This window comes from Lates calcarifer, linkage group LG24 (genome assembly GCF_001640805.2).
Source record: "Lates calcarifer isolate ASB-BC8 linkage group LG24, TLL_Latcal_v3, whole genome shotgun sequence".
In the NCBI taxonomy this organism is placed as follows: domain Eukaryota; kingdom Metazoa; phylum Chordata; class Actinopteri; family Centropomidae; genus Lates; species Lates calcarifer.
The window spans coordinates 1,622,547-1,910,904 of NC_066856.1; the positions used below are offsets into that span (position 1 = coordinate 1,622,547).

The 288,358-nt window shown below is 41.2% G+C and overlaps 7 protein-coding genes and 3 long non-coding RNA genes across 17 annotated transcripts; 5 read left to right on the forward strand and 5 right to left on the reverse strand.

The window, feature by feature from the left end:
* Positions 1-661: 661 nt before the first annotated feature.
* On the reverse strand, positions 662-5,009 carry rmdn1 (regulator of microtubule dynamics 1). The gene is given in 11 exon segments (XM_018698252.2): positions 662-1,153; positions 1,237-1,370; positions 1,500-1,530; positions 1,653-1,740; positions 2,829-2,884; positions 2,966-3,055; positions 3,135-3,170; positions 3,172-3,295; positions 3,441-3,525; positions 4,342-4,447; positions 4,741-5,009. Coding segments are annotated over 11 exon segments (927 nt in total). The 5' UTR covers positions 4,876-5,009; the 3' UTR covers positions 662-1,111.
* Positions 5,010-5,504: 495 nt separating this feature from the next.
* LOC108898299 (copine-3-like) lies at positions 5,505-12,575 on the forward strand. The gene is given in 17 exon segments (XM_018698250.2): positions 5,505-5,652; positions 6,142-6,314; positions 6,402-6,581; positions 6,665-6,739; positions 7,393-7,464; positions 7,570-7,647; positions 7,730-7,819; positions 8,234-8,332; positions 9,378-9,461; positions 9,608-9,667; positions 9,854-9,907; positions 9,909-9,988; positions 10,100-10,154; positions 10,306-10,357; positions 10,439-10,572; positions 10,697-10,930; positions 12,101-12,575. Coding segments are annotated over 16 exon segments (1,626 nt in total). The 5' UTR covers positions 5,505-5,652; positions 6,142-6,155; the 3' UTR covers positions 12,221-12,575.
* A 2,241-nt stretch (positions 12,576-14,816) lies between these two features.
* Positions 14,817-21,887, forward strand: LOC108898274 (copine-3-like). Its single transcript, XM_018698219.2, is given in 16 exon segments — positions 14,817-14,884; positions 14,886-15,011; positions 15,210-15,389; positions 15,479-15,553; positions 15,650-15,721; positions 15,971-16,051; positions 16,268-16,357; positions 18,029-18,127; positions 18,264-18,350; positions 18,588-18,647; positions 18,829-18,962; positions 19,082-19,136; positions 19,258-19,309; positions 19,497-19,630; positions 19,724-19,960; positions 20,753-21,887. Coding segments are annotated over 16 exon segments (1,668 nt in total). The 5' UTR covers positions 14,817-14,848; the 3' UTR covers positions 20,903-21,887.
* A 3,602-nt stretch (positions 21,888-25,489) lies between these two features.
* LOC108898275 (uncharacterized) lies at positions 25,490-26,080 on the reverse strand. The gene is made up of 3 exons (XR_001963424.2): positions 26,006-26,080; positions 25,707-25,779; positions 25,490-25,612 (listed from the first exon to the last, which is right to left on the reverse strand). It is a non-coding gene; the product is annotated as an uncharacterized LOC108898275 (long non-coding RNA).
* A 443-nt stretch (positions 26,081-26,523) lies between these two features.
* Positions 26,524-28,608, reverse strand: LOC108898276 (uncharacterized). The gene is made up of 5 exons (XR_001963425.2): positions 28,313-28,608; positions 27,186-27,582; positions 26,962-27,080; positions 26,785-26,846; positions 26,524-26,686 (listed from the first exon to the last, which is right to left on the reverse strand). It is a non-coding gene; the product is annotated as an uncharacterized LOC108898276 (long non-coding RNA).
* Positions 28,609-29,635: 1,027 nt separating this feature from the next.
* On the forward strand, positions 29,636-40,594 carry LOC108898277 (copine-3-like). The gene is given in 17 exon segments (XM_018698220.2): positions 29,636-29,950; positions 30,499-30,647; positions 30,938-31,117; positions 31,523-31,597; positions 31,684-31,755; positions 31,849-31,929; positions 33,174-33,263; positions 33,952-34,050; positions 34,337-34,423; positions 34,545-34,604; positions 34,699-34,832; positions 35,021-35,075; positions 35,189-35,240; positions 35,344-35,477; positions 37,410-37,472; positions 37,474-37,647; positions 38,693-40,594. Coding segments are annotated over 16 exon segments (1,617 nt in total). The 5' UTR covers positions 29,636-29,950; positions 30,499-30,515; the 3' UTR covers positions 38,822-40,594.
* A 1,035-nt stretch (positions 40,595-41,629) lies between these two features.
* On the reverse strand, positions 41,630-45,890 carry idi1 (isopentenyl-diphosphate delta isomerase 1). 3 transcript variants are annotated; one of them, XM_051066625.1, is made up of 7 exons: positions 45,887-45,890; positions 44,471-44,625; positions 43,474-43,646; positions 43,288-43,380; positions 43,043-43,173; positions 42,847-42,951; positions 41,630-42,394 (listed from the first exon to the last, which is right to left on the reverse strand). In XM_051066625.1, exons 2-7 carry the CDS (start codon positions 44,620-44,622, stop codon positions 42,182-42,184), a joined length of 867 nt encoding a protein of 288 aa, XP_050922582.1. In that variant the 5' UTR covers positions 44,623-44,625; positions 45,887-45,890; the 3' UTR covers positions 41,630-42,181. The 3 variants fall into 3 exon arrangements, with proteins under 3 accessions (XP_050922582.1, XP_018553742.1, XP_050922581.1); XM_018698226.2 differs by lacking the exon at positions 45,887-45,890 and adding an exon at positions 45,340-45,479; XM_051066624.1 differs by lacking the exon at positions 45,887-45,890 and having other exon boundaries at positions 44,471-44,638.
* On the forward strand, positions 44,804-65,623 carry wdr37 (WD repeat domain 37). 6 transcript variants are annotated; one of them, XM_051066622.1, is made up of 15 exons: positions 44,804-45,277; positions 46,727-46,923; positions 48,889-48,985; positions 49,128-49,223; positions 50,474-50,538; positions 50,841-50,924; positions 53,506-53,644; positions 54,124-54,195; positions 54,372-54,416; positions 54,585-54,661; positions 54,778-55,012; positions 55,623-55,764; positions 61,494-61,628; positions 62,976-63,090; positions 63,195-65,623. In XM_051066622.1, the coding sequence occupies exons 2-15, from the start codon at positions 46,771-46,773 to the stop codon at positions 63,324-63,326; spliced, it is 1,587 nt and encodes a 528-aa protein (XP_050922579.1). In that variant the 5' UTR covers positions 44,804-45,277; positions 46,727-46,770; the 3' UTR covers positions 63,327-65,623. The 6 variants fall into 6 exon arrangements, with proteins under 6 accessions (XP_050922579.1, XP_050922577.1, XP_050922578.1 ...); XM_051066620.1 differs by having other exon boundaries at positions 44,805-45,277; positions 46,649-46,923; XM_051066621.1 differs by lacking the exon at positions 44,804-45,277 and adding an exon at positions 45,585-45,829.
* A 650-nt stretch (positions 65,624-66,273) lies between these two features.
* On the forward strand, positions 66,274-76,194 carry LOC108898317 (uncharacterized). Its single transcript, XR_001963439.2, has 6 exons — positions 66,274-66,875; positions 68,655-68,899; positions 72,246-72,317; positions 72,416-72,537; positions 74,490-74,754; positions 74,924-76,194. It is a non-coding gene; the product is annotated as an uncharacterized LOC108898317 (long non-coding RNA).
* adarb2 (adenosine deaminase RNA specific B2 (inactive)) lies at positions 72,436-234,760 on the reverse strand. The gene is made up of 10 exons (XM_018698281.2): positions 233,917-234,760; positions 130,619-130,705; positions 128,720-129,672; positions 98,223-98,337; positions 88,849-89,017; positions 86,544-86,695; positions 84,825-84,993; positions 80,010-80,191; positions 74,526-74,707; positions 72,436-72,612 (listed from the first exon to the last, which is right to left on the reverse strand). The coding sequence occupies exons 1-10, from the start codon at positions 234,017-234,019 to the stop codon at positions 72,436-72,438; spliced, it is 2,289 nt and encodes a 762-aa protein (XP_018553797.1). The 5' UTR covers positions 234,020-234,760.
* Positions 234,761-288,358: the final 53,598 nt, after the last annotated feature.

The following is a 288,358-nucleotide window of genomic DNA, read 5'->3' on the forward strand; positions in this document are numbered from 1 at the left end:
GCCGCTCCATTGATGGAAATCTGTGATGCCTTTGTTCTTATCAGAAATCAGTGGGACGTTTCAGGTGGCCTCCATCGTAGCCAGTGGCGTAGATGAAACCTCACCTGGACAGGTGAGAGCGAAGCTGGTTCATGACCCTGTTTATCAGTTCAGTTTGTGACGTGTAACTGCCGACTGCGGTCGAGGCCGCCTGAAACACACCCACACTGTAACATATCGCGTGTAGATACACACTGTAAACACCAACTACACTGTACAGAATGCCCCTTTACTGGAGACGATGTGTATAGAAGATTCATTTTTAATCTGCTTCACCCATTTTAAATGAAGAGAGATGGATTTATGAGATACAAATAAATAAGTGAATAAACCCCCCTCCATGACCACGGCTGCTTTCTTTGTGTTGCGCTCAGGACTCAGCTAAACACTTTTATTCTGCTTTGAAAGAAAAACTAAACACTGCTCTGGGTTCATCAGCTGTGATTGATAAGCTCCTGCCTTTGGAAAGAGAAATATTGAGCATCTTCACAGCTGCTTTGAATTCAGTCAGTTTATGTGACTGTGATGCCAACAATACATGGTACACTTGATCCTTCGTTCGATTTCTGAAACAGAGTCCACTCTGGAGAATGTGTTGGAGACTGACCACACAAAACCACTCTGAGTTATAAACTGTCATTTATAGTCAAATAACTGCAGGAATGGATTTGTTACATGTCAAAAAACAAACAGGTGTTTATTTGAAAATAAAAAACATTGAACGTCACAGTGAAAGCTTGAACTTTCATACTGACATTTAAACTGAACTGGAGGAAGCGGATCCTTGTGCTGCTGATGAAGTTGGTCTCATTTCTTGATTAAAGCAGAAAAACTCTAAAAATGTCATTTACAACAGGTAAAGACAGAGATCATGGACAGTCCTATATTTATATTTATACTGTGGCTTTAAATTAACTAAGAGCTGGACACTGGCCTGTTACATCAAAGGCATGAGTGATTTCTTTGTAAGGTCACTTACAGTTCTCCTGTATTAATAATTACAGAATCCTACAAAGAAAACATTTTGTTAGTAGTTAACAGTCTAAAAGTCCTGAGAGGTAAAAACACAGCCTCATCCCAGCTTCTTCAGGAGGTCCACAGCTTCTTTATGGACCTGCACAGAAACAAATGAGTATTCACATCAGCACTCAAAGTCTTCCTCATGTAAACACAGTAAAACCACATCAGAGCTCGCACCTCTTTGTCCTCCAGTGTGCGGGCAGGGTACTCTTTAGCTTTGGTTAACCAGTGCAGTGCTTTCTGCTCGTCTTTCATCACCATGTACGTCTTCCCCAGCATCAGCAGGTTCTTACTGTAGAAGTCCGGATCAACTGGGAAAAATGAACATTTATGCACAGTCAGTGAAACTTCATTCACAAGCACAGAGCTGCAGTCGACAGGAGATCAGCTGTTATTCAGAGACTGTCTCTGTGTGGGTTTATTAGTATGCAGCATTTTACCTTCTTCAGCTTTCAGGAAGAATTCCAAAGCCTGAAAAGAGACAGAAAACTTCATCCACAGACGTGTTTGTGACTCACGAGGCCAAAACAAAAGCTGCTCTAACTTCAGCCACTGCAGTTACAAAAAAAAAAAAAAAAAAAAAAAGTCCTCACCTCCTCATATGTGGACACAGGTGGTGATGAGAAAATGACGGCCGCCACTTTACGTTGATACCACGGCAGCTCAGCAAAAGCAAAGCACCTAAGAGAAGACGAGAGGTGAAGATTTCTCTGGATAAAAGCCTTAAAGCGGCCGTGCACTGAGCTCACGTGACAACGTGTTCAAGTACTTTCTTCCTCATAAAACATTTTCCAAGCCATTTTTAAAAAGTAAACCTCTTGGTCTCAGCTTCACAGCTAAAGCTCTAAAACTCCTTGCTCTAATATTTGGCACAATACTGAGATCCTGGATGAAACATCTGCTGTTAGTGACATGGTTCAGTCTGAGACTGTTGCTCAGTGGGACAGTCCTTCATACTGATCCAGACTGAAATACCTTGACAACTACAGACCTTTCTCACAGCAGACACTTTGTCATATCACTGCAGGGAACACTGACTCACTGAGAGAGTGTTCTGAGCCACTGCTAGGTTAAATTGGTTTCACCTGACGAGTCAGAATGTAGCTGTGAAAAACATCTGTTTAATGAATCAGACCGAAATGTGGTCCAGCTGTTTGTATCCCCCCTCAGGATGAACTCTTACCCTGAGCCGTGAGCACGGTTGAAAACACTTAAGCCCGGCACACGGTAAAAGATTTAGAAAATTTTAAGCGATAATGTAGAAAATGTAAGAGACCACACACGTGACAACAAATAATGACAGATTTCACCGTCTTCACAGATTCACCACCAACAACCAAAGTCTGGACTCTCAAAACTCCAAATCTTGCACGAGCAGGGATGTTTTCTGTTGGTTTTTTTGGTTTGTTTGTTGTGCTTCCGTCTTCAGTCAGCTTGCTTTCTGATCGGCTATTGTTCCACATGACAATCCACAGAGAGCGTGCTCTGCTTTCCTCTGGGTCGCCCCCACACAACAGGATTTCTGATGGTAAAAATTGGGGCGGCTCTGATTGTCTTCAGAGCAGGATATAATCACTCTGAACACACCTCACCTTTAGAACCATCACCTCAAAAAGTGACAACTGCACAACATATATTGTTGTGAAGAGTCTTCAGCACCAACAAACATTTTCCACTGCAAGCATCACTTCCTGAACCTCCACAGTGATGGAAGAAACACCTGAGTCAAATCTCAAACAGACTTGGTTTAAAGAGGAAAGAGGTCTCACCAGTATCCCAGGATGTGTAGGGAAGTAGCATCTTTGGGATTGAGCTCGACGGCTCTCTGGGAAGAAAAAACATGTTTCACTTCAGATGACAAGTTAAATGTGATGCCGTGATGAAACTGACCCAGATGTCCTCTCACCTCCAGATGGTCTCTGATGATGTATGAGTTTCCAATTTTCACCTTGACTCCCTCGTAATCCCCGATGTCACTGAGACACACGGCGTACCACTGTGTCAGGAGAGGAATGAAGCTCATAGTTTAAACTGCACTGACAAGCATCCTGCAGGGGAATGAACCTCTGTCTTACTTTATGTGCTGCAAAACACTTGTCATCTTTGTCCAGTCGCTCTCTTGGCGTATTCGAAGGCCTCGAACGTCAGCTGCTTCTTGCGCTCGGCCTCCATGTTGGGCAGGAGGGACAGGTCCCGGGACGCCCTGGCCAGCCTCCACAGGAACTCCGCTTCATCACTGGATGGACACACATTTCCAGTATGTGATATTACAGATGCAGTATGTATTAACTCTTTTACTTTGGTGCCCCCTGGTGGCAGAGCACAAAGCACTCTACTAGAAGTAAGAACAGAAATATCTAATAAACAATGCTGTGTCTCACCTGTCCTTGTACTGCAGCAACAGCTGGTAGAGTTTCTCTGTCTCTGCACTGCTGTACAGGTAGTCTGCCTGCTCCAGGACCTCCTCTGCACAGGTACAAAGCACCGCAACAACACATTCAGTCAGAAAACTGTCACACAACACTTCACTATACTGGGCTCTATTTAAAAAATAAAAATAAAAGCTCTACACGGTCAGGACAAGAGTCAGAGTGGACTAGACTTACTTTTCATTACTTTGATATACACTCACTGGCCACTTTATTAGGTACACCTGATACAATCCAATATAACAGCTCTGCCATATATTCTCCCTTTATTGAGCTTAAAATGGCCACTTTTTATTAAAGCTTTGCGTTTAGTGTTAATTCAGCTATAATTACAGGTGGTGTACTAGGTTGCATTACATTGAAAATGTGTTTCTAGTATTCTTCCCCCCTCATGTTTGTAAATGGGGTGGACAAAACATTAGAAACACTTCTCAGTACAAAGTAGTTCATTTCCACACTGCTGCAACCTACAACCTCAATGATAAACAGAGACAGAGAGATTAATGCCTCTCTGACACTGACAGCTCAAACCTGAACATCATTATCTTTGCAAAGGTGAAATTTATGGCTGAGCTCTTGGATTGCATTGCATTAGATGCCACTGAGTGTAAAATTCAAAGACTGAATCTTTCATCTGTTCTCTCTCAGGCTCAGACCAGTTCACAGCTCTTCCCAGGATGGAGTCACTTGTCCTCCCACCTTACCCTCCACCCCTCAGCCCCACAGAGGAGCTCCTCTCCTCGTGGACACAGTGAATTCATCACTGTGACAGTGTTTTGGATTATGTTATTCTAAACCTCACCCCCTTGCAAAAAGCTGTATTTGAATTCTCCCATGAAGCTCAGTTTTCTACCTTTTCCCAGAGCGTGGATCACGGCTGAACTCTGCACCCAGTGATAAGCTCCATAGCCCAGGCAGGAGAGAGCAGGAAGCCCGAGGAGGAATGCAGCTCCTCCACCCTGCACAGGAGAGGAGGTGACAGGTGCAGGTTAGACTGAGTCCAGGCTGCTGTTTGACCAGTCTGAGCTGACCTGAGGTAACCTGACCTGAGGTAACCTGACAGAGGGTCACTGCACAGTTTGTTACACTTGGACTAAATGCACTGAAATCAGACTGAGCCTGTTCTGACTGAGCAGCTCACAGTTAAAGCTGCTGACCTTTCACCTACATCCGCACAGCAGCAGCTCAACGTATACATATGTAAGCAGGTAAACAGTTTCTATGGGTGAGAATAAAGCGCTTCATTATTTACGGTCAGAGCAGCGGCGGCCCTCCTAGAGGTGGTCCAGTAAAACCGGCTCGTTCCCCGGACTCCGCCGCCTTTAGCACCGGACGACACCGGCGGTAACGTCCTGCTCACGAACCGAATGAGCGCTCTCCCAGCCATCGAGTCCGAGGTCCAAACACTCAATCATCAGAGAGGCTCAGGGAGTCACAAACTTACAGCAAAGACAAACAGGAAGTGTTCAAGAGCACAAACAGAAAACGTTTCAAAAGGACAATAACGCACAAACTAAACATTATATTTCATTTTATAGTTTGCCTTAAAATTGTGACTCGTGTAGCTTATATTTTAGATAATTTTTCTTTTGTCCTGTTTTTACTGCTTAATGTTTGTATATTGTAGTATTTTAGCACAACCTCACACATACATATTTGTGTGGTTGTTTTTTTAAATTAACATTTCCTCCTTTAACTAGACTGAGGCTGTTCATAGAGCCACATTAAAAACAAACTGCCAAACAGCAGCAGTTTAAACTTTTCTTTTAGCGAGCGGCTAATATTGTTTTCTTTCTTGAATGCACCCCGGAAATGTCTGCTCCCCCCAAATATAGCCGATGAGAAACAACCAGCCCTCGTGCGAGTTCCACCCTAACATTTACCAACTTACTGTGCAATACAGTGTCACTATAAAGTTTTATTCGTTTAATTTTAGCACAAATACAGTACATAACACGTATTTAGATGGGCTAACTTCACGAGTAACCTCAGAGAAAATAAGTCGTTAGCTTAGCGACTCAGCCTCCAGAAAGGAGGTGGGTTTGCGGGGCGGAGCCGCCGCTCTGCACCGCCCCGGGTCCTCAGCTGTTCTTGTCAGATAACGTTACATGTACCGTTTTACCGCAAGCGGACGGTAACACATTTAATTTCAACAACTAAACAGGTAAATAAGTCTGAGTGAGCTGTGCGTTAATATGAAGAGATATTTCTGGAAGGGTGTTCGGTTGGTGGTATTAGTTTTGGTGCACAGGGCGGCGCCACACCCACCAAAATACCCGCAAGTTTAATTAAAACTGTCATAGTCCAGGTCTGTGCGTTTATTGGCATATTATTATTTATACAGATGTCTGTTGGACCTCAGTAGGAACTAAAAGTAATCTCTGTTAAAGGTAGCCCATATTTTGTGATAAAAAAAAACGTGGTGGGCTAATGGTAGTACTGCAACCTGCTGCTCCTCCCAGAGAAGACGTTAATTACTGCAAATATTATAATGTATTTCCACTGTAACACCAGACAAGGCCTGCATTAAAAGTTTTACTTTAGTGAAAGTATTAGTAAAGGCTGCAGTATTTCCCTCTGAAATGTTGTGGAGTAGAAACGTAAAGCAGCAGAAATATTCACTCATTAAAATTCACAGCATCTATCATCCCAGTTCAGCAAGCTGCCATGGCCTCAGGTGGGCCCACAGCGCCAGGAGCCACACATATGGCCACTAAGGTGGAGCTGACCATCTCCTGTGACAACCTCATGGACATGGACATCTTCTCCAAGTCTGACCCTCTGTGTGCCCTGTACCTCAACACCTCAGGATCCCACTGGTATGAGGTCTGTATGAAGTCGTGGCTCAAGATTTCCAGGTTTTATCTTGATTAAAAAGACGTTCCCCTGATGTGTTTTTTCTTTGTCAATCAGTATGGGCGCACAGAGATGATCCTGAACTGCCTGAATCCCAGGTTTGCCAAGAAGTTTGTTATCGACTACTATTTTGAGATGGTGCAGAAGCTGAAGTTTTGTGTGTATGATATTGACAATAACACCTACGACCTGAGTGATGATGATTTCCTGGGGGAGCTTGAATGTACCCTGGGTCAGGTGAGCTTCACCTTGTACAGTTTTAAAAGAGAACTTTGGCCATTTATTTTTATTACTCCATGACACTGATGTTTTGTGTCCAGATTGTTTCCAGCAAACAGATGACTCGATCTTTGCTGCTAAAAGACAAGAGGCCTGCAGGTCATGGGACCATCACAGTGAGTGGATTTTTGTCATTAACAACATCTTTTAAACTGTCCTTGCTGCACATATAGTGTCTTTTTTTTTTTTTTTTTTTTTAAAGAAACTCAGCTTTAAGTCTGATTTCAAATGTTGTCAATTTAACAAAACTGCCAGGAGCCAGAAAAAGACACTAATCCCAAGGAAGATTTACAAATATAAAGGGATAATCACTCAAAATATTATTGTAGAATAGTTTATGGTTCTAAAAAATATGTTTTACTTTTTAGACACATAAATATAGCAGAAGACTCTACAATTACAGTTACAGTGGCTCCAGTATTTTTTATCTCAACTTGTTTTTATGCTTTTTTTAATTCAAAGTCAGTGTTTGCCTGTAAATCATGGAAGATATCAATAATTCACTGTTTTAAAAATGTCTTTAAAATCACAGACATCAGATACATGAATGAAATACTGAATGAAAGTCATCTCTACATGACATACAAATAAAGTAATGCTGTTATAAATAAAACGTTCTCACTGATGAATAGAGCGACCTCAGACTAACACTTCTACATCTGGTGCTAGTTATGGCGACTCTTGATTGATTGCTTGTCTTTTGTTAGTATTTTCAGAATTCAAAACTGCCCAACCCTTAAGTTGTTGTTTTTTTTTTTTTAAATAATAGATCTGTGCTGAAGAAATAACAGACACCAGAGTGGCAGAGTTTGAGGTGTGTGCCCGCAGGCTGGACAGAAAGGTACTGAAGGTCACTTTAGATCTGACACTGCTTCTTTATTATTATTGATTTTCTTTCTGTACTTTTAAGTACTGTAAATGATCAATGAGGTTGTTGGTTGTTCAGTATTTGTGGTGGTCCGACCCGTTCCTGGAGTTCTACAAGCAAACAGAGACTGGGTGGCAGCTGGCTCACAGGACAGAGGTACATTCACCAACAACTTACTCACTCATACCTGTACTGAATTATTATTATTGTTATGGACTCACTGTGGCTGTTCATGCAGGTTGTTTACAACAACTTGAACCCCACATGGAGACCGTTCCGTGTCTCACTGCGATCTCTGTGTGGAGGAGATGTGGAGAAACCTATAAAGGTAAAAGTTTTTTTTCACCATGACCTGTTTCCTGAAACTGGATCAGCTTCTGTTGGCTTGATTGACCACACGACTAACATTCTAATAATTCATCTTCTAACTGCATTTTCTTTTCACCCTAAAACAAAGGAGTATTTTTTCGACGCGGCTGGATGAGAGATGTGTGTGTGCTTGCATGATTAATGGCATCACCACGTGAAGGTGTGCATTTTTGCTTCATTATTTTTACTCAGTTTATGTACTTTATTTGCACTGAAGTGAAATGTTACTGGTTGTCTGAGCATGTGAGGAGTGACCTTTTTAATTTATCGTATTTATTGTATCTTTGTTGATCACAAACAATGAAAACGGCATGTTTTAATTATGTTTTAACAGAGAAGCTTACATGCTCTGACTTATTAATGTCACCTTCAGGTCGACTGTTACGACCATCACATCAGCGGCTCCCATGACCTCATTGGGAGCTTTAAAACCACACTGGCAGAGATGCAAATGGGAACGCACATTTCTCAGGTGAGATATATACATACGTATATGTGTATGACTCCAACTCTACCCATAAAACTCATGTTATTTATTTATGATTTTAAACACAATGTAGTGTTAATTTGCGAACCCTTTAGCATTTTCTATATGACTTACAACATCAGATTTTTACACAAGTCTCAGGTAAAGAGAACCCAATAAAACAAATGAGACAAAAAAATTATACTTGACCATTTATTTATTGAGGAAAATGATCCAGTATTACATATCTGTGAGTGGTAGAAGTATGTGAACCTTTGCTTTCAGTATCTGGTGTGACCCCCTTGTGCAGCAATAACTGCAAATAAACATTTCTGGTGACTGTTTATCAGTCCCGCACATCAGCTGGAGACATTTTAGCCCATTCCTCTGGCATGCTGCTTCAGGTCCTTCCACAACATTCTGATAAGATTAAGGTCAGGACTTTGACTCTGCCATTCCAAAGCACTGACTTTATTCTTCTTTAACCATTCCTTGGTAGGACGACTTGTCTGCTTAGGGTTAGAGTACAAACATAATGCTTTTCATTTAAGTTCTATTTTGGTTTCATCTTACACAGAACATTTCTCCACCAGCCTTCTGGCTTGTCCATGTGACCTTTAGCAAACTGCAGACGGGCAGCAGTGTTCTTTTTGGGGAGCAGTAGCCTCCTCTTTGTAACCCTGCCATTCACACTGCTGTTGTTCAGTCTTATCCTGGTGGTGGACTCATTAACATCAGCCAATGTAAGAGAGGCCTTTAGTTGCCTCCCTATTCAAATGAGGGCACCCACTCACACCTGATTGTTATCCAACTGATAGAAAACACTAGAGGTTCACATATTTATGTCGCTCACAGATAATATGGATCATTTTCCTTGATAAATGATCAAGTTTCTATTTTTGTTTCATTTGTTTAATTGGGTTCTCTTTATCTACTTTCAGGACTTAAAATGTTTGTTAAAATCTGATGATATTATAGATCGTATTTATGCAAAAAGGGTTCATAAATTTTCGAGCACCAGTGTAAACATGACTCATGTTTTCACTTTCAGGCTGAGTTTGAATGCATCAACCCAAAAAAGTTAAAGAAGAAAAACTATAAAAACTCTGGGGTCCTTTGCATCAGGCACTGCCAGGTAATCAGTTAGAAACTGTTCTACCTTCATCATTTTTAGTCATGTGTCATGCATTTTAAAGACATGCAGAAATAACTCTTCATATATATGTCACTGCTCTCACTGGTGTTTATTGCATCACATTTACATCATGTTTTCTCTTTCAGGTGGTGAAGGAGTACACCTTCCTGGATTATATCATGGGGGGATGTCAGATCAACTTCACTGTGAGTTTGGAGACATCAGACACAACATCATCTTAAAGACTTTTATTTACTGTATGTTCACATCTTAGTAATCAGTACATCAAACAGTGATGGTCTGTTCTGAAATAAATAGTTTTATTTGATTACATTTTAGTTTTCATCACAGTGTTGTATCTTGACCTGCGTCTTCTGTGGGATCTGGTCCAGATCGGTATTGACTTCACAGGCTCTAACGGGGACCCGAGCTCTCCCCAGTCCCTGCCACTACATCAACCCTGAAGGCTACAATGAATACCTGACAGCCATCTGGGCAGTGGGTAACGTCATCCAGGACTATGACAGGTGACCTAAATCAACTGAATGGAGTTAGTTAGATTTGAAGCCTTGCACTGATCACCCTCTACAGGATTTATGTGGTAAACCTCTACCTTTATGTTTCCTGTCTTTCTGTAGTAACAAGATGTTCCCTGTCTTTGGTTTTGGAGCCCAGATCCCCCCCAGCTGGCAGGCATGTTTAATGGAAAATATGCCAATATGTTCCCATCTGAAGAGATGGTGATATATTACAACATTTACTGTGCTGAGAGTTTACTGTACTTTAAAAACTGCTTCATTACTTCAGTTTTATAAATGTATCTATTTATGAATCATCTTTACAGGTTTCCCATGAGTTTCCAATCAATTTCAATCCAACAAATCCATTCTGTGCAGGTAGGTTTAAGACTGTGTTTCCCTGTTGTTTAGTAACGCTGCATTTTGCATTTTGCATATTCATCTGTGTGTGTGCTGCAGGTATAGAGGGTGTGGTGCAGGCATACCAGCAGTGTCTCCCCCAGGTGAAGCTGTGGGGTCCTACCAACTTTTCTCCGATCATCAACCATGTGGCCTGCTTCGCCAGTCAAGCTCTGCACCAGTACACAGCCTCAGTAAGAGTTCAAATACTTACTATGGTTTTCAAACAAATTTTGCACATATTAAAACAAAACAGGAACTGATTGAGTCCTGTATATCTGACATGGTCTGATATGTTTTCTCTCCGTCCGTCTGCAGCAATACTACGTCCTGCTCATTATCACAGACGGAGTGATCACAGACATGGACCAGACTCGAGCCGCCATCGTCCAGGCCTCTCGTCTGCCTATGTCCATCATCATTGTGGGTGTGGGCAGGGCAGACTTCAGTGCCATGGAGTTCCTGGACAGTGATGACAAACTGCTGAGTTCACACACTGGTGAAGTCGCAGCGAGAGACATCGTCCAGTTTGTGCCCTTCAGAGATTTCCAAGTAAGCAGCAGCCCAAATATTATTATTTAATATTTCATTATCCAATATCACTTAATATAACAGGTGTTTACTGATTTGTCAGTGTAATATATATGTAAAATAATATATTAATAATTAGTTTTGTTCTTGACACCAGCTTCACACCAACACAAGCTATATAGTGCACTAAATAGTGAGTTTGCCATTTTGTAGTGATGTCTGAATGTATAGTGAGAATTATTACACCCTATATAGAGCGAAAAACGGCAGACAGACGGGGAGAGAGAGACAAACAGCCGCGAGGCAGCACATTTCAACAACAAGACAATTCAGGGTGCTTTTTACTTAAAACTTGGAAAGCATTAAGACAAAGAAGAAAAGGAAAGAAACACATAATGGACATTCAGGTACAATTAAATAGAATTATTAAGGTGCTTAGAGATTAGAAAATGAAAATAAGCTAAAATACAGTAAAACAAATAGAGTATAAGAATAAAAGTTACAATGCAGAGCAACAAATTTACCATAAGTCTCACATTTGATGTAATAGAAGGCAGAGGCAAACTGGTCTTCACCAGCAACATTAATCTGACATGTTTTAATTATGCGACCTCAAGGGAAACACTGTATATTTCCATTTTGTATTTAGTAGCTAACCTGTAGGTAATAGCTGTAACAAGCTGTGACAGGCTGTGACGTCAACATAAAAATGTGAAAGACCCTATATAGAACCACTGTTTAGGTCAGTTTGTCTATTCTGGGCTACTGTAGAAACATGGCAGGGCGACCTGCTCCCTATGTAGATATAACCTCCTCGTTCTAAGCGAACAATAAGACGAGGATGATTAGTTTGAGGTGATTACACACTAATAAAAACATATTTTTGTAAGTGATATTCCATTTCTGTTAATAGATCCACGTAAATGTTACACACTGGACCTTTAACTGTTCTGCACATTGATGTAAACTCCAGACACACCACTCTGCCCACCTGCCCTCTCTCTAGCCTTCCTTTGATTCCACTGAATAGTGTAGCACCGACACATGCACACTAGCAGTTAGCGAGATGGTCCTGAACACGACAGAGAGTCCTGAGCGCTGAAGTGCACACAAGCCCCTGTGTAGTAGACAGTATATCCTACAGTTCACCATGGTATGCTGCTTCATACTCTTGTGACATTGTCGTTGCAGGGAAACAGTGTGGCCCTCGCTCAGAGTGTCCTGGCGGAGCTGCCTGATCAGGTGTCCTCCTTCTTCAATTCTTACAAGCTGAAACCCCCGAATATATTGAGTGTTTCTGAGCCGTCCTAGAAAGGTGCGACGATTAACCCAAATACCTCATATTAACTGCCTGTCTGCATCTCCTGCTCCCTCCCTCTATGTTCACTGGATGGAATGATGCAAATCAAAGCCAAAAATTGTTCTTATCAGCTTGTGCTGTCACATGAACGTGGGGTAAAGAATAACAGAATCACAGTGAACCCCAAATCCATGACTGAACTCATTATCGCTTCAGTCTGATCCATGACAGAAGAATTCCTTGGACGCACGATACTTTATCATGCATGAAATCGCCAAGCAATCTCAATAAAAATAATCACATTATTTTGTCATGTGTCATCTGACATGTTGGTATACCTTTATTGATTAAATATTATTTCTTGGACGTTTCTTTGTTCTCTCTTTATCAGGTTTTCTCTGCTGTTACTTTGCACAGCTTCTCGCTGCTGCTCTAACCCACCTCCCTGTTGGTACACATCCTGGTTGCTCCTGTACATGAAAGCAAAGTTTAATTTACATAGAAACGATGAGCTTTGTTTTGATACTGTGGGTCAGTATTTTTCACTGGCACCAGTGCTGTAAAAGGTCTGTTCATAACAAACAAGAGACTGAGCTATGACCACAACAAATGAAACAAGATGACACAGCTGGTTTCAAGATGGATGGCTCTTGCTGACAAAGATAATCAACTAAAAAACCTCTTTATCTCACTCCTCCAACAGAAACACAGAGCTCGTATTAGTAGATAAGGGGGATCTCATTACTGATGCTCCCTTGTGTCTGACTAATATCACCAGTTCCTGTTCACAGCATGATTTTCCCAAAGTGCACAAAGTCTCTGCACTAATTTAATATTAAATCACATTTCCACTTTTCTGTAGCTGTGTTCGTGACCATTTTACACTAATGAACAGTGATTTTACCAGCTCTGCTATACTGTTTCAACCTGCAACACACAGGGAGTAATATGTAATATGAGACAATATCATCTGCTGACTTCACACAATCACTTCCATTCATATCAAATCACAAAAAGCAGCTAAAATATATAAATATGTGACATTTTTATTTTTGAGCTCAACCAGACATTTCAATGAAAAACAATCTTCTCTGTTAATAAAAACAGATAAATCCTGTTCACTATAAAGAGCCACGTTCTCATATATTGAGCTTTAAATGTTTTACATTCTATAAAAGAAAACTGAACATTAAAGTCCTATTTGTTTACATTAAAGCAGGATATTATGTGAACCTGATATTTTACCTGGAAGTGGCATGGCTTACACACAGCATGTGACTTGTCAGTTGACCCATCATTCTCTAAAATCCAAAAATGTTTCCAGACCGCTGATTTATTCACCAGAGGACTTTTTTTTTTTTTTTTTTTAGTGGTGTGCGCACTCAGGGGACTTTAGGTGTTTCCACAGAAAAAGGGCTGAAAGTGAGTGGAATGAGTGGATGTAGGTAGTAGGTAGTAGCTAGAGAAAAAGTTCAGTGTTTTTGTTACTCTTGTGGTGTTGGCTGCACGGTACCCACAGCAGCCTGTGTTATTGCGCTTAATAAAAGCTTCATAAAAGAGCTGACGTCCCCGCGCTTGCTCAGTGAGGGACGTTACAATATGTACGATGTCTGACCGATGTTTTCATTTTGGGTCGATGCTATTGGATCGTTGATCAATTAATCGATGTATCGATGTATTGTCACACAGTGTTTTGGTTTGTTTTGTTCTGGCTGTTGCCACCTGGCGGATGTCCCTGTAACTAAAAACGAACTCACTGGGCACCGCCCACCAAGCTGGGTCTGCTGTGTCTCTACTGCCAACCTCCAAACACAGCAGACAGACAGTTGGATAACCAGGTTAGGACGAGCACAGTAACGACTGTTTTTTCATGTTATGTCTTATGTATCTATGTTAAAATAAATAGAGACATTCATGTTACATTAGCTAGATCAGTTTACGTGACTGATGTTGGTGCCACGCTTGGTGCCTGTGTTACATTTTTCTTCGTATCATGTGACCATTAGCTAAAACAAACACAGGCGTTTAACGTTCAGTGTCTCTGCTGTGGGACGGGGCGGCCTCTGTAACGTTAGCTATCAGTAACGTCATTTAGCCACAGCTCGGTCCGTTAATTCTGGTTTCTGTTAACGGTTCGTTAACTGACGTAAACGTTAGCAACGTCAGTCAGTTCTCTTTACAACTCTTCTCTTTACTTTGATTAAATCCAGTGCATGCTAACGTTAGCCCGGAGGAAATATGCGACGTTTTACATTTTAACAAGGGCTGTTAAGTGGGTCAAGTGTCAGCCGAATTTACAAAAAGACCACAAATGAGTGATAGGATCTCTTATATAAGATGTATATCATCTGGGAAGCATTTATATCCAAAACCCGATTTTTGAATGTAGTTTGGTGTGTTTGCTCGGTTCTCTTCTTCTGTAAGCGATCAATGAGTTTTCGAAGTTTCCAAACCCTAATGGAAACTCAGTGGATTGAGAAAGTGGATGAATGTGGAGGTGTGGGTGGAGCAAGTGTTTCACAGAATTAAGTCATAACTCAGTCATGGCATGGCTGACTGTGGGTGTGGTGTATGAAATGTTCCACTCTGCTCATCTGTGTCTGTCAGTACTTGAGAGTGAGCGTGTCCTCCAGGCTGTGATGGCTGCAGCAGGTGTAAACCCAGGTCTGAGGGCCCACCGACTGTGTGACCAAGGTGGCGCTGAGCATCTCCTGTGACAATCTGCTGGACATGGACGCCTTCTCAAAGTCCGACCCCCTGTGTGTGCTGCTCATAAACAGCTCTGGGTCGCACTGGAGTGAGGTAAGTGGTTTAAAGCGTTGTTTCTACACCTACACACAATCAACTATTCAGTGAAAATTTAAATCAGCAAAGGTGCAGGCACACACACATATATATATATAATGCTGATATGAAAGGTGAGAACTGTCCCCACCCTTTAGAATTTCCACTAATGTGTCCAAAAAAAAGATCATTGACTCTGTAACGTGTTTGTGTTAGATTGGCAGGACAGAGAAAATAAAGAACTCCCTTAATCCCAGCTTCTCCAAGACGTTTGTCATCGACTACTACTTTGAGATGGTGCAGAAGCTGAAGTTTGAAGTGTACGACATCGACAGTGAGAACTGCAGCCTGCATAATGCTGACTTTCTGGGAGAAATGGAGTGCACCTTGGGACAGGTAACACCTCCTAGCTTACCAGCAGGTCATTCATCAGACTCAGTCATCAGCTAAAGATATGTGATTCAGGAAAGTGTTTTTCTGTTCAGATCGTGTCCTCAAGGAAACTAACAAGACCACTCGTCATGAAGGACAAGAAGCCTGCAGGAAAAGGAACCATAACAGTGAGTTGCTTTCATTCAGCCTGGAGCTTTAGTGTTTATAGTGGTGTATTTACACTTTATTTTTAACTTTTAACAGTGCTGTTTCTTGTCATGTAGATATTTGCTGAAGAAAGAACAGACAACAGGGTGGTGGAATTTGAAGTTGCAGCTAGAAAACTGGATAAAAAGGTACTGACTACTGTGTTTGGATTATGATTAGTAATTCAGAAATATTAACTCAGACGATCTTGAGTTTTTATGAATAGAAAAACATAGGTGGTGGTGTGATTATTACATCCAGCCTGGGTATTTATGATGAGACTGCAGTTACCCACTGTAGAATTTATATCCTGCACATGCTAACATGTCACGTAATTACTAAGTGGTAGTAAGTATTCATTTGGCTCAGCAGGATATTATTAACATGTTTGTTTTCAGGATTTCTTTGGGAAGTCTGACCCTTTCCTTGAACTCTACAAGCAGACAGAAACTGGATGGCAACTGGCTCACAGGACAGAGGTACAGATATACTGGTTTGGTATTACTCTGACTCTATTGCTCTGACTGTGACTCAGTGGCTCTGTGGCCTGTTTTCAACCCACCCCTACCCGCCTCTCTCCACCCACTTCCAGTCCATTTGTGCATTCATGTGGAAGGTTTGCCACCTTGAGTTCCATCCCAGACCGGTTAGTGGGATTGGAAATGGAAATGATGTTAATCTGTGTCTTTGTGCAGGTGGTGAAAAACAACCTGAACCCAACATGGAAACGATTCCGTGTCTCATTGCAGTCGCTCTGTGAAGGTGACGTGGAGAAATCTATAAAGGTACACACACACACACAGAGTTTTAAAACAACCTAACTGATTGCAGATTAATAGATAATGAAAATAACTAATTATTCTCATTATCAATTTACCTGCCAAGTATTTTCTTGATAAATCATTTGGTCAGAACAAAAAATGTACATCAAAATTTCCCAAGTCCAGGCTGACCAGCAACACAAAATATTCAACTGAGTTGGGTACAAATATAATGATAAGTTAAAAACTATTAATCAAATGTATTTTACATCTTGTTTCATACATGAATTATGATTTGTGTTATGTGGAAATGAAAACGGGAACCCTGCCTACGTTTTATTAACTAGCCTCCTGTGCATATTTAGGGTTCGATAATCTTGGTACGAATAAGGAAAAGTGTGGTGTGAGCAGTAGTTTATGTGTTATTTTTGTTTCCGTCCTCTAACCCCGTCAAAGCACACTTAACAGGAAGAGATGCTTTCCAGTCAACGGTGCAAGTGAGTTTACTGTCAACACGTTGAGTGCTCTTCACGTGAAGGATGCAGTGTCTGTGACAGGACGGCTCAAAGTCCTGGATGCATCTACATCTATCTTAAAGGAATAAACACAGTCATGAGGAGTCTAGCCCATTGGTCAACTTACCTGTGAAATGATCAGAGTGTAGTCACTAAAATCACTGTGTTCCTGGTTGATCATTGACCTCAGTGCTCCAGGTGGACAGTTTGATGAGAAAGTGGAACACTGTCACAAAGGAATAAACAAGAGTTTAAAGTATGTGTGAAGTTAAATTGTAACTGATTGTCTTGATATGTGGCTAGATCTGGCTGACTAGGTAAAGCTACACAGAATACAATACAATGTTAATGGTCCACTGTCATTCAGCATTTTCTGTCCATGGAGCACCAGAGCCAATAAACTACCAGGGATTCACTGATGACTCTTACATCTGTAGTATTAATTCTAGATACATTATTATCAACAGCCAAGAATGGAAGAAGTTATTTGTTTTTAATACAAAACTTGAGTAACTGTACCCAGTTACGTTCCACCACTGCCAACAAGTGAGTTGACCAATGGGTTAGTTTCTCAAAAGGAAGATGTTTTCCATTAAGATGGATCAGTTATCCATGAGCTTTCTTAGCTGTTCATCTTGTAGAGTGACTGTAGCATCACAGTGTGTCTAACCTGTACTGGTTTCTCCATGCTGTGTCCCGACCCGTTTGTCTTCTCCCTGTTTCCTCAACACTGAAGGTCCTCAGAGTCTGATCAGGTACTCTGTGTATCCTGCTCTGAAGGAGCATCCTGTCTGACATGTAGAAGGCTTGTGTGCAGTGTTCCCTCTAAGCTGCGCGCCTGCGCAATCGCACACTGCTCCCGCTTTCTCCGTGCACAGCAAAACTATGTAGCGCATAAAATTACCATGTGCAACAGTGTGCACGTCTGATGTTGCTCACAGTGGTCCAAGGAATTCTCAGGGAGTTTGTGTGTATGCTCAGACACATGAAAAATTAGGGGGAACATTGCTTGTGTGTGTTTCGAGTTTTCAGTAACAGGGTGTGCCTTACATCTGAAGCTTCACCCCCATAGCATGCTTTGTCTCGTTTTCTTTATCCACACTGATGATAATTTGTCAGTTGAATAGAATTAGATTTAAACGAGTACGGGCTGACTTTGTCTTGTGTCTGTGTTTCTCAGGTAGACTGTTACGACTACAACAGCAGTGGATCTCATGACTTCATTGGATCCTTTCAGACCACACTCAGCCAAATACAGCAGGCGACACAGTCATATGCGGTGAGCTCAGAGACATTTTATGCTTTAACATAAAAAACTGAACACGATGAAACACAGAGAATCTCCTTTCCTGCTTTTTAATCCTTTTAACAAGTATTTTATGAACCTCTATGTGTTGTGTTTGTCATCCTTCTAGGCTGAGTTTGAATGCATCAATAGTAAGAAGAAACAGAAGAAGAAAGGATACAAAAACTCTGGTGTTATCATCATAAAAAAGTGCAAGGTACTGTGGTTTTATATTCTTTTTTTCCTCTCTGAACTCACTTTTCTTAGTTTAGTAAATAAAGTCAGATAGAAGATGTTCTCTTTAAAACTACCTGAATATCTGACAGAGATATACAACATTTCTATCCTGCTGCATTTTGTATCTTTTAGGTTTAACAGAGGTTATTTTGACAAAACATTTTTTCTTTATTTTTGAATATTGTATGAATTTCCTTTCAATAATATTTGTTTGCAGATAGTGAAGGAGTACACGTTTCTGGATTACATAATGGGCGGCTGCCAGATTAACTTCACTGTGAGTGATCAACAAATCTTTGGTAATCTTGTTCTGAAGATGTTTGTGAGGGAAGAATCTAAATATGTGTGTTATGATTCCCTCATACATACTGTGGTAAGGATTTAATGTGTTATTATGATGTCGTCAGGACAGTATTTGATTTGATTTTCTCTGTTTTTGTCCATCCTTCTCGGACCAGATTGCCATTGACTTCACAGGTTCCAATGGAGATCCCAGGTACCCGATCTCCCTTCACTACATCAACCCTCAGGGCTACAATGAATACCTGGCAGCTATCTGGGCAGTGGGTAACGTCATCCAGGACTATGACAGGTACATACATCAGACTGTTGTCTATGAGGCATCATGGGCTACCATAAATAATTTTGACATAGCGGTGTGTTTTCCCTCATGTACTCTAACACTGACTTTGTTTCACTTCCTTTGTGCAGTGACAAGATGTTCCCTGCTTTTGGTTTTGGAGCCCAGATCCCTCCCACAGGGCAGGTGATTGTTTCTTTCAATTCAAACATACTTTGTATATGTGTACAGGCTTTTCTCAGCGTGACAATTAAACTCTGAAAAAGCTTGTTTTTCCATCGTTGTAACTCCAGGTTTATGTTTACAGGTCAGCCACGAGTTTCCCATCAACTTCAACCCATCCAATCCTTTTTGTGCAGGTAACAAAAGACTAAAGTTCACGCTGCTGTTTATTTAATGATGCAGGTCAGGACATTTACTTTAGACTGTTAAGCAAAATTAAGAGGCAAGTCACAACTGGAGTCTGTCATGGTTTCTGCTGGGTGTGGTTTGGCTCAGTATGACATGAGATCTGTGTCATTAGTTCTGTTACTTGTTCTGTTTCAGGTATTGAAGGTGTGGTGGCGGCCTACCAGCAGTGTCTGCCCCAGGTGAAGCTTTACGGCCCCACAAACTTTTCTCCAATCATCAACCATGTGGCCCGCTTTGGCAGACAAGCCCTGCAGCAGCAGACGGCCTCTGTGAGTTGCTCAAAGTCTAAAATCAATCAAAGTAGAATACCTGTAGCTGAGGTGTAGTAACTGTAAATAACTTCCACTTGTGTTGCTTTCCAGCAATACTTTGTCCTGCTCATCATCACTGACGGAGTGATCACAGACATGGATGAGACCCGTCAGGCCATCGTCAACGCCTCTCGTCTGCCCATGTCCATCATCATCGTTGGAGTAGGGGGGGCGGACTTCAGCGCCATGGAGTTCCTGGATGGAGACGATGGGATTTTACGCTCAGCTACGGGCGAAGCCGCCATGAGGGACATTGTGCAGTTCGTGCCGTTCAGGCAGTTCCAAAATGTAAGCTGAATTATAAAGCAGAGTCTTTTTTGGGCATGCAGCACCTGCGCTTCTTTAAAATCCTTAAATAATGTCCTCACATCTTATTGCAGGCAGGCACTGCAGCCCTTGCCCAGAGTGTACTGGCAGAGTTGCCTGACCAAGTGGCCTCCTTCTTCAATTTGTTTGACCTGAAGCCCCCCAGCGAACCCAGTCCTTCCTAGAGATGTAGGCATTACCCCAAACAAACACCCCCCGCCCCGTTCTCCTCCATCTTCCTCACATCTGATCCATAGCTGCATGAATTTAAATAGAAGCAAATGATCCCACTGATGTTTACAGTGTGAAGGACATGTTGTCATCCTGTAGATCTGTGTGTGTGTGTGTGTGTGTGTGTGTGTGTGTGTGTGTGTGTGTGTCTGTCAGTGTGTGTGGATAAACTGCTGAAAACACTAACACAATGCTAGCTGTTTACAGGGACGATCTGCTGGGCTATGTCTTGGCAGGGAGCAGTAACTTCTGGAGTCTCTGCTGGTTATCCCATAAAACTGCTAATTGTAGTTTTTATGCTCAGGTTTTTATATGGATTATATGAAGACACATATAACATGTGGATCTCTGATCTTTAGAGGTGCTGGTAGCAGAGTTCTATGACCTTTAGACAGAGTTAGGCACACTGTTGTTCCCCTCTCTGTTAAACTAAACTAAGTGGCTGCTAATTATAGCTTCAGATATGAGAGTGGTCCTGTCATGTAACTCTCTGCCAGAAATTTTAGCTCACCTCGTTCCTCTGTGTCTGCCCTGTCTCCTCAGAGTCCTCCGGAGGCTCTCGCTCAGTGTGTCTTGGCAGAAGTCCCAGGTCAGGTGATGGGTTTCTTCAATACCATGAGTCTGAGGCCTCCCCATGGCGACACAGCACTCTCTGACAACTCAGCATCAGCTCCTCCCAGTGATGTAGCCTGAGGATCAACTTCTCTTCTCCATGGAACTCAGACTCTTCTATGATTGTATGAGCATGCAACACTCTTAAAATGATGTTCCAACCGTTTACAGCCATAACTAACAGCCATATTACGCTGATATGTGTTAATACGCCTGTAATATATGTGTATATATGTGACTCAAGTGCCAGAATCTGTCATTTATTTTATGACTTGTTTAAAGGAATGAGTTGAAACGTGTGTGACTTCAGATTGTCAGTCAGAAACATGAAAGGTCTGTAGTGCTCATTAATACTACATACTGCTATAGTAGTACTAATGTTGACAGTCAGGTCAATGTCACATGTTCATGTTTCTGTGGGAAATGTAGCATCAGCTGCCACTGAAATCATCAACTTTACCAAACACAGTTCAGGTAGACCTCAGTGATGATTACACATGAGACGTCAACAGATTCACAGGTTTGTTTAAACGAATAACTTTTGTAGATTTTGCATTACAAATATTATTGCTTTGTGTCCTTGCTGCTCTTTTGTACTTCTGTTTCTTTTTTAAACTCACTTTGGTGCTTCAGTATGAATGTTTATATCCAGAGGAGTGATTGATTAATGCATGTTTACATAGATTAACATTAGAAGTTCACTCTGTCTTAAGAGGAGTACAAACACTTCTCACTTTAATGACTGTTATAAAACTGATCCAGTACATTTCATTAAGTCTACATGTTTATTTGTTGTTGTTTGTGCTGATCACTGTCATTGCCTTATGTAATAATAACAAATATTTTTATCACTATTTTATGTTAATCTGATATTCAATGGAATAAGAAAATATTTAACATGTTTTATGTAAAACTATGAGACAATTAGCCTTTTTGTTTTTTTATGTTTGTGTCACTTCCTTAATGTCACAACATTAAAAACAGACTTTATGTATTTTACCTCAGATTCACAGACAATCCTGTGCATTCTTCAAATGTCCATCATTAAAGTTATGTCAGAAAAACACTGAGCTTTTCTACATTTGGTCTGTGGTGAAAGCTGATTACTGATGATGACAAACACTCTGTGGTTCACATGTGCTGATATCAGTCCAAACAAACTGTATCTTCATATGAAAAATAATTTACTTATAACAAACATATACAAGATGCTCTTCATGTCTTTACACCAACAACATGTATTACAAGTTCACGTGATGGGATTTGTTGATAATAATAAAAAGATGAGACCATGCTTTGATGGTTCAGATGGTGCACAAACTCAGCTAACGTTAGCTGGCCTGAAACCGGTGGTAACTGTGAAACAGTAACAGGAACTTTATCAACCCCTGTTTCAGAGGCAGTTTGATGGTGTGACACTGCAGAGAGGAGCTGGACCTCTGATCCTCCACATGGTTTGTTTCATCTTAACATTACTTTGTGTTACATTAACATCTGCCAAGTGCCCATCTCCAAACGACGTGATGCTATAGATAACGGTACCTTACTGTGAGCGTGGCGCCTGAACTGACATAGAGCTTGTTAGCTAACGTTAGCTAGCTAACTAAACTACGAACCGTTAACTTCGGTTCAACTGTCACTGCGTTCGTAAAACTGAACTGTGTCGAGACTGGTGACAGAATATACAGATACATATACATGTTAATTGTAGTTTGAGCTGGAGCTGGTTAAGCTGCTCTGGTAGAACCACTTCTGTTCACGTGTTCCGTTCAGACTGAGTTTTCTTTCATACTTTACGACTTTTTTGGGACCTTGTGTTTCTTTAGTTTCATCTCACATATAATGTCTGATCACTGGAGCATGTTAATGAAGCTTTTCTGGCACTAATCAAGGCTAAAGAAGCTTATGACTTCCTGTGTTCCACATTCTTGAGGCCTCAGGCTGAGTTTCCCAGCGACCAGCCCAGGCTCCAGTCTCTGCTGCCCAGTGACACCGAGCCTCAGCGGTCCTGCTCCATAGTCACTGCTCAGCCAGCTGCTCCAGTGTCAGCCACCCCAGCCGACGTCTCTCCAGTTGCTGGGTTGACTGTCCTGACCGACGTCTCACCAACACTGATCTCCAGTCGACCACCTGTCGATGGTCCACCTGACTTTTTCCTCCTCAGGGTGTTTCCCTCCATCTCTGTTGATGAGAATAATTTTTACAGAAGATGGTTGACAGTGTACGGCTGTCTCATCGTCTCGTCTCATTTTCTCTTCACCTGTAAACACAGACAGCTGATGAGTGAGGAAACAAACCTTCAGGTGTTGGTTTGTGTCTACATCATAAACACAATATATTGAACTCACAGATTCTCTGTTTCCATCTTTCACAAACAGAGGAGTGTCTGTCACTCTGTCCACTGCTGGCTGCTTCAGTTAGATGTTAAATCCCTCAGTGTTGTCTGAGGAGAGCTCAGCTCTCAGGTATCTGTGGCTTATCTGAGGTTTCCATCATGTCAGACACACAGGTCAGCTCTAAGAAATAAAGGTGCATGAAGCACCAGTGCAGGATGCACTGAAAACACTGACCTGTGCTTCACAGCCATGATCAACAAACTTTACATATTTGCAGTTTACTACTCCAGTCAAATGAGTCCCAGTGCAAGACGCTACCAGGGGCCTTGCCGGCCCTACCAGACGCTCAGGCTAGAGTAAAAATAACTCCAGCAGTGTGAGGTGTTTGTTACGTGGAGTTAGAGTGCTGCTGCTGTCCTTCACAGTCCTCTTCCTCTCACCCTGTGTTACCAAACACTGTCTGGACTCCTTGGGAAAGTGACAGAGAACTGACATATAAGCGTGTGTCGGCCTGCTCCGTAGTCAGTCACTCTCCAGCGGTTCATCTCCTCTGAGTTGTACACAGGTGAGAAGACTCTGGTCACAGTCCTGCCATCGACCTCCAGGAGTCAGACATGGCTCTTGAAGTTGGCCCTCAGCGCTCCCAGCTCAGTCTGCTCAGGATGAACTGGAAACAGTAAAGATGGAGGAGCAGATCCTGGAGGAGGCACCATCATTCCTGCTGGTCCTTCCATCAGAGGACAGTCTGGTGTTCTCCCTCTGCTCCTGCTTTGCATTGTTGAAGGGCGTGGCCATTTAACAAGAACAGAAGGATCCTTTGAATGGAATCAGAGGAAAGTCCTTGGAGCCTGTGGTGAGGCTGTGATCCAGGCTCAGGATGGACTCCCTCCTGGAGGTGATTTTGGTGCTGCTCAGAGGACAGTTAAAATCAGTTCTGTACAATAAAAATACACTGAAGAAAATGTGTTTTATATATATATATATATAGAGATATATATAGATAGATAGATAAATGCAGATAAAAGTGATATTGTGACACTGTTCTGGGAAAAACATCCCAAAAAATCAAATAACTCAAATATTTTTTATATTTATGTTGGAATTTAATCATGGTTTATAATTAAGTAGTTTATTATTCTGCACCGTAGTGGTCATCCAGCAGACAGACGATGCCGAGAGTCAGCAGGTGTTTCTCATGGACAAAACTCGAGGAGGCCATGTTGTCACTGCAACAGCTGCTCTCTCACTTCCAGATGTTTATCACTGATGTTTTCTTGATTCCGACATTTTCACTTTTCAACACAGTTGAAGAGTTTGTCTTGGCCTCAGAGTTCACCTCCCGTTCAGCGCTCATTAGCCCATCCTGTCCTGCTAAACTTGAATAATACCATTTATGTTAGTTTGTGGCAGTTTGATTAAATACAGCAGAATAAGCAGCATGTGAGCATAATTTAAGTGAAATAATAAAGCACTCAGAACCAGTAACGTGGTCTAGACGTGAACAAAATTACTAATATTTTTGTGCAAATGTGCAAAGTTTAACAAGTCCCATAAATTTTTGGCAAAACATGCAAATGCCATGTGCAACAAATGAATTATCCACTTACTGTAAATAATGTCTAGGATAATAAACAACACCAAAATAAAGAGACATTGGAATTTTTTTTATCAGGTATCAGTTATTGTCATAAATAACAATTTCAATAAAGAATAACTGATGCTTTTTACAATAAAAATATTTGGTGTTTATATGCAGTGTCTTCAATAAATCAAACTACCTTCATTCAACCTTTGTAATACACTTCAATCACTTCTTTGCAGTCATGTATAATTAATGTCAATAAATTGTGAGTATGTGGATGAAATACACAAATCATTTACTTATGTAAAACCTGCAGTATTACAAAGTACTCTGTTACATTATGTTGTTGTACAGTTGATTGTAAAATGTCCTCAGATAAATGACTGTTTCTTTGGAAGAAAGTAGTTCCAGTGAAAACTTGACAGAAATAGTCCAAATCAAGTCACACGTCTTTATAAATTTAACCACAAGACACACTGCAAGTCATTTAGTTGCATGGATTTGTCCACTCTAGAGAAGCTACAGGGCTCATATTAAAAACTGGAAAACTAGGCTACATGATTACCCCGATGCATTAAAATGGTTTAGTATCATATAATTTCTCCCTCTTTGTGCAATCATTTAACTGAAGCTGAAGTTTGGAAATGGCTGATCTGTACTAAACATAATAATATAACACTATCAAAGTGCACGCTGATCTTCTAACATATAACATCAAGTAAGCCAGAAAAACCAGAGACATTTCCTCTTTCTGTCACTTTGTATTTCAAACTCTTGTTTTTGAACAGTTTGATCATGACAAAAATCTTTGGAGGAATGTGCTTCACTTGGTCACTTGTAGTTAAGTGAAGTGGCAGTTCAGAGTTTTCTTCACTGCAAAGGAAACACAAGAAGAGAAAAACGTTTCAGTTTTTACTCTCATTTATTACATGTAAGGTAAAGCTGCTTTCAGACATTAGCTTCCTACCTTTATATGAGTGTTCACTCTTCATAATGTCCTCCACCTCCCCTCCTCTCCTCTCTTCTCTCTCCTCTCCTCTCTAAAAGAAAAACAGAGGTCAAACAGGTTGAAGTTAAAAATGTAGAAATTTGTTAAACTGATATAATCACTGCATTTGTATTTATGTTTAATTTTCTCCTCTCTTCTTTTTAATGTCTTTTTCTTCTTTTAATGTCTCTAATTGTTTCTTCTCTCTGTAAAATTAAATGACACAAAAGAGAGTAACAGTTAAAAACTTAAAAACCATGAGATAACTGGATATTTACCTTTTATATGACGGGGTTTACATGACATGTTGCCCTCCCACCTCCTCTCCTCTCCATTCCTCATTTAATTTTCCCCTCTCTTCCTTTGAATGTCTTTTTCTTCTTTTAATGTCTCTTATTTTTTTCCCCTCTGCAAAAATAAATGACAGACAAAGGAGAGTAAAGGTTAGGAACTTAATGAACAAAATAATGAACTTCATAAAATCTGATAATATGAGATAACTGGATATTTACCTTTTAGAGGGTTTACATGTCATGTTGCCCTCCACCTCCTCTCCTCTCCTCCACTCTGATTTCTCTCTCTTTTCTCATCTCAGTCTCTTCTTCAATTGTGTCAAATAAACTGTTTCTGTGAAGAAATAAATGACAGACAAAAGGGATTAACAGTTAAAAACTTCAAATAATGAACTCCATGAAATCTGATAACATGAGATAAATGGATATTTACCTTTTACATGAGAGGGTTAACACATCATGTTGCCCTCCACCTCTTCTCTCTCTCCCTCCTCTTCTCTCTCCTCTCCTCTCTAAAAGAAAAACAGAGGCCAAACAGGTTGAAGCTAAAAATGTAGAAATTTGTTAAACAGATATAATCACTGCATTTGTATTTATGTTTAATTTTCTCCTCTCTTCTTTTTAATGTCTTTTTCTTTTTTTAATGTCTCTAATTGTTTCTTCTCTCTGTAAAATTAAATGACACAAAAGAGAGTAACAGTTAAAAACTTCAAATAATGAACTTCATAAAATCTGGTGATACCATGAGATAACTGGATATTTACCTTTTACATTCAGAGGGTTTACATGTTATGTCTCTTCCTCAATCATGTCTTCTCTCCTCTTTCTAAAAAATGCAGACAAGGGGGAATAACAATTAAATTTTCAGTATATATATATATATATATTTCAAGTATAATTCATCACTGCACAAAATCTAGATAATAACATAAAATATTCACCGTGTACATGGGAGGGTTGGCACAACATATTGCCCTCCCACCTCCTCTCCTCTCCTCTCTTCTTATTACTGTCTTTTTTACTCATCTCTTCATGCCTCTTCCCTCATTTTTTCTCCTCTCTGCAAAATAAATGACAGACAAAGGGGATTAAGAGTTAAAAACTTCAAATAATGAACTAAATGAACTTAGAATCTGGTAATACCATGAGATAACTGGATATTTACCTTTTACATGAGAGGGTTTACATGTCATGTTGCCCTGCACCTCCTCTCCTCTCCTCCACTCTGATTTTTCTCTTCTCTTTTTTCCATCTCAGACTCTTTTTCAATTGTGCAGCAACAAGAACACCACAGTCCCTCAATCAATCAATCAATTTCAAAGCAAATCAAATCAAATAAATTCAATACAAATCATTCACAGAAATTTAAGGAAAATAAAATGAATAACAACACTCTTCTTCATAAAAAGGAAATTCAAAAACTGACTTAAACACAGAAAGAGAGAGGGGAGAGGTAGAACGCTGTGACAGGCTGGCACAGGGACCTTGTGGAGGACGACCTGAGGGATGATGGAGGAACTGGGGACAGGAACAAGAAGCGCTGTCCAGGTGTCCTGCTCCATCTGAAGGTAGAAACATATACAACCTTTAGACCTCTGCTCCACATCACATAAACATACCATCAACTGTTACCATAGTAACTCTCACACATCACTGAAATAAAAGTACCACAATGCGATAAAACTGTAAGATAAACAATAAAAATAAATGCATGCATTAAGTCATACTAACACAAAGTTCATTGATTATTTTTCCTTAATAATCAGTTGATTGCTCACTGTATATATAATGTCAGAAATTAATAAAACAAAACAAAACAAAAAAAAAAAAACAAGAAAAAATTTTACCTAAAAACTTATTGAGATAATTATTCAATTATCAAAATTGTTGCCAATTAATTTTCTGGCAATCCACTAATCGATTAACCAATTATTAAATAAATATAAACAGTTTATCAAGTCAGCACATATCACAGTCTCTCTGTGTGCTGTTCTGTGTAAAATACATTAAAAATGTATAAGAATTAAAAGCTATTGTCACTACATGTATTACTTATGGCGTAGAAAATATGCAAAAGTTGTTTTTATCCTAGGCTAGCTCTCAGCATGCTAACAGTTCCAGGTGGTTGAAGGAGACAGTAAAACAAAGCAAGAAATTAGCTTTTGGTTTCTTTGTGCAAACTTAAAGTCAGTCCCATTTGATAGTTGAAAATATTGCAAATATTAGCAGTCAATGTTGGACTTAACGGCAAGGTGAAATGAAAACATGGGTTATTTTTTTTTTAAATCTCACTTTTTCCAGGAGAAACTCCTCCTCGGTGTGAGTAGCTGTAGAGGGTAGCAGGAAGATGCTCGGGTGCGATGCGCAGTCGTCGTTCGAAGTCTCTTTCTTGAAGGAATCGTTTCTTTCTCCAAGGAATCGTCTCTTTTTCAAAGAAATGTAGTGCGAAGCCAAAAGCCAAAAGTTTTTCTGATCGTCTGGAGTTTGTTTGTGTTTGAAAGATGATCGGTTCTGAACGATGCACCCGAAATAAACCCATAGCAACCATGGAACCTTCAGGTCCGTTCTAACAGCACGTGAGTTCTGACAGTTAGTCTGACCCAGAGAGGTTTCATCATCAACATGGCGCCGTCCGGACAGAAAAACACAGTTCAAGCTCATATTTAAATGTAAAGAAATTTGCTAGTCCTCCCATACCTGTCTGATAATATTATTATTTAATAATACATTTCAATATCAAAATCACGACTTAATAATAATAATAATAATAATAATAATAATAATAATAATAATAATAATAATAATAATAATAAGCCTGACAATCAGCCTGACAAATATTGTGTATGAATTTGCAGATTGTCCTTGTCATACGGAAGCTGAATATTTGAGTTTCCCATGTAACAAAAATGAACGTTTTTTGACACGGCATTTTTTTTTCCCTCCTTCATATTAAAAGCAGGTGCAAGTGAAAGAAGGTTCAGGGCGTGTGTGTGTGTGTGTGTGTATGTGTGTGTGTGTGTGTGATATAAAAATAGGTAATTAGGTAAAACAGTTAAGCTTAAAACGCGATTCCATCATTAATGCCTGTTGATATAGGCCTATATATTAATTGTTTGATTATTTACATTATTGCAACTAATGTAAATACCAGGATAAAAACAATTAAATGAAATAAATATTTTTGAATGTAAATGAGATTAATGAATAAATGTTGGCGATAAAACTAATAAGATTTTTAAAACGCACACTTCCAGGAGATGCTCATTTTAGAGCTTTCTGTCTTTTAGGACTCTATAGCCTATTACATTATTCATATAGATTTATAATAAATAAGTCTAGTAGAAATAAACCAAAATAAGTTTCATCAAAGGTATTCATAGTAACGCTCATATTAATATATCAATAATGTACTGTACACTTTGTTTTCAAACATTTAATTCGTTAATTTGCGTCAGTGCAGACATGACAGCATACGTCTTCCCGTGAGTCCTTTCAAAATACAGTGACCAAACTGAAGCAATCAGGAAGACTATTTTATTTTATTTTATTTTATTTTATTTTATTTATTGTAACCAAGGGTGCAGTTGAGCGATTTCACCACTGGGGAAATCTTCCGGTGTACGCTTCAAAATAAAGCTGTCAAAAGAGACCGAGGTTCAGCTACTACATAAACAACCATACACTCTCGCTGGGAGATTCAAACAATGTACTAATACAGAGGTGGACTCCGACCACAGACATTTGACACAGACGGTGTAAGTCTGACAGTGTTGTGTAGTAGTTGTGTAGCAGACATTAGGGGTGGGCGGACTTTGGCCGTGTTGGGGAAGAGCTCAAAGCGGAGGTAGCCTTGACTGGAACACGACTCCTCCTAGCAAACATCGTTACCATCTTCTGACAGACTCGAGTCCTGTATCGTGTGTCACAAAGGTAAGTCTGAACGTGATTTACTAATAATGATTTAATAATTATGTTACCGGAAGTTCACATGGTAAACCAGCTAGTTGTCAGTTTACAGGAAACTAGCAGCATTAGCTTGCTAGCGTTAGCCCCTTTAGTTTTCTACTCCACACCCACTGGACTTCATTAATGCGTATTGTGTCATATTTTCCCTGAGGCTCAGTTACGGAGTTCACGAGGCTGCTTTTTATTTGAGTAACCCCTGTTTCCTGTAGCTGTATGAAGCTCAACTTAGCAGCTAACAGTTACATTAGTTACACTGGATGTTTATGGTGCAACATTAGCACCCAGTTGTGACAGTGTGTTGTTGGTGTGTCCCTGCACTGTAATGCCAATGTTTGTAGAAGGCAGAAGGCGTGTAAAGACACTGTCCTGAGCCTGCTCATCCTTTAAAATGCCATCTGTAATATGTATCTGTACCTGCTCTAGTTTAATCACATCTGTCCTGATATAGTTAATCTAATCTATGTGGCTAATCATATCCACAGCTGTAATGTGTCTGTCTATGCTCTCTCCAGCTCCTCCACAGTCAGACATGGCTGCCCAGTGTGTAACCAAGGTGGAGCTGACTGTGTCCTGTAACAATCTCCTGGACAAAGACATCGGCTCTAAATCGGACCCCCTGTGTGTCCTGTTAATGAGCACCTCTGACTCTCAGTGGTATGAGGTCAGTAGGGTGGTGGAGTGTTTTAGTAACTGTTTGTCTGAATGTTAAACACACAGTCTGTCAGAAAAGAACACCCCATGCTCTGAGAAACTATGGGTGATATTTGAAATCATACATTTTCCTAGGTGTGGCGGTTATGTTACCGTTGCTCTTTCTAGAGAAAATCTCAGAGCAGTGTAAATCGTTAACTTGTGGATGGAAAAGCTGTTGTGTAAAGTAACAGTCACATCATGTCAATTTCCTGTTTCATCTGTAGATGTGAACCAACACAATCCAATCTTTCCTAACAGGTGGAACGCACAGAGAAAGTCCAGAACTGTCTGAGCCCAAAGTTTGCCAAAAAGTTTGTCATCGACTACTACTTTGAAATAGTGCAGAAACTGAAGTTTGGGATTTACGACATTGACAATAAGACTATTGACCTGAGTGATGATGACTTCCTGGGGGAACTGGAGTGCACCTTGGGCCAGGTAAAGTCTCTCCTCTCTGACATTTGTTAGCCTTTAAAGCCAGTAACAAATAAATTCACACGTGACTGTTTGACTTCGTGGTCTGCTGAAGGTTTTAGTTTCTTGCTTTTCAATGAACAAAGCTGTTACATTTTTGGTTCACAGTTCCCCTTAGTGTAAAAACTAAACCACATCTCAGGCTGATCACTTAGATAGGACACAGGATACTGTGGTGTAATACCATGCCACTGTTTCACCATGTTAGTAATGGAGCATGAACATCCCTGATAAACAGTTGCTGTCTAAACTCTCTCACTGTAATCTGACCTCAGTTGTTTATTCTGCTGCTCTGTTGTACCCCTCTGCAGGGTGAGTTCATTCATTCTGCTGCGCTTACTTCTTACTTTGTTTTTTACTTGTTTTTAGGTTGTGTCTAGTAGAAAACTGACCCGACCACTCGTCTTGAAGAACAAGTCGCCTGCAGGAAAAGGGACCATCACAGTGAGTGGCAGAGAGAACTGCAGAGATTTTGTTTCGCTGTATTTATTTTTGCTGTGTTTTTTATTTTACCCTCTGTTCTACTGTAGATCAGTGCAGAGGAAATAAAAGATAACCGGGTGGTGAACTTTGAGGTGCAGGCGAGGAAACTAGACAATAAGGTATGGGTGATTTGTTAAATTCTCTCATTCATTTTTTAGACATTCAGGTGAATTATACTCACTGATGTGTTTCATCCCTTTATCTGTTTTCAGGATTTCTTTGGGAAGTCTGACCCTTACCTGGAATTTTACAAGCAGACAGAAACTGGATGGCAGCTGGCTCACAGGACAGAGGTAAACTGTTCTTATACAAGTATTGAAATATTCACTTTTTATTGAATTCCTGTCAAAACTTTTCCTTGAAGGGGGTAGTAAAACAGCTGGTATATGAGCAGTGACTCTCATTTTGGTGGTTACCTAACACTTCCCAGTTTTTAGTTTTCACTCATAACTATCTGTGTGGAAAGAGGAACTACCGCTGCTTGTAGCTGTGTTCCTCCACAGCCTAATGCATAATATATGCGTCATATTTATCCAATTAGAAAGGTTGTAATGTTGGGATTAGTGCCTGTAATCTTCCTCCTGTGGTCTCACCTAAAAGCTGCACTGTCACACCGCTGAGGCCACTGAGGTTTTATGAGCGAATGCTTGATCTGATGTTGTTGCTGTGAATGAGGAAGCAGCCAAATCATGTTTGTGAGTGTGATTGAATCAGAGAAGCCTGCAGAGTTTACTTCGTGTGATGTGAGAAATTATTATTATAATAAATCTGACCATCAAAGCTGAGAATTTACAATTTATTTAATTCAATTCGATTATGATTTACATGATATGATATTGCTGTTGTAGTCATATTTTGAGTTTCACCCATAGTAAAGTATACATTGAAGTATAGACTGAATTTGGACACAACATTGAACTAACGTACAAAAAGAAACAACAACAGAAACTGATATGGTGACAGAGATCTCACTTCCACTCAGTATTTACAACACTGCTTTACAACACAAATGAGGATGATGTTTACGAAATGTTTCTTCACATGTAGTAAATAGAAACTGAATGATCAAATACAGCCTATTTTACTCCTTTAGTATTCTAATATGTGCAGATGATTAAAGTGAAATGGTGTTTGCACTGCTCACTGATGGTGTTCAACAGGTTGTAGAATATTTATCGTCTGCATTCAGGATCCTCTAGTTTAATCAGCTAAAAATTCAAAATCATTTTGGTTTCCAGGATGGAGCCACAGTGGGACAACTCCAAAATACATGAAAATAATTTTCATCTCTTTTCCCACAAGCTCTCCAGCTGTCAGTCTGATCTTAATAAGACCTCTTTTATAACATCCGTCCAGCTAAATTCTCTCTGGGATGGAGAACTTGTTGTTTTCCACTGTTAAAAATAGATTCTAAAATGTGTTGCCATTATTTTTGACTTCAGTAAAGTAGGACTTAATGTCATTTCAGAATATGTTTCATATGAAATTTGTTTCTGATTCTCTGTGTTTGTATAATCTTCTTATATTTTGTCCTCAGGTGGTGAAGAACAACTTGAACCCTTCATGGAGACCCTTTCGGATCCCGCTGCAGTCTCTCTGTGGAGGAGACATGGACAAACCCATAAAAGTACATATATTCATATATTTTTAACATCAAATACTTGCACAGCCTGAGCTGCCATTAATACTTTAAACTGGTCTGATTTTACTGGTGATGGATCTCCCTCTCAGACATCTGGAAACATGAACTCATAGTGTGTTTAGCTTGATCATATATATATTTTTTTAACCTCTGAAGCAAACATGTCAGGAAGGAAGCAGTTTCCAAGCGTTCAGGACAAGTGAGTTACCCAGCGCGTCACAGTGTTTGTCTTTTTTCATCTTCCCATCACTTAATGGGTGAAGTGTGTGAATGTAGCAGATGGGTAATAATACAGGACTCCTCCTCAGCAGGGCTTCCAGTCCTCCGGGTTTCCTCTCGAACACATTTGTCTGAAACTGCATACTCGTCTTCCCGTCATGTTACTGTCCAGTACAACAGTACTATACAGAGTTATGTCTCACTTTTGCATGTTGTTTGTTTCTCCTTGTTTTTTACATCTCCAGTTTTTAATAAACTTAAAGGGTCAGTTCACTCAGATTACAAAACTATTTTATGTCTCCTTGTTTAATGAAAACTTGTGGTCTGGATTATTTTTTGTAGTTTGTGTGAACTGACTCCTTAAGAGAACTTTCTTCTCTCTGTGTGACTGATTGAACATTTTTCTTGCTTGCCTGCTCGCTCACATCACCAAGCAGTTTTTACTTGTTTCCAGGTCGAGTGTTACGACTATGACAACGATGGGTCACATGATCTTATTGGATCCTTTGAGACCACAATGACTCGCCTCCAAGAAGCATCACGGACATCTCCGGTATGTTTGTGTGGGGGTGTGTTTACATTGTTTAGATGCAACAACAAACATTTCAAATACTTTCACAGTTCAGAGCAGCTTGTCATTGCTCATTGCTGTTACTTTTATTCTGTGTTGTTTTAACTGAATTGTTTTTGAGTGGGCCGTGGTGGATGAAGCAGCTCTTTCAGCCTGTGTGTTAAAGTATTGTAAATGAAACAATGCATCAAAGGCCTACCTGATGTAGTGATCTTGCCTTTTTTATCAGGCATTGACACACACCCATGCTGTTTTGTTTACCCCTCAGGCAGAGTTTGAATGCATCAACAGTAAGAAGAAACAGAAGAAGAAAGGCTACAAAAACTCTGGTGTTGTGAGCGTGAAACATTGCCAGGTACACTACTGTGTTTGTCTTAGTTTCTTACGTTGAATGTGTTCTCATGGTGCCATATCTGAATTTGAGTTTCCATGTCCTCCAATACTCCTCTGTAAAACAGATGTTTTATCTCTTGTAGGTGGTGAAGGAGTACACGTTCCTGGATTATATTATGGGAGGTTGTCAGATCAACTTCACTGTGAGTTACGGCATCTCTCTATTAATGTTCACTTGTGTTCTCTAGTGACTAATAAAGGTAATTATATCTGCATCACTTGCACATCTGTTGGCAGGTGGCTATTGACTTCACAGGCTCCAACGGGGATCCCAGGTCTCCTCAGTCTCTGCATTACATCAGTCCTCAGGGTGTTAACGAGTACCTCTCTGCTATCTGGTCTGTGGGCAATGTCATCCAGGACTATGACAGGTCTGTATGTCACATATGACATGGTCTAATACATTCAAAACTTCATGTACAGAATTGTCTTCTGTGCAGTTGGCAAAAAATTCAAAATGTTTTGTAGGTTTCTTTTCCAAACTCTCTGAGAGAAACTATTAAAATGACAGTGCCACAATATTCTCAGTCACCCTCTTGTTGTTGTTGTTTCTGTGTAGTGACAAGATGTTTCCTGCCTTTGGCTTTGGAGCCCAGATTCCTCCTACATGGCAGGTAAAGCTTGTATTTACTTCTGAGACTCCAAATACGTGCAAAATGTAAGGGTAATGTTTGCATATACTTTGAAAACTGCACAGGAAATGACATCTGATGATGCTGTGTTGCAGGTTTCCCACGAGTTTCCTCTCAATTTCAACCCATCAAACCCATTCTGTGCAGGTTTGTGTTCACACATCACTGTATTATAGCTTAATTTAGGCACATTTTCCCAGTTTGCTGTGTGTTGATACACGTCTGACTCCTGTGACTTCTGTGTGTGTAGGTGTTGAAGGGGTAGTGGAGGCCTACAGGGTGTGTCTGCCCCAGGTCAAACTTTACGGCCCCACCAACTTCTCCCCAATCATCAACCATGTGGCCTGCTTCGCTAAGCAAGCCCTCCAGCAGACCACTGCATCTGTGAGTATTTGTCTGTTGAGCCATTGCCAAATATATATTTTTCAAATGATCAGGTTATTACAAAGGTAGATTGTTTGCAGTTACTAAAGTTCACCAGCTTTAGTCTTCACTTGTGTAAGAAGATCAGCGAAGGTTTTGACATAGCAGGTAAACAGAAACAGGAAAATCAACATAATAAAATACACCACTTACACCACACCTACCAGATCTATTCCACTACAAAGGTTGAGTTTCACAGTGGTAGTATAGGTCTGTGCTATACCTCATGTTGGATACTTTTATACGTATAACATACTGCATATGCTGAGGACTTAACTGACCTGAGAATCATTGGTCACGTTATGAACAACAGGCAGGGCCAGTGCCATCCAACTTTGTTGCATGTAGAAAGTGTAACGATGCACTGTGACATGATTCAGAAAACGTGACGATACGCATCGTGACACTGAAAAACTATATTGTGATGTGACCGATAAAATGACCGCTGTTTCCTGAAGAAATCTTTTCTACCTCTGTGAGTGATTGCACTGTGCACCACATGAAATAACACTGGTAAAACAAGACTGAATAGATTTGAACTGCAGTTGTCTTCCCTCAGCCTCTGTCAGTGAAACAGTGTCTGGCTGCTTCAGGTTCAGTTCAGTCAGACGTCTGTAGACCGCCCGCATTTCTAGTGACCACTAATCAGCTGACTGAGTGACGGCAGAGAGTCAATTCCTTTCTCACTCTTATTTCTCTGTCATCATTATTCCCTCTGTCACTTAAGATTTTTCAAACTCATCATCTGTAACAGCTGTAACTCTCAGCTGTTGACAGATTTTCTCCATGTTTAATTTCTGCAGTAACGACATCAGGAGACACTGTGTCATGAATTTATTTCCTCTGTGGCAGCAGAACATGATACAGCAGCTTCTCAAACTCCTGCAGCTTAAACTGAACGAACCAAACATTTTTAAGGCTGAAAAAGTCACTATACACAGACTGGAAAACACTTGCTAGCCTAGCAACATAATAAGGCTCCAAACAACCCACAATGCAACACTCTAAAAGACTGTAGTTACACTAGTATTCTGTTCAAAAGAATATCTGTTGTAATGAATGAAAATGTAATTGTGTAATCCTCATATATTCGACAACCCCCATTTTGAACCCAAGTTTCAGGAGAAACATTTTGTCTTATGGTCTGCAGAATAAGAGAATAATTAGTTTTATATAATTAAGTTAACACAATGGAAGACACTATAAGAAACTGTGATGAGATTTGGGATTTTATTTTTGCATTAAATATATCTTTAGATGTATCGCTGACTGTATCGAACCCTGAGCCCTTTGTCAAGTATCGAACCGAGACGTGAGTTGATGGTATCGTTACACCCCTACTATGAGGTTTGACTTGTTCTTCTGAACATTTGGTTGTGCCACATTGGGCAGGATGGAGCAGGGGCCTGTAAGCATTACATCATCTTTCCTAACTTCCAGAGTGGAGCAGGATGATTTGATAATAGTTTGATCCAGAGCATCAGGAGTTCCAGGGTAATATCCCTGATTTCATTCTCAAAGCTCTTTTCAGGGGCCAGGCTCATAGTAACTAGATTAACATGGCCAGGAGAGGGACAGTAACTGGACCTCTGTGAACCCTTTTTAGGTATAATAATCTTCTTATTAGTATTGAATAAAGTAATCTGTCAGTGTAAATTTCAGACCTCTGGTGGGACTGGGGTCATCTTAGATTAAAAATGTGAAAATTGTCTGTTGAAAACAACCAGTTTTAAATGAGGTTTTGAAGGATTAGTGACAAATTCTTTGGGATTTGTTTGGGAATGTACAGTAGCCAGTTTCACTCAGTTTCAGTTTTGATAAAAACACAAATTGCCGTCATATTGTAAACTAATTATTGTTCTTCTGCCTGTGTTGTTGCCATCTGTCCTGAAGCAATACTTTGTCCTGCTCATCATCACTGACGGAGTGATCACAGACATGGATGAAACCCGCAATCGCCATCGTCAACGCCTCTCGTCTGCCCATGTCCATCATCATCGTTGGAGTAGGGGGAGCAGACTTCAGTGCCATGGAGTTCCTGGATGGTGATGATGGACGTCTGCGTTCTCTGTCCGGCGAGGCCGCCATGAGGGACATTGTGCAGTTTGTGCCGTTCAGGCAGTTCCAAAATGTAGGTGCAGCTTTTTATCGAGCTCGAGATTTCTTCATACGAATCATTGAAACAGGAGTGGTGTTGGTTTTGATTTCAGTTGATTTTTCTCAATAAGCCAACTCATTGCTATAAAAAGTGCATGCACACTTTTTTCCTGAGCATTTCACTGCAACATTTTCAGTTTAACTGGCTTCAAAATGACAATATCCAATGCCAGTATACATGTACAAACCCAGGGATTCCCTGCCCCTCAACTTAGATCTCACTTAGCTTATTTGTGTGCCTTGTGTATTTATATCATTTCAGGCGCCCAGCCAGGCTCTTGCCCAAAGCGTATTGGCCGAGTTACCTCAGCAAGTGGCCTCCTTCTTCAGTTCATTCAAACTGAAGCCTCCCCACGATCCCAGTCCATCATAGGGGTACCCCAAATATTTCAGTCATGAACCCCACCTCCACCCTAGTCTTTGCTTGGCCCCCACTGAATCACTACATGAATCACCACATGTCACAGCTATCCTCATTTTCCCTCCAACTTTTCCAACTCTGCTTTGCTCAAGATTCATCATCAGTACAATAAATTCAGTTTGTAATTTCTGTAGCACTGGTTACTGATCATGAAAAGGAAAACTCCTCTCTCAGAGCAACTGGTGATGCAATTTGTAGTTTTTGGTTTATTTTGTTGCTAAATTCTAATAATGTCAAGATCTTTACAGCACAGCTCCATTAACAGCTTGATATTAGTAAATCTCAGGGTCTGGTGTGAGTCAGCAGATTCTCATCAGTCAGTTCTGTAAAGAAAAGCATGAGAACAAGTACAAGCTGCTCCTCTGGAGACTGTGAGAGAAAAAGTGGCATTCAAGTAACTTCCAAAGTGAAGTGAAAAACAGAGATTGTTGACATATAAAAGGGTGGAATTTTCCTTCAAACTGTCCTCATCTGCATGACTTTCTACTTCTCATTCATGCTCCCTTCGTCTAATTAAATCAGTGGTGATGAAGATCATATAATGAATCATTTAAAAGAGCATTAAGTGCTTTATAAACTTGTCTTTCCTGTTCTTTAGGCTCCCAAAGAAGCGCTGGCAAAGAGTGTGTTGGCAGAAGTTCCAGGTCAGCTGGTAGAGTTTTTCAATACCATGAAACTGAGTCCACCAAACTCCAGTCCTGCACCGAACCCTGCAGGGACCATCTGATGCTACAGGGAAGAAACCAGTAACAGACCACTCTCCTGTCCAGCTTCATCACAGCACACACATAGATCGCCTAAACCCCTCATCTCTTTTTTTGCACCTTCGTAATGAAACACCAGCCTGCAGCTTAGACAGTGACAACCAGTCTAACCACACACTGTACATCCTCTGTCAGTACTCCACACTGTTGACCAGTCTCTCTTTTAACAGCGTCAGAATAGGTCTAGCTGTAGTTAGATATTAATATCCATGTATGTTCTATTTAACAAGTAGTATCCAGTGCTGCTGCTTCTTAAAACAATCAAATCATTCCATTATTTTAAAAGTTGATAAACAGGGAACTGTGCTCTTCAAAAAGTTTGAAAGATAAACAGCACAATTAATTAAGCCTTCAGTGTTTCTGTAGTACTCACTGAGATAAGATGCCTTTTAAAAACGTATCATTTTAGAAACTCTACATCAGGTTAGGAATGACCCTGCTGCTGCTTTTTAATACATTTTAAGACTGTGCAGTTTATTTTTATGCCTGATTAATGGCTGCAGCATCAAGTTACAGTAGCTATGCAAGTGGCTTTTACACACTAAGATAACAAAGAGCGTCTTTAAATCATGGCATCAGTAAATGCATGAGAATCCTCTCCACGTATATTGCTTACACCCTCGGAACGAGCTGCAGTACTACTAGTAGCATCATTTTTACATACAGTATACCAAGTAGCTGTGTAGTTGTGACTGTAGTTGGCACAATGAGAATATATTTGCCTAAATGTCTTATTGTTGCACATGCTTCCCTTTGCACTCAGCTGTAGTAACAAGATAAACTGAAGAGGTCCAGTATTCACTCATTTGAGTCTGTCATGTGCCATTTGTGTGGGTTGTAATCCCCTGTATACCCAGAGTTATTAATACCTTAAAGTATCTGAAATATTGTGATAAATGGAAAGTCATCTTGTAATAGATTTGGTTGTATTGTGCCAATCTCATCACCCACAATGTGTTTGTTAATTTGCTCTGCCAGTTACTTCTGTTAACTTGGTCTTTCACATTCTGATTAACAAAGACACTTCGGGATAGTTTCCTGAACACCGGCAGTGTGTGACCACTGAATTATGATGTAGTCAAGGTTAAATTTGTTTTTAGGAAACTGGCTTTATATATGTATACACTTAGTTGTCAGTTTAGCTGGGTGTTCCTAATAAACTGACATCTGAGCCTAATTAATCACACCCTCCCTGTAGAGAGTATATACAGTGCTGTTTATTGAAATCTATGCATGTTTACTGCAAGTCAGTCTAGTCCCATTGTAATTTGTTTATTATTATTTTTTTATATTTAGTACCATGAAATCTATAAAACATGTATGTGATGTTTCATGTTGTGTATCAGCTACTTAGTGTTGAGCAGAAATAGATAATGTGCCTTAGTGCTAACATCCCAAAAGTGCTTCAAGCTTACAAATAAAGTATCTCTTATTCAGTACAAACTGAACCTAACACTTACTCAACACATTTAAAGGATGGTCATGGTCAGTCCTCAAGACTATGTCCTTACAGAAAGTCACCAAAGGCTGAAGTCACTTCTTTGTTGTCACTGGGACAAGAACAGTGTTTGGCTATTATAGACAGTAGTATGATTATATGATGGTAAAAGCTATTTTTGTCTACAGATGTGCACAGTTTTCCTCTGACTACAGTAATTTGTATTTCCTGTTCTCTTTACTGCAATTAATAGAATTAACACAATGGACATATTAAAATATGGGGACCGTTTACTTAATATTTTGTGGCACACTGTTTGGTGGTAATCTCTGCAGTCAGCTGCTTTCTGTAGACTTATACAGGTGGGTTTCTTCTTCCACCTGTGAGTTTCAGCTCTTTGGTTTAAGATCAGGACTCACCTCAGACCAGTCCAATGTTTTATTCTCATCCAGTTGTGGCTGCTTTTAAAGATTTACGTTCTGGGTTAATACCCTCTCTGACACTAGGCAGCATGTTTCGCCATAGAACGCCTTGTTAATCTGATTTCATATTTCTCAGCTGGACATAAAGGTCAGCTTGTATCTCTTTTGAAGTTTTCCTTTGGGTGTTTTCCTACAAATTGAAGTGTCCCTCTGTTCAATCTGGGTTCAGTTTTCCTCTTGATGATAACAAGCTGCACAGTGACAACTTCTCTCCATGTAAATAAGCTGAATGACTGATTATAAAATTGAAGACATGTAATGTTAATTGGAGAAAACAGTCTGCTTGAAATATCACCACAATCCACTGATATATCACCACCAGAGGTACCAATCATCTTGTCTAGACCATTTTAGAAAATCTTTGTAGAATATAGAAGAATTCAGCATCTTCATTTTATTTTTTTATTGTCAGCTTTTAATATCAACACTTTTCAGAAAGAGCAGAGCATTTTGAGGTGAAAGGTCCCAACACCTTTGATCACATCTGTATGTGCATCCAGCTCTTAGCATCTGGATTGATAAATTAACTTGTAGTGTATTTTAGAGTTTAAAATAAGGTATTTGCCGCCACCTTCTGTTTGACCATATTACTGAATGAAATGATACAGTGATTATTTATTTTAATATCTAGTGATGTAGCTTATATATGTCTTTTTATACTCTAAAAGGCTTCACCATCATATTTTCATGACTTATCATCTTGAACATTTCATTGATTTAAATGTCTTCTATAAGCACCAACTACCTTTCTCAGAATATTGTTTTAGGTATTTTGTCAAAAATGTTGTTACTGCCTCAGGAGTACTGCAAAATGTCCCAGCAGTACAACGTAAAATACAACAGACTGTTGCTAGTGACCACAATCAAATACTTTATTGTGTAAAAGAGTACAAAGATACAGCTTGTTCACTGACATCACTGTCAACAAAATACAGAGTGATGGTGGTTGTGACTTGGACACTATTCATCTCAGCCTAAAGACCTGTACTCAGGCACTTTACATTTTCATATAAAAATAGGCTATTCTCTTATTTTTCTGTCTGATAAATTAACATGTTAGATGTCTTCTATTTAGGCTGTGAATCCAGTATGCAGCTTATCAGAATGGATTACCTGATGCACTCTAGTCCACTCACGTCCTGCTCTACCAGCATCACCTCAGTGTAGACGCACCTGAGGGCTACAAACCTAACTGTGAACCATGTCACCTCCTACATTCAGTGAGGCTAAAACATTCTCTGCTTCCTCTCTTAGTGCAGGAATCCTACACTCACCACTGCCTTAACAAAAGCAGCCAGTGATACTTATTTTTCGATGTGTAAAGGTTGGGAGGTAAGAACTGTAACAACCAAAGGTTTGACAGGACTGGAGGCAGAGCCTGATGATCCTGGTTCTGTTTTTTTTTACATGCGGTGGATGTTGTTGTGATCCATGAACTGTTTGAGGTTTTGCAGGTTGTCCCACCACTTGAAGAGGAAGGTCTCTGCGATGAGGCTGAACCAGGGTGTGATCTCTAGCTCCTTGCGCTTGGCCTTCTCCAACATCTCCTTCAGCTCTTCCTTGCTCACGTAACAGTGACTTTTGATCTCGTTGGGTTCTGGACTCAACTCCACGTCCTTCATGGAGACATGATAAGACAAAGAGGTGATGCATGCACACACATCAAGTCAATTCAAAGTCACTCAACAGGTGCTCATCACCACTTCTATGTGTTGTGTCAGTCGTAGTTCAGCTGCATATTACACTGATCCAGTAACTAACTTTGCAAGGATCACTGAGAAAATGACAGGACAACTGCTGTGTCATTAGATTGATGTTCACTGGACCAGGACAAACATTAGCTCCTGTCTGTGCCTCATACATCTGAGTCACAGAGTTAACAATCAGTTTGTCTGAAAAACAAATATCCAGCATCTTTTAAAAAACACTCAGCACTCCTCTGAGGGTAAACTACATTATCAGAAATAGAGTCACAATCCAGGTGGTTAGAAGACGCGAAACACTAACTAGGGCTGGATACACGACACATATCCTAATGTAAGTCAAGTCAATGTTACTGTGCTGGTACCTTCTGCATGAAGAGGATGTAGTCAATCTCATGTTCTCCCCAAACACCGTCTGACTGAGCCTTGTAGTGGATTCTTGTCAAATACGTCATTTCATCTGGAGTCACCTGAGGCAGAGGTGATCAGACACAAGCTAAGGTTCACCACAGTCCTCAGTCCTTTAATGTAGATGCACACTCAGAATATTTTATATATTACCTGTTCCATGGGGATTCCCAGTTCAGCTTTGAGTCTCCTCTGAGCAGCTCTCCTCACTCCTATAGCATCCTTCTCCTCAAGCTCACTGTCTGTGTGTAAAGGATGACTGCAGCATGTGTTTGTGAAACAGCCTGTATACAAACACACACACACACACACACACACACACACACACAGGAGATGGTTAAACACTTTGCCTATTAATGCTGAGGCCAAACCGGGAAGTTTAATGGTGTGCCGCTGACCTGGAAAAGTGATTTTGGCGTCGGATCGCTGTTGTAAGAGCAGCTTCTCCTCACTGTTGAAGATGAAGACGCTGAAAGCTCTGTGTAATAGACCTAAAGAAACAATTCGCCATGAGTATAAATCTGACGTGGGAGAAAACAAATATACAAGAGGTGTGTGTGTGTCTCAGCCTGGTAGACAGATACCTTTGTCGATGTTGGAGTTGAGGTGGCAGTTTTTCTTGGTATCAGCTCCAATCTTGCAGTCGTTCTCATCGATGAGGATGCACATCTCAGACAGCAGCTGCACCTGCTTCTCGTCCAGGTGATCTGTGGTGATCTCAGGCATTCTGTTGGCAGACTGTAGGTGTCTCACCTGGCTGCAGGGCACCACAAGAAGGAGCAGACAACAGCAGAAATAGGCTGGGTTTTTTTTCCTCACTGCAAATATTTCTACTCCTTACTAGCTAGAAAACTAAGAGATGTGGTTAAAAGCTCAAGAAAAAGCTAGTGAGTGGTCCTTGAGTTTCACACTCAAGTTGGGGTAAATTTTAAAAACAAACTCAAACAGATGTGAAATATCTTTCATGTTGTGTTAAGCCTTCTCTGACCGTATTTCTTACTGTTGTAATAATATCTCCAGGTTTTTCAATTACTGAATATTCTGTCTGCTATTAACATGTCATAGTTAAAAGATGACAAATTCCCAGTGCCTTCGGAGACGCTTCAAATAGCTAATTTTGTCTGACCATAATAAACCAAAAGGAGCAGTCTCATCTGAGAAGCTGGAACCTATAAATGTTTGTTGATGTTGAACTACTACAGTCTCTGTGCTCTCACTTCAGTCACTAAGTTAACAAAAAAGTACATGTTAAAATAATACTGTACTATATTTAGTATATGCCGAACTGAAGAGGATGTACTCAGACTTTGAGCTGCTGTTATGGAAGTTAGTAATTCAACCCACACGCAAAGCCGCATCAAGTTGAAGATATTTTTAAGTAGAAACTGGCCTGAATTTCTTTTCCTCTATAGACAACGGCATGTCTCCAGCCCACAGAGACAAACAGGCTGCAGTAAGCTCAGCTATCAATAGCACAGTCACTCAGCTTAGGGTCAACAGGCTTGTCTGTGGCTTTTCCTGTCTCTAACCTCAAACCATCACCTGAACCGTTTCAGACACACCCGCAGAGCCCGAGCTTACCTGGACAGAACTCTGCGGCAGGTAGTGATAGGTGTGCGGACAGGTCTGCTCCACAGTGCTGCGGCTCTCCCAGAGACAGGTATGTTTGGTTTCAGCGCGGAGGGTACCTCGCAGGACAGTCTCCGAAGCACCGCCCATACAGCCCGCACCATGGCCTGACCGAGACAGAAAACCAATCACACGGTCTGAGGCTTAGGATGTCGTTAAAACCCGGAGAGGAGTTTATCCAATCAGGATCGGGAGGTACACTGCTGATAAAGGTAAACGTAAACTAGAACTCCTTGAATTGATATATTCATTATTGATAAATCTAATAATTATTGCTGACGCAAAATCACAACACAGCTTCCCGAGCCCAAACTGTCACCTTAAAATCTCTCCGACCAACACTAATATAATAAATTTACATTAATTTATACAAAGCACCAGAAAATCTCATGCAAATTGATTTTTTGATTTTAGAAAACACTGTTAAATATCTTTAATTACCTGACTAATAGTTTCAGCACCAGATTAATGTCTAACAAACCAGCCCATCTTACTTTGAGTTATTGTATATTATATGATAAGTTGTAAGCAGCATTTTACTGAACTTTGACCTGTAGTGGAGTAGACATAAAATGCAGCATAAAATGCAAATATTCAAATAATAAGTACATTTGAGGTAATGTGTTTACTTGCACCACTGATATTATTTCTAGTTGTAGTCCCGGTCCAGCGGATTCCACTCCTGATTTTAGTCTGAACACGTCATCAGACCACAGCAGCACAGCCCGCACCACCCAGGCCTCTGACAACTGGACTTAAGTATGAACTGTCCGCCACATACACAATCTACAGAAAAAACGATAACACGTTCAGTTACTTACAGAAATGTTCTCCTGTTTCCGCTGGATAAACCGCGTCTTTTAACGTATTCTGCGTTTGTTTACGGCGACATTTTACAACTCAGTACTATAGTCGGACGACCTAGCTTTCACTGCCTGTTTCTGACGTCACGGCTTTTAATTGGGTGCCTTAGCGGTGTCGTGATATCCCATTGGCTTACTAAGGGCAAACACAGACCACGTGATATAAAAATAAAATACGTTGATGTGTCAAAAATTTTGGATTAAATTGCCATAGCTGTCAAACAGTCGTTGTCAAAGTCAGACGCCGACATGTTGAACATCACAGATTAACAGGTGAACATATTGCACATCGAGCCAGGAAGGCCCTCCACTGCCTGCTCGGTGCTGTATAAACGTTAGACGCCGCAGTGACGGTGATATGTGGCAGCTAGCCGTGTTAGCATGGAGCTAAGCCCGTTTTCAGACCTCCATGCTGGACGATTGTGAAGTCAGAGAGGCAGTGACAGCGGTGAGTGTCGGTGCTGCTCCGTGCATGAAAGATGCTGGGTGAAAACGAGCAGTGAACAGAAATGTTCCTCGGTTGTTTAGCTAAGGACAGTTACTGGGCACTGTGTAAAACAAATTAATGTGTGTTCTGACGCATGTTACACTTTCCACTTTCAGTATTCTGCTTGTAAGTGTAGCATCATTTTTAAAGCATGGTCCAATTGCTTAAAACATTAATTATGACGCTAAGCCTCCATAACAATAGCACGACTGCATAATCCCAAACTGCGTCGTTCTCCGTGCGCCGAACTTCATCAAGAAAACAGTACATTTAAAGTCGCAAACACAGGTACATTATAGCAGATTACTTAAGGTCTGTCAGGCTTCCACGGCTACCGATAGTAAATTCGGATGGGATACAGTTTAACAAGAAGCGGTCATTTATTCAATAGAATATTTAATTTCTCTTCAGTCGTCTTCCAGTAGCAGTGGGTGGTATTCAGGCAAGTGAATGACCTCCAAAACAGAGTTCCTTAAAAAATAGTAATAATAATAATAATAATGATCATTGCATCAGGCACATACCCGTTTTATTTTAAATAAAATGTCTTAAGTCAGGTTCCACAGTGTAGATTGTACATTTTTGCTGATGAGCAAAGCAGCAACAAATTGCTGGATTTTTGGATGACGTTTGGATTATGTTGCTCTAGAGCAGGAGGTATCAGGCCAGACTACACCAACAAGCAGCCTAAATCTGAATATACCTATTTGTCTTAGTTTAGATCCCTGAGGGAAGTTCCCTCAATGGCTGTGAACCTGAACACTTCCTTTTTATCTGCAGGTAGGTGGTGATATCCCACCGACCTAACCCACCCACCAGCCAACCAGCAAGCTTGGCTTTTGTTTACCTGCTTCTCAGGTAGGACGTGAGCAGGGGGCAGGGCCACCCAGCAGGTAGGAGGGATGCCTGTGGAGGGCGGAAGCAGCAGTGGCTCTGCTTCAGCTGCCCGTCACCCCAAGCAGAAACGCAAGGCTCACAGTTTGTCCATCCGGCGCACCAACAGCACAGAGGAGAGGCCACCGGGCATCCAGAGAGGAGACATGCTGGAGGGACAGGTGAGGGAGATGCATAGCACCCATACCTTTTCTCTTTCTCCCTCCCTCTCTCTTTCTATGACACACACACACACTCACTCGCTGACAGCTGCAGACAAACATTTTTGTAAAGAAGCAGCTCCTTCTTCTTATAAGACATGTAATAACAACTGCTGTAGGTATGACCCACAGAGTTTCTTGTATGCCTGTTTAAAGAGGCATGTACCAGAAGGTTATTCTTTTTTAATTAACATTTTGATTGTCATTCTGGTATAGTATGAAACTGTTTTTTGTCATGAGAGTACAGTACCAGCCGGTTGGGCAGCATTGCTTTTATTTTCTACCTGGTGTCACAACATCTACAGCTTCCGTGCTGCAGTTTTTTTTATGAGATGTGGTTTCTCCCCCTCAGGGAAAACACTTTTTAGGTAGCTATAGGGATGAAACTTGGTTTGATCAATGTTGTTTTTTATAAACTGCCTGGTGTGGATGTGTGAGTTGGTTACTGATTCTTTTGGGTTAACACAAAGGAATCTACTGTGACTTTTTAAGCCAACTGGTGCCATCAAGTTAGTCATTAACCGTTTTCAAACATTTAAATTAGAGCTACAATTGATTTATTTCTTCCAGAAAGGGAGGACTGTCCTGCTTTTTGATGAGCAAGCATTTCCTGATGCAAACCAGTGGTGGCAAACTGTCACTTCTCTGCTGAGATAATAAAAGCAGGTTCTGTTTGATCAACAACATCGTAGTTGTTAACTTTTGGGAGGTGGCTGTAAATTGACCTTATCGACAGTCAAACCTCAGATAAGGTTTAAGTGTTGGCGAGCGGCTGTCAAGTGTTTTAGATTCTATCATCATGTTTTTCTGTCCTTAGAGATGGAACTGGGAGACAAAAGAAAGACAAACTATTTGATTTTAAGCAGCTGATTTGTGATGGTTGATTTGTGTCAGCTCATGGATGGAAGCTCTTTAGTATTTACTTTCTCTGTTCGACCATGTCTTTGAATTATCAGCCACTAAAACTAGAGCTCAGCTTGCACTGGCCTGTTGTCTCATCAAGTTTTAATATGGGCCGCTTGTCCAGGTCTGATTAGTCTTTTCACCAGGTCTTTTTCTGTATTGCCAAGGCACGCTGGCTCTATTTATGAGCCCAGTCTACCCCCCACAGCACAAGTTCCACATACACAGACAGCTTTCCACACCCACTTATAACACACAGAATGTATTTTCCTCTCCACTTTCAATGCTGTCATTATTAGCCAGAGTACACTGCAGGGTTTAGGGCCACAACTAAGCAGCTTTGAATTCATAAGAGCTGCCTGTTGTTTGCTAATTGACCTTTTTTTTTTTTTTTTAACAAATGTGTTGACATGTGGCGCTGACAGAATGGTCAGGTGGTTCACGTCACTGTGACAAACTGCTGGTTTGAACGCGTGCCAGAGGAAAGAGTGACGGTTAAGTGTTTGGTTTTCTTGTGTGTAGAAATAAAGCTGCAGCTCTCGAGGCGAGCTGTCAGACACAGGCTTTTGAATCCATTGTTTTCACGGCAGCCTTTACATCTCTTTGCACTTTGCATGCTAGTCTGCTGTAGACTGGTGGTCACCTGATAAACTGAGGGCTACCTGTAGGAGTTCACCATGGAGGTAAGTCAGTTGAAATGTGGTTGGACCTCGGCTGGTGTGTGGTTAGTTAACCGGTATTAGGTTGTAGTTCTGTATCCCAGAATGTAGCTGAGTATTATATTAAATATACAGGCTGCGTTCGACAAGAGATTTTGTGTGTGTTTTCTTCAGTTTGTTTAAGTGGTGTGTGTCTTATGAGTCACACAAACGTCTCTTTGAATAGCAATTATACAAGATATTAGATACCTGTTTGTCATGTCAGCAACAGCCTTTTCAGGTTTGTATCTATCAATTAGTGAAAGCATTGTTAAAGTCCATTACTTTATAATTCATTTTGTCCTTTCTTTGTCTGTCTGTGCAGGACTCCAAGCTTCCTCTCTCCTTACGGAACAATCTTCTCGACCTTTTTGGCCAAATCGAGCGCGAGTTTGAAAATCTTTACATTGAAAACCTTGAATGTGAGTAACTGACAGGAAGATTTAAATTTTTTTTTTTTATCTGACTTTATTGATCTTCGGGTGTTGACTGACTTAACCAGATGGTTTCAGAGCACAGGCAGTGTTTGCTTACTGATGCCAGGTCACTGTGCTAACATTACAGTGCGCCGGGAAATCGACTCTCTGAATGAGCGTCTGACTGGAGATGGACAGACGATTGAGGGAGGAGACCCCACCAAGGGAGCCCTGAAAACAAAAGGTCCAGTATTTCCAGCATGTGTTTTGTTATTCTTTATTCTTTTGTAATTATAGATACATTTAACAAATGATTCTTTTTGTTGGGATAAATGAGGGTACATGCTATAGTGGCTGCAAAATTCTGTTGTGAAGACTAACGGAGAAAACTTGGATTACTTTAACACTGAATGGTGATATCCATAAGGATTATAACCAGTATATTGTGTATTATCTTGATGACAGACTATTATAAATACTAAACTAAAAAGTGTCCTTAGTTATTATGCGAGTCCAATCCTTTCATATTAACAAACTTCTCAAGACAAAAACATGACACGTTAAAACAAAAGCTGCACTTAATGAATATATAATTTAATGTTTGTAACTAGAGCTGGACCGAATAACTGTTGATTTTAGCTTATTGCAGATATATCTGTATATATAGGTTTGAGGTCATTTAGACACAGTGTCACCGTAGAGTTTCTTCACCAGAAACAGCAACAAGTAGATTTTTCAACCGTGAAATCATCAGTGCATATTGTGGTTCACATCACAGCAGCAAAACAAGAGTCTTGCACTGTGCAGCTGCATCTGTCTGCTGATAAACAACTTTCTTGCCTCAAATTGCCCCTTGAGGGATGAATAATGTATTTGGAATTTAACTTAATATTTTTTTTGTCTGGTCTGGATGAGGCTGATGTGTTACTGTACAGTTCTGGAAACTGAGAAACTCAGGTCATTAGGGGTTTTTTTTTGTTCATCTTTCAGTTCATGTAGTCATCCTCAAAAGTCAGTGCAGCTTGGGTCAAAGAGGCACGTGCAAAAGCATCTCTCTACGATAATGTGGAAACACTTTGAGGGACCAATGTCACCATTATATGATTATGTTTTTTTTAAAAATCAGCCCTTAGATTTGTTTAACACTCATATATTGATATCAGTATCAACAACTAGCTTAACTGTGATTGTAGCATGTTTAAAAGCACATGTATGGACTGGAACAAACATGAGCTCAGATTACATGTATACAGTTATCACAGTTACCACAGCCTGTGTCAAAACATGAGAGTTTGACTCCTGTTGATTGTGAGGTTGATTGTAAGACTGGTTTCTGCCTGATATGACTCTGAACCTGAAAACTAGCCTGATCAGGAGGGACTCGTTTCTATGGTAACTTAGGTCAGACGTATTTGATGTTGATGTGTGACACTTTATCACTGCAGCAGTGAAACCAGGCAGTGATCCATTGTTCTTTGTCTCTCCATCCCACAGCCAGCCACAGCACCAGTCAACTGTCACAGAAGCTGAAGACGACCTACAAAGCCTCCACCAGCAAGGTACCTGCCTCCAGCTGTGTTAACTCGTTCTCTAGAGCCTGTAAGAGTCGTCATCTGTGTCAATATCTGAGCTGATAGAGGCCTGGAGTAATGGTAACAGATTCAGATCAGCGAGGGGAAGGAATTGTTTCTGATTAAATTAAAAGTTAAACTGGTTATTTTTGTTAAACTGTTGAAATTATTATGGATTTATGTGAAGATGTTTGGACTTACAGAGGTCAATCAAAATCTGTGACCTTTAGTGTTTACCACAACATGACATCTCCCTTGACTTGTGCCTTTTTAATCTCTCGCCGATGTAGAGCTTGTACACTTTCCACGGCAAAATAGGTGGACCTCGCAACTTCAGTGTGGCCACATGGGAGTTGTGGGGCGGAGATTCATGGGTAACTTCCTGAATGCTCTGTTTGTCACTAAGCATTGTTGGGGAACAGCTGTGGGCTGAGTCTCTTTTTTAAGCTAAAGTCTGACCTTGACTCCTCATCTCTTCTCTGCTCTGCACCCTGACACACTGATCATATGGGTGAATGGCTGCATCTGTGAAATCTAGAAAACATATTTGTACTGTTTCTTTTTTGGAAAAGTTCCCACATCACATGACAGGTTTATCAGGAGTCAGAATAATTATGTCAAACAACCTGGCCTCAAACTTAGCAGCCATTTAGCTTAGCTTAGGGAAAGACTGGAAACAGGTGGAAACAGCCACCACGACTCAGGTAAAGGCTCCTCTAAAGCTCACTGATTAACACTTCAAATCTGGCTTGTTTAAGTGTGCTGGGCTATCTCTGGACCAGAACCAGTAACTTGAGTGTCTACTGGTTTGGTGACTGCTCTCAGCCAAGAAATAGTCCAGTATATAACCTCTGTTTATTTTGTACTGTTAATTTCCAGTCTTGATGCTAAGCTAAGTTAACCAGCTTCTGGTATTAGCTTAATATTTACTGCACAGACACGACAATGGTGTCAGTCTCCTCATCTAACGCTTGGCAAGAAAGAAACTGAGTCATTTCCTCAAATGTTTAACTGTTGCTTTAAAGCAGGGCTCAACAGTGTGAGCATTTTGCTCCACATGCCACTGAAAATTAAAATGTGAAACATCATGTGAATGACTCTGAATCCCAAGTAGATGTTTCAGAATTCTTTAATAGGCTAATAGCTATATTGATTTGCTAATGTTGAAAAGCTTCTCTCCCACAGTCTGAATGCAGCCAAAGTCTGAGCAAGATGAAGAGTGGGACACAATCCTCTTCTAATGTGAAAGATAGAAAAAGAGGATACATGGGATCAAGGGAGGACTTGTTACATTAACCCCCTGACAGAACTAGTTGCTATGTAATATACAGCTAACCTTTCAGCTGGCTAAGAAACGTGACCAAAAACTAACGTTACAATTGAAGGGACTTGAAACTAATGATCTGCACTAACTGTATCCTCAGTTTACTGCTGGGATGACCTTGACTGGAATGGGCTCTCCCTTCTGTCACTGACTGCTCATGGTGTTCTAATGACAGAAAACAAACATGACTGTATTGTAGTGTAATGTAAATGTAGACACAGCAGACAGAATGAGAGCGTATATTAACACAGCCTGACACATGTGAACCAGATGCTTTGCTGCTGCGTCTAATGACTACCAATGATCAGCTTATTGCTGTGGTCAGCCGTCTGCTTGCAGCAGCATGTATAGTGCAGGTTGTGACTGCTCTCTGACAAGTGAAATTACAACCCCCCTTAGTCAGTTCATGTTGAAAGCCTGCGGTGACCGAATGCCATGTGTAAACAGACCAGTAGATGCTCTTATTTTAGAGGTGCACCACTTGTATTAGTGTGCAGTGCTGGTCCATCCAGTGATACGTGAATTAGCACATGAGCAGTCCTGATATTAATACTGTGACACACAGTTTGGTGCAATTTGAGACCATAAACCTTTTGGCAGTTGCAGAGACATGCTCTGAAGTAAAAACAGGACAGGACACACACCTCCTCTAAAGTCCTGTATCATAAGCTCAACTTGGTCTGGTTGTCTTTGGCTTACATGCCTTCTCTGAGCTTAATTTCTGAGTGATTCACAGCAGGTAAAACATATATGATGTACTTTAATGACTCAAGGAGGACAGAATAAGAGGCTGTAAAAACACTAACTGATTGTAATGCTGCAGCTATACAGCAGTATATATGAATTATCCTTGATAAACCAACTATCATGAATAGTGGATGAAAGGTGGTTGAAAGAAAGACAAAGAGAGGAAAGGTACAGATAGTCTGCGCAAACCTAGCTGAGGAAAAGAGATGAACGACTGATAAATGTTGAATTCATAATTAGATAAAACAGCGTCAACAATTAATATTCAGTTATAATTGAAGTCCAGTGGTCTGTGGTGAACTCTCTCTGTTTCAAACCCACAGTGGACACATAATTGTACTGTATTAAAGTATTTCTTCTATATCTGACACAATTATCACGAGCAGCAAAATTACACTACTGATCAGTGAAACTGTCTCTGTTGCTTTTTATTATTATTTATTGTCTTTATTCTGAACTTTTGTAGGAATGATAAGTGAATTTTTCCAGAGAGCTGTGAGGCTGTTGACAGGTTTTGATCTGATCCTCTGAGGTGAACCATGCAGTTAGAGTGAATCAGCTTCATGATACTAGAAAAGCACAAAGAAGGCAGCTAACCATCTAATCTCACTCTGTGATGCAGGCCCTAGATCTAATGAACCAAACTGCGTCTCATCTGTTTGTCAGAGAGCAACATTAAACTGTAAAAAGTGAAAAAAGAGGGGCTGTTTTATCTCTCTGGTATGGTTTGGTTATCTGCCAGATGTGTTGGTGCACCTGCATTTACTTTAATTTAACTTGGCCTCCAATTTAAGCTACACCGTGTCCAGCTTTGGTTCAGAACCTGGATCGATGCTGATGCCTCTCTCTCTTTGTTTATTTCCTCTCTTCCCTCCCCTGCTCAGATTGTGTCCAGTTTCAAAGCCACCACAGGATCCCGGGCTCTGTGCCAGCTGCTCAAGGAGTATGTTGGCCACCGGGACGGGATCTGGGACCTCAGCGTCACCAGAACTCAGCCGGTGGTCCTGGGCACTGCCTCTGCAGGTATCGCCAAGTCACTTCACTAACTGTTTACATACGTACTGCAGTGTTTTCTAATGAAAGACTAAAGGTGCTGCATGAATTATTTACATCATTATATCACTGTCAAATTAACTGTGATGCTGTTAGTGCAAGAATCGAAAAATGAGAGTGTAGTCTAAATGATTGATGGCATCTGTTGCACACCAGTGGTGTTGGTTAGAGCTAATATTTGTGAGACAACTCTCACAAAGACAAAAAAGGTAATGGGTTTTCATTTTTGTTGAACATGATTTTATTCCCATTATTATAGTGAAAAACTTTAAAAGCTTTATCTCTGTATTTGTTTTTGTCTCTTTTTCAATGTTTGACACAATCTCACCAAATCTAGCCGAAATCTGACAGATAGCTATGTAAAAATAGTACATTACAACATTATATCATTGGCTGATGACTGTACAAAATGTGGCTTCAGTGTCATCCACTCTGCTCTCTCCTCACAGACCACTCAGCTCTGCTGTGGAGCATAGAGACTGGCAAATGTCTGCTTAGGTATGCCGGTCATGCAGGATCAGGTAATTAGAAAATTTAATGGATACAGTATATGTAGCAGCTACTGTTGTGTCTTATCTCTTTTTATATAACACTCAGACATATGCTGTAGGTTACTGTTAGATATAACCGGGTGTCACATGGCTTGTTAGATGACAGGAATACCCGATGTAACATATGTCTCGTCATTCGCCCACAGTCAACTCCATCAAGTTCCACCCCACAGAGCAGATGGCCCTCACAGGTTTGTATCTGAATGTATGTTTATTTTGTTGCCACATTTGATACTTGAGTCAACATGCTGATGCTCTTCATGACTGTTAGACTGTCTTTTTCCTGCCTCTGTCATCCCCAGCAGTCAGTTCTGTGTAGATGTGAGCATGTTTGTTGATGTGCGCTTATGTTTGCACAGCCTCCGGGGACCAGACGGCTCACATCTGGCGCTACATGGTGCAGCTTCCTGCCCCCCAGCCGCCACCAGATGTCAGCGTGAGTATCTTTGTACTGCTCTTGAACTGGAATATCCTGGAATGTTGTGGAATTTTGATAGGTGTATGTTCTCCGTCATGGGAGGTGTCTGTTGACTGTTGTGTGTCCCTCCACAGGCCCCATGTGATGACGACCAGGACTCATCAGACAGAGAGGAAGGTGAGGTGGATGGCGAGGGCCCGTGCGAGGTCCCCACGGTCCGGGTCGCCACAGCCACCCTGAAGAGCCACCAGGGTGTGGTTATTGCAGCTGATTGGTTGGTTGGAGGTCGACAAGTGGTGACAGCTTCTTGGGATCGTGCTGCCAACCTGTATGAGGTGGAGACGTCTGAACTGGTTCACACACTTACTGGTAGGCAAACAGGCTGACACTGTATCATAGTGTAGCACAATTATATCTTTGTTTTAATTATTTGAAGTAATGAAGTAGCATAAACGTTGGACATGAAAAAACAGACAGAGAAGAGGGTGAGATGGACGTCCTGACTCTATGCAAAGGAGACTTCCCAGAGTCTTATCATCACCATGATGTTGCTTGGCAAACAGCAGAGACTCCAGGAAGTCACTGTATCTGGCCCGAGCACACATAATCCCCTACAACACCGCCATGTCTGGTTTTTACACATCCGTTTTTGTACAGATTAAACAAACAAGATATAGCTTGTTAATCAGTGAGGGTTAGAGGTGCTGGCAGGAAGACTGAGCCACCTACCTGCCTGCTGCTCTTTCCAGTCATTGAGCTAAGCTAAGCTAAGCATCTACTGGCACTTGCTTTGTATTAGAGAGACGAGAATGATGTTGTTCTTCTTATCTAAATCTCAGCAAAGATACAAAAAGCATATTTTCCAACATTTAAAACTATTGCTTTAAGGTTTTGATAAATATGTGGCACAAACTTGGAATGGTATACAAACACAAAGAGTTGAATATAGTTCACATTGTGTTCGTGTGTGTGTTTGCAGGTCATGACCAGGAGTTAACCCACTGCTGTACCCACCCCACCCAGCGGCTGGTGGTCACCTCATCCAGAGACACCACCTTCAGACTATGGGACTTCAGAGACCCGTCCATCCACTCTGTCAACGTCTTCCAGGGACACACTGAGTAAGTCGTTCTTCCAAGTTAAAGCAGTTTGAGTGATGGCCTGTGGCTGCAGTGTCCATTTTGCCCACAGGATGGTGCTGTAGCATCTCTCTGCTCTGTGAATCCCTTCAGCACTTTCCTTTTTTCCTTTTACAGTGCCACATTAATTTACAGACCCTGCTGCTCTAAGCCAAATCCTCCACTTGCCTCTCATTCATTACTGAGCACTTCTCTTCACTTCGACAGCTTGCTTGTCCTTCTCCCCACTCCTCTTCTGTCTACCTCTCTCTCTCTCGTCCTCCCTTGCTCTCCTGTTCATTTATCTGTCCATTTCTGTGTTAATCCCCCACTCTGTGTAATTTGGCACTTCGCTCGCTGTTAACACTCAATTGCAGCCGCTCATTTCAAAACGATGACTGTCAGGCTTGTCTGTGGCTTTCAATGGCAGTGCTCTTTAAAAGGCGTCCGTGTGAGTGTGTGTGTGTGTGTGTGTGTGTGTGTGTGTGTGTGTGTGTTTATGTTTATGTGCATGTCTACATGTGTGTGCTGGCTGGCTGGCAGCCTTTGATTGCAAGTGGGGGGATTACATAGAGCTCATTATGTACGACCCCAACATGTATAATTCCTGCAGATCCCACTTTAATTCTCTCCCATAGACAATTGGCGTAATGAGATTAAGCACCAGTGTTTCACAGTTTATGACAACCCTCCTCCTTTCCTTTCCTTTTCTTTCCCGCCATCCTTATTTCCTTCCCAAATGGCCATCGATTTAAAGTTACAAACCTGCCCAGACCCAGACCTTCAGGCAAATGTAATTATTCCTCTAACGTCTGCTGTCTGGCCCCAGAACCGATAAAAACTGTTCAGGAAAAAAAACTTTCAAAAGTTGTTTACTGTTCAGCTCCAGGATTCTATAGTCAGACTAGTTCTGCCACTTGACACTTGGATGTAACCAAATTTGAAATGGCTTATTGTTCATCAGGAACTTTGCAACCAACTGTTATTTTCACAATCAATCAGTCCAATGACCTAAGATCTAAGACAGTTTAGGGCTGAACAATTTTGGGAAAAAATCTAATTGTGATTTTTCTGACAGACAATGCGATTTGAATTGCGATCTAATTTTTGAAAGTCAATCTTCAGTCCAAGATTCACCATATACATGTAAAACATGTGATGGAGCATTACCATTTAAGAATTCATTTAAATATTAGCCATTATTAAAATTTGGGGCCGATTGAACAGTATGGCTGAGTTATAGCAATTTAAGTGCAACTTCCTGTTTTAATAACTTTTAATAAGGCCTTAAGAACAAATGAACAAAAATCATAAATGTTGAATAAAATAAACATAAACATGGTTTTCGCCAACTTACATTTAGCATATCTGATTTACTGGCTAACTAGCCACTGTATAAACTGATATCTATCTAATCTAAAACCACAGATCAAATATATTAAGCCCATTAATATGCTTCAAGCTGACCTGACTGGATGTAGTCTGTGAGCTCAGATGCTAGTAGTGTAGCTTCAATAGTCCTGCTATGGTGAGCAGGATTCTAGACATGATCTGTCCATGTCATGGACGAATGCACAGTGCAGGGGAGAAAATCAACTCAATTCACTTTAAATCAGTTTTTTTTAACCAAGATCCTTAATTGCATGTTGGGGACTTTTTGCTTAAAAATGACATAAACATCTAAATCAGGTATTACATAATTCCAGACCAAATTTATGTCAATAAACTGACCAGATAACTGATCCATCATTCAGATCTTTAACAAAGATCCTGCCAAACAGTGATTGTAGACAAAAACTGTTTTATATTGAAACAGCTCTCAATATGTTGCTGTTGTAGGATTTTCTGGTTGGTTGCAACCAACGTCTTCTTCTTATCACTTTGTCTACAGATTATTTTCTTTGGTATAAAACATGTCAGAAGATACTGAGTCATAGAGTCGAACGTGACATCTGCAAATGTCTTGTTTTTCAGTTTATTGTTATAAAAACTAGAAGTGAAACTGTAGCTGGTGAATGTCTTTATACATTTTGCTTAAAAAACGCTTTAAAAAATAACTTACAACCAAGATAGTTGGTGATTAATTGTCAGTGTCAGTTGACTACTTGTGAGTATTTGTATGAGTGTGTGGTCCAGTTGTTGCATTAACAATTACCCGGACACATATGAAGTTTATGCACCCCCACAACATTTTTTTGTTTTAGCCAGAACCTTCAGTATCTCCTGGCTGTTTCTCTTGCTAATTTTCCAGAATCTCCCATTTGGCATAATAATATGACATAAATGGTGTAATGTGCCCCTCCCCTCTGTGGGAACAGCAGAGGAGAGTATGAATGGTTTAAAAGGCAGAGGAGGTTGAGAGCTTGAGGGGAGACATCCTCTCGTTTCCACCGTCTTCACTGGCAATTACAGCTAACGCTCCCTGACAGCAAACCACGGCAGCTAAAAGTGCAGCATACACCATCCTCCCCCCACCAGCCCCCACCAGCCGTCTGCCATAATTGCAGAGTAATGACAACTGCACGTGAGCTGACAAAACAGCTGAGAGCAAACGAGAAGTGACAGCGGACTTGCTCTACAAACGGGATGCCATGTCACGTTTGTGTCTCTGGCCTTTGACGGCGTTTAGAGACATTTGATTGCGGTTGATAGAAATGCAAGTTTGTGTGTGTATGGGGGTGTCTGTATGCAGATTTGACATCCTGTCTCTGGAGGAATACACCAGCACTTACCACAGCAAATGTCAGTTGTGCTGCAGCACAGCAAAATAACAGAGTGCTCTAAAACCTCTTAGTTGTCTGCACCTGAATTGTTTCATTTCCATTTTTACCTTCTTAGACATTTGGTTTCCGCTCTTATCTAGTGATTTACGGTGACATACACATACATCAGTCATTAAAAGCACTCATTAGGAAGGAGAATAAGGATCACAGTCACAGTGCCAGAACAAATACTCCAGTTTACACCGCAGGTTTCTGTGTGATAGAGCGCCGGCAGGTAAAGAAATAATAACCACTGCAGAGGATTAGTTTAATTGGGAAATACAGTACAAATTCTTCTGTCTGTCTCCACAGCATTTCATCCACTTCACATCTGATATTTACCCTTACAACACACAATCAGTGAAAGTCACTAGGTTCAAGATTGAAGATTCACTTTATTGTCCCACATTGTAACAAACAAACAAACAAAAAAAAAAAACCAAAACAATCCACATAAATAAGAGTAAGACAGTTAAAATGAACAGGAAACATAATAATCAAAGCATACACAGCAACATAAAGCATCATGAGATGTATGCAGTATGTTGTTGAATTTCACAGTGTTTTAATTCAAACATTATTCCAAAGCAGCTGAGTGTCAAACTGTCTGTTATTTCACAGAATGTGTTTGGTTAGTGAAATAAAACTCCCCTTTCATCGCTCAAACTACAGGTGTGACTTGGGTTGTGAGTAACGTACTGTAACGCTTAAATCCTAATATAATTTCAGTCTTAGTGGCTAGTTGAAAAAGTTTGGGGAGAAAGGTAGGAACAGAAGCACAGACAGAGGTAGGATGGGATGTTTTCACTGGCTTTTGGACTATTCCAGAAAATAAACTGTGAGCAGCTAAAGTTTCTGATCCTTCCAGGTTTAGTTGATCACATAATCTTCACCGATGAACACCACTGTTCTGATGTTTGAAGCCTAAATCCAATCTCCAGAAGTAAAAAGCTAATATAAACCAACTACACCACGGTCACATGACGTCAACGTCTCCACCACTAAGCTTCCAACTGGTCATTTCATTTAGCTCTGAGCTCTTCTACAAAAGCTTTTCTTCTTAGAAAGTTAGTGAGAGTTTGAAAGAGCGTGAGTAGAAACACAACGAGGCTGTAAAGGTGGACTGGTGAGTAGATGGGTTTTCATGTTAACGTCGCCGACAACCTCTGTAGTCTCATTTAGACACTCGTTAGCAACCGCCTTTTTTAAGACACGTAAAAGCTTCAAACATCAGGAGTGGGGGATTTACTGACTGATTTTATATCCGAGAATAAAACCTGAAAATGTTTTGAGCTTGTGTTAAAACCACAGACCTTATTTCAGACATTTAACCAGAAACATTGACTCAGGGACGAGGGAACAGGAAGTGCTAACATTCTAACTTACCTCCTGGTTTTAGGATCATTCCTGCACTGTTCTATTGTACAAAAAAAAAATCTGACCATTGTTAAGCAGAGGGTCCTTTGGGCTTCATGGGAGACTTTCAGTTTCATCTTAACTTCTCCAACCGCCCATGATTCCCTCTGTGCGCCTCTCCTCCACTCCAGCTCCCTTAGTCTCTAGTCACAGGGAGTCTTGACCTTGGCTGTCAGAGACACTGCAGAGATGCCATTAAGTAACACTGACGACTCCCCTCCCTCCTCACCGCCCATTCTAAAAACCCTTTAACCTTAATCAACCTTTTAATCAATTACCTTGTCTGATTACGCTCCCCACACACCTCCCACCTCCTATCTCTCTCACTCTCTGCCTCTCTCTCTCTCTCTCCACCTCCTGTATTCCCAGGTGGGCTGTACCCTGCAGTGTCAGAAGGTGCCTGTAACGATACAGCAGTTTCCTCGAGCCCCGGCCTCTCTAATAGGACAAAGTTTAGTCCTCTAATTAGCCCTTAATGCTGTGTCAGTTTGAATTAAGGGGGAAGCCAGTTTTAGCAAGAAAAACTAGATGTGGAAACCTAGACAGAGTGTGTGTGTGTGTGTGTGTGTGTGTGAGAGAGAGAGAGAGAGTGAGGGGGCACTACACTAATTCTAATGAAGAATCAGAAATCCCATCCCAACCAACTTCCCTCCATGAATGATCAGGAACAAAAAGGAGGACAGGAGAAGAAATCCTCTGACGTCCAGTAACAGACTGCAGATATTAATGATCTGCTGAATGAACGGTTAGTCCTGACCTTAGTGCAGTGAATCGTGCCTGGTTGGAGAAAAAAGGTGTGGGTGGAGCAGCATGGTGATACCATGATGTAGCAAATAATATTGTGTATTTGGCATCATTTATCTTTATTACATCGAGCTGTGATCAGAGTTGTGCTCTCTCACACCTGGAACTACACCTGCAGTGATGTCAGGGCAGAGGTGGGAATTTAAGTTTATAATCGACTCAACCTATTTGAGTCGTTCAGATGGTACTTGAACTAAGGTAGTTCTGACTAATCTTCCTAATTCTTTTTTCTGCCATTTTGCCATTGTCATGTGAGGATAAAGCCTGTAGAGAGCAGAGCAGAAACTGTCTTTGACAGTGTATCAACAGCTCAAACACATTCAGCTGTGTGAAGACTTTCAAGTCATTATTTAACCCATCAGGTTGATGCGACAGGTACACCTGTGTGACGGGAACACCGCACAGGTGTGATCCTGCCTACGTGCCTTTTCTCTAATGGGAAGGTGATACCGTGTAATATTTTAAAGAGGAGCATCACATTTTAAATTCAGAGCCCCACAGTGTTAATTTTCCGATGTTGCACCTGATTCACTGTCTCCAGGTTTAAGCAGCATCAACACTCAGAACATAACCTGACATTTCACTGACGCATGTGAAGACTGTCTCATATTTTAGGTGTATGGGTGATAACAGGTTGCTGTGGGAGACGGTGATGAGACCATTAACTATTCCCTCCCAAAACTTTCTTCCTTTCTATCTTCCCATCTATTGAATTTCATATGTAAAATATAAAACTCCTGTCTTTTGTAGCACGGTGACGTCAGCGGTGTTCACAGTGGGCGACAACGTGGTTTCAGGGAGCGACGACCGCACCGTCAAAGTGTGGGATTTGAAGAACATGAGGTCGCCTATAGCAACCATCCGCACTGACTCAGCTGTGAACAGGTAGGTGGAGAGACGCATGTAACAGGATGAGAGTCAGGACTTGTATCTGAAAAAAAAAAAAACCTCTTTTATCTGATGCTGGATGTCTTGATTTGTTTCAGTTTTGTCAAAGTTTCCTGGCCTTAACTTTAACTTTCTCTATATACAGTATTACAGCTGTTGCTAGCTGCTGTTGAGCACATTCAGTGTGAAGTCAGTGTAAAGCAAATTCAGAGATTTGTCTCTAAACGTGTTATTTATGTTACAAAATAGTTCCTTAAAACATGTGAAAAGTCTGTAAACTATGTATCACTGCATCATGGAGTTAAACCTGTTCCACAGTTTTCCATCAGTTTCATTCTCAGGATTTTATGGGCAGGTCTGAAATGGTGTCTTGATGACACACTGGAGCCACCACTCAGCATAAGCTCACCCCTAACACTATAACACTGTTATGAATAACAGAAATTAAAATTAAAATTTCAAGGAGGGGAAGTCCTTAAAATGGTGGGAAAAAAAGAAAATGTATACATCTACAGTTCCTTGACAACAGGACGAACTATATCTGCTGTTGAAGATCAGCTGCTAAATGGACCTTGAGCTTCAAGTCTTGAAGTGCAATAGTTCTGTCAACTGTTGTTTCTAATGTTAATAGTGAACTTTGAATCTTAATTTTTAAGCTATGTAGCCAAATTCTTGGCAGATATTCAATATTAAAGGACCTTATTGGGATCAGGAGTCCTGAGTTTTTATTGAGCTCTTTGACTTTCCAGCAATACATGTAAATAACTTTAGACTGAGGCCCTGTTTGTGGCTCCATGATCCCAGTAGACCTGTGCAGCAAACCATCCATGTGTTCCATGATAAATATTTTAAACTTAATGTTCTCCTCTGACAAGGACATTATTCCTTGTAAAAAAAAAAAAAATGGATCTGATCAGGTCAGCATGTTGGGAATAATACAGCTCATTAATGAAAGGGTTATTGTTGGTGCAGGGTTCAGTGTCAGATGTTCCTGCAGGAACTTCACTTTTGATTTTGGCAGCCTGGAAAGTCAAAAGTAAAAATAAAAGTACTTCTAACATACTGTAGCCCCAAAAACAAGGCAAGCATATTTGTGTCCCCATTTGTTTTGCTGAAAATGTTTCCATTTACAGTCTTGAGTAATTATCCTGAACACCAGCAGTGAATACAGATTCCAAGGGCAGCTTCTGTCAGATGTTCATGCAGATGGAGTCATGTGAAAACCAGAAAGCAAAATATGCTAAAGTGAATTTGTGCTTGAGATATAACTGTTTAATTCTCTGCAGTGGTACAGGAGATGTTAGTTAGATGAGTTTACTCAGTCAACTTGATCTGATGTTTCAGGATAAGCGTCTCCGCCAACCAGAGGATCATCGCTCTGCCACACGACAATCGACAAGTGCGACTGTTTGACATAAGCGGAGTGAGGCTGGCCAGACTGCCACGCAGCAACAGAATGGTGAGGGAGTTGACGGGAAAGGTGTGTGATTGAGCGGTCAATTAGCATCATTAAACCTAACACGTTAAACCTGTGTGTGTGTGTTTGTGCGTGCGTGTGCGCAGGGTCACAGGCGTATGGTGTGTTGTACGGCGTGGAACGAAGAGAACCAGTCATGCAACCTGTTCACCTGCGGCTTCGACCGACAGGCCATCGGCTGGAACATCAACATCCCCGCACTGCTGCAGGAGAAGTGAAGCCACTGACACACACACACACACACACACACACACACACACACACTCATAGACACATATACACACATACAGTAACACGCAGTGAAGTAGGTGACTGACCAGAATCTATCCATGTATATACAATATGGTACAAATAAACACTGTAATCTGTGGCCCTCGTACATGCTCGTGTGATTTTAGTGTTTACCCTGTGATGTGTTTCACAGCCTCACAGCATCTGAAGCTGTGAAACACATCATTCAAATCACAGTTAGTGTTGTTTTTCAGGATGCAGTATCAATTGATAAGAGCATATTATCCTCCAGATTAATTTATTATTTCTCATTGTGCACATGTGCAGCTGAAGCCTGCAGAACGTCTCCCGGTGTTAAAGTGACTGATGTGGTTCCAACATTTTAAAGTGCGAGTGTGTACGAGGCCACAGAGCTGCTCTTCCGTATGTGAGCCCTTCACTTATTTAGCATGGGTTGTGAATTGTGACACTTTCTGTTTAACAGTATATATCTGACTCTACAGTCACAGGCTGCTGTTCACATCACTGCTGTTTAGTTACTGCTGAGTGGAAGCTGTTGCATGTCGATGAACTTGGTTTGTGAATGTTACTTTGAACAATTATTAAGGCCAGGACAGTTTGTAGAATATGATTTAAAGACATTCTGTATATATGAAGTTGTGGCCTGATAAAGTGACCTGTGCTGCAGGTTGTTGCTTGTTAATGGATTACTGTTTCCACCTTCTGAGGGTGGAGCTCGGAGAAGATGACAGATGAGTTCTGTGAAATGTTTTTATCCTTTTAGTTAAATGTGGATTTTCTTTCTTTTCATGGAGCAAAACATATCATGTTCAGTCCTGCGAGTTGTCTTAAAATGTGTCAAACAGGAGCTGCTGTCCTGTCTGAAGCTGTTCACTGATTGAGATGTGAGTCTTTGCCTAGAACCTTTGATGCTTTCAATTCACAGCCAGCCTCCATATTTAATATTTCAGACTTATGATACTGTAACTCTGCCTTGTTCCATGTTTACAGTAGGTTTCATTTTTTTAAGTATTCTGCCTTTCTGTCAGGATGCAAAGTGTCAAGAGCATAGCAATAATAACAGGAAAACAACTGCACTTCTGCCGCTTACAAATCCTCTAGAGGTCTCTGAATGGGATGTGTTCTACATAGTCATGATATAGTACATGTTGCAGGTGTAGGTGTCCATAATCTGCCTCCATATGTCCTTGGTGTTAGTGAACTACAGACCCATCCTCTTAAGCCTGTTGCCAACTCAGAGCCCTGTGTTGCTGTGATGTGTGATCCCCAAGTGAATTATTCAGTAACAGCCTGTTCATATCAAGTTATAGTGTTTACACTTTGCCTTGTACGACCTCTCGCACCTTTTGTTGTAGATGAAGCTTTTCAGTGTGTGAGAAGCTCCTTTTTTCCAAAAACAGAAGCAATAACCCAGCTGGATGTTTCTGCTCCTCAGAGTGAAGCCCATTTCTTTCCTTTGAAACCAGTGAATAAGACCTGACGTACACACTGAATCTCAGTCTGAGAATAAAATAGTAACTCACTTGGAACTGGGCTTGACCTGAGTCCAGGAAACTCTTTACTTGTTACACTTGTGCAATATCCTAAACATGAAGTCATTGCTGTAGTTTTTGATCTTCAGATGTTTAACTTATTTCAGTGCTGTAAATCCAAGAAGATGATTTATTGTACTTGTGTGACTGGTGTAGCTGTAGCTCAGTGTATATAGGTAACAAGCTTAACTGACCCCAGAGTTGTCTTCAGACGACACTTCACTGCTGTTTCTACCAACAATAGAGCCGGGATGGATTTTTGAAGTAGCATGAACCTAAAAATGTAATGAACTTATAGAAATGCCTTACCATTGCATTGAAAATGGTGCATTAGCCTTATCCATCTGAGCATCAATGCACTTTTCCAAATGCTTGTTAAATAACTAATTGTGTTCCACTGCTCAGAGCAGATAGGATTTTTACTCCTGGTTCATTCAGGGAACTCAATCTTAGCACCCACTAGTATCAGTGTCATTTTAATCTGCAGGTAGAAAGGCGAGTCCGATTTGTGCCCCACATATGAATTCTAACTTGGAGGAAATATGATTTTGGGATTGATACATTAAATTACCGCGTGCCAGATTGGAGGAGTAAAAAAAAGTGGATAGGCTTCGCTTCATTGTGGCGAATCATATTCACTTCAAACTTCATTATGTGATCTACTTTGCATACTTTATTGTGACGGGTACGTGCTCTCTGACACTTTCCAATAAAAACGTGTGATTTCCTTTCCCAGTCTCTCATGTTTCTCTTTCATCTTATTTAACACCGACCTCTCTCACCTTTTATTTAGCTCAAAAAGATACATATTATTCTGAAAGTCACACTTTATTCATCTGGATGTAAATCTTGGGCCTTTGGGATAATGACAAACAGTGTTAATGAGAGTGGAGCCATAAGGTGTATGAATATTTTTACTGAGTGCAAACAGGAACTTTATTTTACCAAAGGCTGATGAGACACTCTATATTTTTAGCTTCTGCGAAGTTGCTTTGTTAAATATTCCTCCGGCTTAAAGGAAGTTGTACATATGGCAGCTCAATACGAACACTTCACTCTCACACATATGTTGACACGTTTCCTTATGGGATGGTTTATTTAGATTTAACCTGCTTTATTTCAGTTAGGATAAATTGTCTAAACTAGGTTTCATAGCAGGAAAAGCACAGGTGTAATTAATAAAAGCAGCGAAATGAAATTCATTAACACCATCATTAATTTGATAATTTATACCTGTGCTTTTCCTGCAGTGACATGTCAAAAGATGGTCCAGGAAAAACACCTGTATTTTGAGTCTGAATGTGCTCTGCTGATTTTCAGTATGTAACCAGTTTAAACTGTCACAACTCAAAGTATATGTGTGTGTGTGTGTATGTATGTATGTATGTATGTATATATATGTATATGTGTGTGTGTGTGTGTGTGTGTTCATGCCAATTTCTATATCAGTAAAACTCTTCAGTGCTGTCTTTGTAGATATAAAAATACTGCAGACACTTTATTACACTCAACTGTACTGCATTAAAGTGATTGAAGAAATATTCAGATACTTACAGTAAAAATAAGAATACTAGAGTAATAAAAAGCACTTCAGTAAAAATGAACAAGAATGAGGTAAAATGTACTTGAAGTATTAAAAGTGCTCGCTCTGCAAGAAATGAGCCCTTGTGACAAATATTTGCAATCAAATTACTGCAATCTGATTCTAACCTGTGGGAGGCAGCAGAGTCCCGCGAGACATCTGCTCTGCCGGAAATTGATAAATAGAGGAAGATGAAATCCGCCATGTTTGCTCTGTTCGCTTCAAATGACATGTAGAGAAAAGTTTGTAGCTTGTAGACAACTTGGTTATATCTCGATGTTAACAGCAAGAAAGGAAATATTTTCCTCTCAGATAGTCACTATGGGATTGTCTGTGAAGATACTTGAGGTGACACGCAGCAGCTCTCTGGACTTTATCAACAAACTTTCTCCACTCACCTGGTGAGTTATGTGTTTATTTAGCACCATGTTTCCCCGTAGTGTCACATATTTCTTGTATTAAATGTATCTATTGTCTTACCAGTTCACGTATTTTATATTTTTGAACAGTGAATGTGATTTCAGACAGTTTTATCTGCCTCAGTAAGTGCTAAAACTGAACTGTAGTTAAAGCGAGTGCATTTAAATGACATTTTTTGGCTTTACGTTTGTCTTGTTGCCTCAGTTGTCCTTATGTTTAAGTGTTTGCTGGTAACTTTAATTTTTATGACTTCAAATTGACGCATAGTTAATCAGCATCAGCGTTTACGTTAGCAACGACTTAGACTGCTAATCAATATTGCTGAGCACCGGACCTAGAGATCTACCGGATACGTGTTTTAAAGAGCCACATAATGGCATATATTTAAACAGCAACAAACGGTATGATCCAACAAATGTTATTAAAAGTAGCACTACTGAACTCTTTGAGGGATGTTTGCTTTGACATATCAGAGTCCTGTGTAATGTCAACATGTGGAGTTCAGCCTTGACAATACAGCGAAGGTAAAAGCAAACGTTTGCATATTGGAAGTTTATTATTTAAAAATGATAACTCTAATATTTCCTCGTGTTTTAGGTAGAAATGACTGATCAGGACAAAAATCTGAAAAATATTGAGCAAACACCAAAAGCTGCTGAAATGTAAATAAACTGGGCACTTGTCCACATCATAGTATGTCCACTAAAGTTCTTGTTTTGGCCACTGACAGGCTTGTGTTGTTATATAAGTGTCTGACAACATTATGGATAGAATTCTACAGTGATAGACCTTTTATTAACCAGAAACACTGTTATATATCACTACCAGACTCCACTGACAAAACCAGAAATTTTATCGAGCAGAACACAGGAACTGCTGGAGTACCACTGCCTCCATCTGTTAGTTTGTTATTGTTTTTGTGTAATACTTAAACTTATGTAATGGACCTGAGTACTACTTCTACCCATAGACTGTATACTTCCACCACTGAAATTCACACAATGGCACAAACAAACTAACTGATTGAGATCAGTATTCCAGCAGCTCCCACATTCTGCTGGGTTAAATTGCTGGTTTCGTCAATGGAGTCTGGTCCAGAGTCCAAAGTTAGATTATCACAGTCTTAGTAATGTATTTATAGGTCTCATAATATTAGATTATTTATTTGGCATATTTTCCACTGGACATTTTGGCTGTTGATATTTTAATTTAACACATGATCCCTTGTTCCCTTGTAGACAATGAGGAACTTCCATAGAAGACTGTACTAAAAGCTATATGATCTAGGCTAATATTAGCATTGCATAATACATATTAGCTTTAGATAATATTACTCCATGCCATGACTCCTGTCTCAGCTCTTTGTGTGAATTCATCCTTGGTATGAGGAAGACTCAAGTTATAAATGGGACAAAGGCATGACATACTGAAAACTCTTGTAGCTAAAATGCATAGCATAGAGTAACAGCAACAAAAACCCTCAAAATAAAGTCACAGGTGACAATGTTTTCCTCTGTACACCTTTGTGAGCAGATGCATTCTGTTTAATTCCTGTGTGTTGCTCTGTCAGTGATAACTTGGTCAGGTCTCCTCAGATTTACATCATGAGTTGGGCTGGTGTAAGGATGTGTATGTTTTCCACCAAATGTGACTATCTAAAAATGGTTTGCTTTTCAAGATCTGTTATTTTCTTTTCTACAGATCATATACTGAAAACAAATACCACAGATTTTAACACTCCTTTTTTTCCATTTGTGCAGGTCTGTGCTGAACTTCAGAGAATTACAAACATCAACCTGAAGAATCACTCCTATGTCATGTTGGACTGACATGCTCCCCCCTCCAACCCAGTCTTCAGAGCTTGTTCAAGAAGAGAGCTGCACAGGGAGAGTGTTGAAGGTCCAGGTTAGCACTTCAGGATTTATGACCTCCAGGGCAGTTGGTTACACTTTGAGGACGATGTTACAGTGAGGACGACTCCAGCCTTCTGAAAACCTTGGTGCAGGTAAGCATGTTGTTTGGAAGTTATGTGGCAGTTAATGGAAGACAGTTAATCTGTCTTGATATGTCATAATGTCATAGTACAATATGTCATAAAAATGCAGTAGTGTAGTAAGACATAAAAATAAGAGATAGTGAGCCATAACAACAGACTATACTTCTATATGTAGTTATAGGGTAGCATAATCTGTTGTTAGCCAAGCTACCACTAACTTCACCTCAGGTGCTCAGTTTGTTTTTAAGATAAGGAGGTTTTTATAGAGGCTTAATTATCCGCAGAGGTCTCCTCTCCAAAACAAATGGACCATGTGATTAAAACAGGTAAAAACACTGAATGAAGCAGTTTCTAAAAAAAAATAAATAAATAAAAAATAAAATAAAATAAAGTTAGTATGGACAACTCTGGTTGGTTGTGTCCTACATTTACATCCAAAAACATGGGCAAATAAGGCTCAGGCTCAGAGTTATCCTATAAGATGTAAACCACATAATTATCATCTTAATGGAGGAATAAAACAACCAGGCCTTTGTAAATACAGTGTGTTGGTCTAAGCCTACATGGTGAAACAGTGTCATACTGAGTGTGTTATGGCTCTTTAGGACCAGCGTGACACTGGCAGAGAGAATATTCTGTGGAGTTTTACCTCTCTGTCCTCGTCCATTAGATTAGAGCTGGCTGCCCCGTGACCAGCCACTGGAGCAAATTGTCAATTATGATGTTTATTGTAGAGCACACAGCCGACTCCACGGCCTCAGGGGGGAGGTGTGGATGCTGCTGAGGAGGCACACCTCAAACTCCCCTCTCCTCTTCTTCCTCGCTTCATTCTTCCTCCTCCAGGCTAATTTGGTGGCATGTCTGTATGACACCTGCCACCGAGCCTAACAGAGATAACCATTTCCCTGTGGATTTCCCCTGGGAGAGACAGGAGGAGGGAGGCCTCTTTAATATTAGTCTGGATGCTCCTGAGGGCCAGTGCAGGCTACACAGAGGTGATCCTGATGCTGGAAAAGTGGAAATGGCCCAATATTACTGCTCATTATTAGATTTTTGTGTGTTTTTTACGAAGTTGCAGATTAAATATTATTCATTTAGCCTTCTCTATCAAAATCAGGTTCATCAAAAAACAGAAAAAAGACAAGATAAAATTACAAGATTTTGTGGTTTTATTCACATATACAGTACAAACATTCACTTTTTATTTGTTACTGAAGTGCAATTTACAGACCTTAGCAGCAATTCTTCATATACTTTGATTTACATCATAATTAGACATTTTAGGATCTCTGTCACATCTTTGTCAACATCTTTTATACATTTGTTTTTACATATGTACACTCATAGATACAATATTGCCATTCAGACATGCCTTATATTTATTATCTCTCAAAATAAATCTGTAAATCTGTTTTCATGGCTAACGCAGCCATTAGGAGACATGTTCATGAACAATATCTGAAGTGATGGAGTGCAGGCTGATGATGCACATGCTGATGAAAGACAAACATTTAATCTCTCTGTTCTGATGCTCACACACAAGATTTACACTAAGCAACGAACCAGATAATCTCAGTTCTTAAAAAACTGACTCCCAGTGTTTTGTTTTTTTATTGAAGCTGCCATTAGCCAAGGCCAGATGCCCATTAGGATCCTGGAGCCCCAAAGGTTCAGTATATGTCAACTGGTTTTTGATAATTTGTAAAATAAAAGTTCAATATTAACTGATGCAAGCTTTGCTTTATGCACTAATGTTGTTGCCTTGTTGTAATCTGTTTTGGATGTGGGGTATTTTTCAAATTCAAGTTGTGATTAATAAAATTAAAACAAACTAACCTGTGCACAGAGATGTTGGTAGGAATATCACATTTACAGCTCAGTAAACGCAGAACTGAGCAACACTGATTGGTCAATATATCTATAAGAAAAAAAGACAAATGAGCCCAGATGCAGGTCACATGTGGGTCAAGTTCTGGTGTAAATCTTGTGTGTGTAACATCATCTTCCTCACCTGCTGATCTCCACTTAAAGGCTAATTCTTATTCTTCAGACCCACAGTTCAGTCTGACAGACCACCGCAGAGGAGCACCACTAGATGTCACTCTCACTACTCAGATTTTACCGCTGACTGAGCCATGCTGGTGGCAGTTTCTAAATTCCTTACAGAGAAAACAGCAGTGACAGAACAACACAGTCATGATCTTAATGAATATAAAGACTTAGCTGCATTGAAATAAACCACACACACACACACACAGGGTGTATGTTTACATCATGAAATATGCAAAGACATAAAAATAGTGTGAGATACAAATTTACATGGTCGTGATCAGGGCTCCACAGTCACCTCGCATTAATTAATCTTTGACTCCTACAGGATGGTGTGTGTTGGAAATGGCGTCTAAAAATAAAATCCCCCAAGTCAACCACAGCGCTGACAGGGAGCAGAGCTAAACTTCCTGCCACCTCGACCATTATCTGTTCAGGGCGGTCATGACACAGAGAGGGAGCACGAGTCGATGAGGTCAACAAGGCCTCGCTAATGAGTCACGACCGAAACTCACTCTTATTGGTGACAATGAACTGCGGCTCAGACAGACAGAAACCGGCCACAACAGGCTGAAAAGCTGAGGCCAATAAATTTAATATGAAAGAGAGAGAAACAGGAAACTACCCCGCCCCCCCCCCCCTTCTCCATCATCACCTCCGCTTGTACTAAGGCAAGCTGTAATGGCTTCTTCTCCTTCTCTCTACCCAGTGGGCTGAGGATGGGAGGGAGGGAAAAGAGGGTGTATTAACCTGTCGTTGTGTCGTGTTGAACTCAGCCGCATTTGAAAGGCAAGATGGGGGAGGGAGGTGAGTGAAATAGGTGGAGAAAGGAAGAAAATGGAAAGAGGGCAAAGGAAGGAGAGATGGAGACAAAAGGAGAGGGAAGTCAGGAGTCAAAGGGTGAGTCAGAGAAGGAGGACAAAGATAGAAATGAGAGAGGGGAAGGTGAGGAGGGCCGGTCTGAAGCAATGCTCTGTCCTCTCTTTCTCACTCTCTTCCCTTCTTCTTCCTCTATCAGCCGTCACCCTGACAGGGCCGGTAATTGGACGTGGACCTCTCTCTCTCTCTTTCTCTGTCTCTGTCTCTCTCTCTCGCTCTCTCCCCCGTGGCTCTGCTCCTCAGCGGGAGCCTTGGGGCCCGGAAATAGCTGATGACAAGATAGCGGCTGCCTTTCATTCTGCTCAAGGTTACCCCACCCTTTCCCTGACAACCAAAGAGGGGGGTATTTAGGTGTGTGTTTGCTTAAATGTGTGTGTTTGTGGGGTTTAGAGAAGTCAGTCCTTTTTTTTGTCCCTTTTCTTTTCAGCCCATCCAGCTGACCTTCCTTGATGTTTCTGTGGCGGTGGTGAATTTAGGGGTTGCACTGGGAAACATCCAGGTGAGAAGGTGAAGCAGGATGTTGGTGAAGAGCATGGAGTCATCTTACTCTAAAAAAATAAAGGTTAAACAAACACTCTCTCTCTCTCTCTCACACAGACACACACACACACTTGTCTTCAGACCGACAGCAGGAACTGTTCCTGCTCGGGCGGTTTCTTCACCCAGGTACCGAGGCCTGTTTCCTGCAGAGATCTGAACCACTGCTGCTTCACTGTCTGGTAAGGACGCGCCGCCATCTTGGCCTCGCAGTACATGAGCTGGCGGTCCACCGAGCTGGACACGTGGATCCCCAGCTGATGAGGGCAAACAAGCAAGACAGAAACAGAGGAGGGGAAAAAGAGAGAGAAAGTGGGAGTCAGATAAAAGCATCACGTTGGAGAGAGGGAGAGAAAAGAAAGAGAGGAATAAAGCCAGAGCACAGAGGCTAAAGGTTTCATGGAGGGGCGGGGGGGAGAAGAAGAAGAGCGAGCAAAACAAAACGAATGAGCCGGCACAAATGCATTTGGGTGGGGTTGGGAGGTGGTGAGGTGGTGGAGGTGGTGGGGGCTTCAACAGCTGTGTAATCTCCCCATTTAAATTTCACAAGCAATTGAACATTCTCTGTGCTTTTTGTGCATTCCTATTGTCGCAAGGGGAAACAATGAAGATCGGCGGAGAGACAAGTGGGGAGAGAGAAAGGGAGAGCAAAAGTTTCTTTTGGAGATTAGTGCGACTGCTCTTGCGTGGCCCTTATATACGGCGTGCAGGGAGCACTTAGGGTGGGGGCCTCCTCGAGTACTTCTCCAAATAATTATGGTTTCATAGTCATTATGCTTTAACGGCTGCCATTTGGCGATGCAGGCAGTGTCTGTTACATAAAGTTTCAGAATGGAAATGAAAGTGCAGCAGGTCTGTGTGCTGCCGTTAAAGATCCGAGCTGCCAGTTTCTGATAAGCCGCATAGACAGCAGATGTTGTAGGGCCGACAAATTTATCTACGGCAGAAAGGAAATTCCACATATCCTCTACAGAGCGTTCACCTGCAGCCACAGCGCTCTGTGACTGATTCTAATACACGTGTCTGTGCTTTTTCACTGAGTGGATGTTGGCATGCATTTCGACAGCTAATGTTTCTGTATTACTGTGTGTGTGTGTGTGTGCGTGATTCCTCTTGGCAGTGGTTTGCATATTGTTTCTGACAGCAGCTGAGTGAAGCCTCTTGCTTTGCAGCAGAGTGAAACAGACATTTATTCATATGAAAATGTGATTATTGTTTAGGCTCAGACTAATTAAACAGCACATCATAATATTTTTTCTGCAAATAAAAAATACACTGTGGAAGATAGTTTTTAATTAACATTTAAATTAGAGGAACTTTTTTCACAGCACACATGTCATGACAAGAAAAGGACAGTGTAATTAATAATATTAACAATGGCTGTAATCCATTTAGCTATAAGTGGAACAGAGCTGCCACACCTACAGTTTGTTCACTCTGTGCTTTTTCTAGCATGACACAAAATGTCTGCTGTGGGAAAAGTCTGTGGAGTGAGGAGAGACTCGGTCACCTGGGGAATTTAATACAGTGTTATGACCATTAGTTTATGTCGGCCATTGTTTTCATTGAACTAAGTTTTAGTTAACGCTGTAGTTTGCCGTTACCAAATACAAAAAATGAACTAAAACTGCCCTGTGTCCAAATTACTATTTAAAAAAACTTACAAAAAGAAAATTTGGTGGAAGGCTCTGTAAGCTGGTTGGAGGCATCATCAGTCAGCAGAATGCTTCAGTGTTGCAGATAGGAACAAATCACAGTCATGGTTTCTAAACTCATCTAAAATTGACTCTGAATTTGAAAATGGTCAAACAGCTGAATGTTTTATCAGGTTTCTACAGAGCAAAACGTTAAAAAAAATAAATCATTTTTTTCTTATTTCTCAGCAAAATGCTCCTTCTGTTTTAGTTGGATGTTCAACCACAGTTTTGTACCTTTAACTATTTACCAAATAACCAGATATTTTCTTTGGCAGCTGCTCATTTTTTGAACTGATGATTCAGCTGGGAGCGTTTCATGCTTATCCACGTCTTGGAAACGCTCCAACTGCCAGTCAGCTAACACTGTCTTTGTGTTTTACAGCTGCTCAAATACAATTCAGACACTAACCACAAGTATCTGCTCTCCCCACTGATAGATTTCATTCACTCCCCCAGTGAGTGTGTGCTCTCACCTTGCGGTAAAGTCTGCTCCAGCGGGTGAACAGGGCGTGCTTGCAGAGACGCGAGGGTGTCCCTGAGTCCCGTCTCCGTCCTGTGGCGGTGTTGACCACCTCCAACTGTGTGTCGCCCAGCGACCAGTTGACGCTCACACACGAGGCCTTCCCTGTCTGCTGGTACTCGGCACTGCTCAGCCCTGCAGGAGGAGAGAGTGACTCAAAGTGGGCTGTTTAACCTCCACAGGTATTCCTCCACAGGTGATCCAAATTCAAAACACTTGATCTGAGTGTTTTTAAAATGAAAAGCACTTATGAGTATCTGAGTGAAACTTTGAAACTTTGTGTTTTTCCTTTCAAACCTCTTTGCTGTTTCGTTTAACCTTCCTTCACCCTTCCTTCACTCTCTCCCTCAGGCTAAAGGCAGACATAAAGTTTTGCAGCGCTGCAAAAAGCCAAGTCAACCTGGGCCTGAAACTGCATGGCTGTTTATATGAAGCTTTGATACACCCTCAGAGAGAGGGGGGAGGTGGGAACAGGCGGGCGGTTGAGCTCATAAGCAAAGTGTTCCTGCCTTTGTGTGAGTACTAGTCTGCTCCTGGGTCGCTGCAGTTAACAGTGTCTGAGTGTTGCCAGCGATGTACGCTGTAAATATTATCTCCAAACACAAAGATCAACCCTCCTCCACACTGGACTGTCTCTGTCCCGCCCTCTCCACCACTCTCTGAAATCATTATCCTCACTGGCAAAGCACACACAGCCGTCAGTGGAGGGAAGAGAGGGAGAGAGGTAGTGGAGGTGAGGGGTGGTCGCGTTGGGCTACATGTGGAGAATTAGCTGTCTGTGTGGAGAACATGAGTGTTGGCAGAGGTTCAGAGCCTGTGGATGAAATGCAGCTGACAGCAGGGTGAAACACGAATGAAGGCTCGGGGCAAAAATGTCCTTGAGAAGCCACCGTAGGTGTTGCATAGGAGCCAGGTTTGATTCAGTGTTTGAGGTTTTGAAAGCCTGAAGCAGCAGAAAATATTCACAACTCAGTTGCTCGTGCATTTCCCAAAATATCAAACCATAAGTGTCACATCCATATGATAACATTACAATAAATACTAATGTAAGAAAGTAGGAAAAAACATTGCTCATCTGTTTACCAGGGCTGACCTCTGACCTCATGAATTATGGTGAGTGTGCTGCACTGTATTGTCACAGACATCGCTTTTTTCCCTTACTGCTGAAAATATGACAATGGAGGGTTGAATACGTGTCACGCTGCCACAGACATACTTCTCATGTAGCATCTATGCTAACAAAATGTGACAGCTAAGTGCTGCCTTGAACATTAAATCCACTCTGAATCTGTAAAACTGTCTTCAGGAAAGAATCGCTGTCTTGGATTTCACCTTGACTTCCACCTCAGTTATTTATGATATCATGTGATGTTAAAGGAAGCTTCATAGAAGATCAGCAGACAGATTCTCTGCCACGGCTGAACAACAGTTGCTTCTGATCTCACTGCCTGACAGACAGCTTGTTATAGTACAATACCTCATGTACAATACCACAGTACATGCCTGCAGATCATCTCCCCCCTTCCCACACTCATTTTCCCGTCCTCACTCTTCCATTCACCAGTCGCAGCTCCTCTTTTCTGTAGCTCCTTGGAGCTGGAATGAATCGCCTGCCACGGTAACAATCCTCAAAGTCTCTTATTACCCATCTCTCCTCTCTTGTGCAGACGCACCTCTTTGAACAAAAGACTCTCCTATCCATCCTGCCTTTTTCCTTTCTCCTGCTCCATTCATGGCTCATTTCATCCCTTCAATGGACTTGACTCCTCTGTTTCTGTAATAGCCAATTTGATTTTTCCCTCATTGAAGACTTGATCAATTTCTCTTCTGGGAGGTGTTTGGCAGACATGAAAGAGGCAGAATTAGAGCCTTTGGTTATGGGATTCATGGCTGTACAGTAATATCTGAGGCTGCTGTAGAGCCACAATACAGCACAGCCTGTGTGTTTATGTGTACACGCCGCATCCCTCCAGCAATACTCCATTACTGCGGGGTTTTCTCGCAAGGATGGAGCAGCAGAGTGTAGCAACAGGTATGTGAAAACAACAAGTGAAAGGTTGCTGGTTCAGATTCCTGAAACACAACATGTAGAGCTGTTTTCTTCACAGGTGAACAGCTCCTGTAAGGCTGATGGATACAGTCAAATTTGATCCAACAAATTTAGAGCAACACTTTCCAAAAGATAATGATAATGATATTACTGCAATATCTGTAGAAAATAATGCTAATCAGTCAGTCAGTGTGATTTGTCTTTTTTTGCAAACGAATTACACTCAAGAGTACAGGGAGGTGGAGAGAGAGTCTGTGGCCATAACTATACAAAATTACAATTACAATTAATGGACCATGAGTAGGCAACCAGGTCCACTGTATTATCAGATGTGTATTATTAACATGATATGATATCAATATTTCATTTTTTCAGAATATCACAGTTTTCATTAATCCAGGTGTATTGCAACACCTCTTCTTCTCATCATATTAAACCTGTAGTTGTACGTCTACCTGTAACTTAAAAGCAGCAGCAGAAGATCGATGGGTCTGAGTCTGTGTTGGGCAGTAATCACATTACCCAGTAACACATTACAGTACAGCGATTACTTTTTTCAGTAAGTGTGAGGGATTAAATGTGAAATTCAGTCATTACATTCCAGCTGCTAATCCAGCTCCAACCTACAGGAAAAAAATCCCTCTGTCAGCTGTGAATATGTGGAGTGGCAGCAGGGCGTAGCTGTAAAACAAGCATTTGTACTCCAACAGTGGTGAGCAATCATTATTAATGTTTCCTTTATCTACTGTTGCTTTGATTCCTCTTATCCCAAAACCACTAAAGCCTCGCCACAGTTTGTGTTCACGCTGCGGTGAAAGTGAACGGCAGCAGGACGAGCGCGAAGGACAAGTCAGTCCATCGATGTGTTTGGCCCTCGGGGTTCAGGTGGAGCTGCTTTGGCTCGGCGCGATAAGAGCGGGGCCCGCGATCCCTGGGAATTTCCTCCAGGGGTGTTGCTTTTAAATAACCCTGGACACACAATAGCCGGGGAGCTCATCAGAGCCAATGAAAGGACGGAGGAGGAGATGAGAGGAAGGTGGGGGTAGATCTGCACACAGACATCTGAATGCAAGTGAAGCTCCCTCTCTTTCTTTAATTCCCTTCCTGCCTCGCTGTCTCCCTCTCTCCCCCTCAGCCTGTCTCTCTCTCTCTCTGTCCGAGCTCCCTTCAGATTGAATGGCTGTCTGATAAGGGCTGTGATTACATTGATTTGATGTAGGGCCATCTCCACTGTCTGTCCATCTCCCTCCCTCTCCTCCCCTTCCTTCACCCTTCTACCCTTCAACAGACTGTTGCTACACGAGCTACTGCAGGTGCAAACAGTCTGGGACACACACAGAAAACACACAATCACTGAAAAGGAGACACATGAGAGGCTCCGTCCGTTTTAAGAAACTGTGTTCAGGTCATTCTGCAGCATCAGAAAAAAAATGATATCATCATTATACAAACTGTGCACTTACTGAGAAGTTTATCACAGTTAGAGTGAATAACTTAAGATTATTAACTAAGTATGAATGATGAACAAACAGATCACACCTGACCACAGTTCTCCAAACATTAACTACAGCTTGTAATATCTAAAACCAAAAACCTCCAGACAAATGACTCCGTTCAAAAAGCCGTTGAACAAATCATGAGAAATGCTCACAGAGGCCGTGGTCGGGGGAATTCAACGATAGATTCGTCCCAGCTATCATCACCAGAGGACAATTTCAGCACAATTATCAATCTTGATGAGGATAGGCCTCACAAAATATTCATCCTCATGGCAACCAATTACCCAGAGCAGAGCCCTGCAACGCAAAGAGTTCCAGTGCCCTTCAAGAAGTATTCTTGAAACCTGACAAAAATATGGTATTAGAGTTAGATTTATCCACTGTGTGCATTCGATACGATATAATGTGTTTTCTTGTGTGTGACTGTCACAGTCTTTGTTCTTATCAATGATCCCCAGCAACAAACTGTGCCCTACATCGCTGTGCATCTCTGTCGCTCAGCTTCTCTGACTGGCCTAGATCTGAAGTGATGGCTGATGCAGTTCCTACAAGTTGGGCGTCATTCAGATCCTCTTCCAGCATTCATCTTCACTACAAACGAAAGCCTGAGGTCTCAGTGGAGCCCTGGAAGCAGACGTGCCAGACAACTTCTTAGCTGTTGCTTGTCTGGCTGGCACAATGTAACTGTAGAGAGGCAGGGGTACATGGGTTTGTTAAGTGTGTGAGGGTGTATGTGGGTGGGTGGGTGCTTCATGTGTGATGGGTTGGGATTCATTTGGCCTGGAGCTGACATATTCATTAAATGACATGCCTGAAAATAGATACTGTAAATACATGTGGCCTAGGATCTCTACATGGGAGGTATGTCTGTGTTTAAAGTGAAGAAATACAAAAGCAGGAAAAAAAACATTGACCTGAAAGACTCAAATTATTCCCTGCAGGTCAGCCACCGAATGTTAGAGGCTATTTCTTGTGTATTTCTGCCATATTTTGAAACCGTTAAACAACATAAACCCTTGTTCTTCTGTAACTGCACAAACATTAAGATGAAGTCATTACAACTGACACAATAAGACAGAGTCGTCCATGTGTTTGCTTCACTATGATGCTCTGTAGTAAAGTACAGAACCAACTTTGTATTAAATTGATAAGACTTATCTTTAAAGCTGCTTAATCAATATTTCTATAATAACAATGTATATGTGTATAACGTGAGAGGGATCACTCGTAGTGATAAATGCACAGAATTAAGACCGTCTGCAGCTCCCCTCACTGATTCACTGCTCTCATATTGTTTATGGCTCCACAGGCACTTGTCTATTATTGCAGGTGTCAGTAATTATCACACTATAAGACTTGTAAATTAACAATTTCAAAAAATAAAGAACTAACAAGTTGACTTGTGTTTTAGCTGATTACTCTGATTACTCTTACGCTACACAGAGCTGCTGTTTGTGGTTAAACACAACATATTACATGCCATGGAACTTTATTTCTGACTCAGTACTAATGTATTAGAAAAATATCAGAGTTTAGTGAGATAAAATTACAACTCAAACACTAGTGTTCTACAACCACTCAAAAACTGTTGAATAATTCTGCATGTAACCTCAATGATCTGTAGCAGCGACACACTGATGATCTCTATTTTTCTGAACTCTAAGATGCACATTTGCACTATTTCATGATCCTGACAGTTCTGACCTTCAAGTCCTTTCTATGTGACCAGGTTTCCAGCACCGGCTACAGCAAACTGCAAGGACTCATAGCTCAATTTCATTGTGCCACTTTTCCGGACTTCCCTGAGTCGTTATATTCCTGAATATAGATAATCTAAATCACAGTGAGACGTGTCTGCCTGTGTGTGTGTGGTGTGTCGCAGTCGTACCACTGAGCAGGGGCTGGTTGCGTCTGTAGGTGGCGGGCAGCGGGCCGAGCCGTTCCTGCCGCTGGTTCAGAACTCGGCCCAGATGGCCCGTGTGGCGCAGGCTGCCGACGGTCACGCTGTGAAGGTACACCGGCTCCACGAAGTGGCTGAGCAGCGCCCCCTGCAGGCCCAGGATGTTCCATCTGAAGGGGAGGGAGGAAAGAGGGAGGTGGATGTGGAGGGAAAGATGCAAAAGGAGGGAGAAGAGGGAAAGGATGGCATAAAGGGAGTGAATGTGTGTGAGGAAAAGGTGAGGGTGAGGATGAAAGAAAGATGGAAACAAGGAGGGAGGGCAACAGTTTGGGTGGGGGGGGGGAATCAGGGAGGAAAAGGAGAAAAAAGATGGATAGAGAAAGGAGGGGAGAAAAAGAGAGAGAGAGAGAGACAGATGTGAGAGCCTCAATGACAGATAGAAACAATTTGATCATTATCTTGATGTGGGACGTGATGAACACACACACACACACACATCCACTCCTTCCTCTCCCACTTCCCCTGGCTTCAGAGACACAAACCATCATCACCACCACCAACAACACTGCCAAAGGTCAGTACATCAGCATTCATTACATGGAACAACACATTACCATGTGTGCATTCATCAGTGCCGTTGAGGTTAATGCACTGCATGGGGCTGCAGGAAAGCTTCAGTCGATTGCTCAGTACGGGGGGCGACCGCCTCAGGGTTTGTTTAGGGAGATCCACGAGTGACACAAAATCTCTGTGGGGCTAATCCCGCCAGCCACACCGGCGCCTGTTACTGTAGCCAGCTGGTCATGTGCCACCTACTGCTGAAATCCCCTCTACTTAATCAGCAGATGCTAATTTATGGATGGAAAATGATAATTACCATGTTTATTATCATTGCTGCCCTTCAAAGAGAGAGGAAGCGTGCTGTGTACCTGAGTACTCTAATGAACTTATGCCAGGCACAATCACAGGCTCCATATGATGTTACTAATTTTTACATTGCTGTTCTTTTTGTTAATCAATGTCTCTTTATCTGCTTGTTTTTTTCTCGCTGACTTAATAATCACTCATTATGGCTTCTTTCGCCTCCTGAGCAGTCAATTAACATCAGCCGCTTTCTGGGAATCACTGAACAGGCTCACGAAGCTACGCAGGCCCTCCTACACTTTACCTGCAATCTGTCAGCAAGATCTGTCCTTCCCTCTCAGACAGAGAGGAGGAGCTTTGTTCAGAGAGCGCGTACACACACGTATGTACACACACACACACACACACACACACACACACACAACCTCAGTGCTCCACCAAAACAGAAATAGTTTAGCCTGAAATATTAATTTACCCAGAAAGCGACACCGTGAATCAGAAACATCTTCTAATCTCATGCAAGAAAAGAGCCATCTGGCTGGGGTGTGTGAATTTAAAGCGAGGAGAGGGGAGAGACCTCCTCTCTCTCTCTCTCTTTCTACATCTATCCTTTCTTCCCTCCCCGGTAAACGCCGACCATTAAAGTAATGTGTTCATCTGCATAAAACTGCAGTGGAATGGAGAACATCATCGTTATATGAAAAGCCATTTAAGCTCCTCAATTAAATCCAGCTGTCGACTTCAAATCAAATATTAACAGAGGAGCTTCACAGGGCCGTGGCTTAAGAAAACAAAATGATCATCAGGTGAAGCAGTGATGGGCTGAGACACTGGCTATTATCAGAAATGTTTATGATGAGAGCAAAGATCCTAAAATCCCCTGTGGTCAAAGTTGAACTAACCATAATAAAGTGCAGGAACTGAAGGAAGTGGAGAAATAAAAAAGTAATGGGAGGTTGCAAAATGAGTGTGACAGAGGACAAAAAGAGCATCCAGGGGATCACTGTAAGATTACAGCAGTGTGTGTGTGTGTGTGTGTGTGTGTGTGTGTGTGTGTTGAGTCTGCGGTCCTAAGCTCCTCTCAGTTCCACCCTCCACTCTGACCTTGATAAACTGGCCCTTGGTGACCCACTCACTTTAACGACGGCCACCGATCATTTACAGCGATAAAAAAAAACAGAGAGAGGAGGCTGTGGAGCAAAGAGAGTGCGTCTGCCGTCTGGCCTGGCAGGATGGAGGGGGAGAGGATGGTGGGAGGGAAGAAAAGCAGGGTGTCCCTTCTCCCTCCTCCGTCACTCTATTTTTTTGTAAAGTAATTGCTTTCACCCCCGTTGGTGACCTGGGTAGATTTAATCACACCATCTCCAGCCCTGGCCAACTGAATCAAATTGGTCAAATTAACAGCGGCTCCACAGGAGAAGGGTTCACCTCTCTCTCTCTTACTCTGTCTCTCACTTCCTTTCTCTCTCTCTCTCTCTCTCTCTCCGTGTGTGTGTGTGTGTTTGTGCCAGTCCTTTCACACACACAACAGTGGCTCAGCTGTGGTCCCTGTATGGCTCAGTTGGCACAGTGCGGTGCTTACTAAGCTGAATTCATGGGTTCAGTTCCTGTTGAGGCCCAGTCACAGCACAAGAACTGAGACTGTATTAAAGTTCATTGAGTTCAGATATGTTAGAAAATGAAAGGGTGGAAGTAAAGAATGACCAGTGTTGAGTACCTTCACTGTGTACATGTCTGAGTATTCTTAGCCATGCTAGCAGCTGTAGGGATGGCTCGCAAAGTATAAGTTACCAAGTCATCAAGTTACCAAACACGTCCTGTGTGCTTTGTGTAACTCTGTTTTAAATGAGACGAAGAAATAAAGGAAGAAATAACACACTCTGTCTCTCACAAATGATGAAAAAAAAAACAACCTCTGCTCAGTTCAGTACACTCAGAGGTTTTGTTGCCACAGCAACACTACACGAGTCTCAGTCATCAGGTTGTCAGACTGTTCACACTACACAACTCTTTATCAGGAATCTTTACCTGGTCTCAGAGCCAACTCAACTTCATATATTAAGTGAAATTAGGGCATAATAAATAACTGAGGTAAACAGAATTAAAATAAAATGAACAATATTTAAATAGTAATAAAAAGTACAAAGAAACTGCCTTTACCCAAAGAGAAATAAAATGTAAAGAGGAACAGTGTAAACAGTAGTTTTCCCTCAGGGTCCATGGAGACCAGACAGAGTCGTTGGGATTCCTCCTGGTGAAAGTTGTTGTAATTAATGACCCTCTGTCTCTGATTAACCATTTCAAGATTCCTGATTACAAGACAACAAGTTGTGTAGTGTGAACACAACAGCAATCTGATGACTTTGACAGTCATGCAGTGTAAACATGGCATTATTTGGTCAGGTTGCTAATGTTACCAAACCTCACTGACTTTATGACTTTCTCTAATTGTTCTTCCCTGTTAGACCTGTGACCACAGTTTATCAAGAGCCACACAGTCTGTCTTTAAATGTGTCACATGTGGATATACTGTTCATCACTGTTCTGAATAAGGCCACTGCAGCTCACTGAGGATCACGGTCCCTGCAGAAACAGATGTTCTGCAACTGGACAAAGGACAAACAGTGTCTTTGATGATAACATATTTATCACCTCTGACAGTGTCCCTCACCATTTCACATCTACAGCACTGAGTTACACAAATGATCAATTATCCAGTGATATAATTACACATGTGTGTGTGTGTGTGTGTGTAGATGTCTCCCTGTGTTTATACCCTGATGCCTTCACTCTTCACACCTGAGGATAATGTGAAAACAGAGGTGGAAGAGTAAAGCTGTCCTGATTTAGTGTTGCCATCTGTCCTGCACTAGCTTACCAACATGTGAATACATGTTAGCATTAGATTTTGGGGCCACGGTATAGAAACCTTGTGCTTACATTTCGACATGTGCAGTCTAATTAAATAAATAACCCACAGTGGATAAATGGTTGTATGTCTTTAAGCTGGAGGAGGGTCGGCCCTACAGATCTGGAGATTAAAACAATGATGTGATTAATACACTTATTCATTAGAAGGGGATTAGCCGTTCAAGTCACATATGGGAAATCAATAGTCATCACTGGGACTACAAAAGATTTCACATATAGCGCATGCACCTAGACACAGGCACACATGTGCTCAGGTAAATATCAGACAAACCTGTGCCTGGCTCATAAAGCACATTTAAAATGCTTTATTTAAACAGAGATCACTGCTTCTCATAAGGAAGCTAATCTCCTCATAAAGTGAACTCTTCCATCAATCCTTTCACCTTTCTTCTCTCACACAGGTCAGAGACCTCCTGGGTGAAAGGATGTGTTCATCATGGTTTGTTTGGAGTTTATGTTTGTGTCTCTAGTGTCCAGCTTTACAATAACACCAACATAATCCATGCAGTAATAATAGCAATGATCAGTCAGGGCAGGACTGGAGGTGTTGGACTGTTTTTTTTTATCTGTCTATCAGAGCTCAGGTGTTGAGATACACCTGTGGATCTACTTTATTACTCTTTTATAGGACAGACACTGTTAAAAAATAAATAAATGTTGCACACACAAAAAGAGTCTAAGTCATAACCATGAAATAATCCAATATCAAACCTACTCGATCTCAACAGAAGACAGCAGGGCAGCTCTTTACCTGACAACAACACAGATTAGATTTCCAGTTTAAACTCACCAGGAGAGACCCAGCTCTCTCAGGTATAAATGAGTTTGGAGGACGTTCAGTGTGGCAGCGGCACAGAAACTTGCTTTTGTTCAATTGAGTTTTGACCCACTTGACAGATCACTGAATCAACAGGTGAAATGAGGCAGAAAATAAAAGGAGAGTTTTGATTTTAAACAGAAAGAGTGGAGAAGAAAAAAGAACAGGAAGTGAGGAAGCTTTAAACTGACCTTGTGATCTTGTCGGTGCAGGACATGGTGATGAGCTGCTCGCCCTGTAAGATGCCGTCCCACGTCTGCACGGGCCCCCGGCATCGCACCGGCACCGTCCCCTCGCCCGACTCGATTTTGGTCCGCAGGTGGTTCCGATGCTTCCTCATGAGGTGTCTGCTGCTGTGAACTGTCAACACAACACACACAACTCACCTCATACCACTCCTTATTCCACACTATCATAGCAGAAAGATATCAGCTAAACTACAGTGGAAACACTTCACATTATTCCAGTCATTGTACAGTAATACATGTTTACACATTAGACCATCAGTGTTGCAGAGAGGTTCTCAGTTACTAATTATTGTTGTCCATCTGTAACCAGCTTCATGTAATTTAAAAAGTTTGCAACATCTTATCATTATTATTATTATTATTATTAGTAGTAGTAGTAGTAGTATCATAGATTTAATGAAGACAGGTGACAATACTTTGCTGGATTATTTGTCCAGTGAAAGAAAGAATTTATTCATTCAGCTTCAAACAGCATTCAGCAACAAATTAATGTCCAGCAGAGCAGAAGCAAAAGTTTAGATGAGGTTATCGGCTTCTTCTGGGGAATTAAATGTCTTGTTTTGGGACTGCTGGAGGAAGCATTTGACCCACAGACTGGATTGTTGCTGGATGTATGCAGCAGTCAGAGGTTTGGGAGGGAGGGTGTTAATGCAGTGGGTTTTTGCGTCGGTATAAGAAGCCGACAAGTAAACCCACGTGTTGTTAACAACGTTAGCAAAAGCACTTAATCCATTTAAACCACTCGCCTGTGGTTTCATGTGGGTGTCCAGGGCAGACTGACCTCTACAGGTGCTAATATTGTTAATTAAAGTGTACAGTCTTTGTTAATAGTCTGCAAAGAAACAAAATCTCCACAATTTCAGGAAGAAAGAAAGATTCAAACAAAGGATGTAGACAGTGAAGATAATCACTGTTTTTGTTTTAATAACCTCTCATTTATTCTGGCATAAACTCTCCTTCCCTTCCAGCTTTTCCTCTGTGGCTGTTGCTTCAGCTGATGACAGCAGCTAAAAATTAAGCCCCCGACTTCCAGCTCAGAAATATTTCAGGAAAAGGTACTAAGTAATTTTCTAATCTCCCAGAGTGCACTGCAGAACATTTAAAAGGTTTAATGACCAAAAACGTCGAGTTCAAAGGCTGCTCTGATCTGACAGCATCGTCTTTTCTCCCTTTCTCTTTCCGTCCCTACTGGTTTCATGAAAATCTCACCATGTACTTCACTGTATACATACTGCTACAGCTTCAATCTGTGATGAAAGGACGGGGAAATATATACATTCTGCTCATGGAAACTGCAGTCCAGATTACATTTCTGAACTCATAGGCTACCAGAAAAATGCTGGGCAAACTGTCTAAATGAATATACAATTTATTTTCAGTGGGTAAGCAATAAAATGTCACTGAGTCAGCACAGCGTGGCTGAAAGAGGCCGAAGGAGGAGTGTGACATGAGAAGGATGCCAGCTTCTTGTGTTTGGAGGGGAAAAAAAAAGCATCTGCTGCAGGAAATGATCTCTCTATAAACCGAGAGACTGAGTGAGAGAATGAGAGTGATTAAATGAAACAGGAATGTATCATGCACATACTGTTATAGCCTTAGTTTTAGATTTTCAGTGTTATTACCCATGAAAACCAAACAGAAACAGAAGGCCTGGTATCTTACGGTCAGTGGTGATTTCGTAGGGTGAGTTGAGTCTCCCGTCGCCACACGGTGAGGTGCTGATGTACATGTGGAAATGGACGTTGTCTCTCAACCTGTAGCCACAATCCTTGTGCCGCACGAATATCGACTCCTCCCAGTCCTCTGGCCTTTTACTTTGGTGGTGAAAAAATAAAACAACAAGAAGAACGAGGGAGACTGATGAGAAAGGTAGCATCATTCATCACAGCACAGGAAATAGATTTCCACTTTTCTTTTCCAATGATGAAGTGAGACAGAGACGGAGAGAGATGGACACCAGCCCTCTGTCTGACCACAGCCCATTCTCCTGCTGTCAGACTGACTCCTGGACATTACTCAGGCTGTCCACGTCTCAGGGGAAACAGGGGGAGGGAGTTTAACCTACTGGTCTACACATGCAGGAGGTCAACTAAAGAACAGACAGAGAGCAACACCATGAACACAGGCTGGATGTAGCTGAACTTACTGAAACTATCCAGCAGTAGGAGCTCAGTCAACAAACTGTGGTGATTGAGACAAAAAGAAAATAACAATAATAATAAAGCTAGCTAATGTTAGCGCTAACGTCTGTAAAGTCCAAGTCCAGCGTTGAATAGTAATAACTAATTGCTGTCTGTGTATACATTGTAACAATAAAGTCTACATAAATATGACTCATTAAAAAGAGATGCTGACATTTTTAAATACACAAAAAGTTTCTTTTCTCCATCCATGAACAATGAGCTGAAAACTTGCAATGAGGTGGCACAAAATCTAACTTATAAATCTACAAAACTGGGTCGCTGTTGGTGCTGTGTGTGGAAATAAGGCGCCGTCACTCACACACACATAAGTTCATACATATAATATATGTAAACTATGCATCACAATGCAAAGCACGGCTGCTCTCTTTATATAACCTCTCCTCTGTCTCCGATGTCCTTTCACTGAGTGTAAATATGGCAGTTCTGGCATTTTGTTTGCTCATTTCATTATGAGTTATCTTCCCCATTAGCCATTTTACTCAGCCACAAAGTCTCCGTACCTGCCATCCAGCATTGTGCTAAGACAAAAAGTCAGTGCTGTGTATGCAAATATGACATTCAACGATCTAGACTTCTAGCCACTAATCTGATGAATCAGCCTTGCAATCGAGTTCCTCAGGGGGAGCTCAAAAACATAATATATGCTTGTGCACTGGAGGCAGTTAGGAGTCAAAACTCATCAAGACTGTCCCTTGATACTGGTAAAAATCTTTGGGAGAGTCTGTGTGCACCAGAGCACGCTGTACAGGTTGCAAAGGCACACAAAGTAGATACATTTAAAAAGAGCTAAAAACAAATAGGCCACCGAGACCCTGAGCTGAACCAGTTGGGTGTGTGATAGTATGCTTAGTTAGCTGGAGAGAACAGTGCACATATGGCTCGTTGATTATTGAAAAGTCTCTGGTGGACAAAGCGTGGCTGTTTCCATGAAGCTCATTATAGAGGAGAGAGCATTCTCTGGCACTGCAGCAGGAGGTCATAACAAACAAGATATTTAATGTTATTACGCACACTGTAATTCATAATTGTTGGAGGCACCTTGGAAATTGAAGTGTATAAAGCCTACACAGCCATGGCTGCAACAGTTTAACTTAGACTCATGTTTTCACCAGTGGAATGTAGCTAAGTACATTTCCTCAAACACTAATTGAAGTACTTTACTCAAATTTTTCTGCTACTTTATACATATACTCCACTACATAGGCAAATGCTGCTTACATGTTTATATATTAATTTATACATTGATAATTCAGTTTGATGATACAAAATCATTCTGATGCTTAATAAATACTTTTATTTTTGATAAAGAAAGTGCAGCCCTTTCAATCTGTCAGAGGAGTACTATGCTATTTGTTCTTTCAAAACGTATACAGTCCTGTTTTAAGGACATTCTCTGATAATACCACTGTAAAAATGGTCAATGCAACACTTGCAATACATGTACTTTACTGAACCACCACTGTGTTAAGTTTGTTATAACCAACCTGATAACAGCCCTACAGCTGAATATAATACAAACCAACCAATTAGTCAAGTTTAAACAAATTTAAAGTGTCCACCATTCATGTTGTCTGCTGAGCTAAAAAGCATGTGATCAGCAAAGAAGCAAAAGATGGAGGCAATTAATTGGTCAGTAATAAGCCAGCCTCCCAGAACAATCCACTGCTTCTACTGAGCATTATCTGTGTATTTCAGAGCATGGAGTCCAGCACTCGATAACTGTCTGTGTGTCTTTGAGATGCAGCTGAAGATTAGTCTGTTACCTCAAGAAGAGTTCGAGTTGTGAGTAGAGGAAGCGTAGCAGGGCTCTGCGGGCCGTGACTTCAGCGTGACAGTCGTTCACCACCTGTCCCTGGTCGCTCAGATACTCCCCGTTGATACACTTGGTGCCCGTGGATAACGCCACCACCTGGGCGTGCCTCAGGTCCAGTCCTGTAGAACACACACACACACACACAGACAAATGTTCGCCTTGTTGTGCTTGTCATACGTTCCATTGACTACATTGATTCTTTAATCCATGAGCTTAATAGTAACCCTGATAGTTTAAAACCTAATGCATGTCCTCTCTCACTTTTCTGTCTGTGGGAGGCTTTTTATCATCATTAAGAGACAAGTCTAGCAGTGCACACATACACACACACACACCACACACACACCACACACACACACACACACTTCACAGGGGGAAAACAGACTGAGATTTCTTTGACAGCTTCTCTGTCTGTAATATATGTATTCATGTGTCATGCTTCTTGGGTCATGAAGAAATCACATGTCCGACATGTCCGTAAAACACAAAATCATCTATCCAGTGTTTGTGTTGTGAACAGGGCAGAAGTGTCATGTTTTAAAAATCTTAGAAAACAAAGCTAGAGTTTCCACAGGAAAACAGACGTGGAGGTCAAACGACCAGAGAGAAGAGATGCTCATGCTGCCTCAACATTTTTACAGTTTTAGATGTTACCAAATTGTCCTGGTGAATATACATTTTGCATAATTGTTCTAACTAATGTCCCAACATTATAAAACATTTTCATGCCATAGCAAATAAAATAAAACAAGAGTTTTTTCAACAGAATCTTTTAAAAAAAACAGCTCAGACTGAGGTCGCTCACGTCTCTAACTGGCTAGCTCTCTGACTAGCATTGACGAGCATCTCTTCAGAAGCATCTATCACACCACACCAGCCAGGTATTAGCTGGATCCATGGAGTGAGGTGGAGCCTCACCTATAACCTGCTGAGACCACACCTTCTCATACAAATGTTTACCACTTCATATTCAGCAGCACAATGGAGTGGGCAGAGTCTAAAACCAGGAAAGGAAGGAGGAGACTCTTCCTCTATATTTACTCTGAGACCCAAACTCTCTATGGGACAATGAGCCAATCACTGACATACTGTATGTGTCAACAAGGACCTGTAGCCACCTGAACTGTCCCTCTACCACCCCAGTACATTTTACAAATACTTTTGTGGGACTAGACACTGATAACTTATCCTCTGAGGAGCAAACCTGAGCTGTCTGGATGTATAATCACCAATCATACTTCCTAGAAAACACAGAGAAGCACACACACTCTCACATTCAGAGCATCTGTTTTGTTTTTGACTTTTCTGATCTTTGCTTTTTGACATCATGCTATTCTGTATAGAGTATATAATATAGATAATATTATATTATATTTACTGTTACTAATATGAAACCATGTGAGAAGCTTAGAGGAGAAATGTCTCTTTGGTGTAACTGAAACATGACAAGGAGCCTTGTTTTGTACATGGTTTTATATTGAAATGTATACATTCAGCATTTGTTTTTGAAATATAACATCTTCATTACAAAAGTAACTAATGTCTGCAGCTGTCAAATAAATGTAGTGCAGTAAAATGTACAATATTCCCCTCTGATATGAAGTGGAGTAGAAGTATACAGCAGCATAAAATGGAAATACTCCCCCTCCCTCCCTGAACCTTGGTTCCAGATAGCTCAGACTGGGTTAGTATGATAGGAGGCATTCCCATTGTGAAACAAATGCTATGAGAAAGATCACAGAGTCGTCCTCTCTCGTGTTAGTTTTCTCTGTTCTCAGTGAGGATTCAGGCCAGTGCAGGGCCATGTGAGCTGACTGACAGATAGACAGGGGCGGGGGTGTCTGGATCAGCACGTTAACGGCATGCCATTCCTTCCTTGGCTGCCACAAATCTCTCCCATCGCCTCTGAAAGTCAGGCTTCGCTGGCTCCTGGCAGACCCGCAGGCACTGCCAGCCCGGCACATGAGCTTTTATCAGCTTCGGCCCAGATGGCACTGTGGCGGTAGAGTCCTGACAAGGGGAGGAGGGCAGGGGAGGAAAAAGTTGAGGGAGGGAGGAGTGTGTGTGTGATGTGTGTGTGGGCAGTTGAGGAGAAAAGAGCGTATAGAAGAAGAAAGGAAAGTCTAAGGTACGGTGGAACAAGTTCAACTTTTACTCTAGAAACTGCAGGAAAACTTCAAATGATATTCCTCTTTAAAAAGTCTAATTTATGGATCTTTCTGTCACACAAAATAAATCAAACTCTCATCACATTCACAAGTTTTTTCATTTGCTGGAAACACATCATTGACAAATTACCTCTAAATCATTAGCAAGCAGTTGCTTATTTACATTTCCAGCAGATGTGAGGCAACATTAACATTAATTTAGAGTCATGTTTCTTGCCACTTGACGAATGTAAGAGCAATATTCATTCTCCTCTTGGCTCTGTTTTGCTCTCACTAGGTTATCTCTCTGGAAACAGTTTTACTGCTGCAGCCAAAAACAACACTGTGGGAGCAGTGAGGCCTGAGAACCAACACAAAGCTAAAAGATGCTAAAATGCTCTGTAGAGCCGAGTTTCATCAGTACAGTGAACTGGTCATACTATTTGACAGATCATGATCCTGCTGGTGTTTGTGCTCTCTTTGTTTGCAGTGATTATCCTCAGGTCTATTTGGGTGAGGTCTGGTTGTGCTCAGGTTCCACCTTGAATCTGGTCTCTCTTTTTTGAAAATAAGTTTATACACGTCGGGTTCAGGTAGGTTTTTGGATCAGATCTCTGTGTCTGTGTTTTTGCTCGGGACTCACCAGAAACCATCATTTTCTTTCAACCTCTCTCCTCTCTGTATGTCTGGAAGCAGACTCATATGAGCACTCAATGTGCACACATTTTTCACTCAGGTTGACACAATTTCAATTCACACAGTCGCTCCTTTATGTCAATTTACAGAGCTCGAAAATCAGCTTCTCGTTGAACACACAGTGATACTGTATCCTTAATTCTGATGAGAAATCACTTATGTAAGACGCTGCCAGTGCTGGGTGCTCTTTGAATTCAGAGGCTCCTTTTGCCATCAGTTTTCAGGACTTTCTCACAAATTTCTTTCTCTATATCAAAAGTAAAAACAGGCTCCAGAGCAACAACCGAGGATAATGAGTTCCATAAAATCTGTGGTAAAATGTTTTTTATCACAGACTCCCTGAGATAAAATAATAATGGGTCCTGTTCACTGCTCCTTTAGTGAATAATTATACACAGTTATTCACTCACATGTTTTACAGGGATCATACCTTTGTTGAGGTGGTCACCACAATTGTGTATATGCTGTATACACACATCATAATGTGGTGATTAATTACTGTAAATATGTCAACACAACAGTTAGATAATAATATTTATCAACACTTAATATAGGCCTGGATCAGACTATTAAAGCATCTCTCTGGTATTAATGTAACTATCACTAATGGAGGATTAGAAAACAGAACCTACTGTACTACTGCACAGACACATTCAACATTTATGACTATACAGTGCCAGAGATATCTCTATATCATGAGTTTGACTATTGGCATTCCCTGTAAGCAGTACAGCCCAATTCCTCCTCCATGATAAGGCAAGTTCAGAAAGGTAACAGACTCTCCCAATTTCATTCTCCTGCTTTTCCTTGCCGTTCCACTTTGCGATTGTTTAGATCAATTTTGCAGTGGATAATTTCTGCTGCGCTGCTCGCTACCCTGCCATGAAATTGGCACTGAGGTTGCCTTCAGTTTGCAGGAGAGAAGAGAGGAGGAGGAGAGATGAATGAAAGAGAGGGAGAGAGGGAGAGAGGAGAGAGAGAGAGAGAGAGAGAGAGAGAGACCCAAAGGCAGTGTGCTGTTTTTAAACCAGGAATAATCAGCTGCATCACAGAAACACAAAAAGAGAGGGTCAAAAGGAACAAGGTAGAGTAGAGTCAAAGGCCTGAGGCTCTCTTCACACACAAATACATCTGTTGATCACTGGTGATTCAAAGATGTCACACCCTGGGATAACAGCACTGTCAAAAGACATGAGCATCACAGCCTGAGACCTGCAACTACTCACTCTGCCAACTGCACTACACAGACAACGGTCTTTAACAGGAAGACAAAGCACACACCGCCTACTACTCAGGAGGTAAACACACTTCCCAACAGAGACTTCTTGTCAGGTGCACATAGGTATTTATTTAACACTGTATTCTGAGAACTGCTCCAGTACTTGGCTGCACCTAAGTGGAGAGAAAAGTGAGGTAGGGGGAAGGTGTGGCAACAATTAAGCAAAGCAATGCAATTTCCCTGTCAAGAATTAAAGAGCATTACATGGTAGAATACATTATATTCAGCCGTGAGGACTGGAGCAGTGGCACAGACATACTGCAGGAACTGAGGTCATTTTATTAGTCATGACTCATGTCAGCACCTGTGACTAAAAATATATTAATGCTAATGTCCCTCCGCTTCCAACTGTGCAAGAACACTATACCCTGCACACCTACATTGTGCACCACTGAGTCCATCCTGAGTGCCACTTAGTCACGATAATAGAGTCTAGTAGGACATTATGACTTTATGTTGGTTTTTGTTGTAAAGCACAGGAAATCTAGATTTTTCTCAGAAAAAAAAAGATGGATGACTGTACAATCTGATGTTATAAAAAATGTTCTGATCAGTTTTTCTTACGTCGTACAGTAAGTCTGCATATTTATCAAACAGCTGCGGCATATGCACTACCTCTGTGCTCTGCTTAATGTTGCATTAATTCTACCCCACAACACTGGTCCTCCGCTCGCTGGTCCTCTGTCTGCATGTTGGCAAAATGGCCTCAGCATCAGGCTGCATCACACTACATTACACAGCGCTGCAGTAGACTGTGAGCCAGTCATTCAGGCTGCTAAAGCAGAGAACAAACTTACATTTCTATTTTGATTTAGGAGAACAGGCTCCTGATTCAGGGGGCTGGTCTCTTCCTAGGAAAACAACATATGGTGCAGTGAGTTCACTGATGTCAACCAGGGACACATAATAGACCCAGGAACTTAAGAATCAGCTGGTATGTTAAAGGGGGACTCCAGTGATTGAGTATTATATTTCTATTGAACTGGGGGACTCAAAAGAGACCAATGAATAAATAATGATCACGATTTAAGCAGCAGAGTCTGAGACGTCCTGATGTGGCTAAGTATCATATGATCATTCATCTGAATACGTTTGTCTGGGCTGTGAGAAAACACACTGGTAGAAAGTAACTGCAATAAGTACATTTATCCAAGAGCAGTCAAGTGCAAGTCTCCATCTTACCAAGCCACGTTTGTCTATTATTGAGTCCTAATTTCTTGAAAGAACTGGTGAGATAAATTAAACCTGTTCTAGCAGAAATCTCGTTTCATTGATTTTCTAGAATAAACTGTCATTTTTTCTTGATTAGGGCAAAGGTCTCTTTCTTTCTCTTTCTTTCTTTCAAGAATTTAAGAATGAAACTTGTTGATTTCTGTAGTAAACAGGTTGAAATAATCAATGACATCAACAGGAGATGGAGGTTTTTACATAACATAATCTAATAGAATCATCATATAAAGTAGTTCAAATGAAACTTAAATACACTATGCTGATGATACAATTTTTTTTTTGAATTTGAATTTTGACTTTATATACTTTAACTTGTAACTGAGTACTTGTACAGTGTTGTACTGTAACTTTTACTTGGGTAAAGGATCTGAATATTTGCTCCACTACTGAAATAAAGACAGGCACCTGAAGCAAATACAGTAAGAACCTAAAAACTCCACAAAAATGCTCTGCTGGTCCTGATAAGCCTGGTCAATGCTAACCAGTGACCTGCTGTGAACTAGTCCAGAAACAGACAAAATATCTACAAGATATTTGGAATAAAACCTGAAGAAAAAGAGCAGTTTCATGTGAAAAGTGAGAACTAATTGCTATGACTACTTTACTGGCAATCATCATGAGGAAACACTGGGAGTGTCAAATAGAAAAATCCATATAAACCACATGACCATGAACTTTACACTGATCCATTATTATACAAGGAAACTGCAATCGACAGATGATACAGAGCTATTATCAGAATCCCTTTATTCTGTATGGTTATACAACAGGGGAAAATGTTTCCTAATAAGCCACCCATTATCTCTGAGCACCATAAAGGAGACATTAAAACATTTTCTTCTGAAGCAGAGTGAGCTCTCAAGGTCAACTTTTAGTAAACTCATTTATATGCCATTTAGTTTGAGCTCCATAAATCCTATCTTTCATGTGTTCTTTCATCACAAGATGTTGGATGATTACACTGAATGTCATCCAGCACGTGTCATTTGAATCTCTGAAAATCTCTGAAAATGCTCAGCACTTGCAAAAGGCGAGAGAGAGAAAAAAAAAAAAAACATCTTGGCAAGAGCAGGGAATGCACCCTGTTGAATCTTTATTAGCTTTAACAGACAACTGCTCTGAACATATAAGGGTGTCTTTGTGAAATGCTACTGAAGCTCTCAAATCTCTCTCTGCTGCAACACACCCTGGGCACATCTCTGCTGATTTTTTTTTTGCCTCGTAGCAAGCTGTTTTGTTGCCGGGTGTGATTATTGAACGTTAAAATTTGCAGCAGCCGGAAGAACAGATAAAGAGTGGAGAAAAATCCCTATTTGAAAATGGATATGCTGACTAAGAACCATAGCTTAACCGCCATTTGTAATCAACTTGTTTGAAACCCTTTGCTCTCATCTGTTTCTTTGAGTCCCTGTGGTATTTATTCTCACTCGGAGTCTCAATAAAAAGCTTCAGAAGAAGGTTCTCTGGTCCCATCCAACAAACAACTCAGAAAGGGTAGGGTGGGGTGGTAGGTCTTTTTAGCATTTTTCCATGTGAATGTTCCTGATTTTTCATGTCTGATTTTTCAAGCACATCTGAACACTGTTTACCATCTCCAAACACCCAATGCTATCTCAGATCGATTCAAATGAGATTTTCCACAATATTTGACAATGTTCACTGGCGGTTTACTTTGGCGGTGGCCCTGCAACTCTCAGCCTGGTGGCGAGGCTAATCTCACTCAGGTTGGGGCTCAACTGTCTCAGTGGGACTCCAGCGAGGGTGGGGGGTTCGCTGTCTGTCTACGGTTCAAAGACGGACCCTGATTAATATTCTTGAGGCAAAAGCAGACGCATGAGACACACAGAGAAACACAGAAAGCAGGAGAGGGAGAGGGGCGGGGGGAGAAACAGAACAGGACTCCCCAGTGTTCCTGTCAAGTTTGGTGTCTGACTGCACGGACGCTGGCCACCACACCGCTGCTGCTGCTGCTGCTGCAGCCGCCGCCTCACTGCGAATACTTGGCAGTCCTACGTCTGGATCTTTGAAGATAACGTGTGCTATTAATAAACAAACAGAAGCAATTACTGGGAGGCAGAGGAGAGGAGAGGGATTGGATTAGGTCAGGATGAGCGCCAGTCTCACTGAAGTCTAAACTGATGAGCTGCAGCACTCCAAAGACAGCAGAGATACCAATCCCTCCTCACTGACCCCTGCACCCCCACAGCCTGCAGCCACACAGGGAGATAACACTCCTCTGTGTGTGTGTGTGTGTGTGTGGTGTGTGTGTGTGTGTCAGCACTCCACATGTGTAGTCCTTTGTGAATGTGTGTGGTCATTTTTGTATCACACCCCAAAAAGTAAAGGCCCTATTTGTTGTTAAATTACTATTACTGTATGTGTGTCTGTCTAATATTGTTGCTAGTGCTGTTTAATTTAACATAATGTAGGTTTATCCAACCCTCATCCAGTCAATGTTGATTTAGTTCTACTACTCTTACAAACAGCCACTAATTAGCAGCCACTCTGCTATAAGAAGCTTTTCCCTGCATGATTTAAACTGTACTAAGAAAAACGAAATTGGTATCAATATGGAGTGTAAGAGTACAGGTAAGTCCGCAGGCTCCTCAGGTGGGCACCCACTCAGTAACTGGTGCTTTGCCCACATCTTTACCTGCACCCACACACATGCTTGCCAACAACAACCATCTTCCAACATGTTGCGTTACTCGTAGGTTAAGCCCTAGCCCAACGAAGAAACCAACCAGTCTTCTTCAGTTACTTCACCTTAGCAAGCAACAAAGAACACACTGCTATCTACAACATCTCCACCTAACAACAAACAACATGTGAGCCAACAACCAGCTAACAATATGTTTAGATAACATTGTGTTAGCTAACAACAACAACAACAACTTCTAGCATGTTAAGATAGGTAATATTAACATTTAACTTGTGCTGGCCAGCAGCCAAATAAAGTTTCTACCACAGCTTCATATTTTGGGACGATAATGATGCTTATTGTTTTATCTCTGTTCAACATCATCATGTTAATGTGTCGTCCACTCTGAGGCCTGAAATGTGCACAACATGAACTCAAAATACTCAGCACTACTATTAACAACTACAGCTAATAGCTAACATGTTAAGCCAGCTAACTCCAACAGCTGCGTTAACAACAAAAGCAAAGCCCGGTGTTGGTGATGATTCAGTTTACCTTTGTGAAAAGGTTGAGTTCAACACATTAAAAAAAAAAAAGAAAGAAAAATCAAGATGGCTCATTTTGTAGAAATCTCTGATAAGGTTATCCTGAGGGCTATGTGGGCATGTGTGGGATCATGGGAACATCTGCAGCAGTGCACATACTGTGATCTGAGTGTGTGTGTGTGTGTGTCAGGGTTTGTACATACTGTACGGGTCTGTGTGCGCTTTTCATGTGCATTTGTGTATCTGTAGGAGGCCCTGATATAATGTGCAACAAATGGCATGCATGAAAGATAAATAAAGCATGAAAGATGAATGCGTAGTAATAAGTCATTGTTTCATGCTGCAGGAGAACAACAGTGTGAAGCTTCCTCCTCCTCACTGTTCCTTCAGTGTGTCACTCAGTCAGGCTTCAGATTAAGTTTTAAGCTGATCTAGTTAAGATTCCCACTGTGGCATCTGGAACTCCTGTCAAAGCTGCCTGAGCACAGCGAGTCCAGCATGCAGTGGAGATGAGTGACACTCACTACCATGTCTCATTCTCCTCAGAGACTCTGAATAGTCAATAATTCATCAGGAAGGTATACTCTCCTGCACAAGCCCAAGGTACAGCATGGAGTGGAAACTCTCTTTCTCTTCCCACCCTCAGTTTATCGTTTCTCTCTCAATCTAGAATTCCTTCCCATTTCTCCTCCTCTCTGTCTTTTTACCTCCCTCACTCACTCCCTCTATATTGCACCACTTCAATAATTCAAAGTGATATATAAAAGTCAATGAAATTTGCCATACCTCGGGTCATTACGATGCCTGCCAGGGATTTGTGTCGAGCGTGCGCAGGACTGCAGCCGCCCACCAGCGACCGGTACTTCTCCCTCACCAAGTGGAATATTGAATCGGCAAAGTCCTGCAAAACACAATCGCTCCCTTAATTTCTACTTGACACAGTCTGTGGAGGCTGACTTCACAGGTTTCATTTTGCTGTGAAATATTCACCCTCTCTAATCTGTTCAGGTGACACAGTGAGTTTTTGGGAGACTGGCCCAAAGATCAACTTACCTGTTTATCTATACGCACAAAGTGAAATCACCCAGACATTCCCTCAACATCATTACAGTGATGTTTCCATCACCAGCATACAGTATGTTGAGTAATACAAGCTGCACCAAAGGAAAGATGTTGTCAGAAATAAAATATTGAAATAAAATATTACTAAATCAATATATTGTTTTATTATAGTATTCATCTGTTGTCTGTCTGATTTTCAATCTGGACTGTCTGCCTTTGGGAAAGGCTTTTTACTTCCTGTGTAGAGGGAAGTAGACCCCTGGTATTTCACCCAGCACAAAACTACCAGTTATCCTGCCATCACTCAACATAGTGTATGCTGAAGTATCTACAGGGACACATACAGTGGATTTAGTGTTAACATTCTCATCACTTAAAGGTTAAGTTGACTACAGAGACATTGACTCTGCTGTGTTGTTACCTGATTTGCACTTTAGTCACCTCAAAGTTATTTTGAGTTTAGAACAGACTTAACAACAAAAACAAAAACAGGAAATATTGACCTTGGTATCTCATCTCAGCATCAACAGCATGAGGATGATAAAACCTTTTACTCTTAACAACATTTCTAAATGCATGAATATATTTTTCCACTATAACTATTTGCAAAGAAAGCAGCAATGAACAGGAATTGGTTGAAAACTCACTCAAAGTCATTTAACTGATCTGGCCCAGTATTGTAATGTAGGCGCCTCTCTTAACAGAAATTAATAAGATGGCTGGGCACCAGACAGGCCAGGTATAAACTTATCCACCAATACCTCTCAAATTTATTTTTATTAATAATCTTAAATCAGAGAGGGCTTGCATCCTAGCTACAAAAGAACAGAAGAAAAGCCAACCAATAAAGGTGCAATATGTATCTTATATTATTTCACTCTTTCACATCAGTGAAGAAAATCACAGTTTCCACCTCCAGAAAGAGAGAAAAAAAAAAAAATCTCATAGGTCAGTCTCATTTTATAGTTCTGTAGCCAGTGTGGTATGAATGCAGGTAAGAGTGTGTGTGAGTCCATGTGGGGGGTACAGTCACTTAGGGAGGGTGAAGGTGTGAATGGATGAATATGGGAAAATGAATCAACTCAGCCAAGTTCTGTTCAGTTCAGTTCAGTTCAGTTCAGAGAGGGAGAGCAGAAATGCAGTTCAGGTGAGCATGGGAGAAGCCAGGAGAGTTTGGGCAATGAAGGGACTTATCTGGGGTGTGGATGATGAAAGTGTCCTCTGACCTGGAGAGAAAAGCCTTAGGAAACCGAGCAGGACAGGTCCGGCAGCTCCAGGGTTCCCTTTTCTCTTCCTACTGTCTTAGTTCCACAAGTTCAACATTCCATCTCAACTCCTCAGGAAAAGACCATGTAAATCCATGTTTTTATCCAAGATACTATTCTTTTTTGTGTTTTCTCTCCATTTCCTTTTTCCTCTCACTCCTCCTCCAGTCTCAAAACCTCCTTCCAGTCTCACTCCTTTGTTTGAACTTCCCTCCCTAATCAGCTCCCAGGTGTGACTCCTCCTTGTACCTTTTCAGTATGTCATTTCCTGTTTCCTTTCACCCCCTTTTTCCCTCCTGCTACAGTATCTTTCCCATTACCGCCCTAACAGAGTGTTTATCATTGTCTCTTTCTTACACCAACTTTTAAATTGTTCAATCCATCCTTAAAACATTGACCTTTGACCCATCCATGCTCACACTACCTTTACTCAGTGGTGAAACTTTTAACCTGACAAGACAGTGAGACACTGTTTTTCAGCCTGGTGTTAAGTTAAAATGGACATGAAAAAGGAAGACACAACAGAGGAGGGATCCCTCTACCAGGATGGACAAACATGGAGTAGATGTTGTAGTGTTAAGTACAGAGCAGACAATGATAACACTATGATGAGGATTAGATTACACTATGGAGAAACCCTCTGCTAATTAACCTAGCTCTTATGGATTATCTGCTGCTGCAAAAGTTCCACTGACATTATCTGACCATGAGCTGTAACAGCCACTGTAGAAAACCCACAGAGCAAACACAAAATGTTCTTTTATTGCAGTATTTTTAATCAATATAACCACTGTCAAATGAACAGGCAGTCTCCTATTTTATGTCAACATTTCCTATAATCAAAGAGGATTGTTGACACTCTCTGACTGTTTTCTCTCTGGCTTCACTGAAGTGGATGAACATGTTGGACATTATTTTTACATCAGTTTTTCATTTTCTCCACCATCTGCCATTTGGAGACTCTCTGACAGAGCAGCTTCCTCGACCTGTTTTGTGCTGTAAACTATTTCTTTGTGCCATGAAGGAACCCAGCACATTTACCACTGATTTGACTCGGCCTTTCACTTTATAAAATGCAGAGTTGTAAGGATTTCTTAAGGAGATTAAATGGTAAGTATGAGCAGAACTCTGTTCCTCTGTTCATCTATCTTATTTTCACTCTTTAGTCAACACTTCTCACCACATATCCACTGGTTTCACACTGTTCAACAGATGCTGCAAAGCCATGTGGATCACATCCATACCCCTCCAAACCTCTAATGCTCTTTACTCCAGTGGTAATTAAGGGCTTAGTCTCAGAGTGGCCTTCATGCCAACTGTAGAGTATAAATGGATCACCGGGAGATGGCACCAGAGTGGCAGCAGAGTGGGCCTTTGGACAGATTGAGCCCCCAGTAGCTAAAAGGACATCAACAGATGCCACTGTGACAGACGCATGGAGTGAGAGAGAGGGAGAGAGATTAAGGGCGAAAAAAGACACAGGGAGGCAGAGAGCGACTGAATTAGTGAGCATATTGCACATTATAGCCCTCATCAGGGCTGTGAAATACTCTCACAGTTGGAACTGGCTGTGGAGGTGCTCACAGCTCGCGGTGTGGTGGGTGGTGTGTCTGTCCATGTGTATGTATGCACACACACATATTGTGGCTCTGACACTGGTGTCAGCCTGAAGCTGTCTTGGAGAACAGAACAGAAAGAGGTGGTGAGATGTTGTGAAAAGTCAAAACAGTGAAGAACTTTAAGAGACGAGTTTCCAAGAGATTTAGAAGAGCGATGTATCAGGTCACGTCTGAGATGAATGTTCTCTTTAACTGGCAAAAAGAACAAGAAGAAGAGACAAGTTCTCCTCTGAACTCTCAGATCATGTTGTTTATTTTCTGCTTGAATGATCCACCTGTTTGTTGAGCCTGAACTCAGTCCAGCTCATGCTGCAGTGACAGGGACAAACAGGAAGCAAAAAAAAACAAGCAGATGGACGGATTCACCACATCATCGGTTCAGATTCAGAGGCCTCATGGAAGCTCAGAGGCTGATTCATGTTACAAAGACTCTGGCCCTTTGCAATAAGTGACCACTGACAAAATGACTGTAAGCATAAAAGTGAGATATATACTAAATATCATAGTAAAAGCCGTTTTAAACAACTAATGTGAAATATTTTCATGTTTACTTGACTTAGTCGATCACTGAGGAGCAGAGGATTTTCTCTGTACAATGTTAACTGTTGTTTTTAGTCATTTCCATACACTTTAACTGGTTGGGAATAAAATCAAGAATATTTCCAATGTTTATTTGAAGCTAATGTATGTATGTTTCTCCTGAGGGAAATTTTGTACTAAAAAGGCTGTAACCTTTGAAGACAGCAGTGTGATTGATCGAACTCTGAAACCTCACATTAGCTTCAGATAAACTTTTTCAGACATTTTAATACAGAGGGTGAACTGTGGATTTTAAAAATGAATAAGGGGGATTGTTTTTATTGTCGGCAATGAACGACTACAGGAATGATTACAAAAACAAAAACCTCTGTCAGTGTTCATATGGACACCTAACTGTTGTTTCAAGACAGAAGAATTGTGAACTCCTCACAGATTAAATATGACAATACTCCTATAATTGGCAATAATTTTGATGATGGATTAATTGTTTCTGTCTTTTACAAAGATTCACAGAATCAGTTCATTTCAGCTGCAAAAATGTGAAGCTTTTTGCTTTAGTCTGTTCGATGTCATTTTAAAATGAATATCTGGGTTGTGGACTGTTTCTGTAACATCTTTCAGTATTTCTTTTTTTACTTTTCATAGCCTAAACTATAAATTGATAAGTCCAAATCATAATCACCAGATTAATCAATAATGAAAATATTAGTTTCATTCGTCAACCGGCCACAGGTCGAGGCAGATGGCCGCCCACCCTGAGTCTGGTTCTGCTCGAGGTTTCTGCCTCTTAAAGGAAGTTTTTCCTTGTCACTGTCACCTAGTGCTGCTCATGGTGGATCTGTTGGGTCTCTCTCTGTAAATACCTATTTTAAAGAGTATGGTCTAGACCTGCTCTATATGAAAAGTGCCTTGATATGACTTTTGTTGTGATATGGCACTATATAAATAAAACTGAATTGAATTGAAATTGAATTTGTGTTGCTATAAGTGCAGTACGCAGCACTATCATTAAAGTTGCTGTCAGAATCAATAGATTATCTAATTACTATTACATTTTTATTTAATTATAAGGACTGTTCTGTGCCTGTGAGGTCAAAACTTCCTGATAGTCAGCATCTGAGGGAGGAGTGAAGGGCAGCCTTGTTTTGGCATCACTCTTCATCAGCACAGCAGCCGGATTTCCTGATCCTGTGCTCATGAGTGAGCATGAGTAACAAAAATCTGAAAAAACAAAACCCTGCCTTGTTCCTTGTACCTGAAAGTGACATCCAATTAATTTGAACAGAATCCCGCTTGGCTTGGCAGCGTCAGCTGGTGTTGGTCACAGCCTGAACCCTGAGTCAAGTCCTCCATCCCTCCTAAAGGCCTTTTCATTGATGACATTACTGAGGTGAGAGAAGGTGGCAGCTCAGAAAGGCCTGGAGAGCAAAGGTGGAATAGACCCTGGCACACGGCCCAGCTTTTTGTCCCTCCCCCCTGCTTCCTCCTCCTCCTCTCCTTTTGTTCTCTCTCTGCTCCTCCTTCACCTCACCCTCTCCCTCTCTCAGTTCATGTTTCCTCCCCTTCTCTTTCCATCTTTTTAAGTCTGACTCTCCAGACTCTGTTGCCTTTCATTCTCTCTCTCCTCTCTCTTCTCCCTTTAACCACCCTGCCTCCTCGTCTTCCTCCTCCTCCTCTGTTTCGTCTCTCCTGCTCTCTCATGCTGGTTCGTGATAGAGGGCAGTGATGTGCCAGGAGTAAGAGGCCAGCAGTGAGTCAGAGCCTATAATTTCCTCATCCTGTCAGCCAGAGAGAGGAAACAACATAATCTACATCACCTGACACAAAAGGAAAACAGGCTGCGATTTACAGCTGTGGTTCTCTGACAAATAAACCTCTGTCTCTGTTTACATCAGCTAATATCTACATACATACACCTATCTGTATCTACAATCTTCCTCACATAGCACAGCCACACTCAGTCACACACACCATCTTTCCTCAGTGGGGGAGTTGAGTGCCACCTTCAGTGTGGGCCTAATGTGGCAGAAAAACGGGGCCAAGGATCTTGCTCCTCAGTCAGACAGAACATCAGTGCGACCTGCCACACAGCGAGCGAAGGGCCGGCGTGCGGCTGGCTGACTTCCTCTTGGATGAGCATCAAGGTTAACGCTGCTCCAGTACAGCTACATTTGGGAATTTGGTTCTCAAACTCTATTTCCGGTGACTGATGTAAGCTCCACTTGGAATACATCTCAGGTAGAGAGTGCTCGGAGCGAAAACTGCTGTAGTGGCTGTTGTGTTACTCACTCCACCTGGTGTCTCTCCTGCATTAGTTCTGACCAATTTACTTAGCAATTCCTCTGGGCCTCCTCAGGGAAGAGAGAGCGAGGAGCACTAGTTATTTCATAACTGCTAAAGCTGCAATGGCTGAGATTTACTGCAGCAATACCCCAATCAACCTCATTGAAGAAGAAGCACTTAGGTATAGAACGTTAAAAGTGATCCACTGACTTTTGACCCCATTTACACTTAGTCACTTCATGCAGATCGGATGGTTATTTGATGTCAAACACAGTAAATGTAAATGCAACCACATTGTGCCTCACAAAGGCTCTACTTGGGCGACCCACCAAGGTCTCAGCTTAGTTCAATCTCACCTTAAAATGCCTCATCCCACTCTTTTCAAACTAACTCACACCTGTCTGAGTTGCATGTACTGTAGTAACTGACTGAGAACTGGTGGCTTCTCTGTGCACAACCATCTAGCTAGCTTCTATCATGGCCTGCATGTGAGGTGTTTAAGGAACACTGGGAAATTGTAGCATCTACCAATACATGTGAGGTGTTTTAAATTGTGGTGACAGAAAAAAACCTGGCTTACACTCTCCCTCTCTCAATGCATGCACACTGGTCACACACCACACCACCCACCACCACAAGTGAAAGCATCGGTCCTACAAATGACACACTGAGCTGTTGTACCAGTTATCTGATCCCTGATCAGTTTTACTATTGAATGATCTGTATGGGTGAGAAAGTGGCATGAGTGGAGCTGTGATGATGATAAAAACATGTCTGGGGACCATAAATCATTTATATGTTTGTGTTAGATTATGGATAGCTAACTGTTACTGCTCAGCAGCTTCAGGTGCATTACCACAGGTTTGTTATCTGACCAACAGAGACTCATATATGTGAATAAATGTTAATGAAATTGTGTTAAATCATCTGGATTTCAACTGAATACAAAACATAAGTGTTTTAATGCATTTTTACATTTGCCAAAATATAATTCTGGTGTATGAAGAACTGCAGATGTGTGGTACATGTGTATTTTAGATGTGTGATTGTATAATGAAAAGAAATGAGTGGAGGAAGACAATCTGAGGCAAAGACATACCCAACCTAAACATTTGTGCCTGTGTTTCCCACTTCACAAACTTATAGACAAATCCCAAAAGTAGAGGGTCTGGAGGAAAATGACTGGAGCTCTCACACGTCTTTCTTACAGCTCTCTCTCTCTCTCTCTCTCTCACACACACACAGTCTGTCAGAGTGCCATTTAGAGCCAGAGAGGTAGTGTTAATCAGAGCTTTTTTTCACTAAAAAATGCATGTGGTCATGTCACTGTGAGAGGCATTGTTGATATAAAATATTGATTCTAGCTGCTAAGAAAAACAAAAACAAAAGCAGAGTAAAGAGCTGTGGGTGTGATGTAAGATTCTGGTTGTAAAAATGTTTTTGAGAAACTCAGAGTGAAGTGAAGAACAAAGTTTTAAAAAATGATGAGAATCTTCAGTACATTGCTGGCCTATTTTTTTTTTTATCTGTCCATCCATCCATCCTCCCCTCCCCTCTCCCTGCCTCTTCTTCCCCCCCCTCTCTCCCCCTCCCCACCTGTTTGTGCACGTAAACACTTCGGCATCTATCTCCAAGGTAATGTGGAATGTCACCAACAATCCTCCTGCTGCCTTCCCTCTGAAGTCAATATTGTGCCAGAAACACAAAATGTCAACGGGGAAATTTTCTCCGCTACTGCCTGACCTAGAAGTCTGAGCATGCTGGTAGAGGTGATGGTGTGCATGTGTGTGTGTGTGTGTGTAGTGAGACAGAAAAAATGCTCAATTGTATAATTTATTGTTTAGTGCCAAGGCCCCAAAGGGAAATGACAGCTCCAGATTCATCAGTGATTACATTTTAAGGCCTTCCATAACATTCTCCATATGCTTCCACACATCGTACCTCTGTTAACTTGGTGAAATGTGGAGTGTAAAACTGAGGTGGCTGTGTTGATTGTGTGTGTTCACGTGTGTCGCTCCTCCATGAACATTGCTGCTCGTCTTCACTGTAACGGGGGGCTTGATTTTACCCCACCCTCAGGAAAAACACACACGCGCGCGCTTCAACCCACCACCCTCACCACCTTATCACCCGCCTGCAGAGCGGCCCAGGCAGCATAAAAACGGGGCCATGTCTTATATTTCTTTATAGAGGTATTTAACAATTCATTCTCCCGAGTTTTAATAGTGTCTGCCCTCTGCCTAGATATCTTCCCCCTCCACCACCACCACCTCCACCACCCCACCCGTCCCTCTCCCCGTCCCTCGCCTGCCGCCAAGCATGAGGCTTTTGAAAATGGATATCTATTCATTTGGTTGAAGCGTTGCCTCTGGGGGCTTTTTAGATTGTGAAAAAGCCAGACTCCTCACGGTGAGACAGATTTCCCTCTTGTTTGTTCTCCATATGACACATAGCATCACTCTCACTCCTAAATCTTTTGCTCCTTCTCTCGCTGTCCTCTAGATCAGTATCACAAGAGGAGGAAAAAACTCGGATCTTCTTTCAGTGGTCGCTCTGTTGTCTCGCCTTTTATTGACAGTAAAAGATGCCGTTGTGTCATGTGACGACAACAAAGTGCAACCCAGAGAAGCTGAACTGTGTACAAATTTGGAGAGGGATGTGAAACACTCCAGCACCTCGCCTCTAACTACATCCAACCTTTTCTTATGTGATGGCCAGATGGCCCTGCAGCCTGTGGAACAGATTCCTCTCAGTGTGTGTGTGTTTGTGTGTGTGTGAGTGTCAAACTTTTTGCCTGAACAGCGGGGCCTTGTCAGTCAGATCAGGCGGCCGGGCTGCACCATACGGCCATCGTCATCATAAGAAGAGGTTTTTCCCTTTCAAACCCTGTGCTTGATGTTAGCGAGTGAGAACAAAGGCACATGAAGGAGCACCAGAGAGAACGCGAGTGGCAGAGATTGTGCAATTTATCTGCCTCTGCCACAGCTTGCCCCTCCTTCTTTTTCCAGTGCGGGTGGGGGGATGGGACGCTGCACCACAGGTTTCCAACAGCAAAGCAGAGCACAAGCAGAGATTCCTCATTAGGCTTGAAAAGGTGGAAACCAAGACCATAAGCCTGGTGCATGTGGTAAGGATCAGAGTCAAGGATGAGCTACCACAAGAATGATAGCCTCATCCAAAACCAAGGACACCACTTCCTAGTGATGATGCTAAATATAGAAGTGGATCATTATTTCTTTCTCATTCTCCACTTGGGGCCATGGTTGATCCCTACGGCCCAGTTCTTCAGTCAGGAACCATCTAAACTGTGCAGAAACATACAGACACAGCAATGACATTTGTAGCCATGTAATTGGTCGGTTGGTCCACCACTTTGGTCCAAATTGAAATATCTCAGTCTAGTATGAGGTTCACATATTTATTTCTTAGTGACATATGTCAAAAAACATTATTTGTATTGAAATTTGGTTCAGTTTCATGTCTGCCCATCCGGATGAAATGTTTTAAGTTTGCTGATCCCCTGACTTTGTCCTTTGGTGCCATCATTAGGTCAAAATATGTCCAATACTTTGGTTTATGAACAAATACCTACAAAACTTTCCCATCAGCGTCAGCTGTATTCAGTTTTAATTAGCAATTGTTAGCATGCTAACATGCTATTCTATGATGGTGAACATGGTAAACATTATACCAGCTACATAACCCCATGTAACCATTGTCATTGGGAGCATGTTTGCAAGCTGAGGTCTTGTTTTTAGTGTTTAAGTCCCTCCATAAGCTTCAACTGGTCCAGAACTCTGCCACTCGCATTATCACCACAACTCCCTCTTACCATCACATCACCCCCATCCTTCAGCAACTCCACTGGCTCCCAGTTAAACAGCGTATTGAATTCAAACTCCTCCTACTTTCAAAGCCATCCACAACCTTGCCCCCCCCAATATTTGTCTGACCTCCTACACATGCCACCCTGTCCTGTTCCCTCAGATCTTCCTCCTCCATTCATCTCTGTGTACCCTCTGCTCGTCTCAGCACCATGGGGAGCAGAGCTTTTAGCTGCTCTGCTCCCCTGCTCTGGAACTCTCTGCCTCCAGCCCTCCGAAATGTTGACTCCCTTCCTGTTTTCAAATCCAGACTCAAAACCCATCTGTTTAAGATCGCCTACTCACTCTAACCATCCTACTGCAACTTCACCGCCCTACATTCTTTTATATGTTGATTTTATCTGATCATTGTATACTGTACAGCTGTATTGATTACTGTCTATTGTACAGTTTAATTGATTATTATATATTGTGTAGTGTCCTTGAGCATTCAGAAAGGCACTTATAAATAAAATGTATTATTATTATTATTATAGTTTTTAGTATTCCTGGAGACAGGTACACTGATATTCCTGCAGGAATAAGGGTAACATACTGTAAATACAGTCTCACACACAGATGCATAGAAGACAGTTTCAGGCCAAAACTGTCAGTGTGCAACAATGTGATTTTAAATGTTCATATGTTAGGCTCTTATCTCAGATCCTGTTGAATAGAGTATAGCTTTAGCCCTTTGTCAGCCTGTCACTCTGTCACACTTTTCAGACACTGCCACAACACTGAAGGAAAAGGTGAGACACAGACAGATGCTTTATCTGTGCAGAGAAAGAGAACATATGTTTTCGCTAATGCCCAGTAATTCACGGATAACATAAAACTAAAATGAATCTGTAAAAGCTGAACTTTGGTCACAGCTAACTTCATATGTCCCCTGATTGGTTACATCTGCTCAGAGCCACTAATGCTCTTAAGCCTAAATCCAAACATTAATTTGGGAAATGAAACCTCAACATTCAAGCCAAAACGAACCGAAGCCACTGAATCATAACCACCAACCGCAGATGTTAAGCGTGAATGACTCTAAAACTCATTATCAATCTAAATTCTCTTCATCTGATCAAACAAGCTCAGCCAGTTACAACAACATAGACGCTATCAGGGCCTGGCCCATCTGTGGCACCATGTTTGGTGTGGTTGTGACCTGGAAACCGTGCTTGCCAGGTCCCCAAATAACCTTCCCCAGCCCCCCTCCTCTGAATGGCTCCTCTCTGCCTCAAGAAGACAATAGTATCTTTACAGTGTTTACTCCACTGAACTGCCACTGAATTGGCTGCAGCTTTTAAAAGCAGACATTAGCTGGAGGGCCAAATGTTAATCTGCAACATCAGATATGAGACAAATACACAGGTGAGATCAGGGATGAAATAAAGAGTCCTAGTCAACGTGTAGAAGAGCAGCTATGTTTCCAGGTGTTATCACCAGCCTACATCTCTGTTGTAGAGAATACAGTAATATTTGTACAATGTTACAACATTAGACTTTGTTTACCTGAGAGGCTACGAGCTAAAAGGTGCAAATAACTAATGTAAAAGGTGTCTGATGGAAGTGACTCACTGAAAGAACACTGGAGCTTGTGGGTAAAGTTACAATAACTATAGAAGTAATGCTGAGGTGTTGTGCAAATGTACACTGTGGTTTCCACTGAGTTTGCAGCTGCAGTGGATAGATGTATTGGATGAGTTCACAGGAGCAGTACAGCGGAGGGATTTCTATGAGATCACTGAGCTCAGGAAAAAAATCATTAGAACTAAACATTCTTCAGCTGCAGTTCAACTCAAAATGAATTACAGACACACAAAATAACACAACCCACTGCAACCACTGAGGAGAGGGAGAGAGATGAATAACAGAGGAGGTGGAGGTGAACCAAACATCCACCTCATGTCTTAACAGAACAAAGAAGAGTTTAGTTGCAGTCGTGTTTGAACTCAAGTTTGATGAGCACAGACCATAACACTCCCTCCACTATTTGTTTGTGTTACAGGAATCAGACTTTTGTTTGGTTGATATTTAATGCATGTTTCTTCTCCCTGCTACAGTCTCTCCCTTGTGGCTCATGTAAATCCCATCTGTACTGTTTATGTCTGGTTTCCAGAGTCTGAGAATTCCCCCTGCAAACTGACCTCAGGAAACTCAGGGGAAAACATAATAACACATCTCCTCCTACTGTTTGCAGGATCCTCCTTTAAATGCATATGCAATGAGGAGAAAGGCGGACACGACAGACACTCATACAAATGACACATGACACACAAACTGGGACTCGAACCCAGTGATTCTGTGTGTTTGTGTCACATCTACACCTGAACTACACGCAGTAACTCTGTCTCTGAGTATTAGTATTAGTATGACGGTGTTTTCTCACATTGAATTTTCTGACTTGATTACACCATGCAATAGTTATTGTAAACAGAAATGCAATTATGTTGCACGTACAGTATGTAAACGCCACAACGCACGATATCAATTGCTATTTAAAAGTAGATTTGAATGATGATGCTTCACAGGGCAGCACCCCTTGGATTCATGGTGTTCTGCCATTTGAAAGATTATTTTATGACACATTTGCTTTACTAAGCAGTTTATAGTTTAGACTAGACTAACACCCTCTTCCTGAATCTGTCTTTAAAATATGCACAGGGCAGAGGAGACGACAGAGAGCAAGAGGAGGGGAAAAAAAAAGGTTCACAGTGACGGCTGGAGCACGTCTAAGTCGTTTTGGTATAAATCCCCTCTGATTAACCTCCATGGTGGAGATAAAAGCAGCGATATGCCTGAAACGACTTAATAATGTCAGGCACAGTGTAAAACACACACCAGTGGCTTTATACATTATGCACCAAAGGCCAGCAGAGGGACTCCTGCAAAAAGATAACATGACCTACCCCCGAGAGAGACAGAGAGAAGGGAGGAGAGAAAGAGAGAGAAAGAGAAGGGGGAGACGAACAGGCAGGCACTTAAAAGAGGTAAAGAGGCCACGAGGAGAGAGAGGGGAGGAAATGAGAGGGTCAGCAATGAGGATTTAACGAGACTCTATCATCTACAGTACGTAGTTGACTAAGAGAGGATGGAGGATGGAGGGGAGGGTGGGGGCACTCCAAAGGCCCCTGAGGACTGTTCACACAACTCCCCACTCTGCTCATGATTCAGCAGAGAGACAGACTGAGATCAACCTCTGCAATGTGTTTGCTGTACTTAACTGCAGCTAATTGTCACTAAAAAGTCAACATTTATGGATACTGGAGAATTTCTTGTGTGTGAATAGACTGACATGGTTTAACACAGTGTAATCTTTGCTGAAGATTTCTATAGCAACTAGAGTTTCTCAGTGTTTCTTGCCAAAGTCTGTTCCCATTTCCTGGGAAAAATGCCTGCAGGAACCTGTGTGTGTCTCTGTGTTCACGTTCTGAAGAGCATCACATGTGCTGGAATAAAGACGTCTTCTCCAGACCTCATTACTGCCATGGACCTATTTCACAGCCTTTATCCACAGCTGCCAGCTACAGATGGGTATGGTTAAATGTTGTTTAGGAGTGAGGGTTGCAACTCTCACCTTTATTAACTATTGATATACAGGTGATGCAATATATGTCAAATGTATACACTGTTACGAAGAAGGCAGAATGTGTGTATATGCATTCATTTGTCTCATGTTTAATATGATAAAGATAGAGACTGTAACAGGTTGGATTAATGAAATATCACTGGATGGAAATATCAGTACTGATGTCCTGTTTGTTGCCCTGTACTGTTTTGTTTTCTCTTTAAGTTTATAAAACACCTGTAGCAGCAGGATCCATAACTGAGTCTCCAAACTGAGCATTTTAGACACAGCAGAAGTAACTTCATTCATTATTTACGTTTTGACAGGATCAATCAGGAAAGTAATTAATGTTCAGAGTTTTTCTAAACATTTAGACAACTTAACCATTACACACATACCGCAGATTCCAATTTTATACAGTGAAATCTATCATTTGTAACAGAGCGGCTGTTCTTAGGATGAGCCACTGGCTCCATGAGAGCTGTCAGGATATTTTTATTTTCAGCAGATGATTGACTGTGCAGTTCTCACCCCAAAGATAGTGTCGTTTTAAAAAGAACTGCTGTTCTATCACATGAACTAATCAACAAGAGAGAAAAACATTGAATTAGAATCATTTGTATCATAATTATCTGTAGTTCTGTGGTTGAAATCACTCATGGTGAAAATCCCAGGAAAAGTTTGATCCCAGGAAGTAATCATGGAATCCTTCAGCTGCATAGCAGAGAGGAACGTAAAGACTGAAGACAAACACTGATGTTTTCTGACTGGATATTTGCAGGTATCTTTTCTCTATGTTCGCCTCTGAATCAGCATTAAGATACTGTGGAAAACAGAAGTCTCCTCTGAAAGGTGGGCTGGGGCAGCAGCTCTTTAAAACAGAGTGATGGAGGTTTCACTCTCAGTAAACACTGTACCCCCACACCACACTTTTTCCACAGTGAGACATCTGATATAAAATAATAATCAGAATAAAATCATATTCACTAGCTGTGGTCAGAGATGGCCTTCTATCATAACAGAGGTATAGGACATGGAGTTTTTTAATAAAAGTCATATATTGGCATGATGTGTCCGCTCACAGATTTATCAGTCTAACTCTATTCTCAATCTCCCAGCAGAGAATTTCTGTCTGGAATCAGTAATATTTTACCCCGAGCCACAGAGATAATAACAGCAACAAAATCATGTTTGCTGTTTCGACACGTGGAGCAGCTGCAACGGCGGCTTTAAAACATTTGGGAGGATGGCAGAATCTAGCATTGTCTTTCATGTCTTGAAAGAGCCTCCTCTGAAGCTTTGCGATGGCTCCCTCCAAAGGGTGGGTGATTGTGTCGGCCTCCGCCTAGAAGCAGCGGCCGCGCCTCCATCTCTGCTGCTCTTGAAGATACCGCTGTGGCTCTTTTGGCGGGCTCGACCCTGGCAATCAGCGAGACTTCAAACCTCGACGCCAACCTTTGAACGACGCCCGTGAACGTCTGTTGCCAAGCACCGATTTCCTCTCAGCGTGAAGATTAGAGAAGCAGACGAAGGGAAACGCTGGTGCTTTCAGATGCTTCTCTGTCTCCCTGTCAAGCTACGCCTGTAACATAATGTACTGTCAAGGATACAATGTGCTGCTAATACTAATGCAGAATACAACAAACTCACTAATGTACACAAATTCAGTGACACACTGCTCAAATGAAGTAAGTATTATTATACTGTAGGATAATTATCATGTGTCATCAATGACAAAGTGTAACCTGGAAACAAGTTGAATTACAGTCCCTGCTTCCTCTGGTTGAAGTTTTTTAAGACTGTGTACAGAATGAGACTGTTGGACTTTTCCATCTGTATGTTTTTCTGTGTGGTGAGTCCATTGGCTTCTGATGGAGTCATTTATCCAATGGCCTTCCCTCTGCTGGTGACTAAGCGTGGACCAGACTGTGTGTCATGTCTGTGGGTGTTGCTGTGGCCAAAAGGCCCTACAGCCAGCCATACATCATCACATATTGATACGGTTCCACCACAGCACCATGGTTGACATTTGATTCACGGCCTGGGGCGCTCTTTTTGAATTCCTAACAGTCAACAAGGGATCATGGGGAAATGTCAATGTTGTGTTGGTTTGGGGCGCCTCACTGACACGAGGGAGGACTGGTAAGAATAATGGAGGCAGTCAAGACAGGTAGCTAACTTTCTCTTGAGCTCATGGGCCTTAGGTGTGTGACTTTATAAGTGGACATAATGCTGCTTGGTCAAGTATTACTTCAGATAATAAAAACATATTGAAAAAAAAAAAAGAGATTTATTTTCAGCAAATTACAGGTTTCTATAAACCACGTCCAAAGCTAACATTTCTAAAATTCTCACTTTTTTCCTACATCTGCACCTGGTAACTATGGTTAAAGTTAAAACTATGGTTATATTTTCATTACCCTATTTACAGTTAATAAAAGTGACAGAACATGAGCTGAACGCCATCCACCACCTCACCCTCCACACCATTATCCTCCACCTTGCTATATAAAGGACACACTATCATACTTCTTCCACTGGTACTGAACATTGGTAGTAGATTGGTATTGGTAAGTGCAAAATTGCATTCAGTTCTGGCATAATTTGGGAAAACTAGGCTGCATAAACAGATTAGTCATAACAAGATATTCTGCGATTATTTTTGGTCACACACTCACTGTTTCACACTTGTTTTTACATGAGTTGGAGGTGTGAACATTAGCTGATTCTGGGGCACTGTGGCTCTGGGAAAGGACCTGAAAATGTGTAAACCCTGCTATGACTGCTTTATTATTTTACATGGAGTTCTTTACTTGGTACAACATTTTTATACAATATATGTCACAGACCATATGGCACGATCTCTCTTTGAAAACTGCAAGGTAATGTACATAGTGGGAAGGAGCCCAGATGACGGAATGATGAAATTAAATGAATGAAAAAATGAGAATAGAAAGAAAGAAAAACGAGAGAAAAGAGTGGTTGTTGCAGTGATGTCCTGGTGGAGAACAGTGAACCTAGTGACATCCCTGTTGGGTGTGGTTACAGGTGCAACAAAGCGCACCTTGTGTGATGCCTGACCATGAGGTAAAATTAACAGCTGTCGATCATGCTTCGTCTTGCACTGTGAAAAATGCATGGATGTCAAACTGCTGTTTCCTTGACATTTTGGAGATGTGAGGTTTATCCTGCAGACTGTAGCTAGAAGTTTACACCTGCCCTTTGGAGAAAATAGCGCTGCTCTTTTCTGCACTGATGAATGTGGCTTCTAACAAACATCCCCTGACAGAAGAGGCTTAAACAGTGCATGATCCCTCTCACTGCCAACTGCTGTGCACACACACGCTGCTGCGCGACACAATATAATATGCACTTCACAGCCCGCAGATGAAATGAATGCAAATAACCGCATGAGAAAGCCTTTTGAGCGTGCCAGAAAAATCAGTCTGTGGCCCCTGCTCTTTTAACATTTACTAAAAATCCATCACGTGGCGTTTGCAGAGTAAGCAGAACGGCAGATAGACTGTAACAAATGCACATGCTCTCTTTTGTCACCTTTTCTTTCCTTTCCGACAAACCTTTCAAGCGCACGCACATGGCTGCATGCACACACACACCTCATAAGCTCCTGCAGCAGGCCAGCAGAGAGAGCAGGAGGCATGACAATAGACTGAAAGGAGAGTCAATATCAGACCGAGGAGGAAAAAAGGCAAAGAACACTGAAGGTCTATACCTATTGTGTGTGTGTGCATGTGCGTGTTTCACTTTTAAGTCTATGCCTCCTTTTGAAAATTACACACCACTGCTTGGTGCTGTCTGATGTGTCAGACAGTTTCTCTAATGAATGCATGTCAGCTACTAAGCGCTGTACAGGAGGTTTAACTAGCCGTTTTCTTTATCCCTTTCTTATGTTTTTTTTTGCCCTCCCCTGCGGCTCATAATGCCACAGCTATGTTAGAGAGCGAGCTGAAGAGTGATCAGAAAAAGACACAGAGACAAATGAGGGGTTCACCTCAAGACAGTGAGATCATCTTCTTTCCATCTCCACAAAACTGTGGATGCATCTTCCTCAACCGCTGGTTAGGTTAAGCTTTAATAACAACACTGAGAGGAAGCACTGAATGTCAGCTATGCTGGAGTGCCTGGCTGTTTGTTGAAGTAGGTGCCACATCTGAACAAGCCAAAGCTGTAAATGTGTTTCTATAAAGTGGTTCAGAAGGGAAGATGCTTGACATGGGGGTTGTTATAGAGGAGACAGAAAGAGAAAGCAAGTGGGTGAAACTGACAAAAGGAGAAAGGGTAAAGAGTATTTCTGAGCATGCATGTGGGTCTGGGAACGGCAGCATAGTGTGTATATACTATACAGGTAAGTGTGTGTGTGGCCATGCATACGTCTATGACAGCAGCCTGATTATGAGTGAGAGTGTGGGAGAAGACTTGGAAATGAGGCTATACAGCATGTAATGTCACAATGCTCAACACTGACATTTCATGCAGCAATTAGAAAAACAGAAGTGAAATAATGAAGGAGACTAAGCAAACAACTATAACTGTATTTACTCAGTCATATACTGGAAAGAAGAAAATTGACTTTGAAACCCAAATTACCTGCGTTTCCCTGGTAGATTACACTGTGTTTTCTAATACTCTCATGCTCTCCTGTGATAACCATGTATCTCCAAAATGTCTTTAACGTCCTTGATGAACTTTTCATCAGCTAAGAGAAACGGCCTGTCAGGTGATTCAAAGGGTTTGTAAATGGTTTACAGTATACTGCTTAAGGTTCCATGAAATCAGTCCCTGTTTTTGACACTATTTTGTGGTCAGCATTGTTTGAGCAATAGCCACTCATATTATGTCATGTTAATGTTTTCATTTTTATCTCTCTCTCACACTCTCCAAAAGTAATTGTATTACACTACTGCAAACCCAATATTTCCTACTGCTGCTACATCAGATTAAAAAGATTTAACTGTAAAAAACACAGGATGGTTTTTATTGAGGAACATTCACATAGAGATGCATTGTATTTGTCACTGGGGTTCATGCTGACCACAATCAGTCATCAACATATGATTATTTTCATCATTTTCTTTTTTCTGTGGATAAATTTAAATATTGCAATGAGAAATGTAACAAGATGCATCAGCCACAGTGAGCTGATGGTAAAGTAACTCACTCCTTTCACTGTGACCTAATGTGTGATTAAACAGTTTACATCAGACTGCTACTTTATCAAAACAACGTGCGTTTGTTTGGAAGTTCTGTATATTTCTATATTTCAGTGGGTGAAAAATGACACTGAAAACATCCTTACACAGACAGATGTCACATAACACACCACTGGCATGTTTTCAGCTTCCTTTGTTTATGCCTTCAGTGCAGAAAACTCCCCTTGTCAACCTATATGCTGTATGTCTGTCTGCGACCATGGTGTTTAATTTCTCCATCAGCAGGAACACTGCTACTTCATCATCCTGCACAGGAGAGGCCCTGAATGCAGACCCTGAAATTCAGCCAGGACGCAGCGACAGGAAACAGGGCAGTGGGAATGGATTTGTTATGTACCTGCTGACGTACAATCAGGTGCTAAAGCAATGGATGTATAAAAAAGTATTCAAAGTCAGAGTGTGTGTATTCTGCACTGGTGGTTTTATTCAACTGTGAGAACAGCTCTGCCACTGTTATTAGTAATTCATCATCTTTTTACCGAAGGTGATGGATAAGTGCAGCAAGATGGGTCAAACTTTTTTTTTTTTTAGTTTAAAAGCTTAAATGTGACAGGGAGTGAAAACTTTTCCTTTCAGTCTCTGACTAAAGCATATGATAACTATTCATGCTGTGAGCTGTGGATTTTTTTTTTTTTGTCCCATATAACACAATCTGTCAAAGCTTTATCACTGCTCTGTGTAGCCAATCGAATGGCTAATCAGCCCATCTACCCAGGAGACTTTGTTCTAAAGTTCACCATGCTGAGAAATCTTGAAGCTGTACGTATGAGCCACCTCTGTGATAGTGTGAATGATTGGTACAAATGCTCTCAGGGCATGATTTGCTCTAGCCTCCAGAATGGCTCTTATTTGATCTGCTAAGTGCTTTGCGAGGAGACGGCGTCGGGCGAAGATATTATGACTCATGGCAACCCTGCCTGTCATCTGTATGCAGAGTTCAGCACTTCCTGTATCGGAGGGGAAGAAGTGCCATCAAAGGTCGCCCCAGAAACATCCCTCTGTGACAATGACAACGGAGACGGTATTAACAGGCGGCTTCGGGTCCGCCTCTCAAATTTAGAGGTGACGCCTGTGACCTGAATCAGCAATTCAGCTGCTCTGGAAGCAATTGTAACAAAAAAAAAATCAGCTGATAAGAGCAGAGAAAGTAAAAAGTTCAGTAAGAGTTCAGCTGCATTTATTTTGTGCATTCATACTCCTCTAATTTGGCAGAGCTCAGCTATCGTGAAGGGGAACTCAGGCACAGAGAAATGCTGCTAGACACACTGAATACTATGAAATATTTCACCTATTTCCCTGCAATTTCACACACACACACACACACACACAGGTGCACACACACCCGATCACATTCACAGTATATGTGTGGGGAAGCCTTACACAGGATATGAAAACCATCATGTAAACATTATGCGTTACATATATGACCTCTGTGTTTCCTCTTGTGCCCCGGTGGGAGAACATAAAAATACATGAAGATGGAGAAGGAGCTCCATCCATAACCCAGTGGACAGTGGTTCCAGGCACAGTGCAGGCCTTAACTAGCTGCCTGTTGTATACTCATGGGCAGGCAGGCTGAAATATGAGGGCTGAGGACATGAGGTCTTCTCAGAATGCTAAACTCTCCCTCTCTCTCTCTCTCTCCCCCTCTATATCTCTCACCCTCTCTCCCTCTCCCCCTGCTGTGCCCTGCAACCAATCTGACGCCTAATTAATCCTGAAGGTCTTTTGTTCCGCTGAGGTTTTCCTCTCTTTCCCCCCACTGCACTCCATCCATCCTCACCTCCCTCGCTCCCCCCACAGCCTGCCTCTCATCCTTCCCCCTGCCAGCTTGGTTTTTATCCCTCCTCCACACACACACACACACACACACACACAAACCTTATTCCAGCCTCTCCCATTTTGTCTCCCCCAAGGGAGGTGAGGTACAGTCCCAGAGAGCAGGACAGAGCTAACAGATGTTTTGCTTTTCCTTTTTTTAATCTTTGGGGTAATTTAGTCAAGAGAAAAATGAATGACTGTTGTTACATTTATTCCCAGTATTCTACTAATTATACTCATATGAGAGACATTCGTGGCTTTATTTATGCAGGTATGCAGCAGTGTGGAGACAGTGATGAACAGCACAATGACATTTAAAAGCAGACTAATGCAAAGATGTGTATCTTTTCAAAAGCAACCACAAAGGACTCAGGCTACATGTTTTTAAAGGAGCAGTTCAACATTTAGGGAGGTGCACTTATTTGCTTTTTGCTAACAGATGCTTAACATGAATCTCATGTCTGCTAGCTGGTTAGCTTAGCTTAGAGGGAAACAGCTAGTCTGGCTCTATCAAAACTATAATAACAGAAATCTGATCAAAAATCAGTTTTTTGTACAGACTAAACAAACAAAATACAGTAATAATCAATGAGCTTTAGAGGTGCTGGTAGGTGGATTTTGTTTTTTCTTCAGACAGAGCCAGACTTGCAGTTGCCATCTGATTCTAGTCTTTGTGCAAAGCTAAGCTAACTGTCTCCTGGTTGTAGCATCATATTTACCATACAGAAATAATTAATATTAATCTTCACAACTAACTCTTGGCAGGGAAGTGATCAAGACATGTGGAGGTGTGTTAGAACAATCCACTAATATTTCAGTCCACTGTCAAGCAGAACATATCAACTCCATGAGACATGTTGCCTCAGCTCTGGTACTGAGAGAGAAAGGCTCTCGGGGAAACATCTACAGAGGTTTGGGGGCCCAGTGGGTCCAAGTAATCAGCCAGGCATGTGAGTAGGTGGAGGGGGATAATCAGTGTCAGGGGATGTAAGTCTGTGAGTCTGTGTGTAGCAAAACAGGATAGAGTTTGGACATTTAGCTTTAAGGATATAATATGACTCACGGCTGATAATTATTCTGTGCAAACCCAAATCAACAATCTGCAGCTCAGACATCTGTAATAAATTCAGGAAGCTTTGAAACATCAACATCATATTTGTAGACTAATTCCAATAGCTAGACGAAATCATTTATGATCAAAAGACAAGCTGCTACAACATTAAGAAATATGTGTAACTAGAAATATAATTTAAGCTTAATGTTTGTGCAAAGAAAAATAACTCATTTTTTCGAGAAGTTTTTCTCATCTCCCTCCTCCCTGCTCTGTGTCAGCCTATCAAAACTTCTCTTATTCTTCCACTGTTGGAAATAGGAAATATTCAAAGTGAACGATGGTCTCCAACATGTACAAAGGCTTCACTTCACAGTCAGGTCAAACTTTAAGGCATGTTTGACATTTTGAATGTGACGTGTTTGCACTCCAGTGACAGTGCCCTCTAGTGTTTGTAGTGATTGAGACAGGGCCAAAGACCGGAGGACCTCTGTTCATGTCCTGCTCCGAAGTAACTGTCAGCATTGTTTCTTTTAACCATGACCACGATCCTTACATAAGCTTAATCACGTCCGTAACCATGACAACAAAGCTCCGCTAAGCCTAATGGCGTATTTATTTTAAGCCAAACAACATTCTCTCCTTAAACCTAACCACTTGTTTCTGTGCCTAAACCAACTGAACCTTTACAACATTATCACATCATAGAAGGGTTGGTTAGTTTAAACAATGATTTTTAACAGTTTGTCTATCATCTCTCCTGAAGCTGCAGGGTTCTCCAGGGTTTAAACACCTTCTATTTAAAGTATATTAAAGCTAATTCACTGAAAATAGCTGCAGTGAAAAACAAGCTCATCATGTGTTGTTGTGCTGGCTGCTGTATGTGTGTTTAAAACAATGTGTCAGTGCCACTTCTGTTGATCTGCTTACTGTATGTCACCACATTGTCTTCATGAACAATCTGATCTCCGAGCTGTGATGCGTCCTAATTTGAACATGTACACGTCTCCATTCAGTGTGTATGACAGAGTGGTCCATCGCTCCAGGCGGGAAGGTCATTTAAAGGCCAGGCATCCAGACCTCTCCTCTCTCCTCCCTCCTCCTCTCCTGCCTGAGAGCCAGAGATAAACCTACACATGCCAGCCACACAGGACCAATAGTCGTGATTTATCGGAAGCCATTTGGTACCTGAACGCCTATGAAATTGTAATGAACTTGATTATGCTTTTAATGAAGTGTGAGAGGTTCTTCAGAAATGATTATAGCCATGCTCTGGCTCACAGCTAGGGGCTGTGGAGGGGAAAGGTGGAGGGAGAAAGGAGGAATGGAGAACTGTCACAAACAATGAGGACTTAGTAGCGGCGACTCAGGATAGTGTCGGGTGAACAGAGGTGCAGACAGCAGTGCCAAGCTTCTTTGGAATAGATTACAAGGGCGTTTTACAGTATATGTGAGGTGACTTGACCCGACCAACCCCATTTCAATTCCTCCCTGCTAAGGGATTTTCCCTCAAAGCTGCATGCTGACGCGGTACATTAGATTCAACAGCCTGCAGCCTCATAGGTCACATTTTGCATACATATTAGACAGTTGAGGATGATTCTAACCTTTCCATGTACAGGGCGCTCCCATTCAGACGAGGAAACATTATTGTTTGGTAATTTCACACACAAATCTCCTCTCTCCCATGCTGCCTTTTCTTTAAATACCACATGTTGATGTAAGTGGCTGCTGAAAGGGCAGACCATCAGTCCAGATGCAAACAGTGGCTCTTTGCTCACATTATTATTTTACACTAAGTGACAAACTGTAATGAGATACTTTATGGATGCACATAAAGGATTCCCCTTTTGTTCTCGTTTACAGGGGTCAGAGATGAGGAGTAGTTTGAGAACACAAGACTCTCAGAAACATGACTCCAGTTTGTTACAACTGGAGTCTTATTTCTATAGTTTGGCCATTATTTCAGCTATGGTTATATTATGCACACCAAGTAACATTTGAGAACATGGTGACAAATCTGGGCAACTAATACTTTAATTAAACAGTAACCTATAGATAATTTTCTTATTTTAATAGAATGTAACTGGTCATATTACACAACATCAGATAACAGTAAAAATTAACAGTGAATTTTGAGTATCTTGAGTTTTATTTCTATATTTATATGTATGTATGTATAAAAACTTAGTATTGGATTAGATATTCATTTGCTGTCTTCGCCTCCTCCAGCTGACACACAACTTCACACTGCACCGCTGCAGACAGACAGGCAGTTATGTGGAATTTCGAGAGGTCAGCAAAGCCCCCGTTTCAACTGCACTTAAGCATTATTATCATAAACGTCGGACATTAACATTAGCTGTAACTACTAGCAATTAGATGATAGCCACATAGCCGTCTGTTAACAAGGTAGCGATCTGCTATACATCTGCTAAAACTGGGAATAATAATCATGAAGCTAGCGGCTATAGCAAATGAAACTGTAACGTTAATGTGAGAGCTAAATTTTTTTTTTTTTGTTTTTTTTTGCACTGCTTCAGACAACTTACATAGTGTTGTCATCATTTTTGTCCCCACGGTATCATAAATGGTATCGAGTATTAAATATTTGTCTTGGTATCGGTATCGAGTTTGAAATTTTAATATCGTGACAACCCCAATACACATACATGTATTGTCTGTGGTTTTATTCTGGTGTTCTTATGGGTCATGTGACCACACCCATCAGAACTGATGTGTTCATAAAACATCTTGTGCTGCTCATCTCCTCTCTCCTGATCAATGGTCAGTGCCACATTCACTGTTGTTTCTTTTATAAACCAGAAGAAACAAATCCTCACATCACAGAAGCTTGAACTGAAGCATTTTTTCTTGACTTAAGTGACGAAGCAGCTAATGATTAATTTTCTGTTGATTAACTTACAGAAAAACATTAACAGTCAAACTACTGGATAGGCTGTTAACAATTCTTTTCACACTTATATCAACCTGCCTGAATGAAGACTGAACAACTTCAAGAGACATTTTATTTGACTGAATCAGTAGAAAGTGATAAATGCAGATGTTTTATCAGGCAATTTGCAGGGCACCTCTGGCAGTATGGTGATGATCACAGCTGATCCTTTTGAGTACAGCGTGCTGCACTAGCTGTCACTATGTGTTTATCTGTCGCTATCACTGTCCACATGCTGAAGCTGTAACACTATCTGCAAGGTCTCCGAAGCTGTTAATCAACTCCTCTCTAATGTGTTGTTCACACCTTCTCTCCCTCTCTCTCTTGGTGGATTTCTATCTTAGACAGGGTGCTTGGCCAGGCGATGGCTGTCGCTAATTTGTTGTGGCAATATTAATTAATGATCAGCCTGTCACAGCTGTTTATATTGAGACAGATTAGAAGTGGGAGAGATTAGACAAAGAAAACAATCTGCGAGAGGCTCAGCAGCTGACAGGGGTCACCTTCACGTGTCTAAAATCATATTCAATTTGCTGTGGCGGAGCCAGGGAAATTACTCCACTTGACCAGTCTCTATCCTTCTCTATCTGTGATGCTTCACATTTACAGATAACTAAATCATCTAAATCATATTGAGCCACAAGAAACTAGACAACGTGCAGTCGCATATGATCTCAGCTGACATGATGAGAAATTAAAATATTCCGTCGTACTTTCATGTCACCAAAAGACAGATATACTGTACAGTTTTCATTCTTTCTCTCCTCCATTAACCCTAATTTTCATTCAGCTCCGCCACCAAGCACATTTCCCTATTCAAATGGACCTTAATCCGAGGTGGCAGAGCGCGGCGTCCTGACCACTGACCTCTGCGCTGTCCTTCCTCGTGGGCCTGCTGACTCTCTGCCTTCCCACCGCTGCACACAAGTCTCAGGCTCAGTTGACTTGGCAACATTGCAGTGCGTTGTGACGGCAGGGGGAGATTAAGTGGCCAATCAAGGCCTGAACAGTGGGGTAATCATTCCACTTGGTAAAATAGGTGTCAGGATTACTCCAGCACTTTCTCACCTCACTGTTCAGGCTTTAATAGGCCAAAAATGTTTTTCCAGTGACAAAAGGACTGTGGACTGGATTCAACAACAGCTTCATACAGAGAGATTAATAATTAAGACTAAGATTTCTTTGAAGGTTAGGGACTGTACAGAAAATACTGGGGGATGGAGTGGGGGGTCAGAAAAAAGGGGGAGGTAACTTGTAACTTCTTTGGGAGAGCAGGAGAGGGCCATTTGTTTTTTTCTTATCTAATATTTCTATTTTATTTCATATTATATATTCATGAGATTTTAATATATCAAATAGCTATGACAAAATATACTGAGTGGTACTGAGTGAGTTGATATGTTACAGATACTGAGTGTATCTGTAACATATCAACAAACTGTGTTTAATTTGCACAAAAATAACCAATCTTGCAGAACAATATAGCATCCAAAGCATTATGAACGTTTTTATGGTTTTAGTTTTATGCACTGGAAGCAGTTGGTTACAGTTAAGGGAAAGATTGTGGTCTTGGTTAAACACAGAAAAGCCTTGACGTGAACCCTGGTCTTTGTGTCCAGGTCTTGTACGTCCACCATCCACCACAATCCCCTCCATATGACTTTCATATGGTAGATAGATGTGGCACTTTATTTATGGAAAATGTGCCTGTGAATTGAATTCAGACAGGTAACATGTTTGTTACCACAAAGTAACTGGGTAAACAAACCAGTATTAAATGAACATCTTCAGTAGGAGAGAGGGTTGGAGGTGAAAATGTTGTGGTGCACAGAACTTCACTATAATAATCATTTCTATATTTTGGTAAAGTAAATATCAATAATGCTGGGGAGGGCCATGCTTTAAAAAAAAGGATAATATATTATTCAGCACCACTCCCCACACTAATAATTTTCATACAGTCCCTTAGAGAACAGGCTTTGCAGAAAGCGTTCTCACTTGATTTCCCTGGATAAATAAAGGTTAAATGATGGAATAAAAAAATTAAAGTCTTTTCTGGAAGATAAATAGCTGTTTAATGTCAGGCAGACTGTGGTTCAGTGGCTCATTTCTGGTGTGATTGTTAAAGTCAGTTCCCACAGACATAAGCGTAGGAGGGATGGGGGAAAGAACAGGCTATATTACTGCAGGAAGGAGTCTACTGCAGGTGAGGATGTGCACTAGTATGCTTGTCTTGTCAATCTCCTCGTATTAGTCCTCAGTATGAATGTGAGGCTGGGAAGGTCTGAGATGAATTCAGCACCATGCAGTTCAGGTGAGTTTAAATATTTCATTGGGGGGGGGGGGGATTCTGGATTTACCAGCCTTCCAGTTCAGCTCAGGACAAGTCTGAAGAACTAATACTGCTCCTCATCCTCATGTTCCACTCTGTTGAGTTAATGTAATATCCTGGAGAAGAGTCTTCTCTTCTTTACTTTCATTGTCCTTTTCACTGGCTGAATTACCAACAGGACAGTGGATAACTACACAGTAGCCCTAGACCCTCAGAGGCCCCAAAAGCCCAAGGATTCCCTCAAATCATTAGGGTAATTTGATTAATTGCAGATTTGTAGGAGAAATCCATCCTCCATCTGGTGGCCTGGTCTTCAGGAGGGACTCTCTGTCTAAATCTAGTTTTAAGACTTTAATTGTTTCAGATTATTTTGAGCTCCTATGCTGTTACAAAGATGCTGAGTTTATTAACAAGCAAATAATACCATTTAAGAAGCTGGTAACAGAGGATTTGTGGCATTTTTGTTTAAAAAATTTACAATGAATAAAATAAAGGGGGTCAACTGGGGGCCCAAAAACACAATTTTGCCCCCAAACCCCCCTGGGATATTTATCCAGCCATGTCCCCATCACTATATTTAACCTGTGAAGTCTTTTCTTCTTCTGTTTGTCCCTGAATTTATTTTAGAGAAGTGATGTAGAAGTGTTGTCCTAACTCTGACCCTGTGTTAGGCCGCAGCTGCTGGTTCATCAAAGTAAACTTATCGATCAAGAGCTTGTATATGAAAGTTCTCCAACACAGGAGGGAATCATTAAAATGACCCACAGCCTCCTTTGCCAGGATTTATGCTCTGTAAACAGACAGTATGAACGTGGCTACATCTACAAAAACAGCTGTGATGGCTGAATTTCTTTTCTGATGACAAGTTGATTTCAACAGTTTGATCTGAAATCTGAAATAAGTGGGCAAAAATAAGACAAAAAAATCTTTTTTTCTCAAACTATTGGATAGTTTTACCACTCCAGTTTGTGTCAGTTACTCAAATAAAACTATCTGAGAAGTTTAGCAGAGAGAAAAACTCTGGTGGATACTTTCACAGCTCAGATACATGTAACCAGACACTGAGAGGTCACATGTAGACGCTGCTCCTTTTTAACCCTTTCATGCATGCATTATGAAATCCTCAGTCAGGAATTTTTTCCTACCTGTTTTCATTCTTCTTTAGGCATGAAAAACATGTTTGAACTTCATTTAGAGTACAGATGATTAATTGTAATTTCTAATATAAAATCAGTACTTTAACATTTGGTATTGCTCCTTAGATGTTACTTGATTTCCTTCTATAGAAGGATTGGCAAGATATTCTTGAGCTGCTCAGGATTTCTGGCCATCCCTCATCTGACTCCCTGGCCATGTTGGTTTTGAGTCATATGTGTTAGACTTACATCCACTGGTCAGTGGGTGGAAGTGTATGGAACAACACTCTAGCGTCCAATTTGGTGGCTGATGTGCAACTTTACTATCAAAACCCATGTATATACAAGAAAACAGCTTTTTAATAGCTGTCTACTGTAGTGTCCACTATTCATGAAAGAACTAATCTGTTTGCTTGATCTTATTTTTATAGATTGCATCAATCATTCCTGTTGTCAGAAAAGGCAACAGTTAACTCAGGAGTCAACAGCACAGAGAGAACATGGTGACAAAGAAGAAAACTGTCATGGCAGAGTTCACATCAGATCACTAAAACATTCAGCAGCTGGAAACCTCGTATTAAAACTCTGGCCTTGTTATTAACTCTCACCTCTGAGGTCGCCACAGTAACTTTGAGTCACTAATAATGATAATAATTGTTAACAAACAATAACATCCATACTGGCTTAGCAGTTGTAGAGAACTGCTTTGGACAAAGGACCCGCTCCATTTTCCATTTTTTGAATCATAGCAACCATTCATGCATAAAATTCAAACTGGACCTTGTTAAAACTTGTCAAAGAACATGCAAATACCTTTTTTTTTCTTTTTCCAAAAATGTCAGAACTGTGAAATTCAGGAGAAAAATGTTAAATATGCTAAAAACTACGTACAACCATTAACTGTTTCTCACTGAGGCTTTATCCTGCTACAGGTAGAGCCAGAGAGAATTCTGGGGAAAGAGAACAGACTGAGTTGGCACACAGAAGTTGGCGTACCACCATTATGTTAGCATTACCCTCAGACTACAGCTGGCAACCACTCCCACATCACGTGTCACATCTGCAGTGTAGTCAACCACTGCCCATGCAATCAGTGCTTGGCAAGAGGACTGAACACAGAGAGGGTGTATGTGAGCTGCAGAGTTTTATATTGCAGCAGTCCAGCACACGCTTGGTCACATGTTTATTTGCACATGCATGTATACATATTGTATATGTGCTTTTGTCCTTTACCAATGAAAATAAAATGCCTCTCGAGCCTGGCAGACAGCACGGCTGACTTTCATGAAATTCCACAAGCGAGTGCTTTCTGGAACTAAACGGGTGCGGCAAATCCTCTTAAAATCCTTTTAGACACCGTGGCAGCAGGGAGAAAAAGAAAAAGTTTCTCCCAGGCAAACATGTGCAGGTTTGTTGGGTTGATGTCGTGCTCTGGGGAAGGACACTCTCGCCAGTTTATTTCTTTAAGGCTAGAAAAGAATGTTAATACGACACATACCCTACAGGACGCACAGAAGCACAGGATGGTGACAGAAGTCTTCAAGGAAAGACTTTGGGGAAAGGATGTGAACGGCTTAATTTTTCCATTTAAGACTTCAAGAGCGCGCCGCTTTACACATTATTCTGTGTTGTATTAGGACAGAGGGGGGAAAATGTTAAGTCTCATTTTCAGCTGTATGCCAGTATGCCAGTAACCTGGACAACTGGAATATGAGTTTTTTCTCAGCGCAAACAATAGTAAACAACTAAAATCAGTGTGACTATCTACTCAGGGCAGTTTTACATTAGATGGAATTCTGCAGCTGAAATGAAGTTTTAAATGGCTATCAACAAGTGCCTGCCAATCCAGACACTGTGTCTTTAGGCTCTCCAATTTCCTCAAGTTTCTCAAAAACTAGTTTCCTCGCTCTGATTGCTATTTACATATTTGGGTAAATGAGCATGGGATTGGGCTTGGTGGTTTGTTTGTCGATATGCTCTTTGCTTTTCTATCTCCTTTGGGCAACAGATTGAATTAATGTTTGTAGACACTGTGATGCCACACATGAGGAAACAGGAGATTTTGCAAAATTACAAAACTCTCCCAATTACAGCTCTACAAACACATAAGACTGTGAAAAAAACTGATTTGGGTTGTGATGCAGATTCTTCTTGTGTCACAGGCACAAGGACAATAATTAGCTTCATTTACATGCTTTTCTGTTTAAATAGACCAACAAACACATATTGTTTACTGAAGATCCAGGCTTTTCACAACACACACACACAACTGCACCCACACACAAATCTGTGATTTGTATTTTCACACTATGCACTACTTTCTGATGCGGTAAATGTCAGCTGGCTTACACATCTCTTTATCATCCCGGCCACTATTTCTCCTTCCATCCCCACTCTGTTTAGCTCCTATCTCCTTTCCTCCTTAATTACTTGTTGGAAGGTGTTTGGCTTCTTTGCTGCACGCCTGCTGTTTTGGTCATTACAGGCCCCTGTAGGAAGTGGAGTGGCTGCCAAAGAAGCTTAGCAGAGGACAGGCGCTGGGGACGTGTCTGTACTCACCTGGGGTAAATGAGGACAACTCTTCCTGCTGGCTTTGAGGCCTGTCCTCCCCTCAGGGGCTGTCCTGATGTTGAAGAGGGCCTGAAGAGCACACTGGGCCGCCTGGGTCTTGGCCAGCTTCTTGCTGCGACCGCAGCCCTCAAATATCCGCCCGTCCACGCGCACCGCCATCACAAAGCTGCGCAGCCGTCGGCCTTCAGCTCTCTCTGAAAGGCAGGCGTAGCGCAGGCCAGGCCGGAGCTCATTTAGCAACGCCACAGGGCTCTTAGGGGCCTCGGGCTCTGGAACAATCCCACCCAACCTCTGCTGAGCCTGCACCATCAGGTCCAAGGTGTGGCGAAGCAACCGTCCATGTCTCAGTAGCTCGCTCGATAGCAGCTCGCTCTCAGCTGCTGAGTTGCAGAGCGAGAGGCCATCGGAGCACGGTGAAGACTCAAATTCCTTAAAGAGTGTGTCAGGGAAGTCCGCCTGGTCTGAGGTGAAGTCGGCTGAAGGGTTGGAGATGTTTCCCATGGCTAGGTGGGCCTGAGGAGCATTGGGGAACTGGATGAAGGATTTAAGGGCCAGCTCAGCAGCCCTCATCTTAGCTTTCTTCTTTGTGGGGCCTGTGCCCTCGAATGTCAGCCCGTTCACCTCCACAGCGATGGAGAAAACAGGAGCGTGCACAGGGCCCGTCTGAGACACCATGCGGTACTGCAGGCCCGGCCGGAGCTCGTTCAGCTGCACCAAGGCATTCTTTGGAGCCTCAGACCAGGACAGTTTCTTATAGATCAGGCGGAGCTGACACAAGTGCCCATTGTTGTCTTCCTCCAGCGGCCGTTTCCTCTTCAGACCAGAGCTACTGCTTCTTGTAGAGTCGGAGCAGAAAAGCGACTGACACTCTGCAGGTCCTATGGTGCGATCCTCTAAATTACCGATGTTACGGTTTTCCTTCACCTCTGCACTGCTGGTACCTGCAATGAAGACAGAAAAACAGAAACAGTGTAATTCAATGTGATAAAAAATACTCAAAACACGATGAGGAAAAAAAGCATTAATTACAATGTGACACTCACATTTATCCAGGCTGAACAAAATGAATCAAGGAAAATCTCTCAAGGCAGATTGAGCCACTTGATACACAATGAAATGGTAATGAACAAATCTACAATCATCCCTCTGAGCTGAGCCCACTTCATACCACAGGGCTCTATCATATTTAAGTGTTTTAAAATCCAAATACAAATCCCCTAAAAATGGTGATGTTATCTGCCAAATCATTCTGTAATCTGCCTCCAAATTGGTTCTGAATCTGTTTCGTGAGCGGGAAACATTGGTCCCTGTGGCCAATGCAAAGCATCAATCCTATTTGTGATGGGGGTGGGGATTGCGTGGAGTGGCAGACATTCCGAGAAAAGGATGAGAGAAATGTCTGTAGCCTGCTTTATTTCACACTTCTATCCTCTGCGAGCGCAAAGTCTGAACAGCTGTGATACGCTCTTCAAACCTAGTTACGGGGAAGTGGTGGCGTATTGCATTTCTGATGGGAAATGAACAAAAATAGGGTGTTCAGATCTCGCCACAAGAATGTTAATGGTGAAAGGGGAGGCTGGGATCAAGTGCTGGCATTCACTGGTGGACTGGAGCAGATTGTAGCTCTTGATGATGTGTGTGCAGGCGTGCATGTACCTATCTAATGACTTATTTATCACAAACACTCAAATGTAATATTTAATAGCTCACTTTTATAAGATAATACAGATTTTAACACGCGAGCTGACACCCGTGTGTAATCAAATAGCCCATTTCCCAAATAATTAATTATGTGGGTGACAGAGAGATCATTTCCATATTAGGCCTGCCACTGAGGGAGTTAGTGCAGCGTGCTGACAGAGAGAAAGAAAAGAGGCAGCAGCTTACTTAAACTGTCCTCGTCCTCTGTGCTGCTGGTCCCAGGGCTTATGTACTTGAAGGGAGCGATCAATGCTGACAGCATACTGACTTTCTCTGGAGGAGAGACAAGAGACACGCAGAGTCAACAAGAGGGCAGTGGCGCAGATGTTTTGATAGTTTTATCGATTAAAGCTGCGGATCAGCATCGGCCCAACACGGGGGACAGAGACGGAGCATAAGTGAGCAGGAGTATGCACACGAGGCCGTTCCTCTGTCACCCATGCATGGACCACAATACATACATGCCCAGACAGGGAAGTAAACAAACAAACAAACACAACAGACACACACACACACAAATAAAGTGAAATACAACACACCTCTGGCCTGATCCTGCATCTCATTTTTTTTCTGAGGTTTGTTCATTTTTTTCTGACTTTTTTTCTGAGGTTTGTATGACTGTGGGATTTACCAAACTCTAACTACAAAATTCACTCAAACTTTACCTCATTTCACCATTAGCATAATCAACGCCCATAAAATTGCCAATAAGGCTGCCTCCTCTGCTTCCTTTGTGGACAAGTTTCATTCACAAAAATGTTAGAGAGAAAGAGTAAAAAAAGGAATTTCATAACACAGAGCTTCAAGTCCCTCTGTTAGAGAGAATATTACACACTACAGCAGTGGTGGTAATGGAGTGATTTTTGTAATAACAACAAAGAACAATACTGGACAGAGACCTGCAGAAAAACAGGGGAGAGAGCATTTTTCTACTGTAATGTATAGGTTGGCTGGCTGTGAACAAAATATGCCGATAAAATCCATCCATCCATTTATCCATTATCTATACCAGTTATCCTTTGAGGGTCATGGGGACGATGGAACCAATCTCAGGTGACATTGGGTGAGAGGCGGGGTACACCCTGGACAGATCACCAGTCTATCACTTGGCTGACATATAAAGGCAAACAACCATTCACATTCACACCTATGGGCAATTTAGACTCACCATTTAACCTGCATGTCTTTAGACTGTGGGAAAAAGCCAGAGGGAACCAATAAAATCCTAAAATCTAAAAAATACCCCTCAGTAAATCGGCAGCCATGAAATTAGCGTTTGGACCACTCATGAAAACCAAACTAAATTCCATTATATCCAAAAAGCTAAATATGTATGTATTTGATTTAATTACAACACAGTAAAACTATGCATGAAAAGAGGATATTGTATTTCACTTTATTTCTTTGTCTGGTTTCTCTTTATTTAGGCATCTTAAATCCTCCACACACACACTCTACATCTGTGGTGGTAAACTTCCTGTCTTTATCAGTGCTAACTTGTCAACTGCAGCTCTCTGCTGTTTCTCCCTGGGGCCTGGTGCTGTCCAGGTGTGCGTGTTGTTTACAGTATGAAACCCTATTAGGGCCATCGCTTGGTCTGGTGCTCTCCATGCAGCACTGAGCAGAATTGACAGACCAGTCTGGCTCCTTAATTACACCCCCCCCCCTCTCTTTCCAACATCAGCTAATGATCAATACAAGAGAAAGGTAAGGGAGAGGCAACAAGGGGGAGGAAACAGAGCTGGACATGAGTAGGGGGAGGTGATGGAGTGGGAAAAAGCAGGAGGAAGAAATAGAGGTAGAATGAGTTTATGTAGGTGTGTGGGAGGTTAGAGGGTGAGCCTGAGGTCAAGACTTCCTCCAACCTCTATGCCTCCCTCCACCCCAGTCCTGCAACAGCATTCAGGCCTGCAGCAGCAACAATTTCACACAGCTAAATGCTGCATAAACGGAGCGCCACATTACAGTGCAATAAACATGTTTTGATAACAGCGCAAGGTTGTGAATGAGCTGGGCCCCCGGTGCTCTCTCACTTTTCGCAGCTCAGCAGCACTAGAGGGGCTCAATGAGTCACTCTGACACACATGGATACACTCTAAACACTGAGGCTGGAGCTGTGCTAGTCCTCATGGGCCAACATCACAATACAAGCATTTGCATTCTGACCTAATTACGGACTAAAGCCCAACACAAGCAGCAATTTGGCCCTAAATGACTCCCTCAGCCAACAGGGTCATTATCCAGCCCATTTTCAAATCAATCTATATTGTTTTTAAGCCCCTAAAGTCCTATTTACAGTAAAAAAACACAACTGTCTGGTGTGTTTACAAAAGTGACAAAATTAGGGGTGTTTAAGGGTCTGTTGGCTAGTACGGCATTTTCTTACATTTGTACACAAAATATATTCAGCTCCTTTGTAGCGTGAAAGACAAATGTTCACATCAAGCATGAAATTACGGAGCACAGTGAGGCCAGCAATTAACACACAGGAGCCTAGGCTTTCACACTGGGGCCTAAAATGCCTGTAATGTATATTTGATAATCCTGTTTTGCCAAAGGGTCTGAACCACCCACTCATCAGCATCCACCAAGTCAAAAGGCCCACTGGGCACTGAGAAAGCAGGGCTCCATGTTAACAGAAACACAGTATGTACAACATATGTCAGGAGCTTTAAAACCAGAAGCTGCTGCAGCATAAATAAATGTCTGCTCCTTAGAGAATAAGCTGAAGCTGTAAACACTCAAATCTACAGGTTACAACACAAAAGCAGAAGCCAGCAGGTAGATATTTTATTGTTCTGCTTTACTGTTGGTTTTTATGAATATATTGCAGCCACTCAGGTGATTTCCATTATTATGTTTGGTTGCCAAATATGATCAGAGATGGTTTATCATTTTGGCCATTTGATATAAATGTGTTTAGCTGGTCCTAATGCTTCAGTTCATCTGCGTTACTCTCTTTTCTAATCAGTGCTGATGACTGCACCAAGACGTCTAGCTAATTCTGCATACTGAGATCTGATCACAATGTGGGATTAATAATTAAAATCAAGGAGTAAATATGAAGACCTCTCTCAAAATACTGGAGTTTGAATAGTAATATTTGTTAACAAGGTTATCAAAGTCATTCTATTTATTTTATATAATTCTGAAGGGAACATGAAAGTCTGTACCAAATGTTACTCACTTAAAACTACAAATGTGGTGCTAAAAGAGAAGACGGAGGAACCATCTATGTCTGTTCAAAATGTGGTGCCATTCCGCCGTGTAGTTTGAGATATTTCACTGAGGGCAGATGGAAAGTCAGAAGAACGTCTATAGCGGTGACAAAGAGGTGACTGACCGACCGACACTGTCATTTCTCAAACATCAATGCTGTAAAGAGGAAACAAATTCTCTGCACTGTCCTCAATGCTTGCTCATGTGTTGGCCTTATCACTGGGCTGTGTAAAAGCCTGAATAGACTCTTTTATTCTGTATTCAGAGGATTTTTATTCAGATGACTAAGTTCACAGTCAGAATAAAGCTTTTCTCTAAAGAGCTCTCCAGGTCTGTACAATTTCAAAGCAACCCTCCAAAACAATTCTTCTCTCTTTCAATGGACCACAGTTCATTTCAAATGTCTCAGGAAGTAGCTATTGAGCAGAAAATATCATCATGTTTTCAATAACTCTGGCGCTGAATCAACTGTGCAGTGGTAAGCAGTGCAGTTTAGAGGTCATCCTCCAAATGCCACCTCTGATCGTTTTTTGACAGGTTTATGAAGCGCCGGCACAAGCACACTTCACTCTGATTTATGAGTGAGCTGTGTATAACATCAGAGTAGTTTTTGTTGGTGGTTTACAGTAGTATGTAGTGTGATTGATTTTCCCTCAGAGATACAGCATATTTTTAGCCTTGTAAATTAAAACACACTGCAGAGAGCTCACACAATCTGACGCTGTATAATAGGGATGGACATTTTGATTGCTTTTTGAAGTCGATTAATCAACCCAATTAAAGTTGATTAATCGATTAGTCCTGATGTCATTGTTAAGATGTGCCCTCCACCCAAACTAAAATAATAATATGTTGTCATGTCGAGTCATGTTTCTTGCACTGTAGTGTACAGATGCACTAACTTTACTCCCCAAGCTCCACTCATCAACAACGTGCCTCAGACTAGCGGTGATGTTCTTAGTAGGGATGATTATCGCTGGATATTCGCTGATATTTTGACACATATCGGCATCTGCCTTTTTTTTAAAATCCGACGGCCGATAAGAGATCACTTTAAAACTGGGTTATTTTGGCTCTGATGCAGCTGTGCCTCTCTGTCTGCAGTCACTACTCTGTCTCCAGCATTGTCTCACCCACAGCACCATCTGATTGGTTTACACGCAGAGCCATGGCACAGGTAACAGCCAATCAGCAGTGAAAGTTTATAAGAAAACCTTATAAGAGATGCTGCTGACCTGGGAGCTCCCTGCACTTTTTGTTTTTGTTTGAACTTAAAACAAAGATAAGTGAAAGATAAAATAACATTTCAGTTATATCTAAATTTTGGAAAACATTATTAATGTAGAAAACTTTAGGGAGCTATTTATTTGTTTAAGTTTTCATTTAACTTTATAAGACATGCTGCTGAGCCTGGGAGCTCCCTGCACTTTTTGTTAGAATTTGAAAACAAAGATGTCTATTGTCTAAGATAAAAAAAAACCTTTAACATGTTGCAAATCTGAAAAGCTGTTTAATAAACATATGCTTAAAGGCATTTAAACAAAGTGTTGGAGTTAGTATCATTCAAAATTTTGACGCTAATATTTTCACTTTTACTGCAAATGAATATTAGCTTTAAATATCGGTTGTCGGCCTCCTTGACTACTAATAATCGGTATCGGCCCTGAAAAAACCATATCGGTCTATCTCTAGTTCTCAGCAGTATAGAATCGGAAATCTTCCAGTCACTGTCCATGTAAGGGCAGGTGACAGTGACATAAAACTCTGATGTGAGAGCTGTCCATGCAGTGGTTGTTACTGCTACTTTGTTGGCTTCCATCAAGTTCCTTTTTAAAGCTGTAGCTGCCTTGTTGTACTTTTTCTCAGTCTGGCTGGTAATGGTCTTCTGTGAAGGTACAGTGTATTCAGGTTCCATGAGCCTTTGACAATAAATCATTTTTCGTTTTCCAGTAGCGCCGGCTGTCGGCCGGACATTAAAACATTTTCAGCAGACTACTTTCTTAATGTTTCAAGTCACATTAACATCACTCTTTATAACATTAGAACTATAATCTTAAACCAGATGAAGGATTTTTCTCCTCAGACGTCTGGATCTTAAGTAAAGAAGCAGAGCAAACAGCCCCTCTCAACTGTTTTATTCAGTGTTTCTACTGATTTTAATTACTTGGTCCGTTTGTTTTGGAGTTAATGAGACCGCTGTAGATAATTCATCTCCCAGTAAAAACCTCCTGCACGATGAACACTGAAGGAATCCTAACCTAAAAACAAGCTGAGCATCTAGCAACAACCTGAGCTAACATAAGCAGCAGCTCGTTTAACAGCCCGCTTCGTTTCTGCTTATTGCTGACGTTCCAATGTTTTGCTTGCACCACACAGAGAGAAAATGTGCACTTGGGCAGAAACTGAACCATAAACATTAGTTCTGTGTCTCTATGAAGTAAAACATAAATCTCCTCCCACCACCAACCAAGTAAAAGTTAGTCAAATAAAATCAGTCGATTCTTGAAAAAAAAAAAAAAAAAAAGGTGTTGACTTTGCTTACTAATCAACTTATCGATTATTCGTGCACATCCCTAGAGAATAACACCACTGGTTTGTTGTATTATTAGTACAAAACTTCCAGAAAAGATTGTTCAGGTATTAAATTCTGTAATCTAAACATTTAAAGTAGTTGTACACAGCTGAGCATATCAGCTGCGAAAGTAATAAATCTCCAACGTCCTGTGGGTGCAGAGAGACATTAACTAACAACCAGGGAATACAGAGCCTAGTTCTGATCGAAGTTTATTCCAGTTACGTTTTAAGAGTTTTTCCTAAGTGTTTGCTCATAGAGGAATGTTGGGTCTATAAATAATATTATAATTAATTAACCTCTGTTATGATTTGTCATTTTATAAATAAAAATTGACTTGACTTGATTAAAGGAAATATATTTATTCCTGAGACAGATTTACCAAACAAATTGAACAATGTGGAATTTTAAGAACACGCAACTTTATAAGTCTTGATTTGTTTGAACAACAGAGGAGAGTGAAACTTTACTGGAGGACAAATACAATAACCTGCAAGGATTACAGAATCTTGCAGAATTTTTTTAAAAATCTGGAATCAAGACATAAGGAGAACTGATATTAGTTTAAGATGAAGAGGATGTTATAATTTAAAAAATATATCACAGTCAATGAAAATACTACAGATAAAGTTCACAAATATGGAACTGTGATGTACACTACAACACACACACGACTAGGAAGTATTTAGATCATGAGACGTTGCAGTACTGTAATAATAAAATACTGTAACAAGTAACAGTTGTGCATTGAATGTTAGCACAATGTACTTACAAGTATCAAAATTAAAAGTAGGCTGCTGTACCTCCTGTCACTGTGACACTAATATATATTGTATTATCGAATTACTACGGATACATTTATGATACATTAACGTGTAAGCAGCTGTTTACTGTTGAAGTCAGAGGAGCTAGTTTTAAATATTTTATATACTGCTGCAGTGTAATCTATAGCAGAGCATCACATTCTATCAGCTCATCATTTCCTCTGTCTGTTAAATGTTAATCAGAGAAGAAAACAGTGAGTGAACTGTTGTGAAACAGGTGTAATACAGTTTGCCAAACTGGAAACACTTCAGCACTTACATTCCACATTGCATTACCTTTAAATTAAACAAGTTATATAATTAAAGTGGCCAGGGAGAGTTGGGTGGGTGGTTAGGTCTGTACACCCACCTACCAGATTACATTGGCTGCTTCTAGCATAACACAATGTTTTTTTTTGTTTTGTTTTTTAACAAGAAAGAGAAACAAGAAGAATTTGTGGAATGAAAAAGATGGCATAGATTCCTTTCTTTTCTTTTTCTTTTTAAATTGTCCATTGTGAGTCCAACAGTGTCAAATTATTGCAAAGGTAAATCAGTGGAGGACTGAACTGAATCTAAATATTTCTGTTTGATTTACGTTCATTTATGTCTAATTTACGTCAAGAATCTGAGCTTGTTTGTGTTTTTTTTTTCCATTCTTTATTGTGTTAATGAGATCATTTGAACAGTTTTCAGTAAATGTGAGCTCTCTGGTACATTTGTCAAACTGCATTAACCTGATCAGCTGTTAGCAGAGCTACTGTAATGCTGTTGAGGACGTCCATATGGCCACCAGACTGTTAGACCACCTGAAAGCTCCTTCACACAGAAATCATGTGGTGTGCTGTCAGTTAATGCACATCCCTCACACCTACATTTCCTCTTTGTGCATGTCAGTAAGAGGTTAAGCTGTCTGCAGTGAGGCCAGCTTTGTGTTTCCAAATTTGTCACCTCCTGTGCATCAGTAATATCCTCCCAGCGACTTAACGTCACATCTGGGCAGATAAGTAGAATCTACAATCCTCACTTCAAAGCTGAGAGGAAAAATCCTGCCTATTGCAAAGTTCATCAAATGTACCTATGCTGATGTGGACACTGTTACCTTACATGCCCTTCACAGTATCTGTCATCCATCCCTTCTCATTCACCGAATGAATGAGACAATGCATGCCAAAAGTCTCAGCTCACTACGTCCATTCCTTCATTCCCCCACTGCACCAGGACGCGGCGAGAGGAGACGACGCTCATTTGTTTCCACTGCACAAAGGCAGAGAGGCAGAGGAGAGCCAGGTTAGATAGGGAGAGCCTTGGCAGATGGCCATACACTCCTGATAGTGACAACACTGGTGATGGTGTCCATTCACAATGAGCTAGAGAGGAGTCTCTCTCTCTCTCTCTCTCTCTCTCTCTCTCTCCTTGCTTCCTGTATCAGTTCTGAGGAGAGAGTAATGAGCCCAATCAGATTTCCCCGTGGCTCAGCATAACGAATGGGTCAGATGAGCGACGGGAGACACTATTGAAACAGGCGCTGGGGGAAATCATTGACTCTGTCTCTCTCTCTCTCTCCGTTCACCACCTGCCTCTCTCTCTGTCTCCTGTCTCTGTCTTTCTCTCAATGTCTTCCTGCAAGTCTCAGATCGAAAGCCACTGAGCCACTAAATGAGAGGCTGCATTGTTTCTCCACAGCTCTTAAAACCTGATTCCTGTCACTTCTCTTATGCGATCTCTGAGCAAAGAGCTACATAAAAACAGACTTTATGTTAAACATCCCCTCCACCTTTTGTCTGCGTATTTGTGAACACATAAATCTAAAGCTCATGGGAAGTTGTGTGATTTTATTTCTGGTTTTTACCTACTGAGCAGTGAAGCTGCAGCAGACGTTTAGGTGTTTAGTCGTGTGTGTTTAGTCGCAGTGTGTTTAGGCCTCTCACCACTCACAGGACAGTGGGTACATCCCAGAATTCTCCTATTTGATCATTCCTCACTTCTCTCAGTCCTCAAGTGACCCGGGAATGCTTCCGGTCTGGCCTCATAAGGGATGTTCATAAAGGACAATGCTCTTTTCTGATAGGAGGAGCGAGGAGGGAACCCAGTGGAGGTTTGATCGAGGACACACGAGACCAGCCTTTGTGGAGGTCACCGACCCAACACACTGCTCTACCAGAAATCTGTTAGTGACTGGATGCAGCAGCTGATTTCCTTGATCCATCTCCCCCTGATTCCATGTTACCTTTATCTAAATTGAGAATGTGAAAAACAAGGAAACACAGATGCAATTAAGGGAAATGAGAAGCACCCAATTTCAAGCCATTTAGCTGTGCAGGACTGTAACTGCAAAGGTAAAAAGTAATATGCATTTGAAAACCATACTAACTCTGCTGTGAAACCCACCAACAGCAGGTTTTCTGAACATTCAAATGTATCTGTAATGTGCTTACATGTGTCATTTAACACACATTTAGCTGGAGTGTAGATTTCTCAGGTTCTCTGATGTGGGGCTCAATATGTATTGACTGTGTAAAAACAAACTGTGAGCTGGGGAAACCTGTTCATATCGACCTCCTACAGTGGTGATAATTACTGACAGGATATGAGTTTGGTATTTCCTATCTGTCAACACAAATGTGTGTGTTTCTGTGCAGGAAGGATGTGTTTTAATCACTTTTAGCTGCGGTTGTTACAGACATACTGAAGCTACAGTGTGCATGCTATAAAATAACAGAGGTAGTAAAGAGAGGTGGGGGGTTGTATGAGCACACACTGATGGATATTTAGCACCTGATTAGCAGCAGAGAGGACAGAGTAGCCAGGCCATCTGCTTTACATTTGCAGCCCTGGCCATGAATGCCAAGGACAGAGTTGTCACTGTGGACACTGACCCTGCATGTTGTCTGGTTTTTTTTTTGAGCAGATGTTATGCTGTTTAATGTAATGTAAGCTCCATCACCTATAGCCTTTAAGATAAATGTGAAAAGAGTGTAAATACACGTCATTCCCATCATGTGTCTGCTAGTATTCATGTGGATGCCTTCAGGCAAATGTCTCACTTTCTGTTTATTTGCTCTAATTTCTCCTTCTCATCTGGGGACTCAGGTTGGCAGCTATTGCTTTTCATTTAATCATGTTAAAAACTGTGCATGTGTATGTGTGTGAGACTGAGACTGATTAAACTTAAAATTCACACATCTCAAGTTTCTTCATAATCTCACACTTTTCTCGTTTGATTTGTTTGTAAATAATATCTCACTTAACTTCCTAAAAAATAATAATTACAACAGACTCTTAAAATACAAAATGGAATTATGAACATCAGATGAATAAATAAGTAAGAAATGGACAAAAAATGTACCTGTTGTTTTCCTGCTTCACTTTTTTTAATGAATGCAACTAACAAGATATAAAGGGTTAATCAGTGAGGTGCTGGTAGGTGTTTTCTTCAGACTGTTTCTCTATTTCCTGTCTTAATGCTAAGCTAAGCTAACCAGCTATAGCTTCATATTCAGTGTATAGACGTAAAAGCAATCATCTCTTAGTGAACATAGAGCAAGCAAGATTCAGATCTCCTACCAACAGACTTTGTGCCCCCTCAGACTGTACTTAAAGATTTAGCAGAACATCCACAGTGCCTCTGATAAGCTGTATGGCTCACTGTCATGCTTCCATGTTTTCATGCAGTCACAGTTACAGCACTCGCTTTGTGAAGCTTGTCCTTCAGAGAATTCCATAATTAAGAAATCTACATAGTAACGATGCCAGGATTTGTCACCAGTTAAAGAAGCCAAAAACATTTGTTTTTGTAGTTTGGTTAATCTCACAACATTTGTGTTGCCAAGACGAAATAAAACTGGGCATAAAAGCAGCATCATCTCTGAAAGATCTGACAGAGAACAAATAATATACTCACAGGGAGTGTATTGCTCTGTACCTTATATCGAACCTGTATGTTACAACCACACATGAATATTCCAGAGGACATGTGCAGTGTTTTTTTATTTAAAAATCATTTTATTATCAAATTTTTTTTCTTGCTAAACTGGTCAATCTATTCATTCTGCTGCTAGAAGTCAAATATTTATATATATATATAACTTTCTATCTTTTTTCCTACTTCACACAGTGTTTCACTTTACTGTGTTCTATTAATATTTATTGCTGCAAATGCTACAGCTTGGTCCTGCTCTCCAACACGATATAATACAATGAGAGATAAGATTTAGCAGAGCCTTTTTGAATTCATAGGGAGGGCAACTTCACAGAGTGAAACTGAGGTGGCCACAGATACAACAATGTATTCCACTCTGGAGTATAAGCACAAGAACTCCAGTGGACAGTGAATTACTTAATCATAATGTGGCGCAGGGGAAAATTTGATGCCACTTTTTTTTTCTCTTTGCTATTCCATTTTGACAGTGAGTACACTCTTATGCTCCTGAGAGGGGACTTGCTATGGTTGAGTGTCACTGAGGAACCTGCTCAGAGTGTGTAACGGCTGTGGATTGTCACATAGGCCCAGCGGACGGTGAGATGGTACAGCGGGCCTCGTGATCACACTGCACCTCTGCTTTGTCGTCCACACCGCCGCCTAACACCGCTCACATCTCCTCAAGCACTCAGGCTTCCTTTCACCAGGATAAAACGGGAAAATACTGTCATGATAAAAGCTTTTTAATGTCATATCTCATGCCTGAATTGTATAAAAGTATGGCTGTTGATGTAACAAAAAATATAAATTTTTCACTGCATGGTTTTTTTTTTTTGAATAGAAAGTATGTTGCCTTTGGACTGCTCCGCGTTTGACTGCAAAAGCTTTTAGCGCTAAAATTGCAGCACCTGAACAATAAGAGTGCTGAAAAGGCCTTTATGAAAAGAGTGAGGGTGAAGAAACACACAAGCAACATGTCGTCCTAAAAATGAGCCTAGCCCCAGTTGAAATGTCAGTGCAGCGTGCAGATGGAGAAGGAATAGAAATAAGCAGAATGAATCCCATACGCAGTTGCCATCCTTCTCCCGAATACCTTTTGGCAATTACCAGCAAACAGGCATGATTTTTTTTCCCCAAAGTTCTAAACAGATCACGATCACTACCTGATAAGTGGCGGATTTAATGCGCGCTCGCTTCCCTCCTTAACAGAATATTAATGTAGGCTGTCATCCATGAGAATGACTCATTTACAAGCATGCAGAGGAAGCTGAGGACTCAAACCTGGATGAGGTTTGTCGCCTCGCTCGTTTGATAACAAGCACTCGAGTGTATTTACAAGGCAGAGCGAGCGAGATAAGTCTGCGGTGTAATGACACTAAGCAGGTCAGGAATGTCTCTGCCTCTCAGTGTGTTGTTGCTCATCTCCCTCCTACAGTTATCCCTCTTTCTGTCAGAGAGCTGTGCTTCCTTGTGCAGCCTGACGCCACACAGCGCTGTCATCTGCATCGGTGCAAAAAACAAAATCAAATGGTACCACTCTAGTTTGACTTGTGAAGCCTTTTTACTGTTCTCTCAACTTTCATTGTATTTGTGTGCATAGAGGTGAAATCCTGTCCTGCCTGTGCTCTCAGAACAGAGAAACATTGTGTTGCTTGTTGCCTGGCTTGGCAGTAAGTGCACAAACACGCCAACATGGCACTCAGATGGTGATGTGACCCCGCAAGTTGTCTCCAATCTCAGAGTGTGTGGGAGTCAATAGGTAGGTGTGAGGTTAGATACAAATTGGCCTGCGCATGTCACAGCCCTGCAGTCACCAGCTCAAGCCTGGACGGCGGCTACAACAGGAAAGTAACACTCTGAGGAAAGGGAAGGTGTGAGGGAGAAAAATAGCTGAAAGGGGTGATCGTTTTATTTTTGTGCAACTTAATATGAAGCACAATTTATGTGTTTGGAGGCCTGAAAGAAGTTTGCATTTTCCACTTTTACTTCTCCAGTTCTCTGGTTTTTATACGCCAGCTCACCTGTTCCCCCCATATCCTATTTATTCACCGCTCCATCTATCCACTCATTATTTCACCTACATCCTGTCCTTTGCTGCTAAATGGCCTCCCCCTCCACTCGTCAAATAAACCTGCAAGCTTCTGTGATCTTCTCCAGCAGTGCTTTATGCCTCACATTATGACACATATAATCAGGCTGGCTGTTTGCACTACTTTGTTCAGCACAAATTGCTGCACCGATGGTCACGGCAAAGCACAGATGGGACGTGGACAGTTTTTCATCGGCTGTTCCATACCACAGAGCCCAACACATCTGGTATGCAGCGAGAAGCATCTTTGCACTAATTTGTTTGTCACTATATATTGAAGGGACTATCTGTCATCCTGCCATGCTTTGGTTGCGGCATGATGTTTGAAGAACATGGCTAGTCATAAGTTTCAGGCAGCCCGGCTGGCTGGCCGCTTGGGACTCACACAAGCCATCTGACTGTTGGGGGTGCAGGTGTGTGTGGAGGAAATGGGATGCAGAAGAGGAAAAGGAAAAGAGAGAAAGTGCAGGGATTTCACTTTAAAGCTACTACTTAACCATGGAGAGGTGAAAAGATGATCAATTTTCACCTCTGAATCTCAACACTAACACATGTAATGAATTAAGAAATAAGAATTATTTCAAAGCCTTAATCAGGAATGTGAACTGTGTGTACTGATAACTGACTGTTTGCTAAGTTACTGTTGCTTCCAAGTTTTCCATGCTCAGTGATAACAGGAAGATTTACCCTCACAGTTCTTTGTAATTTGTCCTTCATCTCAGACCTACCTGCAACAACTGACTTTGTGGCTGAACTATAACTGTAAGTTTTAATAAGCTGTAGTGAAATTCATTTTTCATCTATTATATGAAATATACAGTTGATGATTACATACATGATACCATGCTAAAAATGTTAGCATCATCACCAGCTGATGATCAATGTAGTAAACATGGGAAGTATTTTAAGTGTTGTTCTTGTATTAGTGTAGAGCTAGTTAGTTCTAGTAATATATTGATAATATATTGACAATACTCTTTCTGTTAGACTGTTTAGCTTAATACTATTAGTTTAACTAACTTTACCTAATAAAGGTTTTTAGGATGAGGGCTGACCTAACTAAGAGGATGTGGCTACTGTGACACTGTCTGTGGTCGCTGATGTCTAAACTTCCAATCCAATAAAGAGCAGAACACACATGCTAATGTTAGCCTAAACTCTGACAGGACTGACTTTTACACAGTGGGGGAAATAGTGGATGATCCTGTCCACACTGTCTTCCTTGTATTTTAAAATGGATCTCTGACTTATTTCCATAAGAAGATCTTCTCTCCTTCTCCAGCATTTTACCAGCTCAGGGTGAAAATGGAGGAAGATGGAAATGTTTGCCAGACTGAAAAGCTGTTAATACCAGCATGCTGGCCTGGGAAGCAAAATAGTAATGGAAAAATGGGACATTATAATATTGCTACAGGTTCACTCTGTTGTAACTGATTTTACAAGCACCTGTCCCCTATACTGGAAGACAGATATAAGAAACAGCAAAACTCCATTAGTAAAAAACAAGTAGCTATGAAATGTAATTATAGAATCCAAAGTAAAAGTACTTGTTATGTCACTGCAACAGTATATTACTGCAGGATCATTATTGGGTGGCACAGTGGTGCAGTGGTTAGCACTGTCGCCTCACAGCAAGAAGGTTCCGGGTTCAAGCTTTTCTGTGTGGAATTTGCATGTTCTGCTTGTGCCTCTCTCTGGGCACTCTGACTTCCTCCCACAGTCCAAAGACATGCATTAGGTTGTTTGGTGATTCTAAATTGCCTGTAGGTGTGAATGTGAATGGTTGTTGGTGTTGCTGCTATAATTAGAAATTACTTATACTGCTATTAGTTGCATTGCTATGTTAGCAGTTAATACTTTAATTATCATTAGTATCATTACTACTGCTGTATTATTGGCATCACCTTACGTTTTATATGGAACTTTGTGTTACGCTATGCTCTTCTCTCGCTATTCTCTGTGGTTGGTTGAGGTGAAGCTGCAAAGTTTATAACAACATATACTTTATAAACTGATCATATAATTGTGTATAAAGTCATAAACCGATTCGTAACAAGTTACTACAAACAGGAAGTGATCAGTGCGAACAGTTACATCACTCTTTTGCCGAAAAGTTTAAAATTGCGACCGGAACGATGAGTTAAATTACCTGGGGCCACAGGGAATATTTCATACCCCACCTCCCCCTGTAATGTTACACCCATCCACTTCAGATTCCTCCAGTCTGTTTTTCAGGCCTTACTTTCCATACAGTGAAAAAAACAGAAGAAGAATATGATGAATGCAATCTGACAGCTCATAATATCCCCTTTCCCATTCTATGCTCTACATTTAGTGTGATTCTAAGTCAATTAAAGAACTGTTTGATGTTGATGCATCCAGACTTGGAAATTAAGCCTCAGTCTGGTTGGTCGTTAGTTGGTCTTCGTGTCCCTGTTTACACCAACAGACCATGTATCCCTGATGCCACTGAACAGAAACAGAACATATATGTACTTGCTGGAAATAGAAGAATTTTAAGTCTAACTTTGGATAAACACACTGGATGAAGCGCATACTGCTCATGATGTTTTTTTTTTTTCCAAAATACAATAAAATCAGCAAAAGGGGCCTGGGAGGGGGCTGGAAAAGTGGGGCTTTTTGAGTGAAGTGTAAATGGCTTGGTGCTCGCACAGAAATCTATTTTTCAGGGAGGAAAAAACACTTTTATCTGACGACAACCACTTTCCTTGGCTACTTAAGAATGACATTAATGTTGCAGGGGAGGATGACGCTGTGGTAATACTGGCTGAAAGGCGACCTGGAAATTCCAGAGCACTCAATATCTCAGAAATATCAGTTTTACATTTACTTAAATGGAAAAGGGAAAAGCTTTTGCGTCTTTCTTGAGGCTTGTGTGAGTCCAATCTTGTTCTAAGTAACTTAAAAATATTTTCAAATTTGCCAAAATCCATGTAGAAAAAGCTGAATAAGTACATAAATGCGTGGAGTAGGGAAATGTCATTTCCTGTAATTCAGTGGAGTGAAATTGTAAAGACTGAAATGGAGGGTTGTTGTGGATTGGCACAGCCAGGAGAGAACAGTATGCTCTGTACAGAGAGGAGACTTATTAGATTAGAAGTGCAAACATTAAAGGAACATATTGTAGAATCCCTCATATACCTACAGTTTATAAACACACACGGTCACTGTTTTAGATTCACTGAACAATCGTGCAAGCCCCACAGAGAAACCTGTGGCCCCCTCACACTTCAATCCACCACGACATCCGAGCACATCACTGCCCAGCTGGTTTAAAAAAATCAAATCCTTCACATTAGATGAATATAAAGTCTCCAGTGAAAAAGAAAAAATACATTTAGTTCTCCAGCTATCACCAATTTCTGAGAAGTGTTGTGAATAATGAAGCAGCAGAATGTGGGCACGCACACACGGTAAAAGGTTTTTGCTGTATTTCTTTGATTTGGTGCCACTGAGCTGAAGGTATGTGTCGTGTCATCACAAAACATAATTTTAATGCTCTCTGTCCCTGGGAACTAAGGCCCAATATCTGCACAGTCACTGTGTCTTTAATTCTCTCTTACAGATTAGCAATGACATCTCACTGACCTGGAATATAAAAGTTGTGGTGTCAGTCAGTACAAGATCTCAGGTCCACTTACTAAACCAGTGATGCTGTGCTGACAGGCATAATCTCTGGCTGGATTATAATCAGAGGAAATATTTTGTTGAATGAATAAAGTGATACATTTATTAATTGGAGGTGGCCGGGGCGGACAGAGGCAACCGTGACACCAGAACCCAGGGTTTGTATCCAGACTCCTATTTAGGAAAGATGGTGGTTTTGGTTCAATGTAAATAAACAGGTTGTGTCTGCAAGTCGCTATGAACTTTTTCTATATTAAACCAGACCAGGATCTTTCCCTAACCTGAGCCAAGAGCTGTGAGAGTCTAAACAGAACCATAATCCAGATGCTGGAGTCACTACAAGTGGATATTGTGCCACACAATCAGATATGAGGTATGGCTATTAAATAATGGGACTGACTCTAATAATGGGCTGACTCTAAAGCCCCTTACAGTCTAAAATGTCTGTTTCTTACTCTTGCTTCATTTAATGTTTGAGCTTCACTGTGCAGAGTTTGACTGTAAATCACATGTAGCTAAGAAGCCATGATCCAGTCTGTCACTTACACAGGTGTGATGTGAAAACTTCAAACTTCCAGCACAAACACAATGAGAAAAGACTTGACAGTGATATAACAGACAACTTGTATCCATCACTTAAACTTGGGATTTTTCAATGAGGCAGATAAAGTGTTTTCATTATCAATGAATCTATAGATTACTTTTCTCAACTAAATGATCAATCATTTATTCTATATAATGTTTACCACAGCCTAAGGAAATGTGTTTAAATGTCTTGTTTTATTTGACCAACAGTCCAAAACCACAGATACTCAGAGTACCATCAGAAACCATGAATCCTCAACATTGAGAGGCTGGAACCATCAATGTTTGTATCCCTGAATGAAAAATGACTAAATTTATTAATCAATTATGAAAATAGTTAATGATTCATTTGTGCTGATTGACTTGATGTATCAACTAATAGTTGCCGCTCTGGTGTGTTACAAGTACAAACTTTAAACTAGGTAATTGACCTTCTTGTGGAAAAAGTATTTGGGTTTGTAGAGGTCATGAAACATGTCCAGAGGGGATCTTTAAAGAATATATAAAAATTTTATAAATCAGTATCTTGCAGCGATGGAGTGGAGGGTAAACAGACTCAGATCCAGCTGCATAAATAGAGTTTATCACCATTTCAGGCTGAAAGCACTGGGACTATGTTACAGTAGGTAGCATCAGAAGTCTTGAGCAGCAATCACAGCATATTTAAACTAAAGATAAGAAACAGCTAATGAAGCCAAACATAGCGAGGCAAACGTCACATGAACATAAAAGTGACTATTCTTCTGAGGGGGCATCATGAAGTTTTATCCAAACTACTCCACATCACTTTCATTCACGCAATCCTCCTGCCCCCCCATCACCTTCTGCAAGCCTCGAATCCACAAGCCAGAACTACCTTCCCACCTCAGCATGAATGATGAGTAATCGTGTAGGAGAGTGAGGTCATTATCGACATGTGGAAGTTTGAATTGGCGCACCGGAGGCTTCATTTGTGTCGCATTCACAACTCCCTTTGACTTTGAAGTGTGCGGCACACCTGACTCGCGGAGGGGAGACTGGTGTTTCTGCTCATTTCCGCTTCGTCTTTTTGAAGCTAAAGCAGGCTGATCTATTTCGAGAAGGGCCTCAACAATACTTCCCTAAATGCTGGATGGAAGCAGTGTGGGAATCTGCAGTAAAATGTTTGTGTGTCTGTGTGTGTGTGGAGATGTGTTGCCCACACTGTTTCTCATTGCAGGCATGTGAAAGAAAGAGAAAAGGCAGAGAAATGAGTGTTTTGTGTGCTCTAGCAGTGTGTATGGGAGTGTGTCAGAGAACAGCAGTGTAACTTTCAATATTTCACTGAGAGATAACATATTAGTGTTTTTTAATATAATGTTAGTAAAGTAGGCTTCACATACAAATGTACATATATACAAACTTATGAAATAGGAGTTTGAGGGTCTGTGATCTGAAGAAAGAAACTCAGTGATCAGAGGAAAGATTACAGTCTAAAAAAACAAAAGACTGCATCATAAGCACGTGTCTGTGGTGTTTGTGTAATTACTCTCACTGCCTGATGGGGGAGACAAAGGTTCCATGCTGCAGGTTTAATGCTAACAATCAAGGCTGCATCAACTAACAGTAACAGTCACTGCTTTTCTGACCAGCCTGCTACAGTATATTAAAGCTGTGCTAATCAATATTTTTACACAGTGGGTCTAATGACTACCTGTCATTTAAAGGGTTTTGGACGTTTTCCACAAAATAACTAATATCGCAGCTAAAGAGCCAGATATTTCCCTCAGGTGGAGACCAAAACAGAGCCAAAAAGGTTCTGACCTCAATCATTCAATTCAGTTCAATCATAACTCTGATGTATAATGTCATAAGTAGAAGGAGGGTTTTGAGAAGTAACTACAGCTAAAGACATAGAATAGTTTAGTTTCTTAGCCTCTAATGAGTCTAATTTAGACCATCTTTCGACTTATTCCCAGTGTTCGTCAGTTGACCTGCGCCCACACTGAATCAACATCTCCATGTACCCGTCTTCTTCTCTGGTTGTTACTCATTATTTGTGCATAGTCAAATCTTCATTGAACCTCCATGATACCGAGCATGGTTGCTAGGAGACGTGTGACGCAGCTCTCAAGACTGTACAAAAACACCACAATATTAATATTACTGCCGTTTCCAACAGAGGTGTTTTTGTGTGTGAGAAGACGTCAAACTCGGTCTGCAGCGCCGTGTATGTGTGTGTGGGTGTGTGTGTGTGTGTCTCCTACTCTGAATCACTCCAAGGTTTCATTCTCTTTGATCTCAAATGGATAGCTACTATTTCTTGGGTGATACCTCACATTTAGTCATTTCAAGGTTGTGCCTGCCTGTGAACTACAAGAAATAGAGTGTCATGATAGGCTCCCTAGTGTAACCAGGTAAAAAGCTGTTTTCCAAGAGAAAAACTTCCCAAAAGAAAAGAAAAAGCCCAGGGAGAGTGTTCATCTTCCACAGAGTAAATAATGGGATGAGAGATGTTATCCACTGTCTGTGTAGGCAAAGCATTTTGCTTCTGGTGCATGACCCAAAACAGACAAGCCCATGAAATCGAACACCAGCTTAGTATTGCTCTAGTAGACTCTGATGGGTGGAAACAAATAGCTGTGTATGATACAGTGTGTCCTAAATTCTCTGTGACAGTTAAATAAGCCCGTGTCTGTTTAGATCCATACAGTGGTGGGAGTAGGAGTCACAGCCTATACTGTAAGTGTTGAGAGGTGTTTTGTTAAAAGCACATGATCCTGCTATTCAGATTTTATCTCCATCCTAGGTTTTAGCACTTGGTGTGATTTTGCATCACAGATGACCGCTCGCTAAGCCCCTCCCCTGAACAGTATCTGTCCAATCGTAGCTTACTTGTCTGCCAGCTGGAACTAGGCATGGCAGGTCTGTCAGGCTTTGGATTTCTTCACATGCTGAAGCAGTGTGCATAAGGCTGTAGTAAGGGTAAAAACAGTGTAAGGAATGGGTTTCACAATGTGTTTATCTGCTCTAACATAAGCTACAATTGTTAGCATGTCTGACAAACATCATTAGTTTGTGGGGTTACAAAAAATGGTCATGATCATGATCAGACGCTTTGCAACGGTCAGTTCCCAGGGATCACTTGTCACCATACACCATGGGCAGCACTGTCAGAATCTGTACCAGGAAAGAACCACATAGCACACAGTAGCAAATGTACAGACTTCATGATGAGCAGACGGGTGACAAATTAAAGGAAAAATCCATGTAGTGTGTCTCAGGAAAGTGTTGTGCCACCATGAGCCGCCAGGACAGATTCACTGCTCCTTGGCATTGCTTCTCCCAGTCTCTGGAACTCTGCTGGAGGGATGGAACAATCCCCTCATCTGGAGTTTTGATTATGGTGGTGGAGACCACTGTCTAACATGTCAGTTCAAAGAGTTTACAGAAAGCTGAGGTTGAAAGCTGAGGCTCTGTTCCAGAAGTAAGAAAATCTCACTGACATTTGTAACTGAAATAACAACTAACAACTGAAGGTCTCTCTCAACAGTATGTTGCGTTAAACATTGTTTTACTTTGTTAAAATCACAAAGGTTTTAATTTCTTATGACAGGTGCTGTGGTGACTGTGGTGAATACGGAAAACTCCAGGAACACACTAACAATAGAAAAGCTGAGGGAGAGGTTGTGTTAAAGCTAGCCTGGGCCTGACGTCATGACTCGAGTTCTCTGTGGATAATTACAGTTTTATTAATGGGGCTCATCAGGTCAGTATCTGGTGTGCGAGTTGTGACCAGTGTCCTTGTAATGACTGCCTCTGCCCCGTGTTATTGCTTCTTCCTGTCTGTCAGTGCCTCCCTCTGCCTGCCTCCACCCTGTGTGCATGCTTCTGTAAGCCTCTGTACCTGGCTGCCTGTCGCCCTGCCTGTCAGACCCACTATCTACCTATCAATCTGTGAGTGTGTCCGCCTGCGTGTGGTGATAAGGAGCCGTGGGTGTCTGTAGCCCTGACACCAGCTGATTTATGCCAGCCTCTCTCCCTTTAGGGGGCCGATTTGTGAGAAAATCCCCAACGACTCATGCTGACTTTGTGTGCATGAGTGTGTGTATCTGTTTGTCAGGCTGTTTGCATGTGCGTGTGTGTGCTGTGCCAGGGTCGTCTGTCAAAACAAAGATGACAGGCCGCCGTAACTCTTTTATTGCCATATTTCAACTCCTGTACATCACTCAGACCTGATTTAATATTTGAATTGCCCTTTTATAAACAACATAAAGGTTTTCATTTGCAGAACATGTCCGAGTCTCTTCCAGCAGATGGGTGAAATCAATATGCAATAAAATATAAATGAGTAAAAACACAATGTATTGCTACCTCAATGTAAAAGTTGATGACTTCCTCTATTAAAAGAAGGCTATGGTTTGATTTGTTAAAAAATTCATGTGGGAAACAGCCTGCAATCTGTTTCTCAGTCTGCATCTTTCATTTTTTATGTTATTCAATCAATTCAGAAGATTCTTGCCAGACTTTATTCTTTTGCTATAAATCAAAATACTTCAACAATCCCCGACTTTAAATACACAAACAAGCCTGAAAACAATATTAAAAATACTTACTTAATACAACTTATATACCTGACAGTGGATTTTCATTCGACCATGCTGACCACCATTAATCTTATTTTCTGTTAACTGTCACAACAATAAACTATACCTCTACATGTGCATTTCCATCCACCTGTTTTTATGCGCATTTTTTAAATTTGTGCTTAAAAATTTAAAACCCTGAGTGCACACCCAGAACTACTGCAAAAAAGTTTTTACACTTTGCTGCAGTGGAAAAGTAAGAATTCTTCTTTTGCAAATTTTCCGGAAATTCAGTTAAAATTTACTTTATGTTCAGATGTGGTTCAGTCTCCTGCACCATCTGACCATTTGTTATGATCCTTAATTTACTGGTTATTTTTGTCATCATCATTTGAACTTAATTTGTTCTAATCTATTTATTTACAGTGTGATGGCTAAATTTGAAATGTAAAAGTGAAATTATGCCCATTGAATCAGATATAGATTTGTTCTTGCATTGCATTGACTGCTGATCATTTCATATTTTTTAAACACATAGTTTCTAACCCTTTTTTATTTTTTGACTGTTGAAACTCAGTGAACATGCATGTCAGACTTGATCATTCCAGGGCTTTTTCCCTGTATATACGTTTTTGGGTGAGTTTTTCCTTATCTACATCGAGGGGCTAAGAGCAGAGAGCATCGTTTGCTGTACGATTGTAAAACCCTTTGAGGCAAATTTGCGATGTGATTTTAGGCTACATAAATAAAACAGACTTGACTAGGACTGTACCACTTGGGGGAGGGGACGCTTGTTTACTCCCCTGATGTAGACTTGGTTACTTGCCTGTCAGCACAAGCAAAGCTCAGTACTGCTGTTAAGGTCCCAGTCATGCTAATGACAAAGCCTTCAGCTATATATCTGATCAGTTATCCTCAAACATCTGCCCGCATCCTGACAACAAAGATAACAGTGACAGTGCTCTGACTGATCATGTTAGGGTCAAGGGAAGTATCCTCAGCCCACATGTGTCGACCTGATGTGAACTCTGTTCTGTAGCCACCTGTGATTTATCACAGGGTGACTGTGGTCTAAGTGGGTCCGCCACTGTTCACCAGAAGCTACTCTCAGTTATCCCGAGAGCTGAGGCTTCTGGATTGACTGGGATCAAGTGTGCTAACATGGAAGTGAAGAGGAGACTCTAGCTAAGGAATAGATGGATCCACTGTGTTGCATTCAGAGTCTGCCTTTACACTGGGTTATTTGACACTCAGTGCTATTATCCCTGCTTCATCTGCTGTTTTCTTTAAAAGTTTTGTCTTCATGTTCATGACAAGCGACTGCCTGGAATGACACAGAGTAGGCAGAATACAACAACATGTCTGTGCTATTTTGGCTTCAGTACAACTCTGCTGATAGAATGTATATTCAACACACCCAGAGCCTGTTTGCTGAGATAATTAAATTCTCAAAGGATGCGAGGAGACGCAACACGTAAATTAATTTGAGCTGCAGCAACAGACAGGATTTATGCCGCTTTGGCGGAAGCATTTACTTCCAGAACAAATAAATGGGATGTTTTTGAAATTAATTACTGTTCCAGTGCACCATTAAAGAGTATCAGTTATCAGATGACTTTGAAATACACACTTGGCTCTTTTGATGTGTTAATGATGACAAAGTAAATCATCCTCCCTGCCATGGAGGAGTCAGAAAGACAAGGGAAGAGACAGACATAGGAAGAGAATAGAGGAAGGAGCAAAGAACATGAGTGAGCAAAAGACTAGGGAGAAAAAGATGATGTGTGAAGGAATAAATGGAAGAAAATAGCAGTCCAAACTCATGAAATAATGTCTATATCAAAGCCATTAATATGAAGGTTATGGCCTTCATGGTTCAGACATTAAGATATTTCTGTTCCTGTTTTTATTCCCCATTCACCATCCCTGAGAAGGTTTCAAGTGGAGGTTCAGCTCCTGCCTTAGGCTCACTCAGTCTACTCTAAAAAATACAAGCTTCATTCACTTCAAATGAAGCAATGTGCCTCTGAATGTAGGCCAGAATTACAGCAGATATGACTGATTGTGTTTCACTCTCTCCTCTGTTGTAATGTAGGGCTGGAGTTAATAGCCTGGCTGTTAATCCATGTCAAGGAAGGCAGAAAAAGGCCCATTTGACATGGGCTAACTTCCCTCTGTAATTAGAAAACCTCATTAAGTTCATTAAGTCATTCCTTGTGTTGGGGGATTTGTTTTACATGCGCCGCCAACAGACTCAGGCCACCGCCTGCAGAATGTGGGCTAACTGCAGCTGCTTTCAGTGGATGAAACAGAAGCATTTGAGAGGATGAAAAAAGCATAAGGAAGAAGTAGTTAGAGACTTTCAAATGTTAAAGGAACTCAAAATGATTTTATATGTTGGAGAATGCCTTTAAGAAAAGCAACATTCTGATGGTTGAGCTACAGATTTTTCTATCATGATCAACTGCCTTCACTTACAAGGGGCCTTGGCTGCAGCTATCAGTCTAACAACTCCAAATAGGAGGGAGAAAATATCATGGCAGCACCATTTTGATGGGGAAGGATATGAGTGTGACACATTTCTGAAAGGCCCTTTGTCTTTTCTATTTATCGGAGGCCTTGAGCACACAGAGGGGGGGAATACCTTGTGCGGCCTTGGGCAGCGACACAGTAACAGATGACTAGACACCACTGCCAGAGGCCCCCTGTTTTTTTTTGTTTTTTTTTTTCAGTTTGGGCTCCCGGACCCAATGATTCCAATTTGGGTGTCAGTGAGAGCAGCGATTCATCATTGGCTGGATTACTTAGTGGGCTGAGAGCAGAAGGCTATTCATCTCTGTAGCTGACACAGCCCCGGCCAGAGAGACGCCGTGCTGCCAGCACCACCACAAAACAACGTCCTACAAACACACTCACATGCAAACACACTTGGTCACAGATGTATGAGGAAATGTGCATCATCACCAGGGTGTACAATGAAGTATGTAAATTATTTTAATGATAAATGAAATAATTATTTATACTAAAAGGGAAAGTTCAACATTTTGTTAAATATAAAGCTAAAGTCAATTATCTTAGCTTAGCTAACTAAACTGGAAAAATCTGAAAACTTAACATAATCTGCATATCTGCATATCCAATCCACATCACACTAATTAACATATTATCTTGTTTCCCAGACAAGATAGCCCCCCCCCTCCAAACACACACTTTTTACAGTTATAATAGTTCAGCTCTGAATTGAACTATACAGGGAACTCCCACTGCACTCCACACACACACACACACACACACACACACACACACACACACCTCCTGCCAGGCCTAAACACCACCATGTGTTGATAAGACAGAGCAACCACTTGCTACCCTGCAGGTGAAAAACAAGGTGGACATCTACACACTGAGCCTCACACAGCGAGCTGCATTTACAATACACCTCTGTGGCATCAACATAAATCTGCAGTATGTGCTCGTCCAGGATACAGATGATTTAATGAATGTCAGGGCCTCTATTCATTTTAGGGGCAACAATAGAATGAAACGCAAATGCACAGGGGGAATAAAGGGTTAGTTCAAAATGGTAAATGGGGCACCTCGAGGTAAAATAGAACATTTCTCTGTGTCGTAATGGCACACTTTTACTTTGGTCAGGAGTTAGATAAAAAAAAAAAACTGAGAACAAAAGGCTAAGGGTACATATTTCTTGAGCCCGGCCAAAGAGTCCAAGTGTATGTGCGTGTGTGCCTCCATACACAAAATCTTTGTTCTTGCTTTTGTCTTATTTTGTCTTTGACACAGTCCAAGGAGGTTCAAAAGCACAAAAGTGTTTCCTCTGACTTCATTTAGCTCCACTTCTACCACCACACACAGGACAACAAAGCTGTGTACATGTCATTTGTGAACTGTGAACTGTGTACTCCATAAGCTGTATGACAATTCAGGGAAATGGACTTCAGAGTCGTGCCCTGCCATCTGAAATGCCACAACTAAATTATCAGCTATCAGTGAGGAGGAAGAAACACAGAGAGAGAGACACAGAGGGAGCACAGAGAGATTCCATCTAGAGTCCGCTTATTCTTGAGTCGCATCAAAAGGAAAAGTAATTAAGTCGTCTGAGGATGTTATTGGAAATGAGAATTCTATCAGTGAGGCTGTGGGCTTGTGATGCTTGCAGCTTATCCAGCCTCTCTGTGTGTGTTTGTGTGTGTGTATTTCTGTGACTGACACACCGCTGTGCAGTAGAAGATGAGACCTCTGTTGTGCGTTTGTAACAGGCGCAGCCAGCCGCTCCTCATTAACCTTTTGGGAGATAAGCCTGTTTTAAGTCCATGTTTGAACAGCCTGTGTGAAGTATCTCCCACTGATATGTGGCTAGCCAACCACCCAAACCGTCCTTCCCTCCCCTTTCACATTCAATATTCCTCTTCCCTCACCTCCGCCAGATTACCAGAATTAAATTTCAATTTTAATCACAGGCCTGCAAATCTCCATAAATCTAGCACCTGAGCCACCCTTAATTATGGAACAAGCATTCTGGGGCGGCGCACTGCCGTGGCCCGCTAACAAGGTTAAAAGGTGCAAAGTGTGTGTAATGGGAAGCAGAGGAACTCACTGAGCAATTGTTAACACCATGTTAGCTACTCCATTTCTTTGTCTCTTGCCATGTTCTCTTCCTATTTTCCCAACTAGCGAAATACACAGAGCACCTTGTTAGAGGCGCTAGGCTAGAAGTAATGTAATTTAGCTAAGTGGTGAATGTGGAGGTGCCAGATGCGCGTTTTGCAGTGAATGGTGTCAGCAGCAGTGATGGAGCAGGCATACAGAGGCAAAGCTGTTACATTATCTGCTGCTCGCTGGAGTGCTGTAGACAGGATCTGATAATTGGCAAAGAGGCGGAGTCTGTTTTCTGGAGGGACTTTTCCTTTGTTCCATTTTTGTCAACATCCAAAACTGCCTGAAAGTTACTTGGAAAACATACTAAGACTTGTGTAAGAGATGCTGTATCTCCAGTACAACTTCTTCTGATCTTCCCACGATAAGGCTTTACAAACCAGTCTGTGAAGAACACCTGACAGTTATAATCCTTAAGATTTTCATGAAATCAAACTCTGAATATCTCTCTCTTAGGTTTACAATTTATGGTTCATATTGTTTTAACAGTAACCACTGAGTGTAACTACTCTCTATATGGTAGATCTGTTAGTGGTGGAGTCCGCCATTCCAGCCTTGTTTCAAACTGCCGACCTAATCATGAGGGGTTCACAGGAAACTTTGGAAATTTGATTTAAGGTGACACCTGAATGGACTAATGCATTCATTGGTATTGATCATGTTTTAAAGTATTTGCAGTAATGTACATTTGGAGAATTTCACTGGAAAAAGTGTATTTGTCCTCTGATGAGGCTGAATACTCAGACACAACCTCCAGGTTTACAGTTTAAGTCTCCTGACTTTTGTTCTACAAGGTGATCTGATGTGTTCCAGCCTATCGAGGGAATAATCACTGACTCTGCACTGCCAAAAAGCGAGGCTGAGAAACCAGTGAATCTCACATACGCTCAAGTCTTTGTTTCACAATTTGTAAGCCGCAGGCTGTGAATTAAAGCGGGACAATGTAATGCAGTCCATAATACAATTATGCGTGAGAGGACTGCATGTAGGAATTGTGAAAAGGGTTTTGTGACAGGATTTCATGAGTGCGAAAAGCGACTTTAATTAAGCAGTGGTGCATAATAGGAGCCTTTGAGCTTTCCACTGTGTGAAATTGTATGCCAATTAGATAATCATCTGTGAAAAGTCGGACATGAAAGACAATTCCATGATAACAGTATGATCATACACAAATGCAGCATCACAATAATTATGCATGTCATTCATTTTGTGCAAAGTCTGTGTGATTAGTATATTATCATTGCACAAAATACCTCCCTTCACTCACAGTGTGTCCCAACATGAGCAGAGAATGTAAAAATGGCCGTTATATCTGCTCAGTGTTTACTGTATGTATGGATGTCTTTTCCTGTCTTACAATAAACAAATAAATAAATGAAAACAGTTAGAAAGAGACTAATTTACACAAGTTTCATCCTGACAGCTGGCCGGCTAATACCGCATAGCCGCCTTGTTTTGTTTACACATTGGCTTGATTTTGATCACTGGTCTGCTCAGCTTTCCAGATGTCTCGCCCACATGTGAGTCTGCCATTTTTGAATGCTGAGACCGTGGTCACCAAAACAAGCCTCTGCTACACTTCATGTTCCAGATGAATCTGAATGTCTGTCTGTCTGTCAAGCTGCAAAGTACATCTGAACATGTATTACTTTTTCAGGATACATGTAAGCATGCAGGAAAATCAATATGATTCCAGCAGCAGTGAGCATTTAGTCTGCACGTGCAGGTGTCTGTATATATTTGTGTGTGTGTGTATGTGTGTGTGTGTGTGTGTGTGTGTGTGTGTAAGTTGTCAGATAGCGGTGGGGGAAGCAGCTGTTCTCCCTCCTGTCCCCTGCCACTGATTTAACATATGGCTAACCTTTTGGAGATAGTGCTGCTGTTTACTTTCCTGCTCTGCACTGATAACATCCCAAATCATTACCCAAAACCTGTGTCACACACAGCTTTTAGGAACAGCCACAATAACCTGGTATCACTACTGCGTTTACAGCTCTTGGTTTGTTTGTAATAGGACTGTCATGTTTTAAAAAGTCAAATTCAAACAAATTTGAAATAGAACATAATTCACCACATCCTCCACCACATCAGCCTTCAGTTTAGCTGGTGTCAGACAGCTGGGTGACACAGTATCTTTGCATATAAATTAGCAGCAGTTAAGTCCAATAACAGCCTCACCTCAACTTCGCTGTTAATTTTACCATCTACAGTGTAGAACCCAAAATACTTCTCTGACGACTTTGCTTGCACCTCTGCTATAATTGGTTGACTTAGTTTGCTGACTGATAGGGCAGCAATAGGTCAAGCTGCTTATAAATATCAAGAGCGTCGTCTGCTGGACGAGGTGAACTATTTCAAACACTCAGATGTGCTAGTAGACTGCACATTTTGAATTTTAACAGGTCATTATAGGTTACATTTTAGACTAAAGTTTGTAAAAGTAATGACACTAGTTTCTGATATATCAGTGTGAATATGGACTACAGCCTCTCTATACTGGATAATGAACATGATTGATGTTTAAGTTAAACTACACTGATTTTCACAGATTGAACCTGACTGAGAGTGTTTTCATATCAGGTACGATTGCTTCGTTCTTTGCCCCACAGCGCATAGCTGTCACATTAATATTGTTGCTCCGTACTCAAGTACACTTGCATATCTGGATGCTAAAGGAGAGTACGCTACACCACACATTCTACACAGCAGTCTGCTTCTGTGTTTTGGTACATTGCGGTTCTTCGATACACAGTGTTCACACTAATAAACAAAACTGGACTTTGGCATCTGGACCCGGGTCCCTGATGTGAAAGCTCCTTGGGTTTTTTGGCACCCAAGCTACAGGTCATATAAACTGCTTAAACTCTTGAAAATCATTCTCTGAAGTTTTCCTCAGCACAGATATATGGTTGGAAGTGTTCTCTTCTCAACCTTCTTAAAGTGAATCGTGATCTAGTGGCTGGTTGTTGTGGCGAAGCTTCATTGGAGTTACACACGACGATAATGCCGAGGGACTCTTGCCTCTCTGCTTCCTAACAACATTAAATGAATGGTCCACTTAGAATTAATGACTTCCTCACTGTGGACAAATTTGATTGTGTTAGGCTAACGACCAATCCTCTGCGAGAACCAGGCCAACATTTAAGTAGAGCTACGATTGGTTCTGCCGTTGTTTGAGACCTTTATTGATGGTGCCATGCACACACACACACACACACAGACACACACACACACACACTTAAATACACACGTAGAAGCACTCACAAAAGGGCGCAAACACACCACACACACACACACACGTGCACACACCTTGAAATCAACACCTTCCCTCTGTTTCACAGTCAAGCTGGGGCAGCAAATCGCACGGCTCCCCAGACAATATTATCTCATATGCACAGACAAATTACCTCTTTGTTTTAAGGACATGAGTATTTCTCAAAAAGAAAAAAAACACACACATACACACACATTATGAAAATCCCTCCATAAATAGGAAAAAGAAAGCACTCAAAGGGAAGCTAAAGTGGCACTTATGGATACTGTTAGCGTTTTGCTCGGGTAAAAGAAATTCTCCTATTAAATGGGTCTCTCTCTCTCTCTCTCTCTCTCTCTCTCTCTCTCTCTCTCTCTCTCTTCAGCTCACCGCAGAACCGATCAAATGAAGGTTACGCTGTCCTCTCTCATGGCCTACATCCTGATGCCAGAGCTAATTGCATAATTTGTTTCAGAATTAACAGCTAATAGCAGTCTCTTCTAGGCTGTAGCCAGCCCCCTCCCTCTATACACTCACTCACTATTTTTTCCAACCTCACATCCCATTATGCCTGTATTTGCAGAAGCTTTAGACAACATAGCAGAAATGATGCTGGAGTAAATTACATTCACATCCAAGAAGACACTGTGGTGATGAATTACAGGCTAATTCTCCCACTTGGCCTTTGCTTATTGAATCTAACAGCATTGTTAAAATCTACAGTGGATATTTCTCACTGCATTGACTGTTTGTCAAAGCAATGGCAAAAGAAGACAAGAAAAAGGCTTTTATAATGAAAAACCTGTTCATTTTGAAAGATTCATGAGCTACATTTGAGCTGTCAAACACATGAATATACTCAGTCATCTCTGCGAGACGGTTGATACTGAGCTCATTCCGATCAGCCGGCGTTCTCCACAGTGGGATCCACATAAAACAAGCCCACCTCCATGCATGTGCAGGGAGGCCAGGCTGCTAACAGACGACTGAGGATGCAAGAAGCTGAGAAAGACAGATGAGCTGCTCAGAAGGTGGCCACTATAAGTCAATGCCCCCTCGCACCAGGCAATAACCTTCTCTCTTCTCCGTGTAATAACCAGCCTGAATTTCAAAACCAAACAAACAGGAAGGGGAGTGAGGGAGGAGGGGGAGCAGGGGAGAGGGAGAGAGAGAGGAGAGAGAGAGACAGGTACTGCAAAACAAAGAGACTCTGGATTCAATCAATACTGTGATCCAGCTGTCAATCATTGGCTATATTAACCTGCAGTTGGAGGGTGTGAATGTTTTATCTGTTTATCTGTCCTGGACACATCAGCAGCCAGAGCAGCCGATGTGTCCGTCTTACAGCATGGAAATGAGGCTGCGAGGAAGTGAAGCGAAATGTGGTCGAGTTCTGATCATAGCAACAACGAACATTTCACCCATATGTTGTTCCAAGTCAATAAATCCGCGTGCACTGCTATTTTTCTGTGGTTAGACCCCTACTCCGCCTTCTACACAAAAACAAGAACACATTCATGTCACTGAAAACGCCACACTGCAACCTCTTCACATTTTTCAAATTAAAGGTCACTTTAACCTAAAAACTGGTGACACCATGGCAGGTAGTGAATGAGTTTACCCACCTCCATCTGCCGTGGAAACAAAAAACACATTTGATTGCTAAGTCAAAAGGGTCGCCGTGGTGAAAATGTTAATATTTTCTCCTAATCACATGACTTGACCCAGGTAGCCAATGATCTGTATCTGGCTCTGGCTCCTTCCTGATGTACTACAGCTTGCAAACAGAGCCCCAGGCACAAAAATCTTAATTAAGGTCCTTCCCAATGCGCAACCTTCAGACGACGTTGCCGAAACAAAGGGGGAAAATAATAGAAAAGAAACCATTTTTTTCTTCTTTACCATTTAGGAAATAACAACCACTCGTTGAAAACTCTTCAAACCTTTGCCTGCATTTGGAATTTGATTGTAACCTCAGGTTGCCTTTTCTATTATGGTGGGAAATAATGTTACAATGCACAGCACCAGTTTTTAAATTGAAATTTGACAGCTCTACCAAGCAGGAATGGAAAAAAAGGAAGGAGACTCTGTGTTGCATATTCACAGAGCAGCTCTCACACTCTTTTTCTCGTCTATGCTTTTTTATGTGAAAGGACTATTGTTGCCAATATCCTGCAGTGGAAAGCAGTCTTAATCTGTTTTTCTTAACCCGAATCATCCCACGTCATTAACATTAAACCAGCCAACACAAGTATCTATCATATAAAAGAGCAGGTGTTGGTGTTGTTGACTGGGCTCTGTGTTTATCTTATATATACACAGTGTTCAGGCCTGACCCAAACACATTTCACAATTTTTAGGTTTTTTAAGCTTCTTTACTGACTGTCATCTTCTAACTTCATCGGAATCTAGAAAACCAGAGCAGGTCAGTATAGTTCACATTCAGTAAACTACATTACCTGGTTATCTAAAAGTAGTTTTTCATTATTGTAATCAGTACATTCACAGTGACATTAGTGATGCCTGCTTTATACATACACACTCCTCGCATAGCCTTGGTTAGATCACAGATTTAAGGCTGACAGCTCATACACGGATTTCCATTTACAAGGCGGAGAAGAAAACACATTTCCATGATGTCATAACAGTTTATATACGGACATTTTCAGTGTTTACAAATAAAGCAGCTGCTGGGAACCTGTGATAAATTTATGCAGCTTCTAAACACATCTTTTTTCTTAACTTGACAGACATGTGTCAGCTCAGGCAGCTAACATGTGACACATATTCCAGTGAGAAACAGCAGCTTGGTGTCCTGCTGTTGAGGTTCACACTCACTCAGTCTAGGTTTTATATTTGTATACATTTCTTCAGAATACACCACACACTGGATATCTGCCAGATGTGTTACATTAATGCAAAAACTCATGTTAGAGATAACTGCAGTGCGAAGAGGCAGAGCTTCACTCCTGACAAACTATACACGACTTAATCAGTATTATTGATCAGACACACACAATCATGAAAACGGACTATAGCACCAGTCTGCTCCATCACCAAGTCCCACACTGAAACTCCTGCCATAGAGATATTCAAAGCTGCTGTTTATTCCTGCAGTTTCAGTGTCAAACACCCACAGCTTCATAAAACCCAGAGCTGTGACCACATCAACTCTACTCTCTGAGCTAACAGGTGAGTTTCCTTCCTGAGGTAATGAACATTTTACATCTTGCTCAGAAAAAGAAATGAGAAGCCTGCTGACAGCACTGCCCCTGCCTTTGAGGTAGTGACAAGACATTCTACATTTGTATATTTTAAAAGAAGTCAGTGGATGCAGCTGCCCATGTATATAAAAGCCCAATAAGAGTAAGGACAGCGTCACACTCTGCCTATAGCTGCACTGATCTACAGCAGGTTACTCAGGAATCATCCAGTTGTAACCAATCAACACTGGGTGTAAAGTGTGCTGGCCAGTGTCTGTTATAGGATGTGTGTCTCTGCGTGTGTGTGTGTGTGTGGTGTGTGTGTGCATGTGTGTGTGTGTGTGAATGAGTATGTGTCATAATTCTTTCACTTTCAGCAGTGCCCCCTGTAAGCCCCCCACAGCCGGAGCAATATCAGCAGCACCAGAGACAGCATGTGACCCAGCTTTACTCATCTCAGCTAAACCCATCTCTGACACACACACACACACACACACACACACACACACACACACACATACAGGAAAATGACACATGCACTTACACACCTACACAGGCACATGAACGAACACTGTGGAAAAACACACAAACTGAAAGGAGAGAGCTAATAACAGTCTTACCTGCTTCACCGAGTCAGCAGCAGCAGAGAGAGTGAGACAGAGGAGAGAAACAAAAGAAGTGGATATGAATGGCAGCATGAAAAAAATATGCTTTATCAGACAGTATTGTGATAGATTATAAAACAGGTTATAAGCCCATGAGAAGAATAGATAAATATTACCATCAGGAAATTACATTCAGCATAAACACCATGCTACATGCAGCCTTTTTAAACAAACTCAATTAACATGATTTAATTAGTATAAATACATGAAAGATGGTTGAGATGTATATGCCTGTATCTTATGTCAGACGTATTGTTAGTGCTACTGTCTCCAACACATCTATAACACACGCTGTCACTGAAGATCTTTAACTCTGGTCAAAGATTTATTTTTTCTTCAGTGAAGAGGAGGGTAAACAGCCTGGAGGTGATTTTTTAAAATTGTTTCTAATTTCTTGCCAAAATGTGACCTCTGTGGCTCACAGTATAAAACACTGCCCAGTAGAAGTTAAAAAGAATCCAGCTCCCAGCACCTTTACAGTTCAGTACAGCACAAGCTGTATCTCATTTGGTCTCTATGCAAACAGAAATGTAACAACAAGAAGTTTTGGTTATGTGTTGTATTGCTTGCTGTAACTGTTTCATGGACCAGGAGCAATGGCTTCACTACAGCTAGCAGCTGATTGAATGAAACCAAACTTACTTATGGGTTTTTATTTAACAAACAAGGTAGAACATGTTCATCAGTGAGCTGCTGGTAGGTGGATTTTGTCATTGTTGAACAGAGCCAAGCTAATTGTTTTCCCCATTTCCATTCTCTATGCTAAGCTAAGCTAACTGGCTGCTTCATATTTACTGTACAGAAATGAGTTATCATTCTTCTCCTCTGACTCTAAAATATCTTACTCTTCCTTTAAAAATGATTATATCTTACTGCTATCTCAAAGTTAATATGACAGCTGTAATATCAAGTTATCACATTTATTTGCTTTGTAACATCATCAGATGTTTTGTACAAACAGTATGTTGAGCACTCACAATGGTTTTACAATGATGTTTCTGAGCACCATTTTATGAAGATAACAGGCATCAATATGACTCCATCACATGATTTTTTCACCTAAACAAACCCCCAGCGAGCTGTACAGGACTCAGCCTCCACCCCTCCCCTCAGCCATTATGGTAAACAACCCATTGTTGAAAACCTGCCACACACACATTCCAAAACAAATATGCGTACCCTGAAAAGCAGGCATTAGGAACTGGGGAAAAGGCAGGAGAGACGTTAGGAAAACGCAGGCCTGCTGATTGGCTTCTTAGAGCGAGCAAAAACCGGGAGATTTCAATCAAGATTTCTGACAGTCTATTAGGATTGGCATAGGTTATCATTACCTTGTGAGTCGGCATCCTAATGCATGTTTTCCTTATCGACGTTTAGCACATTGATAATGCCACAGAACAGCAAAATGTCATTCTCTGGCTAAAGGTAGGCCTATATGTCTCTGGCAAACAATGCGCTGTCTTTGAAATAATGAGCTTTATCTTGTGGGGACATATTTTGAGCGCCGACTTGGGTGGAGATTGAGGTAATTTCACTATTCTGCCTCTTGTAAACATTACTGTACCTGTCAACTATCATAACTAGAGCTTAGAGGAGTATTGGGCCAAACCTATGTCAACTTTATTTTGGCAGAGGCACTGATGTCAAGAACAACAACTGCATGTATTTGTATTTAGTGGAATTTCTTTCTAAATTGTGCAGTATTTTCCATTTTCAGTAATCACACCCAAAACCACAACTCTCTACAATTATTAACTGATTCCTGGGTCTCTCTGAAGAAAAACACTAAAGCAAGCCCAGGTCAAAACCTCTACAGTGTCTCTGTTTGCTTTCAGCTCTGATGTCCTGACTTGGCACGTGAGGACAAATGTTAAACATTTTTAAAATGTCATCCAGTAGCTTTACCAGTATCTGGTCATCAGGGGCCAATTCATGTTGTGATGGGGCTGTAGCTGCATCACACCATTTAGACTGTAACAATACGAACGCTGTGTCTGCACAGGAGGCAAGGTGACAGCAGCATTTAGCAGAGCTGCAGCAGCTTCGGCCTCCGTCTGTGTCTGCACAGGATGCGTTCAGGCGCAGTATTGAGAGTAGGTCACCCATGTTTGGCAGCGCTCCGAACCCAGAGCAGAGTGAGTGTGCATCAAATGAAAGAAAAGAAATTAAAGTGTAAAAATACACTTAGGCAGCATATGTAGACAGCTCTGTTGATAAAAACTGAAGTGTGTCTGTTCTGTCAGATACATAGGAGACTGACAACTGTGGTTGAAACACTTCCTGTGTCGATGCCATGCTAGCAGCTCTGTGAGGCTGCCTTTTGGCACAATGGTGGTTTGAGCTAAATGCTAATGCTGGCCAATCTTCCTATCTTAGTGGCACACAAAGCAAAGCTGAGGCTGCCATTATTTTTGCAGAAATTGAAATTTTGACCTGATGATGGAGCTTGAGGACCCAATCCATTTGCTGGATGCCGAGACATTTCACATTTCACACTAGCGTGGCTAAAACCCTTGCCTGTTTCCACTTTAGGCAAACAGTGGTGTCAAACATCCACAGATTAGCAGCAGCCTTCATTCCACAATTCTAACCCAACCTGAACTTTTTTATATCTCCATATGACATGTCTGCCAAATCTGTCAGCCTCTCTGTGAACAGCTACTTAACATTCAACCTTGCCGAGTACGGCATTCAAGGAACACGAGCAAACAGACAAATGGATGAAAAGATACCAGGAGTCTGAGACGATCTAAAGATGTGTACCTACGGATATGCATGAGATGAAAGGGAAATGGGGAGGAAGAGGGGAGGAACTGACAGAGAGACTAAAGTGAGAGCAGGAATGAACATGCCACAAGACACTGGGAAGCTAAGCAGGCCACACACACAGAAACAGCACTGTGTGTGTGTGTGTGTGTGTGTTGTAAAGCTGTACAGCCTTGCTGGCAGGCTTCTCTTTTGCCTGATCATCCAGCTCTGGCCAGATGTGGATTACATCTGTACTAATGTGGTTTTGGACCCTGTTTGCTCTGCGATGAGTAGAACAGCATCACACACCCCAAAAACTCATGATACACACACACACACTGCAATCACTACACAACTAAAATTAAAATGGTTTAAACAGCCTATTTCTTGGTGATGTGTGTGGTTGATTCAACCTCTAACATGCAAATAAATTATCTTGACCTTTTTAAATCTGATTTTTATCATCACCAAATGTTTTAGTCACAGTGGCAGCAGTATCCTGACTTTTAAAGTAGAGTTTTAGTATCTCAATGTGTCGCTTTTTTCAGTGGGTTTGCCACCCTGAGGAAAACAAACATTTATGGGATACACTAATAATGAATCATACTTGTAGGAGATTTTCTGCATTAAAAATGATAACAGACAAGTAGAATATATAATTTTTGGTAGTTTACTCCACAAAATATCAGTAGTGAGCTGTCCCTCGTACTGCACATGGGAAATAGAGTGATAGAGTAACAGCACTATTGTCCTCATTCTGCTGACATAGTTGCCAGCTTATCTCTGATGAAACTGGAGCTCCTGGAGTCAGTACTGAGAATCAGATACATAGACCATTACTACACAGATGTTGCAGTGTTGTAGCGCATAACTCTCCCATGATTTGATTGGCAGGCCAAGCCAGACAACGACATGGTGCTATAATTACTGATGGCGAGGCTGTGTGCGCAAAACAAACACAAGTCGACACAGAAATCTACATCGAGCCGAGCAGCGTCATTCATCTCAACACAGGCAACATCCTCAGAGTTGTGCTAACATCATTCAATCATGGAGGTAATTGATGTATTTTTTTTGCAGCTACAAGCAAGCTCGGGGGAAGGAGCTTTTGTCAGTGTGCTTTTTTCCCTCCTCACTGTTGCTTTTTCCTCTCACCACCTGCCACATGTTGCTCCGGCAGACAATCGACTGCACAGACGAGGGGAAGAAAGCGACGAGAGGCAAGCAAGAGAAACGCTGAGATGCGACGAGAAAGGCAAAGCACCGGGAGAAACCCAGAAAAACAGAGAGGCAGACAGAGGCACAGACAGTGAGATGATTGAAGGCAGAGAAACTGGGAGTCAGACTGCAGGAATAAGTAATATACTTCCAAACAGAGCAACAAACATGAGAGTGAATGTGTGACAGACTGGCGCTGGCAGTCATCCATCCACCACAGTGGGGCTGACACTAACACGCATGTCAAGCAATTAAGACCCAGCCGTGATGGAAAAGCCATAAATCATCAGTAGACGTATGAAACACTCCTCTACTTCATTATGCACTCGTAAATATTGATGTGGATTTCCAATGCAGTCCACAGAAAGGTCAAGGGTGGAAAAATACAACATTAAACATGTCTGAATTTATACAGGCCCAAGCCTGAGTGAGGGAATAATAGGTCACATTAAACACTAATGTATGGGAATAAACTTAGTGTTCTGATGAAAATCACTTTTATGCATGCCTGCTCCACAGAGGCAGTCTTTCTTTTTAAATAAAAACTGAAAACTCATTTTTATTCAGTTTTCATCCACCAGAGACTCTTATAATGATCAGTCTGTTTGACTGCTTTGCTGGACAAACCAGTCAGAAAATATCTGTGGGTCTGCTGATTAGCACCTGTGACCCTGCAGTTCATTCAGCCTCTTCAGGTAGCAGGCTTCTGCTGGATTTTTGCTGCAATTAGCTTGTTGCTTTTGAACAAATGTTGCCTGTTCAATCAAAAAAAAAACAGTGTGGCTCTGTCCAAAGTTTAAAAATCTGTCTACCAGAACTTCTGAGCTCATAAATTGTACATTGAATTCTGTTTCCCAGGCTGGTTGTTTCCTCTTGTATGTAGTTAGACCCAGGAGGCGATTAGCTTAGCATAAAGACTGAGAACAAGGCGAAACAGCTAACCTGACAAACGAGATACCACACATTAATTAGTGAGCCTCAGAGGTGCTGGTACATGGTTCATTCGGCAGAAAAGCAAATGTCCCAACATGTCAAATGATTCCTTTAAGAGAGGACTGATTAATGTTACTGCCACACTGCAGTTACTGTACTGCTGAGATTTTGCTCTGACTCCTCATTTGAGCAGTTGTGGGTTATGTTTGTTGGTCATGTTTGGCCCTTGATACGGTGCGTAGACTGGACACCAACTGCCGCTGTTTGTGTTTCAAGAATTTATCAGTCAATTAGTCATCCAACTCAAGATCTGAGGGAAATATGTTTGAAGAGACCTCATCTCCCTTGTTGCACAACCCCACTACACCAGGGCCCTGGCTTCATGATACTGTGTGGCCAGTGATGAGAGCTGACCCATTTGTATGTTGCTGAGCGTGCCACAGTAGGAGGAAGGGCCATTCTTCTGCCATCTGCTCCACACAGAGCCACAGTTGCCCACTGCCCCCATTGATTTCAACTGGCTGGAGGTGCAACTGCTGAGCCAGTCAAGACACAAGGAAGAGCATTCAGGTCCTGCCAGCTCCGACTCTCAGCTCTGGTCCACAAGCTCACTCGTACAATTCAGAGAGCCAAAAAACTGGATAGATGACGGTGAAAACAAATGAAGGAATAATGAGCTGTTCAGAATGCATGATAATTGGCAATACATCTGTTTGTCATTTTGCTGAACTTTCTGCCATCATACGAAAAAAGAAAAAAAAAAAACCAAAACCCAACTGACTAATTAGAAATAGGTTACACGGTTAAATGTAAATGTGTCATTATTTTGTGAAGCCACTGCATTCGTTTGCGAGGGCAAGCATTTCAGTGGTGGGGCCTAATTAAATCTGGATTTATGTGCACACAGCCAATGAACCTTGATGTGCGATGCCATCTCATTAAATAACAGTGATGAATAGATGGATGGATGGATAGATAGTTAGATGACTGCTTGGATGGATGGATGGATGGATGGATGGAGACATAAAGAGTTTGAAGACATGCAAGTGCTCAGTGTCGCTGTCAAAACAACCCTGAGACAAACACGAGTGAAAATACACAGACACACAGACACAGTCAGTCGAACAAACAGCTGGGCACTGACAGAAGTGTCAACCTGCCCAGTCTTGTATTTCTTTATTGGACACTTCATGCATGACCGTCGTGATGCTGCTAAGTTTGGAGCGCCCACAGACAAACAACAGGGGAAAGAAAGTTGTTTCTGTCAGTGAGTCAGAGGCAGAGTGAGACAGGGCTGAGATGGTCGCTGCTGTCTCTGACAAAGACAGGGTTGCCAGTTTGGTGAAGAAACACCAAAACCCATCCACTCACTCATTAGCAAAGAGTGAAAAGTGTTAAACAGTTGTGTAGTAAATGCACTTATAATTCATTACATTGTTGAGAAAGCAATAAAACCATTTAACTTAGCGCACAATGTTGAGCTTATTATCTATATATTTAAGAGTGTGACAGCATGTGTGGCTGCCAGTGCCTGCCAGCACTCACACAATGTTGGCACAGGTAGGCTTTCACTGAGTATTTTCAGACTTCTTTTTTTGTACACGATGTGTCTTTAAGGCTAAATATGCAACTAAGAGTAGGCGCATGGCAGTCATTCAGATGTGACTCAAGAAGTAACAACTAATTGGCCGACCATGACTAAAAAACAATTTTTAATATCGCTTCTTGGAGCAATAGCTCGTTCTAAATCTGCAGAGCTGAGTCTCACCCAAAGATAAGCGGGCCATCCCACAGTTCTCTTTCCCCCCCATTGTTAGCTTTCTCCCTGGCAGCCTTCTCCCTTTCTAATATGTTTTTATAGGCTCTCGCCTTGAGCTACAAAACATGTATGTGCGTCTGTGTGTGTGTGTGTGTGTGTTTCCACATGTGTATATTAAGTCCGGTAGTCCACACACATTTTTTTATCTGTGCATGTATGAGCATTAACCTGTCAGATAGACTTTTACCGCTGCTCTTCCTGCTGTGTATCTGTGTGCGCATGCATGTGCAAAACAGTGTGTGTCAGTGCTTGCCTAATATGCTTTTATTGGCTCTCTCAGGTAATCCTGCTGCTGAGACATGAACATAGCAGTGCTACAGCAGCAAAGGGATCATCACCATCAGTGCCACCAATATGCGACCGGTAATACACACAGGAGCGTGTTGTTTAATGCCTTCCCTACCATTAACTAACTCTCAGGGTGTGTATTTGTGTGTAAAAGCATGCATGTGTGTGAGTGTGTGTGTGTGAAAGAGAGAAGCATTTCCTCCGGGGCCCCTCTGGAAGACAACAAACACTTCAAAGGATCCCTCCGCGATACTGAGCGTGATATCTGCCTGAAGACACGAGGTTTAAGCGCTGATCCGCCACTGTTTTCTTTACGATTAGCCAGCCGGCAGAGCAAAATGTCATTTAGTTTAACACTGTTCTGGTGGATTTGCAGTCCTGTTTGTCTTCTTAAATCTACAACAGAGGACTTGGCAAATGAACTCTGAGCCCTATGAATAAAACAACAGGGGAGGAGAGAGGTGGTGAGAAAAAAGCCTCGCTCAGTTTGAGCGTTTCAGGAACAGCGTGGTACAGAAGGCAACGTGATTGGAGCCGACAGCGGCAGCCGACAGCCACCTGTGCGGGAGGAAAAGGCCCGTTGGCTTTGCTCAGAAGGGCTTTTGGCGTTCCATCAGCGAGGGAGCATTTTGTCAGGTGCATTAACACATAAGGCCTGTGTGGCTTTTAACTTGCTGCAGTGGAGTCGACAAGGACAAGTTGTTGCCATGTTGCATTCTGTTCTACCATGACCGCTTTTAACTCCTGTGATCCCAGAACACACACTTGATCATTAGAGTTATTCATCACGGCTCCTGACACTTCATAACCTGCACTATTTGCAAAAGCTGTTTCTGTGGCTCAGCCTGGGCTCCTGGAGAACAACCTAGGACAGCAGTTCTCCAGCTGTGACTTCAGAAATTCACACTTCTCTCAAAAGATGCAACTTTGCATTAAACCATTTAGCTCATGCTCATGTTATCATGATGTCATGAAATGAAACTTTCATAAAGTTAACAAACAGAAGATGCATTCTTGATTGTAACTCATGCTGTATGTGGTTGTTATTTACTATAAACACCAACTGCTACTATTCATGTGGTAATTACTAGTGGGACACGTGTCAATAACTGGGCTGAAAGCAGGTGGTAAAAATCACCAGTGTTATTTAGAGCTGATGATTATCTTCATCAGAAATTCATCTAACAAGATTTTTTTTCAGATTGTTCAATTAATTGCAGTAAATGCTGATTTTAGAATCTGGGACAAATGAAGGTTTGGTGTTTTTATTCATGCTAACAGTTAATCGATCAGTCCACTTCACTGATCTACGATCTCCTCTGGATGAACTGTAGTAACTCGACTTTTCCTCTAGCACCATCAGGTCAAATATACAGTTCAGGACCAAGTACCTGCAAGACTAAAAACATTCCCATCAGCCTCAGCTGTACTTTGTGTTTAGTGCTAATGTTATCAGATGCAGAAGACGGTGAACATGGTAAACATTATATCTAAACATCAGGATGTTTTCTTTCTCTGCTAGCATGAGTTTTCTCTCAAACCACTAATCAGCCAATGGACATTTCAGCCCTTTAAGCATTACAGTGGAACATGGATGTTAAATTCTCACTAATACAACCAACCACACTGTCTAATACTGTTCTTACTATCAGCTGGTATTGTCAGTTGATTGCCAGCACCTCGCACCTGCTGGTCATTTGGTCAGGAAAAGCCAACATCTCCAGAATATTACGGCGACTCCTGACGCAGACGTGGAGGTCATTAGTCCAGGGAGACGGTTTGGCCCAGTGACATTTCATCCAGCCCAGTCAGTCATTCCTCACTAATGAATGTGTTAGTGTCTGGCCAAAGAGAGCCTGTGTAATTTTTCCCTCCTTTTATCACGAGGATGCAGGCCGACACAGCCATGGCATACGTTCAACAGTCTGCAGGGACAGACAAACACACTCTGCCAACAAGATGGAGTGTTTATGTATTTCCCACCTCTCTGTTAATATTCAAATACCTCTGCCCACTGGCACTGTGTGTGTGCCTGAGGTACACGAGGCACTGCTTTAGCATGATATCCTGTCTCATGGGTATTGATGACAATTCAATGGGCCCTTCTGACCCGCTGGTTCTAATCACCATCATAATCCACCCACTCACTATCGCTCGCCTCCTCCACAACAGACCGCTGGTGGCTGCGTCACCAATGGGCTCATTAACTTGTTGTGTCAAGGGAAGCCTATTTTATGGTGGAGGTAGGTTGGTGGACATGAATTAGTCCAACACTTGTCCATATGCATTATTCAATTGTGTAGGAGGTATTTTGGCCAAGGAAAGCCAGAAAGAAAAATGTGACTGCTTCACTCTTCGCCTCCATATGAAGTGATTTGCAGCTTATCATACCATTTACATATTCACATCTGAAAGCTCCTTTCTTATGTTTGAAAAGCACCAACTTCTTCCTGCAGTTACTGTATTAACAGCAGTTTGGTTTCTTTTCATTGTGAGATCATACAGGTAAATAAAACTTGTTTTGCCACTGAGTCAGACGAGGATCAACACTAAGAGAAAGGCGAAGGCTGGTGAAGAAACACATCCAAGCTTTAATGGATCATTAGAAGAAAATTTTGGCTGATAAAAATGTCTTGGATGACATCTCAATGTGATAAACTGCCCCAGAGAGGGTTTTAGATGAAGCTCTGAGGCAGACTGCCAGCAATGATAGAACGCTGGCACATTCCAGCTAAAACAAGAATATTTAAAAGACCAGTTCAAAATAGGTGAGTATGCCTGTGGCAGTGATTCAAAGGTCAACTCAACAAACCAGTGAGTAAAGTCTGAGTAATGACAGTCCACACAAATGTAAGTGGCCATATTCAGCTGCTACTTGAGAGAGCTTTTAAAATCACAGTCTCTTGTCCACATCACATGATGGTGTGTGACCTGCCTGTATGTCACACAGTGTTATTACAAAACGTGTAATACTCACTCACATGGATAGTCTTCCATCTCTTTGTAATCAGTTTTTTTGTACTTTCTGTCCCTTTGTAATTTTGTTGTGTGTCTTTGTAGTTGCACTCTTTCAGTAAGTGAAGCAGAACTCTCAGGTGCTGCTGCTGGTTCAGAAACTAGGGCCACTACATCAACTAAGTATTAGCACTGTCAGTCAGAACCTTATGGGGTTCTATTATGACATATATTTCTTCTTTCTAACCAAATCAGTACAAGTCAGAACAAACACAGAGAACATATAGAGTGACTTCACAGGAAGCATGAATTGAACATTTAAGTCTAGGTTGATGGTTAGCCCAAATCCTACATTAGTCCTGCGACAACCATCTGCCAACCAGAGATGAGGGGGAAGTGGAAGGCAATCATCGCTACATTTTTATTAACAACTCCATTTAAATGGCTTAGTGGCAGCAGCAATCTGCAGAGGGCACCTTCAGCAATCAACAGCTTTTGAGCACAGCTGCCATGTGAGGTGCACTATGGGTAGCAGGGAGAGCTGAACAATGCAATTAATCCCACAGGATAAGAGAAAAAGAAGAAATTCCACAGACAATCATTGTGCCACGACCTATTTGCTATGCACAGGTCCGTTTGAATAAGTGCTTCATTTAATAATGATTGATTGAGGAGAATTCTGAACAGTGGATATGAGGTAGTGCAGTGGCGACACACTCCCTCTCTCTTTTTCTCTCTTCTGCTCGCTTTTCCTCCTCTCTCCAGAATTGTATTTTGTGCTTGAGTGAATTAGGTGATCATTTTTTATCTTACATGCCGCGCTGGCTTCTGGAGTTTCTAGCTCCAAGGAAATTGGAGGGGAAGAAGAAGTCGAACATTTATCGCATGCCGAGGTTAATCTCCTGAAATGGTGGGATTTGGTCAGAGAGGAAGTAGAAAATCCACGCTTGCACTCGCGAGCTGCATTACAGTCACATTTCCACTGTTATTTTTTTCTCTCCCTCCCTCACTCCCTCGCTCTCTCCACCCTGTCTTCCTGACGATGGAAGTAAAATCCTTCGAGCTGAACAGCGGTGACAAGACGAAGTAGCAATGCATAAATTAAGGAGGTGACTGTACTCATCACTCACTGTCTGATGCACTAATAATTCTGTGTGCTGTGTGATCATCTCTCATCACTGTTGTTAATGTGAGCAAACATCTGAACTGTTGTGTTTTGTCTAGCAGCAGCGCATGTGAAGTATTTCCTACGATATGACCACAGACGGCTAATGATCTGACCAGGAACGCCGCTAACTGCTCAACTGCAGTTGAAAAAAAAAAAAATAGACAAAGAGAAACTGAAGGCAGGTGTCAGTCTCGACAGAGCTGATGAATAAGGTCTAGCACAGAAGTAGCCAGTGTTGAGTGAGGAGTCCTCTAACCATTTAAAAACAGTGCTTTTAGGTTTTTTTTAGCATGTCCAAGTCACAGGTCAAGATACAAGTCTGTTAAAGAACATTTTTCTTTTAAAGCTGTGTTAGCAGCAGACAAAACAATCTCACCTTAAGGTCCATTTAATAGCTGTTCTGGAGCTACTGATCATATCACATGATCTCAATCAACAAATGGAGTGTTCTCAGCGATAGTGTAGGACACTAATGACTTCTCCTCTATCTTGGCTTAGTTTCAAAGTTTAATCTTGACCTTGGAGATAGCACCTGACAAAATGAATTTAAAATGATGAAGATCATTTGATATGACCAAAAGCTCCAGAACACCTATAGATGGACCTCGAGGTGAGATGGTTTTTTTCAGTTGCTTTACAAGATTCACAAGGTCCAAAATGAACTTGCAATATGGATGATACAGTACGTCCATGTGCAAGAAAATGTAAAGATGTGTGACACTGAGAAAACTCTTATCTGGTGATGAAGATAAAAGGTGACGCTATTTTGAAACTGCTGATGACACTGTATTCAAGGTGAAGACTGAACTTCTGTTAACACTTAAATATGCAAGACACATATGTAACTGTTGTTCTAAAGGTGTCAGGGTGGTTCAACTGAACGCTTTTCTAATCATCTTTATGTCTGTCTTACTTTACACATGGTTTACCAAGTTTGTGGGGGTAAAAAAGTTTGAACTCCTCTCTTCAGCTCTCTTTTTTCATTTGTCACACAACCACTTCCACTGTTTTTCATGCATACAACTGAGTGAAACACCATGAAAATCTTCCAGCAGAGACTGTCTGAGTGTGTGTCATTATCCCAATTTGAACAATTAATATGTCTGGTTCATCTGTATGCCAGCAGGCTCTCCTCATCCTTGGCTGAAGTGACTGGGGGACACGTTGTATGCATTAGTTGGTTTCGAGTAGACTTTGCCTTAAGAGCATCCAAATATCAAGTCATCATGTTTGAAACTTCACTGTGAATCAAATCCAAGTCTCAAGTCAACAGCTCAGCCATTTACACAAGACAGTAACTTTCTTCCATAATGTTCTCCCCAATATTGTCAGAAATCACTGAGCTTTTAGAATTTGCCCGATGTACTGATGGCAGCCATGCACTGAATAAAAGCATGTTCTCTGTAATAGCTGAAGTCGTTAGCCAGCGTTCTGTATGAGTCCTGTGAAAAGTCTTTGCTATGATTGCAGGACGTCTGTCAAAATCATCTTACAGCCTCTAAAGCTTTCTCCTTTTTTTGGAATCAACAGAGAACATCAGTCACCGGTGTGTACCAGCCACTTCCATCACTACTGTACAATACTTTTTCTTTTTTCTCTCTCTATTTTTTTTGCAGGCTTTTCGCTGTAAACACGCTTGACTTGACGGCTGCTGCTGAAGATCTCAGAAGCCTCAGATTAAGTGGATCTGGATAGGAGATTTATACCTGCACTTTATGGCATTTGCAAATGACTGCCTCCATGGTGGCAGAGTAATTCCATCCTGTCATATTTGTCTTTAGAAATTGTAACAAATTACAGGTAGTTTGCGACAGAAGAAACTCTTCTCTACCATTTTCTCGCTTCCCTCTCCTCTTTTTGCTCGCCCTTTTTTTCACTCTCAGGCTGCGGAGATAAGTCGCTGATGGTGAGATTGCGGGGCCATCCATTTACAGTGTGTGGCAGGTGACAGGGAGACATGTTTCATTCTGCCTCGTGCCGCGTGATGTGGTCCCCCTTTCCCCTCTCTGTCTATTCTCCCTCGTCTGTTCTCCTCCCCTTTCTGAACTCCCCAAGCTTTCACCCTTCCATCACTTTTCTCCTTCCCCTCTCTTCTTCCCCCCTCTCTTTTGACTTTCTAGGGGGGGTGCCTGTCAGCATAACTCAACCCGTCAGCTCAAGGGACAGGATAGGGGTAATTGGGGTAGAAGTGTGTGTGTGTACGTGTGTGTGTTTGTGTTTGTGTGTGGGACTGTGCTTTCATGGCAGACATAACTGCCGTTCTCTTTTCCACTACCTACTAATGAGGTGTGACTTGTGTCTTGTGGAGAGTTGGGCAGATGATCATACCCTCTCTCTCTCCCTCCCCCCACACACACCTCCCTGTGACCCTCTCTTTTCTCTTTCTGCCTCTTCTTTTCCAGTCAATAGATGCTACAGATCCATCAGTCACCCAGACAATGACTGAGGCCTGACCAGAGCACAGCAAGCAGGGTGTCAACACACTGCACATGGCTACATCAACCACATCTAACACCCCCTGCCCACTGTCATTCCTAAATCTAGCAATGGCTCCTATAAAGACTTAATGGGAAGAGTAGCTGCACCAAGCCATAAGGTAATATTTATAATGAGTTAATGAAGCCAAGAACCTTTACAGGGAGCGAAAAATCAGCATTTTGTTCCACTTCTTATCTTCACAATGCCAAATGTTCACATGGGTGACAAATTAAATCAACTAGATTCTAAGTGTGCTGAAAAATGCAGGTGCAAACACTGAAAACGCACTAAAATGTCTTAATATGTTCATTCTTTGCTTGTGGGATGTTGGGTGGGAGCTGCCATTTAAAGGGCAACAGATTCATGATGTGCACCCACACAACTGGCACACATTGCTGCAGGTCAATACGTCAATGACGACACAGGTCACTACCCTCTGATAGGACCCTTAGGAGCAAATCAGCAGCAGGTGCACTGGACCTTCGTTGTCATGGTTACAATAATAAATACATGGTTAAGGTTGTGGAACAGTCCCAGATGAAATACGACATGAGAAACAAACAGAGGCACCCTGTAAGAAAGTCATGCGTTTTGTCTAAATCATCCATCCTCCCCCACACCCCTCCTCCCACTGCGAACTTTGGTAGTAGAGAACACCTAACATGACTAATGTACAGTACTGTAGTAGTGTGTATAGTAGTAGTATTATTGTCTGTAGAGTCCTAATTAAGTGAAGTGGGATGCTTTTTCTCGCACAGTTAATATTGGTCATTGCTCATTTAGGATAAAAAGACAATGTACTGCTGCACAATGCATGAGCAAAGTTAGATGTTTGTTGTACATTCAAACCTATTGTTTAATCCAACTAATGTTATTCATGCATAACTAATTCTGAGCCACACATTATGCACAGTGATATATCATGTTCTATATGTATTCAAAGTAATTATTCCTCAAATATAACACATTACTTTTATACTGTATCCACATGAATTACTGCAGTGTACAAAAACAGCAGTTATAATGTCTTGTAAAAACTGATGTCACAGACGTTTTTAACAAGATTTCTATTTTTAAGCTGCATTTGTTCATTGCTCATCTCCAGATATGTGAAAAACCAACACCCTGACCTGTGCTCACCCTGACACCTCGGTCACAGCAATGAGCATTTAGCCGGCATACTCCCTGTTGCTCGACCTGTCAGCCGCTTTAACAAACCACTTGCTTGTTGTGGTGGCTTGTACCTCAGCAGCAAGGCCGGCAGGTCTCATCGTTCAACTACAAAAGTGCCTGTGTACAATATCTCCTCTCATTAAGTCAGCTATAATGTGTCCCCCAGGCAGGAGTCACACGTAATGTGAAGCCGTCTCATTAGTGCTGTCACGTCACTTTCATTTAGGAGCTATCCGACAGCATTACGTGCCTCTTTGAGTGCTCAGACCCTCCCGGCCTAGTTCAGCATGTCCAATGACTTATTCCCGCTTAGCACTTCACATTTCCTTAACTTTCACTCATTACGAGTGTATTACAAAAACATATTCCCTGCAGAGAGCTGCCAATTTAATCTTTTGTTAAACGTGTGAGGTAGAGTTGTAATCTAATAAACCCCATTAGTAGAAAATAAGGCTTGATGAAGATGAGGGGATTTACAAGAGCCCTGCTAACTGCCCCAGTTTGGCCCTGAAAGAAATTGCTAATCAGTGACCAGCCCACAGCTAATTGCTAAAATAGCTTGGATGGACATTCCCAGGAAAGATTACGGGAATGCTGCTGTCACTTTGTTCCTTTCAACTCCAAACTGAGGGGAAACTGTTTCCTTTGGATTGGGAACTTGTCTCTCTGCAGTGATTTTAAATGTCTGTAGTAATGCAATGTTCATGTTATGTTTCTATTTAATATACAGTTTCAGTCTTTGCTAAAGAGGTTTACTGTAATAAAATACAACAGTAGTTTAAGCAAATTAGTTTCAATTGCCTTTAGAAACTGTAAAATGAATTAAAACAATATTACTATTGAGCTAAAATGATTAGAAGAGGAATATTGCACCCTCATAAGCCAAAACAACCCCTGGGCATGAATGGTAATATGAGCACTTTCTGCAGTGTGTCTGGTTCAATTCATTCCAACATTTAGCTGCTATTTTCTTTACATACTTCAGATACAATGCCTGGAAAAACAACTTCAAGGAAGCTGCTGTTTGTTCAGACATCATGTTGGAGGGAGAGGCAGGAGCAGGAAAAGAGAGACCAGATGAGAGGAAAGTGGCCCTGAGTGGCAGGTTAGAATTGTTCAACCAAATCAAAAGAGGAAATTTGAGATGAACGAGGGGCGGTGATGGTGATGCTGGTTATTGATTTGTCCTTGCAGGCGTCCGTCATTGAGGCAAACTGAGGAGGAATCCCTGGAGGTGATCATTAGTGCTGAACGCATGTCAGCAGGCCCACTGGGTAAAAACTCTAACATAAACAGACTGTATTGGAAGCAGGGTAACCAAGAGGAAAACTATGAGATGAAGAGAATAAACTATTGGGAACAATTTAATACATACAATATTAATGCAAAAAAAAAAAAAACAAACATATTAAAGTATAATTCAGTGATTGTGACAGTGGCTTTGCTCACCCTTGACAGCCCACCACTAACATATATTAAGTCCAAAACTGAATAATTATTAGTTTGCCATGTACTCTAATGTACTCATTGGTAACTATTGTGAAAATTATTAATCCATTATCATTACAAGGGGAGGGTCCAAAGAAAATATGAATAATGCTGGGGAGGGTCTTGCTATTTTTAAAAAGAATTACAGTATGTAACACCCCCTCCCCGCTCCGATAGTTTTCATACAGTTCCTAGTTTTACCCAGCAGCATGTGTGTCTGCAGTGATCATCTTTCTTCCAGAATATAAACACCAGAGGACCATTTGTAATATTTGGAGTACAAGTGGTAAGTTAATGCTGAGAAGTCTCTTGGGCTCTTTCCAAACACATTATGTGCAGTTCACTTAACATCATTTTTGACTGACAACAAGCCAGACAAACATTCATAGGGAACAGCAGGCAGTGTGTGATATTGCTGACTACACAAACCCGCTGTTTAAGTCCCGCTCTCTCTCGCCAAGCTGGGCACTTTTTCAGCTACTTTTGTCCTTTCAGCTCTCCTTCGCTCCCCCTTCTCCCCCCCCCTCTCTCCCTCTTCTGTTTCTCCCTCAGTCCCTGTCATCCTACCTCATTTGATCCCACTCTCTATCCCTCTTCTCTCCCCACTTTCTTTTTCCCATCCCTTCTTTCTGTCCAAAGTAGAGACAAATTAAATGAGTCCCCCCTGTAATGGTGGAAACATAAGCCTCTGGCAGTGCTCTATTAGCCGGGTTGCTTATTTGTTAACAGACTGGATTAATGTGCTGTACTTGGTATGGGAGGCCACCTGCTCAGGCAGTGAAGGGTATTCACAGGCTCGCTGGCCCCCTCACTAATCTGCCTCCAAGGATGATTGCAGGTTTCTGTGGCATGATAAGGCAGCTAACTCCCGATCCTCCCTCCCTCCCTGCCTCTCTCCCTCTCTCCCCATCTCTCTCCAGGAACATCAGTGAATGGTTAATTTCATCACTTGAGGGACTCTTGACCTGTGAGGTGCCTTGACTCCTCTGGTCCAGCATGCCAATAGAACAGATGTGTCAGCTGAGACTCTTCTGTCCTCCTCCTACAACCTAAACACTGCTACAACATCCAAAGGTTACCATGGATACGTACAAAGTGGGGGGGGGGATTTTTATTTTGGCATTTGCGATTTCTCTAATGCTTTGAAGTAGAGGTCTTGGCTCATAGAAGGAAAAACAACCGTTCTTCAACTGCTCCATCGCTGGTGGAGCATCCCTCTGCTGCTGGTGTTGGTTCTCTGGCCATTTATTTGGGTTGACTGCATTTTGGGTCTGGTCTAATTTTCCTTAGGTCTATTTGCACTGGGTCTGACTGTCGTGGCATCACTTCACACTGAGCTTGTGACCAGTGCAGACATCTACTTTGAAGAGCAGGGAAGTTTCTAATAATCTCACATTTCTGTGATGCGCTGTATCTTTTATTCTCCTCTAGAGTCTGTCCTCTACCTTCTTCTCTTGAGACAAGTCCTACAAATTTCTCATAACTTTTTTGCTTAGGCTAAAGCATCAGTTTTGCCAAAGCACTGTCACTGCAGTGATATTTCCCTCTTTGGACTTCAGCTGAGGAAGTCTGAATATCCATGCTGTAGATGTTTGTCTGGATTGGAGGGTCTCGGGGCAGAAATGTGCACTGAGCTGACCACCTACTGCCCCCTGTGCAAGTGTACATACCCTGTAAACTTGACAAGAAGCTCCCATTAGGACCAGTGTAACCAGTGACCCCCTGCTGGATTAATGCTTAATTTATGTCAGTTTGTGATCAGTCAGTTAAAAACTAATTGATCAGGAGGGCCTGGGGACCCCGGGGGACATTTGCCTGTTTTGCCCATTTCATCATTATAGAAAACCTGAAAATAAAAATGGATCATTTTCTTTGCATCAGGCTGTTTTCCCCTCAGAAAACACCAACAAGACACAGAACATCAACTATAAATGCCTCCATGAATCACTGTTGTGTTCTATCAATCAGAGATAGAGAAGAGCAAAGCAGCTATTCATTACAGATTAGGGTTTGACTGTAAGGCCAATAAAAAAACTCACTCAAAGCACATAATAGAACACCAGCGCACAGCTGACAGTTTGTCTATTTCAAAAAAAAAAAAAAAGAGATTTTCAGCAGGCAGCAGCAACAATGAAGTGACTACATCTACAGAGAACACAAAAATTGATTTCCAGTGATTTGTCAATAGATTGATTACTCTTAACTGAATTTAAATGAATACCAGACAGTGCTCTGTAAGTGAACTGACTTTCATTATGATGAATTACCTATGTGAGTCAAAGAACTCACATCTCTCTAAAACAATAAAACACATTTAATTGTCTGGGTGAGCAGAAAACACTGACTTACAGTCTACAGTGCTGCAGGCGGCTGAGATAAAATAAAGTCTGAGGCAGAGTTTATAGTAGTGATACATTTGATGGTGTCCACAGAAACCTGTGAAGATGTAGTTTGTGTTTATCTACAATATCACACAGCGTGTTAACAAAGAGAGACGCAGCTAACTTGAATGGCAGGAGCCCCCTGAGGGTCTGCAGTCTGCAGGAGGTGCTGATGGGTCGAGGTTTGGGCCCCTTTGCAACACACACATACGAGCACACACACAGAGGCGATGTCACGCACTGTCAGGCACCCCAGGGCAGTGCTGCATGTACCATGTCAGGGAAGAGAAATGATCTGTGAATCCTGGGGGAGCAGTCAACTAATGTGCACTGAGCTCTGTGTCCCTCTACAACCTGGATAAGTGACATAAAAGGTTCCCTCCACTGTTCACGAATCTCCTTTTCTTCCTAGACAGTCTCATTGTCCAATGAAGTCAGAGATGTCGTGTTTTTTTTTCTCTCTCTCAGATGATGACTTTAAAATGGCTGGCATGTTAAAACAACAGCATTGTTTATCTGCTGCATTTATCCTGATAGGACTTTAAAACGCTGTTGGTAAATGACTAATCACTAAACAAGACAGGCCTGTCAAACTTGTGCGCATGTAGTAAGAATGATACTCTACACTTTCATTACTGGGACATCCACTGTGAAGTATTCACTCACTTTGTGGGAGCCTGTCCTGGATGCTACTATAACTATCAGTGTAACATTAGTGGATCTGTCCTGATTTGGGAAAGTGTTCACACTCCAACAACCTCAGTCCAGGTGTTATCTGAGTTAGCATTATATCTGGCAAACACATTCCTTATTCCTCCACCTAAAAGCATTTTTGCTGTCTTGTAACATTAAAAGCAAAACATACATTTTAAGAATAAGAACAATACAGCATAAATCTGACAACCATCACAACCTCTGTGTTCCTAGAAGCAAAGCAACCAAACAGGGTTATGGAGGAGCAAAATAAATTGTTTACTTTAGCTAATTATGCTGCAGTACTAAATAATGCTGCTCCTTTATTATCACATCATCCTCATGGATCATCAATAGATGTTGACATATTGCCTGGAACAAAAATTATTAAGAGTTTCTTCCACTGTTCCCACTGACAGGTGTGAAAACAGTAACTAAGGAGGCAGGGCTTAGTGAACAGTCAGTTACCCTCACTGCACAAACAGAATTATGTAGACACAGAGACACGGCCTCTCCCAAAACAAGCCAAACATCTTTAACATTTAAAATCCACCAAACAATAATTTGTTCCCTCTAAATATGAAATGAAACCTTTTTCATACCTCAATTAATTTGAGACCAAAGAGAAACAGAGACACTGAGAGCAGGAAGAGGTTCAGACAAATAGGAAGCATCACAGAGAAACGAGTGAAGAGAGATGAATATGATGAGAGAGAGTGAGAGAGACATAGATGGGCGCCACCACTCTCTCTGTGTAGTTGGGTGACAAAGCGCCCCGCCCGAGGCTACAGCCGTCATAAAAGCAGTAATAGAGTGAACACACATTTTCATTAGCTATTGATTCATTTCCAATTCTCCATTAATTTCGGGGGGCCATCACCGCACAGTGGCCTTTCTCCTCCCCAGGCTACGTTCCTCAGCTCCGCCTGACATAACCGTGGTAATTACTGCGCTCCCGCCCCGCAAGCTGTTCACAGTCTCATACCGCAGTAAAAATTGAATGAGTATTCTAGAGGAAAAAAGCAGACGAAAGGAAGAGAGGGAAGAAAAAACACTGACTGAAAGGGAGAAATCAAAGACAGCAAGGCTATCACCCACAGGCGTGCGTTCGACAGCACGGAATTACAATGGGTGTGAACAATTGCCATTGTGCTATTTCAGCCTTAATTGTCAAAGTGCTCGATCTGTTCAAAGCTCCGGGTGTGCGCCGCAGCTGTGGCTGCTGCAGTCGGCACAAACTTTTCCTCAGAAAGTGAGGTGAGAGAAGAGGCGTGTAATAACAAGCACCAGTGACTGAGCAGATGATTCAACGTCAAGTGAGACCAACCTTGAGGATAATGCTTGAGTCAGAAAGCACAAGCTAACTGTGCATTATACACTCCTTGCAGACAGTGATACATCCCCCGTACACTGTACTTTATGGGTGTATCATTCTCAGCAGCTGACAAACACATCAGGATGTGTGATGATGTATGACAACATGAAGCTGACCTGAGGTTCAGACTGCAGGGAGGTTTATGTGCACACAGGACCCTGGTTCTGGTCAGTGACAGACATGACGAAACACATGTAGTGACATGTGTACAGTGAACACACACACACACACACACACACACACACACATGCACAACCACAAACAAAAACTGAGGGGGAAGAGAGTTCTTACCTGATCCAGACAACATCAAGAACAGCAAGAAAAAAGAACAAGAAAAGGAAGAATTAGTATATCTGCCAATTAGAAATAAATACAACACATAATAATAATACATAATGTCATTGGTGAATCATCACAAAAGAGCATTTAAAGCATCAAAAAGGACAACTACTGGAAAAAACACATTCTATTTTTCCTATACACACTGTCTAGCTTCTCCTTTAGAGAAAAAAATCACAGTACCATGTAGGAAATCCACATATAGAGGGAGACACATGTTTAATAAGTGGGAAACATTACTATTCTGCCATAACCTGCACAGGAAAGCACCACTGTTCATTGCACTGGAGGCTACCCAGCAGTGTGGAGGAAAAAATGAACTCCGCCAGGTTCATCTATCACACTAGCTGCCTCCTATGCGCCACAAAAGATGAAAAAAGGGGGGAAACAAATGGCAAAGCAAATCAATTACACGAAAAAGAATCATGTCACCTGTCAAATATACACTCTGTTTTATGTCGCTCTGTTTTTTTCCCCTTCCAACGGCGCACATTTTTTAGATTGAATTTTGAAAACCTTATACATTATTAACACCCTTCATGCTTCATCAATTTACCGAGGTAGATCCTTTTTTTCCGCTCTCTTACTCTTTGTTTCTATGAGACAAAATCTAATAAACACAGTGTTTGTTCTTGGCATCTATGCTCTTTTTAATCCAACATATTAAGAGCCAATGCCACATATGAAATTCAACAGGGAGCCCCTTCAAGCTCACAATGGGTGGGTGGGTGGGGGGAGAGAATGAGAATAAGAGTAAGATAGAGCGAAAGGAAAATCGAGCATCAACCACACTTGCCATTGAAGTCACTCAAAAAAGAACCCCATGATGGAGGCTTAAGAGGTTGGACAGACAGCACTAGTGTGGCTAACTGGGAAAAAATACACATGAAGAGTTTTCATATCCGCTCAGATTAAGGGTACTTGGAAGAAGGGTGAAATAACGACGGCGTTGTCAAGGAAACAAGTGCCACAGCGACACCTTAATCTGGAGAAATATAATTGGAAAAGGAGTGATAAACATCTTCCTATCTGAGTGTGTGATGTACTGAACGGTATTCGAAAGGAAGCCGCCTGAGCACTCATTACTGGAGTTATTGTAAGAATAACACTAATGAATACATATGGAGAGACGTCCTCAGGGGCTAAAAGAAGGAACTCTGATGTAGAAACAGCCTTCTAGGGCTTTCTTACAGGATAAAGTAATGCTTAAAGCCTTGTTGCACATTCCCGTGTTGCATATAAATGTGACGAGCAGCGGTGTAAATAGCACTTGTATAGAAAATGACTCTGAATTACTCCACAAAACAAATATTGGATCTTGTGAGTGTACAGGTGCACGCCACACATGCTGCTTCACTTCTCTCTTCGACTGCACGCTCCCAGTTTGAATCCACAACACAAGCAAGTCACACCATAGGACACAGTATCATTAGCACCTCAACCTTCACAGATGAAAAAAGAAGTCATAAAGAACTCTGTGCAAAATGACATGCAAATAAGGAAGAACTCAAGAAATCTTTGCCATCTCTCACCAATTATCTTGTTAATTACAAGCCATTGTGAAGGGCTCCCACTGTCAACGGGCTCTCTGATTATACAGTGCATTTGTCCCCACTTTCCACAGCCTAATCAGTAATTACTACCTGCAGCTGCAGCTTAGTACAGAACAGGCTCGGCCATCTTGGGACAACAGGGAACACTGGGCAATTTGAGGGATTCTGGGCCTGTCAGTACCATACATAGTTCACACTGTAGGAGTGTGTTGCTGGAGAAATCAGGTCCTCCGGGAGTTCACTAAGTTCCTTGCGACTACAGTCACTTTCACACCTCTGATCTTTCCCTAACGAAACTGTGTGTAACATTTTAATCACTGCTGTTCTTAATTTGACACTTCAGTTGACTACAGCTTCAAAAAGGACTGGTAGCCCCTACATGGCATTTTACATTGTGTGCATCAGAAACTATTCTTTGACAAGCTGTTAACATTTGTGTTTAAGTTTCCTCCTGTGAAGCCTCCTGTCAAGTCCTGCCTCCTCAGTGTCATCTTAAGTGCTCCATAACTTGAATTAAAGGGACTGAAAAAATAACAAATTGGTTTTCAATCAATTCAGATTTTTTATCAGAAACCTTGCGGCTGACACAAATTTATGTTAGAATGAATGAGAAATCACTCAGTTGGGAACATTGGAGTTTATTTTGTTTAAATTTGTTGAAAAACTTGGGTTTCTGTCTGTTTGGTATGAACCTCAGTGCACACACAGTGATTACAGTGACTATGTTCAGAGTGTAGACACAAACAATGATGACTCTAGTTTGTCCTGGAAAATAAAATGGTGCGAAATGTGGGAGAAGGAAAGAGGCCAAAGAATACAGAACGAACAAGACAAGACAAAGGAACAGGAGCAAATGGAAAACATGTAACAAGGAGAGTAAGCAGAAACTGCCAAAAAAAACCACTGACTTTTTCTGTCTTGAACTGGGTTGTTAGTAAAATATATGAATTGTAATGTCAGGTCAAATCTGCAAGTAAAATGTTTGGTTTTTAAAGTAAAAGCATTTAGTTAAAGTGTCTCACTACATAACATACATATAAACATAAATATATTCATATTTTGTGTATTTCCTGTCAGACAGAACCTTATAATTCCAAGTTCTATCTGCAACTCACCTTAACCAAAACCCCCTCTAAAGCCCTTTACAGCACGTCAGTGTTGCTGTCTACGACGTAGAAACATTAAACAAACCATTCAGATTGAAGATACAACCTCTTAATCCCAAGGTGATGACACAAAGATGATGGGAGAACTACTAATTAGACATACATCGTTTTTTGGTCGTCCTACATGAAGCTTCACATAGCCTCTCTGAGAAATACATATCCTGTGCTTACAGCAGCAACTCTGCCCTTTGCTACTGCTGCTCAAAAGTGAGGAGAACATCTGCTGTACGATCACTCCGTCAGCGGAGCCCCCTCCAGGCTGCATTTAGGTGCCATTTTTGTGCTTGAATCCCTGAGGGCAAAGTACAACCAGCCTCTGATTGCTCCACTCCTGCATTCCTCACATCTACAGGGTTAAGTGCCAATTCAGATGTCAGTCTGAATAGAATTTAAAATCACACTCTCACACCTTGGTATTTGAAGCAATGGAGAACACTACCTTCACACCTGGAGGTTAGAGAGGGGTTTCTGTTTGGTATCCAAAGAAACTAATGAAGAACAAATTCGCCACACACACACACACACACACACACACCAGATTAAGACCATGAACAATTATTAGAGGACCTAGTTCATGTAGTAAAACACATCTCTGAGAGAGGAACTGCTTCCCCATTCTGCTCCTGGCTTTAAGGGATCATGACCCACACCACTCCACCCACCAGCACCAAGACAGGAAGACCTGCTCTCTGGTTGAAAGCAATGCATATCAATGGGGCAGCTCTATTAAGAAGCTGGTAAGAGAGAGGATCACCTTTAAAATCAAAGGTGGGCGGGGGGCAGGATGGCTTCTATTTGACTGCCACCAAGGTCAGGGAAGGTTGAGGAGGGCATTAGGTTTGATGACTCAGACCAGATGGCTCCTCTGGTATGACTTATGGGAAAAAAGAGTCTGGCCTCACATACAGTAAAAGCTTCAGTTTCAAGTACACTGTGGGGGTTATTTATGATCTCGACTTGGTCACATGTCATTTGGCAGGGGTAGTATTATGACGCTGTGACATGCTAATGAAAGCCAAGGCGTCTTATCACACCCGTAAACCTGAGACTCACAGATATTCAAAGCTCTTCAGTGGCCAGTAAATACACTGAATATTGTCTCGGTGGAAATGGTGCAGAGGCAGCGGTGCGTTTGACTGCTAGTGTGTGCGCTCTTGTATATGGTTATGAGTAAGTGTGCCGTGTGTGTGCTCATGTGGCTAGTCAAACAGGAAACAACCTGGCGACCTTCAGAGGTCAGGGCTCCACAGTCAGCCTATTAATCACAGCCGTGTCTCGCACCTCTGCTGCCATGAAGACAGACTGGCTGAGCTCACTGTGTTTAGCGCTGATGTCTGAGTGTCAGATTAGACATCCAACACTCAGGCTCACTGCCCACATGTCCGCTCCATCGAAGAACAAATCCCCCAGCAGGTAATCAAATGAGCTCAAAATGAGCTGCTGAGTAGCCTATTTTTAGCCAAAAATGATGGTTAATCAGCGGCAAAGGTCAAAGTGGCAAGTGAGAAATTATTTTCTACTGCATTCTGCATTTTACTGTTGGTCTAATAGGTATACCCCATTTATACTTCATGTGTCTTCAGACCATGGGGTGTGGGAGAGGACAGGGCTGTATTCAACAATTTCTGTAACTTTCCAAAACCAACAAAAAACCAACATTCAAGCACAGTTTACACTTCTCTCTTGACTCTTGTGTAATGTTTGTACAAATGAGTGAAACACAACAAATCGATTATCTCTCTGTATGACGCTGACTCTTTCACCCCGCCTCCCAGCACGGCCATCCACAACAGCTAGAAAACAGTTCTGCCATCGTATGAACTCGACTAGGAACAGCCAGATTTGCACCTGGCACGGGCAAAACACAACAGATGAAATCTGTTGAGTGTACTACTGATCAATCGGTCATCATCAATCTGATCTCAGACTGAAGTTGGAAAAACTACCCATGTGTCTACCAAAATGGCACATCATGCAAAAGGACACAGCAATCAATTTCTGAAAATTTTCAATATACCACTGGGTTTTCGATTCCCTTATAACCTCAAGACATTTCTGGCCTGATCATGTGTAAATAAATCACAAGTTCTGTTAAGAGTTATTACATGTGAGTGAGTGCTTGATGACTAAGGTGCTTACTCACCTCCTGCTGCCAGTAGGGCATGAAAAAGGTTATTATTGAGGCAGAATAGAGTTTTCCTCCCATCCACTGTAAAGCTTCTGTTCTTTTGTAAGAAACACTATTTATTGGTCTTTTTGTCCTGATTATCACATCATACATCCAGTAGCCTTCCAGAAGACTAATAATGATAAGATGGAATTAATCCTAACCTAAGTAAACAACAAAGGGTCTTAACAAATACTCAGCTGGGCACCAAAGTGTAGAGATGCCTTCTTGCTAGTGTTCGATGTGCCTGTGTGGGATGGACTGCTGAGAAGAGGGAAAGATAAAGGAATGAGAGAGGGATGGATGGATGAAGGAGGAATGACGAAGAGAGAGATCACTTCTGCAGCCCTGATGGGTGTATAGGTAAAGGAAATGGGGGGGATGGGGATCACGAGGGTGAGCAGACGAAGGAGTGAGCCAGGAAAGGGAAGGCTGGATGGCGAGATGGATGGATGGAAGTGGAGAGGAGTGGAGAGAGAATGCTTCAGTGGCTCCACTTGACAGCTGAGTGAGAGGGGAAGTGGAGTGGCTACTCTATGTAATTTGTTAGCGGGTCCATGATGCATGCAGGCATGATAGCACACCAAGCCTGGCGAACACAGCACAGACGAGAGAGACAGACAGACAGACAGACGGCAGAGAGGAAGGGGGGAGGAAAGACGGGGGAGAGTTTTGACAGATCAGGGTGCATCAGGTTTGTGAAGAAGAGAGGATAAAGCTGGAGAATCACATTTCGTCTTTTAGCCTCTGTCGGCCGGGTGAGACCGACCCGGCGTTCCTATCTCCTGTATTGTGCACAAGGCAGCGGGTGTTTTGTATAACAGCGTCTGCATCCTGCACACCTTCATGGTGAGCTTTGAAATCATTGTCTCCCTGCTATCTTGACAGCTCCGTCTGCTTTGCTCTGTGGCAGGTGCATCTCATCTTCGTACAAGCCACTCTGGATGCATCGCCGACACAATTTGCCCGGGCTTATCTGAGACGCTGAATAAAATGACACAAATCTGGGCATCAGCCCGCTAATAATGGCGCCATGTTGATGTGGGACCTGTTTTGTGTGAGTGTGGGTGTGAATGCGTCAAAGTGTGTGTTTGCGGCTTGTTGACGTGGGACTGATCCAGGATGCCATGGCAGCTGTCTGCTATAATTACCTGGGAGCCCGATCACACACACAAACGCACCCATACACACACATATCTCCTGATTACCTCATAAGGCGAGGTTTGTCTGATTAGCTTCCATATTTACACCAAAGACTTGTTATTAATGAACATGTGTTCAACGTTTCGCTCCACTATACTTTGTAACTCTCCGAACATTTGGAAGCCAATCTTTGACAATGTTTGAGGAGCATCACTGATTAGATGCCACGTTCAAAAAACCAAGGCCTGTTGTGATTGGAATAGCAGTTTGCTGCATGTGTATAATTTTCAATTTGAGAATGAGGCTGTATGGTTGTTTGGTTGCAGGAAATGGAAGTGAAAAAGAGGGAGGAAAGAAGGCACCTGGCATCCCACCGCAGACACCTTGGAGGAGCACAGACATTACCAGACGGTATTTCTGGGAGGCATGTCTACGAGACTGAATGACTCCATCAACCAAACACAGTCTGCTGTCTGACACACACACTACTCCCTCCCAACGCACAGCACAATCCCACCCATGGCTCTCACAGCCAGCACTTTTTTCTGCCAAATATTAGCATAACGAAATGCACTATTATTTATGTGTCATCAGAAGCTGCAGAACCTGAAATGAAGTGCTCGTTAGCCGTATGGATCTCTAAATAGATCATCAGGTGCCCAATATAGGGACACACACACAACAATGGCTTCCCATCTCCGGCGCACTCCGGCCTTGTTTCTCAGCTCACTTAAATGCCACAGATTTGAAAAAAACTGCAGCCATTCACAGTGTGCATATGTACAGTAAACATGCATGGGACTGTAGTGCAGCATCATTTGCATTTGCTAATATTAGAGAGTAACATAAGAGAGGAGGGGAGAAGCAGGTGCAGGAAATATAAAAAGCTAAAAATCAAAGTGACAAGAATGAGAGAGGGACATGAAAAGGAGGGATGGGAGTGGGGGAATGAGGGTCGCAAAGGAGGTGAGGAAGAGCAGAGTGCAGCGGGGCAGAGCAGAAAGGAGTGGTCATCAGTAAGTGTTGGCTGGAGAGGGGGATTGTGGGTAGTGGAGGTGGTGGGCTGCTCTGGTTTCTCCAGTCATGCCTGTCCGTGTTCCCTGGAAAGCCTGTTTCCCATTTGTCAGGAGGTCAGGTGTGGAATGCAAATGGCGTCCGCCTCTGCCTGCATGAACATCTGAGAGACCTCGAGGGCCACCGTTTAATGAGCTCACTTTAAGGCGCTAATGTGACAGTGAAAGACGCCGGTCGTGTGATTAGCCACAAAGTGCTTGATCTGTGCGGGCTAGTGAGGAGGAGGAGTGACAGGGTACAATGTTAAGAAAGGAGGGAGTCAGCACAGAGGAAAGCAGTGATTCATTAACCAGCTGAAGATTTCATAAATAGGAATAAAAAAAGAGAATTAAAAAGTAGGATTTAGTTTTCATTGCAAAAAAAAAAAAAGAAAAATAGCAAAATGTCAACCTCATAATGGGGGCACAAAAATTAATAAGCCAATACATGAAATAAATGCTGAGACATTTCACTGAAACATGTGACCCACTGGTAAAACTACAGCAAAAGTTAGGACATCATCAAAATTAATGATGATTCATCCTCTGAGGACCATCTATCCTTAACCAAGTTTCCATGACAACTCATCCAATAACTGTCAGGACATTTCACTAAAAACCAAAAATGACGATGTTTCAGTGAAGATGAAAAGTCACTGGACCAAAGTAGTGGACCCACAGACCATTAATAGCTAGGGTTCAGTACATTCCATAATCAGTGAGATGGTATAAGTGGTTTGTCTGTTAGTCCCGACTCACATTTCACTCAGTTGATTACACAGTGGACTCAGGGCTGAAGGACTACAGGTACAGAGAAAGAGTGTAAACACTGGGCTTTGTCTCTGTGGGCACGCCTACACAAGGAGAGGAGGATTTCTTTCCCTCTAATCCTCCCGTTTACAAGAGCAGCCACTTTCCAGGGCCATTGTGGACGGTCGTCTCCCTCCATTTACTCCCTACATGGCACTCATTCCAGCTAGTTTAACGCTGCCTGGGTTCCAGGGGGAAGGATTAGGATGTGACGCGGCTAGTGTGGAAACAACATTGACTACGGAGCCCCCTGTCACTCCTCTCTCCTCCCTGAAGGGCACACTTGTGGACTTTGTGAAATTCTCCACATGGATTTATGCTGATTATCGGTGCAAGCGTGCATTCTTAAACCAATCAGGAGGGTTTGAGCTGCAGCAGGAGGGGAGCAGCGCTGTGCTTTACTACATTCAGAGGACTCGTCTTACTCTATTTACTCCTATTAGTTCGGCTTTTTTCATGTCTAGAGACTTGAATGCAGATTTGGGGAATTAATCTCGCCTTGTTTGTCTGGCAACACCCAGACTCCTCAGTAAAGGAATGAAGAAATCCAAACTGCAATTATACTTAGTACCATTTATTGGAAGAATGAAATGCCAATAGTATTTACTTAAAAGACTGAACAGACATGTTGGGTGTTCAGTCACCATCTCCAATATGTGATGAGATCTTTTATGTTAATGTCCAGTGCTATCTGCTGCAGTACAGATGTGATTCTGGAGACAATCCTCTGGTCACAAAGCTGACTGAGTAAAGAGACAAACTGACCAGGTGGATTCTGTTATCTGTTTTCAACAGAGGCTAGCTGTTTCCCACTGTTTCCAGTCTTTGTGCTAAGCTAAACAGCTGCTGGCTGTAGTTTCGAATTTATCATACAGACATAAGAGTGGCATCAGTCCTCTTAGCTCTCTGTAGGAAAGAAAGTAAGCATGTCTCCCTTTAAATTATGGATCAACTAATTCTAAACCCTGATACCCCAGGATGTTATCACTGAGCCTGACTTGTAACGAGCACTTAAACCTTTAATGCTAAATAAACATGTTTATTTTGTTTCTGCCCCAAGCTGAAACATGACTTAACTGTTAAACAACGACTGACACACCGAGTCAACACGAACCCTTTGGCACATTATGATAAAGGCTATGTAATAGGCCGACTCCATGTCCAAGGATGAACTTCCAAATTCTCCAAGCTCCTCAGCCATATGGTGGAAAAGAGTCATGTTGTGACAATGGTGATGAAATGAGACTTTAATAGGGAAATCTCCTCCCCCAGCGATCACTGATGGGCAGCAAAGTGAGTCAGTGGATTACGCGATTTCACAGAGCTCACAGCGGAGGGCAAGGCTAATGGCACGTCACTTATTGAAATGGAGCAGCATAGGTTAACCCCACACGTGGGCCGACATCTTTTCATTTAGTTTGCACGGCTAACCAAAAAGGCGATTACCACAGGGAGCAAAGCCATTAAAATGCTGACCTTTTCCCTTTGTGAGGATCGCTGTACGTGTCTGTGTGTATGTGTGCGTGTGTGTGTATATGTGTTGGCAAAATGCCATAATAACTCGCATTAACTTGGTTAGCATTGAGTGTTTGCAGTGTGGCGAGGTAAAGGGCAATATGTCATTTTAGTGAATGAGTACAAGTGTACGCACACATACACACACCTACACTGTCTCAGTCCTCACAGTGTTTATTATATGAACCTTACAGTGGAAAAGGACATGTCAGAAATCACAGCAACCTTTTCTTGGTCTCTGCTGCTGATTCAGTCATTTCTAGTTTTCCAAACAAACCCCCAACTTCATTAGACTCTTCAAAGCATATTGGGAAACCAATAAGGTGCAAACCAACAGGATGCAGTTCATCTAAAGCCTGAGTTTATTTTTGATAAGTCACTGCCCACCAGCTCGATTGCTTATTTTTCCTGACATGCCATTAGCATTTTCTGGAAGGCATTGTCGTCCTCTATTCAAAATGAAGTGGTCAGAGGTACAGCCAGTGTCCTTTTGTGAATAAATCACTCAGAAATGTCCTAATTAAGTCTGCCCATTGGCAAGTGAGGGAAGTCAGCCGCCGACACAGAGAAAGAAACCACAAGAAAAAAAAAAAAAAAAAAGAAATCCAATTCCTTCTCTAAAAAGCGGAACAATGGCAGAGATGGCCGGGCCCTGACTGACAAAAGGAGAATTCACAACAGCTGAGGCGCAAAGGCATTCTTTTTGACTTCCTATTATGTCTGTACCTTGGAGATGTTGGGATCTGATTTTCCAGCACACTGTTCTGTTCCAATTTCCCTCCATTCACCCACACATCAGTCCATTATCATTAAATACGCGTTTGATTTCCTCACAATGCACTCACTCCTCTCAGTGAACAGAGATGTAGAGACTGAGAGGAGAGAGGGAAAACACATTAAATAAATGGCCTATGAGTGAATGACAACAATAAACATATTTGCAATGGGAGCAATGAGCAATGTTTATAGTGATAAATGATGTGTAGAGGTGTGTCGGCTGAGATGCACTGCAGGAATTCCCGACTGCAGGGAAGGAAGACGGGGGGACAATTAATGACAGAAGAGAGTGAGAGGTAAAACAGGTAATGGAAAAGAAACAACATTCATCTGTACAGGCTGTGGTGCTTGTCGATAGTTATGTTCCATTAAAAACTGCACAGGTTTTAATTAAATTTCAAAAATTAATGTAAAATAAATATGAGTCAGTGAGTGTTTCCTCCAACTACCTCTTAAAGAATGTATTCAAGAAAGCGTGACAAGATAATATAATTGCTAACTCTGATACTTGACGACATTTTATTGCCACTCCCCTCCTAAGATGGCAATTGTGTTTTTCCCTCTCTTGTTCCTCTTCTTTATTTTTCGTGCTGCCTGGTGGAGTGGCGGTATATAACACTGAGCATAAAATGAAAGATTTCCCTCAGTTGAAGCAGATCCAATAACACCAATGTGTATTCAAACAAGAATAACAGTCTAAAGCCATGTTAGCAGCTCTGTGAGGCTGCACTTAGGCATAACAGCTCTTCAAGCTAAATGCTTTAGCATGCTAATGGCAGGTTATACAGTATTTACCAGATCACCCATCTTAGTTTAGCACGTTAGATTTTAAAAACACAAATTTCAAAACATTTTACTAAAAAAAAAAAAAATGTCAACCTCATGGTGGAATTAGAGGAAATGTAAGGAGAGTGGGTGTGTGTGCGTGTGTGTGTGTTTGGGGGTGCTTTCTGATGGAGTACACTAATATTTTGGTCCATGTCATGGAGACGAGGGGGACTCCAAACAACAGTCCAGACAGAGGGTGAGTTGGACTGGGAGACCGTGGACAGGTGACATGACATCTTTTAACCTGTTTATCCAGCACAGCTGTTAGTGTCTTAATAAAGACCCACACTCAACAGTAGCAGCTTTTTAGTTTTTTCAGTGCATGTTCCTTTGTGGATATTTGGTCAAACACAGAGAACATGAACATGATACTTCACACGCAGCCATGATGGCCTTTGATATGACAAAATGTTTCCGGGCTCATAAAACATGAACAGTGGATGCCAAGTTCTGGTGTCAGTCACTTAAAATCAAAGAACACAGGCGTCTTTCCACTCAACTGTTTAGCACTGACAAACAAGGACAGTGGGAGAAATCTATTATATAAGAGGATGTCAAGTTTTCCAGTGACATGAGCCTCGATAGACCAGAATTCAGTGCAGCTGGGAGACAGGTTGTGTTTTGACTAAGAGGGTTGACAAGAGTTGGAGGGTTTTCTTTTTTGTCGAATAGAAAAACTCCTGACATCTTAGTACACTTTTCCTTTTACTGTCAAAAATCGACATTTGAATAGGTCCACTGAGGTTGCTGGAAGAGCACTCTGGGAAATGTAGGAATACACTAAACGAAGCAGAAGTAAACAAGACATGTTGAGGGAAGGTGATTATACCCAAAAACTGTGTCCCCACTCTCATTGTTTCAGTTAAGATCCCCTTCTGGTCACAAACCTCCTGTGCTACTCAAACCTCCAGGCAACTGCTGGCCCATTAAACCCATCCATAGACATGCATTGTGGGAGAACAGATCGACACATGCTGCAACACTGAGCCACTTATCCAGATTAGGAAGAAATGCCTGTCTGCTACTCCAAGACACTCAGGACCTGTGAGACCAATGTGTGTGTGTGTGTGTGTGTGTGTGTGTGTGTTTCTGTGTGTGAGAGTACACAGAGAAAACAGATATGGAGGGGAAAGTACACACAAAATAAATATAAAATGTTAAATATAATGTCATATAATAACCACACACACAAGACCCCACACACACACACTCACACACACACACATATCATGCTGACATGGCTCTGAATCAAGAGGGGAGGCTCATCATCACCCCGCACCATGAGATAACTGTGAAGAAAAGCCAGGGCACTATGGGTAATGCTGCTGATTAATAGCATTCAGCAGACATTAAGGCGCTATGATTATCTCTCCCGCACTGCGCCTCTCTCTCCCGCTATGCTAATTATTGTGGCGTCGCTCTGAGGGGCATTTCTTTTTTTTTTTTCTTTTTTTCCCCCCTAACATCTCTCTTCGACACAAGCTTCTCTCTCGCTGCATCTGATATCATTTGTTATCAAATCATCAAAACTCGCTTTTATCAGCTAAATCACTGATGATTAAGAGAAGCAACGGCTGATGACTGACAAGATACTACTAGATGAACATATTAATCAGCAGAATCATTTATCTTTGTTTAGATATTTCCTGCAAACAGATCTCTGGTGATTGTGCCTGATCTCTCCATTAGAGTGAGAAATATAATTGGACTTGCTTTGATTTATGTGTATTAAATGACCAACTGAGAGCTAATCAAACAGGTGTCAGATCTGTTGTAAAGTACAGCAGCCTGACAGAGTCTTTTAAATTCTAAAAATATTGATTATTCTTAAATGTGTAACAAAGCTGCAATGTCACAAAAGACTTTAGTTGTAGCTAATGTTCATATTTCAGGTTGTCTGCTGGAGCGATTCACAGAAATGTGTTTGGCAGAACCCTGTCACCACAGCTAATGGCAACAGAGCCATGACAGGTCAATTATTCCTGCAGCAGCAGCCTGAAGGACGCCTCTATGAGGTTGTAATGGACAGATGCTTTACAGACAAACATTGCTACATCTTTATTTATACACCAGACATAAATTTCCATCCAACATACCCAGTTTCCATACATTTAATTCAACATTTAACACCCCTTTCCTTTAATCTTCAGCTAAGCAACACACGTGCATTTTATAGTGATAACAGAAGCATTATTCTTAATTTTGGCAGCCAATCATGACTTAATAATGTGTTTGCTGAGCAAAATGCTATCTTGGATAACGTGTTAGGCTGAGGTTGCTCTTAAAGAGCAGGGTAGAGGTGCTAACATTAGCCAACACTCTGATACAGTAGCAGCTAGCAGCTTTCACACAGAGGAGAAATGCTACAAAGCTGATGTTGATGGGTCTTTTTTACCCTCAAAATACGGGTATGAAACATCCCTGGTTTTTAAAGGAACACTAACATTAGCATCTAATACAGCAGAGTTCCTGACACTTTAGTTATTGCTGTCATACTGTTAGACTGACAAAAATAATAGAGTTAGGGTAAATTAAATAAAAAAAAATAAAAAAACACCACTCTCAAAATTCTTTATGTATGGTGAATTGCTTTTACTACAGCTCCATGCACACCACTCCAGCATGACAAGTCTTCACTCACACTATAACAATTCATTTCTTTGTGTTTAAGTATGTGGTATAAAAATATAATAATCAGTCATTAAATCAGATCATCAAAATCCACCGTGAAATGACTCAAATATGTTCCATTGAGCATTGAGAACATGGAGTAATGTCATTCATACAAAAGTTATGGATCAGTGCTCAGATAAACAGACATACCAGAAAAGTTACTGAACTGGAAAAAGAAAAAACGTGGACAGAAACATTATGTGTGTGTGTCTGTGTGCGTTTGTGTGTTCGGTATAAGCGTGTGGAAATTGGATGCCAGGCTTTGTAGATCCCCATACCATGATAACGCACACTCCATCCACATGTCACAAACACATGCTCACAGGTTGTGACAGTTCAAAATGAGAAAACACTGAACTCTAACTGAGACCAAAACAAACCGCCAAAAACAGAAAATGATTTGGATTTAAAGCCACAAAAACTCAATGCTCAAATCTGATGACTGGCAGGACCTGTGAAACACTCGACAGCCTTATTGACTTCTCCTGAGTCTGCATGTGACAACGCTGCTGTCAGTGTGACAGCAAGGCAACATTTTATATTCCACCAGAGGCGAGCCTGATCTGTGCTGCTAACACTGGATGCCAAACGTCTTGAAATGAGCTCAGGCGACAAGCGAGCACACCCCTTGGTTGTTTCAATCACCGTTTCCAGGCACAGTCTCCTCTCTCCCCAGGCCTCTCCTTCATTGGTGTTTGAATATAAAGACGATTTACGTGAAGGCTGCTGGCGCTGCTTTCTGAGGGAAGGTGGTAAATGTGTGGTGGTGATGCTGGGAGCACTGGCAGAGATTTCTACTGGCCCAGTACACCGGTTTTGATCTGGCCCTGAGGAAGTGGCAGCTGAAGGCGGGATGGCATGGGAGAGCTGACACTTAACATGGACAGGGGCAGGAAGGGGCAGACAGGGAAGGTCACAAGGTCCCTCTGGAAGAGAGTGTGCACGTGTGTGTGTGTGTGTGTGTGTGTGTGTGTGTGTACACACACTACTGTAGCAAGTGAAGCAAAGCTAGAATGCGCTAGCACCACTGGTGTGTGGCCAGTGGGGAGAGTCTGGGATTTATCTCTGTGTTTGTGTCCATATGTAAAGCAAACACTACATTGTGTGTGGTGTGGAGAGTGTGTGTGTGTGTGTGTGTGTGTGAAGAGGTAATAGAAGCTGACAATAGTGAGGTGCGTCGTCTAACTCTGAGTGGACTGACAAGGACATGTGACAGCATCCAGGCCAGCTCAACTGTCAGCGCCACTCACTGAAGAGCCACACTGATGACAGCAGACAGCGGCCAAACACCACCTCTCCTGGAAACACTAAACACACATGCACGCTCTTATTTTTTATATTCACAGCCTCCCATCAGAACACTTAAACTGATAATCTGTTATTTATGAGGACAAACTGTCTGCAGCACTTCAGACACATACCAGTTTCTTAAAGCTTTTCAATATGCTGTTGCTCAGGTAGCACCCTGAGAACCATCCTGTGACAGACAGGAAATGATGCCTTTAACTGTCCCTGCAGCAGAAATGTGCTTCGCTCAGAACAAACAGAAGGATGACAGAGCAAATAGCTTTAGCAAGTGATAGCTGCAATGGCTGAGCAGACAGAGAAATCAACAGAAGAGACAGAACAGAAAATACAAAAAAGCCACCACAGTGCTGAAACAATTAGTCCGTCAATTAAGGGAGTGACAGAAAATTAATTGACTGATCACACTTTTGGTCCAAAACTAAGAATGACACTAAGAATGACACCGAAAAATACTGCAATTATATTGACAGATATTGTGTTATCAGTAATGGCTTTAAAGGGATTTTTGGGGAAAGTTTTGGCTTCTGCAATTAGGCTATTACACTTTTATTTTAATTAATTATTTAGCCATACTGTGAGCTATGGGAAATTGTGCTAGGATTCTCACTATTCTCTGACAATTTATAGACAAAAACAATTTAACAAAAAGACAAAATAATTTTAAAAATCTTTTAAAGTAACCCTATAGATAATTAAATATAACAAAAACATAAAACAAGAGACATTCCAGGATTGTGGTAAATGTTAAAACTGCATGACAGCAGCACAAGAGCAGAAGAGTTAGCTAACCTTAGCTACCAGTTAACTACTGGTCATACCAGACCAATAAATGCAGCAACAAAACCACTGAGCGCAGCAAATTAAACAAGGTTTAGTTTTGTTTTTAATATTTCTTTTCACTTGTGAGAGGACAAATTTCTGCTTTCAAAAATGATATAGTGTGTAGCTTAAAAAAACAAACTCTTCTATGAGTCACAAGTAACGGAGCTGAAAATCAGCATTAATCCACTCGGTTCACCCACAGAGCGGCTCTCACCTCGGAGGACAAACAATAAAACCAGTCACAGCTCTCTGACAGAAGCTATTTCATCTGAGCCTTTTCTCTTTGCATTTCTACCTTTGCTGCCGTCGGCATTCAGCTTCCCTTCCTCCCTCACTGGAGGCGGGAGAGGCGGGAGCATCAGTCTCTCCCATGCAGCACCGTACGTGTGTGTGTGTGTGTGTGTGTGTGTGTGTGTGTGTGTGTGGAGTATGGGGGGCAGCCGCTGGGTCTAGCTCTGTACTGTGAGGTCAATACACATCCTGACAGTCAGTAATTGTACCAGAGGGAGGTGTGGGAGGGCGCCGTAATGTAGGGTGACATCTCGCAAGACTTTTAGGCAGCCAAATGCTGGGGGGGAGGAGGGAGAGAGAGCAGAGCGCCGCACCTCAGAACACTATTGACAGATGTGAAATCCTATGACTCCAGAGCTGACCCTTATGTTTCGACTTCAATCATCAGGTTAAGGAGGATCTGTGAGATACTGTAGCAAACTGTAGACATTACAGTCAAGACATCATCAAGACCCCACACACCCCCCACTTCCCTGACAATCTTCCACTGAATATGAAATGTTAATGTAGCAAGTATTTAACAGTCTCCTGTGTCTGCATGTGCCAGAAATCTGTTTATTTCATATCCACTGCTCACCCAGTCACACCCCCGCCCCTCCTCCTCTCAAGAGAGAGAGAGAGAAAAAAAAGAAAAACAATTTAGCTGCCACTTTGTTATGATTGCATTTTCCAATCTGATGGGATTCTTAACGAAAGGAAAGCCAGTTGGGTTTTTTTTTTCCCGATGTTCTCAGGCGCTCAGCAGGGGATCTCCAGCTGAGAGATGGTATCTGATGGTGCGACGCACACACAGATGCTCACATATACAAACACACACACACACACACACACACGCAGTACTATACATGTAGAAATCTACCCACGCCAACGCAACAACAGTAATAAGAGTGGTAATCAAGCCTGGAATAACAGAGAGTTTTCAGGGGCTTTCAGAGATGCAGGGTTAATTTTGCCACTGCCACTTGAAAGTCAGCAGGTTGCTGTGCTAATTAATGGAGCATGACTGCTATCCTCAGGCAAATCCTCACTCACACACACACACACACACACATACAGCCAGGCACTTGCAAGCACTTTCACTTTACACACACACACACACACACAGGAAAACAAATTCACTCACAAAAACAGGCACAAACAAATACAACGACTTTTAGCAATGTGTGTGTATGTGTGTGCGGGCTAATCAAGTGACATGCAGCTGCACACTCAATCAGACCAGCCTCGACTGGAACGCACACACACAGACACACCCCAACAAATACACAAAACCTACATACACAGCAGCATACAATCATTTCCTGTGAGCTCAGATGCAGGAGTGGATGTGGGTGGGGCAAGGTTTAGTGGACTCCACCAGTAGTTCCAAAACCCTTTCTGTCTGACACCCTCCCACACCTGTATTAAATGAGCACAAATACCCCCTAACTGACCCCACCCATCTGGGCCTTTCAATTATTTATCACATTTAGCTGTATAGTTCAATATTTCAGACTGTTTCAGCTTAGTATTTTAACCATTTATCCATTCCTTTGAGCTGATGATTTTGACTTCTCTGCTAGCTTGCTAACTAGTTTTCCTGCATTTTCAATGGTTCCAACTCACTGCAGTTGTGCTTTGCAGTCAGCCTATTGTAGACAGAAGCTTTACTAAAGATCAGCATTATTTCTTATTAATCTGTGATTGATCTGGATGTTTCTCCTTAACACTCTTTTATTCCACTAATACACAAACTTTGACACAGACCCTAGTAACTGCAGCAGTATCTTATGATTCACTGCTGTACACCATGCTGAATCAAAGGGAAAGCTGCTTAACAGGAACTGAACTAACATGGTTACTGTTACTGCCTGACGCAAGTCTTCTGATCGATACCAGAAGACGTACAAAAAGAATGTCCAAGTACAGCAAACATAAGCTCTTGTGAAGCTTCTCTGAGGCAGCACGTCTCTACAAACCTTGAACCAAGTCACCTTTGTTCATCTGAGAGACGTTTGTGGTAATAAGGCCACTGCTTTAATTCCAGGTCCATTAAAAAACACACACATTTGCACACACACACAGTATAATAACCCCGGACGTGTATAAGTGTTTGTGTACGTGAGTGTGTTGAGAAGGTAGGAGAGTGCGGGGGTCAATGTCAGAGGCTGGTATCCTTGTGCAGTGATGAGCGGGCGGGCTGCTGACACAACCATGATTATACAGGACCAGCTTGACCTGGAACAACACAGCTAACAGGCAGAGACACCGTCACATACACACAGTCACACACACACACACACACAAACACACACACACCAACACATGGCTGTTTCACGGCAAGAGGTATAAAACAGGACAAATAGCAGGTTGGGAAATATACCAAGGCCAGATGGGACAAAGCAGCACATACACCTGTTCAAAACTACACAGCCTGTCGGGAGACAAAAGCCTACAGTGCCTGACATGAATGGGACCCTTGTTTTCCATCATGAGGACCTCACACACTGTCATTATGAATCACTGGAAATGAGCATTGAACAGCGAGGTTTCTGTGACGCCTGTTAGCACAACATTAGATGTTCTCTCTGCGCTGATTATGTGAGGAAACTCAATGAAAAGTAGTTCACTGCTAAATAACAGCGATATATTCAGTTTTGGAGCAGACTGCGTTATGTACAAAAGTCTGTGCAAAACCCGGCCCACTTCACTCTCCATCTGCTGAGATGAAGATGAATTTGTCTTTTAAAACAGTGGTTTCTGCCTCTCAAGAAACCTCACGGGTGGGGAGGGGGCTTTCCCTCCAGCTGAGTGACTCTCTGACGCCAGCCCAGTTTCCAAATGACTATAATTTTGCTTTTAAGCTGAATCCTGACCCAGAATCATAATTCATTATCAGCAACGTTGTGAGACAATGAATCGGGAACTCGAAAAATTACTTATAAAAGCCATCAGTGTTCTGACAAGGGTAGTAAATCTTGGCTTGCACTCAGGTGTGACTGCATTGTGCGAATCAGGTGTTAAATTTGGAATTAGCTGCTTGCTGGCTAACAACACATACATCACACTAATGCAGTTCTGTCATTGCTGCGCTCGCCCTTAATCAGGGCGCATCTGTGTTCTGATGAGGCGCCTCGGCTCTCTATGATGATAACACACACTCTCACAAACACACACACACAAATATACACATTACACGCATACAGGAAGTCCCCAGAAACCTAATGTTTGCATTGGACTCTGTTGTTGTGTTTTATGTGAGCCACACAGCAGATCAGTGCAACACTCAGATTTACTTTGCTGTCATGCAGGTTTTTGATGCCCCAGGTCCTCTAATGGACAATCACAGCTGGATCTGTGTGAAGGCAGAGGGAGTGTAATATTCAACGCATACAAATGATACAGTAGATCCTGTACCAGCGTAGCAGCAGCAGCAGCTGGTACAGAGTGAAGACTGACTGAGAGCAGCATCAGTTCATCTCCTGCCTCCTTGTCTTACTATAACTGTCTTGCAATAAAAAACTGTATTTTATTATGAAGAAAGCATAGAACAGTTGTTGCTAAACAGTCATCTTTTTCTGCTAACAAATATTTCCATGGCTTCTATTTACAGTATGTTTTATTGTTAATGTGTCAAACTAAAGGGTCATATGAGATGATTAGGGTTAGAAGGAGAGCTGAACCTAATTTTTAAAAGGTAGACTTTACCTAAGGTTATGAATATTATTTTTAGACCCTCCCAACACCTTCCTCCCAAACTTCTCTACCCCAATTTCAAGTGTTACATGAAAAAACATACAGAAAAAACAAGGAGTGAAATTAACACCTGCCAAAATGATGGTAAACATAACCAATGGTTACATCTCATCTACAAGCATTTCTGCTACTTCTGCAAGCAAATGAACTTTTTATAACCAGTGTCACTGGATGAGTGAACAAGGAACAGGCAGGGAAAAAAGGCAAAAACATATTAGTCCTGTCAGCAACTATAAAATGACTGCTGTCCTCTGCAAAGAGCAAAATACACTTATATTCTACAAAAGGCACAAATTTCAACATGAGCCCCAGTGCAACACTTTTAGTTTGCTAATGAATGACTAATCAAAATTCTGCACCTACCATTACTACATTGGCCAAAGAGCATTGATGTGACACAGAAAAATGAGCTCACAGTTCTCAGTCATATGAATATTCTAACCAGATCAGAGTTTAGGACATCCCCGAGCAACTCAAAACAAGTCGTTTTCACTTCATCAGGGGTATAACTGTTTGAAGAGGCGTTGAAACTGTTTTTATCACAAGCACCTTTCCCAAATGACATTTTCTATTGATGTTTGGTACTTGACTTTTCTCTGAAGTGCAGCTTTGTGATTCATGGCAGCAAAAAAAAAAAAAAAAAAGAAAGAAAAAAAAAAACATCAATGAACACATCTTTTATTTTGTTGCTGCAGGCGTGCGACAGAATTTCTTCTGACTAAGGTTTGTTGCTTCTTTTGCTCAAGAAACATCAGGTTTTTACAACATATCTCTGATTTATCACAAGTGTATGTGGTGCAACAAAGCTGGAACCCATGTTCTATTCAAAGGCAAAAGAGAGGTTAAAAAAGAAATCTGTTTCCTGTTAATGGAAAAAGATTCTTGAGAGTCCATCCCAAAGTGTTTCCTGCACATGGAGACAAACATGCCTCAACAAGGCTGGCACAGCACTATTCCCTGTCTGTCCTGGGTGAGTGTCAGCTATGACCTGGATATCCTCCATTTTTACTGACACTAGTACAATACCAGCTACAAGCTGACCCCACCTGGGATCAATGAATAAAATACATTTTCTCTTGATATGGCTGCTCAAAACATATTCAGTTTAGATTCTGAAGTGAATAGGGACCAAAATGAGAACCTCTAACGACAAACATTATCCAACAACCTCTCGGGACGCACATGCGTGCTTGTAAATGCGAAAACAAGATACATATTCTGTCATCAGTTTTGCGCTATTGCACTGATCGACATGTGGTGGCAGTAATGTGCCAACACATGCAGCAATGCACCAACAGAGGCAGTGTAGAAGAAGACTGCAGGCAAACAAACAAGGTTAAAAACAATATAGGTTTAAATATCAGCCATAACATTAAAACCACTGACAGCTGAAGTGAATAGCATTCATCATCTTGGGTCCTTCATTGAACCATGGGTCCTTCATTCATCTGAATTTTACTTTGACACATACCATCCACCTAAATATAGTTCTAGACCAAGCAAACACCCCCAATGGCAACAACTCTCCCCAATGTCAGTCATAGTCCCAGTATGAGGGACTGCATAGTCCCAGTATGAACTATGCAATATTAGACAAGTCGCACAGTACTGAATCAGATTGGGATCTGGGAGTTGGAGTCCAGGTCACAGCCTTAACATGTCTCACATTCTGAGCAGTTTGTGGTGGTGGACATATCCTGCTGGGGAGGTGACATGGGGAGTGTGCATGGGGGGTGTGGTTGTGCAGTATTTAGGTGGGTGGTACGTGACAAAGTAATGTCCAAATGAATGTCATGACCAAAGGTTCCTCAATAGAACACTGTGTTATAACAAGAGTTATTCACTTCATCCACCAGTGGTCATGATGTTATATATATATGTGTGTGTGTGTGTGTGTGTGTGTATTTAATAAATGTTTTATGAGGAAAGAAATGTATTTAAAAATGTATTTAAAGGTTTCTTTGGTAAGAAAATGTTGTTTACAGTTTGTTTAGGTGGGTAACTTTACTGCTCATGTCTCCATGTCACCATGCAGACCTCCCCAGTTCCCATTATTCAGCTTTTGGGAGCATTCAGAAATAAACTTAACACATTTGCCAGTTCAATTTAATAACTGATGTTGCCATTACTGTGAAATAACAGTAGACAATAGCTGAAAAAAATTTAATGAATCTACACAATTTCATTATTCCTCAGAGGACAAGCGTTCATTTCATCCTCCTGTCTTGCTCAAGTATACTTTAGCAGGGTGGGTGTTGGCTGATGTGGTATCTCCACTCCACTGCTCTGATTTCCTACTCACTACTCACCTCAACAGTCCTATCAAAATATTACCCACTTCCCTTCACCTTCAACTTTTCTCCACAAATATCTCCACCATTTGCCACATTTCCATGCAGCACATCCCTATGCAGCACTGCCAGCAGTTGGCATCACACCTGACCATGGGACAGCTCCATCTGTGACCGGTTTGTCCCGGTTCTTTCCGGGGATTATCAGCTATCAGCCGCTGACTTTTCCGCCGGGGCCGGCTCTCAGCTCATCTGCTCCTGAGCAGCGCTCCACTGCCCGTCATAATTGAGGCCGATACCGTTCCCCCATGGCTGCCAGCTTACAGTGCTTCTACCTCCACCCCCACAACCACCTCCCTCCTTCGCTCTCTCCATCCCTGTGTCTTTCTCTCTGTGCCTTATCACTAGCCAAAAACCCTCTCCCTGGGTCATGCTAGGAGGAAGCACCAGACCTGTTTGGTGGACAGTTTTTGACCTACAGTCTCATCACCATTTTAATGAACACTAAAGGTTTTAAAGGTCAACACCATTATTATTATTACTATTGCTGATTGCTAACATTTTGGCTTTTGAACTGCATTTACACCACAACAAGATACTAAAAGTCTTCACTGAAATTGATGTACTAGCTGTTCATACCTTCATTTGAAGATAAAAATGATAATAAAAAAAAAAAGATGTTTCTGTGGATGACTCATTGGTGTACTTGTTTTACACACCCATCCTATGTGTTTGGTAATGTAATTAAATTAGTCAGACCTTCTGTTGAGATATTGCAAAAATGCTTGCCCCCTTTACCAGAAACCAAAGTCATCTTCATCTGTCAGACAGAGGAAGAATATGATTTGAACTTTCAAAGGCTCAGACTGCAGGTTGACAGTATTTTCCCTCCTTTGATCGGCGGCGATGTCAGACAGAAGACTCGCTCTTTGAGGTGCCAGTGAAGGTGAGAACAGCTGACGAGCTGGAACAACGTCCTTGCTCTCGTCTATTAGCGAAAACCTGCTAACGATAAATCCTCCACATTTATGCACACAGGCGAGACGAGATGGAAACTGCTTTGGGCTTTGGCACTGGCGACCTCCGTGGAGTCAACAAACAGAACAGAAGATCTGAGGATCATGAGTTTTTCACTGAGAACAACAGATAAGGACAGTTAGCGTAAAAGCACCCACTGTTCTTTCATTCCAAAGGGATCTTATAAAATACACGAGCCCATAACCATAGCATTTTACTTTATGCCCTAACAGCATATTATGTCCATGCATCATTGCGACCTTCAGATTCAAACCTGTGTGCTATCAGGAGTGAAAAGGTAACTAGGTCACCTGTGCAGAACAGACCCCTATTCAAATGTTAAATCACCTTGCAAAAGGAATGAGCCATTTCTGCATGCACTACTGAAACGATGGCAGCAATAATACCTGGCAGTTTAAATGAACCATCTGAACAAGACACTCTGACCCAGAATCTGCAGCCAAGATGAGACATCAAAAAAGACAAAACCAGAACCATCACCGCATGGCATGATAACACTGACGCTCTTCTTTAAATATATCATATCTGCATGCAAAGACCGACACATTGTCATGTAAATTTAATAAGTTGAACCAATGAATGCACATCCAGACAGACTGACTCACAACACACACACATATACACACACACACACTGTTGCGGCTGATGCTCATTATTGACCCAATTCCTCAACAAGTAATTCAATGTCATCTTCCTGGCAGGGGAATACAGCTTAGTCTGCTCATAACAATACCCAGACTAAGTAATGATGTTCGCCCCGCAAACTAACAAAGCCATTCAGCTCAACAAACTTCTTAGACGAGACAACACCATTATGTTCAAATCAGCCATGAAATGTGATCTAAGAGCACTTGATCCACGCAGCTACATGACAGACGTGAGGGAGCTGAGTTCAGGGTCAATGGTTAAGAAGAAAGAAAAAGGGATAATGATGGAAGATGTTAGTATTACAGTATTTTGAAGGGGTAACCTGTGTTTTGGTTTTTCGATGTTGGTGCCATCTTTGCTGTTATTTCTGTGGTTTTTCAGTGTTTGAGGTGCAAATGAATGTGGATTTTCTGTTGATGAAAGGATAAGTTTCTGTAATGTCTTTGCCTGTTCAGTCATGGTGCCTATTGTTTACTGATGCTAACTATACAATTCTTCCTCTACTGATTCACAGCAGTGCTGTAGTGGAGGGTAAACACACAGAAACACCATTTAATCATCTTACACATACTTTACACCTGTTAGTTCATTAAAGCTCCCTCCTTCTGCAAATTCTAAAACCACAGCAGCTCATTTTTACACACTGGTTTTGTATGGATTGAACAAACAAAACAAAACCTGTTAAACACAGGTGCTGGTAGTCTGATTTTTTTTTTACCTTTGGACTGAGCCAAATTAGCTTTTTACCCATTTCCAATCTGTATGCTAAGCTAAACTAATTTAAGCTAACAATCAATTGGATGTAGCCCCATATGTATCAGCTAGATATAGGAGTTACAGCTGTTGCTGTTGCTTCTGGAAATCAGGATTTGTCTTCCTGGGAAAGTCCAATCTAATATTGTGTCATTGACGCAATTGAATTTCTTCTCTAACTGCAAGAGCCTGGATCACTGTTGTTTTGCATTAGCTGTCCACAGAGAGCAGCAAAGGGTTCACTCATTTATGTGGAAATGTTGGAGATTATTACTATGAATATACAAGAGATAGCAGTAATCACATCTAAGCCTTGTATGGAGTCTCCATTGCTCAGTCACAGAGGAATTCATCTCCATTCACATAGGAACTGAGTGCTAACTTGCTTTTAGGAAACCCAGCTTGGCTTCCATAAGGTCAGAGATCACACAGCAGAACACAGCTAGTGGCATCTCACTGTGCACCACAGACGTAGCAGAAGTATTATAAGTGAGGAAGGGTGGGCGTTGGGTGGAGAGGCAGGAGGCTGATCCACCACCAGAATGCTTCACCGCTTCTCGGCACCATCAGCACGCCAGTCAGCGGGCGCAGGGGAAGACAAATTACCAGAGGAATGACTGGAGAGTAAGGCGAGCTCCCCTTCCCAGCCTCCTCCAGATGGACATAATTAAACCATTAGCTGGTGAGTGGGGGCTGATGACTCCATCAGGACCCATTTTGGGCTTAAATAAACGGTGGAAAATAAAGCTGCGTTCAAAATTGCAGCCCGCTTGTTCACGCGCTGTTTACCAGCAGTGTGTTAGAAAGCAATGGGATAAAAAGAAGGGGAGGGCTGTTTTTCCACATTCATCTGTTGTTTTGCTTTTCCTGCCTACTTTTCTTTTTTTATTCAATGAAAGAAGGAGTTTTTTTATCTTTGGGGAACTTAAACAGCACTTTTGGGTGCAGCTGTAAAAGCGTCTCACAAGCGATTCCACTGTAGGGTCCTAAACGAGGGTGATAATTTAACATGAAACATTCAGGGATGCGATTTGAAGAGGCCCTCACCCTCCCTCTCTGGTCTGGTTTATCTGTCCTCACCTCAGCTGTCCCATATATCCGCGCACAGAGAGGCTGGTGGTGTGAATCAGACCTGCCATCATTCACTCTGTCTGAGTCTCTTAAAGCCGTTGCAACTACCGCCACAAGTGCTGCGGTAAGCAATCATGGCCACAATGGCACCGCATTTACTCCCTTGATCTGCGACTCTTAGCAGCTGTTTGACTGATGAGATGTCGATCTGTAGCGGATGTTTTCTTTCCATCTGAAGAACATGACTCGACAAAGACGGCAAATGGTGAGATTTTCCTGCAATGTCTGCAAGGAGAGTCAGTTTTGTCGAAGCGATGACCTGAGTTGTTGCACTCCCCCTTGCTATCATTGCCATCTGACTTCAGGTGCATTACTCAGACACTTCACCTTGACAGATAACTCTGTGCAAAATAAACATGAAATAGCTAACATGAAAAGAACCTGACCCCACAGTGACTTCAGCCACAGGAATTTATCACGCTATTTATCACGCTGTAAGGATGAAATAATGGCTGATCGTAAATTCTTACGGATCACAGCGGATGTTATATAACTCAAAAGAGCTTTTTATTGTGAGGTGGCAAGCAAAACTGTCAAGCTGATCTTAAAGATGTCAGCACTGCCTTATACCCAGAAGCAGCTGAATCATGGGAAATGCTGTTTTCCTCTCTCCCAGTTTAAATGACAGGGCGCACTCTCCAGGTCACCCTGCAATTGAACCAGGCATCAGTTCTCCTGTGAAGACTAAGGTGCCTCTGTTTACTTGCCCTCGATTGCCAACACAAGGTCCTTTTTTCTTCTCTATTCTACACCAGCAGGTAATATAAGAGCAGCTGCTCCGGGGTTTGTCTCTCTTTGTACTTTCATTTTTTTTTTTCTGCCTCACCCCGATCCTTCTCCTCTCTTTCTGTACATCACAATGTCTCTAGTGTTTCTCTCCCTTTCTTCTCCCTGACAATGAAATACAGTGACACCAATCTTGGGGGTCCCTCGACGCCAAAACACAGCTGTGTGGCTGTCCCACTTTCCTGCCATCGAACACCCTGCCTGCCAACACTTCCTCCACTTAGTTCTACCAACAGCGCTGCTTTTCCTTTTCCTCCTCGTTGTCTCCCTCCACTCGTCCTCTCCTCCCTCTCTCTTTATTCTTTCCTCTTCCGTCACTCACTTTATCGGAGGATGGCAGCGTCAAAGATAAGGGCCAAACAAAAAGTCAACATTCCTGTGAACATCTGTTCTGTATCGCTGCTCGCTCGCTCTGGTGCTCCATTTTACGTTTGATTTCTCTGTCAGCGTCAGGGGAACGCCACTGCGAGCTGCTAGCGTATGACATGCTACAAGACTTCCAAAACGCCCTTGTTGAATTAAAAATACAGCATATGCTGCAGACAGCACTCTGTGATGTTACAAAGAGCAGACATATTCTCTCTTTAGGAAGTGGAGTACACACCTGACATGAACAGCAAGGTGTTTACTGATATAACAGCTTATTTAGATACCTGGAGAAGGGCAAGGCAGTGTCAAGCCTGTACATGGGGGGCCATGATTGTATTCTGCTTTAAATTATAATGAAGACAGTGATTCCTTATTGATGCCAGAAGGGAAATTGCAGCAGGGAGGTTAGAGGTTGGCATCAACCACAGAACAACATCCTTCAAGCACAGATTATGTATTTTACATGATGCCAGGATCAGACCAATAATATCAGTCTGATAGTTGCTCAATAACAAATGATTACAGACATCCAGCATGGCAGTTTTTTATCCAGTTCAGTATGTCACAGAAGACAACCAGTCCTGGTCTTGGATGGTGCTACCATGTCAAACTTTTTTTCCCTCTTCTCTAGTCTAATTTGATAATATCTGCAGCATCCTCTGTGAGCCTTCAGACACCATGATTCTTGACATTCCTTATTGAGGAGGTTTGTCTCTGGCCAGTTCTGCCCGTTCACCTTCGCAGATGATACCATGCAGGAAGTTATAAGACTGCAACTTTTTACTGGTCAGGGTTTTACCAGCAATCTAACAACATGTTTCTTGGCCAAGCTGTAAATGGCTCAAGGCACTGGCACCTAATCTGACAATGTCAGCCTGATCCCTGTGTAAGAAAACTTTGGGTGCTTTCACATTCAACTTGTTTGGTTTGGTTCAAACAAACCCTGGTGCCTTTGCTGGTTTGGTTAGGTTTGCTTTAATGCAGACTAAAGAACCTAACTAAGGCTAAACAACCCCACAAAGACTGCATGGAAAGGGAGGTCTCAGACCACTTCCAAGCTGACTCCGGTTCAGTTCATTTGTGGTGTAAAACGGATCGACCACACAATGTCAGATAGTAGTATGTTTGTGATTTTAGGAGGAGGTAAAAGCTAAATGACCTTTACATCCATCTGCTGATCGTGAACTATGATGAATCATTTGGTAATCATGTTAACAGGTATGCACTTGAGTGCAGGGATTTTTCCAGATCAGTCAGGGAGTGAAAAGTAGTTAAAACAAAGGTGTGTTGAGTGTGTCCTACTACATTTCTACGAATTTGTTGTCATGTTATGATATACAAGGCAATGGTGGGAAAACACATTTTGGACCCCCCCAAAGACCTGTATCACCCAGAAATAACATGGATAGCCGTGGGGAGATGCCAGCAAACAGCACTGAGATCAGTGTTTTATATTTTCTACATGTTCAGCACTTACAGTTGCAGCTGAGTGTTAATTTTGACACACTGTCACAACAACAGCAGCCACAGCAGACTTTCACAATGGGACCACAGGCATCATCAAAGACCCAGAACACCCACTCTGAAGCCCAACCACCAGCCAGGCAGAGTCTGTCATGTTCAAGCTGAGACCCAGCAAGGAGACGCTTTAGTCCTCTCCCTCCATTGCCCTCTCAACCCTCTAATAATCACAGACACTCACATCTCTTTGACATCCCCTCCTCCTCTCTCATCTGATGCTCAGGCGAAACCAGCAATTGGCCTCAAATCAGCCAAACATAATCCTGCCATCCTCCTTGTTTCCTGGCTGCAGCACCAATTCGAACGAGGCAGACAACAGGGAAGAACAAAGGAGCTGGTAGAGGCTTCGCATCTCGATCCGGCTCAGCCACTCTGCCTCCTCTTGTGTCAGAGAGGAGCAGTGTTTAGCACAGTCAGCTAGCACCATGCTGTCTCTATTGTTCTGTGTAATTGCACTCAATGGACCTTGAGAAGTACACAGGCTGCAGCCGGTCTTCCTCACTTATGACTGCTGTCTTCATGGGCACTGAAAAGGTGAATGACACTGTGAAAGTAAATCCACACCTGAGCTGAATTAAAAACCAAACCAAAACAAAAAGAGTTTGCTGGCCTTCCAGACTCCTGTGCACTCATTCAGTGCAATATTACCCAACTCCTTTCCTTCAGTTCCTCTCCTCTGTCCCTGTTCTTCATCCATCAAACTGTCGCCCTCTAAACCAGGAGAGCTTGTCACCCTGGTGCTTAACCCTTCTCCTCCTCTGCTCAATCATCCACCCTCCAACCCTCTTTCCCCATCTCTCCATTTCTTTCCTGCCCCAGATCATTTGCATGTATCTGCTGCATTTACCCTCAGGTCACTCAGGTGTGATATCTGCTGATGAACCTCTCAGCTATCCCAACTGTCAGACATTCAGACACACACACAAACTGCTTATGTGCTCATTTTATCTACTCCGTCTCACTGTCTTCGACACATGAACACAGAACAGAGTTTCCTGGGAATCGCCGTTATTTTCCATCTATCATCCGCTCCCACTCCCCCACCACGCCATCGCCATGTGCGACCCAACACTGCTCCACTTTCCAGCTGCCTCCCCGTAGACCCTCTCTGGACTCTTTTTGTGCTTTCTTTGCAGGAGCCCTCGACACGCAGGCAGCACACGCAGGTACCCAGCGCTGGTGCAGGGTACATGCTCACAGATATGGATGGCTAACTACTTGAAAGGCAGGTGGGTCTCTCAAGACAATGGCTTGGCTTTATGGGACATTTGTGGGCTTTTTAGGCAGTCTGGTAGACAGCAGAGAGATCCAGGCTCCAACCACCGTGTTGGCAAGCGTCCTTGAACAAGATACTGAATCCCTACCAGGTCTGAAGATGTTGTTCTGTAGCTGGCACTGACCTCTGACCTCCCTCCAGTGGAGAGGAACAAGGAGAGTTTCTTTATAGAAATAGCACTGTTATTATAAGCTTTAGAGGGTTGCATTCTGGTCCAGATTTGACAAGACCTCAAATATGGTCCCTTCAAAGAGTCTGCATGCAGGCACTTTTTGATCTCCTTAGGTAAATTGTACCACAATCATCTTAATAACTACTGCAAGCAAGCAAAACCACTGGCAAGAAGACTGTCAGCCTCTGCAAAATCGATCAGAGAACAGAAATAAGGTGCTGCCCTTCAAGTTTAAAGGAGCTTAAGTTTCTGACAATAGCAACTGCTATAAGAGAGAGAGTGAGGGAGCATTCAGTTTGAGGCAGAGACCGACAGGCTTTATGGTAAATGTGGTTTAAAATGAACAGCAAAGAAAGGTCAAAATTTACAGTGTTTATTAGTGGTCTAATGATCCAAACTCATTTTGTTGAGTGTAAAATTCTTAATACATGATAACTAAAGCTGTTTTCTAAACTTGAACTTTGATTCTTGAGGGGAATATTTATGTTATGGAGAAACACTTAAGAAACCAAGTTTTCCAGGGCTTTAAAGTTTGTCAGTTACTTACAGCTGAACAGTACTCATTGGTAACTTTCTATGAGGATCAAATAATACACTGGTGTTTTCCTTCCCCTCATTACTGTGAATATAACTCGACATGTCTGAACAGGGAGCATAGAGGAGATAACATCAGATGAAAACTACCATAATCACTGAGATGATGGCAATAAAAATGGCATAACGACTTGAAGGGAGAGAGGGAGCGGGTGTGTGTGTGTGTGTGTGTGTCTGTGGTGAGGTGGAGGGGGGCTCAGAGCAAAACAATGCCGGCTTCCAGTTTCTCAAGTTCAATTAAATGGCTTGTGACAGCACGCATGTGAGGGCATATCTGCCGCGCGCCACTTGACTCCCGTCATTAGGGTGTGATGGTGCCAGGCTACACCAGTTTTATAAGCGTATTTTTAGCAATAATAACCAGCTGGTGAACGGAGATGGCTGTGAAAGCGCTGGGGGGCCCTGTGATCACGTCAAGTTGAGTTTGAGGCTCCAGGGGATGGTAAGTGACAATGAAGACTTTGCTGTGCTGTTGTTACAGTGATTAAGGCATACAACGAAGGAGGGGAGGAAATTAAGAGTGATGTCCTTAATTCTGATATTATATACAGGATAATATATAATAAAGCAATGGAATATCATATCATCGCAGTGTGTGTGTATGTATGTGCATGTGTTTAAGCGTGATTATGCCCCGCCTTCTCATCTTTCACAGAGCAATCTGTCGATTAGCTGAACAAAGAGGTAAGAAAAGTAAAACATGTCAAAGTAACTGCCGACTAAGTCTCCTGCCAATTGTCAGTCTAATTAAAAAAACCCTAATTATAATGTGCGTTCGTCTCAAACAGCCACTCAGGTATAACGCCCTGGCTGTCAGGTGTAAACAAGGCTCACAGTTGCACAGGAAGGAAAATCAATCGACATCTGTTAATTTATCTCAGGCAGGAGACCAAATTGAAAAATGGATTGCTCGACGTGCGCTCGGCGCAAATCTGCATTGTGATCAAGGAGCGATACATCTCAGCACCTGTTTAGTGCACGATAATGGGCATCACTGCAGTTTGGCCAAGTGCGCAGCCAATAAGGATCAGATTACCATCTTGGCAAGAGAGCCAGTTGACGACAAGCAGGTGTGTGGAGGACTTCAGGCTGGAGGCTGCGGCTGTTTGATGAAGAGCGGAGAGAGAATGTGACAACAGAAAAGTCTGATTATTACAGTTTGTTTCCTAGGACTATTTCCACTCACGATAATTTAAAATCCTACTGCAGTGATTTCTTAATCACTACAGGTGTCCTATATGACACCACATGTGCTCCAAACCCTGATGATGTTTATCCTAACTCTGCTGCCATTGTCTGCCATAAACTCTACCTTCACCAAGTTTGTAATATTCAAACAAATTCAATTATATGTTTGTCACTGAAGTCATAGTTAAAGGTGGTGCTTTACTGCATTACATGAATGAGATGTTTGAAATTTGTTGTCCTCCATATTCACATAAATCAGCAGGGCAAAATATTTGAACAACAAGAGTTCCACAACTGTCCCTGCTGCAAACACAATCCACATAACATTGCACAATCAACATCTGGCCCTGTGTTACACATGTTTTTGTGACCATTTGCTGGGGCGCTGGAGACCAAACAGCAGTCTTCACAGTGGAAGAACCTGTAGTCTCCAAGATATGGCTCCCCGCGAGTTCTTCCTCTTGAAGGGTCGATTTCAGAGATCCAGCATGAGTCGCAGATGGTGCTTGACATACTTACGGAACAGGAGTGTTGCAAGTGTAGCTACCTCTATGGGGATGGCAGCCAAATTTCAAAGAGGCACAGTTTTTGCTTGTTCTAGGTTCATTCTCAGATACTGCAGTACAACAAAACCTCAACAACATGACCTCAGGACCAAAACGTATGACTGAATTAACACCTCCAACACACATTAAAAAAACTGTACAAAGTATTAAAAAAGTAGGCCAGAGTGTATGTGAACAATTGAAACAATCAGTTAGCAATCAGTTTTTTCCCACTGAGCAGTGCAATAAATATTTACTATATTTATTAGTATACTATATATTGTGCACCAGGGTCTGTTCAAACCTTATTAGGACCTTATTAATACTGATGATGCTTACAAAAATGCTACCCACTGTACAGATTACTCATCAGGAGTGTGTGACTGGACAGTGTAGTTTCAACATTACAAGCTGTTTATATTTGTGGATTGTGAATGTGCATCTTTAACCAGAACCTTTAGTATAAACTAATACATATTAGTGCAACATACTTTTTAACCATTATTACCCTAAAATAGACCCTTAACTGTATTTTTAAAATCAATTTATGAGCTAAAATGTGTAAGGTATTTATGTATATTCATACACATGTAAAGATCATACACAGTAAAATACATGAATGGAAAACCCCACATGTATGATTACATGTTTATTTACAACTACATGATATAATCCACAGTTTTTCATATACTTCTGATAAATGCTACATAGGATGGGAGTTACCATAAAAAGGTTTTTCATATTTTTTGCCAGATCTTTTCATGGTAGACACAGTATTCGTATTTTACTGTGTTTTCTGGTCTCCAGGTTATTTTACTCGCCATTGATGATACATTAATTAGAGTTTTGTAATTTTATTTATCCATGCTTATTTAACATGTGGAAGATTGAGACTGCTGGTCTGCACTTAAATACTAATTTAATACTCCCCACTCTGCTACATTCATATAATCCTATTTTTCTTCAGTGTATCCATTATTACCAGCAGTAACTGCAACACTGCACTGTCCCCACAGGGATTATTAAAGTTTCATGTTTTATCTTATCTGAGCAGGTGATGTTAGTGGCTGAATAAAGTGTCTCCTGTTGAAAAGGTAAATTCTTGCTCGGAGCAAACCAGTCTTCATTATAGGAGTCTAATGAGTGGAAATGAAAGACAATGGATCTATTCACATTCAGGGTTGGCTGGCTCTTTACTGTAACCAGACTAATGATAATGTGTTCTCTGGTTTGCACAAAATGCCAATCCATATGACCTCTGACTCATTACATAACACTGCTTCAACTCTCAGCCAGCAGGTCTGTGGGTGATGGTAAAAGCTAATCTGTTTGTGTGTCTATGTCTCAGTTCACATTTTCATTACTGCATTATTGTAAAGCACTTTGTGAGTGTTTGAAAAATCCTATTATTGCTGTTATTATTACACATTAAAACTCTGTCCTCTGATGTTTTCAAACTGAAATCCAATGTAAAAAAAAGTGGTGCAGAAATCATAATTATTCCAAACCATGGTACTCTCTGTAAATGAGTGGTGTTTGACAGTGTGATGATATTTAAATTAATGCTATAAACAAGCCCTAACCTCATTCAAAAAGCTTTTAATTTCAAGCAAATCTGTAATGAAATGGCTGATTGTTGTGTACCTTTAGGATGATTTACTGTCACAACTCTCCTTCTCTTCCTCCTCTCACTAATGTCAGTGTGTCATCACCCGGACAACAATGTATGTGCAGCAGAGCTGTCACAATGATGACTGAGCAGCACTTACATGCAGAGAGGTGAAGCCTACTGTGTCCTCATGTTTTGAGACCTTATCCTTGTAGTTGTGCGCTGTAGGTGACAACTTTTTGCAGTGTCTTTGGCGGTTAGTTTAGACATATTTTATATGATTACAACAGTGTGCCATTCATTACTATACTACAGTGTTGCTGACATTTTGGGAAATACTATTGTTCATTTAGGTGAGGGGATTGATGCCGCTGTCATGTCTGCCTGGTAAATGTTAGGATACAGCTTGGATCTGTCCAAAAGGTAAAGAATGCACCTACCAGCTCCTCTAAAGCTCACTTGTTTGTTTGATCTGTACAAAACCTGTAAAAACATCCTCCTGTTTCTAGTCTTTATGCTAAGCTCAGATAACCACCTGTTGACTGTAGCATCATAATCAGTGTACAAACATGAGAGTGGTTATCAATCTGAATCAACTTAACTCTCAGCAACAAAGCAACTGTTTTTCCCTAGAATGTCAAACTATTCCTTCACACACACATAAACTCAAATATAGATATTATAAAGCAAAAACACAATTTACAAACCATAGGTTTGATGTCCTGGCAGTATGAAAAATTAAGTACGATAATAAATGCAGGCAGGAAGTGGAGTCCTCATGTATGTCACTGTGGCTATGAGTGGGAGTATGTGTGTGTGTGTGTGTGCAGGCAGTACAGGGCTCAAACTGAAAGGCATACTTGCCTGAAGACAAATAGTCCTTTGACCTTTGTATGAACCAGCAGCCCCTGGTGGGTGATAACTCATGACCTGGTGGACTGGTAGGGCATCCATCTCTCACCCTGGTGAGGATGAATGTGATGATGAACGCGCCCGCTTGCTGCTATTTAGATAGCCCTGAAGTCACAGCTATGACAAACTACCCACACAGAGAGCCAGGGCTGAGCCTTGTTTATACTGTCTACCCATTCAGCACCACACTAGGACTGTACAAACTCTAACTGTGCCACAGGGAACCAGAACAAACTCAGGGTCAACTCTGAACACAAAGCTGTCTCAGTGAGGCTGATAACTTAAACTGACTTTTACTGCACACACTAATGCATACTGTATATACTGTAGATTCAGTATTATTCAGTATTCAGTACAGTACATTTATGAAAAAGCAACGCCATCATGATTAAGTGGCATGATAACATGGACTGAAACAAGTTTAATTTCTCTGACCGGCTGAACTCCACACTAAGTCATAAGGACTTAAGCCAAGATGTTGTACAGGTGATGAAACTGCTATTCACTGATTAATCTGTTTTCTTGTCAATGTGAAAAAGCCCCTTAAACAGTCACTACACAAAATCTCTCAATTAAAATATACACTGGAGAAGACCATTCATGTTAGCACCCTTAGCTGCAGATTAACACAAGCACCAACTACTGAATTAAAAAAAGATAAAATCCCACTCATCAGAGCACAACAACACTGATATCAGATTTCTGATAAAACCATCAATATGCAAAGGAGAGTGAGGTAAAACTAAAATTTGAGTCAAAAATACTACATGGGAGACTCACAGGTGAATTAAACTCTCACAGACAATCACCCTCACCAACTTTAACACTACACCACTGCATCCATCCAAGTCTCCGACCACATCCAGCAGCAGAGAGCAGCAGACAGGTCTCCAGCTGGCTCACTCCTCTCCTCCTGGTTAACCCCAGTCTGCATGCCACTCTCTTTCTATTTTAACAGGCCACAGGTTCATAATTATAAACTGTGTCCAAAACTACTCTTCACTACTCCCTCACTCTCAGTAACTTACTCTGTTTATCGTAACCGGCTTTTATTTTTTGCTCCTCTGCGGGAATATTTAAGGGCTCTATATAGCGGACACATTTCACACTGAAATGGTGGACAGTAAATATCCTGCATTAAATATGGACTGACCTCAGAACACATAAAGTGATTATTAAATCACTACTGCAGAGACGTGCCCTGACTGACTCAAGATGGAGCACAACTATCCCTGGAGGATTCAGAGTCAGAATCTCTCTAACTCACAGGTGAGAGTTATTTACAGTTATTTTCTTGATCAGTCAATTATTTGGTCAGTAAAATGTCAGAAAATAAGTGGCAAACGTCCACTACATCACCAGAAACTCAAGGTGAAACAGTCCAATATGTTCAACTTGTTATCACCACTTATCACACTTGAAACACAGTAAATACACACATTTTAAAAACTGAAACAAATTCATTTGAAAAAATAACTTTTATCTAAATATTACGTGATAATTAATTTTCTGTTGATTAACTAACTGATTGAGCAACTAATTGCTTAATGATGCTGTAACAAACAAGAATGTGACAGGGAACACATTTATGATGAGTCTGACTTAGAGTGGACTTGATGTGAAGTACAACAGAAACATGTTTGTAAAAAGATTTATGTGCTGATTCTTCTACAGATGATCATACAATCCCACATATTCTATACATATCTATCCAACCTGGTTAGCTGTTAATTTTCCAATAAATGTCATGTTTCTGTTACTTTAAGCTCTTCCACCACCTCACCGCTCCTCCTGAAACAAATGGGATCTTAAGAGCAACAAGGCTCCGTGTCCCCCTGTCCCTCATTTGAAGTCTCCTTTGTCTGCCATCTTGGCGTTTTAAGCCTCAGCCTGTGGCTGACAGTTGGGAGAAACTCTCCTGAAACAGGTGCCAAGAAGATAATAGCACCTGCAGCCCAGAGAGGTCACCACATTGACCTGCACTGACTTCTCTATTGTTGTGTCTTTGTCTGAGAACACAGACTGTGTGTGTGTGTGTGTGTGTGTATGCACGTGTCCTCATCCTCTCATGTGCACATATTCCTCTCCATGCTCGATTTCTCTTCCACACAAGTCTGCACACGTATGCGGGCGAGCATTTCTCTCCTTATCCAACTGATGGTCCATTCAAATTAAAATGAACCTCCATCACACTAATAGGGGGAGCGGAGAACAAAGCGTGGGCTCTCTGCAGTCAGCAGGAATAGCAGGAGGATTATCACTGCTATCGTCAGGGCTATTATCATTAAACCCAGTTGCCACTCTCCCCCTCCTCTGCAAACCAGCGGGCCACAGTGAGTTTACTGCAGCACAAGTTTGAATTCAGCTCAAAAGCCGGGCTGTTTAGAGGTAGAACCCTGGTGTGCTGTGAACACTACAGCAGATGATTAGTTTGATTCCAATTATTGTTTCTGGACATTTGGGAAATGATGTGTATTTTGGAAAAGCACTAACCCTAATTTGAACTTAATGATACGTTTAACTCACTGACAGACAGCATACTGTATTCTATGCAGCAGTTCAAAGACAAAACACTGTCCTCAACCTCGTTACAATCAATTTCAGCATCATCATCGTCTGTATAAAAAGTGTATTTCTGTTTTTACCTGGTCGTACTTGGCTCTGTAGCATGATGTTTAGTTAGTTTCTCTTTCAAAGTTTCATCACACAAATATATGAATTTACAGTCCAGTCAGTTACTATCTGTATCATGTCACAAAAGTATCTGGATTCATATCTGTTTTCAGGTTATATTGGGAAAAGTTGTTATCTAGATTAGGGCTGAACAATAAATCAATGAGAGTCATTACTGTGAAATAATTTAATTTAGCAATATAAAATGATGTTAGAATTTTCATCTGCATAGACACAAACTGATCACAAACTGCCAATCACATCACAGATAGAGGTATGCACTGCACAGGTTTTAGATGAGTTAGGTTAGATCTTATCATTTATAATTGTTTTGAATGCTCTACCTCAGATTGATGAAATGTTCCGCTGGTTAAGTGTTTTTAACTACCAATGAAATATTTTAACCACAAACCTAAACAAATCAAATAGTAAAACATACATCAAACCCTTCCTTGGTTTTGTTTTGTAACCTTGTTTGTATCAGCAGCATAAGCATTCTCACAAGCTAACTATAAAGGAATTACACAGCTCTGATTAGCACAAATAATCTACTGTATAATGGCTAAAAGCATCAATAGTAAAACTATAAAAACACAGCTGCACCTATACTACACAAAACGAACGAACAACAGAAGGAGATTAATGTTAATTTGGTGTCAGCTGAGTTACTGAATATGAACTTCACTCAGTTAAAACATTCATCATCTCTGTGTTTTAATCCCCTGGTCTATTTATTGACATTTCAGCAAACCTCAATCATAGAAAATCCATTTGCTCCTGTTCACACTGTGCAGACAACAGACACCTGGATTACTCTGACACTGAAGGAAAACTGATGATTCTGAGCTCAGATCAGAAAGTATCAGAAGGAACTTTTTTACGATTTCTGAACAGATTTTTAGACGTTTATCTGTGATGGATCCTGATACTGGTTTAAAGTGTGTGTGTGTGTGTGTGTGTTTCCATTTGACTCTGAGAAAAAGTGATGTTGTGGCAAATTGTGTCATTTGGGTGACAGGTCAATGAGGAATGGAGGAACAAATATGACTGATTCAGCTGCTGTTCATATCTGTTCAGAGCACATGATCGGCTTGTTTTCATATTCGTTTACACCTCTACTACATATATGACATTTGAAGTTGTTTGTGTTGTGTTTTCTGTCATTACTCAGAGAAATGGAGGAACGATGTTTGAGCAGCTGATAAGACTGGCTGCTCTTCAGATGTGCAGCAGGATTTTTCCACACAGAAAGCTGAAAATGGGCTTTTTTTTTACTGGAGGTGCAGCTCTTATGGGGACTTACACAATATACCTTGTGTCTAAATGTGGAAGGGTGGGTATGTAGGTTCATCTGTGCCAGCATTTCAGGGACTCTTTCAGCCCAGAGACATCCTCTCTCTTTGTCCTTTACGCAATGCAACATTCATAGCCTCAGGTCCTACACACCCTTCACCCTTCACCGACAGCTCCAGCCCCAGAGCACCACTGTCGGATTGTCAGGGAGGTAGAGGAGGGGAGGATGAGGGGGGAGGGGGGGGCTGAGGATGAAATTCTCCATCATGCCAAAGCCCATCCAAGCAGACCCATGCCAAAGCACCATGTGTGTACAAACAATTCAACTGAATCCGACTCGATGTATACTCAGGCCTTATCTGGGTGAAGCCAAATACACTCTGAGCTATCAAAGGCAATGGATGAGTGATTGGAACTCTCAGTTTTTCGGCAAATGCAAACACATCTATTACGCTCCACCACCTCAAGCTGTACAAATCAAAATCAGCGCAGCAAGGAGGAAAAATAAACACCACGCTGTGTGACTGTTAAGAAACTGGGAAAACAGGACTTCGTATATCACACGGATCGGCCCAGAGGTATATAAAACTCCAACTCGGCCATCGCTGGCCGACTCTGCGGTGATACGCAGAACATCAGACAGAGTTAATGCAGGCAAAGATTTTTTCTAAATACCTTTTAAAGGATTTGCAAGATAAGCCTGTCGGTCTCTCCTAGAAGGAGCCCCTAAAGGATGCTAGAATCGATGGATGAGAGAGGATTTACTGTAGGGCGAAGAGGGGGAAAAACTGTTATTTAATGCTCGCATGTGAACAGAATAATGAAGCAGGCAGGGAGCTCACATGTGTGCGCTCATCATTATCAATGCACTAATCTGCCATTAAGCAATTCCATCAGCCACATGGATCTAATGTGCATTTGATGAAATGTGTATTCATTGCTATGAATCAAACACCATCATATATATTTACACAGTGAAGAATAAGTGGGAGATCACCTCTCATACACACCGAGCTGAAAATATCACAGTGCTACAAAACAGTCTGTGTACAGCAACTGTAACTAAGCTGATGACACAGATCTCTTTATTTTACAGAGATAATGCTTTGTTCCTCATAATGCTTAACACTTATCATTTAATGCCCTAATCCTTTGTGGGTATAGTGCATTGTAATCACAGGGCTCTTACAAAGCAGAGAAAAGCATAACTGACCAAACCCTGTCTTTTGGCCAATCAGAGCCACCATAGGTAGACACAGTAGGCCTGTCAAGCTTTGTATTTTCAGGTGCACACAAAGCTGCAGTAAGAGCAGTTCTCTCTATATAATCAGTTTGGAGTTTGTGTCTTTATTGTCAACCCTTTAGCTTTAGCTTTAGGTTTAGCGTGATGTCATGTAAGTGCACATTTAACATCCCATATACAGTGGTACCTGTTTTAGTTTCAACACAAATCAGCTAAAAACATTTAAGTCCACTGAGTACAGTGTTTTCAACCAACTCATGTTAGCTTCATTAGCTAGCCAACATTAGCATTATTTCAGCTGCAAAATCTAAACTGATTGCTGCCTGCTGGAAATGAGGTGCTTGCTTTTGTCTGCTGTCTGAAACCATTGACCCATTTAGAAAATAAAAATGAATGAAGATTTTCAACTAACTTGAATCCAACCCAATCTGTCCTGCAGGAGAAAACTACAGTGCTGACAGAGCAACGGTACAGTCTTCTCGAGCTGCTCGGATTCATATTAATGACTCAAAAAAGATCTAGTCAAGGATGGACAGCAGTGATTATGGTGATTGAGTGTCCACCTCAGCCCAAGTTGTGCGGAGCTACATCAAGGTTAAGACCAGTTTCTTGGAGAACAGACCTGCTGCAGTGCGTCTCCATCGCGCCCACTTGGTGAAATGAACTCGTTCGGAGGTTGTTATGGTGTAGGATTGTCTCCGACCTCCGGAGAGAGCCCCCAGGAGAGGCCCTTGTGTAAAATGCTCCATCTTATTAATGGAAATAAATGCTGTTCGCACCCCACCCCATCCTCGTTCACTTACCCCCCACCGCCCAGCAATAAGACGTGTCTATTCTTGGCTAAAGTCCCCTTCATTAACGTTATCTCAAATAGGCACCCAGTCTGATGGCGGGAGAAGGGATAGGTTAAGCTGCTTCATCCAATTTCATTATTCCATGTGAGGTGGGGTATCAGTGGTAACTTTGCCATGTCAGCAGAGCAGACAGAGCAGTTGTGCTGTCATGTGGCTGAAGCATGACATCAGTGCAGAGGTTTAAGTCACAGAGAGTCAAGTGGTCTGCCAGCTGATCAGACACAGTCAGAGTGTTCATGTGTTTGTGGTTTTTAATTTTCAAATGCACTCAAATGGCAGCTAAACACATTTCATGGCTGACTTGCCGTAGTTTGGACTGAGTTTGTGAAACAGCAAAAAGCTTTTTTGATGCACAAATTCTAACACCTTCTTTAGCTATTTTCTGCTTAAGAAATATGTCCCTTTTCACAGTAGCAGCTACCGTGCTGTGAATACGCACAGGCAAGTTGGAGGACAACAATAACAATGTGTGAGCTGCTGAAATGAGAGACAGTGAGTGAGAGAGACAGAAAATGAAAGAAAAGACATGAAAGAGAGGGAGAAAGAGAGGGAGAAAGAGGGGAGAGGGATAAAGAAAGAGTGAAACCGCAGACCGTCAAATGATCTGGCCTCTCTCCAGGCATGATGACTCAGGGATGATGGCACAGTTAGAGCTAATTAGGATCATAAACTGGAGAAATGTTTTGCCACCATGATGTGTGAGGCACTTCCACGCTATTGGCAGGACTTCACATTAGATATGAGAGCTTGTCTCAATAGCATGCTAAAACAGTAAATAAATAAATTCATAAATAATCATCTACCTTGAATCAGCAGCTGTACTGAAAATGAATACATTTTAGCACTTATTTGCTTGTGCATAGAATTGAAAAACAGACTTGATTTAGTCAAATCTGTGGATACAGCCGACCCTGCAGGACAACTGAAGCTCACTGTCCTCATGCCACAACAAACTGTTTATTATTGGTTGTTCAACCGATTATTGTTTTTGATTTTTTAATTATTTTAGTTTATAAAATGTTAGAAAATAGCAATAAAAATGTCAATCTTTGTCTGACCAGCAGTCCAAAACTCAAAGATAATCAGTTTACAATAATATAAACCAGAACATCAGCAAAACCTCAAATCTGAGTCACTGCAACCAGAGCAGAACCACAACTCATTTTATGTTTATCATCTAATTGATTAATCAACTAATTGTTTCAGCTCTAGAATTGTAACACAACTGAGTCACAACAACACAGAGCTGAACATAAAGTCATGAAATACGTAGATGATACCTCCTGTTTCTGTTTGAAGATGACAGTTGTGATGCAAGACCAGGCATGAAAAGGACATTTTACTTGACATTTGGAACATACCTAACCACAAGTGGGCACAAGATGAATCAAATGAGTTGTGAGATGATTTCAAGGGTCAGAAAATAAGGGAAACAAATGTATTTTGCTACAGAATATTATCTTTATTTTTCTGACTTTGCTCTAAGCTTGTTTGAAGCTGGTATCATGATGCAAGGCCAGGCTTAAGAAAGAACATTTTATTTGAACTAAAGAAGATACTGTAAATCAGTGGTTCCCATCCTGAGGCTTGGGACCCCTACAAGGGTTCAAAGATGAATATAAAGGGTTGCAAGATGATTTCCAAGGTAGGAAATATGAAGAAATTAGTGGTAGCTTTAGCTCTTCTGGGGCCTATTTTTGAGCAAATCAAGCAGTGTAAGAAGAGAAAATCTCCTCTTGAATGACCTGCTCACAGCAGACATGACATGATGATGAGGCATTGTAAACATCACCTCAAATCAAGGGGGCGTAAGAGGAAAAGACTGAAATTGGAAAATGCAGTTAAGACAACAAAGGCAGCTCGCCTGAATAAAGACTTTTTCTTGTTGCTCCAAAAACATGAAAGATTTTTCCATGTGACAATAGTTGCGATACGTTCACTGAACGCCTGACGTATAATAGAAAGTCACATGTTGTTAGAGCTGTGACTCAAACAGCATTGAAAGCGCTCTGCTTTGACTCCACTTTGTTCCTTAAGTCCGACGTCAACTCAAAATCTCCTGACAGTTGCTACGAGGCAGCTTCACTCTCTTTTTTCCACCATGAACTCTCTCATGTTGTGTTGTGTAGTGGACTGCAGACACACAAACACTGACAGGAAGCAATAATGCTGCTGACTTGCTGTGCTACATCTCTGTTTATGAGGGCTGACAGCTCGCTGCGAATGGCAGCACGGCAGCACACCAGCACATACTGTACACACACACACACACACACAGGGAAAACACATGCCTAGATAAATCTATGTTAATAAACACTCATACATATATGCAAACAAATGAACACACGGAGACATCATCTGACACACTCCAGAGCATAAGCTCCATTGCAGCATCGCATACATTAGCGAAGTTAAACTAGATTACAGTGCAGCACTTCTCAAATGTCTCCCCTACAGTACTTATTGTTGTGAAAGCTGTTGTGGACAGATTGACAGAGCGTAACACATGACTAACTCAATTAAACTTCTGTGTTTTTGTCGTCATAGCAACAAGTGCAACAAGTTATTTGTGATGTGAGTAATACCCTTATCTCTCCAACTGTGGGAGTCATCAAACAACAGACTAATTAACTTAAGTGTCACCTTCTGAATTTTTTAAATCTGCATCTGTGCTTTTGATACTTGTGATTCATTTCTTCCCCAACCTGACAGAGGTGGCTCTCATGAGCTCCTGTGTGTGTGTGTGTGTGTGTTATTGAGACATTTTGGCATCAAATTTGTTTTCTGCGCCTGAACTTTAAGTACAATTTCTCACTGCCGAGCTCCAAAAAGCCAAGAGGGACTATTACGAGATAATTACTAATTATGCTAATGTGCTAAAGTTGTGCTATTCCTTTTCCTTGGTCATTTTATCAGCCGTCCTCAAGAGACCACAGTCAGTAGTAATAACCTTTTTTCCCTCAGCTAAACGCTCAGTCAGTTAGAGGACGCTGTGTCCTAAACCGCCGACTCCTCCGCCGCTACGCTTAATCAGGAAGTGCCTGTAAATTCACAAAGCCATGCATGTGCACAGAGAGGAGCACTGCGCCGTTTCCATCGGCACTGACCTTCATTAACCTCATAAATGCCAGCGGTGTTTCTGTCGCAGCTCTTAATGCGGTTATCAACACAAACACAAACAAATGTGACAGAAGTGTTTCAGGGCTAAAACTGGAGCTGTACATCTGTGAAATCCATCTCTTCTCCTCTCCCACAGCACACAGGCGGTGTGACATTGGGCTGTCCCGACATGGAAACCAGCACCAGTAACTACTGTGTTTCAGTAACAACCCCCCTCCGACCCACTGCTGTAAACAAACCTACAATAGGACAGTGGTGACACGGACAATTTGTAAGAACGAGTGAGATGTGTGTTCGTTTAAGTCCTCTTCCTGTCTGTGTCTTGCTCCACTAGGATTTTATTCATGATTGATTCTGAATGGAAATGCAGGCCATTGCAGAGAATATACTGTATCATTACTGTGCATATGGATGGGTTTACCAGCACAGTTACACCAGTTGTGCACCAAGCAAAGAAAAACTGAGACACTGACAATATTAAACAGGTTAGATTAAAAATAATCTTCTTCATCATAGCTCTCATTTCACCTGAACACAGCAGCAGTGAACAGCACTCCACTACACACTCTACATATTTGGACTCTTTATGCCATTGTAACTTGGGTGGAACTATTTTCCAATAAGATCTCTCTACAGTATTATCTGGCACTGAGCAGGTCCCTGACTATATTTTACTTTCTTTTATTACAGACATTCTCAGCTTTTTACTGGTGCAGTCACTCAGTCTCCAACATGTTCACATTTTCTTTACAATTCTGCTGTTGTTTAAAAAAAATCTTGAAGCTGCAGTTTTTGAAGATTTTATTTTTTGCCTTCATTGGACAGATGATAGTAGAGAGGCAGAAAGGAATTGAGGGGAGACCTGCGTGGTCCCCTTGTTGCTCGCAGGTGCAGGTGAACTTTGACGGAAATATTAGTGGGTCGACAAAAGATCTAAACACTGAACACTGAATGAAAAAGGACCGAACCAAGTTAATCACAATCGCAAATCCAGCTACGAAGATCTCGTGAGGCTGAATGCCAATCAGATCCAAATTGTAAGATAAGAGGTTTTAAATCAAAAGTCAACAAAGAAAGCTGCCAATTATTGGTCAAAAGCAGTTGAGTCTTTTTTGGGCGGCCAACCTGGTAGTTTATGACCACCACCATGTAACCACAATGTACCCCGGTCTGTTCCAGTTCACAACATTTGTTAAAAAAAACAAGACATCTGCAAAGAACAACAAACTAACCACTGACAGACAGCGAGGTGTAGTGGTGACAAGATGAAACTAACAGAGATATGATGCTATTTTCTGTCAGTAAATGCGTTTTAAAATACACAGCTTTCACAACAAAACTTTAAATTTCATGCTCCATCATAGGCTGAAAACATTCTCTCATATCTGATACTGGTACAAAAAAAATGCACCATTGTCCAAGTAAAACAAAGCTATTTTTAGCATTTCTTAAATACAGCACAATACACTGCTTCATACAATTACTGAGAATTGTTTGCACACACCAGAATGAAAAAATTTTGGTATGTGCAAACATACCTGACTGAAACCTATGCAGAACAAGGATGAATAAAAACAGTAAAATCCTAATGGAGGCTGTGTGTCACTCAGCCTGCGCTCTCCGTCCTGACCTCTGCCCTCACCTCGATACTTCCTTTATCACTGTCATCAGCGCTACAAGGGAAGTGGATGATACTTTATAGCTCTCACTGTTCCCTCCTCTGCTCGGCTGCACGTCAGACAGTCAGAGAAGCCCTCAGAGAGCATCGGTGGGCCTGACGCCGATCGACACGTCTGCCCCGCTAACGTCTCTGCTGGTGGCCCCCTGCCTCTCTAGACCTGGAGCCTCGAATGCGAGAAGGCGATGACCTTCGCCCTCAACTCTGCTCCGCACGTCCCCTCCACCCTGGCAGCCCACACTCAACCCCTCTGCCGCCACCTCGCTCAGAACGAGAGCGTAAACAGTAATTGCTATATAAATTATGTTACACTCTGTGTTTTTCACATTTCCCCCTCGGCGCTCTTGATGATTCGCTGATATACTGTACGCTGAGAGTACAGGGTGATAAGTGTGGTTGTAAAAAAAATAATGTTGGTCTATAAATCTCTGCGGCACATATTTTTGTTCATAAAAAAACACATTGTGGATAAAAGACAAGGAATATGCTGTACATATGCCACAGTTAAAGGAAGATGAGAGGAAAAAAGGTCACATCATGCTGGTGATTGACAGGTATGATTTTACAGACAGCTGCCTTGTCAAAAAACACACACATGTCCCTGTGCATCACTGGACTGTCACACACATCCAAAAGGGTTTTATTTGTGGTCAGATGTCCCTTTGGGAACATAACCGTAAATCACAAGGCTGTGATTAATTAAGAGGCAGACACACAGTATGTGCGTGAATCCTTCCAGAAGTGATGACACTGGTCAAACATTGTGCTTAAGGGAGAGCAAACAAATACAGTGCGAGGTGTACATCCGCACAATGCCCGACTGACAGGAGCATTGTAACCTGAACAATACGAGGAAGCTGAACAACAGCAGAGGACTAAAATACAGCTGATGGATTTAGTAAAGTGTGGGATTTCTAGGAAGTCTGAGCCTGGGTGCCAAAAGATGTGAACAAATAAATCTCTGACCTGTAATCTTTATTCTGTAGTTATTTGTTTCGTCCATCCAAAAAGGAACAAATGCGGGTGGGAAAAAATGAATAGAAGTCGTGGAGAGGAATCTGCTTACAACCTTTTGAATACACACATAGGTTTTAGTGAGTCCAACTACAAATAATCTGCTGCCTTTTGCTGGGGATTAAGCCCCAAATGCCAAGCAATAATCCCTCTGTGACTTTTTGCCTTAAAGTCTATAAAAATAATTGTGTGAAATCTCAAGATGATGACATTTGAGATGAAGGAATATAATGATTTTAAAAAAAAACCCTCAGTTCGGCTTTGTGTAAATTGTGGTCAAGTTTTAAGTAGGGAAAAATCCTCAAATCATGAATTGCGCTCTTATTTTGAGAGCTTAAGAAACATGTCCAGATTCTGCACAGAGAGAAAAACAATCAGACAGGAAGAACAGATCTGACTGAACGTTTCAGCTGCTGGAGCACAGCGAGTCCACCTCCTGCAGCTTTGGAGGAGTCAGCGGCCATCAGCACTTCCCAAAGACACAGTTCATTTACAACCGGTCCCCTGAACTGGCCCCTAATGTCCCGTGTTATCAGAATGAATCAGCAGCGCTGATAAATTAGCCGTTTCGGAAACATGCTGCGAAGGCCTGTCAGCTAATGTGCGCGGGTTTGTGTGATACTCATATGCAATGCTTAATGTTGTGGAACCAATTCTGTCGTTTCCATTATGTAAATACATTTGCCTCAGCACTATATTTTATGTATTGTCTGCCTTGTCTCAATTACTTGGGCTATTAAAAATCAAGAGGTTATGGAAATGAGGTGCAGTTGTCTGTTTGTAGTTTGATGACAAGTGCAAAGTGTTTATGAAAGCTCGTTATGCATTCAATTGCAGTCGGATACGTCAACACGCTCCGAGCATTCATCCATATTCCACAATGCAATGGGGTGGCACGTCAGTATCTTCAAGCATAAACAACACAAACAGTTGTGTTGTCATCTGTTATACATATAAATAAATAAAAACAAATGTGTCATTGCTATTTTATTTAGATCTCCCCTTTTTTCTTATTGAGGTGCCAGAAAATGTGAAAACAGAAATAATATATATTTCTGGGAGTGTTTGTGGCTTTGCCAGAGAAAATAAATGTTTGATGCTTCCAGTTTGTGTAACTTACTGTTAATTAGCCAAAATACCTCAGGAAATAATCAGAAAAACTAAATCAGGGAGAATCTCTTCAGAGGCAGTTAAGCTTTAAAGTATCAAAGGTTTCACTGACACATCTAAATAACTTCTTTCTTAATCTTTTTAAAATGCCATTTCCCCATTTTTCACTGTGGCGTGCAAGATGCAATAACACGGTGTAAAATTACTCAGCAACTGCAGATACATTTTAACAGCGAACAAAACCCTGTAGTGAATTGTGACCATTTTAAAACAGAGAAAGCACAACATCTCAAAGTGAGAGGTGGTGAGATGGAAATGTGTGACCAGAGTCCTGTGATTTTTAGTTTTTTTTTTTTTTTTCAGTGAGCGTATGGTGTAAATGGTATAAATGTATGCATGCCTTTGGCAGAGATACTGTAAGCTTAAAACCACACAGGGGATTTGTTTACCCTGAGCTCTGGTCAGCATCTATTACAGTACGGCTACAGAGAAACGCTCAGTGTCAGGAATAATGTCACCGTTATTATGTTTCAGTCAGTGAAAATCAGCAGACATTTCCATTTTAATTACAGATTTGAATTGAGTGTTTACACACTAACCTGATCCTCACTTCTTCATTAGGGCTTCTTCTCTTTACAGTTGAGGTTATAATAAAAAAAAATACACACAAATAAAAATTGTAGCTCTAAATTAAATATTATTCTGAATTGTTACGAAACTAAAATCATTTTTCCTCTTTTTCTATCTCTCCCTGTTTCAGGCCCAGAACAGTTTCTCAAACTTGAGATTCTTCAGTGCTGAGCAGAGCTGAATTAAGAGCAGCAGAGCACTGGAGTTCAAGAAGCCTCTAATGAGGAGAAAATATTTTATATGAGACAACAGGAAAAGAAAGAAGCTCAGAGAAATTATTAGGATTATCACCGCTGTATTTAAGGATCTTGGTTTCAGTGATATGACAGTTAAATGTTTAAGCCTCTCTCTTTTAAAAATCCCGCAGCTTTGTTACAGTGAACGTTGGGCTCGTCTTACATCTTCAACCAGAAGTTTGATTATTTGAAGTCATGAGGAGAAACGGATTCAAAATTATGGAAGAAAACTGCTTCTCTTTAATGAGCAAGTTAAACGGGATTGGGTGCCACCGTCGCGTTCTTTTCTTTGCATCAAAAATCAGGTAAACAGTAAAAAACAAGCTGCTTCTCTAAAAAAGCTCGCGTTTATTTAAACTATTAAAGCGAATTTATAGTTTCATTTGGTCTTTACCGTCCTGGATGTTTGAGACACTGAAGCTTTAAGGACAATAAACGCAGCGGCAACTTCGGCTTTACCAGAGAAAGACAATGCGTCATTTAAAGCCGATGGTTCGGATTACTACTGTTCGTCCACAAAGCAGGTGATATTTCTTTATGATCACTGTCTCCAGTATTTCGTTATTCGCGAGCTAAAGCCGCCGCGGAGATGACCGTACACCGGCTGAAGCAGCGCAGGGATCGACCGGGCTGCCGTGCGCTCCGATGCCCCAGCAAGGTGCGCACGACCTCTGCTCAGACTGGAGAGAGAAGACACAGAAAGGAAACAAGTGCTGTAAAGTTTTACCTTTTCTCTTAGATCGCCTCCTCCTCCTCCTCTTCAGCTTGCATTTGACCTGGCCGCTCTGAGCCCCGGACGCGCGGCTGTTGTTTCCAAGTACGGATGCCATCAGCGCAGCCTTTGGAGCGAAGCGCAGGAATAACTTGGACTCGGCGGCTCGACTCTCCTTTGTACTTGTCTCGCTTCAGCCTCCGCTGCTCTCTGGTAACGCAGCGTCCTCGGGTTTGACGTAGACTCGGACTATATTTTCGGCTCTCCCTCCTTTTTTATCCCTCCAAACCAGGGGGGGAGCGCGTCTTGCTGTTCCTGTATCACCTCTGAAACTCCAGCTCGCCTGCAGCTCACGGAGAGACTGTTCGCAGCGCAGCGTGGCAGCTCTCAGCAGCACTGATACCGGCGCCCCGTCTCCTCCGCTCCTCTCCGACAGTTTTCCGCGCCTCTGCAGAAATTTTGGCATCAGCCACTTTGAATTCAGTCATGCGGGACTCCTATCTATTTGCTGCCGAGCTTTCTAATTAGGGTCCAATCCTGGCTGTCTGGGAGGTGTGACATCACCAGCGACACCCACCAGCCGACACCCCTTATTCACCCGCTGCTTTTTTAAATGTTTCGTACATTTCGACTCACTCCTCACACTTTTTCCTTCACTTTTCTCACACTGCAGGGGAAGTCTGTTCTCTTCCGCTCTCCACTGGGGGGTCAGAGGTCAGCCTGGTAGGGATACTTGCTGAAGGGCACTTCAGCAGGACGGATGTTTACCAGCATGAGGGGCTTGAATATGGGTTTCTCCTGCTGGCAGACTGTTTCCATGCTCTCTGGTTGCCATGCTGCTGTAAACTCACACCGACTTCAGGCTGGAAGGACAGAATGATGGGATATTTTAGACACTGAGGAGGAAAATCAGACAAAAAACAAAACTATGTTAGATGAATCCTTCTCCTTTCTCTCCTTGTACTCTACTCTTTGTCAGCTGAGATTTGGGATTTCTAATTTTCTTGCAGGATTATGGATCTGAAGTAAATTCCCTCTCATTCCTAGTCTCTGTTCTAAAGTCACTGAGAGTCCACAGAGGAAGATTACTGTGCTAAGATGCTATAATGTTGAGTTAACTGGCTCCACACATTCAATAACAACTGAGTTACATCAAAAACATCTTTGATATACTGTCTAAGACATATTCTGGTTAATTCTCCAGCTTTATAATTACACTCGCCTCCTAACTGCAAAATATGTGATCAAATGCGTCCTTTTTTTATTTTGAAAGTACAGTTTGGAGGTTGCAGGCGACCTTCAGCACAGGAGGCAAAAACTCTACTGACAGTGTGCTGCGGCCACAAAGTTTGAAGATTGTGACATTTTGGCATATATGTGTGAAAGCGCAGTGTCGAGGCTTTCAGAAAGCATTTGTGGCTTTCCTCGCTGCAGGTTATTGTTTTATTCCCCCGGCCTCTGCAGCGGAAGGTCAGGTGTGTGTTGGGGAGGAGGCGCTATAGTACTGCTGGACACAGCCACGGCCAGTACAGTGAAAAGAATACAGGTTTGTTCAGGCCTCAAAAACCTTCACTGTTTCCTCTGGTTCCTCAGAGGGTTTATTGTGTTTTTGCATGTGCAATTATTCAATAAAAGAAAGAGATTGATTTCTTAAAAAAAAAAAAAAAAAAACAAACATCAGTCTTCTATTGCCTGTAAAAGCTGCTATTTTCCCTAAACATCTCCTTTACCCTCACCAGCTACCACCCATTTTAATTTTGAAAAAAACAATGCATTTGCAGAAAAATGGTACCATGACATGTTTGCTGATGTCAGACTGAAAAGTCACTTTGAGCCTCTGTTGTTGGGTGGAAACATTTCCTCCCTGCCTGAGGGGCAGAGAGAGCGAGGAGAGAGAGGAGAGCCAGGAGAGAGAGGAGAGCGAGGAGGCTGCAGCCTGCCCTCAGGACGCCCACAAATATCCATGTAAATTGCAGTTTAAGAGAAATCAATACAAGTGACAAGTTGCCAATGCCACTATCTGGGGCAGTAATGAAGGTGTGCTGGTTGGGGGGGGCTGGAGTGTACATAGATAACAGCAAACAGGCTGGGTGGGGTTGCGTTACAGGTTAGAGGCATGTGTATGAGCACAGACAGACACACAACAAGGTCAGGTGTTTGTCGGCTGGATGCAAAGTGCCACTAAAGGTTAAAACTAACCTGGATCATCTCCACATTTATATATGTTATACATGTGGCTCTGTTCTTTTACACACGGCTCGCCTGTTCAACGCTTCAAACCATCTGTGCACCATGACCTCTGACTTTAGTTTGTTTATGGTTAACACACAATGCTGCTTTTAAAAAGGTCCTGTTCTGAAAAGTCTGCTGCAAGTAAAAATAGAAACATAGCAAACTGCAGTGTGTAAGGTGCGTTAGGGAGATAGAAGTGAGACAGAGTAAAAAATTATATATTTTGAGCTTCATTTAAAGAGTGGTGCCCAAATAAAATACATCATAAGTAAGGTAAAAAAAAATCTAGTAAAATATCAGTCAAAATGGATGATTGTAGGCATGATTGTAAAGGATTGATAAAGGCTATTTATTATTATTGATTAATCTGATGATCATTTTCTTAATTAATTAGTCTATAAATAGACTTTAAGAATTGCTATAATATAAAACAGAGAAAATCAGCAAATCCTATCATTTAAGAAGCATGTAACAGCAAATGTTTGCTTGAAATGTGACTCAGGGATGTGGATCTTCAGGACTGTTCATAATGACCTTCAGTGTGATAAAGGTTTAAAGTGGCCCTCCAGACATTTGGTACTGTACCTTTGTTGACTGTCAACAAACAGATTAAAAAATAACTGAGGCAGCCGAAGCAGAGATATTTTGAATTTTAAGGGCCAAGTAAATGACCGTGTCTTTTAAACCCTAAACGCCAAGTTCACCACACATCTATTAATGTCTGTTATCTAAGCCTGAGCTGAGTTATTTTTTCAGCCTTTATAAACCTGAGCCACAGAGATTTTATCAAACCTATGTTCACACAACATGTTCCTGTGCAGAATCAGTGTTGTTTTCAAACTGCTTTTGTCTTTTAAAAATAGCTGTTTTTACTTAGTCCTGTGAACAGAGCTCGTCTGCCTAAATGTAAGTGTTATAGTCATAACCAGTTTCAAAGAAGACATATTTATGGGGCTCTGATCCAAGACCACTGACTGTGACAGTGATCGTTATATATTACTTTGTCCTAGTTTTTTATTATGAGAGAGATTAGTTAAACAATTCTATAGCATCAATCCAAGCACTGATACATCTGAAAAACTATTCAACCCTGCAAACGTCAACATATTAACCAATCCTGCTGCCAATTAGAATAATAATGGTGACTAGTAAGTGATTGATTGCTTTTTGATCTGCATTTTATTTATTTACTTATCATGTGTGTGTTCTATTTGTTCATGTCTCTGTCCACCTATTCTAAACCTTGTTTTTTTTATGCATCTATACACTTACAAATGATGCACTTTCTTTGCTTTCATTTTTAAATATTTGCTCAGCTTTTCATTCCAAGTGTGGGGCCAATAAAAAAAGGAGTGATGTCTTTAAATACATGGAAGGATCTGTTCATGGACTGTGACTATCTGTCTTAGAGAGTGTTAATTTAATATTTGCATTTGAACAAAATCCTATGGAAATAAATGCATTACATACAGTTGGAATGTGTTCTCTGTTTCTGTGTTTACTTATTTAGCCAAACACTTAGCATTAGTTTGATGTCATATCTATGGATTAAAGAGTTAGATTTTAATTGAGATTACAGCAAACATGTGGCAACAACTCCTTTTTTCCATCATCAAATCAGACACCTGCAATCTACAGATAAGAAGGCCAATCAGTACGCTGCTCAGACACATTTATTTTCTGCACTTCTGATTCTGATTTGTACATATATATATATATATATATATATATATATGAAGTACACACACACACACACAAATATTTTTTTGTCTGGAAATAAAGAACTTGTTACTCTACATGCCTCTCAAGATGCTTTTCATTTGCTACATTAGATTTTGATTTTATTTCATGTTACAGTGATTAAAATGACAGAATATCGGTGTTGAGGTAACCATGGAAATACATCTGTTGATCTCTACTCAAAACACTGTAATTAATAGTTACTTTTCTTTTCTTAACTCATATTTGAGAAAGAGTGTGTGTGAACACCAGCAGAAGCTTAGCCTTGAGACATCTTTGGAGGTGAATAGAAAGCTGTCCTGCCTCTTGAGAAGTCTGCAGCTCCGGATGCAGCAACCCAGTGAGAGTTTCAGGCAATATTAGACACATTAGTTTTATCAGTGACACCCATTATATTTTATCTCCTCTGTTTAAATCTTTGTTTGGTGCTTTGCAGCATTTTTGCTTCTTACGCTGTCATCTTCTAACAGCTTTAGAAGAAAGAAACAGAAATGACCAATTACCCAAAATAAATGTCCAAAAAATTCAACAGTAAAGTTTTCTCTACCAGATGGAAATAGCAGTAATTTGGTGAGAGCCAGCAAGCCTGCTTATCAGCCCTCCCAGCCAGGTCAACGTGGTGGAGATGGAAGCCTTGGAGGCCTCCTCATCAGTCTCTGGGTGGGTATTGACTTAAGCTTTTCTTATTTATTTTTTTCACCGGGGTGGGGGGGGTGGGGGGGTGTTATGTGGTTGTTGCCTTATCAGGTGTTCAGGCTCGTCACAAAGCAGGCAGCTGGGAGACTCACATGCACCTTCATCTCCCCTCCACAGACGCTTTGCTTCTCAGACTAATCCACAGCAAGTGGTGGCACTTTGCTGCTACCACTCCAGGTGCACTCACCTAGTGTGTGTGTTGCATCCACACTGTGCAGGTAATGAGTGGATGTAAATAGGCTGCATTGTGTGAATGTGCTACATGTGCATGACTGTGCTGGGAGGTGTTATAAACTAAGGAAGGGGCTGCTGCGACAGTGGCTGGTCCCGCAGGAGACTGGAGTTTCAAACTCTGTCATTGCTGCTGCTACAGGAGCTGATAAGACCATCAACTCATGAAAGGCAAGAATTCATTTTAGTAAAAATCTAAATGAATTCATATATAATTGTTTGATCCACCATTATGTAATTAATTATATGATTAGGAATTATTATTTTATAGAGCCAAAGATCTAATATATCAATAATAATAATGATATTTCATTATACAATAAGTTTTCAACCAACAGCAGCTAACAGGAGCGGTTCATCTGCAAAATGTCCCTGAAATACTAATTCTACTGACCTCTACTTCTATTCTTTGTCAGGTTACTTGTGTGCAAACTGTGTGGATGGTGACTTCTGTGTGAGGTGTATTTTTGTGACAGCTACCGAGACGTGTTCACCACCATCATGTCAAGAATGCGAAGGTTGGTGGATCTTGAGGGGGACTTAAGACCTTAAGTGTTTCCATGGAGATGAATGGAAATTCCTCACCTTGTAAAAGTGTTTTTTTCTGCAGTTGTTAACCGTAAACAAGATATGTTCAGAGGAAACTAACGTTTTGCTCATGGAGATTATAACAAATGATTTGGTGGGCAGATTCTGTCACCAAATTTCACAGGTGTGTAGCTAATGTCAAAATGAAGGCAGAGGACAAAGACAGGCATGGTCCAACCCAGGAGTAATGAGTACTCATGTAATAAAGTAGCAATAACTACTGAGTACTTTGACAGGCATCACAGCTGGAATGATCCCATTACAAGTTGATCTCTGGTTATATTTCTAACCTTGTTACAGCCATATCACCATGGATTATGGCTTATTTCTCTCTTATGTCTCTCTGGATGTACGCTGAAAGTCTGCTCGAGGCCTGTAGTGGACTTTATAAATTCCACAAGTCTGCAAGTACTGTACAGTGCAGACATTTGGATTCAGCCACAGACTGCTACGACCCTCAAGATGAAAAAACATAGCAGCCTCTCTTTATCAGTCATCGTCACATGATATCTGCAAGGATTACAAGGGTGTAATGCACACACTGTGTGCAGACTATCGAAGTAGACTGGATATTGAAAATCAATTACAAAAGAGTTGTTCTTCTTTGGCACTCCCCCAGCTGGTGGTTGTCTACGACGCTCTACTCCTAACAACAGCCCTGCCTTAGTGTACAACGCTGGGAATGGATGAAGATAAAACAAATTCAGGTTTAAAAATCCAGCATACATGATTTGGTCCAAAATTTTGATATAATCATATTCACACATGACAAAATCTTTATCTCCACAATCCACACCTAAGACCAATGTAAACAAAAATGAATCTAAGAAACAGATGCCTCAAACAGGTGGCAGATACATGAAAAACAAGATTGTCAGGATATTGCTGGAATAAGAAAAATCAAAACAACTTTTGAGTGGTGTCAACATGAGGAGAGGAAGTGACATTTATGGAAAGCTGGTTTTGCAAATGAATAAGAAATCTGGGTCCAGCTGTGAGTATAATCTGGCTACATCTAGAAACCAGATAAACAAATGTTTAACAGCAGGTGGAAAGCAGGCTTTTGGCTGTTTTCCTTCGTGTATCTAAACTTTACAGCTTCCAGAGGCTGTTAATGCAGAGATGGCCAGCAGAATGGAAGAGGACGACGAGCAAGGACAGCTTCCATCCCACCTGTGGCAAAGAGACCAGCAAATGGAGGCAATATTACAAAGTTGGAATTACGCCAGAGAATACTTTTTTTGAGAGCAATGTCAGGAATTTGAGCCAGCTATGCCTTAATGTACCTTGCAAACATTACCAACACAAAGCACGCTAATTGCTAGCTGTAAACTCTTGGCCCATACCTCATTTCAAGGTTGCATTCCCCGGCTGTATTTAAACTTTGAAAGTCACATTGAACACTTCATTTTACAGCACGTAGCTACAGCCAGGGGGGCTAAATTCTTGCTGATGAACTGTCGCCAATGTACCTTTTCTTCAGCAACAATCTCCTTCGCTTGACTTTTTTTTTTTTTTTTTTTTTCTTTCTTTTTCAACCTCACCCTACCCCTCTTAAGTGACACCCATTAATCACATTAGGTCTTTGGGAGAATTGTCTGCTGAGCGTCAAGTCTTGGCTGACCCCAACATTTGGAGAGTGAAGATAAAGACGTTGCACTGACAGCTCGGAAATAGCCCCTTTTTTCACAGGTCAGCGTTCAGGGGAATATGAATATTATTATCCATAAAGAGAGGGGAAAAACAATTGAGTCCTTACTTCAGAGGAGTTGAATGACATTGGGAATTCTCAGTGTTTCTGCTGTAATGGCAACAAAAGGCTCCACATATTGACTTGATATATGCTACCGCAAATGTGCAAGTGAACAAGATCATCATTAAAGCCTATCTTTGTAATATTATGGCTGCATTAGTTAGTGTTCCCTTTTCCCGATCTGGAAACCAAATATCTCCTGACATACAGGCTGATAAAATACTCTGAGAGCACATGATTGTGTGGATCAATGATGATTGTGCTTAATATTGGATTCCTTAATTTCTGAAAGCATTGAATATTATAGCGCTCTTTGTGAGTCTACATTCCAATCAAAATGTCTCTGTGAATAGGAACTAACATCATTGCCCTTAATGTCACGTAACATTATCAGCTCTGTGGTTTAGTACAATGGAGTCATTGTGTTCTGTGGTGAGGGGGGCTTATCAGTGAAAGACAGGAAAGGAGAAAGGAAAGGAGGAAATGAATAGAATAAAAGTAAATTCGATCTCTGTTTAGCAATGGACAGATTTCTCAGAACAGTTCTTCACAGTGCTGGATTCAGACACTGTGTTCAACTGAAATCAAATTCATTTCTCCTAAGAAATCACTATGCCGACCTCTGTACTTCTACTTTAGTTACAATAAATAATGATATATGGTTTGTCTTTTATGCCACGATGGTGCCTTCAGTCCTTCATAATTTACATTATATCATATCAGATATTGGCTAAAATGGAGGCAAAATAATGAAGTCAGAGAACTTCCTTGTTGGAACTCATGGTCAAGGTCAATACAGGCCTATGACATCTCCCAGTCAGAAGCCCCTCAGATGTCCATCAACCATCCACTGTGAGGTCTGAAGGACATAAGTTGTCTACACACATATATCAAAACAATTTTATCCTTTTTGAAAAATATGGAAAATTTTGCTCAATAGGTGCAGTATCATCGTTTAGTTTCCACTGCACAGAGAATAATTACAATTTTAGTTTGACTCAAAATAAAGAACCATAAAACATTTAATGCAGACATAATAACTAAATTTCACTTCATCTTTAATGATACAGAAGACTAACAAGTTCAACCAGAGCTCGTGCTACAAATGTTTCTGTTTGATTCTCTTGTAGTTTGTGTTTGCAGGCGGATGGAGAGTTATATCTGCACAGACAGATGGAGAAAACCATTGTGGAGCTCCTGAAGGTAAAGATGCTTGTTATGCCAGGTCTGATCAGGCTGAATTCTGCAGCCGGGGGGGTGTGGTGGTGGGGTGATGTACAGCTACGTTTGGGTTTTGTTTTTGCTCATTGGTGTCAGGCATGTACAGTGCTGGAAACTCCCCCAACCTCCCTGACGGCAGATTTCTTATATTTCATCAAAGTTAAAAATAGCTCTGTAAAGCTCTGCTGTGGACAAACCACATGTTTCCTGGCACTACGTTTGTTGTACACCTCATGCTGACATTATGAGCTGTTCTGGTTTTTGACCTGACAACAGAGAGACACAGACAAGGACGCTGGTTAAAAAAAAAAAAAAAAAAAATCAAATGTCAGCAGAGCTTAGTTCTGATCAAACATCCTGTTCAAACTGATAGCACCCCGGACGCTGGAGCCGCTTGGGACTGGCTGTAATTGAAAATGAGCAAAACAAAATCAAACTAACACCGGTGCTTTCACGCATGTCTCTTTTACAAAGAATGAACGTGTTTCATCTCTAAACCTGCTTTTAACTGACCCATAATTGCACATTCACACATGCATGTTTGGATATCTGCCACATATTAACAAGCACTGTCAATGTGACCACATTGGAGAATGAGTAAACAGAAGCTTATCATTTTCCAAAAAGATCTAAAAGGCCTTGAAGCTCAGCTGTATCCCATTTTAAAGACAGAGATTAATTGCCTCTTTTCCGCCCCGACAGTAATCCTTGAAACTGCCTCTGCTCGGTGCAACAGCATTTCAGCCAGCCTCCACTCTCCTTTCACACACACACACCAAGGGTACCACCAGTCAAACAGGCCTTCCGCTACCACACACGCACACACACTTTACTACATCACTAATATCCTGCCCATTAGCACTTAAAAGCCAGCATCCAGAATTACTTTAAGTCTCGCAGGCGTTTGAAGTACTGCAGAGTCACAGTTGTGTGAGTGGCAGGAAGCACAGAAAGTAACAATGCTTTGCTCGTGTCGCTCGGCTCGGCGAGGAGTTGAGTTTCTTAATCCCACAATGCAGGGAGAATTGGTAGCTTGAGTCTTAGCACTTGTGGATTGCTGCTCCATCTCCAACTCTAATACCTCATGGAATAACACAGATCAGAAAGGATGCTGTCGTTGTTTTCCTGTGATATTTGCAGGTCTTAAAAATCAAACCAGCAAGCCACAGTTTTAATTAATTTCCCCATCTTTGTTCACAAGACCATGCGCGTGCAGAATGGCAGCATATGGTGTGCTCTGTTTTCCAAATCCTCAAGAATCCAGACCGGCGTGGGATTTATGAATGTAACAGATGAGGTTTTGATGATTATGAGGTTGCTGATGGTCGTCTGCACTGGAAAGGTTGTGCCTTCGACTCTGCAACGCAGCATATGCTGCCTGTGGATAGTGAGAGGTCATCCAGATCTTCTGCCAGCGCCAGCCATTTCATTACACCAACAGATGGCTGCAGGGATTTTATCATTAAAATATCCTTCTGCTGAATCTTTTTCATATTATAAAAGTTATCAAATTGACATAGTCTTATCATGGGTGACATTAACAACATCGTCGAATTTCTACTTCTACTAAGAAGACTAAGTAGTCAAATGATATTACTGAGTTGTTGACTAAATGAGCATCGAGCGTGTGGTTTGCACATGAAATACAATATAGCTCGAGATTAATGAGGATTAGTGTTACACCATGTTTCTTACTGCATTTGCCAGAGATGAATCAAAGGCTGACTGGAAATCACTCAAAGCTTTCACAAACTGAATCCTTGCTTGGCAATTAACTTTGTATGTGCTGAGGACATAGCACATTTTGATATGAACTGAAATTATACTACTCGGTTCGTATCTGTGCTGAAATCAGCCCAGTGATTTTCCTACCACCACGGCATCATGTCACTGCTGCATTGGCACTGATTACAAGGCCCCATTGACCGGCGGTGCATGCGTTTCTGTCCTCCAATGATGGCGCCGCATGAATAGGGTGTAATCAATCTTTGATCCAATCAGAGGTCGGTGTCTGGGTGACTGACAGAGAGGTCTCTGTGGGGCTCTGATGAGGCCAGAGTTAAAGGGCTCCCAGGAGACCAGAGGCTATGACAAAGAGACACTCTGAACAGCAGTGACTCACTGAAATGAATTTAGTGAGCACTGCCGAGCATCTATCTCCTCCTTCTGTCCATCACTGCTTCAGGTCAATGGGACCAATTCATTCACCCTGCAGACATCTGTTTTTTCATAAAACATTAGCCGTAAACTGGCTCATGAAAATGCCAGTTGGCGTGGATGCTTTTAAATGAATTTAATGCATAACTTTTTCAGGACAATTTATCTTTACCTACATTTAAAAACAAATGAGTCCAAATCTGAGAGATACTACTGTTAGTGTTTCTCAAAATGAATACATATCTCACAAGTTCTGCTATGATGTTACTACTTCTGTCTGCACTTAAAGAACAGTGCTTGCCATCTTTTGTGCAACCCAGCAGCTTTCTAAATTTAACATAGAGGAAGAATACACCATGAAAAATTCAGCAAAGTTGCTAACGAGACAGAAAAAGTGATTTATCCATGTTAAAAATGCTACAAATAGCATGAGTAAATCATTTCTTAAGTATGTCTCCATTCTCGTAAAGTTTTAAAAATATTTTATTAAAGTATGTCGGTGATGGACTGAATACTTACTCGGGCAGCGTGGTGCTCAAATGACAGAGACCTTCAGCTGTAGTGAATGACCATACCTGGAAACTCTCGAGTTCCCTCACAACAAAATGGCATTCACTCTCTGCAGACAACTCAGTAACTGGTACTGCTGCCATACAGCACAAAGACAGGAATTCCTTGCTAAGAGTTGTATTGTAAGATGTGTCCTTTGAATGACAGGGATGAAACACATATTTGCGATTCTTTCTTAATGGTGTAAACACTGAATCAGAGATGGTGTGGGTCCTTGGAGATAATGTCTCTGAGTTCTTCACTCAGACACTGTCAGTGTTTACATCTTAAGTGAATTACTTTCCACAACTATGTTGTTTGAAATCCAATCAATCACAATTGTATCCTGGTTTTTGTATTACATCTGGGTTTGTAAAGGAGCCATATGAATGAACTGTCTGGTTTGAAAAGTCAACTCCTCCAAGTGAACAGTCAGATGGTGGTAGTAAACATTTTACATGTAGCTGGGACAGGGACAGCAAACTGTCAGACTGAACACCTCTCTCACACTGTACAATAGAATGTACATTTTATCTTGTTTAGTTTTATTTAGAAAAGTTATCATCTTTTCACCTAAAGAGGTTAGGTGAAATAAACAATAACACATTAACCATAAACCATATTCTACTTCAGCTACAGAGTGAACACGTACATGATGTTTTGTTTCAGTCTCTACAGACAGTGTAAGGATACCTTTATTCACATCCATGTTAACATTTCCCATGGATCAAAGACAAGTGTCGTTACTTTCCTGTTACTCAGAATAACAATCAGACATGTAGGCTACACAGTGTCTGACAAAACGCAGGAAGGCAGAGACAGAGCTGCTAAATCCCCCAAGTTAAGCTCATCACCTCATCCTTCTCTGAAGCACTAGCCTTTCATCAGGCAGGGTTTATCACTGCGTCAGAGCCGGCAGTGTTTGAAGTTTCCAGCTTTTCCCCTCACTAAACCTCACATCGAGGTGAGCAGCGAGACTAGATCCGTCAAAATGGACGAACGTGCTCATGAGCGCATGAGGAAACAGGGTGAGAATCCAGCATGGCTGTCACTTGACATGCCAGACATGTGTGACATGGGTGGAGTTTGTTTTTCTGTCAGGAAAAAAGAGCTGACAAAATGCATGGGCATACAGTGATGGAGGGAATGTATGTAGTTTCTCAAGTGCAGGGGATAAAGGCGTTGTCGATGGAAATTAAAGCTGGCAGATCAATAACTGTGGGAACCAAAGCCCTGTCAGAGACAATACAGTGCAAATACCAGACTCTGTGTAATCTGGACTGAAAATGGAACATGTGCAATTTAGATCTAGAAGTGAAATTTATCAACAGCCATTCTGCTTGGAAGTAAAAATGCTGTTTTAACAGTGACCCTGTCTCCTATGAATGAAGTTAATTTGTAACCAAGTGACTTTAACACTTGTCTCATACCCAGTATGAGCAAAAAGCACAATCTTTTCTGACCTTAAAGTTGCTACTGTTACCAGCAGGGATGAGCGAACAGAGAATCATCACCTGAGTCTGCAGTTTCTCACAACTCTATGAAGCTTTTGTGGCATTTTTCAGCTTACTGTTTTGCCAGCCCACAGCTTTAATACTCTGGTTAACTCTCAACACTCTCATAATCATGTACAAACACAGCAGGAAGCTCTATTCAGCAAAAAGCTATAAAAAAAAAACACCATCCACTACCTGCTCAGCAGCAAACAGCAGACTGACTCAGAGACTACATAGTCAACATAGTGAAGCATTTAGCAGCTAAAGAGCCAGATATATCCCTCAGGAGGAGGTGGAGACCAAACACAGAGCTAAAAGAGCTAAAAGAGAGGGAATACTGGACTTTGATTCATCAGATGGACACAGACATGACTCTGTGTCTGATAACATGTTTAACATATCACCTTTATAAAGTGATAACATGTTAACTGGTTATTATCATTAACAAATCACTGCATTGACAAAGTAATTTAATTGTCTAAACATAACTATTAAACACATTATTTAGCTGCTACAAGTGTTTAGTAGTAGCCTTGGGGCTTTCAGATGCTGACCACGAACTGCAACATGTCTGCTCTGTATCTTGGGAGAGACTTAAGTTGCATGTCATTCCCTCTCTCCTCTTGTTTCTTGTCTTTTCTCTATTGTCAACAATCAAATGAAGTGTTTTAAAATGTCACTTACTTTTATAAGATGTTGATTAAAAAAAACTAATCTGGTTTGCATTATGTTTCCTCCAAAATGTATTTTGCTAATGCAAATTAGTTGGGTATAAAAATGCTTTCATCAAAAAAAAAAAGATTGCCGAGGGAGAAGAATGGTGTGAAATTTAAACATCAAGGTTGCTTTCATTGTTCCCTGAAAGAATAAATTGCCTCGGATTGAAGGAATTGCTCATTTAACACATTTGTCACTAAAGACACTAATAACTAAATAAAATGCAAACTTGCTAGTCACAAGAGAAGGCAAAAACTGTACACACAGTTTAAAATATAATAATTCCAAAACAGCAGTGCTGCTCAGTCAGATTACTTCATGTGTGAAAATCTAAACAGGGTTTTCCTTCCAATTCTCACAAGAGATAATATCAAAAATACTTCCAACAAACACTGCTAACACTGTTTCATTTTCCCTGTTTTATGCTGTAATGTATGTATACAAAAGAAAGGCCCGAAAGCGTCTCTGTGCATGTCTTTGAATTGACAGAGCTGAGGGATGGGAAACTGGCTGGGGAATTCTCTCTTTTGCCTCTTTAGTTGGAATTGGATTTCTTCAAAGGCGACTGTTGTTTTTTAATTAAAACACTGAACTGGCTAATTGTGAAATTGATTCAGGTTGTGTTTTTCACTGTGTAAAGCAATATACTGTTGCCCTTAGTGCTATCTATATTTATCAGGGAAAGTAAAGCAGCTTGCACTCTCAGCCTATCTTGCTCTTTCTAATTCCTGTGCCACACACACATCCAGGAAAACATACACACACACACACACACACACACACACACACACAGTTTAGACCGTTTAATGCTGTAATCCCGCAACTCTTCAAAATGTTTTGGAAGTTTCTCAGTAAGCTATACGTATAACTGACAGTATGAGAGTCTTTAACTCACAGCAAACCCTGTAAGCTCATTCTCAAAGTAGCTTGAAAGTGTGTATCAACAACAGGATTATACATCGGACCAATCCGAACTTCAGGAAGTGATGTGCATTTAGTTTGCATGTTGCTTCTTAGGAGCATTGACAATTGAGCTATAATTGTGTGTGATGTAGACGTATTCATGATGTATTGTACTTTTCCCCTGCCAGTAAGATTTATGTCGTGCCTGAGATGAAATTTCCTTAGAAAATCACATGACAAACCTCCACATCTGTCTTTCTTGAGGGCTAAAGTTACCTTCAGAAACGCTGTATTTCAGCAGGGCATTTTGCCACTGGATTAATCACCAGGCCTTAAATTATTCATACCTTATTCAGTCTTGAAGAACTGTCCTCAGCTCAATGTTATTCCACAATTTTGCCATGAAAAATGGCCCTTTGTGACACTGTCCGGGTAAAGGTCTACTTGCTCACTACTTGAATTAAAACCAAAAGGACTGATCCAATTAGTAGGCTACATAACATCAGACTGACCCCAGTTGTTGTACACATTACAAACCAAGTTCCTCATGGATTGGTATAAAATTGTGCTCAAACATTCATGACTCCCAGAGGATGAATGCCACTGCAGTAGTCACTCTGACACACTGTGATCTGTCAGTCAAAAAGGGCTCCACCCATCTGATGATTCTGCTCTTCATCTCCAGCTGTGACAGTGTCCAGTAAAGCCTGTGCTTTTATAATATTAAACAGACCAACAGTCTATAAACACACTGAGTGTTCTCGTTGCTCAAGACAGCAACAGACTCTATGCAACACATACAAACTGTAGCGGATCAAGTTTGTTTAGACATCAGAGAACTAACACTGTTCTTTCAGGTTCTTTCAATTGTCAACAGATGTCAACTGGATGGTTAATGGATATGAGCAGGAGGAAAACCACAGCATTCCCTCTGCTGATCAGACTCTGAAGAAGTGACATAAACAAAGAAAAACTGCTCTGTTATAAAGTCAACGACCAATTAAATACATTATTCATTTTCTTTCATGGAATTGTTGATCAATATAAGCATTTATTTACACTCATCAGTTTCACATGCTGCTCTAGCAAAACAGATTCCAGCATGTACACACAAAGAAAGGAGCTATGTGTGAGTGCTGAGGTGACGTCACAGACTGATGTGGCTTATGAAGGCTTGTATTTGAGGTTTTTTGGAGGGTGGTTTCAGTCATTTCTTATTAAACTAATTCACTTTCTTCCATTTGTCTTTTTACTTCTGGGTCACAGAGGCCTGCATACACTCCACTGTGAAACAGACAGGCCACAAATGGACACATATTTGGACTGGAGCCACAAGCACAGTACTAACCAACTAGCCAAAGTCCCGTCTATTATTTTTATTTACTTTTCTTTTCATGCCATGCAACAGTGAAATAAGATGCCATAAGGGATTAAAGAGTGAAGCAAATTAACTCTCACTCTTCCCGCCTGATGTTTCCACTGATGCAGATCTCTCATCACTGACCTGTTCCTTTGAGGAGGCACAGTGAGACACTGCAGGGTTTTGGGTCTGGAGGACAGACATGACAGCGCTATGTAACCGCTCACGCTGTTAAATCTGTTGGGAAATTAATCCCTCGTTTGTTAGCTGCACACATTCCAATTAATCACGGCCCTCTCAATGCGTGGCTAAATGGTTGGAGTTTAGAATAATGTCAAGGAGTCAAGCTTATTTATTCCCACCAAACATTTTAAGACTTCAATCAACTGTCCCTTCAGCTGCTCTCCTGTGGAGGAAGGCACACACACACACAAAGATGATTTAGTCCTCCCAGCGAGGCATCATAAATCATGCTTCTGAGCCAATAAAGCGCTCAGCTTGGCCATCTCTGAACCTTCCAAAGGCACTGTTAGCCTTCCTGTCATGTTAGAGCTACAGAGTAATTAACAAGATGTTTCTTGAGGGGGCGGGGGGGTGCTGCTAATACACATTTCACTGGAGATAAGTGTTAGTGTATCACCATGGTGACGCTCATATCTAGAGACTGAGTCAACAAGGGTTACACCAGAGAAAACAACACAGAGCAGGTTTCACTTGCTTTTCTTATTCCGCTACATGTGTTAAGACAAGTGTATCACAGCGTGTAAAATCTAGCTTCACCGCTGTTAGCCCACTATTTAACTTCGGATGATTGGGCAGATTTTCAGGCACTTTGATACACCAAAAACGCCCGCTGCAAAGCATGAGAGGAGTGATTGAATAAACATTGAGATGTCATCCCAAACAAAGAGTGAGCAAGCCACAAATCTTACTGCTGTGAGGAAATCATTCTCACCTAAATCCCACCGAGACTAAAAAGGATTCAAGGATTACAGCAAGCGCTCACTTAGCTTTAATCAAAGTGCAAAGCTGTGCAGGCTAGTGTTGTCCTTGTTATACATTTACGCAATGAGGGAGGCTGGGTTGAAGCAGTGCTGAAACACTTTGTCGATCAGACTAGTGAGTAATTGCTTGCACACTTCTACTTCAGCAATGGAAACATCTCCCCCTAAAATATGTTTTAGCTCTACTCTGTTTTTCTTTTTGCTCCTCTCTGAAAATGTTCACCTTTTCTGTTTGTTTCCCTTGTGCATCTTCTTATTTGAAATGAGGGCAGGCAGGAATACTCTCATCTGATCATCTCCACCCTCAATTTTCCAGGACTCATGTTTTTTGTTGGATTGCTGTTGGTTGTTTAAAGTGTTTCTGACGTTGCCTTGTTATCCTGGAGCACTGCGGATGTGACTGATCTCCATATAGAAGGGCGTGCGTGTCGGCTTGTTCTCTATGAAACAATGAAACGCAGTGTATTTATGCATATGTCTGTTCTCGCATGTGTTTTCACTTTGTATCAGACTCCACTCCTCCTTACCCCCACATCATTACACCGCGCTTTAATCCCTCCCCACCTCTCTGCTTTCCCTCTTTTTACCCACAGTTTCCTCTGGGGATGTGACTTGTGCTACACCGTCTCTTTGTACATACAGCACAGGTAACACTGAGGATAGAAGGCAGTGCCTGTCTGGGTTCTTCAGGGAGTGGGGAAAGACAAAGGGAAGCCCTGGAGCTGTCTCACAGGTACAAAAACCAGCAGAGGAAAAGGTAAATATGGATTATTGCACAGCATGAGCGCGTGTAGGCAGCAGGTACAGGAATAACACTCATGAAACCTGATGTGAAAATTAACAGGTGTAGAAAGTTTAAGTTACAAATCACTTTCTGAATTTGCTCCAATTTCAAACTGTTAAATAGATATTGAGTATTAGAGGAGATATCAAGCTGCCTTTACTGAAAAGGAAAAACACGACACAAATGTTCTTGTTAGTTTCAGACTCAGACAGTTAACCCTTTCCCATTCAGTGCCCATGCTGTTTAAATATCAAATGCACTTGCACCCATCTGAGCACCCGTGGGTGTGTTGGTCAGGTGGGGGAGGACAATATAACCTTGAAATAATATCACAATATTTCAGGGTAATCTTCAGTAATGATATTCAAGATGATATGAAAAAAAACATTTGGGCTGGTAGATCATCAGCTACAGCGAATAACTCTTCTGAGTTTCATCGTTCTTGTGTCTGGTTTTGCTTCATGTGGTTAAACAATTTGGCTGCGTTGCCATCTTTAGCTGTGACCGTTTTCTTGCAAACCCCATAGAAATTTGTGGTTTGGATCTGACTTCATTGAAGCCAAACCACGCCCACATAACAGACGTGACTCCCCTCTTAGGGACCATTTCCTCATCAGAAGTTCTGATGCACTGTTCTGGCTTCCCGCCACTGATGTGGTGAGAGTCTAGATTGCGCGCTGCGGTATGGATGCACCACACATCACACACTGCTGTATTCTTGATATCTGAAACTTTTTTACATGTAAAAATTTGTACCACTGTTATCATGAACAATATGATATGGCGCTGCCTTATGGTCAGGTGCACTGTTGGTTCATCTTCAGTGAAACAACTGAATAAAAACCTGGTTTGAAGTTAACATCTTAAGCTTGCATTAACAAGATAGCAATATGCGCCGACATAGGATGGTGTACAAGTGTGCCTACAGTCTGCTTGTTACACACACAGAGATGCACAGCAGTACACAAATGCACCAAAGAATAAAAATAAGACATGTTGTGTGATGTATAATACCGCCATACATTATGGATGTCTCTTAACATAAATGAGGACACACTACAGGACTTTAGAAGGCCTGATACTGAACGGCATATGCTGATGCAAATGAACCCAAAAACATCAGAAGCAACACAGGTGAGGACTGATCAGCTGGGTCAGGACTGATCAGCTGGGTGAGGACCAATGTTCCCCCTAATTTTTCATGTGTCTGAGCATACACACAAACTCCCTGAGACCACTATGAGCAACATCAGACGCGCACACTGTTGCACACTGTAATTTTATGCGCAACATAGTTTTGCTGTGCGTGGAGAAAGCGGGAGCAGTGTGCGATTGCGCAGGCGCGCAGCTTAGAGGGAACACTTGGTGAGGACAGACCGGTTCATAGAAGAAGCCGGTAAATCCATCAAGGTGCAGGTGTGCCTGGCTTTTAGAGGGAATGGGAGATGGCTCTCTGATTGATTTATTGCATGTTACGCCCAAAACACCCCCATGATTAATTAAAAGACTATGTACAACCCCTCTGAACCATGCAAACAGCAAAAGCGGAGATTAGACTGTTAAGGTCGAGCCCCTTGTGTTTCCAGGCTCTGGGTGTTAGCAGCTTTTTACTGCTCTCCTGCTAATGTTACTGTTTGATCAGTGACTTTCTGTGTGGGACAGCTTTAGTGTCTCAGGCTACTCCTGCTGCTTCTTGCTCTCACTCTGTTAGCATTCAAACTGCGTAAATCAACTCACAGAGTTGCCTTCAGTCGACCAGCAGCTCTTGAACTTCCCTGCAGCTTCTCACTCATTAGCAGAGTAACCCAGGTTGACCATGACAATGTTACAAGCCTGAGATTAGGACCACCTCTTCAAAGGGAACTCTAGCGGGGAGCAGGGCTGAAAGTGATCAGGCTGCACTGGACAAGAGGATCACTTTTAATGAGTCTTTCCTCTGTTCCCACTAACCAGGCACCTCCACCTGAAGACTGCCTCTGTCCACTGGGACAGAGACTGATGTTCAGCCCAGTGGAATGAAGAGGAGCAGCTGAGGTTCACTCCAACTACTACAACTTTCCTCTCAGAACTGGGTGCAGCAGAGACTCTGTGGATCACTAAGTATTGTACAGTATGTGCTCACAGCTTCACCTGCAGGTCATTGCACCAACTCCTGCTGGTCATTCTCTGGTGTAAATGTAATTATACATTCATTTATCATGAAACGGGGGTTTAAGGAATAAAATGTGACTAACAAGTTCTTTTTATTCTCCTGCATTATCAAAATGCAGCAGTACAAAAGAAGAGGAACACGGCAAATAAGTAAAAAAAAAAATTAGGTCCATGAATGTTTGCAAAAGCATGAACACAGCTAGCTTTAAGTCAAGATATTGAACATTCATTATTGCCTGTTGCTGTAGCTTTGTTTATATGGTGTAAAAATCTCTGCAGTCAATATATGATAGAAAGATTTTTTAAAAATGCTTGTTTTTTTAAGTAATATGACTGATGCATCTCAGCTCTATGTCAGCATTTATGTATCAGAGAATTACATTAAAAACAGGCATTTCTCTTTTCTGGTCAGAACAGAAATGAGAAAATGAAGAGATAGATAGAGGATAAAATGTATAAATACAATTGAGCATTTACATTTATAAACCTCTGTAGCTGAGTTGAATCATCCTACATAACTGGAACAGACATGAACTGTCTGGAAAAGGGAAAACTACAGACACACTTCATACGGCATACCAGTTAAACAGAAACAATAACATTCATTAGCTTTGGTTGCAAACAGGCCAATACTAGCACTTATAGCACTATAGCATAAGATTGTTGAACTAAAGGAAGAGACACATTAGGACAGTTGAGCTGCCTGTGAATATGACCAGGAGTGTGACGACTGATCAGACCAAGATGGACTAGGTCGTACACCACCCAGGATCTCAGCCAAACTAGGCTAGGCTACTTAGCTTCCTCCTCTCTTACCTTTTATTTTGTACTGAGCTTCAGTCTTGTGCTGTTACCAGTGGCTCAGTGACTCCTTGGGCCTACACCCAGAGAGAGCCCACAAATAATGTATAAACCAATTCAGGAGGCCCCCAGCTACATTTTTACAAGGGATCCAAAATTAATTAATATTAGTTAAATAGCTAGAAGACACTGCTTTTATAACTAAAAATCCAATCTGCCACCATTTTATTTGGCTGTTCAGGGGAAACTATTGTTTTCAGTGCCCTTGTTCAATATAAACCTCCAAATACTTCAATGTGACCTCTAAGGGATCCTTCAGGTTTTTCACTGTATGTGTGTTACTCAACAGCTCCTCATAGTAAATGGTTTGTGTTGTCATTTTAAGGAGATAAATCTGCCCCGCCAATGAAGGTGCCCTGGTTTATTCCCATTTCCGCTCTCCCACTAAGAATCTTACTGACAGAATATATGGCGTCAGCATGCTCCAAATCTTTGAGCCTTTTAGCCTCTTCTGTAATGCTTACACAGGGAAATTGAACAAGTGGACACACACACATTACATACTCTGTGGAGCAGGAATTTCATTCTCTTAAGCCTTAAACTTTAGTGACCCTCTGCAGTGTGCCTGTTCTCCAAAGAAGTGGAAAGCAGTTTTGTTTAAACACTAGATTTATATCAGTTGCTTCAATCCAATGTTGAATTGATTTTTGTTACTTCCCACCTACTGCACTGAACACCAAACAAATCACTGGATGTATACACAGTTAACAAAAAACAAAACAAAAGCAACACTCAGTGAAGGTGGTGATGTGCAAATTACACTATTGTCCTAATCATTACTATTTAACTGAAGACTAGAGACAATGTTTTCATAATTATGCCTCTTACAAATCAAGGCTGCTCCACTCACTAATTGCTCTTTTCTTTTCATTTTACTCATGTAGGATTAAATTATGTAAACATGGACCCAGAGAAGAAAATAGTGACCCAGACTCTACCACGTGTACTTCAAATATATATTCTATACCTATAATGACTGGCCTCATTAAAATTGTATTTCTACTACAGTTAAAATTCCTTTCAAAGGCTCTGGAGACCACATACTATAACTACAGGGCCTACAGGATGTGTGCACCTCACCACATGCCAGAGCAAAAAGAACATCAAAGTAACGGATGAAAAGTTATTCAAGTGTATTCTTTAAGTTTGGGGTGACTCTATAACGAGTTTTAAGGTGCAACAAAAAAGCACCATCATCCACATAATATCATAATTAGCCCATTCTGAGTCCAGGGGGCTCTTGGGCAGCTGATGATGATGATGCAGGATCTGCCCTCTTGTTTCATGTTGGATAATATCCAGCAATTTGCCACCTCACTCCTCTGTTTCTACTTTTTCTTTCTTTCAGGCAAGTCTTTGATGCTGTGTCAAATGTCTCCCTCTTCAAAGTGTTCAAGGATATGGACCGCTGTACCAAATTGGTTGCATCCATACACCGCGGGCCTGTTATGAACCTGCCAAATAGGGAGGACAGTGATGGAGCAGTATGCTGATGCAAGGTTGTATGTTTTATCAGCTCTCAAAACAATGTGCGCGTGGCTCGATTTTCAATCTGATGGGATGCAGGAGGAGAGAAAAGTTTTGTCTGACTGCACTTTGTGAATACACCTCATGCATTATGCCCTCAAACAGCAACCCTCAAAAGCAGTGTCTGATGAGTTAGACTTTATCATACAATGTGAGACATTTAATCTTTTCACAGGGCTAGATCTTTTCTTTCCTGCCATTGATTTTGAACATCATAAGCTCTACTGTAGATAATGATCAGAGTCTAATCAGTGGCATTATCAGTGTGCCCTTCCCTATCAGAGCTGCCAACACCTGAGGCTGTCCAACCAAACGCTGCTCTGATGCACAACTCAATGGAAGACTAACAACCTTGCTATGTTGTGAAAAACACTTGTGAATAAATGTCCTTTCCTGTCTGGTTTGTGCATTCTTTGGCTTTCTTTTTTTTTTTTACTTAATTCTTCTTTGTGTAATTAATTGGATTGACAGAATGTTAATAGATCTGCTGTAGGCATTAACCTTTAAAGGTAACTGAATACAATTCTCTCTACACATATAATTCTTTTCTCAGCCAGGCTGGTGGTGGAGCTTTAGGCCACGTCACTAACAGTGGCTTGGTCTGTCCATGAGTCCACCACTTTGGTCCTAACTCAAAACATCCTTACACCCTCTGGGTGGATTCACGGTCCTCAGACAATGAAGTCTGATGACTTTGGTGATCCCCTGACTTTTCATCTAGTGTAGGGATGATTTAATAACATTTGTGTTGTTGCACATTGTGTAAATGATCTACATTGTAAAAACTCAGTTACCACAATGTGCACAAAAAGATTATTGTCAGTTAAAAATTAATAAAGTAGATGATAGCTGGCTGAATCAACCGCCTTGAGTCACACGAGGTGAACAGTAAACACCTGCTGCAGTTTACAGGGGGGTCATAACTTCAGGTCTCTCTCTGGCTATCTCGTAGTGAGAGCAACAGACTGAAAAACAGACTGTTCACTACTTTGTGCTTGTTTGTGTTTGTTGAAGTGTCATGATCACAAGAGGCAAAGCCATTAGAGTTGACAGAGCAGGCTACCTGCCAGGTGGCTAACGCTAACTAGCCCGCTGTCTGCAGAAATCAGGCTGGTGTCTTGTCAAGAAGCATAAACAGCAGGAGCAGATGAATCAGTGTGGAGACTTTACTGCTCTGTTGGTGCTGAACCTGATTATTAAACTCAATGTCCATAGTTTATTTAGCTGAATATCTGGTACAACCTTGCACATGGTGCTGGACTTTTATTATTAATGTACAACTCTCTAGCTCATAAAGATGAAAGAGAGTATGATGTTTCATGCCTGTTTTGTCTTCTTCAGTTTAATCATAAATCTACTTAAATCTTAAGCCTAATCTAATGCCACAATGAGGTTGACATTTGTGGTTGTTAGTTATGACATCCATTGCATAGCCAGCTACAGCCATGACACTTTGTACAGAGCTGCAGGGTGCCCAGATGATGAATCCTGACAACTGTTGGTGATCTGCTAACTTTTCCTCTAGCTGCACGAGACTTGTCTTAATAACAGCAGGATATAGTCTGACACTGGATTTGGATGGGTAGTACTCCCCAGTATTTGGAAGTTTTAGCTAGTATTGGCTGATATCAGTCTACTTCTGAGATAAATTGCAGAGAAATGTGATTTCAGTGGGGTCCAGATGATGAATCCTAATGACTCTGGTGATCCACTAACTTTTCATTTAGGCCACCAGCCAGTCAAAATTGTAATATCATAATATTTATAATATTTAGTGTGCAAAGTGATTGTCATAAAACTTTGTAAGGAAATTCATGGTCCTCAGACAATGAATCCTAATAACTTTGGAAATCCTGTTATTTTTTTAATGTTTTGTGATATGTTTCAACAATTATTTGATAGATTGCCATAAAATTTGGTACACTAATGCAAGTTCAACTCAGGGTGAAAGGCAATAATTTTGGTACTCCCCTGACTTTTCATCAAGCACCATCACTAGGACCTAACTGTAACTTACATGTAACTTATGCATAGCATCCAGTGTGACTGTTTAGTCTTGGGTCCCCCACGTGCAGCCATAATGCTCCCAGTATGTCCACTGACTGATCTGAGGGAGATCCACCACTGTCTCAGAGAAGGTCACTAATATGTGTCCTCTATCAGTAATAACTCTAACCCATGTCACTCTGTGGTATGCATTATTTCTGCAGCTATTACTAAGAATTCATTATTTAAACGAGTAGCTATCAGCAAAGAGGCAAGCAATTTACTTGTCAAAATACATTACTATGTGTGGTTTGAAATATGACTGGGGGGAGCTCTGGCCTGGTGTGAGGAGAGAACAGGCAGGAGCCGTCTGCTAAATTATGGATAGTAGGCTATATTTTAAATTGGGACAGTGCTTCTCCCATATTTTCTTCTAAGTTTCCAGTGAATCCTTTCAACCAGATCCCCCACTGCACAGCTTGCTTTTCAGAAAGGTAAATGAAAAAATGACTCTTTTTATTTGGTGAAATGATGCTTTCTTTGATGGGTACTTATGCAGGTACACCTGCCATTAGCAGCAATCCAGAGGCACAGTGATTCACAGTGAAGATTACTGCCAAGGCCTGGAAAGTTTTTTTTTTTTTTTTTTTTTTTGCATCTGTCAAGTCTCTAATGCTAATCTACCTCTTCTTGTTACATCAGCTTTTCCCTCTTCAAGACTTCTCTTATTTTCGCTGAAGCGGCTTTGATCCCCCACAGACCCAGGTGATCTCCGCTGCACCTCTTTGGTTAAGTGCTTAGGCTGGATTAGGAGGGATGGATGAGGAAAGCAAGGAAGCAGCCCTATCTATGTTCTCTTTACCCATAACCCCATAGGGAAAAGGCTACATCCAGCTGTGCAGATTGACAGCTTGCAGGACAGCACCTGATCACTGCAGATTTGTCTTGTCTTCTACCTGGTTCAATGTGGGGCTTTCCCGCCCATCTGTTTCCTCTGTCATCTACCTCGTTAGTTTGTGCTTCATCGTCTGCAACCTCACCCTCCCGAGACCCTCACTTTAGAGGATTAAAGGCGCTTTAATATGATTCATGGGATACATCTAACTCATTCTCTGCTGGTTAGAGAACAACATTACACTCCCAAGAGATTTGAGGAGAGTGTGACTTGAAGAAAAGAAAAATGTATCTAATGGAGTTTTTTGTCTCTGTGTTGTTAAATGGCTGGCCTGCCTGGCGCTGTCTAAATGAGGACTGTCGTCTAGTCCCTGGTGGGGTTATCTTTTTCCTCTCTACCCACGCGCATCGCCCAGGCTCTGTTGGCTGCTACCCACTTGGGAGAACAGGCTAGATGATCCGCTGCTGCGTAGCTTCCAGCAAATCTAACACAAACCAAAGAACCTTTCAAAGTTAAACAAATCACCCTTGGGCGTTGTGTCCTTCCACATTTGGCTCCAACTCTCAAAGCGCAGTAATGTTTGTAGACTGCATAAACAGCTGGGCGCCACAGAATGTGAGGAACAATATTGAACAATAAGCTCGTCTTATTCTTCTGGAGCGAAAAACTGAAGAGTCAACGAGGGAGAGCTGAACTTATTTCTCAACAGATCATTCTCATTTATGGATGATATCATAAACATGGACATTACAGGATTTATATGAAACATTAAAGTAAAACTCAGCTGTTCTTTATTTACAGTGAGGGTCTGATTTTTGATTTGGCCTTTGTTTCTATCAGTAATAAAGACATTGTACTCTGGTAATCTGGGAATGTGGCAACATTGAAACTTATTCAGATGGGTCAAGAAACACAGGCTAACTAGGTGTCATGTGAAGCCCTTGGTTAACCAATTTTATCTGGAAGAGAAAATAAAGACCCATGGCAACATTATTACCTAAACCTCCTGCTTCATATTTGACCTAACATTATTAGTGTATTATGCTTGTGCATAGTTTTCCTGTGCACTGAGAGTTTTGTTACTGACATTTAAGTATGTTCACTTTCATACTAACCTTTTAAATAAACAAATATGGGACCACTGGCCTGGAACCTTTCTCCTCCTCTCTCCCTTCGAATTGCTGGTGCCTCATCCCACACATCTCAGGTCTGGATCTTTGTCCAACAGAAGACTGAGCCTCAACTTGTCCCATTTCTGTGAATGATGTCCTCCAAGAGACTCAGCCTCACCTTGCCTTTTCTCCATCTGTGTGAACAGTATTCTTGTCACTATGGTTTTTTGTGTGTATCTAGTCTTTCCAGGTCTTGGTGGCAGAAAGGAGATTGTGGTCCAGGTAAGGAAAGTTGTTTGACAACCTCCCAGACCCATATTCACTACATTTATTTGCAAACTATTTATCGAGTATCATCTTTCTGTTACTCCGTATTGTAATTTCAATTTTACTATAAAACTGATTTGATGTGTACGACTGGCCCATCTGACTTAGCTGTAGAAATGTTGCAGTCCCCCAGATCTCGGCAATCAGTTTGTAAACCATACTATTATCAAATACTAATAGACATGGTGGTATTAAGAATAAAAATAAGAACTAAATTGTAGTGATCTGGTATTATGCTTTAAAAAAGGGCTGGTTTAAGACACAGGCTACAAATAACTTTAACTGTTGTTTAGGGTAATTATCTCACAGTTCAAGTTAAGTGCACACAAGTCATCAAAGACTCAAATGAAACATTTGTGTCTTACAAATATATGTGGTAAAAATGTAAACAAAAAAGCTGTTTGGGAAACTCCTCACTAACAGTGGGTGAATCCAGAGATGTATTCCTCGTAGCTTATGAGAAAGGCTTCAGATGACATATCATACAACCATCATGGTCATCAGCAGAGGCCATCTGCCTCTTCATTATGCACTAGTGGGCTTTCACAGTTTCCCAGCATTAGGTAGGTGGAAGTGAGTCAACTGCACCAAACTAACAAAATGTGTTGGCAACAAATAACAAAGCCCTCTGTGGACTTAACATTCAAGGAGGATTTCAGAAATAGTGGATAATTTTATTTTCTGGTGACTAACAAACAATAACTAAAGCTTAAGTGAGTATTGCTTTCATATACTGTAGAGGGAAATGATGGAGATAATACAGTGTCCTGTCAATGCACTTTAACTTTCTCCCTGCAATCCAGAGCCTTAATTACAGTCAAACATCTACAATACCCAGTGTCCAGAAATTACAGGATCAATACCACTCTCACTTTAGACTTGTATAACTGCAACAAAGCTTGGATTTCATGTGGCATTATATCATATATATGTCATAGTGAATTAGTTCAATTGCTATGTCCATACACAGTATAGATTAAATCGGTCATTAGGCTGAATGGGGACACTTGTGTCTCCACAGCACCATCGTTACAGGGTCCAGGAGCTCTCAGATTACAGTTATTTCAGACAGAAATGGCTCATGATATAACTAATGGACAGGCTTTTAAACACTATTATCTGACAGCTATTTTTCAAAAATGGCAGCACTAACTTTGACAGGTTAGGGGAGGGGAGGAGTGTCATAATCATAGTCTAACAAACAGAAAAAATATATCACTATACAAGGCTGATGCACGTCTTATTAAGAGTCTTGATAGATTAGTTCATGTATTGTTTATACAAAATGAATGAACTGAAAACGACTTGTACTCTAGAGGACCAAATACATATAGACACAATCATAACTTTAGTCCTTATTCAAATATCTACATGCTGTATAAATGGAATTAGTAAATCTGTCAAAGCCTTACACACAGAGTCAATATCTTCAGCAATATCCCTCCCCTCGTCATGGGGTTTAGATGTTACTCATGACAATTTTATCTCCCACATATGACCTATCACCAGCCCTTTCTCAGAGAGACTATGTTCATTCTATCAATGTGCAACAGCAAAAAAGCTGATAACGTTTTTTATGTTTTTAGGAAATGTTTTAGACATTAATACAGACTGCATAAGCAAACTGACAACGTATTTCATTTGTCTTACCTACAACATCTGCTCTTGCAATAAAATGTCTGCTTGAAGAAATTTAATTGCTTTTTTATGGTTATGTTTAGACACACTAAGCACTCAGTGAGGTTGGAGAAAAAACTGTTGTCTTGTTTAAATGATACAACAGGTTTATTTTATTAATATTTAACCAAATCCAGGACCTTTTCCTGACCTCAACCTCCTTGTTGCGTTAACCTCAGTGTCAAAGTCATCCTACCTCTCTACAGCTTCTGTATGGTATAAATACATGCAATAGTATTTCCTTCACTTCAGAAAGTGCTCAGGTGGATCAGGTGTCACCAAGGTCTTGCAAGGCTCATGCCCCTAAATGTACAGAATCTCTACTTGTTTCTTGTTGTACAGCATATCTTTTTTTTCTATTTCATTTTCATGTACTGTATTGTATTTGCAAACTTAAATATGTATTCATTAGTTTCAGAAACCCTATATTATATGTATATACTTGATTCTTTTCGTGCCCGTAAACAAGCTTTTACATTTTTGCTTGTTGCACTAACTAATAGACTCTGTAGATCATCCTACTGAGCACTTAGTAAAAAAAACTGGACATGTATTGAATACTGTCTCTGTTTTCTCTGTTGGTTGTACAAAGTAACAATGATCAGTTTCCCTCCGCACTGATTGAATAGCTTTATATCTGTATAATGACCTTGGTTAGGTATTCCCTTGCTGCTGCTGTAACAAAGCATAACTATTCATCAAATTTACTATATCTGTTGACAGTGTGCAGGAGCTGTTTTGTTACTTCAGCTCATCACTCAGCACCTGGATGTAGACAGACAAGCAAAGATCAAACTTCCTGTGTTTAGTTCCACATCAGATATAGATTACATAGATCTTTCCAGGAACCTTCCTACAAAATTACTATGACATTATCAAAGAACTGCAGTCTGAGGGTAAAAGTGTAAGTATTTCAAGTATTTCAGTAGGATCTCTTCATGACACTTTAAACACAAGCTCTTAGTCAGTTTTTGCCAAAAAAACATGAAGCTATAAAACCATCTTACAGGGAACAGAACTGTTTACCAAGGAAACAGACCACAGCAGCTCTCCTCTCCTCCTCTCTCTTTTTCTCTCTTTTTCTCTCAGTGTAAGAATGATTGATCTCTCCATCGGTGATAAGAAGCTCTTCTCCATCATGCGCCTGCTGCCACCTCTGTCCCACTTTCCCTGAGCTATCATAGCAAGCCTGTCTGAGAGGCCCATGATAACGACAGGCCTGGGACACAAAGGTAAATCAATCTCAGTAAGGGAAGCAGGGGGAGGGCCAACTGTGTGTGTGTGTAGTGTGTGTGTGTGTGTGTGTGTGTGTGTGCACACGCATCTGTGTATTTATTTACAGCAGACAGGGAGATGTTACCAATACACATGCATGCACAAATATTTACATGTGATAAGATATTTGCCTAAACGCTAACCCCCAACACAACACAGCAGTTTCTACATCTGACTGAATGTAAAATGTACTGGACCATACTAAATTCTTCAAAAATTAAACAGGTGATGTGTACAAACAGGAAGTATGTTAACATTACTCACTTTTGTTAGCTAGTTCACTAACAAAGCCTTAAAAAAACAGCTACTGCCATGTTAACTCTGGCTACAACTCAACAGTTGTTGACAGTAGGAAAAGAGTAAATGAGATATGTCTCCTATGTCACTTGTGGTGAAATACATTTGAGAATAAGTTTGGCTTTTGTAGTGCTTATTATTCAGTTTTTCGATTAGCAATACCATTAGCAGTTTATAGTGTTAACAATGACAGATTTCTGTAATGACAGATTACATATTGTTAAATATGTACATGTTCTTGTTGCTGGTTACTGGTCAATTCAATATTTGTTTAGTTTTCTGAGTCAGTGAGAACCATCTGTCTGAGCAGGAACCTCTCAGCTTTCAGAGTTTTTGCACAGATAACGTATTCTTAGAAAAGGTTGTTTTGTTAAGTGGATCTGTTTAAGCTGCTAAATTCCAGCTACTCTGAGGTGACATTTTAAATTTTTTCTAATCTCTGTATTTTATTATTAGTTCTTAGAAATGTCTTAAAGGGACATTTCGCACAGATAAAATGGAACATAAATGTCCCAGAAATAACACATGGTATGTGCTTGAATTTGGGCCATAACCACCAACATACTGAGCTACTTCATCTGCTGCTGCAATATGTTTTGTCAGAAAATGAACGCATCAGGTGGCAGCAGTGTTGCAGTGATTAGTAAGAAGGTGGGAAGACTGTGACCTTCAGTCAGTAACAACAGTATCATAAAGCACACAGCCACAAATATAGAGGCTTACACTGCATGCTAATTCACAGAATAAACAAATGCACATTATATAACAACACATGCACAACCGCCACAGACTGTCGGCCAGCAGAAGAGTGAGAAACCAACATATGGCTCCTCGTGTATGTAAACAATACAAACAAAGCTGGTAAAATGTAAAAACACTGCTCCTATAGAGCTACTGTTATTAGCTTATTATTCTTTACAGTTTATTAAAGTATAGGGTCACTTTTTTTCTAGTCTGGTCTAGTCAGGTGCTAGTGTTTTCGGCTGTACATGGTGGCAGATCCTTTCCTAGTTTCAGTGTAAGTGATGTTTGACAAAATATAGAGACCTCCTTCTGTGCAAAACTGTGTTCCAAAGTTTAAACCCGGTTTAAGCCTCATACTGGCTCCAGATAGGTTTACACACAGAACAAGGACTGTGGATTTTGCCCACCACCCCCACCACCCCACCACTCCCCTCTCCACATTGGAAGCACAACCTGTTTCAATACTCACATGGGAATCTGACTATTGTTTTAAGATGTACTTGAAAAAATGTGAACTTATCCTTTAACCTGTCTCTCTATTTTTCCATATACTGTACCTACACTTCAAGAGTGTTGTTCTATCCACGTGTGTATGCAGTATGTGTGTGTGTGTGTGTGTGTGTGTGTGTGGCCCAGGTGCTGTCAGAGTGAGGATTGCCCCTGACAGAGGCAGGTCACCATGAAGCCTGTAATTCATGAGCAGTGATGTGATCTCTGAGAGACAGGGGGAGATGAGTAATTAGACCCTGTCCTCGTGCTTGATTACAGTCTTGTTTTTTACATAAACCACATCCACCCAGGGAGGCTACATTACCATTTCTCCACTGCTGCCTTGTTATGTTAGCAGCAGCAGCTCTTTTTTTATTCCTCCTGCACTCTTGACAGCTAAAATACCCTGAAGACGACATGTGTGCACCTATTCAATTTTCACATGTTCCTACTCATCATCTGCTTATAAACACTGCTCTCATCTGATTACTGCAGGAGATGAAATAGCCACTGAACTGAAATCCTGTTTCAGACTTTGAAACTTTAAGTGGAGACATTTTGCCTCAGCGTGGTAAAAAAAAAAACTGTGTTATTTACAGTCAGCTTTAAATATCACTGAATGACCTGTTCCTCTCAAACACTGTAAACTGTGATTTAGCAGAGGGTGAAGACATCTACAGTCTGCTCACCTGCTGTTTTAGGAGAACAGAATTTATAACTTTTTAATCTTTACTTCATTTTAACTACATAAATTTAGATTACAGCAAAGCACTGTGCAGTATGACTGGCTGTCCCTCTCCAAGCAGCAGCCACCAGATACACGTTCTCTCAGCCAATGATGCACATTTGCATTTGTTGTCTTTTCATTCTTTTTCATTCCCTCCTGTCTGCTCTGGTTACTGGTTGGTTATAGAAACCACCTGATCAGGTGCAGCCATCAAAAATATGCCATTGCCAACAAAGGAGTTGGAGTGTGGTTAGGGGTTGGCAGCGGTGCAATGCAGAGCAATGACCCGTGTATCATACAAGCGTTGCCCACACACAGATTCTACTTGGGCAGCCAGTCCTGGTAGATTAAGACCTGCCCAGGTCTAATGCATTTAAACATGATCCAGGTTATAGCAATGGTGATAATTTAAGGTGCGCAGCTGCATAGACACACTGATTAGGTCTTTGTTTCAATGCATATGATATACTTCACTATACACAAATACACAAATGCACACAGACACACAATCAAACAATTGCTAAATATTTCAGGATCCTGCAGGTGTTTTTCAGGTTCTGGTGCAAAGTACTGGGATTCCCTGTAGTTAACCCTGGTACCAGTGGTCACCCAGCTGTCACTGCTAACACGCTGCCCTGTCAAGTGTTACTAACCACAGCCAATGGTGAACTACCATTCAAAGCTTATGCTTTAGCTTGATTGGAGGCCACAGCTGTCATCGTAAGTGACACAGACAGATGAAGCAGAAGCAATATTTTATCACCTGTTAAACTGACCAATTCGGTGTGTAAAGTCATTTTTATGATTTACCTCTGCTTTGCAATGAAAACACTCTAGAGGTTAGAAAAGCAGGTTTAACAGATTAGACTGTCCAACATCCAACAGCCATTTTTTACATGGCAAAATACCAAAAATATCTATTCAGTGATCATGGTAAACCAATTAATGTTGAATAACATCATATATATTTATTAATATCTCCCAGGAGACCTTTGCCAAATACATTTTGACATTAAGATAATGTCCTCACTGATCAATATGTATTTCACAGATTAAACAGCACATTGATTCAGTGAGTAAACAAAACACTCAATGCCTGCTGGGTGACAAAGTTCAAATTCAGTGAGTATGAGTGAAAATTATTCATTATTATCAATCAAATATGTTCATGTTTATTCTAGTATTCTCCTCTAAACCCAGCTCTCCATTTCCAGTCTCAGAAAAATATGAGTCTCCTGCAAAGTCAATTTGATGTCACACACTTGAAAACAAGATAGAGAAAAAAAAATCAATATTTGATTATAAAATGTATATTTCTTATCTATGTTGTGACTATCGCAACAGAATCTTGTTATCTTCAAAAGCACGACCTTGACAAGGTTATATGGGATTTACTGATGCTTGCTACGAGCAGTTTGAGAGGCACCAGTTTGAGGCCTCAGATATGCTGGGAAAATCTGAGAGGAGGAACTGAGAGCAGAATCAGTACAACTACAACTGCTTTTGATCAGTCTTTTCCCCCATATATGTTACTGGAAGGTGTTCAGCAGCCAGTCACTATGGGTCATGGAAAACTCAGCTCAGCACAAGAGAAAAAATCCAACTCCTGAACATTCATGAGCCAATATATATGTTGGTTTCAGACAAGTCAAGGAAAAAGTTCACAAGTCCTGCCATGAAAAACTGTGATCCAGAGAGACAAGAATCCCTCCATCACTTAGAAACAAGAGATCTAACAGATACAGTCCTGCTAGTCCTGCTGGGTCTGCACCTGAGGAGGCAGAGGACCAACTACCAGGATCCTTTGACCCAGAGCCACCTCTGGCAGTCTGTGTGATTGTGACGGCCTTATTCACAATGCAAATCATCATCCTCCAGAAAAAAAAAAAATATGCCGCTTTTTCAGCAGTGTCATTTTCACATTTTGAATGAAAGTACTCATGACAGTGAAAATACACTAATGTGCAAATTAATCAGATAAAAAAAAAAAGCCTTAAAAGAACTTAAGACACCACTGTGCCTGAGTACAGCCTCACAGAGCAGCTAGTATGGCCATAAACTCTTAGTCTAGCTGTTTCTGTCATGACGGAGTCTCCAGTGCACATAGGAATGGTGGTGTTATTGTAATGTTTACTGATTTTCATTATAGCACCTGTTAAGGTAGAGAGCAGACATGTCTACTGAAGCACATATAATGTGTCAGAGACAACATGAAGTGACAAAATTTTCAGGGAAATTGGCAGATTTTCAGCTTCATACTAAGTGTAACAAACTCGGTTTGGATACAGAATTCAATCATTCTGCTTTCTCCAAAGATTCAATTTTCCATGACTGCACTTTTGCCTTCTTATGACAAATTATTAAGTTATATGTGCCAACTCTGGTTTAAGGTGGACTTTCACTGCTGGACTGGCTCCCTTCTTTTGTTTCCCAGTAGAGCCCCTCCCCTCCTCCCTCCCAACACAACAATATACCTCCTGTGATATCAGGTCTGAGCTGCAGTATCAGTATTCCTTCACCTACCCAAAATTAAGAATGCAATTACAGTGGCACAAAAGAGGAGGCGATGGCTCGTTCTCCTCTGCACAGCTTTATGATAGTGAAGCGACAGGAGGTCAAAGGCAGTATGTGTAAAAGTAATCATCGAGTCACACTTTATGAATTTTAAATGACCAGATAAAAGGTGAGGTTTGGGGAGAGTGAACACTGAGGGGAGGAGAAAAAAATCTGCTCCTCTCATATGGCACAGAGGAAATCTAGCAGAGGGATTTCAAACATTTTGTCATTTTCAGGGGGACGTCTGTTTGCCAAAGATACCGGACAGTTCATGACCAGGCCGGAGCATCAGTATGAGGCTGGTATTCATGTTGAAAGAGCCTTGTGATGCCATTTCCATCCATGACGAGTACAGGGGAAAAAATACAGATGAGCCGCCTGCTTTCCTGATTTGCAACACGCCAACTCAGTCTGCCCACAATTTTTGCTGCTGTCTTTGTTCTTGAATTATGTCTCAAATTGGTATCCAACAAAATAATAATGGCAGCTGCTGTTGTTGTAATGTGTCTGGACTGATAAAGTCAACTCAAATTATTTGCTTAAATCCCAAACTGGTAAAATAATGAGTGAATATTTGGGCCTGTGGCAGAAATAATGTCTGTCATTAATTATTAATTTCATTTAACTCACATTTCATCACAGTTTATTACACTTCAACTCCCAATCAGCATGCACCTAACAAAATATGAGAAAGTGTCTATACAACCATGCAATTAAATCTTGTTATTTTGAGTCAGCTTTATGGAAACACTACAGAAGTGAAGTTCATGTTTGTTTCAGCCCAGTAGTCATAGGAAGTACCTTCACACTGGATGATTTTGCAGTGCATGATTAACTTCCAGTGCCAATGCAGGAGCTACAGTAGTGAGTCCTTCTGGTGTTCTGCTGGACTAGAACTCTAAAGCTAACCTCTTGGATCAAGTATAAATCCATCTTCAGTGTGCAGATGCCAGGGTGGTGGATGGGCAGCACATCTGACTTTCACGACCACAGTTTGCATCCCATCATAGTACTGTTTGCTTTGCATTAGCATAGTCTTTCCCTCCTTGTAACCATACTGTAGTTGCTACGTGTAGATTCTGTCTGAAGAAATACTCTGACATTAAAAAACCAATGTCAGTATCATGAAGCAGAGTCATGCTGTGCAGCAATAGCCATGTTTATGTGCATATTGACAGTGGAGGTGGAGAGGAAAGGAGGAAACCAATCTCATCTGGTCACTGGACTCATTCTCAGTCATATGATGATGGATGTGAAAACACAAACACAACATCTGGGTGAAGGGAGGCCTAAACAGGGTCACAGTATGTGGTATACCTGGATAGGCTTTCTTGTTCTCTAATGTCTAAAAAAATAAAGAGACCTCTGGAATTACTCTTTTTATGCTCTACCTTCTCTTTCATACATATATTGGTCAAAGACAAGTGAATAACAGTGCTCGTGGAGCTGGTGAACATAAATGAGCTTTGTCATAATTAAATCATGTTAGATGAGAAAATGAAAATGGTCTTCAAGCTAAAACTGGAGTAGAACAATTACTATAGAGCACCATTTTCCTAATAGCACCATAATGCATTGCAGCAACAACTTCTGGCTGTCTGCCTACAAATACAAATTTCTCTTATAACCTTTGCAAGTTTAATGTCTACCTTGGGTTGCTTTGCATTGCCACCAGCAATTTTAGTATGCAAGCAGGAAAAAGGAGCGAAGTCCAACTAATTTGTTACTCTGCTTAGATTTACATTCCCTGGCCCTGGGAACAGCCGCTTGCCTGCTCCGGCCCATTTGTTCAGCACTTAATAAATTGCATAGCAGGTTCAGAGAGGTGATATGATTGATCACTAGATATGGTGCTCCCTAGCAGCAATATTTGTCTGAGGACGCAGGGAGAATTAGCAATAACTATGTATTTGGGAATTTGACTTTCACAGATGGCATAACTAGGACGATGAAAGGGCTTTTATTAAATGCAATGAGGCTTTGCTGTTTTAGTAAAAGACTAAAAAAAAAAAAAAGCATAGCACACAGGAAGTTACGCTCTCTCATCAAATTCAATAAAATGAATGTGTTTTGTTGCCAATAACATTTACTTTAGCGTCTGTGATCATATTCATAGTGTCCTGTGTTTACCAAATAGATTAAATTTAGGCCTTGTTCACTGACTGTATAATGAACATCTCCAGCTCAGTTTGGTGGTAATATCAGGGATAAATGAATAAATGAATTTCACCTTAGTCATTCAAATGAAGGGCTCAGTAATCAGGGTAATTGCAGATAATAACCCCGGCCTGCACTGTAGGGCCTAGGGTTTTCAGCCTGCCCCTCCCTCCACATCCCCTGTTCTCCCTGCTGTTGCCATGAACAGAGAGGGGCTCTGAGGCATCCCCCACTGTTCAGCATGATTAAGACAGCCTCTGACTCTTAACATGCCTCCCTGGGTGGCACGTTAAGAGCCTGTGCCATGAATTTCAACAGCATCAGTCAGCAAGATATTCAGTAATGTGTTTTTTTTTTTTTCAAAAAGTAACAAAATATGTAAATGATATTTGAATAGCCAAGACTGTAAGGTGTTTGATGGCATTTCATCATGGTGTTTGGTGAGATGGTTTCCAACCATTTTTTGTCTGATGTATCTCACAGCCCTGTCAGAGGAACTAAAGCACCACTTCATCGACACCACTCGACATGTTCAAATACATTCAGCTGAACTGATTTTAACTGGTTTCAGATACTACTTATGACAAAGAAAGTGCTACAATAAAAATTGTTACATAAGTGTAACAATTTTTTAAACTGTTACATTGTTACATGTTACATTGTTTTGTTTTGTGTGTAATCATACTATGGAATGTGAATTGAAAGGACTGTACTTATATTAGCACTTCACACCATGGCACACACCCATTCACACACAGCCATCAGGGGCAATTTGGGGTTCAGTATCTTGCCCAAGGACACACAGACTGGAGGAGCACAGGATCGAACCACCAATCCTCTGATTAAGGGACGACCTGCTTGACCTCCTGTGCCACAGCCGCTCCCCTGTCAGCCATGTATCCATTACTGTTAATTTAAACCATTTTTAGTGCTTTAGCTATCTCTTTAAAACTATTCATCCATTACTTTTAGCTAAATTTACCAAGCTATTTGAAGTGGTTATTATTTCCTTCCTTCATTAGTTGAGCTACTCTACATCTTTTCTCGGAATCCGTCTGTCCAGACACTGATAGTGATACTGTAAGCTGCTGTTCAAAGAAGTTACAGCATAAATACACTGTAATACAAGCACTGAAGAGTCGATTATCAAACATCATCTATCATTCTTGTGAAAAAATAACACATCTCTTGCATCCAGGAAGAGCATTAAAGCAATAGTTCGACATTTTGGAAAATACACTTTTTGCTCTCTGGCAGATGGACAGTGGACATGCCCTATCTTCTTATCTAACTCTTCACCAGGAAGACAGTCCCTTAAATGTCGATCTATTCCTTTAAGTATCGGTATTAGTACCTGACTGAGCTGCCACACAAGCCTCTCTCAGTTTTCATGCACTGGTTGAAAATATCACCTCCACAATCAGCTGTCTGTTCTTGCCATTTAAGACATCAACCCAGCATGTGATATTTGTCCTGCGTCTTAATGCTCAGATCCCTGTCTCTTAATTGATGTTATTCTGCAGACAGGAATATTGATGGCGCAGCTCAGCCGGATTGGCAGCTGCATGAATCGTTATTAGCTAGGCGGTTGGACACCCCGGTGGGCTGGGAGGAAGTTCAATAGGCAGCCTCTGATACAGCGTTATGCTGCTGGGCCCCGGGGGACGTGATCACGGCTCAGACAAGACATAATTAACCATCTGAGGCTGGCAGCCCACAGGCCAGCAGCCAGGTGAGGAGGTGAGAGGGATAAAACCACAGGACAACACAGAGAGGAAAGCAACCCTCTGGTGTACTAACACCATGCAGGCAGTTGGTGGACGTCAGGCCAGAATAGAGTCAACTGTATCGCCATCAGACAGGATAATACTGGATGAAACTGTAATGAGGACTGTGGGGAAAATGAGCTGTTACAGCAGCAATGTACTAAACATATACTAAACATGAAGAAAAATACTGTAGTAACTAGTTTAGAAACAACAGAAGTTATACACTGTCAGTATATACACAGCTGCCAAGTCATGTTAGAGCACACAAAGAATCATAAGGAAAATCAGGTCATGATGTTAAAAGAGCAGCAGAATATACATACTAATCTTTTACTTATTAGTGGGAAAAATATAATAATGGCATGAAAGCTATTTTAAGTTATGTATATAAAAAAAGATGTGTAAGAGCTACAAACAGCTGTAATGTAAGAGACAGATAAAAACTAATTTAATAACTGATTAATCATTTTATGCCATGTATTTTTTCTCTCTAGTTCAAGTTCAAATTTACTTTACTGTCACATTTTTTTAAATGAATACAAAGAGTGAGAAAATAAGAAAATTATTATCATCTGAGTCCCTTTTTATTGGTTTTTAACAGACAAAATAAGTCAATGAAGAGTTTGGGCTCTTGGTCTTTTTTCCTGTTTGTTTATAATTTAATATAATTCAGTTGATAATGAAATAATAATAATCTAGAGATTAATCAAGAAAAAAAATATTCATAGCTGCAGCCCAAATAAGAGAAAATGATGAAGTAATGACAAATTCTAATTTGATGTACCTTACTTGACTATTTCCATTTCATGGCACTTTACATTTTTACTTTATTACACTTCTGCTGGATATATCATAATTTTAAGCCCCACTATATTTATCTGGCAGCAGTGGTTACTTGTTAGTTTACAGATTTAGATTTTGCACAAAAATTCTATGATGTTTTACAAAACATGATTCATTATTATAGATAAAACTACAGAATAAAAAGAATAAAAAGCTCCATCTTAACATTAAAATACTACTCACATTAATCAAGCACGGGCCATTTCTGTGTTGTCAATACTTTCACTTGTGATACTTTAGTAACAAAAATATTAATTTCTATCTTTAAGGTGTAAAAATGAGCAATCAAAGAAAATACTTCTCCTGCATTAAAGCAAAAATCTTAATAAATTGCTCAGGCTTGCAAAACTTTCCCTTACCACCAAGCAGACACCCTCAAACTGTATATTTGAAATTCACATCTACAACATAATTTATCATATAACAGTACTTCTCCACTGTATTTTTCTATTAATATTCCATCTACTAACACAAAGTAAAAGCGAACAACTCAGAATTCAGATGACAGGCAATTATTAACCTGCTGTACTCCATGCTGATGAACCATGCACTGAACCTGCATGCCATTACTAAAGAAATGAAAAATGTAATCTTTTCTTCATCTGTTCTCTACATGTTCACTTTGAAAAGTCTGATCAAGGCGCTGACTGCAGCATCTAGGTGAAGATGAAAGACCTGAAAGTATCCTGCTCAGCTCAGGTCCCATACTGTACCACTGTAGATTAACATAAACACTCAGGATATAGCTCTAGGACTCGATTTGTCCTATTTTTACCGGAGATTGTCAGAACCCTGCTAATCCCAACTTTACATAACGGCTGCTTTTTAATCGCATTTGTCAGGGAAGTGAGACGACGATCATCAGACCAACTCATCATAAGAGCTGTCACATTTTCCACTACTTCTGCCAATTTGAGCCCTTTCAAAACAAGTCTAGGAATGGCTTTTGCAGAGAGTAATCCATATAGCTTCTGATCACATGTTCTCGCTCTCTCACTCACACACACAGACACACACAAAGCTGGGTCTAATAAACCCACACCCTCTGCCTGTGCCTCGAGGCTGGCAGTGGAAGGTAAATTGAACAGCGGCTCGGGTGAAGCAATGTGATGGAGCAGACTATTGTTGTGGACATAGGATTAAACACCATGTTCATTTTGTGCTCAACACGGATATTGACTTTGTGTTGTCCTATAGTCAGTTCATCCCCTCTCCACACTGTTGACATGGCGACTCACAGCTTTAAGCATTACAGTGACACTAATGTGGAGGTGAGCCGGCGCAGGATCTCTGTCACCTTTCAGAGTGTGTCCAGTTTAATTACTTAATTCACCAGACGCTCCCATTCATATTCATTAGACACATTATTGTGGTTAAAATGCTCCTTGATGACAACAACAACGGCATCATCCTTTGCTTTGTAACTTCTATTGTTGGACTGGTAACAGTTAATCAATAAATGGAAATGTCTATTATTCTAACACTCATCCATCTAAGGTGAAAACACACAAGCCTGTCAGGTATTTGTATGTCGCAGAGATCCTACAGGGCAACACATTTTTCTTCTTTTGAGGAACTGCCATGAAAACAGTTTACAATCTCTATCTCTAACTAACTGCTGAAACCATTAGTCAAGTGGTCAACTAGGTATTTTTGTTCTGTTTCATCACTGTAAACTCTTTGGGTTTTGACTGTTCAAACATCACCTTGAGGAAACTGGTTGTTTTATACCATTTACTGACATTTTATAAACTAATAAATTAATCAAAAACACAATCAACACTCAAACTGATAATGAAAATCAGTCATTTCTGAAGCAGAAACATCCCATGGTTCCAGTTTCCTAATGTGAGGAGGGGCTGATTTTCTGTTTTATATCACTATAAACTGACTATCTTGTGGTTTGGATGATTAGTTTGACAAAACTAGACTTCTGAAGACATCAGGGGTTTCAGGAAACTGTGAGGGGTATTTTTCAATATTTTTGAATGTTCAACAGACTCTACACATGGTTTTTTTAAACCTGAGAAATGAAAGCCTGTGTAGATTTCTTCTTATGTGTCCAGGTTGACTTGTGAACCTAAACAGAGTTTTATGGATCTAGCATCACGGTCGGGTTTTTGAGGCTTTTCCTTTGTTCAAACCTGCAGTAACCTGAGCGCCATGTTAGCACGATGCACCCACCGCAGAGAGCAGCAGCATTTCAGGCTGGAGTGAACAACACCTGCTACTTGGCCCTCTCCAGCTCTGGCCAGTGGGACTTGATTAATCATACCGCGACAGCCTCTCCACCAAGATACCAAATTTAATTATGAAAGCGATAAATAACCTTTTCTAGGACTGTATAGATCATCTGCTGCTCAGGAGCCACAACTGGTGAATTATCTTCCCGCGGGGAGCATCATATCTTTGGGAGTGGGGTGATAGATTACCGATACCAGGCTTCTAAGGCTGAAATATTTATTTACACCAGTAAAATGCTCTCATTATTAATGCTCTGCATCTTCATGTGGAATTATGATCATTCGGATTATTCCCTTTTTTTAATGAGTAAACAAGAACTGGGTGCTTGATGGTGTTTTGCCAAACTTTTGAAAAGCAGTAAACATATTTGTTTCTATATAATAAAATTCAGTCGGTCTGAGAAGATGCATTTACTTGCTGTTGTAGCTATGAACAAATTATCATCTGATTTATAGTAACAATTTCTTTTCAATTTACCATCTGCAGATTCTGAAATTATGATGCAGTGCATGGTTTATATTTTATTACCCCCACACACACTTCTACTCTATTACCATTCAGTAAATTCAAAGGATTTTTGGGACTTGCTTAACTTTTCTTAACATGCTCCATGTGTTATTCATTGTTGTATTACACTTCAGGCCGCTTTTTAAACCCTCTTCCTGTGTTCTAGTTATTCAGGGATGACAATGGTTTTTGTGGTGTGCATACACAGATCGTTCCTGGCAGTCTGATGGTTATAAACAGCAACAGAGGCAGAGTGAATTTACTCTGGATACTTCAGAGCATCAAGATACATCAGTGAGGATCACAAGTGAAGGGAGGACAGGGAGGGGAAGAAAAAAATCAAATAAATTCAGAGGCAGGCTGCCAGACATTATGTCCATTTGTCACCTCGCGCCGCTCGCAGAATAAAAGGCCTGTATGAATGGAGTCTATTATGGGAAGAGAGAGCCACTAAGCTGCTTGCCACTGTTGATTTCTTGCAGCAGTCGATAAATTGAGCAAGGCCTAAGCAGGCCGTGTATGTTCCGTTAAACAGCGAGCGCCGCTTGCCGTGTCGCACTTTTCACCAACGCTCGAGCAGTTTCTCATGATTGCTATTCTCTGTATTGATTTGCTGTATTCATGTGCTCGCCATGCAGAAAATGCAGAGAAGACAGATGCTGTCTTTTTGAGACATAATGGTCCTAATAATACCTCTGGTGCTACAGTCCTGCACATTAAACCAACATTAGCGCTGAGGCTGTAGCGGACATCAAATTCCTGTTCCACAGACTTTTATAGATATACACTCTGAAGGTCCCATACTGACCATCTGCCTCAACTTGAAACTATCACATCACATGACGTAAATGTTGCTTCATTACCAAATAGTTACACTTGGATAAGAGCTAATCAACAATCTAAAAGTATAATGAGAAATTCATGAGATGTATGTTAGGTGTTAGGGGCTCTCATGAGCTGACGTGTTTACGCTGTAATTGGATTTATGAGCTTCTGTTTTTAGGTTCACACAGTTCACTGAGAACAAGCAACATGAAAATGTGTCCTCCACAGCTGCTTTGGTACAGTTTAAACCAGAAAAAGCAACATGTTAACTAACATATGCATTGTTTTACTAATAGTTTAAAAAACAAAAAACAAAACAGAGCTACAGAGACAGGTTATGAGAGAATGCTATAGATAGCCACAGTTAGCCTTAGCATAAGCTAAAACTAGATTTACCTGATTTACCTGTCAATGAAAAACCTCCATTGAGATGAACCTAGTTATTCAGTTAAATATTCCACATTAAATCACATGCATAAACTTGTAAATTAATTCATCATATTCAGTTGAATATGAATATTAACAGCAAACAGACACTAAGAAAAGCACTTAAACTAAATGGACAAGAAAGATCACATTTTGTTGCACATTAGAAATTATTTTTTTGGGGGTAAAAAGGCATAAAATGAAAGCAATACAACTTTTCTGTTTATTTCATAGTTGCCAAGCAGCCTGAAAACCAATGTGATCTCATGGGATTGCATACAATACCACAACTTTTATAAGACTTCTGAGATGTAACTTTGCATGCTATTTTACGCTGTTTACTCCCTCATGTCATTGTGCACTTTTTGTTTAGGGTTGGGGTTTTATAAAAATTAAAATAAAAAACATGGCATGAAATGATGCAAACAAAGAAAAATATGTGTAGAAATTACACGCAAAATGATGTGCATTATTCATATACTATTTCATGAGACCAAGCTGTTAAAACTCAGGTGTCAGAACACTGTTATGTTATTTTACACAATCTCTAGACTGTGTAATGAGACCACAAGCCATTAGTTGTTTACCCTAATTAACTTAATTAACTTCAATGTAATACTGGAGACTGGCCTCACCAAATAAATAAATAAATAAAAGAGCACTGGTCCTTGGTTAAGCAATTAAAACAAGACCAACTTATTGTATAATAAGTATAAGAGCTGAGTACATCACTTTATCCTAGGCCCTTTATTCTCACTGAGAGGGTAAAATGTTAATTTTTGCCATTAATGAACTGAGCAGAAACAACTCATAAATGGTTTGATTAGTCAACAGATGGAAAATTATTCAGCAGTTGTTTCATATTTGATCTTTTAAGTCACTTTGAAAACAGTCATCTAATTCCAGCATCATCAGTGTGAGGCTTTGCTGTTTTTTTGCTGCTTTTCTTTGTCTCATGTGATAACAGACTGAATGTATTTGGGTTCTGGTCGGTTGGTCAGAGAAAACAAGCAATATGATGGCATCACTTCAGGTTTTAGGAAACTTAAATGGGCATTTTTCACTATTTTTCAGTTGCAGTCCTGTCAGTGCATGTTTTCCCTGTGCCTGCTGACCAGGTCTTGTGGTAAAAGGTGAAAGGAAACATACTGTTGATAACTAATAAAATACAGTCCTCTGCTTTGATCTAAAAGTGTCCTTCAGGCTCTGACCACACTCATCTTCTATTTTTGTTCCTTTGATTTTAAAGTTGACTGAGAGTGATCCACCTCAGATGACGGGCTCACTGGATGAAGTACTGGCTCATTTTTATATGATCTGAACCTGTTTTCATCAGCTCATCACAGGGTTGATGGCGTATGGTTTCAACAAACACAGATGTCTATGTCTGATTCACACAGTTTTGCCACATTCACATAAAACATAGAAACATGACCAAAGTTCCATTACTGTCTAGTTCAACTTTCATTCTCTTTACTCAAATCTAAAAAAGAGGATGTGTAGGATCCAAAAGTTCTCATTATAATGCAGCAAAAATATCTCTCTCTCTATTTCAGAAAGAAAAATACTGTGAGATCTCAAGCAGGTGACTTCTGACCTTTAGCAGGATGCCTACTCTGTAACTTACAAAACTTTATGTAAATACACTAGCCCTAATGTGCAGCTTGTGTATCGTCCGATCTATTTCTGTGTATTAAATAAATCTAGTCTGGCCTGGTTTAGTCACGCAAAGGTAGTTTATTAAGAGTAGGGTGTGAAAACAGAATTTGCCTGCGGAGTACTCGTCCTCTCATTACTGCTGCGCTCTTATATCACTGCAGTAGAACTGTCCCATAAGTGGCACAACAACATTTCTCCTACAGGATCCATCAAGTGTCCTGTCTCCTAATTACCAATCTGTGATCTTTCCTCCATCTTTCTCCCTCCCACTAGACTGTGTACCTCTTCCTCATTATTCACTCTCAATTATGTGAAGAGTTTGTCCTGCACTGCTTAATTACTTCATCCAGGAAGATGATAAGTTAATTTTGTGATTAACCCTGCGACACCTGAGCAGACAAGAATATCAGGAGGTGATTATCATTTTAGTTTGCACTCACTCTCTGACACTGGGACACTTATTTGCAGTGGGTGAGTGAATGTCAAAGATTCCAAGCTGCCACATTTTAACAGCAATTTTTAAAGCAAAAACATGTTGTAATTGTTAGTCATTAGTCATTTAAGCCAGATAAGTAGGTGGACTGCACAATAAATAGCAAAGCATTAAATCAGAACCTCTTTCTGTGGCACAGGAATGAATTCTCCTCAGGGCCTTGGCAGCATTGTCATGTAAAAAAGATGGCAGGAAACAAGTTGCAGGTACGGTTTAATTAGTGCTCAGGCTGCTCTCCCTCTCCACTGTACCATCTCCTCTGATTACTGGCATTACAACAAATTTGCAGTTGATAATCAGCCTCAGATTCCTGCTAAATTTCTCATTACGCTGCTGGAGATGTCACTTGGGCTTTGAGTTTGCATTAATAGGGTTTAATCTGCAAGTGTTTGCGTGTGTGAGAGAGAGAGAGAGAGAGAGAGAGAGAGAGAGAGAGAGAGATGTGCATCCACGGTAACACGATGCCTCATACACATCACACACGTCAGGTACAATCTTGTAAGGATTCCCAGGAGGCCACTTGTTTAACAATTAACCTTCATACTTCATTATTTCATATTGGTAGAGAATGATTACATTCAACCCTCAGAGCACAGAGCTTGACAGTTTCAGCAATAAGAAAAGTGCTCATTAAAGACACCATCCAAACTCGGGAACATAACTCCACTGCCACACTGCACTGCCAGAATTCTGACTATGGAGGCACATAAAGGCCAAAAAGATGTGAATCTTAACAGAAACTCAACACATAATTGTCAAGTTTAATCACCACTGAATAGTTTATGTTGAAGTCTAAATACTACTGAATTTATACCACTGAAACTTTTAACTTGAAACATTAAAGCCATCTATCTGAACTTGTGTGGTTTGAATTCCCCTCTTTGTCATTTTTAGTTGTCAATACTTTTTATATGTAAACATATATATGTAAACATTTTGAGGGTTAACAAATTTGAATAGACAGTTAAAGTGCCTGATATTTATTGTTTTGTCTATGTCAGAAATATAGTGAAAAATCATTATAGTTTCCCACAGCCTGAGGTATGTATTTAGCTTGTTTCATTTGACCAACAGTTCAATTTGAAAATCTCAAATCTTCACATCTGAAAAGATGGAATTAATATTAATCAATCAACATTCAATTTTTACCTAAAGAAAGAATGATCAAAATAGCTCTAATTAATTTCCTATCAATCAACTAATTATTGCAGCTCTATATAAAATATGCTATAAGTCTGACTTGATCTTCAAAAAGTCAGCATCTTCACCCAAAAACCCAAAGATAATGAGTTATCAAATTAGTTGCCAATTAACTTTAACATTAAATGACTCACTAATCAATGAATCAACTTATTATTGCAGTATTGCTGTACTGTTATTATTTTCAAACAGTAATTACCTGCAGCATTTCCCAGAGGAAAGGTTGTGAACTGCTGCTGCTAACTTTAGCCAAATCACTGATACAGTCCCACACACTGGATGTTCCTTTGCTGATCAAGGCTTTTTGTACCCTCACTCTATGAAATAGGGTACTTACCTTAATGATGTGCTAATTTGTCCTGGACATAATTCTGCAGACAGTAAGCTAATTCCTGCCACAGTGTTTGGATACAAAGGAACCCTCTCATACTACATCTTCATGTGCATCGCTTCAACATGAGGAAATAAAGTTTTCCAACTTTAAGAGCTGGTCACAGACGTGTGGTCAGTTTGACTCATTGAGGATCTTCAGGTCTGAATTACATATCTTGAATTTTGCTGTGTACATTTGTAAATCTGAATTACATTCAGAGAGATTTTTTTCAGGGTAAAATGTGATCAATGCTGTAAATTTACATTTCAATGTTCAAAGTATTCAGTGGTGATTAAATTTCACCAGTTGATATTTGGTTCCTCTGAAGGTTCACACTTTTTTGCCTCTGCACTAAACTGAAATGAAAAAGTGATCTGTACTAAGATATTCTGCCAAACAAGCCAATGATAAACACTAACCTAGATATTAATGCCAAAACAAATGTGAAACTGCACCCATTAACTTTTTGCTCTTGATTAAACTGTGAAGCGTCATGCTGTGCTCTGCAGAAGTGACTTGTAATCAAGTCACTGTAAAACTTCCAATCATTAATGGCCCTGTTATCTGCACCTGGTTCCTGAATAAACAAAAATCTCATTGCCCCCCTCAATCACTTGAAAGTTATCCCACTGAGTGGCACTTCCAGCATCATCAGTGATACAACTGGCTGATTCTGGGACCCAAGAGGCAGAAAACTCCCTCAGAAGAAAGCCTGATCAGTTTCATTTGGGCGAAACTGTGCTATTCTTTGAATCATGCTGTTCAGTGAATCATAATCACAGCTCAGCTCAATTGGACTCATTGTTGCGGGGCCTGCAAGCCTGTTTTGTCTGCTGAGTGATTCATGTCATGTGAGAGCAAGATACTCAAAAAGACCTATCATCATTCATTTGTGTTGGTTTCTGTTTATGGGCCACTCTCTATTGATGATTACTATATCGAAAGATCTTTAATTAGTGGCTTTTGTGTGGAAGACAAATGAAAAACAAAAGCGTAGCGCAGTGCAATCAAAATGAGAAAACGCTTGATGAATAAACAGTTTAATTATAGTGTTAAATATAAAATGAAAGGTAACATTTACGAACAAATTAGTCTAAAGGTCACTTTTGTTTGAAAGTGTTCAACTCATTATTTCTTTTTCCTGTCCTGTCTGTTACAGTCTGTTTAGTTGTTTATAACAATACATGAATCTCACCCAGAAATGCAAACAGTGTTCTACATTGTGTCCATTATATTTACATGAATGAATGTTATACAGGCTGCTTTAAGCTCATACCTGTTTTTTTCTACCACACAGCATAAAGAAAATAAGACTTTCAAGGAACTTGTGTTAATTTCAGCCACGCAACTGACATAAATTATGTCCTGACCAATACTGGGTTTTAACAACATCTATATGTGAAAGTTCAAACACTGAAAAATCTATCAGCTGATCTCTCTCTCCATTTTTCTACATAAAGGTGTAAAATAACCAAACATTTTTGATCAGGTCACACAAATGAGGTTTTAAGACATTTCATAATTTAAAAAAAACTTACTATGGCCTCTATGCTTTAAAGGAAGTGTTTCTCTTATTATTTCTTGTTATCAGCCAAAACCCACACAAACATCAATATACTTGCAATAATCTATTATCTGCTTGGCCTGGACCATTTATCCATCTAGGCTGACCTCTCCATTCACAGCAAGGACACAACACCAGAGGTTGGGGAGTGACACTAGATGAGGCTGCTTATGGACAGCAACAGCAGCATAATGGTGATTGTGCTGGATATGACGGAGTTTTCAGGTGAGCAATGCTGCAGCGACCATGGCAGAGCATAAGAGTGAGTGCAGCAGGATGGCTTAAATACATACAGGATAAACTGCATGTCAGCAAGTACAATACTACATGTGCGTAGCTGTATACTATATCACAAGCTAGGCTCAATTTCAACAGAATCAAGAATAATGCAGGAAATCTAGAGAGAAAGAAACTGTGGAGCGACTGTAATCACTACAGCTCCTGGAATCTACTTTGGTCAAAGCCATAATTTCCCTGCTTCACAGTTTAATCAACAGGAACCACAGAACAGATGTACCATTTTAGATACGAGGGTCAATCAAACCCACGAGTACACCTGATCCACCTGCAACTGTGCAACAGATACATGGAGCCACACAACCTGCTCTGCAGCACCCAACACAGATGATCATCAGGACATGGATCAGAGCATGTGTTGCTTTTTGTGTTACATCTTACAGAAAGCACTTTGAATTGCTTTGGTAAAAGGTGCTATAAAAGTACAAAGAGAAAGTAAGAGAGAGAGTACAGAGAACAGATGACACATTGACTTGGAAAACTGAATATGAGATATATGAGAAAATGTGACTGTGACTACATTGTGTTTGATAAAAGCTTTATAACTTCACAGTGAAGCCAGAGTAATGGAGGAAATAACTTCTGTGATATACTGAGTGCATATTTACACCACAATAAGGACGCTCGAGTGTGCCCTCACGAATCTGCGACAACCCAGAGAAAGATCACAAAACCAACTCAGGAGTCAACAATAACCACTCGTGTTTTCACCAGCAGCATGAAAACACCATCCTGCACCAACAACAACCAAAGCTGAGCTGATAAACTACAGTGGCTTAACAATTAACAGACTATTAATGTACATATGACCCAGCAGTCTGCAGAGGCCATGACGTACAGGACCAACAACACTGTTAACTGGCACACAAGACGCTAACACAAGTAGCCAAAAGCTAGCCTACCTGGTGATGTGAGGCCGCATCCCTGGACATCTCAGCGGAAAAAAAACATCCATGAAAAGTCCAGACCGAACAACTGCAGGAGTCGAGTCCGTGCACGGGAACCAGAGTTGCGGACACAGGTGTGTGTTTGCGCCATTTTCAGTGACGACACTGGTGTTTCCTCTTAGCTTCATTTGTTGATTTTTTGGCCGCTCAAAACATGTATTTACGGAAACATGCTGTAAATACAATACACGGACATACTGAGCAGTTTATACTTCCAGCAAACTGGTGCAACATTAGCATTAGTTGTGTTTCGGTCACGTAGGCCGAGTCTTCTTTCGAGACTTGCACCTTCTGAGCAACAGGTGAGGCCGAAAACAGCGCCCCCTGCGTCCGGAGTCAAGGATGGGGGTCCATTCCTGCTGACAGAGGTAGTTTCCAAACGCAGTAACTGAACTGATCCTGATGAAGACTTCAGGTGAACTCTGAAGTAACTGCGTCATTCAAAAAAGTTGTAGGCTTGAAACGAGGAGAGGAAGAAAACTATGACTGGGAAAGCAACAGAGACATAGTTCTTCTGAACACACCTTGATAGCAATGCATCGTATCGGATCAATATTTGTCTGTAACATGACTTGTGAGTTAATATTATAATACTTATACTGATAAATGAAGCAGCACCTTGTTCAGTTGCTGCAGGTCCATTATCAACACCTCATGTTACTGATTATTTCATTTTCAGCCGTTTACACTCACAGGAGATTTGCAGCACTATCATACTCTGTTTTACTGTACATTATAAGTATATAATGGATAATAAGGCTTAAACTGTGCTAATGTTTTTATAATATTGTAAAACTCAGAGTGAAGCTCCACACAGCATTGACAGTATGTTTATAAACATAGGCTGAATTATGCACAAACCCTCTTAAATTTGTTTAAAACATTTTACCACTGATTACTGTGATAACCACAACAAACTAAATCAACAATACACTTGTTGATTTAGTTATTTATGCAGCTGTGGCAATGGTTTATTAACCTGTGACTGCATGTGTTCAGGGGTCAGGTTTCTGTGCTGTCTCCCAGCACGAAAATATTACAACCCCCTACTATTTCAGGTGAAAAGACATCAAGAAAAATAAAAACAAAAAAATACTATTTTAAGTAGCATTTGTGTGTGTGTGTGTGTGTTTACCTATTTTCTTGCTCCCTGTTCTCTCACAGGGGGAGAATGGATCCATGAAGCGTCAAGACATGCCCCCACCCTGAGTCTTACTCCCCAGGATCCTCACTACCTCCACCTCCTCCTAGCATGTCATTGGTCCCTACTTTACTCTCTGTTCATCCCTTCCTGTTCAACCTCATTTCATTCTGATCCTGTGAGCATTTTCTTTTTCCTGTGTTTAAATACATTCTGAGGGACATTTTGGGCATACTCATACAGACAAACATGAAAACATCAGGCTGCACACATGTAGCCCCCATTGTGTCGAAGCGTACACACTGCATCAGACTGAGGTTGCTGTTTTTCATCCTGTCTATTATATAAACTGATTTGGCCGGAGACCTTCGCCTTGCTGGGAGCCAAATGTGATGTGATGCCAGCTGACACATCATGACGTCCTTCCCCTTTGCTGACTCCAGGCGCTCTGGTGGAGCCTGGTGCTCCACCTCACAGCCTGCAGTTACCCAAATATCACCTCACCATTTTTTGACAGTGGGGAGAACAGCATGAGATGTGAAACACAGAAACATGATCATCTGCAGGCCTTGTACTGAAAGAACTCCATCTCTGCATGTTCAGGGAAGATAAGGCAGAGAATAAGGACAAAATGTTACATGGTGTCATACATGTGCACAACGAAAATTGTGTTAGCTCTCGCAGGAACAAATTTCTGATTTCTGTGTCAGGTTGCATGGATCTTTCACTCATCAAAAATGACTAACAGCATGAAAGATGTGAGTGAAGCACAGTTTCAACATTTCAACTCTAGGTGAACTCTAGGTTCAAAATGTCTTTTCTCTGAGAAAACAATGAAATATGACAAAAAATGGAACTCACGAGTCAGATAAGATGGTATTCTGTGTTTGCCAAGACAGCTATTAAAACCAGAGAGTTTCAGGTTTCAATTAGTTTTCTTTTGCTTTTGGACAAATAATATTCTTTATAAATGAAGATTTATTTGTATTCTTCATTGACAAATACATACATGCCCGTCTTTAACCGTGTGCAAATACAGTCAACTCTTCAGAGGCTGCATTTTCAACTTATCAAAATGACCTTGCCTGGCATCAAACAGGGTGCTTTACAGATAAGCTATACCACAGAGACTTAAGCAGTGTGAAGTAACGCAAAATTTCTGCCTCCTCGTCTCACACTGTGCTGCACCCTGGCAGTATGGCGGCCTTAACCAAAGGCAGACACATATATAAATAAATAAGTTGGTAGGAGATGTGCTCTTGAAGCTGTATTACTGGGCTGACGGCTTAAGCTTAGGGAGAGGGAATGAGAGACAAATTTAGCAGCAGATCTTAGAATAACTAGGTGGGGATAAAGCTTATAAAAAGTGCAAATGGCTGCACTTCTGGACGGTGTGCTTAAGGCCCTGAGATGAAGTGCTGACTGTAATGTTTGCAGTTTTGTGGGGGGAAAAAAGTTTTAATGAACTAATTTATGCATTTCAGACCTCTAGAAACTTGAAGAGGGATTACTGGAATCTTCACAACCTTTGACTGTGCAACGCTGAGGTGATCCAGTTTGTAGACAAGAGAGAGAAATTTAGCTTTTTTCAATATACTGTAAAACTTGATCAATGGGAGCATCCAAATTTACTGGGCTTTCATTAATAATATTGATTTAGTTATTTTTCTTCCACACTAAGATAAACTTAGCTAGCAAGCTGTTGGCTGTTGCTGTAGATGTGAGAGTGCTATCAGTCTCTCACATCATCACTCATTTTACGCTGGGTTAGAAAGAGAACATTTCCTAAAATGTTTTAGACTATTCCTTTAACATCTGTAGTTTGGTTTGAGCTGGTGAGTTCCTTAACACTGTACACAGATGTCAAATTACCACCAAAGATGACTGGAAAATGCAGCTGGAAAAATATATTTTCAGTGCATTACAATGTGTCAGCGTTCTTCCACTATGGATGACCGGCCACAAACAGGTTTGTCAAATGAGGGTGAAGAAAAAAAGCTCCATAGTTTCAACACACAAACAATACCTGGTTAAACTGGGCAGAAAATGGTGAAACTAACAGGCTGCATTCAAAGAAACAAAACCCAAAAGTTAAAAAAAAGAGGGGTCACAGAAACAATAGTCTAAAAGCAAGAACCAAAAAACACCTGCAGCATGTGGAGACGCAGCAGGAGACATTTATTAATATGGTTTCCCACCAAGATGGCTCAAAAAGCCATTAACTGTAGTGTGTCAGGAACTTTACTTACCTCCTTGGTATAAGAAAAATGAACAAAAAACAGGTCAACCCACTCACATGGGAGACTGGTAGATGAGTAATGAATAGTGTGCTGTATACAGTTAAGACAGAATGTACTGTATGTATAAAGACCAAATGAAAGGCACCAGGGCAGTCTTTACTTATATCTCCAACACTGGCTGAGACTAACTGAAAGGAGAAATTACTAAGGGCTTGTACTGTAGACAGATTCAGTCCAGTCCATATGTATTTGGAGAACTGGACATTTTTTGTTCCTCAGACTCTTGAACACATCTTGAAATAAAATAATGGATGGCACATTGGGTTGAAAGGATTCTGAAACCAAGACTGAAACCATGACGTCAGCTCACCTCTCAGATTAAGATTGTACTTGAAACACATGTAAACAAAAAACAGCTTGTTGTCTGAGATAAAAAAAAAAAAACAACTAGTGGTTTCATTAACTGTAGCCTCTTACAGAGAGGCAGTTCAGGTCTCCTCTCATGTTTCAGATGTCTAGAAGTTGTTGGAAACTTCACCAGAAAAAATACTGTATGTGAAGCAGAATTTTGTTAATTCTTCTCTCCAAACCCATTAATCATCTTATGAAAGCTCAGCAATAAAGTATACTACAACTAGCTACAACAGTAGATATATACATAACATATTAATGTATCAGTCACTTGTATACTTGGTTACATTTAGTTGATGACACTTTTGTACTTTTACTTAAGTAGGATTTGAAGTCTAATTCATTACAATACATTGATGCTGTGATGTTGAACCTAGAGCCACCATCAAGCTAAAGTACAGCAGCCAAGACTGTTCTGTCATTATTTCTGTAATCCAGGGATCATTAGGAGTTCTGCATTTCTAAATGCTTTCCTGTTGTTCTGTGGCCCTGCTGTGTTCATCCTGTATTTCACACACAAATACTCTACCTCCTGTCACTTCTGCTAACAACACCCTATGCAATTTACACACTTTTACTTGTAACTGATGGGTGTCAACTTGAATAAATTTAGCAATGCACCAGAGTTGATTCTCCACCCATTCAACATCCTCCACCTGCCCAAAAAAGAAAGAGAGATGGGAGGTGTGATTGCACCCTCAGCCTCTGTGACTGGGACATCTGTTCCATGGCAGATACTCTTCCCTGTAGACCTGCACTCTTCCAGAGCTGGGCGTCACCCTCTTCAAACCGCACACTGAAATGTTTCCTCCATCTCCTCCACTGGAGTCAATACACTGCTGCTCCAGGAGCTATTACCGATATGCTCCGGCCAAGTGTAAAACCTCTATCTGCCACTTATCAGCACACCAACTCTCCTCTATGAAAACCTCCCATTATGCCACACCACTTCTCCTCCTCTTCCACCACACATGAAATTGAAGCTATTTTTGGTCCATTTGAGGCCTTCTGAGAGAAAGTTTGATCAGATAGTAAAGTACCACCTGCAGTGAGCATCAATATATCACCAAACTACAAGAAAAAAATAACACAACTCCAGCATCACATTAATCACTTTTATCAATAATACTGAGACACACCACAACTGTATTTTTATAATGAGTGTGCAGGAAGATGGGGGAAGTAAGATAAATCATATTTAGTTAATTAAACTAAATGAACAGTTTCATTTGAATTAAACATCTGACTCAATTGGAACAGGTTTTCTTTGAAACAGAAAAGTTATGGAGATTCATTAGCTTTTTAA

What these genes read in the sequence shown, in the direction of transcription:
- idi1 (XM_051066625.1), bottom strand. Translation starts at nt 44,622, where the DNA reads ATGGTGCGGGCTGTATGGGCGGTGCTTCGGAGACTGTCCTGCGAGGTA. An exon ending in CAACTCCAACATCGACAAAG is followed by an intron (nt 43,381 to 43,473) that starts GTATCTGTCTAC and finishes TTGTTTCTTTAG; the next exon opens with GTCTATTACACAGAGCTTTC. An exon ending in TGGGAATCCCCATGGAACAG is followed by an intron (nt 42,952 to 43,042) that starts GTAATATATAAA and finishes CCTCTGCCTCAG; the next exon opens with GTGACTCCAGATGAAATGAC.
- wdr37 (XM_051066622.1), top strand. Translation starts at nt 46,771, where the DNA reads ATGCCTGTGGAGGGCGGAAGCAGCAGTGGCTCTGCTTCAGCTGCCCGT. An exon ending in TGCCGGTCATGCAGGATCAG is followed by an intron (nt 54,196 to 54,371) that starts GTAATTAGAAAA and finishes ATTCGCCCACAG; the next exon opens with TCAACTCCATCAAGTTCCAC. An exon ending in AGAGCAGATGGCCCTCACAG is followed by an intron (nt 54,417 to 54,584) that starts GTTTGTATCTGA and finishes ATGTTTGCACAG; the next exon opens with CCTCCGGGGACCAGACGGCT.
- adarb2 (XM_018698281.2), bottom strand. Translation starts at nt 234,019, where the DNA reads ATGGCATCCGTACTTGGAAACAACAGCCGCGCGTCCGGGGCTCAGAGC. An exon ending in TGCACCGACAAGATCACAAG is followed by an intron (nt 80,192 to 84,824) that starts GTCAGTTTAAAG and finishes CCTCCCCTTCAG; the next exon opens with ATGGAACATCCTGGGCCTGC. An exon ending in GGAGCAGACTTTACCGCAAG is followed by an intron (nt 72,613 to 74,525) that starts GTGAGAGCACAC and finishes TGCCCTCATCAG; the next exon opens with CTGGGGATCCACGTGTCCAG.